This window comes from Centropristis striata, chromosome 1, assembly GCF_030273125.1.
Source record: "Centropristis striata isolate RG_2023a ecotype Rhode Island chromosome 1, C.striata_1.0, whole genome shotgun sequence".
Taxonomy (NCBI): domain Eukaryota; kingdom Metazoa; phylum Chordata; class Actinopteri; order Perciformes; family Serranidae; genus Centropristis; species Centropristis striata.
Window position 1 is genome coordinate 37428830 of NC_081517.1, and position 243793 is coordinate 37672622.

Consider the following 243793-nt stretch of genomic DNA (forward strand, 5'->3'; position numbering starts at 1 on the left):
GCTCCATGCTCAACACCAGAGAATGTAGTTAACACAGTGGGGCTTCAGTGCTTTAGTCAGAGCATCCAGTTTGTCAACTAGATACTAATCCATAACAGCATGGGAATCAGAAAATTTCTGCTTTACTTTCTGTCCGTTTGCAGGGATACTTCATGACAAGTTGATACGTGTAGAGTTTTTATTCATGATAATATAGGATCTTTGTTCCACCACAGACAGAGATTTTACTGTCTTTTCTCTTTTGTTTTAAGGTTCTAACGTCAATCTGTACCAAAGACAGAAACCGGCTCACAGCGGTGACCCAAACGAGCAGAGAGGGGAGGGGGCCGAGCCGACGGGCGATGATTCCCCTCTGGGATGGAGAGCTGGAGGAGTGGGTGAGTGGCTTCTATCACACAGCTGGTAAAAAGGGCTTCCCTGCTCTTAATAGAGGGCTGTGCCCACAGAGGCTTCAGCTGGGGGGTGGCGTGTAAAGGCAGGATGGAAGCACCTGCAGCCTGAATGCGGGAACCAGCTCTTAAACCTCTCAGAAGCAGTTGGTCGCCACGGGAACAGCGGCAGGCCATGATTGGCCTTGTACAACCCTGCTGTGCCTGGGGAGGGACTCTGTCAATCGTTATATGGACACAGACAGAGAGGCATTGTGAAGTCCTGCTCATACAAATATGCAGGAAATGTGAAATAGTGTAAAATGGCACAAAAATGTTCACATTTGGGAGCTCCATCATACAAAATGACTGTTTTCAAGTTACTCTCCCTCTCTTTCTTTAAACCCCCGTCCCCACCACCCGGTCCCAGACCCCCTGCTGCGGCTTAAACAATTAGGCTATGTGAGACCCACACTAACGACTCTCCCTTGTCTTTTAAGATAACTACAGGAGGAGGGGCAGCAGTGGGTGACATCTTGTTAGGGGGGGACTCCTGCAGTCACTCAGCTTGTGTATTGGCCCAGGCAGAAGATACCTTGTTATTACCCGACATAAAGAGCTTGTATGTGTGTGTTTAGATTGCCCCAGGTGAGATGTGTGCTAAAACCTCTGGTGCTTGTGAGAAGTGCTGGTTTTCTCAGCTTCACGACGAGCACCCAGAGCTCTGTCGCGCCTCAGATGTCACCCTTTTCTCCCACTTTCAAACCAATGTAAAGAAGGCTGTAAATCAATGCTTTCATCACAAATCAGCCTCCACTTATTTGAGTCTCCACCTCATTTAGGGCCAAATGATTCTCATTAAATATAAAAACAATTCCAGGCAATTAAGGAGTGTTTTCAATCCAAATGATCCATACAAATGTTAAGTTTTTTGTTGGTGTTTTTAAAGGTTGTGTACACACTGAAATGACAAAGAAAATAATGAATTCTCTTTACATGGGCAGGATGTCGCATCGCATGGCAAATATATGCTTCATTATCCATACTAAAATGAAAGTGGAATAGAGAGGGCAGACCTTCATAGGGCCCGGTGGTGCATTCACTTGCTCCTCTGATGGTCCCCTTTCCAGAATTGGAAAGAAGTGTTTTTTGATTTAAGCCTGTTCATGAGCTTTTAATGGTAATGTGGGAATAATATGGATGCTACAAAGAAGATGTGGTGTATTTCATTGCTCTGAGTGTTTAAATAACACTTTGATAGTTTCCAGTAATTGTATGACAACAAAGAGCAAAGAAAACAGAAGCCCTGAAATATGATCAAGAACTAATTCTACAGTTTTTTCTGAAACCATATAAATGCATCACAAGTGCCCTATACCTTGCAAGTTTTATGAAAATTTGGCCAATAGTTTTTCCATAATCCTACTGACAGACAAGGAAAATATCTGTTTTAGTTTAGTATCGATTGATGGCTAAAATGAAAATGATGGGTCTGATTATGGGTCCTATTATTTGGTCTGGACATCAGACAACCAAAAACAATCACGTTGGTGCCATAGAGTTGTAAAAAACAGATTGCAAGGATTATGATTCACTAGATTGAGTGACTTTTTGTCAGTTACATATTTTTTACAGAGCCAGTCAAACGTTGAAAAGAATGACTCATTTCACTCTGTGGTTTCACCACCCAGCAAGGTAATGTGAACTCATGCTGTACCACAGTTTTTCATGAAAGAGCCAACATAGTTCAGGGAGGACGACTATAAACCACCACACGGCTTATAGTGACACACAGATCTTAAGACCAGAGCTCCGGATCTTTGACCCGAGGAGCCGGTGGGATCCTGTCTTTGTTTTGTTTGGCGTAAATCAACAAGAGCACTGGGCCCACAAGAAAAACAGTCTCTAATGCTCATCGTCATCTTTAGGTGTGAAATCAGTCAAGTGGCAAGTGTGCCTAAATTCTGCTGACCCTGGGTCAGCATGAGGCCACAGCTCTGTGTTTACAGATGAGGTGACGGCACACGCCTCCAGTCCCTTTGAAATGTGACAAGGTGAGAGGAATGACGAGATAATCTCTGATTTACGAGTTACAGTAGCTTTTAGGGGAAGCAGCTCGCCAATGAGCTCTGCTGTTACCAACCAGCCACCAAAAGTCAATGGACCATTTTAAGCTGCATGCAAGATAAGCACTGATAATTGCACTTTGGTGGGCTGTTACTAGAGCGCGGCTGATATGGGATATTTGCGGCAGATGCCGATACTGATTTTAGAGGGGAAAATTCATCGATAACCGATATGTTGACCGATATAGTAGTTTTTTGAGCTGGAATTACGCACTGATTTTTCATCACTTTGCAAATGTGCACAGAGAGCTACTTTCTCAAACACAAAACTTTATTAAATAATATTTAACATCATAATGCATTATTATACAAACAATGTATTACATTGTCAGCCAATTCCATAATTGATAATGATAAAAAAAGAAGGAATATTTGTATTTGTATTGTATAATTCATAGCTAAATAAACATTATTACTGTTCAGTTTCAATTGCTGACATTTTTTTTTAAATTAATAAAAAATAAATAGCTAACACAATTTCTAAGTAATGCCAAGCAACATTTTCTGCATTAAATATTGTGTTAAACAAAAATGTCCATAACAGCACATAAATCGGAGAGCATATACACCAATACTGATGCCTTTAATAGTCGAATATCGGCCGATGAAATCTGTCAACCGATATATCTGTCGGGCTCTAGCTGTAAATGTAAACCAGCCCTTTAAATTTCAACAGTAATCTATAAATTAATTCAGAGAAGAACAAGATATACACGCTCTTGCCTGAGAATACCAAAACGTATCTGTATTTTGAGCCTGAACATCAAGCCATCATAATATGGATGCAAAAACTGCAACATGTATTTAAGATATTAATAAACCAGACAAGTTGACTGAGTTTACTTTCTTGTTTACTGCAGCGGCCTGAGGGAGTGGGGCCAGGGAGATAGAAGGAAGCTGACCAGTCAAAACACCCACTGACAACCCTGCAGCATTAAAGGGACACTTCATTGGTGCACTGGTAGGTTTACTGCCTTGCTCAGGGACGTAATTGATGAGACGGAGGGGACATAGAGGCTTTTCATTCATTCACTTCTACGATCTCAACGCTCATCTGGGGATTTCAATTTCGTGGTTGCAGGCTTCCTAACCATTAGCTGCTGTTCACATTACCTTAGTCAATGCAAATGATTAACAGCAACAGACAAGCAAAAACATGCAACTCCAAAAACACGTCATTCTCTTCATCAAAATAATACTATAATATTTTTTTGGCAGAACATTAGGATGCATAATAACTGCTATACTGTAGTTGTGTATGCACACTCAGGAATCTTTATTTTATCTCCTCCTATGTGATGACTTTAAAGAGGAAATCAATGGGGGCTTTTGCCTGCATCAAGATTAACCCAGTTTGACTTCTTTGCAACGTTGATAATGTGGTTTAAAGACATAGTAAGTAACAACTGAGTTATGTACAGAAAGGGGACAGAGCTGGTGTAAAAGGCTCTATTTTGTCTTACAGGATCTGAGTTGCAGCTACAGATTGACTCCTCCTTCCTCTCTCTGCCTCTTCCCCTCCCCCATTCTGTGTAAAAACAAATCTCCTTTTCTGCTCTGAGCCTGAAACTATTGAGTCAACAAATGTCACTGCAGCGAGGCAGGGGCTGCTGGGAAAGAGGTGGGGTCTCCCTTTAAGCCTGAACTGCAGCTAAAGGCAGATTATTTTCAGACAAGACCCACCTGTTAGTAAAGTAAAAGAGGAATTAAATGTTAAAGTGAATGAGGGGTGCTGTGGACCATTGAGCACAGTGGTTAACGCTGTGACCATATGTTGAGAAATGACCCAATATATTACTGCTAAAAACTGCTTTTTTCCCTTAAAACCTTTTCATTACATTTTTATTTCTGGGATCAATGGAAGTGTTGTGCGATTATGTTTATGACCTTTAAAATTACAAATGCAAAACAAACACATTCTTGCACACTGTGCAAACACAGCAACCCACTACAAAAACCACAGCTGAAGTTTTAGTACTTTCCCTGTCATACCATGTTTTTGCATGTGCTCTTCTTGGACAGAATTTCTCTTTTAAATCTCTTTGTTAAAGCCCTTTTCCCTCTCACACTGCTCTCTCTATCTCTTTCAAGCCCACGTGGCCAGTGTCAACAGGAGGTGGGTCTTGGCACACTCATGAAGCAAAGTATGCAGGCTGGAAGAGAGTTGTCTTACACTCTAAAAATGAGCCAGCCAGCCGGCTGAGGTGTGCCAAAATAAGAAACAGCCGTTGGAAATGAGTGCATTGCTCAACTGGTTGGACTCCAAACTGGCCACTTCTGATTGTTGCTGTAATGCTCTCAAAAAAATGAGGGTTATTACACAACAGGGGAAACTTGTGAAAATGAAAGAAGGAAGTTAAGATAGACAGGGCGAAAAGGGAGGGAAAAACCCTGAGTCACTCTGCTTCCTGTCTGAGGAGAGGAAGGGGGTGGAGGCATCTTGTGCTCTGCCACAGTCAGACAGTTGAGACCAGTGCAATATTCAACATAAAGTGCACTGGGGGTGGAGTCCTGTCCTGCTCACTGAATCCACTCCAGTGCTTCAGGGCAGCCATCATAGTGTTCACTATTGTGTGCGGCTGAGGGAAGAAGAAAAAAAGAGGAGGGAGCAGAGGAGGGAAAGAAAACCTGCCTCTTTGTATAGGAAAGACTCAGCAGGAAAGTGATTTTGTGATTATTTGAGTTTGCCAGCAAAGTAAGGCTCTCTCCCTGTGACCTACAGCAGCATCTTGTCTACTCTGCACCTCTGCTGCCTTACACCAGAGCTACATATGAGTGTGCTTCTCAGGCTGGCAAAACAGCGACACCCGGGCTTCTCCTGATGATGAGAGCCGACGTCAGACCGGTTTCCATGAATATTGATGTGGAGGATAGTCTGTTTCATAGAAGAACAGAAGGAGGCAAGATGGCTGCCCTTTAGGATTTGTTAAAGAGGAGATCCAGACGGTTTGTTGGAATTTCTACAAAGTGGAGGGACGTAAAAAGGAGGTAAGGATTTGCTTAGTGTGTTAATACCCTGATTACCCATTTCTTTTCTAACCCTGGGTGTATTTTTGGTATTTTTTTTGTGTCAGGCGAGGTATAGCAATTGTCCCTCACCGAGCAAGCAAGAGCCAACATAATAAGGGGGATATTAGATAAAGCTACTCCAACATGGCTGACGATTTTCTTTCTTTTTTGCCAGCTGAATGTGAAAAGACACCTTCTGTGTTTTACTGTGTGTTCTGTGCTCACTCCACTTTCTTGATGCCTTTGAATGCATCATAGAAAATGGTGTACTTAGACTGCTTGTTCAGGAGTTTTTCTTTAAGCATAATTTAAATGCCTGTATAAGGCTCTCTTTCTTTCCTCACTTCAACCAGGCTTTTTTTTTTTTATACTAGCCACATATTTTTAAAGGTGTGTTTGAGTGTGTTTTGATGTGAGTGTATTTGTTTTAACAAAATAAACCTATTTTTTACATTTATGTGTAATTACTAGTTATTACAAAATTGTGATATTTTTCATTTACCCATGTTTAAAGGCACACGTGTTTAGCTTATCATGTTCATATTCTTGGCTATGTGAATGTTTGTTTGTGGTGTTCAGTAGCTGGACTGTATGTAGGAGAGTGAAAGTCCAACCTGGACGTGTCCAGCAGTAAGTGCATAGTGTCTGCACAGCAGTAGAGCAGTAGAGCTTCTGGCTTTGTGTATCTCTGTTAATCAGCTTGCATTGCTTTCACCACTGAATGACAAGCCGACACAAAGGTAAACCCCAAGGAGAAGCAAAGAGAGAAGAGAATTGTGGTGGCACAGTGTAGTGAAGGCACACAAGGTCAGAAAGCTCGGAGGGAAGTGAAATTCAATCCTGCCACACCATTAACTGGGGGACAAGACTGGTAATTCTGGAGCAGGGTTTAAAAAAAAAAAATCAGAAGCTAAACAGAGAATTGTTGCCAGAAAGCAGCAACAAACAGAATATCATATAAGTTTAGTCAACTTCTTTGATGGTTGAGAGGATTTTATGCTGTAGAGGCAGTTAAAGGTCACAACAATCAGACTGCTGTGTTATTTTGGAAACAGAGCTATTGACAAATAGATTATTGACAATGCAAAGAGCAATGTGTGTGTTTGTTCTTCTGTGTGTGTGAGCTGTAATCATTTTCAACAAGGACTTGGTGTAGAGTATCAGCATGGGGACCTAACACTGGCACATATAGAGAAGTTAACTGTAATAATGGAGTGATAACAGGGGGGATGGGCTTTGTTAGCATTTTTATTAATATTCATTAATCTTACCTCTTATTCATACTACTCTCCAAATTTGGTGCAAAAGACAAAGACAAAAGATGCCAAAATATTCTTTTTTTGTTGTTGCAGAAATAAGTGGAGTTTCTTGTGCATATACTGTATGAGGGAGGAGCAATTGCTACACATGTGTGGGGGGATAATAATGCCTTGTCATCATGAGAGGACAGGATTTTTTTTATTGGAAAATACCAGCTAAAATGTATAAGCTTTACATAAATACATATAGCAGTACTGTTTGTCTGGTACCTTATTGATATTTTGGTACTGACCAAAATTTGGTCAGGAACTTGTGCCAATTTATTACTGGTTCTTGATATCCATCCCCTCCATATCAGTCCTTACGTATCCTGACAGCTTGGGGGCTTTGTGTTAGCACATTATTTTAACAAATACACTAGGTAATCACATGAAAACAACATGTAAATTCAGATTTGTTATAGGAAACCAGGTCTTGTGTCAATTAGCAAGCCAATAGCTAATTGGTTGTTAGTTGTTGTTTTTAAGATTAACATCTCAATGGCCCATTAGAATATATGTGATCTCCCTCAGCTTTGTGTATTGGGCTTGTGTATTCTACTGACTGCAGTCATAATGTAAGCACAGTATGGCCTCAGGTAAAAAGCAAAGTAGAGGCATGCCTGCAAGGTGGAAAATAATGACTGACCTTTAATTGGGCATTGTAACTTTAAGAGTGTAAACTGTCTGCAGGAGCAGTGCAGGAACTCACATTGCTGACGTTTTCTGAACTTACAGCTAAAAGTTTAGACTGTGAACAGTGACATTCAGTGAAATATGTGAATAAAGAGGCTTAAAGAGAAGGTGAAGAGGCAGTGAAGTCAGTTGCATGTCAAATGACTGAAAGACAATCACAAAGTTTTCACTTAAACAGCTGTTGATGACAGACAAAGGAGGGCACTCTTCTATAACAGCCAAACACTCCGTCTGCTCTTCTGAATCAAGCGTTTGTTTTAAAATGTTTGTGTTTACATGCTGCAGCCCCGACACTCCACGACAGTACACACTCTCTCAATCGCTATAATAAAAATGATCTGCTTGTAGTGGAAGAGAATCCACTTTTTTTTTAAGTCCTCGCAAGCTGTCAGGAAACTTTCAAACCAACAATGGCGGTGTGCCCCTCTGACGCGATGGCATGGCGGTGTTTTGATACGGTGAGCATGGTCATTGACTGCGTAGTGTCAACACGAGTGCGTAAGCAGGGGTGTTCTCCATAGTGCTCATAAAGTATGTTGTGACTGTAGATCAGGTGATTCAGATGTATTGTGTGAGCGTGAGTGTGTGTGGTGACTACATAGTCCAATTCCTGATGTAAACTGATGTAGTTTAGGTTGTGTTTTAGCCAGATGCTAAAGAAACTAGAAGATGTTACCTCTCAAATGAATTCTGCTATTTTTTTTCTACTTTTGTTATAAGCGCTCCATTTTTTTTTGTCTAACCCTATTCCACCAGTGGGCAGGTGGGTCTTAAGAGACACTGTGGATAATCACTTATTTAAAAGACCTGATTAGGTTGTACCAGCTGGATAGTTTTGTTTTATTTACTGAACCTTAGAGAAAAAAAGTAGCCAATAACTAGGCAGTTCTGTGTCTTGTGTATTGAGTCGTCTATTTTTAATTTCTTGTTTTGTTTTTAACTATTCCCAAAGCAAATGAACAGGCTATTCCTAGTGAATAATTGTTACTCTTTGTTATTCGTTTCCTCACAGAGAAACATCCAAATGATTGAATGATCCCTGACACTCAAGCTCTATAATGCACTAAATAAGACATATTACACAGGGAAACTGAGGGTGACACTAGCCTATTGAAAATGTACATACAAAATTTTCACTAGGGTTAGAAGTTGGTAACATCTCTTGAAAACTTGTTACAAAGACCTAGGGCTGTACAATATCGTCCTAAATAAATAATGGTAACAGCAGAACTGTTAGGGGAAACCAACATTAATGCACTGAATTTCATGATGCTATCCCACAAAATTGTGTCCGTTTACATAGCATACTAACTATGGACGCATTAAGGCCGGTGGGTAGGAAGGTGAACGGTACCAATTCGTGACTCTGACCCAGGAGACTGGTGTTTGTGTCCCATTGGAATCGTGACCCATGTTCTATGTCACTGATGTAACTGCGTCCAGTAGGTCTGTATGTCCGTAAGTAGTTATTTTAAGCCTAAAGCCTCATTAATGCTCCCTTTATTTATGGAAATGGCGATTAAGGAGGTCATACTCCCCCACAGTTTCAAGCAAAAGTGAAAGCCAAGCAAATGACACCAATATGGACAGAAGTCTTCTTCCATTTACAATATTAAGCATAAGTGAGCCTCAACCTTGTTCTGCTTTCTTAACTTTATCAACTGATTTTGTTGTCTAAAAATAACCAGGTAGTTTAATTTCACAACATCACCAACATGTTTGCAAGCGTTATTTCGTAGGATATCATACGAACCACACATGCTTAAATGTCCGTAATTTAATTTACCATCATTCCATTCCATACTGTATCTTCCATCTAGTCTGGATGGATTGCATCCAACCCGGTGCATTGCTTGCCACTGAAAGCACATTATTAATGGTTGTCATGGTATGGTTGTACAATTTGTGTTCCCCTTTGTGTTCGGCTACACTGTATGCAGGATTTACAAATGCTAATCCTGACCTGCATTATAATGCCACATTCTAAAATGGAGAAATAAAAGCCCACAATCTTACTGGAGGTGTTTCCATGAGCCTCTGCATGGCTGCTGTTACATCAGCAGCTGAAAAGGCACCAGAGCATTAATGGGCCTGTAGGGGGGCTGAGTGGGGGAAGGGCCAGATAGATCAATCACATGCACATAGCTCCTCTCATCTATCCACACCTACAGATAAAGCCGTGCGGTTGGATTGCTCCTTCGTCATGGCCGTAAGTCCCCTTTATGTCACTCCCAGGGCAAAGACAATATCACCTTTGGGAAGAATGTCCAGTTGCCATAGCGTTCAACAACAATGCTGTCCACTTACAATACCCAAGCCCTCACCTCTGACCCTGCTCTGTCCAGCCCACGCATCGAATTTCCACCCAGGAGCTGTTGCACAAATGACACAGAGGAGCAGGCCCAGTGGCAGGTTAGACATTTTATATTGCACTACCTGCCGGTCGGTCATAGCTTGGACTGCTTTCCTGAGACAAAATGGCGAGATACTGAGTGTTGTATTGATTTCTGCAATATTGATTTCCCTCTTGTCTGCTATTGGGGGTTGTTTTTCTACAGAGAGAAGGAGAGCAGCAGCAAAACCACAATAAAGTGTTTCTGCAATGGAATCTTAGTGCCATAATGTACAGTAGTCCCTCATTCACACACCAATTTTACACTAATGGTGCACAGCTGTGAGAGACACCCATAGCTCTATAGCATGGAACTGTATAGTTATAGTTATTAAGTACTCGTAAATATAATCCTAACACATTATGAAGCCTTTTATAATGACTTATAAGGTCAAGCATCATAGAACTTGACTATCATTGATAGTAAACAATGTTAATAGCATATGTGTAGTGTACAATTCTTATAGTTTAATTCATTATAATGCATTATAATCACTATTATAGTTCATTATAATGGGATTAAAAAGCATACAGCATTGTCATTGGGTGCTTTAAGTGAAGTAATGACATTTCTGACGTATAAGGAGATTTTATACATTATAAAGCATTAGAATGCATTATCATCATTATCATTCTTCTGTACATTATCAGTATGTTTATTGTGCATTCTAGACATGGATGTCATAGAAAGTGATACAGATGAAAGCAAAGCAGGACTTGCAGGATGGGGTTGAATAAGCTCAGACATTCCTGTGCAGTTTTGGCATTTTGCATAATGTTTGTGTGGGTTTTACCATTTACTGGACATTTATCCGTGTTTTATGTGCTGATCAGTTCTGAAGCTTGCTGAATGTATCAGAAGGTCTTCTGGCTTGGGAAACACTTTTCTATGTCTGGACTTGTGCTTATCTTCTCTGACAATCAACCAAAAGAGTCAATTGAAGCCGAATCACAACAAATATGTCAGTTATCAATAACTGCTACAGCAGATCCACTTCAAACCGAGTAGAGTCTTGGCTCTCCATGAAGGTTTGTGAAAGAGACTGATGTGATTACGGCCTGCGTGCGGTTTATGGGTCATCACTGGAATTGTGTAACAGTAATAATGTTTTTATGAGTCTGAGATACAGAAATTGCCGCACCAGATACAATGTGAATCCCGAAAATGACTTGTGGCCTTCTTTTTCCACAAGGCCGCTCGTTGTTAACCATGCCGGGGCGTAATTATGGAGTGAGAGTGATAAGGCTCTGTTTGAGTGGCACGGGGCCGGAGGGAGTGTTGCTGGCCCTGTGAGCATGTATCGATGTCAGGGTTTACCTCAGGGGTGAGACAGCGAGGGCAGCAACTCAAAAGCTTCCTCCACGTGAGCACACGCACATGGCCGCTCTGTTTACAAACACTATCCTGGCATTCCGCACACACAGAGAGGCAAGTGAGATGTTACGTAACCACCCACAAAGCGAATAGCATCCCTTCCCGCCTCTCGGCCGGGCCGCCACTCCTACGCTTGGCCAATCTTACTAAATGCTGTTTTCGCCAGTTCCGCTACAAGAAGTTAAGGATAAAATGAAAAAAAGGAAATTAAGAGCTGTTGCAAAACAGCGTCTGTGGTCGAGAACTTGAACTTGTGAGACTGATGCAGATCTTTTCTTATCGTTCATACGGCTCTGATAGTGCATAGCTCCTGCGCAGGTGAAGGCCTGAAAAGTCCCACGCCAGGAGATTAAAGTGACTGCAAACTTTAGTGCGGAGTCCCATGATTTTTAAAATTCACTTTACAATGGCAGCTTTGAATCATGAAATATTTGCAAGATTTTATGCAAAACACAAAAACAGAACATACTGGTAAAGGCACATTTCAGTCCACAGTTGTGCTTTCCATTGCAATGCACAGGTGTATGATTTGTTTTTATTTTAGAAAACTTGGTTTGATGTTAGAAGTTGATTGAGCCAAAGCTAGATCTCTTGAAATGAGGGTAAAATGGTATTTATCAGTCAGCATGAAAATATGCATACAAAAATGTTGTTTTTTCCATGAAAGATGTCGCTTTTTAAACAAATGCTTAACAATGTGTTGCACACACAATATGCCTTGAAAAGTGGCCTATAACCTCATGCTATGGTCTATCCCTTAATAAGACTCTTGTGTCAAAATGTATAGAGGTCAGTCAGTTCCAGTTGAATCAAATCTGTGACACTGAGGAGGCTTTGTCACCGGTTCTAATCCTGAAAGGTTCTTTGGAGAAAAAGGGACCAAAAGAGGAGACTCTTTTCATAAATGGGTTGTCAAAATGCATTTTCTGTTAAAATTGGCTTAATTAGAACAATATCTGAATAGAGATTTCCATAGCTAATGCCCCTGTCATTGATCTACAAAGCTCCGTCATGAATGGGATCCACAGCGATCAAAACAACGGCTTCTGATGGCTGTTAACCCTCGTCTAAAATGGCTGTCAGATATGGACTGTTTGGCTGCTAGGAGCTGTCATTGAAAGGTTAGGCCCCATGGCCCCCTGTTGTCTGCACAAGGAGCGCAAAGACGGACAGCTGGTCCTGAATGTCATTTAGAAGCGTAACCCTACCAAAGGCTCTGAATGACATCACTAACTACTTCTGAGGGGCTTCGAGTGGCTCACGCTCAATATAAGGTTTCCTAAGTGGAATGCACGAGTGCAGCAGCTGGTGTCTCTCCGAGCCGTAGTGGTCAATGACAATCAGATCGGTTTGCGTCCATATATGTATTTATATTGGGAAAGTTTTAAAAGTAGGTGTGGGTCTGAATCAGTGGCATTTCTAGACCAATTTTACTGTTGGGGCCAAGGAGGGGCCAGTATTTAATCAGAGGGGCACATTAAAAAAAAGGCAAAGATGATATTTAAGCATTCAAAACCTTTATTTTAGCTTATTTAAAAATCTCATTTAAGTATATTCGAGACTTACCAACAATAACAATTCTTTTTGAATATTTCGACATTTCTCATTTTTCTGCACAATTATTTTTTTATTTTAAAGTGCAGTAAAGTGAATGATCTTTATATATATATACACAAGCTTTTAAACAAGCTTTTAAAATGAAACTATTATACAATGTACACAATGACGTTATTTATAGAAAATAGTGCTATCATATAAGACATGTAGCTCATAAATCTGTACAATGAATAAATAAAAAGACAATAAAATTAGACAATGAAAAGACAGATTATAAAATATACTACTTCACAATTAGGATCAATAAAAATTTGACAGTTATAGTAAAAATGCAATCAAAATGACATTAATTAAAAGCAAAAATTAAAAAGGTAGGTCTTCAGCTACGGTGAGTCTGCATCTTTGATAGCTTTGGAAACATATACTCATGAACAGGTTTGTGTGTTATCCTATGAAAAGTAATAGACTGGAATTCGTATCCTACGAAAAACAACTTAAAAAGGTTATTAATGTTGTGAAACAGAACTATTTTGCTAGGTTTGGAAAACAAAAGTACTTTCTAAAGGTTACAAAAGAATTACAGGGTTATCGTTTTAGAAAAACATCTTCTGCAAATCTCCAACAGGACACAAACCTCAGTTTTCCAATTTTCTGGTGGAAAGCCGGGGTTTGTTTGATCCATCCACCTCCTCTCCTGCCTGCCCTGTAGGGACTTATTTGGCTTTAACACTACATCTGCGCACAAAATGTTGTAGAAAAGCTACAAATTCAAGTGCAATAGGAAATCATATGAACCATTCATGAGAACAACATTGCTTCTATTATTCTAGTATTCCGTAATATTGGATATCGTTTAAAAAATACAAGCAAACCTATTTTCTTGTGTGTACAGTATCACTGTATTATCGAAATCCAGCAGTAGAAAATCTGAGAGATCATTAAGGATGATACAATGACAGAGATTCTGCAATGTATGCTGGTCCCAAACCAAGAGTATTAAAAACAAATACAAGAACCTTAAAATCTATTCTAAACTCAAAATGGATAAAAATATCTTTCCAAAACAAGAGTCTGGGATGTGTGTTAGGTCCAAATAGAGTTTCTGTGCAGTAAAACACTTCCCTACTGCACAGCAGAACATGATTGATGATTCCTGAAGCTCATACATATTTTGTGTTTTAGTAAACAGAAAATCAATACAGAAATCATGTTTAGGAGCTCATTCATTATTGTTTAAAACCACCTTGCTTCCGTATGAATTGCTGAGGTGTCAGAAATGCAGTGAAGAGTTTGGACATTCTTACACTGAAGCCATGAATCACAGAAAATATCTCTCAGAAGGATTTGTGATTTCTATTCAATGGGAGTCACGTGTTTCCATCTCAGTGGAGGGAAACGGGGAGCTTAGCAACAGTGGTTTAGGTCAGGCTGCTTAGAAACCAGTGAGGGGAAGAATATCACTATATTCACTTTGCAGATGACAAAAGAGACTCCGAGCAAATGATTCATATTCAAAGTTATTTTGGGCATTACTGAAATATATTTTTGGCTTCATGTTTGATGAGTAGAAGAAGGAGAGTGCCAAACTTGCTCTCTGTTCACAAATAAACCAGCATACGAAGCTCAGTCTTCTGTAAATCTGCCTTGCTTTTGGGTCCATTTAGAATTCCTCCACTGCCATGTTGTGTGCCATGTTTTAATTTCCCTCCAATAATAATGTTTCCCTTTGCTCTGTTTACTGTTCACCTCCGCTTCCTGTTTAATTGGAAGCTGGTTTGGATTTGGATCATGCAAACAGAGAGGAAATATTTGCTAAATAGATGTGCCTGTGAGCTAATCACATGCCAAGACTCGCAGGCTCGGGGGTGAATTGAAGAAACATGGGAATCAGCGTTTGTTCATCACTTGGCTTTGTGTTGTGTTTTCCATTTCATGCCAGATTGTAATGGGTGAGAGAGTGAATGAGGAGGGAAAAGGTCAAATAAAGCATCCCTTTTCCTACCTTTTCAAATAAATCTTTCTTTGTAAGGCTCTAAAAATAAATATCACAGCTAAAGATAACACAGAGTGGAGTATCTTAGATTTTATATAGTGCAAGCTTTATTCAGAAAGAAACGTGGGCTGGTGGTGTCTTTCAAGCTCTAAAAAGTTTCTTAGAAATGCAGATTTAAAGGTGTTGATCCACACAAGTGCAAATGCAGGCTCCTGAATATGTGGCACTATTGATTTCTGGCAGGATCAATGCATAAAGCACATGTGCACACCGCAGCAAAGCAGCCTATTCTGCAGTCAGCCGTGCCGGGGTAATGTTTAGACCAGATGGGCTTTGGAGCGCTCATAAGATGGTCGCCATGGCTACCATGCACTCGGAGAGAAATTAACTTTGCTCTGCGCACAGTTCATCAAGTTAGTCAGATATATTGACTGTTGCATAGACAAAGGGTTAGAGGGGGAAAATAGATGGGCTGGTTGGAAGGAGCAGCATTGTGATGGGGGTGGGGGGGTTAGAGAGGCTGTACGCTCAGAAGCCTTTTTCTTAATTAGAGTCTCTGTGTGATGCAGCTTGAAGGCACAGAAAAAGGTTTAGACTCTGTGTGTAAGCTTTGCTCTGTGTGCTTCCTAGTAAGGCCGGTTGTGCTGATTAAACAGGAAAAATGAAGGCTAACAGGTTTACGGAGTCAGATGTGGGGTAATGTTCAACGGCTGTTAACTATCAGGATTTACCTCCTCCTTCAGACACTCTACTCTGTCCTCACCGCAGCAGCATGACATGCGCGTGTATGACTCCATTTCACTGAAATGGTTTTGAAGGGGAGGATGATGAGGTTGTTTTTAGACTTTATCTCTGATTCTGTGGTCTGTTATGAGCAGTTGTTTGGCAGTTAGAGTTTTATTTATTTATTATTTAAGTAGATGAAATGTAAAAGCAACACATACCATAAAGTGTACACGCAACATATATTATGAACAGGATGTTTGGCGTGAGTGTTTACCATTTTCCCAGAAAACCTGCTAAACAAGTTGTTTCAGAAATGTACAGAGGCGGGGTTTATCCCCAACAACAAAGGCTGTTGAGTTATTCACACCAATGTCACCTTTACAGTTAACATGAGGCTCAAACCTCCTTCATATCCAGTGAGTCATCAAACATTCAATACCACACACATTAAAAGAATGATATGCAACATTCTCATATATGATATGCATAAAATGTGAGTTAGGTTAGGTCAGGTTGTATATTTTGTTGAGATGTTTACTTAAAGTCTCCTAAATGTTAACATTGTTTATACTCATTAAATTGTCCTTCATTAAATCTGTCATTTAATGAAGGGCAATGTGTAGTGCTGTGTTTATCGTCATACCTTTGCTAATGCCTCAGTGGTTTGGTCATCTGCCAGAGGTTGTCATAAATTCGCTTTTTATCCAATTTTGAAGCACTATTTTTACAATACACCTTAAGATCGCTCTATATTTTAACAGAATTAAGGATTTTAGTCTTCAGACGTCTGGATCTTCAGTCATGAGAGAAACGAGCCGAGCAAACGTCAGCAGCAGCTTGGCTCCAGCCTGTTAACACAAAACTGCTTTTTGAGTGTTTTTACCAGTTTAAATCACTTAGTCCCTTTGTTTTGGAGAGGAGGAGACCTCTGTGGATAATTTGGTTCCGGTAAAAACCTCCTGAACGTCTGGATCTTTAGTTATCAGACAAACAAGCTGAGCAAATGTTAGCAGCAGCTTGGCTACCAGCTCCGCCGCTGTTGTGTCAAAACAGTGTTGGAGAAACACTGATTTTTAAGGTAAACTGCTTTATCAGTGTTTTTACTGGTTTAAATCACATGGTACATTTATTTTGGAGAGGAAGTGAACACTGGAAATAATTTGGCTTCCTGGAAAAAGGTCCTGAACCATGAACACCAAGACCTAATCATGTTAATCTGACTTAAATATTGGCCTCATCAGTCTTTTGTTATTGTTTTGACTGATAGAAAACTACATGCTGCATGTTTAAAGCATGAAAACATTCCATATCCTCAAACTCAATCATCTCATTATAACATACCAAAACATATCTATTAATTTGTATCCACGACTGAGGAAGCAAGAAGAAAATCCTGAAGGAGGATTTGTCCGCTAGCATGAGGCCTTTGAATCCACAATATGGACTGTTTCAAGTTAAAACTGTCAACAGTGCAGCCAGTGCAGCCTCGCAGCTGGTGGTGTCAACCGGTCGTGTCCTCGGGTCTTTAATAGTTCACCACAAATCACTGACTCTTGTATTCCTCAGACCTTGTGGATCTTTACGAGTAAATATATTTTATGTGTCCACTGCTTCCTGAGCCCACTGAACTCCTGTATAACACTATCAAACAATCTTGGATTCGTGTTGACGTTGATCTTAATTATGGCTGCGAGCAGTTGGATATGGCTGGTTATTATGGTGCCAGATAATCTTTCCCCTCCCTCAGTTTATCTTTTTACCTTGAGGAAGCTCTACCGGTTAGCCAAATAAGAACTGCACTTCTTATTCCAGTTTTGTCGTCTTCATTCAACTATTTCAGCTTCACTTTCCATTTGTATCATTTTAAGTTGTCACAGTAGCAGCACCACTAGTTTAGGAAGAAATGCAATAAAATAAAATAAAGATTCGGATACCAACCTATTGGACTCTTACTTTATTAATACCAGTCATTTGAATGGAAGCATTCAGTTGTGTAAAATGCCACCACCACTATTATTTTTTACCATCCTGACTGTTTTGACAGCGTCTTGACACACTGAACTTCAAGTTTTTAATACAATTGCATTAAATCAAAGAACACTTGTGGCATTTGGCTGCAAACAAACATTTTTCAAATCGTTTTTTTTACAAATCATTTTTTTCTAGATCACGTTCCAGAATGAACTGAATGCAAATATTGTTTGACTGGTTAAGTTTTCATATTGGGTTATTTTGGTCAATACCTCAAAGGTGCATGGACGATACTAACAACCAGAAATTAAGCATAACCTTTTCCAAAGGCGACCCATCAAACCTTGCAGAAAAGGTGCACAACCCACACTGACTGATCAAATATAAGTCTTCAAACTGAATTTTTGTAAATACGGCGGCAGTTTGCGGAAACATGAATCTAAAAATGGACTGATATCCTCTTCAAGGCTGCTGTGTGTTCGCTCACATAACATAATACAAAATTGTGCCCTAGAATTGAAGCTTGGGGTTTTCCCAACAGCCTCAATTCACACACAGCCACTCAGACTGATACTAATGAGACATTGGTACATTTCTTCATTCTTGGGTCTTGAAATAATGCTCTACTTGTGAGAATATGTCACCGTAAAGTAAGAGAAGGCAAGGAAACAAAAAGCTGTGGAGGCACAGAGACTGCAGTGGGAATCTCCACGAGTCGGCTACATCTGTCTTGCATTAGATATAAAGAACAATGTAGATTGTACGGATCCCTTCTTCTTGAGGAGGGGGAGGAGGCTCTCTGGGGAAGAAATTACAAACAGAAGTGTATGTCCTCTGCCTTTCTGCTGTAATCTATTAATCTTGTCTCCAGATTCAAAGCAGAAAATCAACATACTGAATCGCATTTACTCGTATTTTCATGTATAATTCTCTAAAAATCCCCAAAACACTTTGAAAAGGATAGATGTTAATATAACAGCTACACTACATCCAGTTGAAATATGAGGACATATATTTCATATGGTATTTAACAGGAAGAGTGAGTATTTTGTTCATCAGCATTTAATTTCTTAGTGAACTGATTGTACCTGCAGAGCTGCACTGTTTTTGGTCAACCATAAAGGGAGTGGGAAGAAAAACAGCGAACTGTTGCTCCAGGCTGTCATGTGATGCAGCCATTTTTACGTCACTATGTAGTGATTAGGCCACAGTGAGCATCAACAGGAAACTGCAGTGCTGTACCTGACAGAAGAACAGGACCTGAGGTTGTACAGTGCTCAGCCAGATTCCCTCCTCATGCAGCAACCTTTGTTGTTATTAATGTAAGTAACATGAGCCACAACACTAACTCAGAACCTTGAGCTCTTCATTCCCAGTAAAAACCTTCTCATGTGTCTACATCCCTGCAAACGAATACAAAAGATCTAAAACAGAAGCTGTATATGTACCGAATACGAGACAGATGGATCAACCTTCAGGGAGAGCTTTTTATCAATAAAAGTTGGTGCACAACCACGCTCAGAGTGCCATACATTTATATTTTAGTTTGTCTTGCAGTGTTTAAGAATAGTTCAGTATTCTGGCAAAAAAATGCTATTCACTCAGTTGTTGAGAGTTCAATTCGTAAATCGATACCACTCTAATATCTGTATGGTAAATATCAAGCTGTGGGTTAGTTTAGCTTAGCATAAAGAGTGTAAAAAGATGGAAAAAGCTAGCCTCACAATGTCCAAAATGAACAAAACTGCCTAACATGATGCACCAGATGATTTATTACACAGAATCCTCTTTAGGGCTTTTCGACCAGAGCCGGTTCCAGCAGCACCAACTCTTTGCTGGTTTTGAACTGTGAACTGCTAGCGCCAGGGGCTGGGGGCGGGGTTATCGGACCAACAAGACCAACTCTGTGCCATTGAGACCAACTAAAACATGTATCATTCATTCATTTGATTTGTTTAACTGCAATGTGATTGATACAGGCGAGCTAGCGTGCTAACGTTAGCATGCTAGCAGTAGCTTACAACAAAGTCCAACATTAACATCTTACTTTCAGTGTTGATAAGAATGTATTTGGCGTCCATGGTGATTAAAATGAGCAGCACAGATGTGTTAGACATATAGTCTGACGTTGTTATTATACTTGCTGAGAGGGCGGAGGTATATACAGATCGTAGTAATGATGTACTAGAGCCTGTGGAAAAGCAAACAGCTTCAGAGCTGGTTCGCAAGTTTAACCAACTGCGAACCACATGAGCAGGTTCCCAGCTCTGGGACAAGGGATATTAGAATCCATCATTGGAAGCTTTTCGGAAGAGAGTTGACACTATTCACACAAAAAATACCTGGTAGGTGGTTGGATGAACCATCTGTTTATCACCTCCTATCACCTGCTAACGTAAACCAATCAGATCGAAGCTAGTTGGGACAAAAGCGAAAACGCCCCCCCCCCCCCCCCCCCCCCCCCCAAAAAAAAAAGTTTTGAGTACTGTTCTTTGCTTGTCTTTCAATGAAGAAATATTCTCCAGTTCTGATACAACGCTAACCTCTTTAGGAGCCGTTTATAGCCACCTCTCAGTGTCGTCACACACACCTAATTTAATACCACCTTTAGTTGTAGCTTGTAGCTCCTCACAAGAAAGTGTTTGGTCCAATACCACTGTGGTTCAGACACAAACGCATTCCTAAAGGATCCAGCAGCCATGCAAAAGAAAACAAACAAACCTTCTCAAAACCTCTAAATCACACTAATGAACACAATATATCTTATTTGTTTAATCATAAAAATAGCCAGCTGTGGTTAAATGGGGTTATGCTTCAAACTAGTTCTTGGCTGAAAGCAGAGACTTTCTGGAGTAGCTTCAAACATGTAGGGAAATATGCATAAGCATATAAGCAAACAAGCACATTTTCCAAAATGTCAAACTATTTCTTTAAGGGACAAGAAAAAGATGCTCTGATATGACAAATATGGAAATGGCAAGATGGCACAGACCTCTGACCAGTGTGTGTGGTCCACTTTTATCTCGGTTTGTGTTCGGAATTTCACTTTCATGTTGAATTTGTTTGGATATTTCCTCTCTCTCTCTCTCTGCAGATCAGTGAGAGAGTAGACTCCACATGTTGCTAAGGTTGCCACAGAACAGCAAAGAGATCTAAGCACTGGGAGGAAAATGCTACTATGATCTGGTGAGCATGTCAATTTGGAGGATTATAAAAATGACTGCAGAAACAGAGGCCTTTTGTTCCTCAGCCGGGGCTGGGAGTGTCATATGTTCAGACTGATAGAGGGAAAGAGAGAGAGAGAAGGCACGAGCAACCATGTGAGGTGCATTGTACGCACTGCATGAGTGTGCCATGTGACATAAATCCCAAGTGTGAGGTGCCTGTCTGAGAAACACAGTGAGATACAGAACATGAATGAACATCTGTCCAATAGTAACAACAGTCAGTAACAACACATGCTGCCAGCGCTTCACTTTACATTGGACTTTTATGACTTGGTGAGGTCTGACCTTCCAGATTTGCCTTTAATCTTCCCCCCAAAATTCTCCCTATGTTCATATGTTATCCATATGTCATGAACTGTCATAAATCAAAAATGTCTACACGGATGTCTTCAGGAATAATCAAACACTGCATTAAATCAGGCAAATGTGTGTGCTTACAGTCGACAGAGCTGTTTCAGGCTGTTTAGTGATACCCCTTCAGAAACTGGACCCCTAGGACGAAAGTGTTGTGTGATAAAATGCCAAGACTTGAGTGACCACAGTATTATTTCAGCCCTAGATTAAATAATCATCTTTGGGAGACTCTGGGCTGTTTTCTGCCCTACATCGTTGTTGTTTACGCAGCCGGCTGGAATGCAGAGTTGTGAAAATGTTGTCAGAGGTCATGAGGTTTGCAGAGCAGCGGGTCCCGCTCTATATTTACGGGAGGGATTTAAAACACTGTAGAATGCAAGTCATCTGACCTAATTACACTGGTAGGGGTTGCTAAGGATGAGGTTTCACTCGCAGCTCTGCTGGGTGCAGTCTGAACTGTCTAACTCCGGTCTGTCAGCATGTACAGCCTAATCTTTATTTTTTACGTTTTACACATTGAATATGCCATTAAAATGTATGTTATAAAACAAAGACTTGTTAGTTTTATCTCTGTTGTCTTTTCCCTATCATAATGTGTCTTTATGTTTGGTGTAGTAAGAAGTTGGAGGTCAGTAAGAGACCGTACTGGATTTCATGGCGGCTCCAGTGAAGCTTGTATGTTACAACAACAAGCTTGACACAAAACTAAGGTCTCTTGTTAATATCTACATATCCCTAATATACACTGTGATTAACTTTTAGTTATGTTTACTTTTTATTTTTATTTTACACCATGTTTAAAGTTTTTGAATTGCTTATTTCTGTATGAATTTGGACATTAAATGATAATAGAGGTCTAAGAAATTTCATAAACATTACATTGATAGAAATAAGACCTTACATAAGTATGACTGCACAAATTCTGAAAATGGGCTGTGTGTATTCCTCTATCTAAATCTTTCTCATTTATATAGTGCCTAGGATTTGTTTATAATAAAAAAGACATGGCAAATATTTTACAATATAGGACCTTTAATAGTTTAGTACTTTATGAAAGAAGTAGCAATACCAACTTTGAGATTAATCGTGACCATAAAACAAATACAAGACTAAATATTTAAATGTAGAGTTCAGTGGTAACAGTAACTCACTAGCCATTGGCAGGTTTGGTAAACATGTCCATGCTAACAACAAGCTCCACCAATCAGAGACAACGCTGTTACAGTACAGGATTGTGGGTAGTGTAGTTCTTCATGACATTGCATATAAAATGTGATTTTCTGAAAACAAAGTTGCTCTCATACAGACTTGTGACTTCTACAGGAGCATAAACCATTGTTTCACAATCTCATGGTTCGCACCAAGATGGCATTGGATGATTACGAAATTATGGCCAAGAATCAAAATCCTCAATTCAGAATATGAATGAGATTTCACTTCTGGAGACTCACTGTTGAACGATCAAACACTGACTGTTGCCAAACCCAGTTGGTTCAGTGTTTTACTGTAAGGATTGAGTAGTAGTAGTGGAGTTACAGGGAGAACGAGTACTAAGGTGATATTGTGATGTTAGTAGTTAATAATGGACAGGCTTTCTCATGGCTAAAGGTCATGAGGCGTGTGAGTTTTGCCTCAAAATAAGTACTCTGAAAATTTATAGCGTCTGGACTGGATGCATGCTGCATGTTCTTATCTACCAAACAGGAAATGTGAATGGGCTCAAATCAGCAAAGAGAAGGAAACATACACTTGAGATTATGGCTTATTCTTGGGACTATTCTGCAAAACAGTGGTGTGGCTTGGCAAGTGTGTGTTTGATTTACAGTTCAGCTCCACACCTCCTCTTCTCTTTCTCTCTCTCCCTCTTTTTTTTTTCGCTGCCTGAGTCTAAACCTGAAAGTGCAGAGACCTGAGTTTCCCAGCAGCTGTCGTTAGTGGTGAATGTCACATACGGCTGCCAAGTCACGCCAAATAGACCCCTTCTACTATGGCAGCTCTCATATTTCACTGGCTCTCACTGGGAATAACAAAAACACAGTGTGAGTCTGATGCATTAAAATTTGTTAAACTAGACAAAGCATTGAGAAATAGGACAATATGGCTGTAATACTTACAGTTTAGCTAATTTTTATATGCTAGTTTTGATTTGAAAAAGAAGGCGGTCTTTTAGCAATTTGTCCGACAAACAAAAACAATTTGGTAAAGCAAAGATATATTAAAAACAAGACACTCGATTGTTAAAATAAGGCTGTACTGTCATGTGCATTAACTGCCGCCCTTAACTGACTCTTGTGCAAACTGTGTCCATTGTTTTACAACACTGGTCACACTGTGTCCAAGAGTCCACCCTTGCCCCCAGGCTTCAAAGCACTAAAGCAACTCACCATCTATAAATGCCAGCAAATACATAGCTACAGAGGCAATAACTCTGGGCAATGACCGTCTAGTTTTCTACAACGGCGCTTAGTGTAAAACCTTCATGACTGCACAGGCTAGATGATAGACTGAAAGGGAGGAAAGTAGATGAAGTACAGAGGAACCTGAAGAGTAATTACAGGGCAGAGGACTGGAGGTGAGGCTGTGGGAGAGGGAGGGAAGCCAAACAACAGCGTACACAGACAAAGAAATTGACTTCTGGAGGGAAAGGAAGCTTTGTTTGGAATCTAGTTCAAGCCAAGCGAGTTGAGTCATATCATAAACTGAAACAGAGTTCTCGTCTCCCTGGTGGACATTAGCTACTAGAAAGAAAACCAAAATAGATCAAAGCGTTATAACTTCCAGCAGGCATCCACACTGAAGCCACGGCAGGGCTGCGCCTCTGGTTTAGTTTAGTGCTCTACTTCCGGAGTAAAAATAGATCTCCCTGTGAATCACGCAGATAAATAATTAAGAGGCCAGTACTCCAAATGTGTTAAATCAAGCCGGACTTGTGCAATTTGTGCGTGTGTGTTTATATGTTTGTGCACTGACAGGCGCACACACTCAGCTGGGATCTCTGGCTTTGTTCTAGGCTTGCAAAGATTTTTTTTTGTTGTCAGTGTGGGTGTATCCAACTGTGACAAGCTGCTTGGCTCCGCTCGGTCCTTTGTAAACCCCGGAGTGTCCCGCAGGAACGGAGCTGCACTGAAAGCAGCTCAGCGCTCAGTGTTCACCTCTTGACTTAGTTACTGATTTGCAGACTGCACCGAGGGCCAGACAAAACAAAGGAGTAGTCACATGGGGTCGGGAAGTGGTATTCACCCGCTTACCTCATTGTGTTACGTTTGCAGGGATCAGATGCTTTATATGTGAGAGAGTTCACAGAGGTGGGAGCATTAGCTTACTCCTTAAAGCTCCTTTTTCCTCAAAGCAAATAGACTTAAACTGATTTTTCCTTAGTGAGTGTGCAGAAAGAAAGAGGTTTTCATTTCCTAATTTAATTCAAGGTTTGTGCAGAAAAAAATTTCAAGGTACCTGAAACCAAAAACATCCAGACTTTAAAAGCATTTATCTTCACATCTAAAGTGTAACTATTAATGCAATTTGGAAAAAATAAATCCTGTATGATTCCTTTATACCCACAGCTATTAATTCATATTGACACTTTAACAGCTCTTCATATTAACTTTGATTATATATTTTTTTATAATAATTGCCTAGTGTTTTACTTAATTTCCAGAGTAAGGGATCAACAGAGGACTTATTTACACAAGAAATAATAAAAAAAAAAACAGTTTACATGTTTGCATGTATCAGCATCTATCCAAACAACAAAAATTAGGAAATTAACAAAATGGTTAGATGATCACACAAGAATATTTACACTAGAAAAGTTCAGTGCTCATAGCAACTCAATCAGCTCTTTAACTTTCTCATTTAGGGTTATGGAGATGCTAGGAGACAACAAACAAACAATCAAATATTAAAAGATTTGTGATGAGTGATTGTGGAGATGAAACACCAGATAATGTGAGTTTATACAAATGTAAGCATATTCCTAACACTGAAAATAAAACACTTGAAAATAAAACACTTAAAAATTAAACGTTTCCCGAACTTTCAAGACCAACTCAAACTTAATTTTATATTTTCTGAATATAATAATAATATGTTGTACTCAGTGCAGCTTTTAGTGCACATTGAAGCCAAGATTACAGATCCAGAGAGAAATAATCATTATATCAATTGTTGGCCTGGAGACACTGTTAATCGTTGTAAGTCACTGAGTGACTAATAAATTAGCTCATAACTCTGCACGAAATTCAGTATATGGCTGTTCATAATCACCACACATTCCATCCTCTTCATTTCATGCAAAGTCAACCAGCGTCACGCGAGATAATCTAAAGGGCACGTGATAAAAATCAGCAGATCTGACACAGACGAGAACATCTGACTGTTGTGTTATGAGAATGAAGATGCTTTCAGGATGCAGAGACCATTTGCCATTCATCAAACAGTTTCACAACTCCCACGTGGTGCTCTCACACTCATTTGTCAGAATAACACATTTCAATTTTAATAAGTTTGACATAATCATAAAGAGGCTCAGTGTCACTTCTGATTACAGTGGTGGTGGTGGCGTCCCGCTGCGGCTCTTTACATCCGTCTGTGTCTGACAGCAGCAAAAGGGAGATTAGTTCTGCAACTTGTTGCCCGACACTCTTCACGTTTCAGTGCCGTCTGAATATTAACTAATGAGCTATTTTGGCTCTTTGCTTTTAGTAGAATTACAGTATTTTCCATTTTGATTCAATTCGCCCAGTTATTTGATGCAATTATGTAGTCTGACCACAGCATTAAGGAAATAATTCATCCCTAAAGCCTTTAACAGGGAGTGAGCTACAACCCAGATTCCATAAAAGTCAGAACGCTGTGAAAAACATTTAAAATGCTGAGTGCATCAAAATCAGAGTGTTTATTAACAAAAAGGTAAGGCAAGTTTATTTGTATAGCACCTTTCAACAACAGGGCAATTCAACGTGTTTTACACAGAGCATTAAAAGCATTAGAAAGAGACATTCAAATATACATTTTAAGACTGAAAACAAGCAGATACAATATTTAAGAAAGAATATAAAAGTACATTAAAATATAAAATTAAAAAATTGAAAGCGAGCTGATAAAATATTTTTTTTAAATATAAAATATATATATATCAGTTTATCAGTTTAAACATAAAATATATTGTCTTCGAGTAGTTTTCAATTGAATATATGCCACAAATGACAAGCAAATAATCAGCCTGCTCATAAGGTTAACAACATCCCAACTTTTTTTAAAATCTGGGTTGTAAATAATGCTATGCCATGCTCTCTAACTTTTCATCTAAACTGGTTTTATTCAAGACAGAGTTTTCTCCACAAAGAATCCTGCAAAAGCACCTTCTTATTATTGTGTTTACCAGAGATGTGCTCTTACGTTTCTTAGAAATGTTTTCAGCATTAAAAAAACAAGCTTGTAAAGAAATCTTGAGTTGGATAATTGATTAAGGGGGGGGAGCACTAGATACTATATAAAGCTAGGTGATTTAGCAGTTTTGTCTAAATTTCTTGAGCGTTATAAACATCTCTTTTCTTCTGGCTTATCAAACTATTTAAAACCGTTTCGAAACAAAGTTGAAAATTTAGTTCCATCAAACACACAAGGCAATTTTTTCATAAAAAACTAGGGATGCAAGATGCCCACCATTCACTCAACACACACTTAAAGACACCTCTCAGCCTCTTCTCCCCAGCCATTGACCTGAGAGCTGCCTTTGTTTTCGCTGTGCTGCTTCCCTCTTCCACCTGCTAACAGGCAGCTGGCTGCTCTGTTGTGACAACGGTGGGAGCTTCCAGACACCCTCGTAACAGCTTGGCTCGTTAGTGGGAGATTTAGCACGCTAACTTTGGGGGTCTGGAGGGCTGCTAATGTCCTGGAGGGGTGATTGACACAGAGAAGGAGATCATTATGTGAAGCAGCACGCCTGCCTGGGCGGAGCTCGGCCTGACAATTTCCTGTGTAGGTTGTCTTGGTTCAGACGGTCGACTGGGCCACAAGTGACATTTTTATTTTGCCTTGTTTATGGGCCACGTGAGCAGTTTTGATATTGTGCTTAAAGTCCCAGTGAGACGGAATATTTAAGTAATGCACAGTTACAAGATGGATTTAAATGAATCCTTTGCATTATACAGGACCGCTAAAAAGTTCTCCACACACACCTCTCTCACCTGTTGTTTTATCAGGAGGACGACAGGGGAAAGATTAGTTAATTTGACCTCAGCCACATTGTTGTGGCAATGAAAACACAAAATGTTTGCCCACTTATATTCAAAGACACATCTCTTCCGATTCCGCATCACTGAACCTTACATTTGTTTATAGACATTCCTAAATGAAGCAAGGTACCTGATTAATAGATCTTTCTCTAAAGGGTCGTGCATGTTGTGGCTGAAATGGATACCATACATATACAAACATTTTTCAGAACAGCTTATCAGGCGTTGGATAAAACATGACGTTTGAAGACGACGACTCTTCTGCCAGAATCATAAGCAGCTGTAATCGCTTCCAGATGTGATAATCAGGCCCGATGATGGAGCACCATCATGCCAAATGAAACATGCCATAGTACCTCAAATATTTAGCTATTTTTTTCCTTTCCTTTACCCCCCCCCCAAACATCAGTCAGTGCCTATAGTGAGCCTATAGTAGGTTTGCATTAACAGGAGGGCTTTTGTGAGAATCTAAAGCTGGATCCAATTATGTTTTCAAAGGTTGTATAGCATTTTCCTCTGAACTTTACCATCGCAGCCGGCAGTTGTGACCTGCGGCTTCACTCAGAGCTCCAAGGACATTATTTACTTCTTTTAAGTGCATACAGAGTGTTTAGCTGACCTACATTTCTAAGAACCAGGAAGTTGTTTTTAATTTGATGAACACATTTGGTTTCACTGCTCTTTACTGGACACCATGCTGTGTCAAAACATTTGCAAAAAACTATTTCCTTACGTTTTGACCAATGGTGATGTCTTGTGAAAGATTACCTGAGATATGACCAGTGGTGGGATAAGTATTCAGATCACTTACTTAAGTTAAAGTACTAATACCACACTGCATAATTACTCCACTACAAGTAAAAGTCCTGCATTCAAAGCTTGCTTAAGTAAAAGTACCAGCATCAAAATGTGCTTTAAATATATAATAAAATGGCTCCACTCAGACTGTTTCATATTCCAAATATATTGTTGGATTATTATTATTGATGCATTTATGAAAGCAGCATTTTACTGTTGTCCAGATAGGGCTCATTTAAACTACTTAATATACTGTTATGAGGTTTAACTTATAAAATGTCTTATCACTTCAAATGTATCATGTTTTTTATGTTAAATATTGACATGAAAGGCAACTAAAGCTGGCAGCTAAATGTAGTGGAGAAGAAGTATAAAGCTATAAAATGGAAATACTCAAGTAAAGTACAAGTAATTTAAAATGATACTTAAGTACAGTACACTAACATCTCTAATACCTGTCAGCATCATTTCATATTATCCAGCCTGATCCCACAGGTTTGCAAACTGACGAATGAGTGATATGAATGTAGATTATAAATTAATTAGTATCCTGTTATTATCTGTGTTGCATTTGTAAAATGTCTTTGCAGCTAAGTGGAAATTAAGGCTGCTAATGGCTGATAAATTACATAGGTTTACTTTAAAGTACAAAATATTGGAATCACACTATTGGGTTTCATATTGTATTAAAATCAAAAGGGATCATATACGTTTCAAACCTAGCCAAGCGCTCTAAATTAGTATTCATTGTTGATGTTGGATGCTTGTGTGCAGGCGGACAAAAGCTCAGGACACCAATTAAAGTCGGGAAAATGCATCTCTCTTGCCTTCAACATGTGTAGGGAAATATCGCTCGGGGAAAAGCATGGTTTGTTTAAAAACGGTGTCTGATATTGATTACCACAGGCGAAACAGAAATGGAAAATCTGTATGAGTTTGTCTCTTTTTTTTAAAGCCAGTGGAGAGTCAAAATCACGTAGTTTGAAAATAAAGACACATGCATGATATGAATGTTTCTTTGATGCATATTTAACAGTGACTTTGATGACAAACTGAAGTTTTGTGATATATTTTGTATACGGACATGCCGACCATGAACATACATAATTAGAACCATCCGTTTCTCTCAGGTTTGAATGCTCAACGCTGTTTTACTTTAACACTTAAAGCTGAATGTGGGCCTCTTGGTGCTCGTCAGCTGCCCGTTCCTTTAGCATCTGCAGGAGAGTTGCTCATAATTATGATGGATTAGACTGCGGCTCTTTGTGCCTGCGCGCTGCAATTGTTTTGCAGATGCTGCGGATGTGACATGCATTAATAACTGAGGGCGGCAGACAGAAATCAATGTTCTACTGGAATCACTGGAATCTATATGCTTCAGGCAGAGAGACACAGCGAGAGTGGGAGGGAGAGCAAAAATGAACCGATAAGCTCTGTTTGCTGCTTAACCTTCTGGAGAGATCTTATTTTCAATACATCACTTTTATTGCTTTATTTAATGACTTGTTATTAGACCTACAGATCCCAAGTTATTATAAACACAAGAAAGTACATCTCACATACTGGCCAATAATTTATCTATAGTGAAACTACCAGTACCACTTTTTTTATCCATAAAGTGCAAAAATAGCATTGATGTTTGCAAAATTGATGTTTCATGTGTTGCAAAATGCTCCGTTAATGCTCAGCTGAAACTAGACACAAAGCTTATTTTGATTACCATGTGAAATATTCACTTATATGTTGCAATCAAACTCTTATTTTGAGGCTTTATTTTGGCTTTAGGCTTAATTTAGTCTTGGAACCAGCTTCACCGAAAAGTTTAAAAACATTTTTTTTTAAAAAGAAGTTTATCAGGATGATGCAGTTAGTGTGGGAAAATTTGTGGGAGTTTAGATTCTGTACTCATAACTTCATGCCACAAAGCTCACAATGCTGGAGTTGAGTCCTGATAACAAAAGGCCTCACACTGAAGAAAAAAGTTGTATTTGCATATTTGACATTACAATGTGTTCAGGGTGAGGAATACCACCACTGAACAGCTGACGAGCAGCCAGCTCCTCCTCCCATCTACCATCTGGGGCATTAACCTTGCATCCCATTGCCCTCCATCAACCAGACTTGTGTTTCATTTAATATATTCTGATATTATAACTAAATGAAAAAAGTTTTACTTACAATTTTTCTATATAGCAAGTTACTTTACAGTGTTTGCAGCAGTAAACTGAGGTCAGAGTGTAGAGAATGGATTGAAACGTATGCTATAGTCTGATGCAGATGTCTGAAAAAAAAGCTGATAGTTGTCATGTTGACTATAGTTAATAGCATGGTGATAGTGTGTAAAGTATTGCTATTATCTATGTCGATTTAGAGTGCAATGAAGCTGGATCTACAAAAGTTCTCCATATTTTTGTTTTAGAAAGACTGCAGCAAACTGCACAGCTGTTTATCAAAGTTACTAGACCTGCTTTTTCCTTCTCTTCCTCCTTCTCTGTATAATAGATAGAATACAGGAAAAAAAAGTCTCCCTCAAAAAGCATGAACTTGTTTCTTCACTGCTAAAACTAGTTTGGGTTCTAGTCTTTTGTTGTATTTTTAACCTGCAGCAAAGATGTACAGGTCAAAGATTCTCAATTTCCTCATTTTTTTTTTATCCAAGTACCTCTGACAAGATAGCCAATATACTTATGTATTTCCTTGGGAATACTTTGACATGGCCAATTTTTTTTTTTTTTACACTTTTCAGTTATATGAAAGAAAAACAAAAGACACATATTTTAGAAAGATATTAGACATATTTGCAGATTTTAAGAGTTCTATCATTGTTGAAAATCAACATAATATATTCTTGTAATTATAAAGCCTTTTGTTTAATGAGAAAACTAATAATAATTTGAATGAATTTGTCTGCAAATGTTCCCCAGTCACAGGTATAGGTGACACTACGTGTTGTTTATTGTGGCATTTTTAGATTACCTATCATCATACAATACATAACAGGAATTCATAAGTGTCATAGGGGACTTCAAAAGGAAACACACTTATAGCCATACTCTTGGTGATACTAGGCACTGAAATTTGGCCATAAAACATTGGACACCCTTCAGCCTAACACCTTTTGTAAAGCTGTGTATGTTAAATTCAAAATAGCGACACACAGTCCACTGCCAACATAGTCCTGCAATGACCTCTTGTTTTTATTCTCCTCTCCTTGCTCACTTTCTACTTGCTATCTGGTTATGAGTTGATTGAGGGATGAGGTCAGGTCTAGTTTTCATCACAGGATCATGTTGCCATCTGATACATATTCAGTGCCAAGTGTAAACATATTACTCGACCGACCTTCCCTTCAGTAAGGCCATCAGACCTCAGTCTCTAGTTAAAGACTGCTGCTGAAGTTTGATGTTTGCATATTTGACTGTGTGAAGGTCCTAGATTAATCTTGTGCTGCATAAAGCTTTGTTTGTTTTACATTGCTCAGTGCATATTTTTGTGATTGGAAACATAACCTTTCTTGAATAATGATTTAACAAAGTACTTTCCTCCTTCTTTCTGCCCTGCAGGACGGACAGAGGGCAGCCCTGTGGATGGACTCTGAGCAGGCCAGATGGAAACAGAACAGGCCAGACATGAGACGGAAGAAAGTCTGATATTAGCACAATTTGGCACATCTCGCAACATCTCTCACAAACTCCAGAATGGCGGCCAGTCTTCAGAGGGAGATTCTCTGCAGATCACTGGGGATACGAACTGGAACCATTACAAGCCTAGCATAGGTGCCAACTCCATGAAGAGGCACAGGGAGAACTGCAACAGCCCCGCTTCAGTACAAGGGCTGTTCGATCAAGGATCCTACATGATGAATGGAGAACTGATGAATGGGGAGTTGAAGCATGCACTCACTGAGCAGTCCTTACTGGCCCACCAGCCCAAGAAGCTTAAAGTAGATTCTGAGATGAAAGGCAATGACGTCATGGGTTCCAGTTTGGTGGATACCTTTCCAGAATTGACAAAGGCAACAGAGTTTGAATGCAATCCCCAACAAACAGAGATTAAATTAGACAAGAGGAACTGTAATTTTCCTAATGGAGATATTTTCTGTCTACCGAGGAATAAACAGGTCTCGATTCCAAATGGTGCTGTAACGCCCCCCTCAACCATAGAAAGCACTCCAGGCGATCTTTTAGAGAAAACCTTGTCTCAGTATTATCCTGAGCAAGTGTCAATCGCACCACAAACATCTGTGCCACAGCTAGATGCTGTCAATGGTGCACATGCAAACAAGCTGTCCAGTGAAGGTGCTCAACCCCGCTCTTTAACCTCAGGATTGCCCAATTCAGCTCAGATGCCTGACTCACAGCAACAGCAGCCTGGGGCATCGGGCAACGCTGAAGGAGGCAACAATTATAACTCTGTCAACTATGTAGTGAATGGATACTCCAACAACTTTGAAGCAGACCACCAGCAGCAACAACAACAACAACAACAACAACAGCAGCATCAGCAGCGACCACCATCTTACTCTGGTCAGGAGCTGTCTTTGGGTCAGCTGCCAGGCATGATCCCAACTACAAAAACTGCCAATAGCTCACAACAACATCAAAACGGCCCACGGTGCTATCCAGATGATGCAAATCCTCAAGGTCTTTTTGCAAAGGCCAACCAAGAGTTTAACCAGAACTCTTTTCTGGAGCGTAACGCTCCTCTACAGAACACAGAGACAGGTGGATATGGAGCCTTTCCCAATTCTGGGATGCAGAAGATGGGGCAAAGTGAAGAACCCAGGTCTGGGCAACACCAGAGCCATGGCACTGACAGGGGCCACCAGTACGGAATGCAACCCCAGAACTTTAAGCAAAACGCTGGTAACCCACATGGAGCTGACAGTACAGGACCCATGGGAAGCGGTCTACAACAGGCACGACATGCTGGGTTAGAAAATGGGATGGAGAACCCACCTCAGCAGAGAGCCAACTTATCGTGTTCGACTCCCCACCAGAGAGGCTGGGCAGAGATGAACTCTTCACATTCCCAGCAGCAAACAGCAAGTGGCCCGTCTTCCCAGGCACAGGAGCAGGACATGTGGCGGGGTTTCCCTGCTAAGCCTCAGTCAGAGCAGCAGACAGCTAACCCCCAGGTTCACTGCCAGATGTTGGAGCCAAATTCAGCACAGAGATTCCAGACACAGACAGGTTTCACAGATAGCAGCCAGGGGCCGAACAGCTTCCAGCAGCAACAGCAGGACCATCTCCCGCCACAAACACACTGTGCTCCAGCTCAGAACAACACTGCCCCTGAGTGGCAGCAGTCAAATTCAAAAGCACCCCAGATGCAGCAGCCTCTTCCCCAGAAAATGCCTGAGCAGCGTAATTTCCACCAAGATCAGCAGGCAGACAGCCGCTACCATGCCCAGATGCAGTCAGAGCACTTATGTGAAGACCCTGACCTGCAGGATATACTGTCACCTGGGTTTTTACCAACACAGCAGCAACAACAGCACTGTCATCTTCAACGTCCCCTGTCCCACCCACCACAATTTGAAGGGCAGCAACTCAAGTCTCCCGATTACAGACCTCGCAGTCAGCCTCAGCCAAGTCAGCAGCAGCTTCAATCCAACCAGCCTCTTAGAAACAATTCAGCTCAACCCAACAACCAACACATCCAGCACAGCGACCATGCAACATTTAGTTACAACAACACAACAGAGATGCAACAGCTTCAACATCCAAGGCAGTTTGCACCAAACTCAGGCAGCAGTAACCTCAAGCAATTTCAACCACAGCGGCCTAACAACCACTGCCACCAGCCCAACCATGCAGACTTCTCCCAGACCTCTCCACAGCCACAACCTCACTTACCACAAGGTGCGTTAAGCCAACAGGTATCAACACAGATGTATCCTAAAGCTGAACAGCAATTGAAGATGTCATGCACTCAGTTTCAACGGGGACCTCGACTACCTCTGGCACCTGTGGGTCCTCAAGGAGACTTTCAGAGGCATGCAGCCCTGCGTATGCACCTGTTACAAAGGCAGGAGCGCCAGGTCCCTCCCCATCTCCTTCAGAGCACTATCGACCCCAAACATGGCTTGAGAACTGTGAAAATGGAAAACGGACCCAGGTTTGAGCTGCCACAGCAGCAAGAGCAGCAGTTACAGATGCGAGAGGGAGGCATTGGCGGCCAAGTCCAAGTCAAGCAGGAGAATCAACCATCCATGTGCGAGCAAAGCAAGAGGCCGGGAAGTATCCTGGCCTCCATGGAACAAACCCTGAGGCAGTACCAGCTTTCGCCCATGTTTGAGAAGAAATCGCTTGTCGTCAATTCAAATAAAGTCAAGGTGGAATCTTCTGGGCCAGTCACAATCCTGTCAACCAACACTGATCTGGGTGGAGTGGAATCAGCAGCAGCTGGCCCTGCAACTGCAGCCCATAAAAACCCACCTGACTGCACCCCTAAGAAGGAACACCTCCTGCAAAGCTTTATGGACTCTCCTATGAAGCTTTTGGATACCCCTATAAAGAACCTACTGGACACCCCCATGAAAACACAGTATGACATTGCATCCTGCCACTGTGTTGGTAAGTCTCATGATGTCCGTTCTGAAACATGATTGACCAGTTGGTGTGTAAATATTAATGTTTGCTCCTTTATTATATTTAGAACAAATCAGTGAGAAGGATGAGGGTCCATACTACACTCACTTGGGGTCAGCGCCGAGTGTTCCTGATATACGAGAGAGGATGGAGCAAAGGTTAACTGATAAATTTGACCTCTTGAAAAAAAATTACTGTAAAAACTCATTGCGTAACATGTGTACTGTCTTACTTATCTAATGCATATATTCTGCTTTGAAGATCTGGTCTAACTGGTCGTGCCATCAGGATTGAAAAAGTAATATACACCGGTAAGGAAGGAAAAAGTACACAAGGGTGCCCCATAGCCAAATGGGTAAGGATCATTTTCATATATTTAATGTGAGAAGCAGGCAAATCAGCAGCCCTCGTTTTTGCCTCTTGTTATCTATAAATTCCTATACTTGTCATGTTTCAGGTGATTCGTCGGGAAAGTGTAGACGAAAAACTACTGGTGCTGGTGCGGGAACGTACGGGTCACAAATGTGAGACAGCCTGCATCATTGTAGTAATCCTGGTGTGGGAGGGTGTCCTGCCCAGCGTGGCCGACCGCCTCTACCTCGAGCTAAGTGAAACTCTAAACAAGCACGGAGCCCTCACCCAGAGACGATGCGCCATCAATGAGGAGTAAGTGACAGCACTACAGAACCTTTTTTAACCTAATACAGATGTTAAGAGGGATGTTTGGTTCTTCTTTTGTACACATTAAAGAAAAAAGTTGTTGTAATATCTGTTTTGTTCTAATGTCTTTTTTTGCACCATGTTAACCCTCCTATTATGTTCATTTCTCAAGAACAGCAATAATGTTCATGGGTTAATTTGTTTAATTATCCAAAAGTGTTCGAAACAAATAAATCCCAATAAACATTGTTTATATTTCCTTAATAACTCCATTACTAACCATTCCAATCAATATTTAGCGCAATGGTGTTCTTTACCTCTCACGGTACAATGAGGATAATTCACTCGTTTTTCATAAAGAAATACATGTTAAAGCTTTTTTTTTTATGTATATTGGAAAGACCTACATAGAAAATACAATAGTTTTACATGACTGATTTTTATTTTACATTTTTTTTTATCCATCCATCCATCCATCCATCCATCCATCCATCCTCTAATGTTTTTCCTCCCTCTTCAGGAGGACCTGTGCATGTCAAGGGTTAAATCCTGACAACTGTGGAGCATCTTTCTCCTTTGGCTGCTCCTGGAGCATGTACTACAACGGCTGCAAGTTCGCCCGGAGCAAAATCCCAAGAAAATTCAAGCTACTAGGGGATGACATGAAAGAGGTATTCGTGCACCATGGCTACATTAATATAATATGCTAATGAGGTTACTCAATACTACCTTTTTTGTCTTTCAGGAAGAGAGACTGGAGAGCAACTTTCAAAATCTAGCAACCTTATTGGGTCCTTTGTATAAAAGGTTGGCACCTGAAGCGTATTCAAATCAGGTGAATATATTTAGACACTGTATCTGCTGCTTGCCTTTTCACATCTACATCTTCAAATGAAAATGTGCTGTTTCTCAAAGGTATAATTCATTTTCAGATCAAATTATAACCAAGCATGGTTTTGAGTCACATGTGAGTGATTCAACTTGCACACAGGAATTTATTTCCAACAGTAGTACACTGTGCATGGGTATTTCTCAGAGTATCTACACAATGAAGTCATTTTGGAAAGATTTTCCATCTATATTGTTGAGTGACCTTCAGAAACTCTTAACATGTAATTAAAATGTACCCTAATGTTGTCCCTGGACACAGGTGGAACATGAACACAGGGCGCCAGATTGTCGCCTGGGCCTTAAGGAGGGACGTCCCTTTTCTGGAGTCACTGCTTGTCTGGACTTCTGCGCCCACGCCCACAGAGATCTCCACAACATGCAGGGCGGAAGCACTGTGGTAAGCAGAGTAGATTGCATTTGTTTAAAAGATCGAGCTACAGCTTAATGTTCTATCGAAGCATGGCTTTAAAGCAAATATGTGAGTAACAAAAGTATATTTCTTATTTAACGTCTGTGACATCCCCACCAAAAAGTATTGAACTCTGTTTTTCCAGGTGTGTACTTTAACAAGCCAGGATAACCGAGAGATTGGAAAGATACCAGAGGATGAGCAGCTCCATGTACTGCCTCTTTATAAGGCTTCCAGCACTGATGAATTTGGCAGTGAGGAGGGTCAGCAGGAGAAAATCAAGTCAGGCGCCATCCAAGTCCTCAGTGCCTTCCGCCGCCAGGTGCGCATGCTTGCAGAGCCTGCCAAGTCTTGCCGGCAGAAAAAGCTGGATGCTAAGAAGGCAGCTGCCAGCAAGAATGCCATGCTCGACAATGAAAAGGCAGAGAAGGCCCTCCTGGCCAAGTCAAAAGCTGGCACTTATGACAATACTGTTCAGAGCACTCCTATGGCAGGTAGGTAACATTTATCCTGACACATTTTATAAACTGTATCTTAAATATTTCATCTTTTTGTAGGGACATACTGTCAACATACTAAATGAAGCATTAGGGTGTCGCAGTCGGTGTATTTGTACTGAACCACCATGGGACGGGGGTCACGGTCTGGTGCATGAGGTCGCATGCAGAATACACGGTTTGCAGAGTGATGCACACAATATGTAATCAAAGTTTACAATCATGAGTTCTTCTGGAACCTTTTTACCGTATGTCATTAGCAAAGTATTGTATGCTGACGGTAGGACGGTAAGGATAGGCTTGCAAGTCAATCACAATATATCAAGCGCAAAGGAAAACACTGGAGGTAGAAGACTCGCCTGAATGTTCCTGACCAGCTACAACAGCAACAGAGAGACAGAGAGAGTTCTATATTAGACAAGGGGAGTGTGTCGACAGTGGTCGACTGTTGTAAACAATGTGAATGGAAACACACCCAAGATGCTAATGCACCTAGATGTGCTGATGACCAGGATCAGAAATGCAAGTAGCCAAGTACGAACTCATTGAAACAGTTCTTTGCACAAGTTTTACGTTTTTGTTACTTTATTTATTTTAGTATTGTGACCCATTGCCTTTTGGAGAATGATTTCTTCAGTGTTTTTGAACAGTATCATACACAATTGCATGTTTGAAAGTTGCTTGCCAAAGTTGTTAGTGGGCGAAATGCTTCCTCAGTCCCCAGTAAGTGGATCTTGAACACTTGCACTACTGTCTGTTCAAAATAGATGAAAATAAATGTATCCTTATACATTTTTTTTTTTCCTGCTGTACCAAACTTGCACCAAACCGTGACTCCTAAGTCGGGGAATAAACCGAACTGTGACTACTGTGTACCGTTACACCCGTAAAAGAGAAATCAATTGCCAAAAAGTGACAATAAAATGGAGATTTGTGCATTTTTTGCTGCTGCTTAGGCCTTTATCTTCTGGGGTTTTGTTTTTTAGGACCTATTCCAGGTGCTGTTGGAGCAATCCTACAGTCAGGTCAGCCGACACACCCCCTCGGGGTCCACGATCAGCAACTACAGCAACATCAGCACCAGAGCATTCTTCCCCCTTATCCTGGCTCGACAAATGTAGCCGGCTACCCCAGGTTCCCCAACCACCATGGGTCTTTTCCAAGCACTTCCAAGCCAGGCAGCATGTATCCACCTCAGCCTCCAACACCAGCCAGCCCTTACCCGTCTTCGCTCCACGTACCAAACTCGTATATTAACGGATCAAATCGTCCATACCCGGGTTATCAATGTAACGGAGGAATGCCCCTTGACAATTACCCTCCTTACTATGCTTCAAACCCAAAGCACCTGGACATGTATCGACAGCAGCGTCCAGCGCTTTACTCAGAGCAGCAGTACGGTGTACATCAACGTTATGGAGTCAATTATCCACCAAGGTATGGTGAGCCAGGTTTACAGGTCAATGGTTACAATGCCTGCAGCATGAGGCCAGTTTCCCCTATGAGACCTTACTCTCCTTACGGTCCTAATGGGGCCTCAGCCCCCCAGTTTATGGACCCTCTCTCAAGAGCACCCTCAGCTCATGGAGGTCTAGACTATTCAGCTGCTGTGAGCAAAGGCAATCAGTTTGGAGGATACCCAAATCCATACCTCTCTCGGAGCCCTCAGATCTTAGCCCCGGGCCAAGATCCTTTCCATATGCAAATCAAGACAGAGATGGGCATGCCCCGCCCTCAGATGCTCTCTGCTCAGTTAGGCAGTGGGTGCTTAAACCCTGAAACACAGTCAGGGTTAGGTCTGCCTAACGGGAGCCTCATGGGCCCTGGTATTAAGCAGGAGCCTGGAACACCACAGACACCCACAACCCCACAAAAGCCGGAGGTGTGGTCAGACAATGAGCACAACTTCTTGGACCCTGACATTGGTGGCGTGGCGGTTGCACCGAGCCACGGATCAGTGCTTATTGAGTGTGCAAAACGGGAGCTCCACGCCACAACGCCCATCAAAAACCCAGACCGCAACCACCCAACACGTATCTCCTTGGTCTTCTACCAGCACAAAAACATGAACGAGGCCAAGCATGGTTTGGCGCTGTGGGAAGCCAAGATGGCAGAGAAGGCTCGAGAGAAGGAAGAAGACGCAGAGAGGAATGGTGGTGAGGGGACACCGAGCAAGGGCAAGAAGGGGGCGAAGCGTGAGCATCCGGAGTCATCAGAGACCACCGGGGAGCCTCCTTACAAGCGTTTCATCCAGGCACTTATGGAGGGCTCCTTGTCGGGCACAACAAACACCTTTGTCAGTACAGCTCCATACGCCTTCACCAAGGTAACTGGGCCTTACAGTCAGTTTGTGTAAGAAACACTCATGAAGAAGAAAAGTTCTGGTGCTTTATTTATAACAAAGACCACAAGCACCACTGGCCTCGTCTCAACACTCCTTCCTAAATGTAAGTGTAGAAAAAGGAACCTGTGATCAGATGAGAGATGAATCAACTTTCACATCAGGTCTTTCACCTCTTAAAAAAAAAAAATCAAGCTTTACTTGTCGACCCTACTAAGGATGTATTTATTTTTGTTTGACAACTTTTGCAAGATACACACTGTCAAGATCTCTGGTGCTTTCAGTCTGACACATAAGAACCTATTTTTAATGGAAACAAAGTTTCATTTTTGGTGGCTTTATTTTTCTTACAAAATTGTACTCTTGGCATAAAACACTGACTTTGTAAATGACAACATTCACGGTGCTAAAGGTTATGCTTAAAACCATTCATTTAAATTCAAATGCCTTCACACTATGACCGTAACTCACTCTACGAGTGACTCCGACTTTCATCAAGAGGACACTGCGAATATCATCCACCTGTCAAACGATCAGCATCATAGTGTTTTTGGCAAGTCAGTGTTTCTTTGAGCACTTTTTGATAATGAGAGTTAAATGTTTTGGTAATACCTTTAAATCATAAAAATCTGGTTTTCACTCCATAATTAATTTCTAAGCATCACTGAAATTAAATTTTAAGAATTGTACGAGCAATTTTGCAAAACTGTTTCGAGTTCATGCAAAAAGATTATTTTAAACTGTCATTGTGTTGGTGCTTCTTTCACTTTCTTATGTCATTTGTACTGTAGATTGAGCCATTCTTATGGTGCATTTTTAACATTTCGAGGATGAAAAAAAAATCTACCTTTATGCCCTTTTCAGTTTTCTCCAGGTTTCCATTGCTGTCAGCAACTGTTTTTAATGTTCCTTCCCTTAGGTGCATTGAACAAACCTGGACTGTGAATATTACATGTAGTTGTTTGTCTGTGGTGCTTAGGAAATGTGCTTTTTATACACTGAGGAACATGAAACAGGGTAAGCTCAGTGTCAGTTTCAGAGGGCAGCTGGCTTGCTGTGGGGTCTTTAATTATTGTAATCTAACTGTAAGATAAACAGGTGAGATTTGTACAGTAAATTAATTTCCCTTTTTGGAATAACTGTTATAGATTTTGTGTTGTAAAGAATGCTAACAGCCTATTTCATTGTATTTCTTTGGGTTTCAACTGATTTTATATTGCAAGGTGCTATCCAACCTTCTAGAAACATACAATGTGAGACTCTTTGGGCAGCGAGAAGGCTTTTAAATAATGTACAGTACAAAACCTGTCATATACCTCAAAACTAGTTTGGCAATAGGATTATAACGTATTTTTCTTTCTTCCTTTGTATATTACTTTCAAAATGTTAATAACTGTTCGACTTCAGGCCACCAAAAGGCATACGAGTTCACTTCTTACTTTCTTATCAATCTGCTAGAAAGTATAACTTGAACTTGAATCTTTGATGTTACTGTAAATTCAGGGACATTTTCAACTAATTCTGTGTTTATCGCCTGTATTCATCTGGTCTTTTTTTTGCCATTGCATCCTGAATCTGATTCTTGTCTACTTCACAAAGAGAAAAATTATTTTGTGAGGAAAAAGATACTTTCCTGCAGTTTTTTTTACTTTATATTTTTAGCTAGTGGGATGGTGGTAATCTTTTAAAAGTAATTTGAACATATATGCACTGAGTTGACTAAAGGGAAAGTATGATATTGACGAAGTAAAAAGTAATGTATTTGCTTTTGCTACGAGGCGAGACCAGGGCAGTGATTAACGTAGTTGCACATTTTTGTGCCTGTGTATAGTTAAATTTATTTATAACCACTAAGCAATTGTATAATGATTTTTCTTCCCTGTCTATTTGATTTAATTAATGCGATATATAGTGGAATGACTGTCATGTTATAGTAACAACTTACCCCACTCTTCAACATATTCATTTTCTGAACGCACTTCATTTCTTTTTCAGGAAAAAAATGTAATAAAGAATTACAAACATTTTATTTAAACAGATTGTAAATGTGTTAAAAAATAAATAAATTATGTCACATTGTACATACCAAGAACCTCCCTTTGATGTTGACGTAGGTTCTTTTTGTTATGTCAAATTGGCCCACTGCTCCTCTATCAGCAATCCTCATCATATCTTTCAAGAATTCTTTCGGCTTTTTCAGGTTAACAACCAAACGATCGTGGTTAGATTATCCAGGAAGTCTGTAAATGTGCGCTCACTGTCACGGCAATGTTTACAGCTAATAGTATCCTGTTTAGCTCAGACATTAGAAATTCTAGTTTTTTTAACTGTTCCAATTTTGTAAAATAAATCTACATAAAAGAAAAATGTTGAATTTTGTTGTACAGGACCCAGCTACAGTAGCAGGTTGCGGTTGAGAAAGCCAAGGTGTCTAAGATATAGCGGGTTAAAAGCATAGCCATACTTGAAGATGCTTCAGAGTGTTTCTGAGTGAGTCAACATTACTTGAATGACTTTCTGGGCTTAACTCGTGCTCTATATGTGCTCAGCTCAAGGGTTAAGCTAGCAGTTGATACACACTTGGTCTTTTTGCAGTTAGACACTAAGGGTATAAAACAAAATGTGCAACCTTTTTGCCTGTCATTTTATTTTTAAGGCTTCCCTTGTTCTCCTGAAGTTTGGTATGCTACAAAAAATGGAATTAATGATGGGTATTAATACTGTAAGTATTGTAATGTAATGAATGCAGTTTATTTGAAAGCTGTTTATTATATCATTCCTGATATTGCTGAGATGTGGGTGTTTTTTTAATAAAATTTATATTTATTTAAAGCAATTTGATTTGTTACTCCAAGTTAATATCTAAATTTTGGTGCAGTATTGGTAGGGCTGGGTTGCTTCAAGACTATCAAGTAGGAATAACCTGTCAGATTTTTTCAGTCCCTACATTGATGCTTATAACTGAACTTTACCAATCTTATACCAGTGTTTAGTTAATAAGCTGTATGTCTCGCTGTGTGGAAGTGACGGGGATCTTTTATCTGTGAGGCAACGTTAAGCTTGACTTGAAATGCAAAAGCAGCGTTGCGTTCTCACTTTTGTTTCTGCGTTTAGACAAGCGCCTTTAGGGTGAAATCTGCGTGCATGCTGTAACGCAAAAGTCTGTGACATTCGATGTAATATGCACGCCAGGTGGCTAGGTGGTGCTGTGAAGCACTGCCACACAACACCACCAAGAGCTTGCGCATGCCTAGACACTTCTCTTCTCTCCTACTTCTCTTCCTTGTAGCGCGAAATAGCCTGGTCAAAAACCAAGACATGGCGAAGTAACACAGTAAGACAGACAATTTTGACAATTTGTCCATTAAAAAATTCTGTTAAAAAATCTTTACCGTGCCATGTTGGTATCAGTTTTTTCAGCCCAACCTCACCTATGTGTCCTGATAATTGATTTTTAACTTTGACTTATTTGATCAAAATTTTGAACCCAAAAGAAACAAAGGAAAACATAAAATCTGATCTTGAAAATGATGTTTCACACACGTAAATGTACATGTTGCAAATATAAACACAGGTTGCAAATATAACACATAGCAGGTAGAATAAGGATAATATCTAGTTCTATATTTTTATACAAAATATATTTGACATTATCTCCGGTTTTACTTGGCCGAATATCATCAAAACAAATCTGGTATGGAGTTTCAAGCCAGAACTTTAGAGGGAAGCTGATGGCTGAAGGCTCGACGTTGCTTCACTTTTATGTCTTCACGTCATGAAGAAGTTAATGTGCAGGTGGTTTCATGGACTCTAGAGGGTTCGCTGAAATGACTCCTTGATAGTTATCAGAGCTGCTAGGGCACCTTGAACTGATGGAAATAGTCCGACATGTTTGTTGTTGTTTGCCTGAACTGTACATGGATGTTGCATAAACGCGTATGCAACGAGAGCCAGCGTGAGCTGATCAGAGCACAGTTTTGCGTTTATAACCCTTTAGACATAAACGCAAAGGTGGAACGCTTCTAAGACTTCCACTGTTTGTGTTTTTAAGCCCCAAAAACGCAGTCATCGTCTAAACGAGAGAATCCAACACATAAATACTAGGTATCATTTTACTGAACTGCTATGTATCATTGAGTCAGTTTGGGTCCGAGCTAGTATTGGTGCTATTATCAAAGAATACCTATTCATTCAATACCAAATTTCACAACCTAAGTACATTTCATGAGTGTCAGAGAACCAATAAGCATGAAGCATACTTGCACCAAAATCAGCTAATGCTGGTGATTGATTTTCTAACACTGCACTTCATAGAACATGCAGGAAAAACATGTTGCACACAAAGACGAGGCTCATGTTTTGCTATATTGTGAGAGGCTTGACTACAGTGTGTGTCTGATAGATGTAAAAGAGCTGATACAAAATGTGTACTGTAATATGAAATATAATTTGTATTATGTTTAGATGTATTTTATGAAACTGGTATTGAACAAAGTTTATTAACAGGTATTGAAGTCGAGCTATCGGCAACAGAAATTGAACAAAACCCAGCCCTAATTATTGTCAACATGTTGAAATTATGAAATGTGTAATTGTGGATTAAAGTAGAAAGAGATCATGCCATGTTTTACAACTTATTTTATTTACCCAAACAGGAAGAAATTGTTTACTCATTACATAAAAACTGCGAACAGAAACTGATTTTAGTATTTTAAAGTAAAATTTGATCATATTAGCAGGACTTGAACCTGGATATCTGACACAAAAATACTGCAGCACATATAGTTTACTTTACAGTTGAATAGAAAGGAGACCAGATATTTTTCTCATTAACTTCTAAATTATAATAAATCAATCTGGTGTCCAATGACAACAAAAGCACTTATTCACCGGCGATACACCTTTTTTTTATAACAAATTATTGGATGATTAGATGGCACTCGCCGCAGCTTAGAATGAGTCCTTACCAAAAATAAATCCAGCTGCATTCAAAAGTTGCAGCCGCTTCAGGCAGCTTCAAGAGGTTTTGCTGGTTTCCCTTTTGTCTTAAAGGCTTCAAACAAAATGCCACTTGTCCACTGTGAAAGAGATTTAGAATCACGTAAAAATCGAACAAACAACACCTCAAATAAACTAAATTTATTGCAGGTTGTTTATCATTTACGTACCATCTGCAGATACAGGATGCGCGCTGCCGAACGCCGGGGCCTGCGGTGTCAAACAGGACAATTACCGAATGTAATATAGTTTTATATGCTGTTATTGTGTTTGTATCATTATGGTAAAGCAGCAGCAGCATATGGAAGTTCTCACCGACTGGACAACATCTCTGGCATCATCTGCGCTGCATTTGAAAGGGCTCTCGCAGCAGGAGACATTTTTACTGAACAAAAAAACAACAGAAAAAAGGTATTCATGGCACTAACAGTGTATTATATATGTATGTCACACAGCAACACACTGCAGGGTTTGCTTTTTTTTTTTTACCATTCGATGCCTCCACTGTTTGTCTGCTTCTGCACTAGTGCCCTCCAGTGCTCATGGGTGGACTTAATGACCTCTACTGCAAAGTCCTATAAAAAGGACATCAGAGGAAAACATTTAGTTTTGTGGGGGAGCAATCCATTAGAGCACATTCAGTTTTATCCACCGAGAGCACAACAGACTGTCGTGTCTTATCTGCGTACTGTGTTTGGTGTTGCAGAGGTCTCGGTACCTTGTCTTTGAATTGTCCATTGAATCCAAATTGGTTCTCAGGCTTTCCATCAGGCACCTTATATTTCCTAAACCAGTCGACAGTAGCCTCTAAATGGCCAGGCCGGCTCTTGCGGACGTCCTCTATGTCTGAGCAAAACACAAACATACACACACACATACATTAGGAACAGAGGACTTTGCACCGTATTCGTCTTGTTATAAATTAGATACGACTCTGTACTCTGTTTATACTTATCAGGAATACAGGTGCATCTCAATGAATTAGAATATCATAGAAAAGTTTATTTATGTGAGTAATTCAATTCAAAAAGTGGAAATTACACATTATATAGATCCATGACACACAGAATGAAACATTTCATGTCTTCATTTATTTAATTTCTTCCTATAATAATGATTATGGCTTACATTTAATGAAGACCTAAAACTCAGCGTCTTAAAAAAATTTGAATACTACAAAAGACCAATTTTAAAAAGTATGTTTAATATGTAAATGTTGGCCTCTGAAAAGTATGTCCAGCTATATGACTCAATACTTGGTTGGGGCTATTTGACTTGAACTACTGGAAATGGACTTTTCCATGATATTCTAATGTACTGAGATGCACCTGTATATCTAAATGCAACAGCAACAGCGTGTTGAATATGTACAGCCCTCTGAAGGATTCTAAGTGTTCAGCAAATATTTACAGATTACAAATGAGCAAATAATGGCTCGTAAAAGGTAGCAATAACCCTTTAAAACAATATAAGAAGGTCGCAATTGTATTGTAAACAATGCAGACTTAAATACTATTCAGAAACAGGTTTAGCATAAGCTGTATGGGGTTGAATTGCATTCAACATGTTTGTTGAGCCTTCAGGATACACACAGTGTTTTGGAAAGAAATAATGAAAGCCGCGTTGAAAATAAAAACTCCACAGGGTTAATTCTCAACGAGTGTTTTAACTAGAATCTGATTTTACTGTCTGAGCTGCTAAAGTGATGCCTGTGTTAGATCTGCACATTTTTCTTTCCAAATTCAATCACTTGATCTGACTGGGCAGTGCATGTTCAATAATACCCTATTTACATTAATGTGTATATGAGTCAAGTGCAGAGCTGACAAACTTTGACACTTGCATCTTAATATGAGCCTATTTCATTCTCTTGTTTGACAAATTCCAGACAGAATCCTAACTTTTCCTGACTTATGATCATGCCTGGTTTCCTGGACTAAATGTCTTCAGGATAGAGATTCAGATCCCTTTCTTAAGTTAAAGTACTAATACAACACTGTGAAATGACTCCACTACAAGTAAAAGTCCTATATTCATAATTTACTTTAGTAAAAGTACAAAAGTATCAGCATCAAGTATTCCCTATGCAGAATGGCCCTTCTCAAAATGTTTTATATATTCCAAATGTATTATTAGATTATTATCATTGATGCATTTATTAATGAAGTCAAGGTAGGGCTCATTTAACTACTTAATACACTGTTATGTGGTTTAATTTATAAACATGTGTAATCATTTTAAATGTATATACATTTCTTCATGTTGAATCTTGACCTGAAAAGTAACTAAAGCTGTCAGCTAAATGTAGTGGAGTTGAAGTAAAAAGTTACATAAAATTGAAATTCTCAAGTAAAGTACAAGTACCTAAAAAGTGTACTTAACCCTTTATCAGGCAAATAACTATATTTGGTAACTTCAGGTAATATTTTGAGTAAAAAGTTGCAAATTTACTAGATTAAAGTGCCAAATCTACAAGAAAAAAAGTCGCAGATTTAAGAGATTTAAAGTGTCAAATTGCGCAAAAAAAGTCGCAGATTTACGAAGAAAAAAGTGGGGAAAAAAGCAACTTTTTTCTTGCAGATTCACCACTTTAAATCTCATAAATCTGTGCATTTTTTTCTCGTAGATTTGCCACTTTAATCTCATAAACTTTTTTCTCAAAATATTATTTTCGTATTTTTTTTTTTTTTTACACATTCCGGCAGAATGTAATATCCTCCAATATTGTCAAGGGTTGAAATTTGGAATTTGCAAGTATTTCAATGAGTGCCTTATTAAGGGTTAAGTACAGTACTTGAGTAAATTTACTTAGTTACATTCCACCACTGATAGAGACTGGGTCAGTGAAAGGGAATTTTCAAATGGTGACTGCTGTTATAATCGGAGGAAAACACCCACTATTCAGGTTTTTGGCATCTGGGTCTTTAGCATTGATGGCGATGACCTTCCAGTCCATTTCTCCCTCGTCGATCATGGCCAAGATGCCGAGCACTTTCACCTGTATCACCTGACCTGGAGAGCACACCTGAAGAACGGAGCAGCAAATTACAAATACAGTCAAATCAATTACACCTTAAGTTATCTTGTGCATAAAGTGAGCAAAAAACATCCTATAATAATATGTATATTATAAGCGCTTAGAGCTGTTTTACCTGGCTTCCGATTTCACAAACGTCGATGGGATCATTATCACCGCAGCACTTTGTCTCGTTGTCTTTGTGGTTTGGGTCCTCCCACGTCTTTAACAAAGGAAAAGTTCAAAAACATGTCAGAAATCGACAGATTGTAGCAAACATTTCAACTTCAGATAAATATATATAGTTATAAAAACCCAGGACAAAATGATGCTTTACGCTAAAAACTAAATTCAATGGTGACGGATTGCACAAAAAAAACCAACACCTCAATGTTCCTCCTCTTCCTCACCTGTGGGAGCGCCCCATAGTTCCAGATGTAACCTTTATGGGGGAATATGTTGGCCACATACCGCAGCTTTCCTTTCTTTACATCTTGTTTGATCGGGTTCAGCAGTTCCTTAGTTGCAATCTGAAAAATTGAGGGAATTATGAAAGTGTATGCATGTATTTCGGTGTGAGTGCTTTTGCTAAAGTACTGTACTAAAGTTAAAATTTAAATTACTTTTTTTTGCATGAGTGCTTTCTTTTCATGCCACTTTCTGCTTTTACTCAACTTCATCTGAGAGGTAAGTATTATACTTTTTACTTTACTACATTTAAAGGAATATAACATTAGGCCTATATTAGGCTTTCTGTATTTTTTCTATATAATATATGTCATACACCACTAAAAATATTTATTGATTGATGTTCATATTTCTACATGCAAAACCTATTTAACCTATTTAATATGCTACACACATTTTCTCCAATGTGTGATATCTGTCATACTTTCAGGAAAACAAACAAACACAAAAAAATATATTAATAATAAATGCCAAAGAGCAGAAATGTATGTATATAATGTGTTTAGAATGTATGCATGTGTCTAATTTTTATATTGTTTATTCTGTCTTCTATATCTATGTGTCTGTATATTGAGCTGCTGTGACAACTACATTTTCCCACTGGAGGATATCTGATAGCTTTAGTAACTAGTTATTTTGCAAATTAATATTTTACGTTGAAAATGCATGAAGATTTCATAAAATATGATAGTTTTTTTATAAATAAAACTACCCAAAAATATAAAGGCCTAAAAGTACAGCTGAAACATTTAGCCGATAAATCAATTAATCAAACTATTTTGATAATTTCTGTTATTTTTCATGAAAAAACATTCCATTTCTCGCTTCTCAAATGAGGATTTTTCTGCACAGAGTACTTTTACTTTTAATACTATATGTAAATATTATTCTGATTTTACTCTCATACTTTTACATAACAATTTTAATGCAGGACTTTTACTTTTAAATAGCATTTTTACATTTTTACTAAATACTTCCTCTTACCTCCATTTTAGCGTTTGACCATCGAGGTACCTCCACTACCATGTTAAAGAGCACCTGAAAGTACAAAAGAAAGATTTATACAGTATCTGCTGAGGTGAATTTTCAATAACAAATTCTAATTTGTCAACACCTACCTCACTCTCATTCTTCTTGGCCTTTTTAGCCGGCACATCATTGTCCTGTTGAAATAAAAAAAAAGTGGTTTGAATGTTATGTTTATACAGTTAATCATTAAAACACAGTCAAGAGATTTCTGCATTATTTATGAAACAGAAATTAAAACTTCTGCAATCAAAGAGTTACCTGTTCTGTGTCCACAGTAAGTGATATGTCATGGAATGGTGAGATGTATTTTCCTTCAGAAGTTTCTAAGAAAATAAAAAAAATAAAAAAATAAAAACAAGTAAGAAAAAAAGAGTTCTTGTGCAAACACAACACAGAGTTTGGTGAGATTTTAGCATGGATTCTGGGATCACCATGGAGGTATGCCAGAAAAACAAAGTCTTCTTCAAGACACACAGGGTGAGTAATTTCTGTACAAATTATCATTTTGGGGCTGAAGTGTTCCTTTAAGTTTGTCAACAAGATCTGCTTTACAATTTAAACTTCATCTTATATGAGTTGTATGATCCTGTATGTAGAGCTGGGCGATATATCGATATGTGATATGGAATTAGACCATATCGCATATATCGATATAGTTCAATTTTTTTTTCATTTTTTATATATAAATGCTGCCCTTACTAGGGTTTGTCATATTTAGTTATTTTGTAATGTTCGTTATTCTTCTCTCATATAAATATATTTATTTCAGAAAAAGATTGGCCTATTTCACTGGCACTTAATGGAGCTTTGATTTTTTTTATTTAAAAAAAAAAAAAAAAAAAAAAAAAAAGTACTCCTGTCGATATTCAGCCTAAATATATTGGGATATGACTTTTGGTCCATATCGCCCAGCCCTAACTATAAGCCAATTGTCCACGTGACAGCCCAAACAGGAAGTAAAACCACATGAGGAGGATATAAAGGGAAACATCCTTCTTGCTTTCTGCTTATGAACCATTTGCGCCTGCAGGAACCTGTGGGCTAACTCTGTAGGGGGTTTGAGTCTAAATTTAAGCGCTAAGAGTCAAGAAATGCCGTTTGCAACTCAAAGGTCAGACGTTTACCTTGACCTGGAGGTCGACGTGTTGTTACCTGTCACACAGCGGACCCTGCTGCTCAACTCTTTCACAATAAAACACACGTTGGGGACACGTTTGGTTTTCCACCCATGCAGGCAATGATTGACTTACTAAGATAAATCCGGTAGTCAGGGGAATGAGGGTGTCCTCTCTCCTCCGTCTGATAGTGCATCGTTTTTCTGAAATAAAGCAGATGAGGAGCTCCTGCTGCTGCTGCTTGTGTGACGAGTTTGCTTCGAGAAGCGGAAAACGAGCCGAAAGCTGTCACCAGGCAGCCGAGCGAAGAGCGCAGCAGCGGCGGGCTCATTATAGACACTTCTTCTCCCTCCGGTTCCTGCTTCCCGTTTCCACCTCCGCCTCCACACACAAATAAAGCGGCGTCAAGTCCAACAGGGTGACCACAGTGCTTCTGGGTATTGGTTTTCAAAATAAAAGCTTTATACATGCTAATACACGCTACAAATAATAAAAAAAAGAAAAACCAATGATGGACAAATACGGCTAGATCTGTTAAATTACTAATACTCACAAAGAATAAAAAAAAAGGTTAACAGAAAACAATAAACCGAATGAAGGTAAGTCCTCTGCTGGCATCCACCATTGTTATGAAAAAAAAAAAAAAATCTATGGTCATTAAAATAAGAATCATTCCCGAAATAGTGACCTAGTTTTGAGAGATAATAAGCAATTACTTCGTGATACTATACTGTATTTTATAGCTACTATAAGTCATTATTGCGACATGAAGTAATTAAGGTTAAGTTATTATTTGGTGATGTTAAGTCATTATTTCAAGATAAGTAATTTTAGGAAGGTTTTCAAGATACAAAGTCAGTATTTTAAGACACCAAGTCATATATTTTTTTTTTTTAGATTAACTTATAATTTAAGATACTTTGGCATTATTTTTGAAATACTAACTCTTATTTTAAGTTTCTCACTTTAATTACTCACATATATATAGGCTATATATTTTTTTATCACTAGGCTAAATTTTCATATTTTGTTTAGGGCAGTCACCAAATCATACAGGTACTTCAGTAGCAGTTCAATTATTTTATTGTCATTATGCAAACATAACAATACCACAATTGTGTTAGCCTCAAATGGTGCATTCAAGACACATATTTTCAAATATTAAAATTAGGCACAAATAGGATCAGAGACAATAAATATCAGCAATAAAAAGTCCAGAATCAAAACACTTAAGTGCAAATTCATTAATTAATTAATTAATTAATCACATGTTTTAACCCTTTAATTTACATATAATTTAAACAAAGTGACCGATTTTGGCATGCATCACTACACATCAACAGATGACGTAGCTGCTTGTAAGTGACTGTCAACATTTTTATTTTGATAACACAATCGTTGCAACCGGAAGTCATTAGTTTTATTCTATTTTAACTTCACAATTCTTCCACTGCATGCTTGTGGTCCATGTGTAGAAGCTTTATTCTGCTGCTGCCACCGAGCCAAACCGGCCCACAAAACACATACCACAAACACACACAAGCACATACTTTATGTTACATAGTAACTCACATTATTCATTTCTTGGCAAACTAATGTCATCGTCCAAGGACTTGGAACTAAACCTTTGTTATATATCTTTTTTTGTAAGCTAACTGCTAAATAAGCTAATAAAGAGAAAAAAAGGGAGCTTAATCTGGGATGATTATCTTTTTGCTTTTCTTTGTTCTTTTCTGTTTTTTTGTCCTTTTTTATTATTGCTGTTTCCATCACACAGATAACAGACAAGAAAAAAGGTCTGTTGGCTAGTTATAGTACTACTCAAACTAGAAAAACCAGCACAAGTACAAGTTTATAGACCTCTAAACACTAACATTAGGCGAATGTACTTTTTTTTACCTCTTTTTTGTAGTGTATTCTTCTATGTTCAGTAACTGAGTGTAGAGATAATTATCTCCTCCTTTCTCAGGCAACTATAGCCTGCATTTTGAGAGCCATCATAAATGTTGCAATGGCTCTTGCTTTTATGTCCCCTTGCTTTTGTTTTTATGGCTTGAGCTTAAGGGATTTGCTGGTGGTAATCTTCACAATACATCATGAGATCAAAGTCCTTATGTATCCATTGTGTCATAAACAAACACCCACCCCTGCAACCTTAATGTGTCTCTTTTACTGTTGAATAGCTTGGTCTCTGTTCAAACAAATCGCACACATATTTGCAGCCATAAATGTTTGCTTTATTTAAATCTTTAAGTGGATTCTAGCCTTTGAAACTGTTCCCAAAACTGCTTTGATTCTGTCAAGAACAAGATACTATTCATACTGCATGTGTCTGAGCAAACCTTGTAGTTCTTACTAGAAGGTATTTTATGCTATAAACCTGTAAGTTGGACAGTAGTGGTCAAGGGCAAAGCACTGTGACTTGACATGATTAAAGGAAATAAACCAGTGAGATTAGGGAGGGTCGATACAGGGCTAAAATGTCTGTATTTGTTCACTTTTAATCTCTGTACTGATTTGGAAAATCTGGATGGAAAGCAAAATGAAAAAAAAAAAACCCTCCTTCAATTTCTGTGCCCATAAGCAAAGCACTCAACCATGACTTCCAGTGATGGCGCCCAAGTGGCCAGCAGTAAAAGACAGTTTCAGGCATGAGTGTGTTTTTATTTTCCCTCCCCCTATTCACTCACCTGGCTGGCTTCTGCAGCTTCTTCCCCCGGCAGCTGCTACTGCTGCTACTGACAAATAAGACTTATTTTTTCTAAAATAGGTCCTGCTAGCATTTGTTTCTTTTAGCACAAGAAAATCATTGTTAGCTATAAACACATGCTCATAATCATTCTCAAACAGCAGCTTAGAAAAGACTCTCCGGCAAAAAAATGGCCTCATAGGTTTGTACATTTGTACAAGCAGCTTATTCAGCAACCTCTGGGCCTGAAATGTGAAGCCAATGGAGAAGTGCATTAAACCTGCATTCTTTCTGATGACCAGCAGGGGGCGACTCCACAAAACAAGTCTGATTGTATGAAAGTCAGTTACTTCTCACTTGTTTTACTACATCAGTATACATTTTCATTTTCATATCTTTGGTTTTACATGACCTAGGAATGTCAAACAAAAACTGGGAGAAAGTTTCAAGTCTGTACTTTGGAGTGAAGTTGATAGCAGGCGCGTCGAACCTGGTCTCACAGGAATCCGTGAAATAGCCACGGATTTGCTGAACTCAAAATCCGTGGAATAGCCACGGAATAACTCAAATTTCCATGAAACTGACACAGATTTCGCTACAATGCAAGTTAATGACAGTCATATCCCGTGGCTATTCCACGGATATTTATTCCTATTGGTTTGTGTCCAAGTCACGTGACTTTGGTCACAAGGTTCCGCCGGTCAGAACAAAAAACATGGCGGACGGTTCTCTAATTTTTAGTGAAAAAAATAAATATTTTGACTTAGTTTCTGCATAAAAATGGATTTTGATCACATTTCTAGCGAGAAATATATGTTTTATTTTCTAAATATTCACTCAGTGAATGTACATAATCACTTTGTATGTTGGAATAGCCACGGGATATGACTGTCATTAACTTGCATTGTAGCGAAATCCGTGTCAGTTTGACGGAAATTGGAGTGATTCCGTGGCTATTTCACGGTATCCTGTGAGACCAGGTTGTAAACGTCACATGATCTGATCAGGATAGCACGATCATAGACCCCAGAGGGTTAACCACATGTGTAACACAGCAATTGTTACATTTAGCTCTGATCTCCTGCTACTGGTAGGGTTGCTAATTTAGGAGACCCTCCTGGGAGGCGATCAGAGTGTAGGAGCAAACAACCTATGTGGTCGTATGGGATGGAGGACTTGTTCACTCATAGTAGTGACTTTTTATTTATGTTTGACTAATATATGTCATACTACCTGCATCATATGGACTCTGTTGTGAAGTTTATCATCTGAAGTACAGTGGAAACAATTGGAAACAAGTAGTTGTAGTTGAGCATCAAAAAAATAACTGAATCAATGATTTAACCCTCATGTTATTTTCGTTTCTCAGGAATAATCTTTGTGGGTCAATTTGACCCAGGGCATGTTTAATTATCCAAAAGTGTCAAAAACATGTAAAAAAAAAACAAAATTATATTTATATTTCATTAATAACTCCATTACTAACCATTGCAATCAATATTTAGTGCAATGGTGTTCTTTACCTCTCACAGATCATGGTTCAATGAGGATAATTCACTCGTTTTTCATAAAATGCATGTTAAAAAATGTTTTTATGTACATTGGAAAGACCTACATATAAAATACAATGGTTTTACATGACATTGATTTTCTTTTCTTTTCTGTTTTTCTTATTATTTTAAGGAAAAAAATATTTTTAACTATTTATTTTTTATTTTTCAAACTTTGAAATGGGTCAATTTGACCCACAACATAACAGGAGGGTTAAGTCAGTTATCAAGATTCCCTGATATTTTGATGGCTAATTTTACTACTTTCCTAGCCTGGGTATACCCAGACTGCCTTGCGCGCTCGAATTTGATTTCGAACCTCCAGCCAGTCTGGAAACGAGGCGATTATCTTAGCCCTGTTTTAGGGATCCAATCACAGAGCGGGGAGGGACGGTGAGACGATGACGCGTACTACTCGGCACTTAGAAGCTTTCCGGATCCAACATGGCTGCTGCAGACGCGAAACTCTCTTTAGCTGTAGATGGTGTTTTAAATAGTTTAGAGCGAAAGTTGAAAGGCGAAAGGTCTCTCAGCGGCTCCGCTGTCCCCCGGCTCGGAGCCAGATCACCGGTAGCGGGGCTATTAGCGCCGCACGGGCGGTTTCTGCGGCTCGTTGCGCCGAGCCGGCGAGACCGCCGGTCACCGCCGGTGATCTGGCTCCGAGCCGGGGGACAGCGGAGCCCCCAGAGACCCGCAGCAGCTTGTTTATTGCCCATAAAATCAGTGGATGTGTGGGGCAGAATGACATGAGGGGGAATAAAGCGTGAAAATAAATAATCTTGCAGAAAGCGAGAACTGAAGAAGCAAAGCAGCAGCAACACTCTCTCACAGACACACACACAACAAACATCCATTTCTGTTGCTCTACTACGTCATCTGGTATAACTGATCTGATTGGCTAAGAGCTACCTACAGACGCTTTGATAGACATTCTAAGCGTCCAATAAACGGCTCCGGAGGATCGTAAACCACACCTCCTCTACGGAGAAAAGCATTGTAGGTGTCCAGACCTAATCTCCAATGAGATTTGGTCTGGTGTTAGCCAGGCTACTACTTTCCAGCATTTTAAAGACAAAATAATATCCAAAGTAGAGGCAGACTATTCTGTCCTCACGATTGTGTATCTAAGCAAGGCTAGACAGATAGTAAACAAAAACTCCAATAAACCTTGTACTTGAGAAGGTGTGGCTTTACTGATGTTGTTTCTGTAAAACTGAAGCATACAATACAAACAAATATATCAATTTTCTGCGTACACTGCATACTATAAACAAACACAATGACAATGTAAACATTTACAGCTACAAAATTCTAATTTACTTTAACAATCCCTTTTTAACCCTTTTTAACCCCATCGGGCAAAGAACTATATTTGGTAACTTCAGGTAATATTTCGAGAAAAAAATTTAAGAGATTTAAAGTGGCAAATCTACGCGAAAAAAGTCGCAGAATTCCAAGAAAAAAGTGGGAAAAAAACTACTTTTTTTCTCCCAGATTCACAGCTTTAAATCTCATAAATCTACGCATTTTTTCCTCATAGATTTGCCACTTTAATTTTGTTCACTTTTTTCTCAAAATATTATTTTCGTATGGTTTTTTTTTACACATTTACTGGCAGTATGTAACATCCTCCAATATTCTCTAGGGTTGAAATTTGCAAGTATTTCAATGAGTGTCCTATTAAGAGTTAAAGAGGTGAATCTGGGAGAAAAAAGTTGTTTTTTTCTTTTTTCTTGTCAATCTGCGACTTTTTTTCTTGTAGATTTGCCACTTTAATCTAGTAAATTTGCAACTTTTTTCTCTAAATATTACCTGAAGTTACCAAATATAGTTCTTTGCCCGATAAAGGGTTAACTGTCCAGACTTCTAACAACATGTCTAAAAGTTCAACATATGACCAGTATCATAGATTTATCAGAAAGGGAACAAATAATTTTGTTCCGTGGGCAGAAAAGGTTTAATGACGCTATTTCACTGCCTGCCATTTTATTCTAAGGTGTGAGAAAGAGTTCACTCCTCTCTTTGAGGAGGTCAAGAGAAGCCACACCCTGAGTGACACTATGTCACATAAGCTCCTTCGGGGCAAAACAATTAATATCGCCACGCTGACAGAGCTCAGGAGAGATAACACTGTTGACTCAATTCCATGTTTGTAGAGAGTGCTGTATGTGATTGTTCTGCATGGTTTACCAAGTCCTCTTGGTTACATAACACTGCTAACATTGACGTGTGTTTTCGTTTGAATACAATTTAACTCTGCTTGTTTAACAGAGACGACAATGTTAAATAGTTTAATTCTTCATTTAATTTTTCATTTAAAAGACACAGATGATGATGATGATGATGATGATGTTGATGATGACACTAAAAATATACAGTCTTTTGCTGATGTATGATTGAGTGTCATATGTGTGCATCTATCTAATGGAAGTTAAACAGGTGTGCTATGAGCAGACTGCACAGTGATCTGACAACACAATAGGAGCACTCATTACCTGAGGTTCAATAGGGAGGAAATGCATCCACTCATTGTTCTGGCGAGGAACGCAGTATCTGGTTGCTACGACCAGAATTCATTCTGGCAGCGCGTGCTGATGAATTACCTGTCAAACCAGATCCAACACTTATGAGTGGCAATTTATAGGTTGTTACACGAAAGAACACATTTTGGAATAGGATGACAAAAACTAAGGAAATGCCTTTTGACTGCTCTTGTCCTGAGGTACTTTTGTAATATGAACTGCTCTCACAAAATAATGAATTTCAAAATATGATGCCTATTATAATATGAAAAATTGATTACAACTGCTGACGAATACAGATCCTGTTGTATCAAAACCAATAAAAACCACTGACCTTGAACACATTTTGCACTTTCGTTGAAATACAATTATGATATGAGAGTTTTAGAATATTATTATAATGCTGCTGCTGCTGTGGCGGAATAGACTCTGTAAGTTGATTTTGTTTCATTGATTTGCTTTTTGCTAGAGTTAAAGATTACAGTGGATGGCAGGTCATCCTGGGCAGCACATTTTCTTTTAAAGCTCATTTCAACAATGTTACTCAGTCTGCATACTTTTGTCTATAAAATGAAAGATAAGAGATAAGATATGATTTTATTTATCAGTGGGGAAATTTACCTGTCACAGCAGCTCAAGATACAGACACAAAGATATAGAAGACAGAATAAGAATATAAAAAATAAGACATGTATATATACACACAGTATATACATACATTTGACATTATTATTAATATTTATTTTTTGTATTTGTTTGTGTGTGTTTTCCTAAAAGTACTTTGAATTTTACAAATATTGCACATTGGAAAAAAAATATATGTTAGCATGTTAAATAGGTTAAATAAGTTGTTGCATGTAGTAGTAGTAGTATATAAGGGAATCTCTTCATGCTGATTCCTGCTCCATCCTGTCGGGTTCTTTCGCAATAATGACCCACTTACTGTACTTTACCCCTCTTATTACAAGTCAAATTACTAAAAAAAAAACAATTTGACTCTGTATCCTTCTAAGTTTGAACAGAACAACAAAAAAACACACTGTAAAAAAAGATAAACAATAACTACTCAATAAAATTGAGGCAACAGATTGCAGGCAATATTATTAATCAAATCTAACTACGTTACAAGTTGAGTTGATAACAACTTAACAGGAAGTGGCTGTCAATTAAAAACTGACTAATTCTATTGTGTTGGATTCATTGAAAATTCCCTTGATTTAGAATTACATATACATAAAGATTATATTTAATGTGGTGAAAATAAGTAGATTCCATCTCAAACATTTTTATATTAAAGTTACTTAAACAACTGCCTCATAATCAAGGACGTATTAATATTTAATACATTTTATCAAATATATTAAGTAAAATGAAATGACTACAGAATAATTTATTACAGTGCATCTGATTGTGGTTTTCTGCCCAATAACACTAACACATTTCCTTTTTTAGTAAGTCTGCAATAGCCCTTTTAGGGTTTATTTCATGTCTGTCTTCTTCATGTTTTTCTTTGTCATCCAGCTTTTTGTGTCTTTTAAGGAACAGTCACACATGCACAACATTAACATTGCTGAAAATTTGCCTCCTGTTTACTTCCATTCTATCTGGGTGAAGTGGCAAATCTTCACATCGTGTTTAACTTTGGTGAACTTTGATCAGCAAATATAACCAGGGGTAACTCTCCTGCATTTGCAGATGTGCAAGTTTACTCTTAATCTCTCGATTCTTCTGTGCTGTTTCCCTTTTTCTTTTATTTACTGCGGGGACAGTTTTGCTATTAACCATGAATCAAAAGTTTTGTACTTTTCAAATATATTAATATTAGTAAAACGTATATGCCATGGACATGCATTATTGAAGTTTAAAAGGTCAATCCTACTTGTTTTGCATTTCAAGGAAGGCAAGGGTGATTTACAGCACTGGGTGTTTACATGAATACTTCCTTGTCCAGTTGGCACATTATTGTCAGTGTCTGTACGAGGTCTTGCATGCACTTTATTTTAAGGACATTTAGTTTTGGTAAAAGCAATAAAAAGATGATAACTGGTGGTCATTGCTCTGTCCTCAAACCTTCTCCCTGAGTGAATTGAATGCCCTGAGGGAAGAGTAGAAGGAAAGAGGTGTGGCCACATAGCTCTGATGACAGGTAGAGACGGGGAGGAGCTAGATTACCTGTGCAGAGCTGACAGGCAGTGCACAGAGAACACTACACCTGTTGCACTTCCCAGGCTCTCTCTCTCTCTCTCTCTGCTTCTCTCTCCTTCTTCCTGTCCCTCTCTCTTCCCCTTCTTTTTCTCCTTCACTGCTCTGAGAAAAGGAGCCTCACCATGGATCCCAGTGAGGCCGGCGGGGGTGAGAAGGAGAAGGAAAAAGAGAAGGATAAAACGATCAAGAGGAGGAACCGGCCTGTGTTCCTGCGTTACCTGGAGAGGAGGAGGACGGACACTATCGTGGCTGAAGACATGGCCAAAGGTGACATCAACCTGGGGACGCTGGTGAGGAGGTGTCAGTCTGACAAGACGGAGTACAGCGCTAAACTTAAAGGTACGCCAGCTAATGACCTCCCCAGGGGTCAAAACTATGGCAACAATCTATGCACACGTGAGCCAACACACAGTCTGAAAAGTCTCTCAACTCTTTACAGTGCAAACTTGTCAATAACACGCCAGCTAGGAGAACTTTTAGATGAATATGTTCTGTATTGATGGACTGTAAGAGCAGAATGTATAACTTGAGGGCTAAAATTCAGCAAATGCACGGCTCTATAGCTGAGGATACTGGGCACCTGTTGTGTTACTATGTGTTGAGCAGGAGATACTCCCACAGGGATGAAGCCACATATGCAAACTGTGCTCCAAACTCAGGCACAGAGGAGTGGCTTTAGAAGTGCTCCAGACCAGCTGGTAAACAAGACCAAAACACTCGTGACGTGTGAAGAAGGATGTACAGATTATTTTCCGACACCGAGTTTAGCGAAAGACTTTCAGTAGACAATCCATCTCTCAGTTTGATTTGAATATAACATGCAGAGCTTGACCTGGAAAGTAAGAACTAGTTGGCAGTGAGTTCAAGTTTTAATCCACCTGTATGTTGCCTCATCACAAGTGCTGACCTAGTCTTTTTACTGACACATAAACCATGTCCATGTAGCAGAACAAAAAACTGGCCTCACCTGTCTTCAGACTGCTGTCAGTGACTGGGAATGCTGCACTTCAGGCAAAATGAGTGACATCACTGTGTCAGCAGGGGGTTACTACTAAAGATTAGTATGTAGGCTTTCCTGTGGCACTTGTTCCTGAACTTCCGCTCCTGTGAACAATACACATCACATGCCAATATGACAGGTGGCACCTTGTTTAACCCATTCCTGCCCGAAGCTGACTTTTTTTTCAATTTCTTTGGTGGAACTGTTGAGCTTTGGACTGAGTTTTTTCTTATCATAGTATATCTGGTACACAGTGCTGCTTTTGCAATGTGATCCCTTATATTTTGGGAAATAACAGGAGCCCCAGGTTCTCAAAAATGGCTGTATCTGTCAGACTACAAACAGCACAGTCAAGTATTTGATCTCATAACAAGTTAAATGTCACATAAGTGCACTCATATGCAGTGTAAATAAATTATTTCATACAAAAAAAGCTTTAATAAACACAATGTTTTCCCTTATTTTTCAAAAATCTTGACTTTGGCTTTGGAGAAAAAAAGGTGGTTTTTAACGTGAGCTAAATTTTTCAAAGCTGTTAGATACCGATTGCAAAAAGTTCGTTTTTTTGTACCAAAAGTCAAGACTGTGGACCAATCAAATGTTTTGGCATTTTTTGTTATAATGAAGGCATCTTTAGGCATATAACCTACTTCTCACTTGGTGTTGTACTGATAAGAAAGCTTTCACACACACACACACACACACACACACACACACACAGTAAGAATGAGTCCACTCGTCAAACATTATAAACCAACATCAAAGTAACCTGCTCAGAGCATGATTTATGGGTTAATATATGTGAATATTTAGTTTATTACACTTCCTTTATGTGAGTTTAGTGCTGGTAAATCATTTCCAGAATTATATTATTTAGTTACTGTAAATAATTAGACATGTTGATGTCATGGTTCACGTTGCCATGGTTCTGTGGCTTGACCAACCTGTCTGACGAGCAGATGAGAACTGCAGCAACTCACATGTTTCCTCTTTCAGTGAAGTCATCGTTCTGTCAATATTTGCAATGGTAATACCACTGTAAATATGTAATGCTCGTCAGCCTGAAGTCAAACAGGGTGGGTGATTGGTTTACTGAAAACACCCCTGTGTTTTTTTTTTTTTTTGACAACTCAGCCTGCCATTATGCAGGTCGGTCAAGAAAAACAGAAAGTGCAAAAAGGAGTAGAGAGTGTCTTTATTTAAGTAAACAGAGCAGCCGCTGATAAGGCAAGTGTGTGTGTGTGTGTGTGTGTGTGTGAAAGTTGTCTTATCAGTCCAAAACCAAGTAAGAAGTGGGTTTTAATTTGCTTTTTTAACCCATTTGCACCTAAAGACAATTAAAAAGAGATAGTTTATGAGAAAAAAATGCCCATTTATGACTTTTAGTACAAACGAACAAACAAACAAACAAACATTTTTACAATTATAATCTAACAGTTTGGGAATTCTCTTCTTAAAACACCTTTTTGCCCCTCAAAAGTCAGTCAGGATTCTTTAAAAAATAAGGGAGAACATTGTGTTTATTAAAGATTTTCTGTATTAAAAAAAATCTTTACACTGTATATGTGTGAGTGTGTGTGTGTGTGTATGTGTGTGTGTGTGTGACACTTTTTTCGCGTTATATGGCTTTTTTTCAATTAGACACAACAAATACCAACATATGAATGAGATAAATGCCCAACTTTTCTTTTTGTGAACATTTTTGTAGATATTTTAAGGCTTTCTTCAATTTCAGCACATCCCACTGTGCACTTCTGCTGTGTGGCAAACTAATTTTTCTTGCTGCCGATATGTGATACGCCGTGCCTTGTATTCTGTTCCTGGGCTGTCGGTTGGATCCCTTTCAATGGGCTGAACAGTGAAAAGCCCTGTATCCACTTTCATGGGAACTCCTGTGCCGGCAACCATACCTCACCAAACACAATGCTGGCAAAAAAAAGAAAGTCAGCGCAGTTTGAGAACTGCTTCTGAGTCTTGATAGACTATAATATATTTTAGTTTTTGTATCATTGCATGAATGTGTCAGTGTGGCGGAATCTTTTTCAAGGCTAGAATAACTTTAACACAGAAGTCCTTTTAAAAGAGACTTGCATGCATGTTGCAAGAAAACAGGTTAAATATGATGATGCATGAAAAGAGATAAAACCAGATTATTAATAAAACATGCATCTGTCCAACAAGTCACCAGAACATCTCTATCACCAGGGGAACTTTTCTCACGGGCGGAGGTTTTCACTGATTCTGGGGTCTCTTTTCACACTGTAGACACGCGACACTTCATGATACTGCTGAAGCTTTTATGTAACATTTCAGTGTCTTATAATGACGTAAAATGTGACACTACAGTGATATATAACATGGATTCATTACAAAGCTTCATTAGACAGAACAGGTTCAGTTTGGTTTATTTCTGTGCTGCACTGACTTAGTTATATATTTTCACAATTTAATAGCCAAAGAAGCTGAATTGTGAAGGAAGCTGCAATTCTTTATTCATTTCAGCAGTTACATTGTCTGCAGTCATTCACAGGAGATGAAAAGAGGGATGAAGGTTTGCAGCAGCTTCAACTGATACACTGACTGTACAAAAGACGACCACAATTGTACCTGGTATTAAAGGCTGACCTGTTCTCTCCTCAATAACAGAAGGCCAGTGGCTTTTCCTTTCTGTTAGATAGACTCTAGACTCCACCACACAGCCAATGGATCAAAGATATTGTGCAGAACATCAAGCTGGTAGAAATCAGATGCACCCTTACAACTACATTTAGAGTTGTGTACTATAATCTGGAAAACATTAATAAACCATGTGAGTACTCTATTTGGCCTGGAAAAATGTATTCATGTTTCTACAGCTGGTCGGTCCTGTCTATCTATGCTGAAATACACTCTAATGTTTGTGTTTTTTGTTGGTTTTGTTTTAAGTAATCCTTGTCTTTCTGTACATAGTTTTAACTTGACACGATATCTTATGATAAATGGAAAAAATCTTCATAAATTAAAATCAGAATCACAATCAGAAAAACGTTATGGGGGGAAAACTGCTTTGTTGCTGCTGTATAACAATAGAAATAGAAATAAGTAAGTATGAAATTAAAATAAAGATTTAAAAAACCCTGTGATATACTAAATATACAACAATAATATAAATACAAATGCAAGTCTTACGTAAAAAAGATATGTACAAATAGTAATACGATAGAAATTATCGAAATATAGACATACATTTGAAGTAAATAGAAATATGTACAAATATGTACACCTGTGTGACAATTGAGTTATTGTACATGATTTGTATAGAAAGTCCAAAATGAGCAGATTATAAATAAAGTTATAAAGTTATGAATCATTAATACATAAAGTTGGAATAATTTTGTGTCCAGACACAATCCTTTGTTGATTGTGGTTCCATTTTCATTGTGATATGTTTGGAAGAGATTGATTAAAAAAGTTTTGAGAAGCTATACACTTTATCAAGAGAAATCACATTGTTGCAATCATTTCATGGAAAGAGGTAAAAAAAATATATATATATATTTTTATTCCAACATTATGGGTGAACATGATTAATAATTAAGCATTAAAAAAGTTGATCTGTATGAAGATACAGCTGTGAAATTTTCTTCAAACCTGAAATTGATGTTGCCTTTGCGAACTTGATAATTTTGAGTTTTTGTTGAGATTTTCAGACAAAAAAGCCAACTTGTGTTTTTTGGCCTAAAACAGTGATTTATGTTGGTAAAACTTGGAAATATAAATGATTGACATTTAGGGCAATAATGTAAGTTAGCACAACAAAGGAAGCAGTTGTATGCTCAAAAACAAGTTTGTGAGTTGTTGTTACTTATATCTTTAAGTTGGGGTTGACAACAAGGGACAATAGTTCGTAGCCATTAGTGTATCAATGCTAACTCAAAATTGTGGTCGCAACATTAGCTTACAGTTGAGTTGACAAAAATCATAATTCAGAGTTGAGCAAACTCAAAAACAAAACTTAAAATATTTAGTTTAATTGTCCAACTTAAAAATTGATCTAAGTCTTGAAATTTTGAGTTCACCCAACTTTTCTTTTTTTGCAGTGTGATGATTCACCTCTGCAGGTGTTCGTTTCATTCCTGCGTCTCATGTAGGGTGCACTGTACTCAGTGCTGCAATAAGATCAGATCTCTGCCGGAATCAGCCGCACAATCTGTACAGTGTTCACATTGATGAGAAAGTAGTGCCAACTAGCCAGAGACACACAAGCCATTCTTCTCAGCTTCCGCCACTTTCTCTTTCCCTCATGGTAGCTCTGTAGTTTCATTCACAGCATTTGAAACTTGAAACTTTTTTTTTCAATGAAACAATATGGAAATATAGAGAAAAGGGAAGAATGTCTCTGTGACTGCCCTAGTTGTTTTTTCATTGACAGTGCTACTTCCTCACTTTCCTGCCCACTGCGTATCATGTGCAAAGAAATGAGTTCTGGTCAAAACCCAGAGCTGAGGTGTGAATACAATGGGTGTGACTGGACCAGTGGTGGAAGAAGTATTCAGATGTCTTACTTAAGTAAAAGTACTAATACCACACTGCAGAATAACTCCACTACAAGTGAAAGTCCGGCTGCGTTCAAAACTTACTTCAGTAAAAATACAAAAGTATCAGCATCAAAATGTACTTAAAGCATCAAAAGTACTTGCTATGCAGAACGACCCACTCAGATTGTTAAATATATTCCAAATATATTATTGTGTTATTATTATTATTATTGATGCATTTATCTAAGCAGCATGTTCATGTTGTGATAAGGCTATATATATATGTACAAGAATAATACCAGAAGAAAAAAAAGAACAAGCAAACTTATATAAAATAATACAAACATATGCATAAAAATCCACGTGTAGCAGGGAACCAGGGAAGTTACAATAAGACCTAAGACCTTTTTTTTTAACCTAATATCTGTTTGATATGGGTTACTCAACCAGTCCTTTCCAGCATTTTTTAAATATGTCATTCTTGAGTCTCGAGGAGAACATAATTTTTTTTCCATTACAAAGATCACATGCATTGCTATAAACTCATCCTCTAATACTGGTAGCTCTTCATGTCATCACTTTTTAAGATAAGCCTAATTTAAACTACCTCATGTACTGTTATGTGATTTAATTTATAACGCATAGATGCATAATGATTTTAAACTGATCATATTTTTCATGTTAAAAATTGATTTGAGTACCTTAAGCTGCCAGCTAATTGTAGTGGAATAAAAAGTACAATATTTGCCCCTAAAATGTGTAAATTAGTAGAAAACATTACATTACATAAAATGGAAATACTCAAAGAAAGTAAAAGCACCTCAAAATTATACTTAAATTCCAACACTGGACTGCAATAATCATTACCTGCTAAGCTTATATGTATAATATTCTTCGGCAAATGGGGACCTAATAGATTCTGACATTTTCTGGCAATATTTTGTATAAGTTGAACTTCTTCGGTTGAATCTTGTGCATGCTACATGAGTAAGCTGTGGTGGGGGTTGGTAAATTTGTTTGCATGCATGACTGTGTATGTATTTCTGTGTGAATCCGTCTGAGTGTGTGTGTGTGTGTGTGTCCTTGCATATGTAGGTGTGTGTGTTTATCGTTGTGTGCCACTCCCCCCCCTGCACACTCAGAGTGTGAGCAGATGGAATGCCTGAGCACGACGGAGCATTACATCAGTGGCACGATTAGTTCCGTAACCTGACACGAGGCTCGCAGCCCTCTGTCTCCCTCCCTCCACCTCTCTCTCTCTCTCTCTGTCTCTCTCTCTCTGTTTCTCTCTCTCTCTCTCTCTCTCTCCCCCTCGGAGAAGGAAGTGATGTGTGGCGTCGATTAGGCAGCGAGGCAGCATCCCTCTCCCCTGAACAGACACTCCTGCCTGCCATGCAAAGCACAGAGCAGCCACAGACTGATTAGGCAGCAGAGCAATAAAAAAAAGAGGAGCGAGCCTGACTGGCATGTTAAGTGAGGCCTTTTGGCGCTTGAGTCAAAATAATTATATCACCGTGAAATACTGATGGCTGCTCAGGCATCAAGCGGATGCGTTAGAAAGAGATGTAGGTTTTTCTGAGCATGCACAGCCCACAGGGGCAGAATGTTTACCAGCATTTCAGAAACTGCTCACAGATGGCTTGAAATGATAGCAAACACATACATTTTGGGGAAAATTGCAGATTTACAGCGGAATGTAGGCGCACTCACAACCAACATCATCCTTTTTCTATGTCCTTGTATGACTTGTATGAGTCATTAGGCCAGATGCTGTCATCGATGCAGTGCATGAGAATGTCACCGGCCATGAAATAAACAAAATGACACCTGTTTGTTTTATACTCATTTTATAATGTCATCTTTTCTCAGAGAAAATGACCCCACCCCACCTTTCCACCATCCACTCTCCAGCACTGGAGCCAGAGGAGGTGCGTTTGAGGAAGATGAACCGCAGGGCAAAGGTCATTCAAGAGCTTGTGCAGACTGAAAAGGACTTCCTCACAGACCTGGAGCTGTGCATCAGAGAGGTGGTCCAGCCTCTACGAAATCTGCAGGTAGATGCTTCTCAGGATCTCCAGTGAAGCGTTTTGCAGGCTAAATGTGGTTTTAACCCCAACAACATCTACTGTACACATACTGCAGCAGTTCATCTGTAAACTTCAATGTAAATACTCCACCAGCAAGAAAAACTTGCACAAAAAATGCACAATAGAAAAAGTAAAGATGAATTAAACACATAGCATTATTTTTTATTGTTAAAATTTTCTCTAGAGAAAGCAAAAACATTGTCAGCTGAAATGTTTTGGGCCGGATAATCATGTAGTGAAAATCTGTGCCAGATGTAAAACTGGAAAATAAAGGGTGGCCAACAGATGAATTGATATACTGGAAAAAGTGACATGTATAATGATCAATGCACACAGAGGAATACACACAACCTGTAATTAGAAACTGTGCCTTTAAGCGAGCTGTCCCTTAAGTTGTGATGTCACAACTATCCTATATAAGTGTAGAAAATGCAGCTACAGTGCCATTACAGTCATTCCCCGGCTGCAGTGATGGTGCAGAGATGTGCAGATATGGAAGGGACAGGCGCCAGACAGTGTGAGAAAAAGAATTTGTGTTTTTAAAGTTAAGGCATTAAACATGTTATAGTAGAAAACTAAAATATAAGACATACCTAATATAAATATACCTAAATAAGTATGAACCTTAATATTAGCAAAATATGTTTTCTTTTGACCATGATTCTTGTTTATTGTCATGTTGACAGAAAACATGCTATAAGCAGATTTTCAATGTTTCATTTGTATTCAATGTGTAAAATCCATAATTTGACAGTATAGTTTCCTTTGTCAGGTTGTGGATGTGGACAGGTTGTTCACCAACACCGAGACAGTGTGTGAGGTTTCTGCAGCACTTCTTCACAGGCTGCATGAAGCCATGACTGAGCCTGATCCAGAGGCAGTTGTTATAGGTAAGAAAGGCCATTTTGATTTTCACTTGACTAAAGTATTTGTTGACTTGTTCACAGTTATGGTTTATATTTGGTCAAACAATCTTATGTCCCATTTCCATTTGAAGGAGAGATATTCATTCAGGCGAAGGCAGCTTTAGAAGATGTATATAAGATTTACTGTTACCATCACGATGATGCCAACATGTCACTGAAAGCCTACGAGAAAAATGAAGAAATAAAGCAACATTTCACCACTTGTGTATTATCTCTGAAGTAAGTCACTTTCTCCAAATATTTATCTAATTATTGATAAATTCCCTGATATTCTAAATATTATAATTTACTACCTATAACTTTTTTGATATGTTTTTTTGTTATTACAGGAAAATCTATGACCAAGAGTAAGTACCCTTTTAATGAAAAATGTATATTGTCATTTAGAATATTAAACATGGCATGGATACTGTGATACAATGTTTTTTTTTTTTTTATTAATCTCTGCTCTGTAAGTCATGAAGGTTCTTCTTGTTTACTGTAACATATATTTACTTGCACAGAGGTAAACCCAACCTGCTGGACATGGGGTCACTGCTCATCAAACCGGTCCAAAGGATCATGAAGTACCCGCTGCTGCTCGGGGAGCTGTGGCACGCCACACCTGAAGACCACCCGGACTACAGTCCACTGCAAGAGGCGTTCACTGCCACCAAGATCATCAATGTGAACATCAATGAGTTCAAAAGACGCAAAGACATAGGTGAGATTTCATTTATACTGATACATAGATGAGTGTTATATCATTAATGTCTATTTCTCAAATTTGTGATTTTGCTACCTAAAGCAGGTCTATAGCAAATTGATTTTTTTTAAATTTTGGTTTCATATTCCTGTTCACAGTGGTGGAAGAAGTAATCACTTTTTTTATTTAAGTAAAAAATGCTAATACCACACAGTGGAAACGCTCCACTACAAGTAGAAGTGCTGCATTCAAAACTTTACTGAAGTAAAAGTATTTTAGCATTATCAGCAAAATGAACTTGATGTATGAATAGTGAATGTACTTATTCTGTAGTTAAATATTACTGTCAGTGTCATATTCCATAAGATATCAATATGTTTGCAATGTTGCTGTCCTGTGAGAACCACATATCTATAAAAATTCAACTTTGAGCCTGTTTTCAGCTTTGTGAAGATGCGTTGTCTAGCTAATCCAAGAGGGGTTTTATTTAGATGTATTTAATTTAAGAATCAGGATCATTTTCTCAACACATAAAGCAACACTTCAGTTTATCACGAAGGACACATCTGGAGACAGAGGCTTCTCACTGGACAGAATGAAGATTAAAAAAAACCCTGTAATGTGTAAAGTAATTAAATGTGTCAGATAAATGTAATGAAGTAAAATCTGGATTCTGTAGAAGTATAAAGTTGCATCAAATGAAAATATTCAAGAAAAGTACAAGCACCTTGAACTTGTGTTTATGAACAGTACTTTTAGTAACAAGTCATTTCTGCCTGTTTATTCTCAGTTATGAAGTATAAGAGGTTGGATGATGAAGGCACTCTGAGGGGCAAACTAAACAAGTTCAACATCCACTCTATCCGCAAGAAAGGCGACAGATTTGCTGGCTTTCTCAAGATCCTCACAGGAGTTGAACCACAGGTAAAACATGGTGGCAAAACACTTTTTAGAGTTTACTACTCACCCACTGTATTAAAAATAGTATGTGTAATAAATGTTTTTCTGGAATTAATTGTCAAGTCAACAACTTGACAATTTGAATGAAATAAAGTTTTCTGGCCTAAATGGACATTATTAATATATATAAATGATTACCATTCTTTCACACTTTCAATAAAAACATAAACAATATATAACTAAATTAATATAGAAACATAAACCAGGCAAAAAAAAATAAAAAAAAACAAATAAAATAACAATCAATTAAAAATAATAAAATAAAAAATGTTGGTGTTCTTGGGGAATAGAGAATAAGAAAATTGAATATAAGGCAAAACAAAAAATATATATTAATAATAAATGCCAAATAGGAGAAATGTATTTATATAGTGTATATAGAATGCATGTATATGTCTTGTTTTTATATTCTTATCCATTTTTTTGTGTCTGTATCTTGAGCTGCTGTGACAACTAAATTTCCCCACTGCAGGATAAATAAAGTTATATCTTATCTTAAATGCAAATTTTGTACTTTTTATGCAACATATTAAAACCCTTGTGTTTGTAGGTGAGAGATGAAGTATTTGACAGAGAGGAGAAGCTGTTCAGGAGTCTGGAGAAGGCTGTCAAACAGCTGGCTAAGAATGTCCACTTTTACCTGCAGCACACTCAGGTAGGGAGATAAATATTAACGTGTCCTACTACAAAGTGTGGACGTTTTAATGGTTTGAAATATTTCTGTCAACTTTCTGAGACGTTTTTTTAATGTCTGCTATTCAGGAAATGGTGTCTGTAGCTGTTCAGAACGTTCAGGACATGGAGGACATCGTCAAGGATACAAACAAAAATGACACAAACGGCTCATTGCACAACAATGGAAATGACCCCTATAAGCACTTTGTAAGTATGACTTTCTTTTACTTCACAACCAAAATGTATCGTTTAAGTTTTATTCTGGGCATAATTGTTTTTACTATTCAACCCTTCCCTCTTCTCTCTGAATCCTGTATTTGTTCTTGTCTTTGCTTAGCTGTCCTGTTCCTACATGACCTCCCATTCACCCTCCAACTGCGAGTCACTTTGCCTATAGCTATCTGTCTTCTGTCCACTATATTAATCCTCTTCTTCTATTTCCTTTAACCTTCCTGTTAAGTCCCTCAGTAACTCTGTCACCTTCCCTTTCCTGCCCTCTGCTCCCTGTGGATTGCTCATGTGGCCAAAACTGAGATGACTTTATCTTTAAGATTCTTTGTGTAGCAGCTCCACACTGCAGCACTGCCTCAACTAAAGTCTGTGACAAGCTTTACAAAATAAGTGGCATATGTCAGTGGCGGACTCAGACTGTTTGAAGGGCAGGGCACATTCTGCACAACATGGGGCCCCACCAGCACGCAAAAAGCTATGATGCATGATGTACGATGATGATATCCTTGATTAGCATTAGCATTAAGTTAAAGGAGATCCAGATCAAAGTAATTAATGATATGGTACTGAACCAAACCTAACCAACTAGGGGGGTCCGGGGGCATGCCTCACGGGGAGAACATTTTGTACATTTATGAGTAAAATGCATCAGTCTTGTGCACTTTGAGAGCTAAATGAGAGCAAACGCCTCACATAACATTTTTCACAGTTGGGCGATACTGTATTATAAATTCTTCGTTATCCTACCATCTCATTTTCAATTGCTGTCAACAGGGCTTTCCACTAGGACATGGAGTAGCCAGCCAGTGTGGAAAAAAGCTAGCTAGGGGGGTCTGGGGGCATGCCCCCATTGAGAATATTTTTCCCCATAAAATCCCAAATTTAGCGGCCTCTCACACATTCTAGTACCTCCATCATATACTCTGCATATTCTCATTGCACATTTTAATGAATTATTTAAAGGAGAATAAGGGTTATTTTATATTTTATTTCAGGCATTTTATTTTGATAGTATTCTTGTAAATTCTGTGGTGGATTCTGTTAACACACTGTGCTGTTATTTTGAAAGCTGGCTCGCGGCTACCAAACGGCTTATGCAACAGTGTGTTTGTCCCTCTGACCTCTGCTGAGCAACGGCAACACAAGGCAAAATAACTTTATATCATGAATAGTGTAAATATACTTTAAGCAGCTTGTAGCAGACTCTAGTTAATTAATGGGAAACCCTGATGTATCATTGGTGTGAATTAATCTTTACAACTTTAAAGACAGCTTGCTGTATTACCTACCCCACACACTGTAGTAGGATGTCAGAGTAACAACTCTGACTGTATCTTAGTACCACTCCATGAAGCTGTTCGTCATAACGGCGCTACATGAAAGCGACGCCTCTTTCGCATTCCCTGTTCGTCAGCTACCAAAGAGAGGAACGTCTGCACCTCATTAGCTAACCACAACATGTTCTTTTCAGTTTGCCATATTCTTGCTCTAGAGGGCACATCATCATAATTCATTGTATGAAGGGGCATCCTAGAGGGCACCCGATCATTTTTTCCACGTGTAAAGGGCAGCCAATAAGGCACTTCCTCTTGTTTTTAACCACTCTTGAAGGCAGTTTAGCATGTTTTTTCATGAGTCCGCCACTAACATATGTACTCTAAGAAGGAAAGATTTATTTTGTATGAAAAGGAATCCATTGTGTCCACTATAAAAAAAACATGACAGCTGTAACTGGTAGATGCTTTCACAAAACAAAACATTTTTACCAAAGAAACAGTTCTTTTTTACTTCAGTTCTACCCATTAAAATGCTCCACACTAAGATAGATAAAGTCTGTTATGTCGGCTAAAGTGTTACTGTAAGCTGAATAAAATCACTTCCCCTTGTTTGTCTGCATGCAAATCAAGCTGCAGCAGCTCTGTTTTGTACTCGATGTTAATGTTAAGGCGTACTTCACTGTCTCCCTTGGAGAAGATTATTGGGAATTAGAGAGGCTTCTGCATTCTCAAAACAAGACATTTATTAAAGAAAAATCACATAAAACCCCACATAAGTACACTTAAAGTACCTGTTTACATGCATAGAATGCATAATGGAGAAAACTTAATGAAAATGTAGAGTAGTACTGGATATCTCTATTCATCTTCTGCCGCCTCATTGACTTCTTCCTCCAGAAAGACAGTATGGAGCGCTTGGTCCTCGCCCCCCTCTTGTCCCTGCAAGGCATGTTCACGGCCCCACAGAAGCTCATCCAGAAGCGTTATGACAAATTGCTGGATTACTGCAGCCGCCTGGAGCGTTCTTCTTCTTTTGGGTCCTCGTCATCCACCACTTCTTCAACTTCTTCGTTGGTGTCGGAAGAGCCGCCTGGACCTGCCAGGAGGGATTATGAAGCTCTCAATGCTTTACTGGTGGAGGAGTTGCAGAGGTTCAACAAGGCCGCCTACACTATCCTGACCAACTGTGTGGTGTATCTGGTGGCCCTGCTCAGAGGCTTGATGGATAGCATACTACTTCGGTCCCCATCCGTACAGCAGTTACCAGTGAGGATCCCATACATAAATCACCTTCTGTTATTTTCTGTTTCAAGGGAAATGTCACCCCTGTGTTGCCCTAAAGAATTCTAAAAGAAAACCTTTCACTCTTTAAGAATTAAAGGGAACACAGGGTGAATTATTCAAATAGAAATGGTCAGTTTTTTGCGGTAAAATGTTCCTTTACGATTGAAAGTATTAATGTGTTGTGTTTGCTGTTTCAGGCTCCGTTGTCAAACATTGCTGAAGTGCAGAACAGCATCATGGAGGAGCTGAACAATCTGACTTTTGTCAAGGATAACGCACAGAAGTTAATGGAGCGAAAAGTCAGCTTCGAGAGACAACGAGACAAGAAAATAGCGGTAAGACAGTGGGAATAATCTAAAATGAGTGTTCAAATCTAGAGAGTAAAATGTGCATGGCCTGCAATTTGCATTATTTCAACATATCCTCATCGGCAGTTCGTATGATGTGTTATGATGTCGTTAAATAGTTGCAGTTTTAAACATGTGGTCAACATTGCGAAACTTGTTAATTTTAGGAAACAAAAATCATGGTTTATGTTAAAATAACTGCTTCTGCTCCTTTCACATCATGTGAAACATGTTTACATACAGAAGATAACTTACGTATGTAACTTAAATAAACGATGTGTTCTGATTTCATTGGGGACACAAAGTTTGGTCCACTGTGTGTAAATGTGTGCATTTTGACCCATCCGTTTGCGAACTATGTCGCTCTTTATACTACAACTTCCCCGTTTGCTGCTGTCATAATTACTACGGCCACTAGAGGTCACCGGACCGTGTACCGTAGTAATTATGACCCACAGCCTAAACTTTGACTTATAATAAATTTAAATTTGGGTCGAAACAAGCTGTGCTCCATGGCTCACGATTACGGGGGTTATCTATGAAAATATAGTGCATTAATATTGTAAGTATAACTACAAACAGTGAGAACAGCTTGACCATATATAGTATAAACTCATTCTCATTGACTCCAGGTGAAAATAAAAGTCCCACATATTCCTCTGAGTCTCCTAAACCAATTCCAAGCCATAAATGAGCTGCTGTAAGTCTTATCAAAGGCAGACACAGAGAGCAGCTCCAGGCTGTGATTAACTGGGGCACGTGGCAACCCAAAACTCCACCAGGTATCAATCCCTTGAGACTTATATCTACTGTATATGTGTGTAGGTGTGCACATATGCTTACACATCTGCACATATATGAAAGTGTGCTGGTGCTCGGACACGTGAGTAGCAGGAGCTTATTACCTTTTGCCCTCCTTTACGATTCCCTAGTACGCTGATAACCAGCAACATGCCTACATGTGCCCACACACCAGACCCACTTTAAATAATTACCCCCTTTGTGCTGTGCTGATCCAGGTGCCGGAGGTGCAGCATCAAACCGAGGAACAGCGTGCCTGGCTGCTGGCAGAATACCCAGTGAGCCGTCTGTACCAGCTGAAGAGGAAGTGTAATGGCTGCCAGGAGCAGGACCTCAGCCTGCTGGAGGGAGAGCTGGTAGCCCTGCTGGAGGACACAGACCCATTAGGGAGCAGCAGCCGCTGGCTGGTTCACACTGGAGGCAAGTGTGTGTATGTGTGTAAGGACAAAGACCCTCGGGGCAGCGGTGGCTCTTTGTGCATTCTGTTAGTAAGACACACAAAGGTGAATTAAGTTATCTCACCAGATCGTCTGCAGGTATGGTCGGTATAGGTCTTAAATACACATTCCTCTGTGTATACACCAGCATCTATTACATTGTAGATGACTAAAGCTGTGTAGACACACCAAACTTTACTTTCTGACACTGACAAGTCAGCACATAAAAATCAGTCCCTGGGGCTCCTGTGATGTCATGGTTGCTGGTACCTCTCTGCCTGCCTCTGGAGATGGTTGCCTCACAACAGGGCCAACTCCGTAGCTTGTCTCCATCTCCCCTCTACATCTCGCAGAGGCACCTGAGATCCCGATGTCTTGTTTGGAACAAACCGCTGCACGTTGTAAGCAGTGTTACCTAGAGTACAAAGCCTCTCCCTATGGGTATTCGGAAACAAGGACGGCGAGATGACGCTTGTGCGCCTGTCTGTACTCGGCAATAACAAGTTCTTTTTTGATGAGCTCTAGAAAAAAGTGTGTGTGCATGTCTTTTGGTGCGAAGTACATTCTTCACAGACTTGTCTTTTCCTGTGGGATTACAAGCATTCCCAGGAAGTTGTTGTTCATCCTTCTGTTGATATCAACACTATGAATATGCTTGGCTCACATTTACACACACACACACACGGATTTAAGATTGTGTAAGCAAAAGCTCTAGCCTATGCTTACAGTCTTAATGTAAAACATGCAGCCTCATATATTAACACACACATTTATCAACCAGAGATGATACCCATTTATTTTTTATGAGGCAGTTGTTTAGTCTAGGAAACAGAAAGAATTAGTTCTTTCTGTCACACATTTAAAAGGTCAGTTTGCCCAAAATACAGAAAGGAGACCCCCCCCCCCCTTTATACAATGCAAATGGGATGCTTAAAGGCATACTATGCAGGAATTGTAGCTTGCTGTTTGTAAACACAGCAATTAAACATTACCCCTCCCCCATGCTCCACAAAAAGTGAAACAAGCTTTGTCTGCTTGGTGTTTTTGCTTTGCTATATTTGCATCTTTTGGAGCTTTGTCGGCTATTTTTGTAGCTTTGTGCCCAATGGGTGGTGTCTAGAAGCATCTCAAATAGGAAAATTAAAAGAAAAGAAAAAAAATATAGAGGCAGAGGGCAAGGTCTCTGCAGATACAGATACACCTGAGAATCATTTTAAAGACAATACTTCATAGTATAGCTTTAAATAATTGAGACAATGGTGGATTTTTCAGTGTTTTATGTGTCTGATGCAAACGTTAAAACATGTGCAAATTAAAACAATCTGCATGCTGAGATCCCACTAGAGGAAAGAGATATTTGTTTTGTAATTTGACTGGACCAACCCTTTAAAATGAACTCAGAGGTCAAACATGCTGACAAACTGTCCCTGTGTGTCACTGTTAGGTGCGCAGGGCTACGTCTACTCCACATTCCTGAAGCAGTACAACCCTCTGAGGGACTCGCAGCGGGCAGGCCAGATGGCCAAAGAGCAGCAACAGCAGCAGCCACCTGCCATGGTGGATGAGGACTTTGACGACCTTAGCCTGTTCGTGTCAGGCAGTGGCAGCAGCAGCCTGCGCAGCTTCAACCTCAACACCACTGACAGCAGCTCGACCCTGTCTGGACTACAGGGGGAGCTCGAGAGCCCTGAAGACCTGGGAGAGAGCGTGGACGGAGAGACGCAGCAGGTGTGTGTGGTCACCTGCATGCATTCTTGTTCTTGCACCATATGGATGTCATTTTAAGCTACTGCATTGCTAAGGACTGAGGAAGCAGCAAAAAAAAAAAAGAAAGAAATCTTTGTTTTGTTGTCAGCTTAAGGACAGTCAAGGTCAAGGAGATTAATGTCCCGTGCAAGGTTTTGCAAAATCAACAGTTGCAGAGAGACACTCAAGAATGCCTATGTTCATCAATGTGCAACACTTATAATAATCCAAGCAGTTTTAGGAATTAAAAATAGGGGACATAACTGAAATACATCCCACCACACACCACATAAACCCCATAATTACAATAAAAATAACGGCTCAGCAAGCCATGTAACTTTAACCGGCCATAAGTGCCTCCTCATATATGAAACTCCCCCGGTAAAATATGAGGGTTGTTATTACAGAGGGCCAGTAAAACTAGAGGTGTGCAGTTATATAGACTGGATGAGCAGAAGCTCTGCAGAGCTGCTGCTGCACACTTGATAGCTTTACAGTGTCCCCGTCTAGCTCGCATTGAAATTAAATGGGGTGAATAACATTAAATGATGACAGTGCTGTCACTCTGGCTTCGGCACTACAAGGCTTTGTCCTCCTCGTGGTCATGTCTTCATCCGCTCTGACTACCCAATATGAGTCCGATCTTCATCATAACATGACACAGTTATTGGTCTTAAAATAATAAGTGTTGACAAGGGTCAGTAGATTGCAACCAATGAAAATTAAAACTGCTGGTTCTTTGCTTCCATGTGGAAAGCTGATAAACAGTGCCACCTACTGGATTTACAGGAGGATGCATATTATTTATTGATGTCAGTGCAAATTAAATTGCTCACTATTTTGGATGAGAGTTTGTATTTGTTGGGTGCAGTACTGTACCTTTAATCTAAGAGGCCACTAAGTAAATAATAAAATAAAATATAAAAAACCAAATAAATATCTGATATGCTTCTGCCATATGAACCTGCAAGAACCCTCAAGACATGTGGGGCTGGCCTACTGGTTATCCAAGAGTTAGAAAAAATAACATGGTGAAGCGCTAGTTTATCATGGAACAACTCAAGATCATATTAGACAAACCCAAATTTGACCACTTTTATGTTAAAGCTAAAAAATATATACATTTTATTTTACACTTTCTTCTTATCCAGAAATAGCTAAAATGTTATTTTCTTAGCTTAGCTTTTAATTATCCTTAATTTTGTTTTTTCTCAATCAATTCAATTATGCATCTAAATGTAGGAGTATTTACTTTATTTAATCAATTTGTTGTTCCTTGATCTAAACTGCACTATTTTATCTTTTCACTTTGTATCGGTTGATTCACTTGCTTTGCCCGATATCCGACAGAATTGTAAAGTTGTTGCTCTTTGTTTATATTTAGAGTTTGTAGATTCAAAGGTCTGGACTCAGGCACTCACTTCCCTGTACTTTCTCACTTCTTAGATTGTAAATACTTTACCTTTGGTGTATTTTTATTACTACACCCTGTGAGGCACACTAAATTGCCCTGGCATAGAAAGTTGCGTTGCCTTGATCAGTTAAAAAAGAAAAATCACAATTGTTACATTTTTGTGTAATTTTACAACTGTTTTGTGTCTTTTCCCACAGTTCTACGCTGTTTATGCATTCCAAGCACGCTGTGACCAAGAGCTGACATTGCAGGAATACCAGCATGTCCGCATCCTTCAGTTCTGTGACCTGGGAGGCAATAAGGAGTGGTGGTTAGCAGAGGCTAATGGACAGAAGGGATACGTCCCTGCCAACTACCTTGGCAGGATGTCCTATGCATAAACAGAGGCCCTTTATTTATTTATTTATAGGATATCCGAAAAATCTAACAACCTGTGGCATTTTAAACAAACGCACACATTTAATACACAACTGAAATGACTTTAAACCTTCACATTTCTGCTTTGTGAAAGTAAAAATGGCACTCGGTATAACAAGATTATCATGCGTCTCATACCAAAAGTGTTGATGTTAAATCTGTTTTGCCTTCAGAAGCTCATAATGAGAGAGCTCCCCAATGGGACATGACCAATAATCTGTGATGAATATTATAATAATTATGGTAGGAAAATACAGGGCACTGTGCTGAGCACTTTTTCTACTTCAGTGTTGTTGAGTTTATATTGGTAATGAAGTGATTTAATATTGAAGTTAATTTTATATGTGAACTGATTTACAGATGAAGTAAATGTTATATGTGAAATGATTCATACATGAAGTATATATATTTTATGTGAATGTGAAATGAAGAAATCTATGTCAACATTTATATTTTAACAATTATGTGAGGAATAAACGTGATCCACTCTCTATGTGTCCCGCAGAATATAATGAAAGTCGGTTGATAGTGCCAGTTTATAAGAAGAAATTTAATTACATCTGAATAAAAAGTGACAGTCACTTTTTCAACGGTTAGACTTATTAGGACAGAACGAGGTACACAGTCCAGCAGCATTTACACAAAGCAAGTTTCAAGTATTTGACTGGATGGTGTTACTCATGTACAGATGCTCTTTTAACACAAACATATTCGCTGGCACTAAGCGTTAATTTCTACTCCCTCGCACCTCTTCCCTCTCTTTTTTCCTCTACTCATTTCTTCAGTTTCTTTTGCGCGGCTTTTTTTTTCACCAGATGTAACCGTTTCATGGCGTTAAGCTGGACCTCTTGGGAGGTTGGCGCTTTGTCCCCCGGTGCAGCCTTCGACCCGTTCCCATTGTTCCCGTTTCCCCCTCCGTTACCACCTCCGTTCCCTCCTCCGCTCGCCTGGGAGCCGCTCGGGGAGCCAGCCCCTGATGAAGCGGACCCCTTCCCTTGGTTTTCGCTGCTCGATGAACGGTTCAGTGGCTGCTTACCCAGAGTCAGAGGAGGAGGAGGTTTTAGAGGCGCCTGGCTAGAGCCGTTGCCATTGCCGGTCCCAGGTATCTTCGCACTCCCGAGTCCTGACTTGGCTCCCGCGAGCCCAGACAGGCCGACGGGTTTCTGGCCGGAGGGAGTTGTCAAGGTCTTGTGGCTCCCACTGGGGCCCGAGGAGCCTAGCTTAGAGCTGGCAGGAAGAGTGGGACTCGTCTTGGCGCCAAAAGCAGCCCAGCCTGTAAGACCGCTGCCTGAGGAGGATGAGCTGCTGCTGGTGGGATTGGCTGATGTTGTGGATGCCTGGAATTGTAAACATTTACCACAGTTATCACAGTGCAACACAGAGCCAAAGATTTTGTTGTTATATTGCAATAATGACTAAAAGCCTAAGAAGACGCTCAAAAGACCCAGCTCTTTACTGAACACCTCCACACATAATCTACACAGATGAAAAAAAACACTATTTGCACTGTCCGTATACACTGCCTCATAGCACCCACATCATATTGGACTCAAAACACACAAGACTCAATCTTTGCTTGCATGGTATGAACTCTCAAATGTACATTGCTTTGGAAAAGGATGGGTTAAATGCAGAGCTTGAATTTCCCCATTGTGGGACTAATAAGGGAATCTTAATCTTAATAATAAACGTGTCTGCTTAATACATTTGTAGAATTGTATCTTATATATTCAGAGTCAAACTAACATATTAATTTCCGTGTTCATTAAATCAGTTAACTTGATTAAGCCTATAGGCTTCAGGGCATATTTGCCACTTCAAAAGTAAGGTATGGGAATATTTTTATGATTACTTGAAGCTCATTTAACACTTCAAGACAAGATGAATGAACCATCTTTAGGTATATATCCTATCTGTGCAACCTTCAGTACGTTGCCTGATAATTGATGTAATAATTTAACTTCAGTATACCCAGCTATTCTACTGTTTCGGGCTATATCTTTCCAAGAAATACATTCTCCAATCACCATTAAAAAAGGGCTTAATAAAACGTGTCTGTATGTTTAAGTATAGGTAGGTATTAAACAATCACCAGGATTTTTGGAGAACTATAAGTAATTAGAAAACCAAATGTGTACTAATAAGATGAAAACAGTCCCTGTGAGATGTATTATTTATTTCAGTTTGAGTAATGTCTGCTAAAGACTACACTGTCTTGCTGTTTTAGGAAATGACTAAACAGTTTCCATAAAATGTAATGATGTATTTTTGACCCTTTTCAAGAGTGCTGAAGTGAGATTGGGAAGTCAGAAAGTATTGAGAGACAGACTGGTGTGTTGTTGGTTTTGTTCTTTCAGTGGAATTTGCATACAACATAAACAAATCTAAAAAAACAAACAAAAACAGCTTTATTCTTTATACATACTGTATCTTCAGATCACCGTGTAGTGTTGGAGAGCAAATACATATTTATCAAGCTACGTCAATCAGCAGATGAAGCCTTAACCTCCGTGCTCGAGCGAAACTCGTACACTGACCTGCATTAACATAAACAAATCAGACTACAAGGCAACATGGTTGCTGTCAAAATAACTCTGTGGTGACCTCCAATAAGTAAAAGTCCTCTGAAAAAGTTTTAAACCCACTCCCTCTGGAGAAATGATGCGGCACTGCGGCACTACCGTAGCAGCAGGAGTCAGTGTTTTGATCCTTAAAAATAAGTGTATACTTTTCGCTCATTTTCCTCTGCAGGGATTTATGCAGACTGCCTTTTAGAGCAGTTTTGCACTCTGAAAGCTATTGCTCTTCTCTCACTTGCTACCAGTAAAAACATAGGGACACTGAATCCTAGTTTTTGCTCGACTTCAGGGTGACACATGGGCGCATTTTACTGGGGATCAAATAAAAGGTTAGAAAAATATGTTCGTGGGCGTCCCGGTGGCTCACACTGGTAGAGCGCTTACCACTAAGGCTGAGTCCTTGCTGCGGTGGAGCCAGGTTCGAATCCGGCCTGAGCTCCCTTTGCCGCATGTCTTCCCCTCTATCACCCTCTGTTCACTTTCAATAAAGCACAAAAATGCCAAAAAATAATCTTTAAAAAAAAAAAAGAAAAAAAGAAAAATATGTTCGTAAACACGCATACCTTCACTTCTGTTCTTTTGAAGGCTTGGAAGGTGCTGGTTGTGTCAGGCTTGGCTTTCAGCTCCGTCTTTTTCACCAGTGTGTCTTTTACAACAGGTGCTGAGGATGCAGACACCGGGGACGGCTTCTGTGGAGGTTTCTGGGCCTGGTGGACAAATTGAGTTGTTTTAGGACAGAAACAATACTGTAACAGAAACTATTATCATGACTATGCAGTATTGAGTTTTTCCTCACCATACGTCTCATTTGCCTGGTACAGCGGGCACAGTACCACACAAGTCGTGGATCGTTCACTTCTTTGTCTGTCACTTGGGGCTTGTGACAGTCCTGGTGGTACAGATTATGGCACTCCTGGCACTCCACCAACTGGTTTCCCATGGTCACTGTCATTTGCCTACAGAAAAGGAAATTTATGGTGCTGGTCAGTATCCAAATTTATTTTTCTATGCTCAAATCTTATAGAGACTGTATCCCACATCGGACACACTCTTATATCCCTGCTCTGACACATCTGCAATGCTGCACTTTCCGGTGTTTCACAGTCAGTTCGAATAAGATCGCCACCACCAGTGTAGGTATAATTGATTTATACATATTTAACAATCGATGTGTGAAATTTAATTTATGTACATTTACATGTCTAATTACAATACGAAAGTAACTCTGATGAGAGCAAGAAGTGGGCGACACGCAGGCGAAGATCTTTAAAGTCCATCTGTATTTTTACTGTACTGTATTTTATTGTGAAGGGCAGAAGTACGGTTCGGGTGTGTTGATAACGATGGTTGGTAATGGTGTTATTTATTTGGTTTACCAAGAAACATCAAATTTCCCCCGAAAAACTCAGCAGCCTTAGCGTAGAGTAAGCGTCCTTTTGCCGACTCTGGTAAACCCAAGCCTAACGTACACGGTTAAAACGATGTACAGTCTGAAAGGTAAGAAGTTAAACTCTAGTTTCACACCGCTTAATTAATCGGAAACATAACATGATCATTTATATTAGTAGTTAATGTGAAATTTTGATAGAATGCTAGCAAAAAGCTGTCCGATGTGGGATACAGTTACGCTACATAAAATGGTTATCAGTGATAAGACTGGAATGGATAGACATCCTGGATAGTGTATTAGAAAAAATATATATTTAGTTATTTGCTACTAATTAAGATGTACCTGCAAACTACACAGGCCAGGCCCATCTCCATGGCAAAGTCATCAGCATTGGTCTCATCGTAGTCGTTTATGTTTGGTAGAAGGTCTTTGCTCGTCAGAACGGTGATTGGAGAAGAGCGATTCTCCTGTTTCTCCAAACGAGACTTTTTCGGAGGGTCGACCTCACCCGGGTCGACTCTGACCTGTTTGTCAGTAAGACAGAAAAGGTGGACAATTCATGTTGACACCAGTGCATCATTAGTTTATGCAGATTTGAATTTATTTTGTAATTTGTATTTATCCATGCTGTACCTTCTCAGCAGGTCTCTTCTCTGCCTCTTTCTTGCTCTTTTCCGAGCTGGATTTGCTACTGCTACTGCTGCTGCTGGAGGAGGAGGAACTTGAGGAGGACTTAGAGTCCTGTTTACTCAAACTCAGTTTTGACACAGATCCCTTGGACACTTCAATTTCCTGAGGAAACATAGTGATGATACGGAATAAATGGCATTTAATTGCATTAAACCCTACCAATGAAACTGAAAAAAATGAATAATAATGAGGTGACATGAAATACAAACTCAGGATTTACCAACATAAAAACGTGAATAAAGCCTTACTTTTTGTAACATACGGTAAGATGAGTCACTCCCTCTTGAAAGAGACTCATCTAGTAAAGCTTTGAGTTTCTCAGCTGAATCTTTACTCTTGGAGTGAAGGTAACTCAGTCCCTTTAGGAAGATGGGATCCAGCTCCAGACTGACAGGTCCAGCCATGGCTTCAACTGTGAATCATAGAACAATGTCACCTTTTTAAGCCTCAATTTAAACTTCATCAAGTACAACAGCTCAGGTCATCCTTAGACATGTTAGGTTACATATGAACAGATTTTTAAAAATACAAACAAAACAGTGTAGTGAAAACTTGTACTGACATTGAACTTGACTGAGAGCTTTGGGATTAAGTACCAAGAGAGTAAAAAAACAAACACTTTATTGATTTCAAGACCTAAATGTCTTTGTCAGCACTCAAACCTCTATAGATCTTTGCCACAGTCAATAAAACACTGAACAACAGTGTAAACAAAAGATTTCTGGCATCGGCAATCACTCAGCTACTTAATGCATTTGATTCATTCTCACAATCAGTTACAATAGATGGGACTTTAAATTAAAATAAACAATAAAAAAATATAAAAGGAGTAAATGTGCAGCGCAGCCTAGTCCCATTAAACCATTTTTTTCTCATATAATCTCTTGGGACATTTACATTGATGACCATATTTATTATTACTTAAGTCAAACTGAAGTCAGAATAGAGGAGGGCAGAAATAGAGGGAACCTGGCAACAAAAAACAAAACAACAACAACAAAAAGCCTGAATAGAGAGGAAGACTCTATATATCGACCAGGATTGTTGTTCAAATGTTCACTTTGATGCTTAATTTTCACAAATATGCAGTACTAGGTGTTCAAAACTAACACATACCATTGGGTTAAGTCCAAAATGCCCTTATTATCCAAAACACAATAAATAAATACCTTAACCCTCTTGAGTCTCCAAAAGCACCAAAGCATGACATCTTCATCAGCGTGGAGCCCTACTGTAAATTTACCTCTAAAGTTCTGGCTGTAAACTCCATGAGGCCAGTTTCAGTTTGATGATGATATAACAAGTAAAACTGGAGACAAGGTCAAATATATTTAGTATAAAATGATAGAACTGGATGTAACCCTCTTATGTTATATTTGCAACCTTTGTTCACATTTGGAACATTTACAATACTTTATTGAGCATGATAGTGTTTTGAAAGTTAAAAAAAAAAAGATACACAAAAAAGACACGAAATGACAAAAAAAGACACAGGATGAGAAGACAGAATGACCAAAAGAACCCCACAGAAGACACAAAATGACCAAAAAAGACACAAAAAGGCACAAATGACCAAAAAAAGATTGAAAGAAATGATGGACAAAATAGCCCCAGACTCCATAGAGTTAAATTGTGTTAATTGGGTTGCTGTGTAACGTTACCAGCCCGGACCAGAAACACAGAGCACTGTATTAGCGCCACACAGTAGCTAAAGTTCCCCTTTCTTCATCAACTGTCAGTTATAAAACCAAGATCACAGGTTATAATTTCCAGATGGATTACGTTACCTCACACTCTGCCTCCGGTAAAAGCCTGCCCGTTAGCCCGGTGTTTCCGTTTCTGTGAGAAAATAACGTTAACGGCTGAACAACACTTCCAACATCAGGGGCAGACAGCCGGGGCGGACGGTTTCCCTTCTTCTTATACTTGCGCAACCGTTAAATATGTCCGGAATCTACAAGCGCGGAACCTTGTGTGGAAGTCGGTTATTTAAAAAACCGCAGCAACAACAACATATATTTACACTCTACATTAATTATATAACCATATATATCGTGTGCTTTTAAGTAATTTGAATGTATGTAGAGTTTTAGTATATTTCCATTATTCGTACATGTTGATAGCAGACGGGTGATGGCGCTGTGGAGCTAACTAAGCGTTAGCACAAGGAAAGAAGAAGCGTCACCCTAACAGGAAGCGTGTACCAAAACAACGTGGTTTCATTGAAATTGCCGGTGTTTATATCCACAAAACTGAAGCTGTTGTAAGTATGTGTTAATGTAATTTCATGCGCCGGGTCAAAAAATGTATTTGAGCTAGCGTGTTCTTGCTGCCATGCTTAGAAAACACACCCGAACATATATTATCCAAAGCTAACCCCACTTTTTACTTCACAGTACTGTTTAAAAGATGAAGTACTCGGAGGTAAAGCAACACCAACCCTCCCTCTATCTAGAAGTTTGTTCCCAAAATGAGGAGCCACGTCTTCCGCTGCACACCTCCATCTCCCTGTTCCTCCTCTCCTACTGCGAGTGCAAGTCTTTTAAAGTTTTTCTGGTTTTCACCAAACCTACCAGCTCCCAGTCACTGAAGAGCCAGCTACCAGAGTGTCTGGATGTGTCTGACATTCAGGTGGAGGATTTACCCCAGTTAGTGAGGGGCTGCCGCCTCCCTGCTGCTTTGGATGAGACTGGGAGCCTCTGCAGAGCAGGGTTGGCGGTGGTCCTGAGACACATCATCAGCAAGACCTTGGAGGCTGACCCTTCTAGAAATGATGTTCTGGCACTGCTGGGATTCAAGAAGACCTGTCTGAAGGCCTGCGCTGAGGTTAGTGGCAAGCAGGGACACATGACCAAAGCCCACTGATGTGTAGGACCAGTCAGAGAGGGTTTCTAGCACAACTTCACCTACTTGCACTCAAATAAAGAAGGCGGCTTTATGCTGTTGAAACTTCAGTGACACATGGCAGTTTAGCCCCAAATGAAAAATGTTCCTCTTACCTGTAGTGCTGCTAATCAGCCTAAAATGTTGCTAGGTGACGGAGATATCGCCTGTAGAGATGTCTGCCTTCTCTAAAATATAATGGATTTAGATGCCACTTGGCTTGTGGTGCTCAATTTAAAAACTCAACAGCAATGTATCTTTCCAGAAATCATGACCCGGTTACTTTAAAATAATTGACAGGCCTTGTTTTGAGCAGTTTAATTTGGGAACTCTTTCTTTCTAATATAGTTCCAGCATGAAACTTCTCAATACAAGGTCTGTGGATTTGGCGCTTTAAGCACCACAAGCCGAGTTCCATATAGTTTAATCATATTCAAGAGATCTCTACTGTTGATATCTCACACCAAACAATCTAGATTGAGAACAAGCTCAGGTAAGAGGAAAAATATGTATTTTTGTTTTTGGGGTGAACTGTCCCTTTTAAGCACAAACTTATTTTGAGGCCTGTGCAGTTGGGCTTGTGACATTTATGTAAGTTGCATCAGTTTTGACCTTCAGCTTCACTCACTGAGTGTGTGCAGGTGTACTCCAGCATCAATATCATGAAAGCATCACTGCTGTGAATCCAGAATACACACATATTGATTTACAAGTTTGTAAATCAATATGTGTGCAGCAACATGTTTCTATTCCGTGACTCAATTTAGTTGGAATGCAGTGCCTGAGATGTTATAGGACACTATCCAGGCTGATTTAATGTACATAGTAACATAATGCTGTTATGCCACTGTCAATCAGTCAAAATGCCAGTCATGTGTTAGTTTTTCTGGGTTCCATAATTTCCATGAAAGGAACTGTAAATATTTTCTGAAAAGGGATGTCATTTGTTGGTAATCATTGGGGAAAATTGAGACACATCCAAATAATTAATTCTTTCATTGCTGGTCCATACCAGTCTATCCCATGGCAGTTCAGCTGAACATGCAAACGTGTTTAATGTATCTAAAGGCAAACATACAATTCAACATACTACATACTGATGAATGGAAAATGTATTATTATTCTGAGGAGATATTACTTGGTGTATATTTTGGAAAATACAGGCTTTCAGGAAACAGTTGATTGTGGTCGAAAGTGGTTCTCATTAATTACTTGGCTAATTAAATTTCATCCATGAGTGATAAGCTATTCTTTCACATTGTGAAAAAGTTTTCAGTCCAAATTAATTGTTATATTACCATAATAACCACAAAACATGGCCAGGCTTTTATTATGGTTTGGTCATAGAGTTAGCAGCATAACACTCAGACAGACATCAATATAATACATCACAATATTACGCAGTAAACCCATGTTGTTTACAGTGTTGTATTTGACCTAAAAAAAATCTTTTCTTTCCTCATCCTCAGGTAAGCAAGTGGACCAGACTGTGTGAAATTGGCATCCCTTCTGCTGTTGAAGAACAACTCAAAAATCCCTCAAATCAATATCTACAGCCGCCTCTCTCCATCCTCACCCTGGAGCGAAGGCTAGCGGAGCCTGTCAAAGTCCACAATGATGACAAGATACGGAGACAGAAACTCCAAGAGCAGAGACAGAATGAAAAAAAGGAATCCCCAGAATCCGAACCTGGACAGGCACCTCAGGTGGGTGATGGACTTGAGCTCAGGGCGGCTCTGGCCAAGCTGTCTGTGGATTCAGTTCCAACTTTGGCCACCAGAGAGAACTCTGAGATCAGGAAAGTGAGGACCACAGACCTGCCTCCGCTGGAGCATGTGTTTGCTGAGGGACTGTACTTCACTCTGACTGATGTGGTGCTGCTGCCGTGCATCTATCAATACTTGGTAAGGGCCTTGGAGTGTATGATTTATGTTTAAGTGTTGTCATTTATGAACCCTTGTAGCTAAGGATCCTGCTCTTATTTCCTATTACAGCCATAAAGAGACAGTTCACCCCCAAATCAAAAATACTTATTTTTTCTTACCTGTAGTGCTGTTTTTCAATCAGGATTGTTTTGGTTTATGTTGCTGAGTGTTATCGACTGGAGACATGTCTGCATTGCCTTTAATACAGTCATGGAAAAAATTATTAGACCATTGTTTTCTTCAATTTCATGTTGATTTTAATGCCTGGTACAACTAAAGGTACATTTGTTTGGGCAAATATAATGATAACAACAAAAATAGCTCAAAGGAGTTTAATTTACGAGCTGATGATCTAGACATTTTCCATGGTTTTCTTGAAAATAACCAAAATCATTATCAAGAAAACCATGGAAAATGGCTATATATCAGCTCTTAAATGAAACTATTATGAGCTATTTTTGTTGTTATCATTATAATTGTCCAAACAAATGTACATTCAGTTGTACCAGGCATTAAAATGAACAAGAAATTAGAGAAAACAATGGTGTTCTAATCATTTTTTCCATGACTGTATGACTGAACTAGATGGCACTTCGCTTGTAGTGCTCAAAGCATAAAAAAAATCTAAAACTCATAACAATGTCTCTTTCAAGAAATCATGACCCTGTTACACAAGGCAATCCACAGACCTTGTTGGGAGCAGTTTTACAAAGAAACCATTTTCTTTTTAATGAACTAAAACTGCAAACCTTTCCCCCCACAAAAGGAAACATGCATCTACCCACTCAAAGCACAGCCTGTGGATTATCTTCAGTAACCGTGTTATGATTTCTGGAAACATTCCAGTTGAGTTTTACAAATATTTTCTTTTTCTTTTGATGCTTTGGGCACCACAAGCCAATTGCCATCTATTTTCATTATATGCGAGAGAAGGCAGACATCTCTACGGCTGATATCGCTTAACACTCGGCAACACACAATAAAAAAAATCTAGATTAAAAAACTGCATTACAGGTAAGAGTTTTGGGGGTGAACTGTCCCTTTGTGTTATTACCTTATTTGAATGCATGAATACACATGAAATACTCATTTAATGTATAATACTGTATATTTCTATGTGCTTGAAAACACTGTGACCTTTTACAACATTTATTGTAAGCAAAGTACCCATTATTGTGCGGGAGCAATGGAGTGTAGCCATGCAAGTCTTTGTCTCTCAGCGTAAACAGCAGCACACATGATTTAAGTCTCATGTCACCTTGTATCAATGGTACTCTTAAACCCCCCTTGCATGTATTTACTGACTTGTTAATGTCCTTATTATGAGGACTGGTCAAATTATTCAGGACTTGTGGTTTTGACACTCTGGTCAGGGTGAGCAGACAGTACACCCAGCTCCTTTCAGATGCATCCAGGCAGAAACTTGAGTTAGGAAGACTTGCTGCATCAGACTTGGCACAGGTTGTGCTCTCAAAGGTGGTCTAGAGCCACCTGGCAAAGAGTGATAACAGTGTATGGGAGGGTTTCTATTCAAATGCAGCAGGTTGAAATGCATTTCAATGACTTTCCTTTGGGAGCATTTTTCTTTCTGCAACAGTTCGAGAATCGGCGGGTGTTATGTTGACCTTAAAACTCTTAACCTTAAAAAAAAAAAAATCTGCAAGACTTCATAAACTCAGGAACATTTTGTGAATATTCATAACATGGGATGGTTGCATATTTTACAAGTAAAGTTGGTAGCAGCAATTAAAGTAACTGCAGCTGAGACCAGAGAGTACCACGGCCGTTTAGTTCAATGGTATATTATTATTGATCAGGAATGCTGCACTGTCAGGCAGTGAAGTGGGTCTCAACCTCCATTTCACCCTTCAGCCACCTCCAACTATTCCCCGACTGTGGGAATGAACTGAAGTTCTCACAATGAGGCTTTTAGTAGTCAGCTGTGCTCCAGTGGTTTCCAGTTTCACACTCAGTGTAGCGTGTCTCCTCTTAACGGACATCACCGTCCATGACACATGCAGCCACGACGGATCCTTTCCTCTCCACCCACTTGTCATACTGCAGAGTACCCCTTCTCCCTCCCCGTCCCCCTCTCTTCTTCTTCTGTCTTGCACACACAGTCACACACAGTGACACCGCGCCTCTGATCACGTCTCTGTTTGTGTCTTTACCCTTCCCCACCTGCCAACCATGTTTTGATGTTTTTCCCGCCGGCCGCTCGTGTCTATCCGTCCAGCACTGTGATGAGTGAATTCTGGTGGAGCCTGACACCTCGCTCCACTGGAGATGACTTGTCAGATGAGTCACTTAATCAATATCTCCTTGTTTTATTTTTCTTTCCCCCCTTCATTCCTTCTATTGCCTTTGATAGTGTTCCCTGCAAGCCCACGCTGCGAGCACTCTACATCAGCTCCCCCACCTGCTGCGCTGGTACAGTCGTGTTCAGGAGGTACCCGGGGTCCTTCGGGCAGCAAACGCCTGTGGGATTCCTCTTTCCATCCCCCAAGTTCCCACGTCCGGCCTCCCAGGGCCTTCAGCAGAGGACAACCTACTCGGCCTACTGGAGCAAGGAGAAGGCCAGGAAATGACCACACAGCTTCCCTTCGTCGGCGGCCCCAGGCCCACAATGACTAAACTTAAAGTAAATAATTATATTTCCTTACTTATTTCTCATCATGTTTTACCTCTCTGTGGTCTGCACACATATTTGCTCTCTACATTCAAGGAGCTGTCTCCAAGTGTCCCTTCACGGCACAGATAGAGGGTTAGAAGGCTCCAAGTGGTTGTTAACTATTATCCCTGTAATTTCACGCACCCATTTTCTACAGATTGCGTCTTCAAGAGTGTAGCTCTAAGTTAATGTTTTGGCTTCTGGCAGACTTTCTTAATTGTTAAATTTCTCCTTTTTTCTGCCAGTGCTTAAACATTAAGTGCGTTCAGTCACAGAATTAACTTTTTAAAGGGACAGTTCACCCCAAAATGAAGAATACTTACTTTCCTTTTACCTGTAGTGCTGTTTATCAGTCTTGTTTTGGTGTAAGTGGCTGAGTTTAAAGGAAGACCGTTTCTTGCAGGAATTATATCCTACACAGAACTGCTAGGGATTAATTTGAGTAGCTGAGTCATGATCTCTGGAAAGAGATATTGCTGTTGAGTTTTTCAAATATTTTTGGAATTTGAAGCAAAGAGCCATTTAGTTCTATCTGCTGTCACCGCTACGGCAGATATCTCCTACACTCAGCAGCTTGCACCAAAACAATCTACAACCCAGATTCCCAAAAACTTGGGACATTGTTTAAAACATTAATGAAATGGAATGTGCTTAGTTTCAAATCATTTTTCTTTTACCTATATTCAATTTTAGACAATATATTTAATGTTCAAACTGATACATTTGCACACTGAATTCTGAATTTCATGCATTTTGTTTTTAATTGTTTTTTATTCATGTTTTATTCATGTTTGTTTGTTTTTTTAATCGGGGTTGTAGATGATAAATGGCACTACCGGTAACAGAATAAATATATATTTTTGATTTTGGGGTAAACTGTCCCTTTTTAAGTGGGCTCTTTTAGGATTGTTGTCTGCATACATGAATCCTCACAGATTGTATGAATAACAATATTTTATCAGTCAAAACAAACTAACAAAAAAGTGACCTGTCTTAAAAGCACAATAGATTCTGTTTAGATGAACAGTATGGTAATGCCCTCAGTGCATTATAAAATGCAGCATTTAGTATTATCAGTGGATCCTGTTGCCACTTTCAAGAGTGCAGACAATGCACATTCAGCTTATCCCCATTTCAGTTGCAATAAAAACAATGAATCCAGTCCAAAACAAAACAAAGTTTTATAGCCAGACTTAGTAGTTTATAGTAATGGCTTAAAATCTTAGTGTAAAGAGACAAGACAGCACACAATAGTAGCATAATGTGTCCTCGCTCTTAAAAGGCAGTTCCCTCAGGAAGCATTGGCAGGACGCACACACAGACACACTCACTCACTCGCATTTATAGCATTCTTAGCTCAATAGCACACCAAATATTACCTCTGCAACATTTTTTCTACTAGCTTTTCCAGAAGGAGATAAGCAGGCCCAGCTGTTAAAAAGGAGACTGTCTCCTCAGCCCTGACTAACCTCTCACTACTAAGCCTTCAGACTGTTCTCTTGGCCTTGTTGCCCTGCTCTCTCAGCAGAGATATTTCTGTGATTTCCTGCTGGCTAAGTGTCTATAACAGTGTGAATTTAAAGTGATGGGGAGAGAGGGAAGAGAGTCTGGATGAGGCTGAGTGAGCTGGGTGGTCAGGATGGGATGTGCCTTAAACATGCCATGCTGCCGGATGAAATTTAGTTAGACACAGATGTGCACAAATGACAGTTTTCATGGCAGGTTGAAATCAGACATTAAAACCTGAGGGGAATGTGTACATACACACACATACACACACACACACGCGCACACACACACACACACACACACACACACACACACACACACACACACATACACATACACATACACATACACATACACATACAATGGCCACCATTCTTTCTATGCCTGGAGGGATTATAAGGATGGCTGCGTGTCGCCACCATCATGTCTGCACTGCAGCTGTTGTGTTGTTTTGGCCAAGGTGCCTGTGTGTGCGTGCATGTGTGCGTGTGCATATGTCCTCATATATGACTGTGTGCGTCCCAGGGAAGTACATGGAGACAGAGAGGTCTGCCTGTCTGACACAGTGACACGCGATCCTTCACTGCTGCTAACCAGAGGCATCGGGCTCATCCCGCCACTCTATCCACTATATAAATGGCTCATAAACTCTCTCTTTTTCTCACTTCAGTTAACACACACTGATGCATGCCAGTCAAACTGCATGTGCAATGAGCTGTGGAGGCGCAACCTGTGATTTAAATGTAAACAAAAGAGTAGCCTCATGATTAACACTCAAGACCTGGCTGCTGCCTACGCTGACAAACTGATTGACAGGTCTTTAAATACAGCTGTAACATTAGACAACATTTCCATCTATGAAGGAAGTAAAATATGGAGGGATCTGGAGAAGAAGAGTCAGTTAACAGAGTCAATGAGTCAAAATTCTGAAAAATCTTGGATTTCTCTGTTGGCAGAATGGGGCTCACTGGGAAGCCACTGTCCTAGAAACTGGGATTACTGAAAGTCTGTCCCTCTGGAAACTTACTGTCTGCTGAAACTGAAACAAGCCTGTGTGGTAGGGTACTCGTCTCCAGTCCACCAGCAACAACCTTAATGCAACTTCAGAATATGACATTGTGGAAATGTGGCCTAACCAACACAGATGTCAGTGCTTTCTCTTTTAAACCGCAGTGTTGCTGCTCATCCTTTTTCATGGATCAAATAATTTGAGCTCTCGTGTTGCCAGAATGTGACCGAGGCTGCCATTATGGGAGGCATCTGCTGTGTCTTTATCATTTGCACAGTCAACTTAGTGCTTTTAAATGTGTTATTATATTTTAATGGCTTACCCACATACAGTATTTCAATAGAATTGGACAGTTAAATCATTAGGAATCGTATTAGACCGTGACTGTTGACTCATTGTGTGTTGGTGGAATAGCTTTAGACTGAATCACTTGTATACAATCATTCTTTTTACATCGAGTCCAGCTTTGGATAGCCAATTTCTGAAATCCCTCACATGCCAGTGACCAAAAGACTTAAACCTCCAGGTCCAATGCACTGCAATTCAGCAGAGCAATTCCCTAATGCAATATATACCACTGTGTAAGTGCAATAGGTTTAAATTACTGTAAGCATGGTGTCCAAACGGTGCAGATCTGTATAGTTTTGAGGCTGTAATTTGTGGTTTTCTTGTATTGGAATTAGTGCTGCAACTGTTGATTATTTCATTATTAATTAATCTGACTGATTATAATCTAGATTAATCAATTAATCAACATGTTTGATCCCACAGACAGTCCAGAAATCCAAAGCCATTCAATGTATTCAAAACTATTATCACCCATGACAGAAAAGACTGACCAATTCTCAAAATTAAGATGCCTTAAACCAGCAAATGTCTTGCTTATTAAAATAATTTCTAATTACCTTAATTAATTAATCGACTAATTTATAGTCCTAGCTCGAATTGGAACGTATTATGTTGTCATCTTTTTTATTTAAAGGTTTTTGCTCCTCAGGTAGCATAAATTTAGTAGAAAATATTATAATGGGACATTTTGTTATAATACATTTCGACACAGCACCACACAGTTTAGTCCCAGTGTGCCGTAAATAACACACAAACACCTGAAAGAGTATTGTCAGCAAAAAAAAATTTCAGTAAGCTTCTACTGCAGGGGTGTAGTATTGCGTTGCATTACATCATACAAGTGTTTATATATTTGTGGTCTCTGTCTATATGTTCAAGTTATTTATTTATATTTAACTGTATATACTTTGCTGGGACTATAGGCCATTGCAATACACTATACTGAAAAAAAATTGCACTGCTGCAATACTATTTCTGCAGTTTGAATATTTGTCTTTCTTACAGTCAGATATCAATTTTATTGTGTACTGCAGGGAAAGACTTGAATTAGGCATTACATTAGTATAAATCCAGCCAAATTAAGAAAAATGTGAATGACATTTTTGCTTGTGCCACACACCACTTTTGCACCTTAATCATCTTTATTAATTGATTAAGTACTTATTTGTGGCCATGGTGGACCTCTCATCAGATTTCATTAGGATGGCTAATTTTGTAAAGGCAAACATACTGCTGTTGGAAAAGATTTTCCCCAAAAGAGATTTTTCATATTAATTTTCTTTGCAATAACAATACCTACCCTACTGATTTCCTGCCTGCGTATTGTTCTGACCCTCAGATCAAAGAGAGAGAAGAGGTGCTTTACTTGTATGCACTTTCTTGCCATGTACATCTCTATTTCTAGTGTTCCTCTAGAATTTCTCTGAAGTGTATTGGATATGCGGAAGTATGTACTGTAGAGTTGTTGTCCCTCTCGAGAGTAATAAGTGCACAAGCAGTGGCCTTTTCTCAGGTATCGCTTCAGATCAGCGTGAGCGAGGGATTGTTCAAGAATGGTACACTTTCAATGCTTCATTACAACCATTTGGGCCGCAGAACCTCAAGGCTGTGGAGGGGTTTCTATGGTAACATGTGCATCTGTGTGTGTGTGTTTTCATCCCCTAGGAAAATGGCATCGAGGCTGTCTTCGCTCCTCATCCTTGCCCTGCCTGGACCCTCCCATGGGACAGCTTACCAGGAGCCATCAACCCCACTGAAGGTGAAGTCAAATCTTTGCCTTCTGGCTCTTCTGTTTGCTTTCTACATTTTTCCTCTCGCCCTCCACCTCTTGCACTCTTCTCTTTGCTCTTTTGGTTCATTTATCTTCCTTTTGTTTCATGCTTTACTTGTTCTCGTGCCTTGAACTAATGCCTAACCTCCTCCTCTCAACATGTTTACCTCCCCCATCTCTTAATCTGTGTGCCTCTACATCACACCTACTCGCTCGTTCTTTTGCTTTATTACTTAGCAAAATTCTAAACTAGATTTTGATATTACATATGAGCATCCATCAGTATTATTGATAATATAATTTTTTTTTTTACAGAGCATATAGAGTAGAAAACGGCACTTGCGGTGTTTGAGAAGTGCTGTTTGCTGTTCATCCTATTTTTATTCATTCCTAATTTAAATGGTATGAACATGAGCACTGAACATTATCAATTTTTTTTTTTTTTTTTACAGAACATATAATGCAGAAATATTCTAAATAAAGTATGAAAAAATAAATAAATACAGAGCCGGGAGAGGGGGGTAATATTTTGAGAAAAAAGTTGCAAATTTATGAGATTAAAAGTGGCAAATCTATGAGACAAAAAGTTGCAGATTTATGATATTAAAAGTGGCAAATCTAGGAGAAAAAAACACACATTTATGAGATTTAAAGTGGCAAATCTAGGAGAAAAAAGTGGCAGATATGCAAGATTAAAAGTGGCAGATCTAGGAGAAAGAATCACACATTTTTAAATCTGCAACTTTTTTTCTCTTAGATTTGCCACTTTTTTCTTGAAATATAACCCCCTCCCCCGGGTCCGTATTTTTTTTTCATACTTGCCCCTAATACGCCGTCGTAAGACAGCGATGCTTGCTATTCATTAAATATTTGTTAATTTTTTAATTTAAATGGTTGGCAACTAACTGATAATTAACATACAACATGGATGTTTATTTAGCAATTTCTCTTATTTTTGATTCATTTTTTTATTTCAAGAACTGGTTGACAGAGTAATACATTGTACGTATAAAGTTAAATTGAGGTACAAAAGTAAGTAAATAAGTTATTTGTGTAATAAAGCAGACTTTTGAGTACTTTTGCATTTCGTCATATCAGTGCAAAATCTGTGTATCATCTGCATAGAAAAGATCTATTTTCAATCCAGCTCAAATTGAAATTGTCTCCTCTTAAATCAGTATCAGTCTCCCACATCAGTCGGGCTCCAGACTGAACATGACTGATACTGTATATGAAGTATGATTAAAGGAGTGTGAATAAATGTTTGCATAAGGCCTCCCTGTACTACTGTAGCCTGGTGATTTTCAGTGGCACCTTGCCCCCACAGAAGAAAAATATTAGCCACTGACACATTGCAGAGGTTTCTGTCAAGCATCAGCAGAATTTTTTTTCCCCATGAGGCCCTCTAATGAATTTCAACACGCTTATCTTGATCTGTTATCCTCATGTTGTTGGGTGAGAGTGTGAAATATGTCTGTGACTGAAACAGACTCAGCACAGCAGAAGCACACAAAAACATGTACACACCGAAGGCACAAAAAAACTAATGTGCAACGTGGAACTTGTGCATATGCTTTAGTGGTTACTGATTGCAGTGTGAGCAGTATCTAATAGGCAATGGAAGGGTTGTTGATTGCTGCCCCAGGTGGCACTGGTGAAGCAGAAAGAAGAATCTGTTTTTGTCTCCCTTTCTCTTGCCTGTGTTGCTTTTCTTCTTATTAGTGAGATGTCTTTGTCGGTGGCGATGCTAAATGTTACGAATGCATATGTTCGTGCAGCTGTAATATATCAGTGTTATTGTTTATAGGGAAACAGAAGGGGTTCATAAAGGCACACATATATATACATAAATGAATATTTAGATGTTTCCTTTTCTTTTCATCATAGTGCTATGCATTCATGTCTTGCTTCCCATCATTTTCACTTATGTGGAAAATTGTGACGTGCAGAAGTTCATTCATGGCTCATTCCTCCACTTATCAGAGAGCATGGGAAATGGAGATCTAGAGAGGTATTTCATTATCAAGATATATATGGCAGCATGAAATCAGCTCCCTCCCTCTTTCAGCTCTGGTGTTTGTGCAGGCTTAGCTTACACTTCATTACCCATTGTACTGTCCTGTTAATGAACTTCACTATAACTTTGATTCCAAACAATAAGAATTGTATCGCAAGTAAGCTTAAAGTAACTGCACTTCAAAGTCCGAACCTAACATACTGCAAGATTTTGAAAAATGCTAAAAGTGGGCAAGGGGCTCAGAGAGAGGCAGGGGGTGGACTAAGGAGGAATTAATGTGTGAGGCGTTAAGATTGTTATTTCAGAGTTCAGAGCAGTGGAGGGTGCGTTGAGCCATTTTCAAACAAAAACGTGTTGATTTTTATACATTTGGTAAGAAATGTCAGTCTTAACACCAGCATTGATGTAATTCATGACAGTACAAAACATATTGATGTACAGCAACAACTACAACAACAACAACAAAAAAACCCTTTAAAGTCCTGGTGAAGCAAAAATACAGATGTGGTCTCAGTTTCCCATGCCACAGAAAAATGTGTTATTAAACACCAAGCCAAATTTGAATCAGAAAAAAATATAGACAGGATAAAAAAAAATTTGGTTTTATATTATAAATAGTGAAAAAGCAGTATGAGCAGTTTTCTAACACGCTGGGGGCGTGTCTGCTGAAGGCGCTGAAACCTGATATCTGACCTCCAAATTGTCCAGTGACTTTCTGTTGCTGTCACTCATAGGGCTTTTCGACCAGAGCCGGTTCTTTGATTTTTCCACCGCCAAAGAACCAGCTCCTGGCCGGGAAAACTGGTTCCACAGCGGCACCAATTCTTTGCTGGTCTTAGGCCCCGTTTACACAAGGACGCTCGCGGGTAAAAACGACAAAATATTTTATCGGAAGTGCCTTTCGTTTAGACAGTGACGGCGTTTTGGGGGCTTAAAGACGCAAAAATCTGAAACCACCTTCCAAAGTGGAAAAGTTAAATCCGCTCCACTGTAGCGTGTCCGTCTACACTGCCAAGACGCAAAACCCTGCTCAGATCTGCTCACGTCACGTATGTGTTTACGTCACATACATGCTCCAGTACAGGAAAATAAACAAACGTGGGATTATTTCCATGCGTCGGACCTTCAAGCTGCTCTGGCAGCTCTAATAAACTTACAGGAGTCTTTCCACCAAATGTACAGGATATGTACAGATAGTATTACTGAACAGAGAAGGATCTGTAATTACCTCTATCACATTTTGGATGCACCGATTGGCCGGAGGCGAGCCAGACGGCTGTGAACGAGACCTGGGAGATCTAGTGGATGGTGGAGAACTTTGTGGAAGGAGTAGTGATGAAAATGTGTGGCGTGAAAACTTCCACATGCCCAAAGATGCTCTTATCGCTTTAAGTGATGCTGCCTGGCATGCATACAATCGAATTTCACACACTTTTGCGTCACCGTATGCACGCAGATTTCCTCCCGAAAATGCTCGTCTAAACGAGGAATAAAAAGTGAAGACGTGACGCCACTTTTGCGTCTTCTGTTCAGACCGTCCTCGTGTAAACATAGCCTTAAACTGCAAATCGCTTAAGTCAGGGGCTATCTGACCAACAAGACAAACTCAGTGCTGTTGAGGGAGACCAACTAAAACATGTTTCATTCATTTATTTGGTTTTGGTTTGGCTCTCTCTCTCTCTCTCAAAATGTTCATGCCAAACAAACTACGGAGAATAAATCTTGTGTTTCTGTTCGGGTGTTCTGCAGTGCAGAGATCTGCTCTCATGTCGTGAGTCTTCGGCACGGAGATCCTCGCGACCACCCATACAGACATTGTTATCTTCTGTCACTATGACCGCTGACACAAATGAACGTTAGCTTCAGCAAACGATATAAGTAAAAGTGTCAACGTTAGCCACCGTTGGTCAAGATACTTATATAAGTTTGGAGCGGAGTTATGATAAGGAAGCTCCAGTGCATCATCGAGCCATGAGTTTAGACAGGCCCAAAAAATCCTGAACACAGAAATGGAGAAAAACAGTTTAATGGTCTCACTCCAAAATTCAGTCATATATAATTTTAAGTCTTTTTGTTTTCAGCAGTAATTTTGTACCTTGTAAAATATGTTTTCATACAAATCTCAGATTTGTATGTGCAGTACCGCTATAAACCTGATTTGTATTTTACTTTTTAGACCTGGTTACAATGTGATTCAAAAACTTTTACAGGGAATAGTTAAACACTCATTCATTGTCCGTAACCGTTTCTGTTAACTAGGCTCTAAACTGAAGTCTTTGGACTGTGGGAGGAAGCCGAAGAAAATGGTTAAACAGAGTGAATCAAAACTAAATTAATGCAGAATATCAAGACATACTTACATACTGTACAACATGTTGCTGTTGTTTTGTTTCTTTTCTCACTGAAATCACCAGTTTGAGGTTAATCTCTTACAAATTTTGCTTTGGGGCTTTGTTGCATAATGTATTCTCTCATGTGAGGATTTGATGCTTTTTATGTCATACAACCCAGATTCCAAAGAATATGGGACATTGTCTAAAATATAAATAAAACAGACTGTGATCCTTTGCTAATCTTATGTGACATATCAATGTGAAACTGTACAAAGACATTATATTTTATGTACAAATGTAAAAAAAAAAAAATACACTATGAATTATGAATTTGATGCATACGTTATTTTCATCAGTGTCCAGACTTCTTTGGAATCAGTTGTTGGACATGGTAAACTGAAAAGCTTTGAATTTTCTAAATATGACCGTTACAGTTTGATTCAACAAATAACATTCACCACAAATAATTTATTTTATGACAGATACATACATCCAGTATGACCTTAATTTAACCTGTTGTTTTTATTGCGTAAAATGAGGCTTCATGTACAGTAAAGTCAGCAATAATAGGACAGTGACACTCTTACCTTGTCTGTACATTCGGGAACATTGCCCTTTTGCATTGAGGGACCAAGTATAAAGAGGGCTATGAGTCCTAACACTGTTACCTAATGTGGATGAGAACACTCTCAAACACTAAAGTAGTAGTGTGTTATAACTTAAAGCGAGCACTTAAACCTGCTTTATTTCAAGTACAAAGTGCTGGATTAGAGTCAACACAATGGAAAAACATCATTATCTTGCTGTTTTTTGACTGCACTACCAGCTGTAATTTTTTACAACCATTTGTAGCCTATTCACACTGTAGAACTTAATCATCCCTTTCTTTCCCAAAAACCCCACTGACTTCTCCACAGAAGTGCTCTCGATGATGTAGGCAGCGTATCTATTCCGAGAAAGAGAGAGACTACATTTTAGCCGCCCCACTTTTGTCGCCACTCTGCATGATAAACGGCCCTGTTGATATCTCCTTCTGCAGTATTAGGTTTGTAGGTAGGTAGGCCCGGCGTTTCAGTGCTGCGTAATTAAAGAGGAGCAGAGACGAAAGGCAGACAATTTGTACTGAACCCCAGCGCGTGGGCTTTCCCATCCATCTACCGTCAGTATACACAAATGACTGCACACATGCCCACACGTACAGTGCAAGAGAGAATATTTCCCCTTACCTATGCATAAATATTTCCATACCTGCACACAAGTCTGTGAAAGCTGTGTTATTTATACGAAGTGCATGTACAATATTTGGATAGTTTTGCTCCAGAGCTTTGGCTGTAAAGTGAAACAAAGACAAGGAGGGTAAAGTGCTGACATTGAGCTTTAATTTGAGTGTTTACATCCACATTCAATGAACCTTGCACTAATTCAAGCACTTTTTATCCGTACCTAAGGGTAAAAGAGGCTTCAATTTGCAGAACCAACATGAATGAGAACTCCAAACGCCCTTGGATATCCTGTTATAGAGCCAAAACAATAAAAAAGATATATATATTCCTGTCTTGAAACTTTGTCATTTCTCTTTCAGATGCATGTTTCATATCTAGTTCAGCACAACAGATGCACCTCTTAAAACCTATGCATTATTACCTTTGCCAAAGAGATTTCGTTTTCAGCTCAGTTTGTTCTTTTTCTCTCTTTTTCTGTCAGCAGAATTACAGAAAGCCTACTGACCTGATGTTTTTAATGAAACCTGGTGGAGGATATAGAATGGGCCAAAGCCATTACATTTTGTAGAAGATCCTAATCATGGCACAGATCCCCTGATTATGTTATTTTACTGTTGCTAACATTGTGAGATATGGCATTTCTGATGCAAAAATAAATTCACAACTGGGAAAATTCACTTGAACGCCCCTTTAAGTTGGAATGACAACTCAGAAAGTCGATAAAATTTTTTGAAAACATTTCATGGCTCACCTGCTCTGTTTCATTTGCTCTCACGCAAATACTGGAAACTGCTATCAAGGAGTTGTTTTACCCCCCTGTTATGTTTGTTTCTCAGGAACAGCAATATTGTTTGTGTGTCAGTTTGACCTGGGGCATGTTTAATTATCCAAAAGTGTCAGAAACTTAAAAAAATCCCAATAAACATTGTTTATATTTCATTATTAACTCAATTACTAACCATTTCAATCAATATTTAGTGCAATGGTGTTCTTTACCTCTCACACATGGTTCAATGAGGATAATTCACTTGTTTCTCATAAAAAAATGCTTGTTAAAACTTTTTTTATGTACATTGGAAAGACCTACATATAAAATACAATGCTTTTACAAATTTAAATTACATTTTTTTTTCTTTTTATAAAAAAATACTTTTAACTATTTAAAAAAAACTTAAAAAAACTTTGAAATTGGTCAATTTGACCTGCAACATAAGAGGAGGGTTAGATGCTCTCAACAATAAATAAAACACATCATCCTTGTCACATCTATGTTGTTTCCACATGACGACTTAAATCTTTTAACACCGCAAACGTCGGAAGGATTACTTCTCAATTCTGGGAATAGGACTATCCGAGGAGCATGTGAATGCATCGTTGGCCCTGGTGAAGGTCTGTGCTCTCAGACTGCCATTCTAGTTTTATATAGTGCTCTGGTGGATTAACCCAACTAATTAGCCTTCAGTCGTAACAAGTACCTACACACTGGCGCTCAGGTATGCACTGTATAGAGGAACAAAAGGACCTCTGTGCATGGGTGGTGTTTATGTTATTGCCCTCCTTGTGTTGAGGGGCTGCTTGGCTAACTGTGCTGAGGGCTGTCTGCAGACATGTAAACAGCTCTGTGCATACAGAGGCCATTGTATGGAGCAGCCAACGTCTTGTCTGCAGCGCTTCACTTAATAGAGGGAGGAGGGGAGGCAGGGAATAAAGCGGGTAAGAATGATGGAGTGTGTGACAGTGGGAGATTGAGATAGGGGTGAGACAGCCTGAAGAGAGACAAGGGTTATCAGGAGAAAACAAGCCGGGGGAAGAGGGGTGAACGAGACAATTGGGCATAAAAAGGGGGAGGGCTGCTGGGGAAACTGCATAGTTGTCATGCTCGAGACATGCTGCGATTAGGTCCTCCAGGGTTGTTTTGGTACAAGGAGATGAGATGAGTTCCCATGTCTTTGTCTTAGGTTACAAGGGTATGACAGAAGTTGAACTGCTGGAGTGAAAACTGGCTCCATTTGTCTCTTGTCTCCCTGCTTCGACTGCAGCAGAGATGGAATTGAGATTTCACAAACTCCACACTTGACTGGTGCGATTTTCTTTTTGTGTTTGTCTGTGTTTTGGTGTAGAAGTAAAAGAAAAGGTTGAACAATGCACAGTACCTTGCAGTTATTTGTAGTTGTTGCAGTTGTTATCCCAGTCATGATGCAACATCCGAACATAAAATGTCTAAAAGGCAGGAAACCAATGGAGACTCCAGGAAGGTAATACTGTGTCTGGACAGAAATAGTCAAGCACACAACCTTCTTTCACACCACAAAGGGATGTGTTGGTTGTTTTTTTACACAAATTAAACAAAGGAAATATAACATGTTAATTTGTGAACTTTAGAGGTGCAGGTAGATTTTCTCACATTTATACAGAGCCGGGCCATCTGTTTCCTCCTGTTTCCAGCTGCTTCTAGGCTCATATTTATTAGCTAAACGTCAGTATTGGTGGATATTTGCCTTGTTGACTGCCATCTGCTATTATAGGTAAATAGGTTGATATTCAACGCTGGCAACGGCTGGTGTTTTGTTGCATCAATTTTACACTTCCTTAATTGTGGATTGGCTATTTGGAGTCTGACTAAGTCGAACAGCTGTTAGCCTTTGCTGCTACTGATTCAGAAAAGTAGCCACTAGCTGGAGTCTCTCTGCCATTTTTTGAGTGAACCAAAACTGTAAAGTTGCTGGCCAACAAATAAATAACTCAATAGTTCTGAGGGGAAGTTGCAATAGGATTTTCTGTGGGTTTGTCATTGCAGTACAGGTCCATAGTTAATATAAAAAGACAGAGGCTTAAAGAACTTTTTCATCTTTTTTTGCTGTAATAGAAACACTTTTTTATTTAAATTAAACTGCACATGCGTAGTAACTAGAGGTGGGGGGAAAATAGAATATACAGGATATACTGGTATCATATGAAACTAGAAGATCTAATGAATATATAGGCACCAAGTATGTCAGATGTATGTCAAGATATTGTGTAGAGAAGTTGTTGAAATAACGCTGCAAAGTTAGGCTATTTTTTGATGTTTCATAGGGAATTTCAAAGTGGTCATGTGACCTCTGACGTCACACTATCTCAATGAAAATAGTCTCCTCTTTACATACGTGGCTGCTTCCCAATTCAGAACTGAGAATTTTCTCCTATATGACAAAACAATTATTGATTGAATTTAATTTTGGGAATACAAAATGCAGTTAAACAGTTGAATCGCAATATATTGTATCGCAATACTCACCATATGGCAAAATAAATAAAATTGCAATAATATCGTATCGTGACTCAAGTATCGGGATAAAAATCGTATCGTGGGGCTTCTTCTGATTCCCACCTCTAGTAGTAACTTTGGCATATTTAGGCCTAAAAGTTTTAATACACACTGTGTTTGTCTGTTTAATTGTTGTCATATAAGATCATTCTTTCTGTGCTGTATTGTAAATATGTAAAACTTATATCAGCATGTGTCCCAGTGCTGAGGGTAGCTTGTGTGGGCTGATATGTGAAGGCTATTCAGCAATATCATGGCCAAAAATGTAGAGTGGTTTCACAGCCTGAGGCGAAATTAAAAGGTGGTTTTTGAAAAGATCTGGAACTTTCTGCTCCATCACAGACTTCCTGCATCATCATCATCTCCGTTCTATTTTAAATCCCAATAGAAATGTAAGCCACACTATAAGTCTTGGCCCACGCTTTTTAGTGCTTTGCTTGTTCACTACACTGTGTACGGGTCTAATGAGGAGCTAAACATCTGTCATGTTTATCTTCCAGAAAGCTCTCAGATGCTTACCATAATGCTTTGGGAATTTGAAGACCTGTCTGTAAAATGCATCAAATATTAAGTATCAATCCTTCAACAACCCTGAGTTATTGTATTATGTAGGTGGATTTGCGCTTTTTTCTGTCTACAAAACTTTTCTCTGACTTTGATTTTAAGATGTTAAATGTGCTCTGATACAACGATGCAGTGTTGATTCCAGACACTGATGAATCAGTTCGGCTGTACTGGGTGTGATTTCCCCTCAGGCATATCATCTCACTGTTATTGAGCTGAAGATAATTAGCTGCATTTGATTCAAGTCCAGATTTATGAATTCCCCTTTACATTTTCTTAATTTTCTTCGAGTAGACATTGACAGTGTGCCCTGAGGAAAAAGTTAACTTTCTCCCAGCTTCTTCTAACTTGAAATAAAGGGACATTTCAAAGATTTAAGATCGAGCTCAGGATGAACTTTATTGTCCAACAGAGTGGGACATTTGTCTTGGTCTTTTCACCCATGCTGCAGCCGTAAAAGCCTAAATTTACATACAATAAAAACGCACATTCAGATGTTCTAAAAGCAACCACGCAGACAGAGAAAGCAAACACATCAATAATAATAATAAAAGAAAATAATGGGAATTCCTTTTTTTTCTATTTCTAAAAATCCTTTTATTGATGGAATTTTTCTTCATGTGGATCATGACATAATGTCTTTAACACTTCATTACTGTCTGATCTAAAGTTCACATAGGGTTTAATCTGATTATAACTAGGCAGAAAATAGAAATAATTCTCCTCACCAAATATATTCATCATCATGCATATCTGTGTTGTATTAAAGTGAATAACTCACTTTTTCCGTGCTTGTGCACATACATTTGAGTATCTGGAGCTGCCTGTCAGCTCAAAAATTGTGAAGTAAGACGACCCAGTTATTTTCTGTGAGCTGCCTAGATCAGAAAAATTCAATAAGACATTCAGATAAACAACTTGTTTTCCTCATGTGTCACAAGCAGGTAAATCTACAGAATCCTCTTGCTGGATATTATAAACTAAACAGGACAAGACACGGTATGAAAACCGTGTGACTCAAGAGCTTTTCTTTGCAAATCCATCAGGGTGCACTCTCTTAAAGTGACAGACCAAAAAAGGTATCTTGACATTCTTAGAGTCAAAATATGTACTTAGTCAGTGTAAGTAGTTCAATTAATAATCTAGAAAAGAACATAATTAGAAAGCTATAACGAACCACAAGCTTATCTCAGTCTCAAACAGGACTTTTCAGGAGGGGGACGTAAAGAGACAGGCAAGTATGATTCTAAAAATGGCCCCTTTAAACGTATTTGCCTTTGATTTTCTAGCAGAAGTACCACTCTTCTAGGCTTAACACCATATGACAGTCTGTTGGCCATAATCCCCAAATTGAAAACCACTGGCCTAGTCAGATTTAAAACAGCTCAAATCAATATTTTTGTATTAACAATGGATCGAATGATAATATGATCTCCAGTTCCCCTTGGCGCTGTGGAGCTTTTTAGCTGATGAACATAGTGGAGCATTTAGCAGCTTAAGAGACAGAAATTTCCCGCAGGAGTTGCTGGAGATGAGACCAGGGCTAAAAGGAGAGCTAATATTTGATCATTCTTTTACCAGGCAGCCCAAAAAATGTTGTTGTATTTTATCCCTCACCTGGTCATGAATCCAAGCCTCTATAAATGTTTTTTGATGACTTGACATCTAAGTAATTCAAACACACATAAAAGCTATTATACATCCAATACCAGGGAAAATTAGAAATGTGTTTAATTGAAATATTTTGATTTATCTGGAGTCTGAGCACAAATGCATTTCCCCATCTTACCCATGGAGTTTGTGCACAACACTTCGGTCATCCAACTGAATTGAGTCTGTGTACAAGGCTGTTTTTTCCTGTCCAGCTGTCAGGCTGAATGGAGCTCTGCTGTGAGAAACACAGCAGGCTTAGTCACAGATCGGTTTAACTGCTGGCCTGCATATTACCACATCAGCTTAGTCGGGAGATAATGTTGACTGATTCTCTCTCTGCGTTCCTCCCTCTGTGTTCTTGGGGTGTGGGTTCAAAACAAGTGACAAGGGCAAAGTCGAGGCAAGAGGAAAAAAACCCAAAATGTCTGTCAGATACTTGTCAGAAGGTGCTTTCCATTTGTAGGCTTCTGTCAGACAAATGTCAAGGGTGATCTAGATGGAAGATTACTCTTTTTGCTTGACATGCTTTCTGTGTACAGACAAATTCTACTTCATTGATGTAAGTCTGAGTTGATGAGAGCCAGTTCTCCAAATCTATCTTACTTATCTTAAAAAATTCAACTCTCCCACTCCAAATGCTTGTAATGGATAAAATATTCCAGCTCAGAGTGTCTTGTAGAATTTTTTGATTTGGGGATGTTGGAGTTGCAATGAAAGATTAGTGGAATGGCAACAGTTTGAAGGCTAAATGTGCCAGACGAACCTTTGACAGCGGGTTTCTACTTTTCTGCAAAAAAAGGTTTCTGTGAGGTTTTACTTTGGTGCGGTGGTGCTTTCAGCTAAATGCTAATTTCAGCATTCTAACATGCTCACAATGACAAAACAAATGTATAACCGTCCAGCAGTTGAAAGTATTGTTTCATTTATATTACTACAAGTGATGTGTGTCTTAATTATGTTAGGAGGTTTGTTTGATTACAATTCCCTAATCTTGTATGTATGCATGACGTGGGCGGGGTTTGTTAAACGTGCAGTAAATCCTCTGATTTTATTCCAATTCACTTAACTGTCACGTTCACTTGTCGGTGAGTTACATGTTAAATGTTAGCACTGCTAGTGTTCGAACAAAAAGAAAATGTTACATGAATAATTGAAAACTTACGTTTGTTAATCCTGTATTTTGTGTTTATATTTCAGGTATACAACCTAAATAGGGGTCTAAATAACTTTCTGTCCGTCGAGCTAACCACTGATTAAGAGTGTCAGTAGGCTGGTGTGTGGATGTTTGTTGTGCGTGTTTATGCGAAACTTTAGTAGTAATTTAGAAAAAATCTGAACAACTAACATGCTGATGTGCAGCCGTATAATGCTTACTATCACCACCTTGCTGCAGCATGCTGACAGTCTCCAGTTGACACAAATTATGGCTAAAGCTGATGGTAATTATTTTAGTTTTGCAGAATTTTTCCCCATAACTAACTGTAGAAATAAATTAAAAATCTCCTTTATTGAAAATACTGAAGACCTGTATGCAGTCATTACAGGGTGTCTGTGGCTTCTTAAAAAGTCTTAAAACGTCTAAAATCCAATAATTTGAATCTAAGGCCTTAAAATGTCTAAAATTCTCATAAAAGGTCTTAATGTATTAATGTAACTCTGTTTAAAACAATGCTTAAACTTCAGTCTCACTTTGAATTTGAAGTTCCTAACAAATATTAATTCACAATAGAGGGGCTTCTGGTGTTTTTAATTAGGTTAAGCATTTTAAAAATTCAATGTGAAATAGCTGTGAATAAATTAAAATACTTTGCAAGTAATTCATGGCCTCCGATTTTCCTTCATGTCTTTTGTACGTTTTGCAGAGTATAGTGAACATTTTTATAGTGAACAACATTATGGTCTTTAATAAAGTCTTAAAAAGTCTTAAATTTGACTTGTTGAAACCTGCAGAGACCCTGCATTAACCTTGCCTCACTTTGCCCTAAATTGAATTTAAGTTTAGTTTAAGGTGAATTTAAACACTAAGTAGGTTTATTAGATGGCTAAGAAGTTTGTTACTATGGATATTGTTCCAGCTGTTGAATCCAATGGTCATTTTTTTTTTTAGCAGAAGCAATACAATAATTTAGAATCTATATTTGCCATCAAATTATAGATTTCTTTACAAAGAAGCCATGTAATAAGCAATAATGACCTGCTCGCTATACATGATAGCGAGCAGGTCATTATTGCTAAATGAAACCTGACTGAAGGGATAATGACCCGCTCTCAGTATATTATCTCTTAGGGAACATCTGTACCGAATTTCATGGCAGTCTATCCCGTAGTTGTAGGAGAAATAAAGCAATCACCAAAGTCATTGGGTTTTATTGTCTGGGAATCTTTAACGGTTGTGCAAAAACGTTGTAGCAATCATTAGAGTGTACATGGATATAAAGTCTTTGACCTGCTGTTGCTCAACGAAAAGTCAGAGGATTCATGATACAATGCCTATAAAAAAGTATTCATCCCCCTTGAATGTTTCACCCTTTTGTTGCTTTTAAACTTGAAATCATGGTCAATATAATTTTGCTTTTTTGACAAGAATTTGCAAAAAAAACCCCTCTTTAATATCAAATTGAAAACAGATTTTTTACAAAATAATGTAAATTAATTAAAGAAATATAAGTTAAAGTAAATGATTGCATAAATATTCACCCCCTTTAAAGTAACTGACGTAATTCAACAGAGTTCCAGCTAGTTGATGCCAGCAGTGTCTCAGTTAGTGAAATGGAGATCACCTGAGTACAGCTGATGTGTGTCAAGTCATTGTAGTATTAAAACATCTGTGTCTGGGGTGGTCCGTAGCGTAGTGGGTTACACAGGCGCCCCATGTATAGAGGCTACAGTCCTCGCTGCGGTGGAGCCGGGTTCGAATCCGGCCTGAGCTCCCTTTACCGCATGTCCTCCCCTCTGTCACCCCCTTCTATCTGTCTCTCGCTTTCAATAAAGCATGTAAAATGCCCAAAAAAATAATCTAAAAAAATCTAAAAAAAAAAAAAAAGAAAAAAAACATCTGTGTCTGAGAGCACCAGTGTCTGGTTCATCACTATTGGTATGGTGGGAATAGCTAAGAAAAAAGAACACTCCTAGCAACTCAGAGAAAAGATCATTGAAAAGTATAAATCAGATGATGGCTACAAAAAAATGTCCAACTCACTGGACATCCCACAGAGTTCAGTTAAATCCATCATTAAGGAAAGGAAGCAGTATGGCACTGGTTCAAATCTGCCTAGAGCTGGCCGTCCTCACAAACTGAGCAACAGGACAAGAAGCATAATTTCATGTGTAAAAGCAACAAAAAGGTGAAACATCCAAGGGGGGTGAATACTTTTTGCAAAGCAAATTGAGAAGAGTTGAATTCTTGGTGTTAAACTAGACATACACTAGTGGAGTTAATTATACTCCGGATAGAGCTCATCCATTATAATTAACTCTCACTCGATATATAGTTGTTGTCAAAACCGAGTGTAAAAAGGAAGTGTCACTAAATCAAACCTGTAAGTGTAAATGTTTAAATATTAACTTCGAACTTCTTACTCTAAACTCTGATCCTGTATTTCATAGCTCTATTCCTGTACATAGAAGTAAAAAAAACTAACACTGTTTGGTGTTCAGCAGTGTTAAATTTTAACTCCAAAAAGAGTCAAATTTAAACTAACTCAGTGTAAAGGTACCAACACTCAAAAAAGTGTTAAATTAACACTCTGAGGTGTGGACCCATATAGACACTTTAAAAGTGTTAAGATCAACTCTTACAGTGTTAATTTGGGTATGCTGATATTACTGTGTATAAGCATTGTAAGTCATGTAATAATTGTTGAGGTATTTCTGTCTTTGGTGGCTGGCTGATCCAAAAAGCTGACGTTGCCTCAAGCCACACCCAGCAGGGCTAAAAGCTGCATGTGTGAAAGTGTGTTTGATTTCCAGAAGAGGTGTAGGTTTATGAGTTTGGCACATAGCGCCGCCAGTGTACGTGTAATTAAAGGTGAATTGCTTGTAATTAAACCCAGAGATCATAGAGTTTTTCGCAGAGCATATGTTAACACAAACACATAGATGTGATTTGATGAAAATGTTGTTATTGAACATTAGCGGGGTATCTGTTTGTACTGTGTGCTGGCATTTGGTTAACACCTCGTTCCCTTGGGCTTACAGCTCCAAACCGCAGGCTGTGACTCCCAAATCACTCCTCTCATTCTCAATTAATTGAACTCATTAGAGCCTTTAAATTGGAGATTTAAAGATACGCGGTAAACATGGGACCAAGCACAACAGGCAACCAGCTTTGTTACTCCCAATTAGACGGATAATTGGCACTTTATTTCTACAATTCAAGTTCAAACACATCTAGACTCCCTGGAGTAGAACCGCAGAGTTTCACTGTTTGCAGTGATGTTTGAGTTGTGCCCATTTAAATGCAGAGCCACTGGCTGCCTCCATGATGAGCTCCCTGCAAATGTCATATCATGAATATTCATTTGTCTCCTTAGTTTTGTTTTGTTCAATAATCTCTGGTGAAGCATTGCGGTGTGGGTATGGAGCGGGGAGACAATTTGCCTAACCCTCGGCAGCTTTCAGTGGGTTTTGGATTACATAGTGTTTCTTACGCCGTTTCACTAGACTATAATTAATTACTGATTAGTGTTTTCAGCCCTGAGCAGAATGTAAAACCACATCTTTTCTCTGCAGGCCTTTCCTTTGGAGCACAGTTTAACACACTTTGTCTATTAAAATCTTGTATGTTTCTAATATAGAGATGCCATGTAATGACTTTTATGTCATCTTTTCCTTGTTGATACTTTTTGCCTTCATAGAAATTTGACAAAAAAGTTGGTTTCTATCGGCCTGGATGATAAGCACAGTTTTCTGTTCCTTCAGGACACATCATATCAAATGTTGGAAAGTAACTTTTGCTTAAGTACTGTACTTTTTTAAGTTTCTTGAGTACTTCCAATTTTCTTGCAACATTACCTCTACATTGAAACAAATCAGAGGCAGATACTGTACTTTATTCATAATAATTATTTCACTGTTTGCCTTTTTGTTGAGACAGTGATGAACTGTTGCTATCATATTCGTCCATCGTCTTGGTTGTTTTCAACATACTTTTTTCAACTTTTGTGCTTTAAGACAAAATGAAAACTGACTATTCCTTGTTCATTATCCTAAACTGCTTATCCACACTCGACTATCGCAGGGCTGACACATTGAGACAGACAACCACGCTCTCATTCACACCTACACGCAATTTAGAGTCACCAGTTAAACCTAAGTGCATGTTTTTGGACTGTGAAGGAAGCCAGAGTACCCGGTGAGAACCCACACTGACACTAGCCTGGGTATACCCATACTGCCTTGTGCGCTCGAATTTCATTTCGAACCTCCATCCAGTCTGGCAACCAGGGCCGTTTCTTAGCCCTGTTTTAGGTATCCAATCACAGAGCGGGGAGGGACGGCAAGACGATGACGCGTACTACTCGGCACTTGGAAGCTTGTAGTTTTCTTACGGATCCAACATGGCTGCAGCAGACGCGAAACTCTCTTTAGCTGTAGATGGTGTTTTAAATAGTTTAGAGCGAAAGTTGAAAGGCGAAAGGTCTCTCGGCGGCTCCGCTGTCCCCCGGCTCGTAGCCAGATCACCGGCGTTACGGTAGCGGGGCTATTAGCCACTAGCGGCTACGAGCCGGGGGACAGCGGAGCCGCCGAGAGACCCGCAGCAGCTTGTTTATTGCCCATAAAATCAGTAGCTGTGTGTGGCTGAATGACATGAGGGGGAATAAAGCGTGAAAATAAATAATCTTGCAGAAAGCGAGAACTGGAGAAGCAAAGCAGCAAGCAACACTCTCTCACAGACACACACACAACAAACATCCATTTCTGTTGCTCTACTACATCATCTGGTATAACTGATCTGATTGGCTAAGAGCTACCTACAGACGCTTTTGATAGACATTCTAAGCGCCCAATAAACGGCTCCCGAGGATCGTAAACCACACCTCCTCTACGGAGAAATGAATGGCTGGTTTCCAGACTAGATCTCATTTGAGATTAGTCTGGTGTTAGCCAGGCTACGCTGACACGGGGAGAACATGCAAACTCCTCACAGAAGAGCAGTAGGCCAGAGTCGAACCAGTGACCCTTTTCTGTGAGGCAAGACTGCTAACCAATACACCACCAGATAGCCCCTTTTCCTTGATACTTGTTACTCCTCGTATTGAAATTGTCCAAAAAGTGTACATGTTATTATAGTTGCTCATTTATTCCTGTGTAAATTATAAGCATCATGTCCTCATTTACGTACAGAAAGCTATGCTGAAAAATTAAACCAAACTGCATAAATGGGAATGTCCTGGTTTATAAACGTAGCATATGGGTGAACTTGTTTTTCCAACCCAATTTGGATGGAATCACGCCCATCTCCAAATGACAAACTTCTTGTTACATCACTGACGTTGATAAATTTACTGTCAGACCACAAATTATACAAAAATTAGCTAGGCAGCGCGAAATGAAAGCACTAAAACACACCAGCATGATTAAAACTACCCTTAATGACAATGTGGTAAATAATTCATATGATGTGTACTTAAAGTTTTTAGTTTGACCCATTTGCTAACATTCAATAGGCGGGCCTTATTACTGATACTGCTGCCAGTCATCAGGGAGCAATACAAAGGTTTTGGCTTTAAACATACAATGGTGTCAAAGCGTTAATCATATGGAAGAGGGCTTGGTTTAATCAAACATTTTTGTTGGTAACAAGATGAAGATTAATTACTTTATTAATTCTTTTTTTTTGTGATTAACATTTTTTATTTTCCATTTTCATTGTACAACAATACAATAAAAAAAAAAAAAAATACACCCCCCCAACAACAACCATCACCATCAGTGCTAATCCTTTTCTGGTTACAATCATCTCTCACAATCATCTCAATTACTTAATTAGAAAAAAATTAGAAAAAACAAAACAACAACTAACGTCTCTCCACTATATAACCCCCTTCAGGGACCTTTTAGAAAGCGTACATATTTACCCCATTTTGCTTCATGTAGATCCAGTCTACCCAGTTGTTTACATGACATTTTTTCAAATGCTGCAACTCTTGACATCTCAACAGCCCATTCTCTCAGAGAGGGCACACCCTCCGTCTTCCATCCCCTGACAAGTATTTGTCTGCCTATCATAATACTAGTTTGGACAAAGCTTATAATTACTTTATTAATTCTAATTAATAAATAAAATGGGGAAATTCATCCTCTGCATTTAACCCATCCTTTTTTACACACAAGTGAACACACCATGCAAGGAGCAGTGAGCAGCACATTACTGCGCTGTGTGGGGGAGGGGTTAGGTACCTTGCTCAAGGGCAGGTCAGTCCTTGACCTGTCAGTCCTGGGATTTGAATCATCAACCCTCTGGTGACAAGCCAGATTCCTAACCTCTAGGCCACAGACTGCCCATAGTAACTACAGATGTTCCCATTTTTACTCCAGGCTGCACCTCATTTCATTACACAATGCCAGTGATATTCAGCGTTGATACAAGGAAAGTCAATAGAAAGATGCAGATGAAGGTAAACAGATCTGCACTTGTTACACGTGTAAAGCCGAGGGTGTATCAGAAAATAAATGAAAGTTACATCCCAATATGATGAATAAAACCTTCCACTGCGGTGTGGAATTAATTCAGTAACCCTAATTAGCAGCTGAGAGTTTAAAACAGTAACATGATACTTCAGTTGGAAAGATGCTCAGTACATCTGTCAGTTTCATTTGCACAACTTGTGGCTTGGCATGTTGTGAAATACGTGTTCACAGACTGCTGTTAATTACACAAGATATTTCACAGAGCAGTTCTGTGAAAAGTGAGTCGGGTATGTTTCCAGTTAGTTCTTTTTCTGTTCTGTTTGTTTTATTTTTATCGCTCCTTCTGTCTGGTTTTCTTTATCCTTTTTCTTTTCTCCATTTCTCTGCACTGTTTTTTTTGTGTGCGTCTCTTACTATCTCAGTTTTTTTTCTGTCCGCTTTCTTTGCTTGCCTGCCCTGCATTCTCATTACGTTTTTAACCTCTTAACTTTTTCACTTTCTCCCCACCAACCTCAGGCTGTAACCACTGCTTTGACATGCAGGGCATACTTTTTTTAAAATTTATTTTCACAAACTCCTGACATCACAATTAAACCATTTTGCTAGTTCCACCACTTAATGCATCATTTTTGTATTTGCTCTCCCTTTCCCTGAACAAAGAGATCGTACTGGAATTCCTCATTTTGTAGACAAAGGCTCAAAGAAAGGCTCGAGGGTTATTATTATTATGTTCTGTATCTGGTGAACGCTGTAATAGATGATGTGTCATATTTGGTTTCAGTGTGTACTGTGTGATGTGCTCCTATTGTGGCAAGGACCTCCCCCAGTGCCCACATCTAATTTGGCTCAACAGAAGGTTGTTTATGGATTTTGGCATGTGCATCTCAGTTGTGTTGAACGTGTCGTGGTTAGAAGAGTTTTCCCTCATGTTTTTTTACACCCGCACGGTGTCTGCTTACACCGCTATAGGGGTGAGATGTCATTTGTGTGTGTTTCGTCTGTCATAGCATTTAACAATAAATATAAATCACCTTAGGTGCCGGGGCCTCCACAGCTCTACCTTTTCACATTCTGGTGACTATAATAGCTTTTTAGATAAACATTGTTGCTGTCGAAATGTGTCACTTATATCCCTGGAGTTACTGACACAAACTTTTGTCTTTTTATCGTATTATTGAGTTATTTTGGTTCATATCTTGTGAGAAGTAGTAGCAGAAAGATTTGGCCAAGATTTGTGGGATCTGCAAGAATTGTAGAGTAACAATAGCTTTTTTTAGTATGCAGGTGGCTCAGTAAGACAGAAGAATGATTCATCTAAATCCTGCTCTAATTATCCAAAGGGCAAATGTAGTGTTTGTGACCAATATACAATCCCTTGATTCTTGTCCTACTGTCCTCCAAAATAAGAACATCGGTGCAGTGCCAAGACATTTGCAGATATGATAAGGAAATAAACAAGTGTATACTAAACTGCAAAAAAAGAAAAGTTGGGTGAACTCAAAATTTCAAGGCAACAAACTTCGGTTAAATTTTAAGTTGGACAATTAAAACTAAATATTTTAAGTTTTGTTTTTGAGTTAGCATTGATACGTTAATGGCTACTCTTGTAGCTGTAACAAGTAGCGCCGCTAGCATCAGTTAGCCGCTCGCATCAGTTAGCCGCTAGCATTAGTTAGCCGCTAGCTTTCACTAATGACCGAATTTCACAACAAAGAAATAAGAGTTAGCAGATCTATTGTCCCTTGTTGTGAACCCCAACTTAAAGATATAAGTAACAACAACTCACCAACTTGTTTTTGAGCAGACAACTGGCTTCCTTTGTTGCTCTAACTTACATTATTGCCCTAAATGTCAGTAATTTATATTTCCAAGTTTTACCAAATTAAATCACTGTTTTTAGGCCAAAAAATACAAGTTGGCTTTTTTGCAGTGTATCACTAAAATAAAATGTGTATCACAGATAACACCAAAGACATAAACTTCAAATCTGTCAGTATTTATTTTGGAAATGTTCCTTTCAGTCAGCAGGAGTCTCCTCCTTGAGAGAGGTTATAAACTTAATGCAGAGAGTTGGAAGAATACTTTTATTTATCTCAACAGAGGGGCTTGGTTCTGGCAACCCAGTGTTTCTGTAAGAAAACCGGGAGGAGCAAGGGACACCAGCTGGCTGGAGTCCAGCCAGCCGTTATTTATCCTTGAGTTAGCACTGCAAGGCTAGGGTAAAAGCCATACTGGCTGGGAGATTTTTACAAAGGTGGCAGGCCAAAAGACGTTGACATGGCCCTCCACAGATGCCAGCGTTGTGCCACTTACTCCCTGACTTTGACAGCTCCGGCAGAGCACAGAGAGCAGGGGATGAAGGGGGAGAGAGTGCACTGAATAAAAAACAGACTACTTAGTTTGGAAGAGAGAAAAGTGCGGGGAGGGTTTCAGCAGACATAACAGGAAGAACAGCTGGAATTAAATATTTTGTCGACTTATTTTCAGGAAATACTGTTTATATATTCCACTCGTACTGTTAAAATTATTTTTATAGACGATCCAACCATAGTGCTCAAGAAATACCACACCATAATAGAACATTTTACTTTGTTTAATACAGTAATTCATTTGTGAGCAGTAAAACATTGATGATGCTGATTCTAAAAATATCATGCTTGCAATATGATCATGTAACTAAATGCTGTAGGTCAGACATGTCCAAACTATTCCATAAAGGGCCATCTGGCTGCAGTTTTTTGTTCCAACCAATCAGGAGCACACCCGATTCGACCGATCAGCTGTTTGAACACTGAGATCAGTGGATTAAATGACTTGTGCCTGTTGTGCTTCTGCTTGGTTGGAAGGAAAACCTGCAGCGACGTGGACCTGCATGAAATAGTTTTGACACGCTTGATATACATCATCAATTTACTACTTCTGTTTTTTTATTTAAATAAAGTCAAATATCTCTTTGTAGTGTTTGAAGTCTTCAGCTGTTTGTACCTGGAAGTCTGCGTGCCACACTTATATGAAAGATCTTGTTCCAAACCCACTAAGGTACCCACACCCCAACAAAGTTCAAGGATCAAACATATAATTATTTTCACTAACAATCTGTGAAGTAACACATATTAATTGCAAATTCCCAGTAGAAGTTCCCAATGCTCACAGTGATGTTTTCAGTCGTATCTGATTTTTAGGGCAGTTTTTTCAACCAGGTCTCACAGGAATCCGTGAAATAGCCACGGATTTGCTTAACTCAAAATCCGTGGAATAACCACGGAATCACTCAAATTTCCGTGAAACTGACACGGATTTCGCTACATTGCAAGTTAATGACAGTCATATCCCGTGGCTATTCCAACATACAAAGTGATTATGTACATTCACTGAGTGAATATTTAGAAAATAAAACATATATTTCTCGCTAGAAATGTGATCAAAATCCATTTTTATGCAGAAACTAAGTCAAAATATTGATTTTTTCACGTGACTTGGAACAAACCAATAGGAAAAAATATTAACTTGCATTGTAGCGAAATCCGTGTCAGTTTCACGGAAATTTGAGTGAATCTGTGGCTATTCCACGGATTTTGAGTTAAGCGAATCCGTGGCTATTTCACGGATTTCTGTGAGACCAGGTTCAGTTTTTTAGTACGGGAAATTGAAATTGGGTACTAATTGAGTATTGAATATCGCTGTATTTAGTGATGATATTTATAATAATAGTAACAACTTTATTTATATAGCACCTTTTAAAATCAACAGCTTAAAAAGTGCTTTGACGGAGAGTAGTGAAATACAACGAGAATGATGCCATAAGGCTAAAAACAATTCTTCCATTAAAATTAAAACAATGAAAGACAGCAGGAACAATTACAAGACATTCTCAGATACACAGAAAATAAAAGGTAAAAGGCGTAAAAAAAAGTGAAGATGTAAAAAGGAGTAGTAAAATAGAAAGGATTCCATGAAAGCAAGTCTATAAACGTGGGTTTTAAGAAGTGATTTAAAAGAAGTTACTGACTCTGTGCGCCTTATCTCCTATTTGACAAATATTCAATATTTCTTTTGTCCAGGAACTTAGCTTTACCTATGTACTTTCATCTTTTCCCCTGCCGGTCATTTGGGAAGTGGATAACGTGTCTTCTTCTGGATCCTGCGATGCATTTATTGATTCAGAGTGAAGGAAGGAAAGCACTATGAGCTTTTTGGGGCAAATCTAAGCTCTTTTGCAGCCTCGTTGCTGTTTGTTGCTTGGTAGGACAACTCTACTTTTGCTAAATCACAGGTTGATATATCAAATAGTAAAATCCACATCAAGTCCGCAAGCTGAGCAAAGTCTTGTGTTTTTCTTGTGGACAAGGCTTACCAAGGTGTCAGCTTGTGTGTAGCCTCAGGTCATTCGTTCCTTACCTGAGCTGAGCTGTGAATGTGCAGCTCAGCCATTTGAATCCTCTGCTAAACAACCACAACATTTTTTCTCTGCCTGTGGCAAATACACCTTCACTGACAGGACGGATCGATTGCAAACTCCCCAAGTTTTAAAGCAGAGGAGTGTAGATGTTGTTCTGCCACGTCCACTACAAACAGTGCAGTGAACAGCACTCCGGAGACAGACTGCAAGTCAACATTTAGCCTACACAGTGAATGATCGCCAAAAGGAAAGAGGATGACTGTGTACAAAAGGCATGGGTCAGTGTGGAAATCTCTTAGTGTGATTATATTGGCAAAAACATGCAATATTATCTTGATAAATGTTAAAATAGATTAAAACATCAGAAATGGGCTGTTTAGCTCCCTTTTACACATGTTCAGTACATAGTTTTTTTTAGTCAAAAGCATAATATCAATATTATCCCTTCAAGATCCCTCTTTTATTTCCATAAACAGTTTTTTATTGCGCATCCAAAAGAATTTTAATCAACCAGCTCTTGGTTTATTAATTTAAAGAATGATTTATCTGTTTTTACAAATTAACTTTTCAAATAGTCTTTGATGAGGACAAACGTTGTGTTGCCATGATAACTGTGAGGGCAGGAGAGGCTCTCTGATGTGCTTGTTGTCGGTTGTTTTGACAAGTCCGGTGAACCGAAACAATGAGGAAAGGCTGAGGGTCTCCATTTATACACTTTGGCATGTTACAACACAGAACATACCGGCCTCAGGGTTGCACTACGTTTTACAGCTCTGTAATGTCCAGATAATTTCTCTCAATAATCTCTTCACATTGTGTTTTTCCTGGAAACATATACATACATACATATACATTATTTTCATACTCATTGCTAGGAAACAGCCACATTTCTGAGACAGTTGTTGATTTTTTTTTTCCTGGAAAAAACGAGAAAAAATAACTATAAGTATATATATATATATATATATATATATATATATATATATATATATATACATATAATATGTACATATAATATGTAACCCGTATTATTAATTGCATAAGTATTTGTTTGATACTTTTAGATAAATAATTATTTTAAGGTTGCTCTGGGAGTTAATGTGACACGGCTAGTGTTCTTCAGTTGTCAAACTGAAGGGCAGTTTTATTTTATTTTAACAATCTTATGAGGAAAAGAAACATGTAAGAAAAATAAAGGAAATGAGTAATAAATTAAATATTAATCCCCAACACAACAATCACAACACTTTTTTTGTCAGTTCTGTCTTTCAGTATAATGTCTTTAAAATAAAAAAATATAAAATATATTTTACTATGATTTAGTAAAATAAAGTCTACAACAAACACTACCTCCTGTACTCTCCTTCCAGGATCAGTTCTTTTCAAGAAGAATATAGGAGTCCATGGGATTTGGAATAAAGTGTAAGCGGCTTTGGTTTGCTGGCATTTAAGGCTGCAACCAAGGATCATGTTCTTCTTTTCTTTGATTTATTTATCAGCACAAGTTTCAAAAGCTGAAAACTATTCTTTGTAACAGCTTTTGTTGACTGATAATGAATGAAAAGATCTGAATAGATTAGATTGATGCTGGTACATAATTTAAAAAAAACAAGCAAATCTTTAAATTCAACACATTGTGACCAACTCTTATAAAGCAATGATCAAAATCGACATTGGTAAACCTTTCTTAAACTGACTAGTGACTGTATTGACAAACAGTTAAAATCTGAATTTATACTGTTAAGGCTGAAATAGTTAATGTAGTGGAAGTCTGATGCACGGAATGTTAAATATCGGCAGCCATGCTGTATCCAAACTATTCCATAAAAGGCCATGTGGCTGCAGTTTTTTTTCCCAACCAATCAAGAGCACACCTGATTCGACCGATCAGCTGTTTGAACACTGAGATCAGTTGATTAAATGAGTCGTGCCTGTTGTGCTTCTGCTTGGATGTAAGGAAAACCTGCAGCGACGAGGACCTTTATGTAATTGCTTGGACATGCTTTCAAAGCCGAAAATTATTATTTCAAATAGCTTTTCTTGACTGCTAAACAATGAAAAGTTCTGAATAGATTAAATTCACACTGGTACATCATTTTTTTAAAAGCAGATCTTTGAATTCAACATGCTGTGACCAACTATTATAAACCAATATCAAAATCAACTTCTCTAAACTGACAAGTGACTTTTTTTGACGAACCATTTCAGCCATAATGGTATAAATTCAGATTTGAATTATTCATGTAGTGTCTGAAGCATGTGTTGATGCACCAGAAGTCAGTGATTTGATGTATTTAGAAGATCAAAATTGATGTCTCAGTTTGCTTGTGTTCCTATTCCAAAACAAAACAGAGCAGACAAACTAGGTATGTGCTCTGACCTGTACGAGGGACCAGGGGAGTATGGTAATTATGCAGACCTCTCGCCTTCAGCTACGTCTGGTCATGTTTTGACAGACATTCCAAAGCTGTTGAAGGATGGGCAGTGAGAAGTTTTTTCCTCTTGTGTCTTCATTACATTTTCTTGTCATCACAGTCTTATGCAAACACATTGAAAACGTTCAGCTTGGAAAGCAAGCTTTTTTCCCCCCTCAAAACTTGTCAACAATTGGAGCTTTCATTATTGTGAATGCTTTTTTCTTCTAATTCTAGCCTACTCAACATGATTACATGTAGTTACTGCTCGGTGTTTGGCTGTGCAGCCTCAAACCTTTCTAAATACCTCACAGCACAATTGCAGTTGTGTCATGTTTTTTTTAGCTTTCAGTCTCGCTGCCTCCAGAATATTTCTGCTGCCAGAAAAGGACAGTGAATTTAGATTTCTCTCCTGCTATTAATTACTGTCAACACTCTGCAAAGATGTGCCAAAGTTCATTTCCTCATGCCTTGGTCCGTAGTTTTCCATAATGGAAAATCCAAGCTTTTCTGCACCAGCGCATTTGCTTTTAAGTGCCAACAAGTCATTTCAAATTTCGAATTACGGTCAAGACATTGCAAGGTGCCTGAATAGTCAACGCCAAGGTGGAACTAAAGGCCCTTCAGACAGATATTGTGAATTTGTCACATCAAAAATAGGTTGAAGGAGCCTTTAACTCTATGGAACTGTAATAATTAATTTTGGTTCACTCTACAGAAATTATGCAGACATGGAGGGGGCGGGATTTATGAATTATACTGCAGCCAGCCAACCGGGTGGATTTTGAGGAGCTGTCATTGCGTCGTTTTTAAATACAGTAGCTGTGCATTAAAGTCAAAGTGAACTTTGTGTGAAATGTCACATTAAAGAAAATGTGAATTGGGGACGTTTCCATCTACTGGTTTAGAGCGAACAAACAAAGCTGCATAAATGTACTTTGGTCAGAAGATGGCAGTGTAATGTATCGCTCTAGGCTGATCCGTCAGTAAACAGTAGAAGAAGAAGATTGCGTGAGAGAGAAAAACAGTAGAGGAAAAAGAAGAGATCGAGCACGAGAGAAAAAACTAAATCAAGAGGGTGCAAGAAGTCTTTAGGAATTGGATTAAATTGGGCAACTTATAATTGTTCTTTCATGTCAGAGAGGAAACAGCTGATCAGTCATGTGAGTTAAATGATCGCAACTTCAGAACTTATTTGGAAAAAAAGTTTCCATCTCCCTTTTAGCGCATTAACTATTTTTCCGAAAAAGACAAAAAAAACACCTTAAGCGAGCATGAAAACTTTTATGTGCATTTTCCAAAGTTTTATCGAATTTGGGTGTTTGCAAAAAGCTTTTTTAACACGAATCTTCAAAATGTCTGACTAGTATGATCTGTACAAGTAGCAAGTGCACAAACCTTCCAAACTACAATAGAATTATGGATAACCTTAAACCTTTAGCCATGTCTCATTGGCTGATTCTGTATTGTTTTTAAGGTACTTAAAAAAAGTTTCTAGATATCTTCTACTTTCTGTGAAATAAACAGTTTTGCATGCACTGTAAGTGTGTAATTAGCCGTGTGTTATTGGATTTTTAATTCTGTAATGGTGCCGCAACATACACTACGAACTCACTGGGTCCACTGACGTATATATATTTTTTTAATTTAAAGTAACATTTTTTATTCAGGCTCATACCAGCTAAAAAAATGATTTCCTGTTTCTTTCAGCCAGCTATGATATGTGGGAATTTGTTAAGCTTTTTGCTTTCCTTGCATCCACATTTGTCAGAATCTTTGTAATCCAATTTACCTTTGTTACTCTGCTCGAGGCAGTTTGTTTATTAGAAGCACTTTTATTTTGGTTGGTCAGTTACCTCCTGCAGAAGCTGTATGTGCAGTTCAACAGCACTTAGGGGAACAACATCTTTACACTCTTCCAGCCACATAAAGGAATGCTCTCTCACACCAGACACTTTAACAGGAGTTACGGCTGCATTTCCCAGCCTTCCATTTGGTGCATGACGAATTCACATACCTGCTGGTCAATGTACAAATTCAATCTTTAATTCATCAGTTATAAAAAACACTGTGCTGCTGGAGGAATTAGGTGTTGATGGGTTAACTTTTAAATTCAGTTTGCTTTACTTTTAACCCCCTCCTGTCCCGCTAAGAGCTCCCACACCACCCCTGCACTTGTTTTCATGACACACCTTCATTGTTCTGAGCAGCTGCCAAGACAAGAAAACACTGTTATTGTTCTTTCAAAGGACCAAGATGGTCGACCTGATCCTTTGTGATCTGACACACTGGTACATTCATCACTACTTGAGCAGGATCCAGGCTGAGAATATATTTATCCACCAAAGCTTCCTGTTTCTACTTCACTTATACATATAGGTGCCCCATGTGCTTCTATCAGCAAACATATCCGGAGGGCTTGGATATGGCCAGATTGTGTGCCACCCAACATGCACATTCTGCTGACATATACACTAAAATGCATGAAACGAATACATAGATTTATTCTTTAAAGAAAACTTGTTGACTTTAGATGCTACACATGTACACGTCTCCCTTCTCACTACTGACTACTGAGTTCCCTCTTGATTTATTGACCTGTGCGTTTTCTTATTTGTTTTCATTAAATTGGCTGCAAGATGTTAAAAAAACATATGAACTCATTAAAAAATCATTAGAGCAGACTTCTCCTGGCAGAGCATAAACACATCAGAAAATAAACCTCTTAACCTCTTATTTATGTTGCTAACTACACATATATGTATTGAAACATCAGAGGTACTAGATAGCTCTTGAAAGTCAATATTATTTAATAAAATATATTATTGTTAAGAGGTCAGATGATCAGTTTTGTACAGTCAAGTTGTGGTAATTTAAGTGTGACTGTTAAAATATTTCTTTTATGGTAATAATAACGCTCTTAGTAGTAGTTGATTAAATTATTTAGATTAGAATTTAATTCAAATTCAATATGGATTAATTTTGAATAAGTGATTCAGCCACTGATGGAGCTTGCAATAGTTGTACCTTTTATCAGCAGTAAGAGTCGCACAAATAAATATTTATGAGTGTGAACATTTTATTGAACACTGTCCTTCAAAACGTGTGCTGAGTGCGACAGTATCACCGCATCAGGTTCCATTAAACATCATTATTTTATCTTTAATGTCACAATCCAAACCATATCCATAACTCTTATGGAGAATGGAAATACAGGGTGTCACGTCAATGGAAAGGATTCGGCAAACATTTTTGGTTTGTATTGAAACCGAATTTAAGATTCACTCATCACTTGTGCTGATTAACAGAGCTCAGTGGGCAGACACATCTCTAAATGCTCAGTAGGGCACAGATTCTAGAGATTATTTACTTATGTCTCATTCTCCATCCATCCATCAATCAATCAATCAAACTTTATTTATATAGCGCTTTTCATACATATAAATGCAACTCAAAGTGCTTTACAAAAGCCATCAGCCCGTCCAAACATATAAACACCAACAAACAGTATGACAGAGGTAAACAGGACAGGAAGACAGAGTATGAAGAGAGAGAAATACAGCACAACATCCATTCCATCCATTTTCATCTGCTTATCCAGGGCCGGGTCGTGGGGGCAGCAGGCTAAGCAAGGCATTCCGGACGTCCCTCTCTTATCTCATTCTCAGTTAGTTTAAATCGGCTTAATATGGATGTAGATCAAATCGTCCAAAAGTGATCTGGTCGCCAATTTGCACAAGCCTGCAAACAACCGTCCCGAGCAGTTTCCTATCTATGTACTTTAAGGAAACAACAAAGCAGTATTCCATATGGGCCTGAAGTGAGATGTGATTGTAAGATGACAGATGACTGTTTTGCAACACCTGTTCTGTTCAGTGTTTCTCATTTGAAAATGAGAAACGCTGAATTGCTCTGAGGTAGATAGACGTACCATATGTTTATGATAAACTTTTTCAGTCCTTCATTGAATACATTTTGAGTCATAAACTCATTCTTGGCAACGGTTCATTTTTGACCTGATGAAGAGAGTTCCTCTGCAACATAAATTGTTTTGGGGCTGTCCTTTCAGACTCGCCATCTTCTAACATGATACCCTGTGACACCATATATCTTGGTGGTTGACAGATGACTCTGTCTGGGACATTTCTGTGGTAAACACGTCTGGAGACGTTTCTCACCCATGAGGAATTTATTTCCTCCTTGACAGTAAAACACGTAATGTGAGCCAACAGATAACTCCTGTAGGCTGCCGGACACTTTGGGTGGCTGCGTAACACGTGTGAACACAGTATCAAATTTTCTATTCTCTTACATTATATAAAACATACTTTTAAAGTAGCATGTTCACTCTGTTACACAAACTCATACTTTTTCTGTTCAAAGACTGAATGTACTGTGAACACATAATCATTTTTTCCTCAAATATATTTCAAATCAGTCTGATGACGATTTTGGAGGCAACAGCCAATATTTCTGGGTTTGTGTGTAGCCAGTGGATTTCAGGATTATGGATATACAGGCAAAGGCTTTCTTTTCTGTTTGTCCTTCATTGTTTACAATGTGATTATACGCTGTGTTGATTCTTTTTGTATGTGTTTTCGGTCCAGATGACATTTTGGCTAATCTCAATAAAGAGATAGCTGCATGCGAATGCTGATCAATAAATAAGTAACTAAATGGTCATCCAATGCCTTTTTACCTCATTTGCTTTCCCCCCAGACTGTTTACCAGCATTTAACTTAAGCATATGCAAATGTGATGTGTCGAAATTACTTGGACTACAAATGGACTACAAACTTGAACTTGAACTTCTGATACCAAAACCTTGTCCTCGTTGCATACAGATTCTGCATTCATATGCATTTTTCTGTTTACAGAGATTTATTCAGGCCCCACTATTTCAAATGTAATTTCCTGAAAATATTTGTTTTCTATATTTCAACCAATGTCAGCAATATTTAAATGTTATTTTAAACAAACACAAAGTCTAAATGATTCGACTCAAAATACTGAAGTTGTAAATTTGAAAACTTAATCTAAATTTGAATCTTGGAGCAGCCCCCCTCATGTTTGCTCTTTAAACCAGCATATCCTCTGAGAGATAGTAGCCCAAACAGAGCCCCCCTCCCCCCTGCGCCACAGCAACGTGTTTACATTCTAATCTGTGTGATGGACCTGCTTGATAAGACTCTGGGCAGTTCTGCAGCATCAGGGGAAAAAGGAAAAGCTCAAGGCTCACTGCCAGCTGCAGCAGTAGTAGGCACCTTTTAGCTGTAAAGGACACACGGGCTAATGGATCCTCAGTTTCCCCTGATGACGCAGCCACAGCATGTTTTCTCTTCGCCGAGTACTGGAATATGTCAAGGCAGAGTCAACCTGATGAAAAAACAGAAAACTCATCTCTCCCATACCCAGACTCTTACTGGTTCTGTTATCTCTGGCTTTGTGCCAGTAGTTATCCAGATGCAATGATGCCTTGGCCCCGTTCGTAAACACCACCAACATGAGAATATTCTGCTTTCAGCTGTGAAAGGGGGCTAAACTCAAAAGTCTTTCAGGCGAAAACACCTGAGCCCCATCAGCTTCCAACCAACGTAGCATTACAGCAGAGGAGGTCAAGGAAACGCAAGCTGGGACAAGGAAGTAATTAGATTTTCAACTGCAAAGGAAGGCTTGAATTGTGGCTGACCAATATGTGTGATGAGAATATATATCTCTCCACTGCAGGCAAATCTAAAAACCCACAGAATATTGCAATTATGTTGCATGAAAAATAATAATCGGACAGAAAACAAACAGTCCATGCATGAGCTTCCACGATTCCTGTGTTGTGATGAGACTGACGGGTATAGTCCGGCAAAAAGAATAGTTCCTACATGGTAACTGCTCAAAACAAAGTCTTTGGGTTATTTTTAGAAATGGGGTGGTGATTTCTAGAAAAAGACATTACTGTTTAGAAATTTAAATGTAAAATTTGGTGCTTTAACCCATTTAGGGTTAATTCAACAGAAGTATCAACACCTAAATAATAGATTTTTCAGCCTCTGTAGCAAATAGAAATTAAATTCAAAAGGTCTTTGAGAGTTTATAGCTGTTATATCCGAGCTCCCTCCACTATAGTCGTCTTCCACCATGATTTAATTTCTGGAAAAGTCCCATGTTGCATTGCGACACTCCCACATGTATTCTGATGCATTTCATTGGCCAAGAGACCAAAAATAGGTGGAAAAAACTACAAATACTGCAAAACGACGTATCCGTTTTCCCGGCTTTAATGGTAGAATAATGCAAGAGCGCCCCCAGTTTTAATGGTAGAAATGTGGTAATGCTTTCCCGGCTTAAATGGGTTAAGCACCACAAGCCATAGTTCTTCTATAGTCAAGAGAAGGCAGACATCCCTATGGCTGATATCAGCACTTGGAGACTCCGACAAAAACAATCTAGATCAATAACTAACAGAACAAACTAATAGAACAAATATGTATTTTTGATTTCGGGGTGATTTAGGGTCCCTTTAAAAACTGGGAACAGTTGGATGAGATATTGCCACTTGTTCTTGCTGCATCTTCCGTTTTTCTGAACCGAGTACCTTCAGAGAAAACAAGAAAAATACTGAAATTGGCATTCAAGTTTGGATCGGAAACTGGTGAAAGAATCTTTACATGTTGCTGTATTTAATAGTTTTGTTTGTTGTAAGAAAAGATCTTACTATGCAACAACAGTTGGCCAAACATTTATACTTTCTTTGTGTTCTCCACTGTAATTCTTTAATACAAACAGAGGATTATATTTCATGATGCCAAGTTTCAGTTTGAAAAAGACTCTTTTAATCCATCTTTTTATAGTCTTTCATTTCCTGTGACATTGTCTCAGACATATAGCGTGACTTGATGTTGTCTCGGTTGTCACACCTTAAGTGATAATTTATGCATGATTATAAGCAGTTTCATATATACCTGCTAAAAATAAAAAAAGAGAGACAATATGTGACAAATTGTTTAAACATTAGAGCTCATCTTCAGTCTTGTACATACAGTTTGATGTGAGTAATGACAGAGGGAAGTTGAGCTAATGTCCACCTGTCAACAACTTTTCTTGCTGGTGGATCATTTGGGCTTGGCTGGATGACAGTTGCAGGCGGTTTCTGTCACACTTGTGATTGCTGTGTGTTTATAAAGTGGCTGGGAGACCGTAGATCTAGTTTGGATGCATGAGAAAAAGTGTCGGGGTGACAAAAAATCACCGTGCAGATAGGCCTCTCTCCTTCTGAGCTCTCTGGGGAATTACATGGTCTGTGATTGTTTTTGTCTTGTGAGTTCGGGCTGGGATTAAACTTTTAAGGTTTCCTTGTCAAAACTGTTCTGTTACGTTTTAGTCTCCTGGACTTCATTCAGATGCCGTGGTTGGAATAATTGTCACTGAGGCTAATGGTAGTTGTCACATCGTAGCTTATTCTTAAGCTGGCAACTTTGGCATCACTTAATCATTTTGCTTATTGAATAGGCTGACTGTCCTTCAATCAAAAGCTCTGGCCTCAGGTCCTGCATTGATAAATATTTTCCCTGTCCTGGTGACTAATACTGGAACATAACTGTGACAGAGAGGCATTACAGCTGGATTGAAGTCCTATTATATTTGAACGGAGACAAGGCCAAGGTGCGTGTCTGAAAGTCTGGCTGTATGAAAGGGAGTCTTTCAGAGTGTGTTTTCAGATCATTAATTGTAACATTTTGGTTGCCTAAAAATTGTTTAGTGTTCCTGAAAGACTCTCTATGGAGTTGGAATTTTTGCACCTTGCTAACCATGCTCGGTAGCTAGCGCTAGATGATAGCATTCTCTCACCCAAATATCAGTTCCAGCTCCATGAGACTTTTGAAAAGATAATCAAACTGAAATTTTGTTGCATGTTGAACGACCCCTAGATCCACTGCAGTTTGCATATAGAAGTGGCAGAGGTGTTGAGGATGCAGTTGTTACTGATGTGCGGATCGATACTGAAATATCGATACTTCTGATACCAGATCTGTATGCTCTAAAATCGATTCTCAAATGAAAATATCGATACTTTTGATACTTCAGTCATTTGTGGTAATGTATAGCATTAACAGGAATACGGTGGAAAGTAACTAAACTATTCAGATCGTCTTACGCTATTTGAAATAACACCTAATGTGCCTAGATCTAAAAAAAGGAGTGTATTTGCACAAAGTATCAGTATCAGATCGGTATCGCCGATACTAGTCTGAATTTTACTCAGTATCGGATCAGAAAGCACCGCTCCATTTTATTTTGTACACAAATGAGTGCCGCAGCAGCTTCAGTAATAGACACATTTTAAAGTTTGCTGATGACACAGTTATTTTTAGTCTTCTTCGGGTGACGAGCAGGAACACGGGCCTGTTGTTGATGACTTGAGTAGCCTGGTGTGATGTGTCCTCTCTTGAGGTGAATGTGTCAAAAAACAAAGAAATGATAATTGATTTTAGGAAGTCATCTTCTCCTTCACCTCCAACAGTTGTTAAAGGCCTTTGCTGATTCACACCTCTAAGAACCACACATTATTCCTAACCTTAACCAAAAGGTTAATGTTGCCTAACTGTGCCATAATGATACTGTGCATGCTATGTCTGGAAATTTTAGGAATAAAAAAAGTTGAAAACTGCTGACATTGAACGTTCAGAAAATTCCTCATTGAGCAGGGTTTCACAGATTCATCCAATATCAGCATTCTGTCGATCAAGTAGATTGCAATTCAGTGCAGAGATCCTCCAGAGAGACGAATGATGATGAAGTCTCATGAAGACCCTGGGGGAGGTGCTTGTCTGCTAGTGGTGTCTGTGTGACCCTCTTAGCAGAGAAGTCAGTGTAGGAGCATTACCTTGTGGGCTCATTACCTGGGTCCACTGCCTGGTCTGCAAAAGACAGGGTCAAGGCAGGAACTCCATACATCTCATAAAGCAGAAGGAATTAAGGGGGGAGTGAATAAGTTCACAGGTACCAGCATCCATATGACCCATGGTTTAGTGACTGGAAAATGTGAAATTGCCCATCATTTCTAGATTTGTCTCCATGTTGTGTAAAACAGTATAATCCTGATCCCTTTTAACACAGAGATTCTGCAGTAAAGAGGATCTGCAATTACACTGGATTTTCTTTTTACACTGGACCAAATAATAGTAGCATGATGCCGCCCCATTTTGTTTTGGTGCAAAAAAAAAGCCCACCATCCTGGCTGTCCCTTTAGCAAAGACGTCGATGCAGCTCTGTTACTAGCGAGACTTAATATCGGCACGACACTAAGCCTTATTTTAAGCGATGGTGCAAGTGACAGCCAGTGAGGATCAACATGTTAGTTGAGCGTTAAATATTTAACAGTTCATTCACGCTTTGAGCTGTGTTAATGCAGGAAAAGAGGACTGCATAAACCTTGAGATGAGGCTGCAGGTTGAAAAGGAAATCCTCAAGGGGGATTGATGCAATCAGTTAATCCTTTAAAAGTTACGCCATTTGTATCTGTGATTAAGATATTGATTTTCCTCCTTTTTCCCTACCTATCCCATAGCATCTTAAATAGAAAAATAAACGGACAGGTTTTCTCTTTTCTCTTATGTGTCTGCAATAAAATGTAAAGGGAATTATATTGCAAGAAGAGCCACTGTGTTTTAATGGTTTACTGTTAAATTCAAGAACATTTTAAGACGTTATGAAACCAGCTTCATGTTATTTATGTCTTTAAGTCTATACGGAGCTGTTCAGTATTCTTTACAGCGTGTTCACTCTCTTGTTTGATGCATCTCTGTTCATCTGAAATTGAGTGGCCTCGACGCAATTATGGCAACCCAGGGCATGAACTTTGAGGATCTTTTTCTGTATTATTCTTTTCCCTGAAACCACATCAAAAAATGAAATTGAAGACAAAGGGAGAGGTCGACCGGCTTGTAGTTGGCTCTTCTGCTGCCACCCACTCAGTCCTACGTAGCTGATGGGTTTGACCTTAAGCTGTGTGGTGACCTTTCATCAAAACAAAGTCTTGTTTGAATAGAAAAGCTGAGAGTCAATCATACACAGGCATACTATTGGAACAATAAATTCACTTTTTAAGCCAAGGAATGCTGTAGCCGTCTTTTGCACTTCAGTTATGTTGCAACTTGTGTAACTGACTTCAGTCTCTCTGCACTCAGCACATATTAACAGCTTTGAGGATGTGCCTCATACACTTGTGCAACCTTTCATGACCACCTTTGACCCTTTGTGTCGCCTCACATACATGCTTGCCGTTGAAGCATAAAACAGATTTAGGAACAAATTAGAGTTCACAGGGACGGTTTGGAAATCAGCATGTTTGTGAAAAACCCTGTTAGCTTTTCCTTGATTAGGTTTCAAGCAAAACTTTAACCCCTAATGTGGCATTAAAAAATATTTATATATTTATCTCGCTGCTCGTATAGTGTTATTTTCATCCATCCATCCATCCATTTTCTTCCGCTTATCCAGGGCCGGGTCGCTCGTGTTATTTTCAGCTCTTCAAAAGCTCTCAGACAGTTATCATAGGGGAGCATTTAGAAATGAAAGAGCCAGAGATTTATTTCATTAGTAGTTGAAGGCCAAAACAGAGCTAAATGTAGAGTGAATTTAAGACTTAGAAACAAAATTACAAAAGAAGGCCAATGTTGCTCCACATTTGAACTTTTTTAGACAGCCAGAAGGACACCTGTCTCTCATCATTTAAGAAAGTGAAAAACATTTCTTGTATTAGCCCAATACGCATGTTATTTTTTCCTTGGCCAATTCCCCTTTTCAAGAAAATTGTCCAGTCATTTTTCCGTAATTCTGCTAAAAAAGAAACCAACCAATGCTATAAATATAATTGAATTTAAATATTTTCCCTGCCCCCAAAAAGAAGTTGGTGCAGATTAGTATCCTAAATCACAAAGATCTGGGCAATAATTCAATATGATAACAAAATTACATTTTCTAAATTGATAAAAATTAAGCATTAACATTTAAGTTTGGATTGGAAGCTGCTAAAATAATCAGTAACGCTTTATAATAAGGTCCTTAATATCCATTGATTAACAAGTAATAAGGCCTTGTTCTCGCTTTAGATCCGGTAGTTGCAAAAAGCATAGTTAACTTATAATAGATGAGCAATAAAGTATATTTTAATATCAATAAGCAAACAAAATAAGATTAATAAAGGCATGGCAAAGACATAATGGGTGGGTCATGGGTGTTTGTAATGCTATTATGAACAATTATAAGATACTCATGAGGCTTTTATTAATGTTCTTAAGCATTTGCAAACTGTTAACAAGTTTCTTATTAGTGCTTATAAATCTCTTATAGCCTGCTATTAACTGTATTATAATGTCATTATTAACACTTATATAAGCTTATAAACACACAATAATGTTAATAAGCATCTTGTAAGGACTTACTAGGGCCTTATTACTTGTGAATTAATGGTTAATACAAGGACCTTAATGTAAAGCGTTACCAAATAATCTTTACATTTTGATGGTTTTGCTTGTTTGTTTTTTTGGGTTTTTTATCACATGATCACCGATCCAGTCTTTCATTTTCTGTAACATTGTCTCAGACATATAGCGTGACTTGATGCTGTCTCGGTTGTCACACCTTCAGGGATAATTTATGCATGTTTATAAGCAGTTTTACACATACTAAAAATATTATCGCTGCCCTCAAGAAGCCACAAAAGAAAGGTGGTGCAGATTAGTATCCTATACGACGAAGGTCTGGGTGATAATTCAATATGATGAGATTTACATTTACATTTACATTTAGTCATTTAGCAGATGCTTTTATCCAAAGCGACTTACAGGAAGAATAAAAGCAAACAATCAAGGTATGGTGCAATAAGAGCTATTAGTGCATCAATAAGTGCTAGTGACAATTATTTAAGGAGTAGAATTATGGTGTGGTGCTAGGAGAGAAGATGCTCTCTGAAGAGCTGGGTCTTCAGGAGGTTTTTAAAGGTAGAGAGGGACGCCCCTGCTCTGGTAGGAACTGGTAGTGTGTTCCACCAGCGGGGAACAAGAAATGCAAAGAGTCTGGATTGCCTTGGACCAACGGGGGGCAGAGCCAGGCACCGTTCATTGGAAGAGCGCAACGGTCGTGAGGTAGCATATGTCTGAATCAGGGCGTTCAGGTAGGTAGGAGCAGTACCAGAGACAACTTTATAGGCCAGCATTAGAGATTTGAATTTGATGCAGGCTGCAACAGGTAGCCAGTGGAGCTCAATGAGCAGTGGTGTGACATGTGACCTTTTTGGCTGGTTGTAGACCAGGCCGCGCTGCCGCGTTCTGGATCATCTGACAGATGATGACAAAATGGCATCTTCTAAATTGATCAAATTTAGCACATATTAACCGAAATAATAATGGTGGAGAATAATGTGTGAAGTCAAAAAAATCAAACTATTTTTTACTTTAATATTTATCAATTTTTTTCTTTCATCGCATTTTCATTTTTTCTTTCATTTTTCAAGTATTTAATTCACGCATAAAAAACAAGAAAGGTTTTTATCATGTGTTTCATAGAGGCTATTTATTTGATAATAAATATGACTTATATATATATATATATATATATATATATATATATATATATATTATTGAGATATGAAATGAAATATCAGGATAGCAGATTTTGGCCAGCTTGCTGATCACTAAATGTTTTAGCCCTAAGTTAATACTCCAATCAAACTAAGCAACAGTGCTGCTTTGTTTGATTATTCCACTTTTTCCAAGCCGAGCCACGTCTTCGATTCCCCTTCTCTATTTCTGCCCACTCTGTAATACAATTCGCAATTAAAATCTAAATGTGTTCAGATTCATCAAAAGGCCTCTATAGTGAAGCCCCTCTGGAGCTGCGGGTACATAGAAGTGCCTGCACCCCTGTGAGTTACTCATCCAAACGGAGAGCAGCGTCTTGTCAATTACCTTCCTGCTGTTTTCTTGTATTTAAATTCATCCCTTACTTTCTTTATTGTGCTCTCCCTACGACTGGGATCAGCTCAATAACAGCCAGCATGAGAGCCTGAATAATGACACTATGAAATTTCTTATTCTTGTCGGCGGAATGAAAAGTCTTTTCGCTCTCTCCCATCCCCTGTTGTCGAATTCAAAGCAGTGTGAGCACAAACGAGTAGGAATAATATTTTTTTGTGATATTCCAGTTGTGTGGATACGAGGCTGTGACTGTGGGGTAAATGAAACACTCAGCACTCTAGATTTATGGACCAGAGATGGCATCGGCGCGGCGTGTCAACGGCTCACTGCCGATGTGGCGTGCGAGCAGATGCAGGAGACTGAAATGTGCTTGGAGTTAATGGGGTACACACTGCTCGCACAGCAGCAGAAAGTTCTGCCACAAACAAGGAGGACACTTTTCTGAGGCTTGCTTTTGATTATGTTGAAAGATTGTTTGCTCTCCCTAGTTGGCAATTGGCTGGAAACACGCTGATGAGAGAGTAGAGGCCTTTTCATCTGTGTGCCATAACCATTACCTGAAATTGCTGGTTGTAAATCAAAATTTGAGCAGTTGTGGTGAGGGGGCTGTTTTCTCGTTGACAGCAAAAGGAAAAGAAAACATTAGGGTAATGAGAAATATGTAGTGGGGTGTTTGATAGCTTTCTTTTCTGGCAGAGGTTTTGTTTCCTTTAATTGACTTTTCAGATTAATTGCCTACAAAAACCTGTTGCTTTCCACTTGTGCTCTTTTGCAGGGAAAATGTCAAATATCCGTGCAGTCAGGAAGAGGCAACAGCTGAATAACTTGGTTGCCATGGTTACGGAGCTAGCCAGGCCTGGCTACACCGTGGTGGATTTCTGCAGTGGAACGGTACGTGTATTCATCCATTGGTCCAGCGATGCATGTTTATTTATCAGTGCACCTGATGGCTACATTAGTCCGCTGCTCCATTAGCAGCCAGCTGAAAGCAGCTAGTTCTCATATATTCCCTCATGTTTTTCTTGCCTCTTTAAATGACTTTTGTTGTTGGCCGGTGTGCACACACAGACTGGTAATTGCACTCATGAAAATGCATGCGCAGAGTGCCGGCGCTACATGGTGAAGGGGTCAATACTTGGTTGGAAAGGCCAGGACAAATCATAACTCCATTGATGCCTCCTTTGATGCGTGCTGTTTTTCTATTGTGAGTTTTCTTATTGTTCTCTCTCTTCGTGCTGCCTCTCAGGGACATGTCGGGATCGTGCTGGCTCACACACTTCCAGATTGCCAGGTAACGTGCAAATTTGTGCAGATGTGTTGCGAGTTGTAGTATTGATTTTTGTTGCACAGACAACTAGGACATTTTAAAGACTTTAAACTCTAGAAACTCTCAAAACAGACACATGCAAATATTTATGACATTTAAAAAAGATTAGTAGGTAAAACAAAAGTTATATTAATCATGATTATTCTTAAATAATGAATGCACCCCTATAATGCTGTGATGTGATTATCTGGAGAACAGGTCATATTGTGTTTTTGTCTTATTATATTTTCCTTTTTTAAGTAAAAGGCCTTCAGTATCTCATGTTCTCATGTTTCTCTTGTATTAATTAAAGTCTGCTTTTATTGATTGTTTTAGTTGCCTTGCGTTTAAACAAGATTCTTGGTCATTCGAGACAATCAGAAAAAGCAGCAATCACATGCAGCTCTGTAAATTTATTCTGTCTTTATTTAAGGTCATCCTCATAGAGAACAAAGAAGAGTCGTTGGTCAGGGCCCAGAGTCGGAGCGCCGAGCTCGGTCTGAAAAACATCGGCTTCATTCAGGCCAATTTGGACTACTTCACCGGACCATTTCAGATTGGGGTGAGCAAGGAACACTACACAAAAACAATGTGCCTTTGCATCAGTTTTGTCTGATGCTGTTTGATGATCCACATATTCTGTAGGCAATATGGTAACCATTTCTTACTATTTAAGCTTTTGTTAATTTCTCTGTATCTGCACTGCACTATATTTTTTACTCTATTGTAGTTGTTATTAAATAGTAGCCGCATTAGGACCAATTTCATTTCCTTTATGTTGATCAAATCAGAATGCTTTTAAAAATTACTCACCAGTCTTCTAGCAGACCCCTGAAAATATTTTCCAGACCAGACCTGAAATTAGTTAGTTATATAAAAAACATGATTTTGAATAGACAGTATAATTTCTAAAAGCATTAATGCCATTTTGATAAACAGGGTTCAGAGAAAAAAATCTGAAGTTTTTATAATAAAATTTAAATAATTTGTACTTAATTCAGTTTTTTAGAAAAGGTTTAGGGTCAGTAACTTAAAAAAACCCGAAGGACAAGAGTGTGTGGATGAAGATTAAAGTTGGTAAATATGGCTAATTTAGCTAATTCCTTCATGTTTTCATGCTGCGTGCCAAATGGCACGAACATGTTGACATCACTGCGCCTAACGGTCCATCTGCCTCACTCCCTTCCACTAGCAGAGTACTTCGCTGGGAGGAGAGCAGATTCCAGCCCCAGAGATAGCCAAACTAGCCAGGCAGTGAATTTTTCCATCTAGCTTGTCCTGAGCAATAGATGCATCCTTTGAGTTACTTCAAAACGAGAGCTCTGTTTATTACATTACTGTGAAACCTGTGCACTGGTACTGACTCAGGGAAATGTATTTAGCACATAGACATTTGGTGTGTAAACTGAAAAAAATGAGTAGGAAAAAATCTCTGTCATCCATTAAAACACAAAAACAAGCTACTGTAGTCCATACATCCATCATCCATCCAGCCATTCATTCATTCATCCTCCATCCATTCATCCATCACATCAGTCATCCATCCAACCATCCATCCATTCATTCATCATCCATCCATCCATCCATCCATCCATCCATTCATCATCCGTCCATTCATTCATCCATTCATCCTCCATCCATCCATCCATCCATTCATACATCACATCAGTCATCATCCATCCATCCATTCATCCATCCATCCATCCATCCAACCATCCATCCATTCATTCATCATCCGTCCGTCCATTCATCCATCCATCCATTCATCCTCCATCCATCCATCCATTCATCCATCACATCAGTCATCCATCCATCCATCCATCCATCCATTCATTCATCCGTCCGTCCGTCTGTCCGTCTGCCATCCATCCGTCATCCATCCATTCATTCATCATTCGTCCGTCCGTCCATTCATCCATTCGTCATCCATCCATCACATCCATCCATCCATCCATCCATCCAACCATCCATCCAGTTTATGATGTTTGGAAGCATTGTTGCCAAAAAAAGTTGCCATCATTTCACTCTTATGACACACAACATTACCTTTTCTGTTCGATGTTTATAATGATAATCAAGTCAATGTGTTCTTCATCTCTGGTGATGGACTAAAGCAGAGATGGAAACACCTTTGTTTAACTGCATAATGCGTTCATAATAAACACTGGATTACTTCCTACTCTGCCCCAGTCACAACTTCACTGTGAGGTGTCTGAACACTGCATTTTTAGTCTTCTGATATTTATACATTTAGGAGAAGCTCAGCCTCACATCACATGGAGAGACGTGTCATTCCCTCATCTTTTTCCAGAAACTGAAAATGCCAACAGGCAATTATTTTTGTCAGTGCAGCTAAGATGGCTTTTCATTTCCTGAAGTGGAGCTTTTAATCAGAACCCTTTTAGTGCCGTGCACTTCAGTCAAGCAGTGTATGTCATAGTCCGGTCTCTGATTATTTGAAAGCCAAAAGGTAGTTTTGCCCCCAAAAAATGAAGGCCAAAGGTTTTGTCAGGGTTAACAGATCTCCTCAGTGAAGCCTGTGATTGCATGTTTTCACTTTGAAAATCTACTATGTTTTGGGTTTGCTTTCGATGTCATTTTGCCAAGATCACAAGAGTTATGCTCTTATTAAAGGCTTAGGAGTCATATTTGGAAAGGAAAGTGTTAGTAATAAAAATAAAGCACTGTTGCCAGCCATTTCCAGTTTTATGTGGTTAACTTGGCCATGTCACCCTTTTACTTCTTAATTCATCACACATTTTTTACACCAACATATCTGCCAAGACTGCAGTTCTGTCTGTTTGTGTTTGCTGAGCTTAAAGATCCAGCTTACTAAATGTGTTTAATTCTGCACAGCTACCTGCAACAACAATATGAATATTTTACCAGCTTTCAAGCTCCATGCTTAATAGGGCTGAAACAACCTGAAATTCAGCAGTGAGTAGAACTCTCCAACTGCAAGTCGAAACCCTCGCTAGTCTTTTTAAAAACACCCACCTTCATCTACAGAGCTCTTGAGTTTAACTGATAATTACCATCAATTAAGAGTTAATAGGTCCTTTACTGCCGTTCTTCATTTACTGTTTGATTCTGACTGGTTCACACAAAACATTTCTTTGGGAATTTAAAAAAAAAAAAAACGGGTCACTTTCTATTATACCCATGTCTATCATGCATTATAATCTGCTGATGGCTCTGTATGATTATATTTGTAAGAACCCATAAATATTCATAAGTATAAGGTCAAGTAATAAACTACTTCATCGTTGCTGGTCACTCACTGACATTTTGCAAATATTATAGCACTATGATTCTCATAGTTCAATCAAATATTACAATATTTTTGACCACATACCCCCATATTGATCTTGTAGGGTTCTTTTTTGCACAAAATATATAGTCACCCATAAGGTTGAAATTAAAAAAAAATGTTCTTCTTTCCATGAAATGATTGTGACAATGTGATTTATTCCTGACAGATAAAGTGTATATCTTCTCAAAACACACAATTAACAGAGGATTGTGTCTGCAAACAAAATGATTTTGACTACCATGTTTTTACACAATGGGGTTTTTTTTTAATAAAGAATCATCAATATTATAGATATAATGACTCAAGGGGAAAGAAAAATAATAGAACAGCTAGAACAGTCTTTCATTTCATTTCAGAAACTTACATCATTTCACTGTAATACATCTTTAAAACCAGGAAAAGACAATACTGAAGCCATATTACAATATTCAAAATCAAAGACGATATCTAGTCTCGTATCAGGATATTAGTATAATATCCATATGTTGCCCAGCCCCAATTGTAATAATATTTTTTATAACATATTAAAATCCCTGTTATTATGCATTGCAGTATGATCAGAATTTCCTCTCAGTGGTCATAGTTGTGAAGTGTTGGGAAAGAAATATTAAATAATGAAAAAACAACACATAAAACATTATAAAAAATGTTTTAGCAGTTCATAACAAAAATCGAGTACTCCAATTGTATTGAGTGATGTGACATTTACTATTGTAATGTTTCCTCAAAAATTTTTAAAAAGGATAGTGAGTGAAGAACAATTCTAAAATGCTATGATACTTGATCTTATATGTCATTATAAAATAATTCATATACTGTATATATGTTATGGCTGTTGTTAATATTTATTAGTTCCTATAACTATAATTATGCAGTGCTTTAGGCAGATAATAATGAATTATAGACATCAAATGTGATAGAAATTTTCACCAAAAATTGTTTCTCTCATTTCATAAAAACAATTCCTGAATTCTTGTTTCCACACAAGCAACATTTTTGACTCTCCCATTGAATCCTTATCACCATCTCTCTTGATCATTGTTGTTATTTATGTGTCACAGGTCAGTGTCTTCCCCCAAACATGCTGGGAAGATCCATCTTCCTGCTGTGTGTCATAGCCCAGTTTTAGAAAAGCCAGCTGTTCTAGTAGCCTCGCTTTAACTCGCTCTGGGACAAATAGGAATATATATAGGTACCAGCTGTAATTAGAAGCTATTGTTCCAGCTTCGTCACTCCGCTGAGACCCGTTCCACTTGGCAAGAAACAAACAGCACAGATTATTCTTTTCCCCAATATGTGGGTGTTTTTGTTGCTAAGTGAGAGAGTTTACGTGCAAACACATGGATTTCAAATGTTAAGATTTATGTATGAAAAAGGTGTTCGAGTTTGTCCTTCTCTGCACTACTTGAGACTTTCGACATCAGTGCACCCTCAGCTGTTGCTTCGGCTAAGCTTCTTCCTGCATGACACACATATTTCTACCTGAAGCAGCCAGTCATCACGCTGATTTTAATCCTGTTAATATATAATACATGGTCCCATTTTTAGTCATACTCATTTCATCAGGCTAATTAAGTCGAGGTGTCCCTATTTTTAGTCAGTGTCTGCTCTTCCAGTTGCATGTCCCAGGTTTTAGACTGGTATCAGAAGTATCCTCCAGATACACTATTTACTAATTCTAATTCTTTATCCTATCATATATCACTGAGCCAACTCACCTCAGAGGCATGCAGTGAAAGTTGTGAGGCTTGAAGTTGAATTGGATTTAACTGCATCCAGGCCCATTATCGGTTCTGCCTCAGGGCCTGATTGTTTGTAATTGATTCTTTCAGTAGACTTCTTAATGTTTGTTTGAAGAAAAATGGTCTTGTTTTTATTACTTTAAGTCTTATGTATGTTATCAATTCCAATAAGGATTTTTTTTAGCTGATGTCGTTTCAGGGCTTCAAGTTTTTTTTCCTTCGTTCTTTTTCTATAGACTTTAAGATTTAGTCTGTTTATCTCAAGTCTACCTTTGCATCTAACTCTGAGAGGAAAACGACTCTTTGATTTGATGTAATCACACTTCTTCAAGTCTAGTCACAAATAAGTGCAAATATTTTTGTGAAAGTATTTCAAAATAGGACACATATACCGGAGATTCACAACATTGTTAAAGTTCTGCTAATATAAAATTCTTATTGATGACGGACCTCATTTTATTGCTAGGTAATATACAGTGTATGGGTAATATTAAAGCTGCAGTGTGTAGAATTTAGTGGGGTCTAGGTTTTTTTTTTTTTTTTTACATTTCTCTTTCAGTTTTGTTAAGTTAAGGTGCTGAAAATGCTGTCTTACATAGAAAAGAAGTACATGGTTTTGTGTGTGTGTGTGTGTGTGTGTGTGTGTGTGTGTGTGTGTGTGTGTGTGTGTAGGTTTAGTGTCTTTAGTCTCTTCTTAAAGATTGAGAGGGACTCAGCAAATCGGATGGAGTTTGGAAATTAGTTCCACCACCGGAGAAGAGTCTAAATACTGAGGAGCCAGGCGCCTTTTGCTGGAAGAGCATAGTGAGCGTGAGGGTGTGTGGATCTGAATAAAGCAGTTCAAATAGGCGCAGGAGAGGAGCTTTGCCAGTTGCTGTTTTGTAGGAAAGAGACAGGGTTTTGAATATGATGTAGGCTGCAACTGGGAGCCATACAGAGAGATGAGTAATGGAGTGACATGAGCTATTTTGCGCTGGTTTAAGACCAGACACGCTGCATTCTAGATCATCTGCAGAGGCTTGAAGGTGCATGCAGGGAGACCTGCCAGTAGAGAGTTGCAATAGTCTAAACGTGAACCAGGAGTTGTGTTGTATGTTCGATCAGGTAGGGTCTGAGCTCCCTAATGTTGCATAGGGAGAATTGACATGATCTGGCAATTGTGGCCACATGAACCAGAAAGTTCAGTTGGTCATCAATCATGAGACCCAAGTTTCAGAGAAGTGCAGAACTATTGAGTACATAAGCTTAGTTTAGTTAAAAAAATATCATGGTTTGGATTAAGTACCTTATGTTAACCCTGTTGTTTCCTTTGCTAAGGGTTTCCCTGCACAGCAGGTTCTCTGAATAAGGCCGGTCTTAGACCTACATTTGTAAACTTGATTTGTACTATGGTGTGCTTTTATGAAATTTTGTACTTGAATGGGTGATGTGTGAAGTACAGTTATTGCTGTAGGCTATTTTATATTTGTCTATCTTTGAAATGTTTTTCTTTATTGTTTTACTATTTATTCTGTTTGTTTTGAGACATGTCTATGGTGAAACCAAAGAGGAATTTCCACTCAGTGGATAATAAAGTTTTCGTATTCGTATTCGTATACATCAGGATACTTAATATAAAAATGACTTTAGTTTGCCATGGGACACGAAACCCAATCTCCTGGTTGGATGTCCTGTATTGAAGGGGTCATCCACCTAAGAGAACTGGATACAGTATTGGAGGTGGGGCCCAGTTCATTCTGATGAAGGTTGTTCCGTTCAACTATAGTTCAACTTCCATGTATAAAATGAGCCGATCTACTATGGATCTTCCACACTGTGGGGCCCATAAAGCATCAGCAGCAGTGATTTCTATTGTATCCCTCTGCTAACTTGATTGGGGATGAAACAATTGAATCACACAAATCTTCTAGACTTTCCAAATGTTGTTGTGCCGATTCGATCAAATTGTGATGTTTCCACTCATTTACGGACGTCTCTTTAGTTGCCTCTAAATCCTGCATGCTGGACATTAAAGCATGATATTTAGATTTAGTGAAAATTAAATTCTTAATGAACTAAACACTTAAAACTCCAACACAGCAAAGACAGACGCCAAAGCTATTTAAAACTGTTGCATCACATCCTTCTGCAACAATATTGCACTGTTGCCAAATGGTGCTCAAATAGGACAGCAGAGGGATGTAATTACTTAAATAAGAGTGAATAATGAAGCCTAATTATTTGTGTGATGTGATTATTGAGAGGAAGATACAGATGAAACTGCTTTTCCTCTCCCCAAAAGACTGATTAATAAAGAACACAGTTTTATAAATGGCCTATTGGTCCTTTTGGTTGTTGCATATTGATTTGTGATTTATTCTTCCAGTGAAATGTTTTTGCAGAAATGTGCTTAGCGGGGCTTGCATGAAATACCTTGTGTCTACCAGACTGTTTTAAATCAGCCTTGCATATATTTTCACCTTCCGTTATCCATTTTTAATTAGTATCCCACATACCATATTGGGCTGGGACATGGCTTTATCAGTTTGGCTTAAACAGACAAATACAAAAGTAAACCTTTGCTGTAATATAAAGCAAATGATGCTTTTCAAATTAAGAATCGGAAAAGCATAATTAATTATCAAAACATATCAGAATGTATTTTATTTTAGTTGCGTGCATTTCTTTTGGTTGAGTGGCTTTGTGTTTGTATTAAATCGAGGCTAAAGGTTATGAAATGTAATTAGGATTTACCCCAGCATGACTAATGTACAACATTAAGTAGCTGCGAAAGAGTGATGGTGTTACTTTGTTAATTATTTTTTCTTTAGATCCGGGGGATGTAACATCATGCAATCTCTGATAGCAGCGACTCCTCCTCCTAATCAGCAGTCTGAGACATACTGTTCAAAGAATATAAGCTTGGCTTTTCCCTGATGCCATGAATACATGCAGGGTAGAAAATTAGGTGTCAAACAGATGCAAGGCCATGCAGGTAATTGATGTTAATTTCCCAATTTTCAGTTTCTGGTTACTCTTTCATGTGCAGAGTCACCATGTTTAACTTCATGTTTAAATCAGTGCACATCTTTCTGAAGTGGAATAAATTATTTCTTTGACGAACATCCAGAGACCAAACTCATCAAATTCCACGTGCAGCTCTTAACCCAGATGACCTGTTTCCGGGTGCAGACGTATACAAAAGTTTGCAGGTGTTTAATATACACTACTGGTCAAAAGTTTTGAGAACACACCAACTTTTCCAGAATTTAATTGAAAATTATGCAGTTTAATGTCTCAGTGTACTCTGAAATGAATGCACATTTGCAACATTTATAATTCTTTATTGAGCATGATAGTGTTTTGAAAGTTAAAAAAAGATTCAAAATCACATTTTATGTTGGACTAAAGGACTAAAAAAAAGACACAAAATTACCAAAAAAGACACAAAATGACTAAAAAAAAGACACAAAATGACCAAAAAAAGACACAAAATGACTTACAAAGACATGAAAAGAATTAAAAAATGGACAAAATAGCCCAAGAAGTTGTTTAAGTTGTTAACCCATTTCTTGTTCCCTGAAAAAGGCCTACTTGTATAATTCTGAAATGTACATTATCTTTCAGTTTTGGTTAAGCTTACCTTTTTTTATTTACCTCTGGCAGTTCACCACTTACCTTTGTACCCTTTCAAGCTGTTCATTTGACTTGAACTGCTTGAATTAAAAAAAAAAACTGGAAAATTTGGGGTGTATCTAGTATCTATCTGTATTAGGGTACATCTTTGGTTTCTTGTGTTGTACTTATGACCTGAAGGATCACTTCAGCTGTACAACTTCCAAGGAGTGTCAAAGCCCCCCCCCCCCCCCCCCCCCCCCCTTCCCCAGACAGTTTGGTGACTTTATGAGTGTGTTTGGCCGTGTTTAGAGCCTCTGTAACTTCTTTCATCTTTTGTGGCTGCTGCCAATCTTGGCTCAGCCCCGTCCTGACCGAGTCTGAACTTCTGCTGTCAAGGCAACATGCAGCAGTTTCAGACTCCCGGACGCCAAGTGACAACTTTTTGGAAGAAAGGAAGAGAAGTTAGAGGTAGCTGAGTTGCACGGTGTTAATTTCACTGAGCCGGTGTAGATATTGTCACATCAGACTGTTGATAATGCATTTTATGTGCACCATTAACGCCGAATCTATTTAGCTAATGTACGCTTGAGAGGAAATCGTCTGTTTTACCACTGTACTTTGGATATTAAACTCACTGCCTTTGAGGAATTGTAATGCATTTCTGCAGACAGGCTATAATATTGGGTCTTTCATTCCCTTCCTGCCGTCCAATATATAACCACACCATTACTAATGCATAGCTAGGTGTTCATCACCACGCACAGTTTACCCACTCAATGGGAATCCTGATGCATTCGTGCCTCCGCTCCTACAGCACTAATACATTTTGTTTGCCTCTACTCCCGGAGTCTGCACCTTTGAGAGCTTAGATGTATTTAATAGCAGCAGCCATTATAAAGTAATCAATGGGATTGAGTGCGTGCTCTCGAGTGCTTTCACTCTTCGTTTTGCTGTTGGACAAAGAAGCTATTCAAGAAAGCTTGGAATTTTCTGTTGAAAATAACATGTTTTTCTATTTGTTGTCTTTGTCTGTCTCACTCCAGGTTGCCCTCCATGCATGTGGCGTTGCAACAGACATGGTGATGGAGCATTGCATCCAGGCAGAAGCTGCATTTGTCATCAGTCCTTGCTGCTACGGATTCATCCAGAATGCTGTCAAGTTCACCTTCCCCAAGAGGTTTGCACTGATCACGGCGCCTTAGTCCCACGTCTCTTCGCATGGTTTCTGCTTTTTGATATGTTTCGGCCCATGTTGTCTTCTTGCTAGACCCTGCTTCCATTTTTTTTCTCTCTGAGGGCCATCATTTTCACACTCATTCGCACACTTTCTCTCACACAAACACACAAATCTATATCTCTTGGTGCAGCTTTTTGTTCACCTCCTGTTTCTTATCATCACCACTGACGGCATAAGGCAGCAGTGTCACTTCGCCTTCACAACACAGCCCGCCCTTCACCTTTTCAATCTAAGCTCCAGTTCTATCAGCAGCTGCGGATAGTGTTCTCTGTGTAGATGCTGTCTTTCGATATTTCAGAGTGACAGGAAAATCCAGTCGGAGGTACAGACATGAAATGGTACTCTTACTTTATCACGTTTTTAGTTCTGGCGTTGCTGTTTAAACAGCGTTGGAAGAAACAAATAACAGCAGAGAAGAAGTCAGAGGCTATAGTGTAGACCCTGTTGCTATAGCAGCGCTCTGTTGACTAATAGCACTGTAATGGCTTAAGAATCATTGCAAGGTAGTATGCTGCTAAAAACACACTTTGTGATCCTGAATGCTTGAACACCAAACAGTGTTTTGTAGGATTGTTGTAGCAACTGTGCTCACTTACCAGTTACAGTGAAATATGCATTGTGATTGTTTAGCTGATTTTAGTTCTGACTTTAACTTTACTGATTGGACCAAGTTGGGCCAAGTCTGTCTCAGTTTTCAAGAAATGTATAGAGTGAGAGATGTGGTATCTAGGCATTTTTTTTTTCTAAAATAGTCACTTCTCTGTATGATCATAAATAGCAACATCACATAGTAGGAGACATTTAAAGAAAATATGAATTACCGAAGAGGCTACACAGTGGTGTCGTAGTTAGCACTTTTGCCTCACAGCAAGAGGGTCACGGGATCAAATCCAGCTTGCGGCTCTTCTTTGGGGAGTTTGCATTTTTCTAACCATGTCAGCGTGGGTTCTCTCTGGGTCCTCCGGTTTCCTCCCACAATCCAAAGACATGCAGGTTATAGGTTTAATTGGTGACTTTAAATTGCCCGTAGGAGTGAATGAGAGTGTAAATGGTTGTCTGTACCTTGCCTTTCGACCAATGTCACCTGGGATCAGCTCCAGCCCCCCGCAACCTGACTTCATATAAGAGGATAAGGATATTGAAGTTAAAGCTAAAGTTGCTCGGCAAGGTTAGGGTAGCATGAAGGTAAAGAGCACTGATCTCAGAGCTGCTGTTTTCCACTATTAAAAGAGACATGTTGTGCTCTTTTTCAGCCTTGTACTTGTATTTTGGGTTTTTACTATGTTTACATGCTTTAATGTTAAAAAAACATATTTTTTCTCATACTGTCTGTCTGAATATATCTGTATTTAAATCTAAAATTTTTCCAGTTTCCATCATTAAACAGCACTTCGACCATAATACATGGTCTTTTATTCTTCCCGCTCAACGGGTCTCGAACTAATGTTCGCTTTATAAGTAGGTTTAGTTAGATGGGCAGAAGTCACAACTGGCTGTTAGAATCGATAAAAATGACAACAACTAATCTATTATACATATAATATATATGAAATGAATAAGTGCTGCTTAATCTCCATTTGCAAAGAGCTCATGCCACCGGCTCCCTTTATAATTTGAATGGAACAAAAATCGAAAACATTAACCACTGGTTGACATTACTTTATGTTGCTTGGCATGAGTAACAGCTTGTTTCTCTATTTCTTTCTTTTCTTTTTAATTTAAGTTTGGCTAGCCAGCTAAAGTTGCTAGATAAGGTTACTGTAGCGTAAGGGTAAAGAACACTGATCTCAGACCTGCTGGTTCCCTGTACACCATTCATGTGTGAACCAACAGATCTTGCTGCTGAGGTTTCCAACCAATTTATTAATGTTTCCAACCAAGCCGTCCCACTGCAACTGCAGTTTAAAAAAATCTTAGGCCAGACAGGCCACTCGGCTTACAATACACTGGTGTAAACCCTGCTCTCATTTAGTTTAAAAGCTACAGCCTTGACCAGAGTGCAGTGACCCAGTGAAAGGTTAGAGTGCTTTCTCATACCACACTCATCAACACCCAGCAAACACAGCAGCCACATGAGATTCAGACAATTGTTCGATGGTATGTGGGGGAAAGCAGTATCTGCCAGTGAAATGCAAATAATAATCCATTTATAAATGGCACACAGCATTGGTGTAATAAAATGGTCAAATGGTAATCAATAATGAATAAATAAATAGTAATTAGCAGTGGGGTATGTCAGTAAAAAGGTCGCTATATGTCGATGAGACGCAGTAAATGACAGTGGAACATGAACAACATACTAAAATCTGACAGTTACAATGTTTAGGTTAATTTCACTTCATTGTGTTTATTGTAGAGGTGGGGGAAAAAAGCAGAATATCGCATTATTTTGCATGCCGATATAATATTGATTAATGCTTGCCAAGTATCAATATTAAGCATTCTTTTGGCCGGCGGGCCCTCAGTATTATCACTGTTTTTTTCACCCGAAGGCTGTAGCTGACTCACTTTTATAATATACTGGAGATCTAAGGAATCTATAGGCACCATGTGCGTCAGCATATCATGTCAGGAGGTTGTTGAAATAACACTGCAAAGTTAGACTTTTTTATGTTTCATTCAAAAAAAAAAAATCTGAGCAGTGAAGCTTAAAGTTGAGGAAAGTTTGATAAAATGCTGCAGTTGTTGTCGTCTGGTACATAAATGGTAAATGGGGTGCACTTATATAGCGTTTTTATCCAAAGCGCTTTTCACTACACACTACGCTCATTCACATACACATTCATACTGGTGGCCGAGGCTACCAGGGCACACTGGTAGTGAGATGAATAAACTGAAATATTCTATTATTTGAAAAAACAATTCTTGATTAAATTAAATTTTGTGGACACAAAAAAATGCAGTTAAACAGTTAAATCGCAGTATATTGTATCGCAATACTCACCATATCGCAATATGCTTAAAATCGCAATAATATCGTATCATGACTCAAGTATCGGGATAAAATCGTATTGTGGGGCCTCTGCTGATTCACACCTCTAGTATGGGGCGGCTGTGGCTCAGTTGGTAGAGTTGGGTCGGTGGTTGGATCCCTGACCGTCGCAGCCTACATATCGTAGTATCCTTGAGCAAGATACTGAACCCCAAATTGCTCCCGATGCTGCGTTCATCGGTGTGTGAATGAATTCCCAATGGTGGCAGGTGGGACCGTTTAGGGTAGCCTCTGCCACCAGTATGAATGTGTGTGTGAAAGGGTGAATGAGCGCATTCTGTAGTGTAAAGCGCTTTGAGTGAGTCGCAAATCGACTAGAAAAGTGCTATATAAGTGCAGGACCATTTACCATTTAGTATATTGTTGCTATAATTGCCAGGACTTTAACATAATAGCACAGCAATGTAGAGCAGTGGGTAAACTGTGTACTGTTCAGGTGTTGTGATATGTGTTTTTTAAGACACCCCTGTGCCTCAGGGAGGACCTTCAGTGTACAGTATAAATATTTAAGAGATTTCACATACTTAGTTTTTCTTCTCCTCACTTTTGCTAACTTGACACTTCACCCCTCCTGACTCCTCATAAATTATTAAAGTATGACAAAAAAAAAAGAAAAACGACTTTGCAGTTGTAATGGACAACAAGAAGCTGTGTTTCTGGAGGGCAGTCATGCAGTTTATGCAAGGGGCCTTCGCACCTGACTGTGTCAATCTTCATCTGGCTACTTTTAGTGTTTCCCCCTCAGGTCATGTTCCAGGTACTCATGTGAATATTCTGCAGGTGTAGACATTCCAGGCAGCTCACAGGTTTTTATGAGCTGTGACACTAAACTGCCCGTTTCATTAAGGCATTAAAAGGCTCAAACTTAACACTTCTCTCCATGTGACCTGACCGGCCCCCGAACCCTCGACCCTTTTCGTGTTGACTCCTCATGATGATCTTACAACATTTAACCATCAAAAACTAAAGCCCTGTTTTTACTCGTGCTTCTTTTCCAGAGAGAAATTGTTTTGTTTTAGATAATGCATGCTGCTTGTGTTTTGTTTAGCCTTAGATTTAGTTATATATTCCTACACTCCCTATCAATGATTTCCCCTAAAAAATGTATTTAAAAAAATCTCCACCCGGAGCTGAGCAAGAAAACATATTACTTATGAGTGTAATCAACACATTTTACTGCCAAAATTTAATCACTGCACTTTAACATCGAAATATCTTCTGTTTTTGCAGCAAAAGGTTCCAAGAGACTCTGACTTATAAGGTAGGCTTTTATCTGTGATTTAATTCCTCTGTTGCATGTTTTATTTATTTGCACTCAAAATATCAAGTACAGAATACTGAATCACACCAACTCAGATTTTTGTTTTGTTTTTACAAAGATTGTGTTTCAGATTCAGTTCAGCTATATGTACATTGCATTTACTTACTGTAAACCATCCTGTTCATTCCAGTCTTACATATTCTGTTACAACTTACTGAGACAGGTTTCTCTCTTTGTTCATTCTTAATTAAGATTTAAGAGTTAAACTCGAATCAGAGGCGTTTAGTTAAAAAAAGTTATTGTTTCACATACCTGGACCAGAGTGCACTGACCCAGTGAAAGGTTAAATACCACAATTTGTCAACACCTGGCATTCAAAGAGATTCAAACAAATGAGAAACAAATTGAGAAGCGGAGCCAGTTGAGTCAAATTGACCTCTGCAAGCATTTCATAAATCCACTATTAAAAGAGACATATAATGCTCATTTTCAGGTTTATACTTGTATTCGGAGTATTTACTATGTTTACATGCTTTAATGTAAAAGAACCCACATTTTGTTCGCATACCGTATGTCTGAAAAGATCTGTATTCACCCTCTGTCTGAAACACTTTCTAATCTAAAACATTTCCAGTTTCCATTATCAAACAGCACTTTTTTTATTGGTTCAGGTTGACCATAATAGCTCATAAAAGCTCAGCGTGTCCCATTATATTACCAAGCTAATGTTAGATAGGTAACAGTCACACTTGGCTGTTAGAATCTATCAAAACAACTGCTCTAATATATATATATATATATATATATATATGTAATATATTAATTTAGGGGTAGGTATATCTCTATTCTGTTACAACTTACTGACACAGGTTTTTCTCTTTGTTCATTCTACATTAAGATGCTGCTGCGTTAACAGAGTTAAACTGGAATCAGAAGTGTTTAGTTAAAAAAGTTATAGTATCACCAGTGTGCGCTGACCCAGTGAAAGGTGAAATACCACAATTTGTCAACACCTCAGATACAAAGACATTCAGACAAATGAGAAACAAATTGAGAAGCGGAGCCAATTGAGTCAAATTGGCTTGTGCAAATGTTTCATGTATCCACTATTAAAAGAGACATATAATGCTCATTTTTAGCTTTATACTTGTATTTGGAGTTTTTACTATGTTTGCATGCTTTTACGTAAAAAATAAAAATAACATTTTTTTTCTCATACTGTATGTCTGAAAAGATCTGTGTTCACCCTCTGTCTGAAATACTATTTTTAATCTAAAAAAAATCAGCTTCCATTATTAAACAGCACTTTATCGGTTGGTTCAGGTTGACCATGATATCTCATAAAAGCTCAACGTGTCCCATTATATTAGCAAGCTAATGTTACGAAGGTAACAGTCACACCTGGCTGTTAGAATCTATCAAAAACAGTGAATCTAATATATATGTAATATATTAATTTAGGTATATCTCCACGTCAGGTGGCTCTCTTTATAATTTGGATGTACTAAAGCATCTAAAACATTAAACACTGGTCGACATTCCTTTAGTTTGCTTGGCATGAGTAACAGCTTGTTTCTCCATTGCTTTTGTTTGGTTTATTTATTTCATAGGAGAGTAAAATAAAATTAATCAGATCCCTGTGTCCTCGTCTCCGTCACGGGAGCGGAGATACCTCAGGCAGTTACAGGCGGGAGGCTCACACCCTCCAGTCTCTCAGTGCCTTATCGCTCAGCACAGACACAGCACTGTACTCTGGGAGGGCCCATCCCATGATGATGTATGGGACCTGTCAGTGCCCCTGGGGAGAATCTGTGCAAAAGTTGCTGCAGGTCCCAGCCATGGCAACCTCAAGAGTTGACTTGTCACAACAACGGACCACCTCTAACTTCTTTTCTGTTGTGCACTAGAGGAAACTCATTTTTACAGGCTTGTCTTGAGAGGCACAGAAGATTATATGTTATTTAAAAGCAGTGATGGAAAAAGTATTTAGATCCCTTACTTGAGTAAAAGTACTAATACCACACTGTGAAATTACTCCACTACAAGTAAAAGTTCCACATTTAAAACTTATTTTAGTAAATTTACAAAAGTGTCAGCATCAAAATGTACTTGAAGTATCAAAAGTAAAAGTACTCGTTATGCACTATGGACCTACTCATATTGTTTTATATATTCTTAATATATTACTAGATTATTATTATTATTGATGCATTTGTGTAAGCATTATTTTGAAAAGATAGGGCTAATTTTAATTACTTCACTTTTCATTCACTTTTATGTGGTTTAATTAAAAATGTGTAATCACTTTAAATGTATCATGATTTTCATGTTAAATCTCGACCTGTGAAGTAACTAAAGCTGTCAGATAAATGTAGTTGAGTAAAAAGTACAATATTTGCCTCAAAATGTAGTGAAGTAGAAGTATTAAGTTACATAAAAAGAAAATACTCAAGTTAAGAACAAGAACCTCAAAAGTGTACAGTACTTGAGTAAATGTACTTTCCACCACTGTTTAAAAGACACTGGACAATTGTACTGTTCTGTAATAGTTGTGGTTATTCTACAGTTTGTCCAAAAGCCAAGTGAGCATAAGAAATCACAATCATGTTTTCTGTGTGGAAATAAGAAGCTAAACATGTAACCACAAAGCAGGAGAAATCTTTATTCTATTTAAACCGGCGCTCACATTGTGTGCCATTTTTAACCCGAGTTCTGAGTCTCCCCTGCCTCCCCTTGTGGGTTTGCTTTCAACATCCGTGTTTAGTGTTTTCTATTCATTTGGGCTCAGTGTACAGAATCCCGCTGTTCCCCGCGGCTCTGCTCTCAAACCCCCCAGCCAACAATTGCAGAAATAAAAAGCAGCATTACATTGTTTTATAGCAGAAGCATAGTTCCTGAACTACAGTAGTTAAACAGAATGACAGCACATTGACAAATGGTGTATCGCTGGAATAAAGGTCTAATGATGTGAGATATTGGTGCTGAGCTCTAACTTTAAGCACCTGCGCCACGGCCTTGCATTCAGCATCAACCCTGTGGAGTGAGGAATCGAATCAATTAAAGTAGAAGCAAGTTAGAGCTGACTAACCGCTCTCCCGACACACTTGTGCCATGAACCGTAGCAAGGTAAAAACAGGATAGAAAAATGTGTCCTTCGCTCGGAAATAAACAACCTGGGTACATATAGCCCTTTTTTGTCAACGTTACAGGGATGATTTTATTAAATGAATCTCACTTTGTGTTTGACAAGCTTACCGTGCCTACACATTACCAGTCTGACTAAACTGGAGTCGGGACTTTTACATATAAATGGAAGTCAATTGCATTCAAGCTCGAGCCAAACAAATTCATACAATGCTGATTAAACTGGCGCTACCAGGGAAAATTCTCTGTGATTCTCAGTGTACTAGAGTTGTGGTGTCTGTGGCAACTTTCCCGTGCTGGCATATACCAGAAATAATGCTTCTGTCAACCAGCCAAAGCAAGAGGGGAAGAAACCATGGAGAAGGAGCAGCAGCTAGAAGAATGGCAGAAAAATCTTAAAAAGCGCACAAGAAAAGTTTCTGTAGTGGATGCTCCGGATAAAAAGATACTTTTAGGGAAGAAAACAGCTTTTAGAGAAGGATTAAAGTAAAAAAAAGAAATGGATAAAACAAATGCATGATAGCGTTGGTGTCACTGGATGACTCATTATAAAAAAAATCAATCTTTGTGCAAACTGAATCTTTTCTTGATCTGATTAGTGATTTGGCTGATATTGCAGTGGCAGGGCTAAAAAGTTGGGCTTTGAGACCTGATGGATATTATCTAGGGCTTTTGTGTTAGTATACCTGCAATAAACTGTTCCTGTTCTCATTATCTGTCCTCGTTTCAGGAACACATGATCGTCTGCCGCTTCGCAGACCAAACTGCTGTCCAGCTCCCTCCTGAGAGACGACTCATCGGTACTGTTTCCTGTCTCCTCTTTTTACCTCAACATTTACTCTATTCTATTATTTATTATAGTTTTCTGTTCTTTTCGATTTGTTGCTTTCCGCAGTGGGACACAAAGAATTTCACACATTGTACTGTCTGATTGGGATTTGATTTAACGTATCTTTTATATGACAGTAGAAATTGATACTAGCTTGATATTTATTCTTATTTGGCAAATGTTTTTAAACCATTGCATTTTTTATGTACATGTTCATGATAGTTTGGATTTAGCTTTGACTGCTGATCTTGCAAATCACAGTTCATAATTTGACTTCCCTTTACCACCTTACATCCTCATATCTTCATGACAGAACAGGTAATTTGCCAATGACTCTCAAACAACATATACTGTATTCAAACATTACTGATTTAACATTGTCAAATAGTTGCAGTTTTAAACATGTGGTTAAGGTAGTGAAACAGAACTACTTAGTTAGGTTTAGGAACCAAAATTAAGCCCAAAACTACGTAGTTATGTTTAAGAAAAGTAACTTTACATAGTTGTGTTACATGGCATAGTATGTGACATGGTTATGTTTTGACATAGCTACTTACAGAAGTTAAAATCTCAAAGTTGACTTTTGGTTTCACACGGGACACAGTGATCACCTAGGTCAAATTCCTTTGTTTTTTGTAGGTATCCATACACCCCAATCTCCTGCCTATGCAAAATTTCTTGCTCTTGCACACCACTTGACTTTCTCAGCCACTAGAGGTCATCACCTAACAATGAACGTAAAAATTGGTTATAAAAAAGGGCTTTTTTTCTAACCTGTTGGTTTTGATCACACCTAAAGAGTTATCTTTTTTTAATTAATTAATTTATTTTTTTTATTGGTGAAATGACGTAACAAACAGGTGACAAATACACTGTACCATGTGGACAACAAGTAGAGACGGTAGACATACAGCGCGAACAACAACAAAGAAAAACATGAATGATAAACGATTTGCACAGAGGCATCTCAGGTGTATGTGTGCGTGTGAGTGTGTAGATGAGGGGCAGATGCTACTACATATATATAAAAATATATAACATGGCTCATTTATATGTATCACACAATGAAAATAAATAGGCAAACAAAGCAAGAAGCGCTAACGAGAGAAAACAAATAAACAAGAATAAATAAAATAACTAATTAAATGAATTTAAAAAAAAAAATACATAAATTAAAAAAAAATAGTAATATTAACCCAATATAAACCAACGCGTCATGACAGTGACAACCACAACAACAACATACGTCGCAGTGGGGGGGCGAGGCCAGGCCAGAGCGTCAGGGGGCGCAGGCCAGGGGACCCCCAAAACGGATCACACCTAAAGAGTTATCTTCGTACATGCCAGTTTTTTTTTTTACCTTGTGACCTAACCCCACTGCTCCACTTTTTCAAACGGTCTAGACTTTTGAGAAGTGTGAGAAAATGTTAATGCATGGATTTCTTCAGTGCGACAGAACAGCTGCAGTGAACAGCTGCCAGATCTGCGATGTCGGATTCAGAGGGAAGTGTTTTGTCAGACTGAAACCTTCAGGCCTGTGCTGAAGCCGCACTGTACACTGTTTCATTATGTCGGGAACTCTCTTCACCCTGATAGTTCTCCAGCTTATCAAAGCCTTCCCTCTGAATCTCTAGAAGCTCCCCAATGCCTCATCAGTCTGAAGCCCTTTCATATGTACCTGACACCACCTGTCACAGCGTTCCTGCTATAGATCAGTTAACAGGGCTCAACCTCCCCGACTAACATTTTCTAACCATGTTTGATCCCGTCTCTCCAGAGCCTGCCAGTGTGGCTGTGACCATCTCAGCGGCATGGGAGACCAAAGCTCACATTTACTGTGTCTGCCACCTGCTCCCTAACTGCCTAATACATTAGAAGTCTCTTTAAAGGAAATCCTCAGAGGAAGGCGTGATAATCTGTGTGAAGTTGTTGATGAATAAGTGGCTTCTGTTGGGTATTTTTACATACAGGAAATAGACCTCACATTGTAAAGTAAAAGCCATTCCTGGTACTTATTACCTGTAAGTATTAAAAAGTAACATCAATTGTAAGGTTGCTGTGTCATCTAGAAGGCACAAATCTATCCTTTCTGTCGGCTACTAGACACGAGTCCTGTTGAGCTTTCAGGCCAATGATAGCTTTAAGATAGTGACACTCACCCTGGATCTGCAAGTAAAATTGCAGAAATGGCGTGAATACATAAGGAACATGCAAGCCAAGTTTGTTTTGTCTTTGTCCTGGTGTGTGTTATATGTGTCAATATTTTGTATGTGTTTCCATTCATGTAACGTTACCCTACAATTGTGACAAAACAGTAGCACACAGTTCTTGCACTGTAAAAACTGTTTGTAGAAACTACAGTAAAACACAGTCAAATTGTGTCAGAAATAGGGCGGGAAATTAAAAATGTAAAATCACCGTAGTAGATGCTTTTAATTACCGTAAATCAAGGAATAGTACAAGGCCCAGTTTTTTTCATGTGAAATTAAAGAAGAAATACCATAATGTCACAAGAACACAATTACCCTAAAAATCAAGGGAGTACTCAGTCTAAGTGACAGTTTTTGTTGATTTTTGCACAACTTTTTCTCTGTTGCTGTTGTGGCTGACCAGAAACCTGCATTTGGATCTTCATGCTTCTCTGTTTCACTTGTGCTTGCCAGTCTGGCTGACTCACACACTCACTCGCTCCCTGCTTGTTGAACTGTTGATGTAAATTTAATGATTTCATGTGACTAACAAAATTGATTGTAAATGCTTAAAACCAACTTACAGTCATGGAGAAAATGATTAGACCATTGTTTTCTTCAATTACTTGTTTATTTTAATGCCTGGTACAACTAAAGGTACATCTGTTTGGACAAATATAATATTAAAATTATTATCAAGAAAACCATGGAAAATTTCTAGATATCAGCTCCTAAATTACACTTCTATGAGCTATTTTGGGATGATAAAACTTTTTTTTGTACTACTGCAGGTAAACAGTGCATGGGCCTCGTGGACTTGGACCGCTCGTGGGCAGCAGAGACTGATCGGTACTCGGTGCAGGTGATGACGATGGAGCCTGAAAGCTGTTCACCGAAGAACAACATGCTGGTGGGAAGGCCGCCGCACAAGAGTGGACTGGAAGCTGGTGCTAGCCAAGTGGAAACACTGGTGCTTAATTAGGACTGTTAGCAGCTGTGTACCGCAGAGCATCTTCACTACGGTCAGGATTTGATGAAGCACCCAGCCTCCGTGGCTCCTGCCTGTGTCATCATGATGCCGAGAATACAACTTTTTTTTTAATCCACACTCAACATTTTCTTTTTATTTATTTTCTACAAGCCCTTTTGTAAGAAACCGCCTCGGGAAAATCAATGACATTTTGGCTCGTTATTTCCAGAGTGGCAAAAGTCATCTTCTAAAATCTCTTTTCAGACGGAACTTAGAGACAATAGTGCCGTGATTTTTTTTTATGCGATAAACAAGAGTGCTCTCAGGGAGAAGTACTCCTCTCCCTTGTTAAATGCACTCAATTGTTGGACACTTGGTTGTAGTAAAAGCTCGAGCCTCTCACCAACTGCTACGCTACGTTTGTGTCTTTGCCTAAACTGTGTGATCAAGCTGTCAGCGTAAACAGAAGCAGCAGGAATTACACACCCACATTGCGAATTAAGCACAGCATACTTCCACATGCTGTTTTTGCAAATAGTCGGTATACGGCCTTCTGTGATAGAACTCAGCAGTCGGCTCCCTCTGTTGCCAGGTATTAAAAGAAAAAGGAGAAATTCAGCGCTCAAAAGTCATCTGCACTTAAAGATCAGATGAGAATTATCCTTATCTTCCTGTCTTGTGTTTGTAAGGGACTGACAGAGAGATAGAGGGGGATGTAAGAAAGAGAGAAATTGGATTTGAACTTATATCACATCAGGTGGAATTCTGCATTTGTCATGGTTCTACAGAGAAACTGATTATTCCTCATAAAGAATGAATGTGAATATGGAATGCATGTCGTAATACGTTCAGCAGCAATGAATATTTTATGACGCCGGCAAAAAGGTCAGTTCGCTTGATTAGATGCGCACCATTCGGAGCGTAGTAGCTGAAAACCACACAATACGCTCTCTATTTCCAAACCTATATATACGTTAGGCACACTATAGCCCCTTAAGCTTTCATTCTCCCCGGTGCTACTGGTTATCTGTTTCTCTGAAAAATCCTGTGTTGTCACCTTTGACAGTGTATCGCAGCTGCTTGAGGAATCAGGGGAGGTAGCCCGAGAGCCAGTTTTCCTGCTCCTGCTAAAGGGATACACGAGAGAGGAGCGCAGGCTTTTTCCAGCATCGAGCTCATCTGAATTCAGTCAGCAAAGTCAATCTATCCTGAGGTGAATGGCCAGACACGGCTCCTACCGAGGAGTGGAATTATTTCAAAAGGAGACGCCTGACTCCCTGTTCATGTTTGTGGCTCTGCACAAGTGCACATTACAGAAATTCATATAGGCACAAAAGAGGAGAGGGAGAGAGTAGGTGGCGCTACTTAAAGCTTTCGCCTAAGAGATGGGAGAATATTGAGGTGTGAAGTGGGTCGATTCAACGCAAACACTTGGGGCTGGAAGGTGCCTTAACAAGATTCTTTGTTTAGACAAAATAGGTGAGATATCTGAGCTTATTTCTATGTAAATGCACAGCGTTTCTGTGCTAATGGTCAGCCTTGTGAAGCTTCGTGAAGCCTTTCTATGAGAGCAGGTTAGAGTCAGTGTGATGCACTGAACTGGATACTTTTTTAGTTCATATTTAACTGATTGACATGAAGATGTGAGTTTAATCTGAAGCAAAATATTTGGCGGTCCCATTTTTAAAAGTTTCTTCAAAGTGAGATTTTCATGTCGTTTTCTTTTATTATAACAAAAGAATAGTTGCTGTATAAAAATGTTATCAAAAAGGCCAATCAACGGAGACATGCACACAGCCTGTATTCAGAAACTGTACCTTTAAACGAGCCGTCAGGACTTTTGTAGGGTTGTGATGTCACAACTATACTATATTAACAATAGCGCTCAAACTTTTTGGGTCACCCAAAAAATGTCTGTGTTGTTTTCCATGAAAACAAACTGTTGTATTCATGAAATTAGTTAAAAAAATAAAATAAAGCCATTGACAAGGGTAGAAATAATAATTTTAACCTGTACAAATCTCCAACTTTTCCTCTAGATAGTCAACTAGCCTGAGGGAGAATCATTTTATTGCTTCTCAAATCAGCACAAAACAGTTTTCAGTTGTGCTAACATAATGCTCATGTGTTTTAATGTTCAATTAAATTTCAACACTATAAACGTGGATTAACGCAATGTGCCACTGGGACACAGGAGTGATGGTTGCTGACAATATACAATAGATATTTCATAAGAAAATCAGCCAATTCCAGCTTTAATAGTCATTTACCACATTAACAATGTCTAGACTGTATGTCTGTTATTTTAATTTTAAAAATTGCTTTTCTTTAAAAAATAAGGACATTTTTAAGTGACCCCAAACTTTTGAGCGGTAGTGTATATATAGATAGAAAATGCTGCAACTGTGTCGTTAAATTCTTTCCCCGGCTGCAGTGATGGTGCAGAAACACAGAGAGCAAAGATGCAGAAGACTCAGAAACACTGACCAATCGAAAAAGACTTGTCTTTAAAAGACAGGCGCTAAAATGAAGCATTTCAGACAGAAGGTGAATACAGGTTTGTTCAGACTGAAAGTGTGCAACAAATAATGTGTTTTGAACATTAAAGCATAGAAACATGTTCTAAAAGAAACCTAAAACCCAAGTATGACCCTGAAAATTTGCATAATATGTCCCCATTTAAAAGGTTTTTTTTCCTCTTGGCAAAAGGAACCTGTGAACAAAACTTAGATGTATCTTATATTAAATAAGTGCATTTTCTTTATCTATAGTGAATTAACACTTTGAGGTGAGATTCAGTGGGTGTCTCTCTTCACCAGTCCTGTTACTTTTCTAAAGCAGCTTTAAACTGAACAATTCACTGCAGCAGAAAACCCTTCCTTGGAAATAATGGCGCTGTCATTGTTTTATTAACTTCAAGTTAGTACTTGTAATTAAATCTCATCTGGTCTTGGTATTTGGCTTCCACTTAATTACACTGGCAGTGTTTGTGGCCATTTGTCTGTAACAGTTCATTACTCCATATTTGGTGTTTCCTCCGCAGTTGGTATGAATTTTACTTTTTGACGAACAGCGGCCTTGTTTATGTTTTAACAGGCACTGATATAAAGTCCAGGCCCAGGTGCAACACATGCAAAAGGGCCTCAGCTGGCCTTTCAATTATTTTAAATGTCACAGGTTTTTTTTATATTTACAATTTAGCATGTGCTACATCCAATTAAATGTGCTTCATTTCACTTGTATATTTTTTCTAACAAACAACATTGAGCATAATTATAGAAGTCAGGAATAACAACAAATTATTATGCACACAGTTCCTCCGTGGTTGCCTACAGCAGGTCACAGCTGCTGTTATTGTGCACGTCCTAATAATGTTGTAATATATTCCCTGATGCTTCTCACCCTACTTGTCACATCTGCTGTCACCATATCATATACATCCCCAGTTTAGGATTTCCCTGCTTATATTCTATTTTTGTGTTTATTTTCTATGTTAGGCTGCTGTAGCATTGTCTGTTCAGGATGACTCACTTTCCCTACGGGGTGTATTAAAGGGGGAGGTCAACCAAATCATAAAAAAAACATTTGACAGCTTGTTTTGTATATTATGGAGAGTAAATCAGAAATCATTTCTAAGAAAAAAAATGATGATGAAGTACCACAAAGCTTTATTTTACATGTCATTAATAAATTTATAATTTCCTTGGACTTTTGCTGCAAAGAACCGTGGACCTGGCACTAATCAAATGTTGCATACTGTACAATCAGTGTTCAGTTGTTGCTCCTTCTATTTATTTAGTTCAAATTAATTGTTAATAAGAAGTCTTAGTACAGCATGTGGGCGGTATATGCAAAAGTCTGAAATGCGTCTGAAAACCAGCATAAAAGAGAACATGTTTTCAATAATAATTGACTCAGAAGTGATTATTTGGGTTTGAATTGAGCTGTTCTTTAATGCTAATTCTGCTGAAAATTAAAACTGTTATTATTTTGAGAGTTAAATCACTATTTCAGAAATAATTCTCATTATTTTGAGAAAAACTCCTGTTATTTGGAGATACCATGAAAAGTTCATGAAAGTTCCTCATTGTAATTAATTGCAGTTTCTTTATTTTTTCATCACATTGGCCAAAACAGGCTTCCATAGAAATTCAACTATGTCCTCACTAAATAGCTTCGGGCATCTCCAAATTCAGGAGCTAAAAATGTAATAACTTTGCATGGCTAGATACATGTGTGCTGTAATTTGTGAGTGACACGATATATATTTATGTGTTTTGGATGAACTGACCCTTTGGTCAAAAAGGGAAAAAGTATTCAGAACCCTTACTTAAGTAAAAGTTATAATACCACACTGAAATTACTCCACTACAAGTAAAAATCCTGCATTCAAAACTTACTTCAGTAAAAGTGCAAAAGTATCAGCATCAAAATGTACTTAAAGTATGACAGTACCCATTATGCAGAATGGACCCACTCAGATTATTTTCTAAATATATTATTAGATTATTTGTATTGATGCATTTATGTTAGCAGCATTTTAATTTTGTAAGGATAGGGCTCATTTTAACTACTTAATATACTGTTATGAGGTATCATTTAAAAACAAATGTCTAACCACTTTAAATGTATCATGTTTTTCATGTTAAATCTTGACCAAAAACGTAATGAGTAACTTCAGTTGTCAGCTAAATGTAGTGGAGTAAAAATTACAATACTTGCCTCTAAATGTGGAGAAGTAGAAGTATAAAGTTACATAAAATGGAAATGGAAATACTCAAGAAAAGTGTAAGTACCTCAAAATTGTACTTAAATACAATACTTGAGTAGGCCTAAATGTACTTAGTTACATTCCACCACTGGTAATGTGACATAACCTGGAGGAAATGCATAAGTAGTTTTTAAATAAGATAAATCATGAGCAAATCACATTCCTCCAATTCAGTCATGAAAATAATGTGATTAATGGTGTAATTATATAAAAGAGGCAATTCTCCGATCACATGCTTTTAGACATGTCAAGCCTCTGTTCCACCGCATAGATTTATTCTCAAATCGGTGACGGGGCGTAACAAGGCAACGGTGGTGCCATGTATCAAAGGACTGCGGCGACTGTGAACAACCAGCAGTAATCATATCAAACCTTCATCTCATCCATCTCTCGCTCCATTACTGGAAATGATGGCGTTTAGTTACCCTGTCATTTCTCCTCCCCCTCCACTTTCTTTCCATTGAGTCCTGACTGGAGGATTATTTTATTGACTGACTGACTTTTCTGATTCTTGAAGGCACAAGTCTGAAAATGAAGCAGACCTTTCATAACTCTGCCCCCAGACAGGAAGTGCAATTCACCAGAGTTTGAATATGAAGTGCTGCCCTTGAGTCAAGGCAGGATATAATTACTCTAATACAATCAGACTTAACCTCCTCAGTGAAGAATGAGGAAAAATAAAGACCAAGCATTTCACATAGAGTGCATGAATGTTCAAGACAATGGAGAATGGAAAAGAAGAGCAGCTGTTTGATCTTTTTACAATAGTGCAAACATCTGACACAGCAGATACAGGTTGTGTAGCTGGCATCTTTATGCCTAAAAAAAATTCCAATCAAAAGCCATACCACTTGTGTTTCTATTTACAATAATTACAGGTCTAACAAAAAGCCTATCTGTTTATTCAAGTGCTCTGGAAACACTGTCAAACCACTCATTTTGTATTTTGTGCTGCTTATGTTTTTGTCCTCTCCAAATTCACCCCCAGTAATTTCCACTGCATTGTCTTTGCTGTGTGAGCAGCATCCACCTGGGTGGGCGATGCACCTGCGTGCCTCAGCAGGCTACGCAATTAATTAAGGCATTTCCCAAAGCATGCTCGGCGCGGCTGTTACGGGTCATGACGTTACATGTAAAGTCCCCCACGTGCGTCTGGCTGCGTATCCGCGCAGTTTGGACTGCTGGTGATTTAAAAAGACGGGAGACGAGGTCTGACTGCAGTGGGTGCTGTTGGTTGAAGAGCCCGCTGACTGAACTTGTGAGGAGAGAGAGAGAGAGAGAGAGAGAGAGAGTGGAGGAGCTGTGCGCTCTCTTCCCGGCAGAGTGCGTCCCGCTCCACACACACACATACACACACACACACACACATCGGGGTCACTCCACTTCCAGGCGGCGGACTGGTTTCCACCCTCCTGAATATCGCACATGAGCACTCTGAAGGACGTCAGCAGACATTTCCCTACCTGTGCACCCTCAGCGTGCGTCACAGTAAACTCTGCTGTTTCCCAGTTGTTTCCTGCGCTGTTTTTCCTACCCGGCGATTGTGGATTTACGGAGAATAACGAGCAGCGTGGGCGCGTAACTGCCTAAAAATCATGGATTTATGGATAAAGTTGATGTTGTTGTGCAGCTTCTGTTTCGGAGCGAGCGCAGACTTTGATGGCAGGTAAGAACACATGGTTTACATTGTCTGCGGGAGCCGAGTCTTTTTGTGAAATAACAGATTTTGATTTAGCGTCTGCATCAGTCAATTTATATATAGGCTGTTTCTGCAAAATATTTGCGCCTTTTGGTTAAAGATAGCACTTGCTGGAATGGTTGCAAACTGAAGTATTATTTTAAGATCTCCAAACCGTGAGTGAAAAACATGTTGCTCCTGTGAAATGATGGGCGCTCAAATCCACTGAGCCAGTCCTTCATCCTAACTTTTATTCTCATGGAAGTAAATTCTATGTGCATTTGGATTCTGCGCCCCAGAGCACAAATTTAAAAATTACACCAAGCGGTTCTTGTGTTGTGCAGATCTCCGGCTGATTATAAAGTGATGTGACAGCACGTTGCCCGGTGCTTCATGTTCAAACACGAATCTGATGAAGTAGGCTGAGGCGTGTAGACGTGCCAGACCCCAAAGAATGCGTGTGTCCGAGATATCAATCTGCCTATAGGTGCATTTTAGTTATTAAACATGATTTATCTTTTTTTCCCCCTTTTTCCCTGCATCATAAATCTGAAGTAGTAATTTAGGTGTAACCCCAGCCCATTCCTTTGAAACAATAACAACATCTTTTCAAATTGATTTTAGAAAAGCCCCAGTTCTATTCACTGGCAGAGTGCTGATTTGTAAGACTGTTAAGTGTGCTTTTACAGTTTAAAGAGCTGTGTAAAATTGACTCTGTATTCCATCTCTTACCATGTGTCATATTGAGATGGATTTCTAGAGCTCAGAATGAATTGGACTGAAGACCATCCAAACACTGAGGAGAGTTACACAAACAGAAACCTACTGCCAAATTTTCTACATCTCCAACAGAAAATACAGCCAAGTATTGTACTTTATTTTTCCTCATGTATCTCTGTCAGACAGGCTCAGCCCCAAAGCAGGATCCTCTCTCTCTCTCTCTCATTTTTCACTTTCTCAAATGAATGGAAAAACTTCTGAAGATTATTGGAGGTAATTGTTATTGAAATGGCATGCACACATTAAAAAAAAGAAAAGAGCCCTTTCAGACTGAGTGCCATTCTACCTGCTTGTTGATAGATTCTGACACGAGGAGGTATATAGCCCCTTTTTTCCTCTTCAGTTCTTTCAATTCCGTTTTCTGCTGCTGTGTTCAAAAGTATTTCAGAAGAAGTGATTTGGATATCAAAGGTTTCAGAAAAAGTAAAAAATGTCTGTATAAAAGAGACTAGGGAAATATGACAGGGCATTTGAATTGAGCCTTTGCCAGCACATACAATGTATTTTTATTATTTAGGACATTTTCTTCTTAATCACCACGGCTAATGCCAGTGTGACAGGCCATGGTCTGATGAGATGTAGGGCTTTAACTTTTATTTCACGCATTGCCTTTGTGTAATGATCATTTACTTTGCCCTAGCAGCAGCATATTGTACATTATTAACATCCCTGCTGATGGAGTGGCTTGTCACCGTGGCCATAATTTGCCAATTTTTATGGGTATAAACTTGCCCGGGCCTGAGTCTCTGCCTCAATATTAATTCATTGAGAGAATATCCCCTGAGACCGAGCACAAGCAAAAAAGCCATTTATTACCTGGTCTCTCTCACTTATTGCCTTTTAGAGAGCGTTCCTAACAGGCTTATCCATCTAGTCCTGAAGGGTCCTTCACGGGCATCATTGGCAAGATCATTTCATTCTCCCATAGCTGCACATAATATGCTTACCTGCAAATCTGTTGCTAAAACACTGTAGTGTTGTTGTTGCCACTCTTTGTTCCAACCAAGCAGTCGAGGACAGCCAATTTCCTGTCATGTAACATGGAAGCCCAAATGAAAGGCAACACATACAGTAGAGGATATTCTTCCCTAGTGATGTCACTAAATTGTTAAGTCAACGCAGCCAAGCAGCACATACCAGACCTCCTCAGTAATAATCCGGAGCCGTGGACGCCTGCCAGGTTATGTTGGCGTTGTAATATCAGACCCACTTTTGGGCTTTCAGGGGTTGAGAATGAGTGTGAAAATACTGCCGAAGTCACATTTTATGGGCAGCCCAACAGGCAGTAGTAGTTTTCACAGTGTTAAACATCGAGCGTGTGTCAATGTAGTAATGAAGGATGAGCCAACATCTTTATTATGAGTCTTAGAGGAGATTTAAAGTGTAACCTTGTCATATGTTTTGTGAGAGTGAAAACAAGTGAAGTCAGTCTCCACTGGGTTGCTGTTCAGTGCTGTCTTGCCTAAAGAGACGCATGCATTCAAGTGCTGTACCTCAATAAACAAGACATATGAACGTTATCAGGCCCCAGTGGAAACCTAAGCAGACTGCACTTCACAGGACTGAGCAAACAGAACAGTAAGTGAAAACTTGAGACCATCTTGTGAGGGGATCACACCAGCCTAGGCCGTGCAATACATCAATTTTATGTATTATATTGTGGTATGAGACAAGGTTTTATCTTGGATATTGGATTTTGTAATATAACGCATAATGTGTTGTCTTTTCCTGGTTTTAAAGGCTGATTTACAGTAAAGTTAATTTCTGACTGTTCAAGGTTTTCTTTTACTTCTCTTTTATCCACTTGAACATCAAATCCACATTGCATTAATCTCAACTGTACACCTGCAAAGATTTGTGACTGCAGTTGCTCGGTTGTGACTCTTTTGTGGTGACACATCAACTCAAACCACTACATTACATGTCTCCAAGACCACACTTTGTGCGCGCGCGCACACACACAAACACACACACACACACACACACACACACACACACACACACACACACACACATTGTTTAAAATAAGTGCAAAGTACAAATGAAACCTACTGCTACAAATGGTCACCATGGCAGCCCAGCAAAGGCTGCAATCACACTCCATGTGAAGTACCTATAAGCAATTTAAGTATACCAGCATAGATTAGGTGGGATTAGGTGGCTTGTTTGTCAAGTCTGTGTTTGCAATCCACTCATGTATTGTAATGCAATTTAACGATGCAGTAATAAATAGTAGATTTCCTAGCAATTGATGTTAACACTGTGTTGGATTTATTCTGTTGTAATCCGTGAGGCTCGAGTTGGTGGCGTTGAGTCCCACAGTGGTGAAAAGAAAACAATGACTGGAGTCAGGACAACACTGAGTCACAACAGAAAACCCTTAAAGGCATCGAGAAATGCCATACTACTAACTACAAATGTTTTTTTTTCCTTTTAAAGGAAACATAATTAAGCCCCCTTATTGCAGCACTGAACATCCTCTTAGCTGTCTGATTGTAAAGAGTGCACTTACAATTGTTAATAGCATCTACCTGCTGTTATTACAGAGGTTGGATGCACTTATCATAAAATGCTTTCGGACAGAACGTTCTGTCAAAGCCATGTAACATAATGTAAAAAAAAAAAAAAAAGAAGGCATTGAATTGCAGTATATTTCAGGCATTTGCTCCTCTGTAGATGTGAGTGATGCTGACATCCTTTAGTGTGGTGCTCTCTATTGAAGTGCGTCAATGTACAACCTGAAAAGTGCCTCAGAATTGAGTCAATACACTTATTCCTACACCAAAAGTGTCAACAAATACACTTTTGTAGTGTTTATTGCAGGGCTATTGTGTTGCATTGCATTTCATCATTCAGGTTTTTTATTTTCCAGACAGTCAGTGAATACCTTCCACATCATCTTCTGTGTATAGAAAATCATCCTTTGTAAGATAAGGCCGGATGATTTTTCAGTTTTAAATGTTCACCTCAGATATTCTTCAATATCCTACATGGTGTCGTGTGTTAATGTGATAGACTTGGCAGTGTGCGTGCAGACCTGGCAGCGCGTGCAGCCTAGGTGCTTCATTAAGACGCCAGACACCTTATAACTCGGCGAGCTCATGCCTTCAGCTGAGCCTGGCAGGTTGGAGCAGGTCTTTCACACCGAGGTGATACAAATGCAGCAATCAACATGTATGGGTGTTTGTGAGAGGAATCAGTCACGCTTTGCATGCTTCAGTAAGGATTCATGGATGTATGATAGATAGATAGATTGAATTATATACCTTCATGGAGCCAATTGCCTCGCTACGCCCCACACTGCTTCTCTGAGCGATGGACTGACTACTCTTCACTGTCACGAAAGGGAGATCGGCCAGCTCTGTATCCATTAGTAAAACAATGCAAGAAGAATGGCGAATTTCACCCTCTCAAGTTCTCCTGGAAGAACCTTGTCTGATAGTGTGTGCTTTAGAAGAGGTGTCACGAGGCATGCGTGAAGGGTAATAATTATCTGCTTGAGTTCCTTCAAGGCTTAGTGTAATTTAGGATCATTATTCAGTGCCCTGGGGTAATAAATACAGGTATTATGCTCAAGTCCATTTGATATGCCAGCTTTCTGTTCCACAGGGGACAAGATGCATCAGAAAAATGGCTCTTCTTTTTTGTGCGCTTTGTCACCCTAAATCCCATTGTTGATTGAGATTCATTGTAATTTTATAAGCCATAAGTGTTCTAAGAAATGAAAAATATATATGTGTGCTGCAGTGCTTGTGTGATGGATTGGAGAGCTGGTGAATTGTATTAAACCCTCAGTTTCAAGTTCAGAGCATGTTGCGGTGCACAACTGCCTCCAGCTAAATTCAGCATCAAGAGAAGACCGAGACACGCACTCAGAACATGAAACTGGATTCCATATTCACAATGTGAGTGTATTTATACACGAGTGTGGAGAAGGGAGCGTTAGAGAAAAAATATTTGATTCAATAATCCAGGACCTGTTGCATCTCATGAAGTTCCTGTCTCCCGATCACTCCCACAGCACCAAACAGACCTCCCAGACACCTCTCGCCCACCATCCACTGAGAGCCCGTAGGAGTTCAAGCTCCGCTCCTTTGCTCATAGTCCTCTTAACGTCATGTGCTCACAGTCAAATGTCTCGCCCTTCTGATCCTGACATGCTGAGAAAAGTTGAAATTACTTTTTGTTGAAATCCTCTGGGCAAACCAAATAACAGCTCTAACACATTATCATTTCCTGCTGCTGGGAAACAAACTAAAAGAGGATTCAATTCTCCAAAATAGAGCATTGACTTTTTCTTGGCTCCATCTGATTGTTAAAGCTGCCTCTTGTGTTTGCTCTTACCATTATGAAGATAATTTTACATTTCATCGACCTCTTTCTCTTTTGGATATTCATACTCAAAAGAACAGGGCTGCACCTAATGGTTGTTTTCATTATTGATCAATCTGCCTTTTATTTTCTCAATTTATGGTTGCGGTCTTTAAAATGTCAGAAAAATCACAATTTCCCGGAGCCAAAGTTGATGTTAGTAAATTGAATATTTGGTTTTGGACTGTTGCTCCAACAAAACAAGCAATTTGCAATCATTATTATTTTTTTAACAGCACCAATAGCAGCAGTACCCTTAAAGGCATACCTATACCAATAGTTATACCAAAGGGATAACAATATTTGTTACCTTTTTTTTCTATTTCAATAATTTATTTCTTATCAGACATCACAGGTGTTTAGTTTAGCCATACATTCAAACGTTTTGGTGGCATCTAGGTACACTGAACTGCCAACACCACAGACTGCATGGGGTGCAGCTGCTGCAGTAGTGTGCCATCACACATGGCATTCATTCGAAGAATGCTTGCAGTGATTGGCTGTGAGCAAAACCATACAAATAGTCATTTTTTCCACATGAGGTCACAAAATGATCTAATCGCTGGGCCTGATCAGGGGTTGCATTAGCCAATTTTTTTTCATCATCGACAGATTTATTTTTGCTAGTGATGGAAAGTTCTGAATGCTGTCCATCATTTTGACAGATTAGAAAACTGGGGTGATCTACCACAATTAAAGTAATTCACACTCCAATCCAGCTGGTGGCATGTGCATTTAAATATCTATTGTATAGCCTCCACATGTTAAAACTGGTTGTCCAGCTGATTGACTCATTTGTGGCCTCTGTGTGTTCGTGAATATTCGCTCCAAGCACCAGAGCAGTTCTGATATTCAGAGCTCCACACTACAGAGCGTGATGTCACTGTGGAGCTGCAGCTACACTGCAACAAAAGAAAAATTGGGTGAACTCAAAATTTCAAGGCAACGAACTTCGATAAAATTTTAAGTTGGACAATTAAACTAAATATTTTAAGTTTTGTTTTTGAGTTTGCTCAACTCTGAATTCAGATTTTTGTCAACTCAACTGTAAGTTGTACTATCTTATAATTTTACATTGTAATAACTTTTAATCCTTACTTCTGCTAACTTCTGCAATGTGCTGAATTGGCACGATTGTAACGCCACTGTGAAATGTCAGCTAATGTTGCGACCACAATTTAGAGTTAGCATTGATACGCTAATGGCTACTCTTGTAGCTGTAACAAGCAGCGCCGCTAGCATCAGTTAGCCGTTAGCATCAGTTAGCCGCTAGCTTTCGCTAATGACAGAATTTCACCGCTTTCCCGCATTTCACAACAAAGAAATAAGAGTTAGCAGAACTATTGTCCCTTGTTGTGAACCCCAACTTAAAGATATAAGTAACTTACATTATTGCCCTAAATGTCAATAATTTATATTTCCAAGTTTTACCAACCTAAATCACCGTTTTAGGTCAAAAAACACAAGTTGGCTTTTTTGCAGTGTATGTTCCGTTAGCTAGTAACATACAATAGCAAAATGGCATGGCAGCTGAGCGTCTGAAAGTTTCTGTGACGGCATTGATAACCGAGGTGAAAAAAGGGATTGGGTGTAGTGGAAGACGATGGACAAGCTTGTTTCACCTCTTTTCTGTTTATTATTTTTAGGCGTTGTGTTGTTGACATTAAAAAGGTGATCATGGTTACTGTTCTTCTTTTTTCTCTGTGCCCTCAAAACTGCATGATTAAGGCTTTTTATTCATTAGAAAAACACAAAAATTGAATGCCACATTTTTGTCTTATAATGAAAAAGACAGATAATGATAGATTATGACAGAATTTTTATGAATCTGTCTGTCAAAATGACAGACAACGGAAAAGTCTAATGCAAGATCTGACTGATCGATTGTGAAGGTGCCTTAAACCTGCATTCTATCGAATGGGCAGCAGGGGGTGACTCCACTGGTTGCAAAAATACGTACATTTTCTATGACAGTCAATGGAAAATCACCCTGCTTCTCACTTGATTTATTACCTCAGTAAACATTCTCACAATGACTTTATAGTCTCAATCGCAAGTTTCAGGTCTTCTTCAACACAGCATGATTTTTATGTGTTCTGAATTTGCACCATAATGGCCATGGCCAAAAATGCAAAACTATAGGTCCACAAACTGATGGGTGACATGATAGTGAATATGTCCACTAGTTTTGTGTAGTCTATGATGTTGCCAGGTATTGCTTGGAGAAGTTCAGATACTATGTGGTACTGGATTATTTCGGCTGGCACCATAAAGCAGTGTTTCCCAAACTGTTTAGAGTGGCGTACCCATTCAGACATTAAACCTTCAGCTGCGTATCTCCATTATATCCACTAACTCAGTAGTTCTCAACCTTTTTGAGTCGCGACCCCCAATTTAAGTCAAGTCAAGTCAAGTCAAAGTTTATTTATAGAGCACATTTAAAAACAACCTCAGTTGACCAAAGTGCTGACATGCTAACATGCATGTTTTTGCTGCACAGTTCAGATCATATAAACTCAGTTGATATGATGAATTTTGGACAAATAATGAAGCAGACAACAACTAAAACATCTCTCTGTCTGTGCATTTATATATTTTTTTATATTTTATTGTTACTTTTAATCTAAGTCCTTTGCTATAAGTTTAAAGGTCCATTCTGACCTCCTGAGTGTGTAACAGTAAGCTTCAAGCCAGAGACTCCTTGGAAAGTAAGAACTTGCTACTTTGGGATTTGTCAGAAAAGACACAAAATTACCCAAAAAAGAATCCAATTGATCACAAAATAATCAAAAAAAGACACAAAATGACCAAAAAATTACATAAAATTAAGCAAAAAAGGAATCAAATTAACCAAAAAATTACCACAAAAAGACACAAATTGACCAAAAAAGACACAAAATGACCAAAAAATGACCAGAAAAGACACAAAATGACCAAAAAAAGACATAAAATTACCAAGAAAATGGCATTAAATGACCAAAAAGACTAAAACACATAAACACATGAACATTTTAACACAGTGGAGACAGAGCTGACTTCCAAAATGATTTGGCGACCCCCGGAAATCATCTCACGACCCCAGTTGGGGTCGGGACCCCAAGGTTGAGAATAGCTGCACTAACTAATGCAAATGATGTCAAAAAATGTTTTGCATTCTCCTTATGTCACTTCACGTACCCCACTTAGGGAACCACCTTAAATATATGGAGTACCAATATCCAGCCCTACATAGAGGACCGAGATAACTGGTAAATATCCATATTTTAAAACCGTGTTGGAACCAGTCAGAACCAGTGAATCTTTGACCCCCAGCAGATGGACAAAAGAATGGGAACACCAAATGGGGACATTTCCATCACATATCTTTCAAGTACCAAAGTCACTCAAGATGACTATATTGGCCGGTGATATGAAGTTGAGTCTAATTAGCTGCATACTCTGTACTGGTTCACCAAACAACATCTGGCAATCAACACCGTTAGATGTGATTTTCAAAGCAACTTTAGAGAAACATAAAGACTTCCAAAGAGGCTGGAAAAGAGGAGCTGGCAGAATAACAAGCATCACTCACACAATTTGCTGACTTGTTTTGATGTTGCAAAATGAGAAAAAAAAAATCTCTCAAATTCTAGATTGAGAGATCAAGGAAAACGATTGGTGCTATGGCAAAGTTTCTGGTATTTGAAAAAGCTTTTAGTTTATGCCATTACAGCACAATGACCATGCGAGGACAACAAAACCTGAAATGTTTACTGCTACATTTTGATAGCTGGAACGGCTGGAATTCAGTGTATCTATTTAACCTGCAGACATTTTATAAACTGTTAAGTGTGATGGTGTATCTGACATGGGCAGCTTTCCACTGAGAGTCATCAGGTGCAATGATTACTTTGTAATGTCATAGAACTGCAAAGGAATACGAGGCCATTAGTTTATAGAGGAGCAGGTGCACCCATAGCAGATTAAACTCTTCCCACATGATGCCTCCATATTCTAAGATGATAATTACCATATGCACACTGATGAATAAATTCAAGAGTGCATGTGTGCATGAACATCAGGGTGAAATCACCAGATATAAATATCACTGAAATGTCCTGGGAGGCTGTCACAGGTGTTGTTTTAAAGTGTCACCATCCTGCAGATGAAGTGAGTTTAGCCAGAGGCAGAGATGGCCCTGTTTTATGTACCAAGTTTACAGTATGGAGGGACAGCAGGTGCCATATTTGGGCATGTGTGTGTGAGTGGGTGTATGTCACTTGCAGAGATAGTGGCATCCAAACATGGCTGTTGTCCAAATGTCAGGTTTTCCTTTCCTTCTTTTCCTTTTCCTTAATCCAATCCTCTCCTCTCCTCTCCTCTCCTCTCCTCTCCTCTCCTCTCCTCTCCTCTCCTCTCCTCTCCTCTCCTCTCCTCTCCTCTCCTCTCCACAAAAAAAAGTTAATAAATAAACAATAAAACATTTTTGTGGAGTGACAGGGACGTATGTCTAATTTCCTTGTATTTGTTTTTGTGATTATAAAACTGGACCAATAAAGGGCTTGTTAAAGGTCTCCTCTCCTCTCCTCTCCTCTCCTCTCCTCTCCTCTCCTCTCCTCTCCTCTCCTCTCCTCTCCCTCTGTGTACTCTGACTTTTTCCCCCTGTCTGAATGCTTCCCTGCTTTCCAGGCAGCAGACAAACATTTTCCCTGGATCTGCCACTCTCACTTAGCATCCATCGGATTTTTTTTCTACCAATGAGGTGATTGGCAGCGGGGGCAAGCATTAGCATTTCCTCATCTTGGCATAGAGACACTAACAGGCAGGGATAGTGGCGAAGGATGTGCCTTGAATACTGAGCAACAAACTCGCTCTCTCATTGAGGCACAAAAGAAAGCATCTATTGTGTAATGGAAGTATAACGAGACCATTTCTCCTTTGCTTTGAAACTGGATTACAGTGCTTCCTGTGTGTAGTTCAGGTGATGCAAAACTCTCATCTGTTGAAGTCAGTTATAATAGAAATAAAGGCAGTCTCACTGTTAAAGGAGATGGATAGTTTTCTTTATTGTACTGTAGAAAAATCCACTCAGCTTGCTCCTCGTCCTTGCTTCTGATTTATTTATTATTCGTTAGATTTAAGTTAACATCTCAGAGCCACGCTCTCAAAGTATTCCGCTTGGGTTTTCATCAGTATCCTTAAATGGACTCATTCCTTCGCCCTATTCTCTCCATAAATATGTGGTGAGGCTTGGTACAGATAAAAAGGTAATCCACATGCACTGTCTGCCAAGAAGCTATTTCTCGCTCTGAGCAGAATAGAACATGGTGTAACAAAAACATCCGGCTGTAATTTCTCTTAGAGGAATTGCAGTGCTTTGGAAAATAACCTATATCTCTATAAACACTAACACCTGCATGTTCTCCCTGTAGCCCCAACGATATTATCTTCCAGTGTCAAGAAATTGTCTGATACATTCTTTAAACATATGGTACAGTGACACGCTTTAATGCAATAGCTGAGATAGCAAACATACTGTATTTTCAAGGGCACCAGGCAGCACATGGCCCCGGATCTGTTTCACAAGCCTTATATGAACACAGCAGTGATGTGGTCTTCTCAGATGTGTCAGTGGTGCACTGATGCACACTGAAGGCTAAATTCAAATCGGGTCTGGCAGGCTTTCAACACAGGTCTCCGGTTTGACATCGCAAAAACTGACACGATCTGATGTGCTATCAGTTTTATTTCCATGACGCAAAGATAATGTGCTATAGGGAAGCAGTGAGAAATCAGCCTTTGACACCCGGAGAAGTGTGAGTTTTATATTTTATATTTTATTCAGTCTTCAAGCTAAAAATGTCAAACATGGTCCCACTGGTCCCAGCTTCTCAGATGTGACTGTTTGCTGCTGTTTTTTGTCGGATATGGTAGTGAACCAAATTTCTGTTCATTATGGACTGTCGGATAAATGTTTTCATTATTTTTGACATATTCAACTGACAGAATTTAGGCCATTTAATGCTATTTAAGAGCTGTTATAAATGACTATATCTGTATCAATCATTCCCCGTTTTATCTAAAAGTCCTAGAGAAAATTTTACTTTTCTCACATGCTTCCATAGTAAAAGAATCCAAAAACTGAGTAGGTATTTGATGAATTGAAGTAAATGTGGTCAGCATTTAACAACAGTAAAAAATATATAAAAACATCTGTTTACAGTCTGGAACACAACTCCTGCAGTATAATCCAAGTCTCATTTATCCTGTTGTATGCTCAGTAATTTCCAAATGCATGCATTTTTTCTGATGTCCTACCTGTTTGCGAAGTACTGACCTGTGTGAGAGTTTTAACAGTTTTTATATGGTTTGCTGTTATTAAACGCGGCTACCAGTTACTTAAATTCATCAGGAATGTACACCATAATCTACAACATTAAGAAAATTCCTTCCAGAATTCTAGGTAACATGTGAGTAAGATTAAGACTAAGATTTCCTTTATTAGTCCCACAACGGGGAAATTACAAGAATTACAGCAACAAAGTTGAAAAAACAATAAATGGTAAACAGCAGTATAAACTAGAAATATAAGCAAATAAACAAAAAAATAAAACTATAAAGTATTAACGATTTACAGTATAAACAAAGAGAAATATAAGTAATTGATATACAAGCCATATACATAATTTTAAAGGTGAAGTATTTCTATAGATGAATATGTTTTTTAATACATATGTAACCCAAAATCACAAATCATAAATTTGCCTCAAAGCGCTTTGCAGTCCGTACGACATGCAACACCTTATTTCTTTCTCAACCAGACAATGAAAAAACTCCAAAAACACTTTAACAGGTCAAAAGAATGGAAATTACTTTTTTTCTTCATACAAAGGAAAAGCTTTCAACTTGTCTGTTTCTCTCTGCAGCAGCAAAAAGAGAAACGCTTTGAAGCCTCTCTCCAAACAACACTGAAAAGACCCCTGCTTTTCATTAAGACATTTTAATTGGCTGTGAACTAATTGTGTCATCCTCTCACAGGTGGCCACGGCAGATGGCCTCGTCCAACGGCCTGTGTCGATACGGGGCCAGGGTGGACTGCTGCTGGGGATGGACACGTCGTTCCTGGGGTCACTGCCAGCGTGAGTGCCACCATGCCTGCTGCTGCTGCTGGGGGCAAACAGGGCTAACAAGGTTGCGAGGTTTCAAGCTGGGGTCAAAGATGCTATTAGACACAGGAGATGCTGCAGCACTAGCACAGTAACCAGAGGCTCGGGGACACACACACGCACACATGCACAACAGCAACACATACAGCTAATGGAGCATCACACCTGGGACAATCTTTGAGTAAAGATTGATGATAATGGCTGGTTGGACCGGGGGAAAGCTGACATTTATATTCAGACTGTGGGTGGCTATAATGAGGGAGAGACTGTAGCTGCAGGTGGACACATTCAAGGGTAGATGGGAGATTGATTATAGATTACTACTGTGCAAAAACAAGCTAGCTACCGCTGCCAGAACAAGCAGTGTGAACACAATCCATGGTGTTGTCAGGTGTACAGACCTCGACTCATCTTTATATTCAGCTAAGCCACTTAGAGGATTCAGAGGATGTCTTCTGTCATGGCCACACGCCTGTGTCACATGAACTGTATGAAATATTAACACGTCACATTTCACACATATTGACATTGTGTAAAGATCCTCTGCTCTCCTGTAATGCTACCCAGGGAGGTGTGAATATATATATACATACATATATATATATATATATATATATATATATATATATATATGTATGTATGTATGTATGTGTGTATATATATATATATATATATACTAACACGGGTTGTCTCACAAATGTCAGATCCTTTTGCATGGCTTGGTGCCTGTGTTGGTATAGCTGCTGCTTTGCTGCGGAGGTTTAATCAGGAAGGGGTTAACGTATAAATAGTCCTTTTCCACAGCAGGAACTTACTAACAAGCAACTTGAAGGAATATATTTAGACAGTTTGAAAAATATACTTTTTTATTTCCTTCCCTAAAGTAGGATGAGAAAATCAATACCACTCTCACATCTGAATGTATTTTGTATCTTCATTATGATGCAAATAAACAAAACTTGTATCCGTCAAGTACGATTGTAAAGCCTGCAGCTAATTAGTTTACCATATCCTAAAAACTGGAAACAGGAACCAGTGGCAGCTTCATATATCAGTGTATCCTCATGCAACAGTTTGTATGATATCTGATGAAAACATTTGATATCTTAAGGTTGATACCTTAAGTGTGAATGTTCTAGTAAATGTTATGAAACGGATGCATAGTTTTTGTTTTAAACACATGATAATGTTGTGAAACACAACTTCTTGGTTACGTTTTGAAAAAAGATAATGGTTTGGGTTAAAAGCAAGTATATCCTTGCGTAACTACATGACATAGTAACATACGTGACATAAAACATGACTTAGTTGACGTAATTGCGTACATGTCGTAGTTACGTACAGAACTTAGCTTTGGTTCTTTACTTAAAATAACCATGTTGATCTTTGGTTTCAAAGGGGGCACAAAGAAATCTGATGTTTTTTGACCCACCCATGAACCCGAACCGCCTCCCTGTGTGGACTTTGTCAGTCTTTATAGTAGGTTGCCTGTGAACAATGAATAAAAACAGCCTGCACATTTAGAGAGTGGAATCAATAAAAAGAAAACTGTTAAGTGTATTCCTCATTAAACTTTAAGCTTTAATTTGCAGCAATTATCACAGGTTCTGCTTTCGTTTCCACTGCTCTCCGTGTTCTAAAAACTAAAATTCAGCTCTGCTCAGGGGATGACGCTATATCCAGATATTGCCACAAATTGCAGACTGTTCTGTCAGTTGTGATTGGTCAAGTCAAAGCTTCAACAATCACAACAGCATTTCACTAGTGTGACCACTTGTTGGACCAACATGTCAAAAGTCTGTATTATTCTCACACTGGAGATAATTTTTCTTCCCCCTCCTTTTTTAATAATATTATTTCAGTCTTTGTTTGCCTATAATTTTACATCTCAATTTCACATAAAAGTGAGAGAAAATCAATGTCAGGATTAGTGCCACTTCTTCTATCGCCAATCAAACAGTGCATAAAAAAAATGACGTCTGTCCCCTTTTTAATTAATATAAGTTTCTGCTGCCTTTTCAGCCAAGCGTTTCTAAAATGTGAGATTTTTAAAAGACAGTGGAAACACAAAGCAGAATGTGGCACCAAGTTTTTAATTTCCTGCTGTGGAAAAAGGTTCATAACTGCATGTTGGTTCTGGCCACTTATTTGTAGCTTGTTAAAATATTGCTTTTAATCAACTCATTTTGTGTTTTTTATTGCTAAAATTACCACATTTCAATCACTTATGTTCTCATGTATTGAAGGTAATCATACCATGCTTTAGCTGACCTTTTGTTAATTTGTTTATTTGTTCAAATGTGTATGTTGTTGTTGTTGTTGTTTATTTGTTGGAAATATGTCACACACTGCTTGTTGGGTTTGGTGCTGCTGCAGCTAAAAGATTTATTTTTCTGCTGGGTTTAGCAACTGTTTTTCACTCCAATTTCATGTAAAAGTGGAAGGGTGCCATCTTTTCACTTGATGTTGAAGTGCGCTGCAAGATTTCCTATTTTGTTCTGGAGAACACAAACAGTATTACTTGAGTTCATGGCCTCAGTGTTTTGTATTCCTTTTAGCTCAGCCAGATTAACCCCAGGTCTTTGCAAGACAAATCTGCTTTTTATCCACCTCCCGCTTCATCTCCATTAGACACAAAATATGATAATTTTATTCTTACATAAACACTCGGAGTCAGAAAAACAAGTTATGCTAATGGTTTATGGGACAGACCTAGACTTGTAGCTTGAGGGGGGGTTGATTTCATGCTTGTAAATTAGAGGGTTTATTTTTCTAACATTAGTTTGTTCAAAAAACACCTACCTTTTCCCAAGGCCTTGACACTTGAACTACACAATCTGTGCTGGAATGATTCAGACAAAAGCAGCACTGTTTTTACTCAGACAGCTCAATTGTATCATTTGATAGTGTTTGTTTGAAAATGGGGCCCAACTCAGCAGTAATCCTGGCAGCAGTCAGCAAGCTCAATGCCCAATAGCTCCCAGTGCATCTGTACTGGGCTCTCTGCCTTTACAGCTTCCTGTGCTCACACAATTCAAGGTGGAATAGATGTGGGGTTTGGATGAGGACGAGAGAGAAGAAGTTGACTTTGTTATGCTAAAAGCTTCTAATGGGGGACAAGACATGATGCATGTTTAGTTAGAAATTTCCACCTTAGTGAAAATTGCCACGGCTCATGCTGTCGTGTAGTTAAGTCAAAGCAGTCATTGTTTTGTCTACAGACACCAATCATTGTATTTATTTCATAATAAATCAAACACAGTCAGATCTCTAAAGCCGTGTTTCCATCAATCACCCCGACGAGCCGAACAGCAGTGTGTGAACATGTTTTCTGTTTTGTTCTGGAGTCTCACAAGTTCCATGTTGAGCCAAAAAATATGAGCTAATTTTGAGATTAAGCACCACATCACGCTGCGAAACCACTTTCACTCCACCGCTTTTTATTTCAACAAAATCAGATCTGCTCTGTGAGTTAAATCACTCGCTGAGTGCTTCCCTTAATGCTTCCGAATGCTCCTGCCCAGGTGCACAACTCAAATCCATTCACTTGAGACTACAATCAGTATTCCATCAAGTCAGTAGAGGTGCTGATTTAAACCTTAAAGGAGGGAGGTGGAAGGTTTCAGAAAGAAAGAAGTGTAATCATGGTGGTGTGCATGTGTGTTTGTGTGTGTGTCTGTGTGTGTGTGTGTGTGTGTGTGTGTGAGAGGATGCAGTCAGTACAGATTTCAGGTCTTGGTAATTTTTTTTTCGTGGCGATAGAAGAGATTAGATTGGAGCTGCAAGATTGTGGCTTTCCCAGCCGTGGAGCTCAGCGATCGGTGTGTGGGGGACTTCTCTCAAAGAATGAGAAACTTAATGGATCAACCCTGATTCTTTTCTTTTCCTCACAGAACTGAAAGAGTGAGGGGGGAAGGAGAGAAATGAGTTAAAGTTGGAGAAAGTTAAAAATCCTGAGGTGTAAGGGAAATGGTTCAGAGGTAGGGAGTTAGAGATGATTGCTGCTGGAGTGGAGGGGAGAGACATCAGGAGAGAGAGACAAGAGAGGGAAGCAGGCAGATGGAGGAAGAGAGAGAGGAGCTTTAGATTTATAGTAGACTGAAGCTCTACTTATAATGTTCTGACAGGCCATCCGGCAGGCAGAGCCACACTTGAAGCTACTTATTCTAACCAGCTGCCACCGTGAACATTTTACTGCCACCGTGAGCTTTTGAACATTTGCATTTCCAGTGTAATACAGTTAACAGTAATGACTCTAAAAATACTGTTCATCCCTTACACTCTTGATGAAGATGGAGAACCGTCTAATCAACAAGTTGATCCCTCTAGAGTCAATCGGTCCGCTCAGTCTGTGGAGCAGGAACTTCAATCATTTCATACATTTGATGTCAGGTGATTCAAGACTGATGAGGCTGTAATTTGAAGCTATTTCATCCATATTAGGCGTTCTGAAAAGTGAAATTGTCTGAGATTTAGGGGCTGACTGAAGAACTTGTGATTATACAGCACAGTATTTTTCTGACTTCAATTCATATTTGACAGTTCTGCATCTCACCTCAATGCAGGCAGTATTGGTGCCAAAAAATGTGGCAGGAAGTTTTATAGAAGGCAAAAAACCCACCAGAATCTTGTAATAAAGTCCCCTCCTGCAGCTCTCCGCTCTCTGCCATAAGCCCCTCCCACCAGGTAATACAATACCCTGTAGGAGTTCAAGTCATTTTTTTTCAACCATCATGATCATACAGTCATAGAAAAATATATATAATATTATAAAATATTAGACCACCCTTGTTTTCTCTATTTTCTTGTTCATTTTAATGCCTGGTACAGCTAAAAGTACATTTGTTTGGACAAATATAATGATAACAACATAATAAAATAGCTCATAAGAGTTTAATTTAAGAGCTGATATCTAGGCATTTTCCATGGTTTTCTTGATAATGATTTTGGTTATTATCAAGAAAACCATGAAAAAAAAATGTAGTTGTACCATGCATTAAAATGAACAAGAAATTGAAGAGAACAATGGTCTAATATTTTTTTCCATGACTGTATATGTAATCCTGATTCTATTATATAGCAGCATTCCGTGAGAATTACCTGTTTTCAAACTTGTGGCCTTTGAAGCCCTTTGAGCCTCTGGCTGGCTACATAAGCATGAATTTTCATCTATGGATGAGGAAAAAATAATGAGGGGAGCACCTTTTGTTTTTTTATTATACAGTTTGAGAAAAATGTGGAAATTACGAGAATAAAGTTGAAATGTCAAGAATAAAGTTAACTTTTCGTGTTCGGTAAAGTTGGTAAGGTAAGGATATTCATAGATTTGTTGTTCCAGTGTCAATAAATCATCAGAGGAACATTGTTTTCATAGAAACGGCACATCTATCAGTTGACTTTATTCTTGCCATTTAGACTTTTTTCTTGAACTGCATAATTATTTTTTTCCTCCCCTTATTGTTTGCTTTCTCCTACCTGACCCTTATCCTCTTCCGTAGTTATCAGAAGTGTAAACTTTTAACAGCTGCTCTACAGTGTCAGCAGTTGTTGCCATAACTGGAATAGGAATCTTTTCTGCAGGAAAGTACACCATTAAATCAAGCTTCACCATCTACATGCATCAGCGAATGGGAGTGCTCCATCTCTAAGTGACCTGTGATTGGTCTCACATCACGGGCTGGATTTTCTAAAGCCTTAAAAAACTCAGCCAAGATGAGGTGCAGGAGTAGCGTTCTAAGACCTCTTGAATTACAATATTCTGAAAGGTTATTAGGGATAAAAACAAACAAAAAATACCTACCTTAGCTTTAAATATAACAAGGTAGAGAGTAAGAGTGTGGAGGTGGATTTGGGTGCAGTGTTTCTGCAGAAGTCTGTGTCTGGTCACCAGCCTGCAATTAATGTTGTTTGTTTGTTTTTCTTTTACCCGACCTAGGCCGCAATCATTCCCCAACCACAATTAAATGATTTCGCAGCTTAACATTAAATATATTTAAACCACAGTCTCTAGAAACAGGTGAGAAAACATTATCATTTAACCCTCCTGCTATGTTCACTTCTCAGGAACAGCAATCATGTTCATGGGTCAATTTGATCCAGGGCATGTTTAATTATCCAGGAGTGTCAGAAACCAAAAAATCCCAATAAACATTGTTAATATTTCATGATTAACTCCATTACTAACCATTTCAATCAATATGTAGTGCAATGGTGTTCTGTACCTCTCACAGATCATAGTTCAATGAGGATAATTCGTTGATTTTTTTTTTGATTTATAAACTTTAAAATGGGTCAATTTGACCTGCAACATAACAGGTATAATCTTGGGTTTTGCAGAATTGTCTAATATCAACATTTTTGTCTGGAGATTGGGTTGGATTATATTGAGACTGCTGTGAGACTCCACTTACTTCAGAGTTGGCTCCCCAAAGTCTCAACAATGAAGTTAACATTCAAATCAGGTTTTGACAAAGTAAAATGCTGGAAGAGTTGAACATTGATAAGACAGTAACTAGCAGGTCTTGTGCAGCCACACTGCTTTGATGTCTCACAGGCCCGACTGGTTTTCTATTAATTTCTTCTCTGGTAGAAAGACATACATCTATTTCCTCTGCATTGTAAAAGGACTGGGTTGAATATCACCTCCATATTAAGTAGATCACACATTGTAATTTCCTCAGAGCTCCTGGTGGATTTTACAAATCCACTGAGACTGGGATTTAGTTTGATTGAGTGCAGGTCTTTGTTTCGACAAACGGTGTGGACAGGATTAAGGCAGGACTTTTGAATTGGTAATTCGAGCTAACAAGTGAACGATGAAAGCAGAAAAGTGATATCTCAGTTTAAGTAATTCGCTTTGTCGCGATTGTCTGTGCAGTTTCCTTGTCTGCTCCGCTCTCTTTCATGATCGCTGGGCTGGAAAGGGCGCCGTCTAAAAGTGTGCCTTTTCAACTGCTCAAGGTAATAAGGTGAAAACAAAATGCAGGGGTTTGCTCGTAAAAATTAGAGGGAATATATGCGGGAATAAAAGGCACATGTTCCGAATTACTTGACACAATTCAGGCTTTCAAGGCACTGTGAGACGATTTAAAAATGAATGTCTCTTCACAGTCAGGTAGCTGCAGCATTTATTTTCATATTGAGGAAACTGGGAGCGTGATCTCCTTTGATGATAATGCCGGTGTGCTCACCTTTCAGTGCAGTGGTGTAATTTCAAGAGAGGATTATAATTTGACTGTTTCGCAGTGTGCAAGAGAAACTGTTTAATTCTCTTCCATTTAGATGATAATGATTAGGAATTCACAATTTCAGAAATAAGAGAACTTCCCCCGGAGACGGTGGTTTAATTCGGACATCATTTGAATTTTTAAAACTCAATAAATGCAGTCTAAGTGATGATTACCTTAAGGCAATATGTGTGAATATGTGTGACTCCAGAACTGTGTGTGTGTGTGTGTGTGTGTGTGTTTCTCTTCTTTTTTTTCCAGGAATGTTTGCTTGTTCAAATGACCAGGCTCATGCCCTCTAACATCATGTTTATTTTTTTTGCTCTCAAAGACTAAACAATGCCCGCAACCTTTTGTTTGTTTGGCTATTTGTTTTGCAGCTCTCTTCGCCTTAACTCACAGAGTAGCCGGGATAAGGTGCCAGCCCCAAGGTTAGCTCCACATGTTTCTTGAAATAATCTTGCTGGACATGTATTGCTGGGGGCACATCCTCTGAATCCTGGGCTCACTCACTTATTTATAGAGCCAAGCCCACCCACCCCTCGACTAACACCTCACACCCCTTGGCAGCGGCCCTCCACCCCCACCCGCCGGCCTCAGATCTATGCAAACAGCTTACACTCTGCAGACATGATTCCACCTGAAGCCATGTCTTAACATGAATTATGCTGAACTTCTCTAGTGTTTCATTAGGATTCAACCGCCCCTCTAGTCGACCCCTTAGAATACTAATGAAAGCCTTAAAGCTGAAATCCATAATGTTTTTTAATTAATATATATCAGTGATATATCCATCTGTACGGTGCACGGAGTGAAAATCGAGCATTTTAGCGGTTGGAGATGCTCTGCATATGTAACTACATAGAAATCAGTCAGGTGGAGATTGCCAATGCCATCATACTTCATCATTTAGGTAAATGAAATATTCACCATGACATTACCCGGTCGATCAATGGCCTTTTCACTGCATACAAATGAGATAAAACAAATTCACACTCTACAAACTAGATGATCTGTCATCTGCAGTATGTGTGCTGACATTTAATCTCTGTAAACAGATAAATGAGTGTAGAATCTGCAGGCAACGGGACGAGATTTTGGTATCAGAAGCGTTCTGGGTTCCATTTGTAGTCCGAGAAGTATTGACCAAGTTATTCTGAGCAGGTTTTGATTGCATGCCGACAACAATCCATTCAGGGAGCAAAATAGGCGTAACTCGTTGGTTGAAACCCATCGGCTATCCTCTAACAACAACAATGCAGCTTTTTATTAGAGCCTGACGATACAGATTTTAAGAGGGGAAAAAACATTTTCATCGTTTACCGGTATGGCAGCTGATTTTTTTGAGCTGAATTGAAAATAGACCTTTTCTTTGTGGATTTATACTGATTTTGCACTTGTATAAAGATACAAAGGTCAGGCTGTCCTCAAAAACGGTTCATATAATTTCCTATTAATAACATGAATAAGCCATTGAGCTGAGAATTAAGCTGGATAAAGCTACAGTTTGCAAACTGAAAGTTGCAATTTCAATTATAAAACTCACAGAAATACAAGAGTATTAATTTGTGCAAAACTATCTTACCGTTTCAAACCTTGCTAGCATAAATTACAAAGGTTTAATTTGATCCAAAACATATCTAAACACAAAACACACTTAAATATGCAAGATTACTGTGAAAACTAACCTCATGCCTTTTCGGGGGCCGAAACATAAAACATTAAACTCCTTGGCGTTATCTTTATCGTTTAATCTCACTTGAGTTAGTTTATGTATCGACAGGGAGTCTTTTTGCCATTTCAAAATAAAAGCAACCATTATCAAAACAGGCTTTTGCATAGTACTGTGTATATATATCTTTTATTCAGCCCATGTATGCATGTTTTTAAACATACTGGAGTATATATAAAAACATAGCAATTAATTGATTCATTGATTGGTAACGTTAGATGCTCGAGTTAGCAGGTTTCTTCCAAACGCCCATCCCTTCTGGAAAACATATATGCCGATACCAATAGAACAGTTGGGCTGTAGTTGTTAATAGCTAAATATATATATATATTTTCCCAATCATACAGAAAACCAATCCATTCTCAGACGTCTCCAAACTACAACTTCAATATCACTTCTAAAATTGACTGTCGGACTGTGATTGAAAAAAATGGCCGGAAAGTTAAGATGGCCTAGAAAGTTTGTCCTTTACCCCCAGAGTCTAAACCGATAGCCGATGAGTTCTGAGATTAGCTAAAATTAATGATGAAATGATCAATTAATTGATAATTTATTTGATCATCAACTTAACAATTTATGGAAGAGATTGTTTGTCATTTATGTAGTGAAGATGCCAAACATTCCCTTCAAACATTGTCATTTCCTGCTTTTCTGTGTTTTATACACGATAAACTGAATATTTTTGGGTTTGGGACTGTTAATCTGACAAATAAGATGCTTGAAGGTGTCTCCTTGTTCTCTATAAACTTCAAACAATGAATTGATTAGCAGTATAAAAAAAAAACCCCACCAAATCAACCCATAATGAAATGATCATTACAAGCAGCCTTAGGTAATTACTTAGTGGATTGCATGATGATGCAACTTGTAATTGATTAAGTAATGATTTTCCCATCTCACTTTGATGAAGCCATGCATTAAACCAATATAAACATTCATGTGCAATATCAGTGTTAATTAAGAAATAATACTTTCCCTTGTGTGTACCATCAGGCGTCCATGAACAGCCAATAAATCAAAAGAATCTGCATCGTAGCAGCAGTGTGCTGTCCTGAGGAATGGCTGATGTAAACCAGAGTGAAAGTGTGTCATCACTCGGCATGTTTTGATGGTGTTCATGGAACGAGGGTCATACATGCTATGTTTGGCCTTCCAGCTGGTACGACCATTTTTAGTCCTCCGTGTCCTCTGCTGCGGTTAATGAACACTGGCCATTTCCCTGATCTCTCTGCCAGGCCAGAGGCTTAAAAATACCCTCAGAGGCAAAGCCCGTTGATGGCCGCCTCTGATCCTGCTAATCAAATCCTCCCCCATGTAGGAGAATAACAAAAAACACTCCATTTGACTTCCCTCTAACTACCAACATCACAAGCTTCTTTTAATTCTTCTGCTGAGCACACCACGCTCTAATAAACTTCTACTTCCACAAAAGTACAACTCCTTTCCTTTTCCTACAAATTGGGCCATTTCAATTTATAATTGTAAAGTTTTGACTGCTCATTGTGCGAACACTCTGGCTCATATCACAGGCTGCTCCTAGTGGGCTAACAATACTTTCTTTCTATTTGATTACATGGCCAAATAAAGTGGAATGAGTCTGGAGATGTTATCGCCTCCACTTAGAGGATTCATCACATACCTTTGTGCCTTTGAATTCAGTTTGAACAATGTTACAGACTGAAACCTGAGGAGCTAAAGGTGTTCTTCATGGACACAGCTACAGCCCCGCGAGCTCAATTTGAATAAATGGATTTTTCTTAGATTGTAATTCGATTCTGAAAGTATGCATTTCATATAGAGAGAGAATTATTCACCCCAGTTTTCAAGCAGCTTTCACCTTATTTCTAGCATTTATAAAAAAAAACAACGTTAAAAGCACTTATACTGAATATCTCCATAAGGCTGCATTTTAATGCAAAAATATCCTACGCCATCCATCTGCCATTCCATCAAAATATGCAGGATTGTTCTGAGTTGATATGTGCACATTCTGCATCATGTAAATGTAGTTGCAAATGCACATTGTGGTCAAGAGTTTATGCAAAATGGACCACACAGTATATGGCTGAATGTTATGCAAGTATTGAAAAAAGTTAAAATATTAAAAAATGCAAAAAATATATCTGTTCTGTAGTGTTCTTTTGCAGTGTGGAATCTCTCACTAAACACCAAGTTAAACTGCAGTCAATGAAGACAGAGTTGTAAGTTTGACCATTTACTGTCACACTTCTTCATTAACGTGCTGGTGAAAACTGCAAATAAAGCAATACAAAAATATTTTAACTAAATATTGCAAGTGCATTGAATGTTGTAGTATGAACATCAATGAATTAATATATTTAGATATATGCAGAGAAATACACAGTATAGTATAAGTGGTATATGACATATATAATATAGGATCATTTTATGCCTTCTCACTAATATCTGAAACAACACCACTGTTCCAATTCGCATTATTTTAATTAACACAGTGCTTCCATTCTGAATATTTGCTAAACTGTTCATCTTTAAACTTTCCCCATAATAAATCTGTGAATTTGTTTTAATGTTACACCAAACCTCTTTTGTGGTGTTTTTTGCCAAAGAAAGGTGTTTCGGTGTAATCCGATGACATCACTGGCACAACAATTCATTAAACCCCACATCTGTATAACCCAAAAATAAAACCATGCAATCACACCTTTCCAGTTACAAAACAAAACAGGCCGGTGTGATAAGCACTCTCAGCCACAATCTCTTCCTCTGCACGCGCCTATGTACCGCTTCTTCCACCACAGTGATAATTAAGTCCTCTGATTGCTCGGTATTATGACAGAATTAATGAAGCTTTTAATGAAAATTGGTAACACTTGGCTGCGGCCCCGTGTATCAGACATGCTTAGCAGCAAGCTGCAGTAAGCACAGTCAGATAAGCAGGGTAAGCCCAGAGCTCACTGAGACTGAACACGGAGTCAGTGAAGCTGTGCAGCTCCCGCAACCATCACGTCTCTGTACACACTCAAAATATCACCATCCATGCACTGTGTACGATCTTCAGGGCAGCTCTTTGCCGAGGCACTAATTATAATCTGCTATTTTGGTGCTCTAATTGTTTCAGCTTCAGTCCTAGGGGGAAATATTATTCGCCGAGGTAATCCTCGTTGGCTGGGTGCCAACATAAATATCAGTGCTTTTTTCTTTTTTAAGCAGGAAAATCAAAACTTTGCTCAGTGTTAAAAGGTCAAACTTCTCGTTTATCTCGCACAGTGTGAAGTGATTTAGCATCGGTGAAGACAATAAAACTTTTCCAGCTCCGTTCAATGTGAAAATTATGGGGGTTTTGCTGAAAATGGCTGCCCTATTACCATTAGTCAATGATAATAACGCAGTTGCTCAAGGAGAAAGAAAGAAACACATTTCCTATATGAATGAGGCATCATGCTTTCTTATTGCTGTAACTTTGGTGTAAACAGATAATTTACAGCCAAGTCAAGGAGCAGTAGGATTAAGTGCTTTGTCATCCTGATCTGGAACAAGTAGTCTGCCAGGGCGCTGCACTGATCTGTCTCTTCCTCTTTGAATCCTCCCTGAACAGCTGTGTGCCAGCCTGGCTGTAAGCACGGAGACTGCGTGGGACCCAATAAGTGCAAGTGCCACCCTGGCTTCACCGGCAAGACCTGCAATCAAGGTGAGCTCTCTCCTGGAACTATGAAAACAAAGCTGCTACTCTGCAGATGTATGTGATCTATTTATTTGTCACTTCAACTGAAACATGCACCACAAAGAAAGAGGGTGAGCTAGACTATATATATGGTCCTCCTGAACATATCATGACTCAAAAGCCCTCTAAACAACGCACAGGCCTGCTGACATGCACATTTTTCACATAAAAAACTAAGTGAAGGTGAACCGCTGCTCTGAGCAATAGCCAGGTAATCTTTGTTTATTGTGGTCAGATCTGCACCGCAGAACACCAGCGTATTAAAGTTGCCACTCAAGGAGCGGAAGCTGGTTTGCCACCAGCCGACAGCGGCGCTTTAATCACAGGGGGGGGGGAGGTGTGGAGAGAGATAGAGGGAGCTGATTCAGCTCAAATGAAAATGAGTGGTGAGGCCATGTTGAATGATCCCGGGGGTGCATCCTCTCCAGTGAAGATAACATCTCAATTACTGACCTGAGATAACTTGGCTCAGCTGAGTGCAACCGATGCTATTGAGAGTGTGCTGTTGTGTGTGTGCTCGAGTTATTGTGCGTCCTCCATCACTGACAGATTGGACATGTTGAAAAGCGTTAAAGCGTCCCAGTTAGTTAGGAAGTTGTCGTGCTTCCAAGCAGCTTGAAAATACTTGTGGAATTCACGCCCTGAGACAGGAATAGGATAGTGTGTAATTAAAAACAAGGGTTGAAGTGGTGGAGGAGGCGGAGGAGGAGGAGGTGGAGGTGTTGAAATCCTTTCCGGAATGTTCCCAATGACTCATCCTGCATTTGGAGGCTATAGGTGGCTCCTGTCTGCCCGGCCAGACGGCTGTACTTTGTCTTAATCTGCAACAAAGGGGAGAGGAAAAAGGATCAGCGTCCCATATCCAACTACAATGGACTCTGCTGCCAACTGTTCAGACAGACTTATCTGACAAATGTGATTCCAAGACCTTTCAAGATGAAACTGTACTTTCAAGTGTCCATCGAAGCCCCATTTGTCCAATAAGCTTCAGAGCTTTCCCTTTTACTCAGCTTTGAGTGGCAGACTTGCCCTTTCAGCCTATTTAGGTGGAGATAACCTTGGGGGCTCTGTTTGGAGCTGGCACATGCTATGGAAACCAATTTAATTATTCTCAAACCATAGATTAGATTTTCTCATTTAAATGCAGCCTCCATTAAACATTGATTTGAGCTTTACTATTGATGTGCCAGGTGGCCGGTGTTTCGACGTATTCTAATATGCAGCCCCTCTGCAGCAATACATTTATCCCAAAGAGTCAAGTGAAAGAATAAAATAAGTTGCCTAGAGCTACAAGAGCTGGGTGTCGGTTCTCAGTATCTTAATGGTTTCCAGCACTCAGTAATGAATAATATTTGATCCTTTACCCAGATCTTAAAAAAAAGACTGCTGTATGGCTTTGCCCACAGCAAATCAGCATAAGTGTTTTTCAATTTAATGACATGTGATTGGCCCACTACCGCAGCAGCTACAACACATAAAGGTTTGGTGTGGTGAACCCAGGTAATTATGAGCCAGGCGGCGCTGCTTATAATAACCCATGTTGATGTTTGTTGTTATGGCAACCTGTAGTGGCCACAGTAGTAATGATGTCACAATAGGAAAGAAGGAAATAAGACAATGCAGTGTAAAGAACAAAAAAGGCAGCTTAGGAAGGATAGAGGGGAGGTAAATGGGTCAGACAAATCCTGGACTTTGACCCAAAAGACCCATTTTTGTGTCTTGTTTCAAAGTAAATGTCAAGAATATTATTTTAAGTGAACCTGTAAGTTAACTTCTGTATGTAGATACATCACCTACCTAACTGTCCAGCAGTTATGTACGTTAGTTTTTTAACCCAAACCCTGTTTTTTCCCCTAACCTTAACCAAGTTGTTTTGGTTTCAAAAGGTTAATGACGTGTTTAATATAAAGCCCAACACATGTTTAAAACAATAGTGCAACCATTTATCAGGGTTAAAAAGACTATATCATATCATGTTTGTGCATTTGTGTAAAAATAATTTGGTTGAGGAGGTGTGGTACGGCATTTTATGCAACTGAATGCTTCTATAGACGTGGTAGACATCGAGTTAAGTTTAAAAACATGTTATACAATGAAGTACTCTACTGGTATGGCTTTAAGGGTCAGCAATGTCCCTGACCTCAATGCTGCTCATGATCAAGTAGTCAGCATGATACACTTTAAAACATCATACAGCAGTGTAGGGGAATCAAGTAATCTTTTATAATTGAGTTAATGTAAAGTTTTTTGGAGTGTTGTATTCATTTAAAGTTAATTAAACTTTAAAAAATCTCATTTTCATATTCAGACCATTCGTCTGGAGCCTTGGCTTTAAATGAGTTGAATCAATGTTCTACTAAACGTTTGCTAAGTTCATTAATTTAAGTTTCTAAGGAAATGCCATCAGCACATTAGCCGACTTTCCAGCATGAATTTTTTTTTAAGTTAAAACTCTCCAGAGACCCCCCAAAAATGAGGAAAACAGATTTTCTGTGTTTTATATAATTGTAAACTGGATACTTTTGGGTTTGGGACTGTTGGTCTGATAAACATGCAATAAGCCTTGGTCTCCTTTTAGATAATGAATTAATTAATAAAAAAATATCAGCAAATCATCTGATAATGAAGTAATCATTACAAGCAGCATCAGGTAATTACTTAGTTGATTGCAAGATTATGCAACTTGTGGCATGATGATGTCCCAAGAGAAAATGCTTAATGAGTAATAAGTGGATTTAAGTTGCAGACTTACGCATTCAGAGATATATTTTGGATGCATTCCTTTGCTCTAAGTGGGAGGCGTGGACAGATGTGTGACCCTGGAGGCAATCTGATTAACAAGAGTGTTAAACACCCCAGAAACACCAGTTGGATGAGGCGAAAACAAACCACAGAGGAAACATAAGGGTGTACACCAAACACGAAGAGTGGCAGATACTGTATTGATTTCATCGCTCTCAGAATCAAAGCCATATTTTCCTCTGTCAAACTTTTATGAGCTGGTACTGTTATGAGAGATTTACACTTCAAGGACTGCATGTCTGTTTTTAGTGCCAGCTCTTTTCACCTGCCAAATCTTTTCACCGTAGCGTTTATTTCACTTTCATTACCTTTCCTATACAGACAAATCTCAACACCTGAATGGGAAATCATTTGAATTAATCTGATTATGTTCATCATTAAATTAAAAGCCACTCAACTGTCGAGAATAATAAGCCCCATTTGAAGAATCCCTATCATTTTTGGGGAGTGCTTCACCTTTGGTGCTGATGAGAATTAGATCTGTCATACAGCATGGTGAGGATAGATGAATACGCTCTCGCTGCACAAATAAACTCATTATAGGGATAATCTGTTTAACAGTTTGGCAGCACACTTCCCCTGCTGATCCAATCATTTTAATAAGATGATTATTCCTTGCAGGTGGATTTAATTAGGTGTAGTTGACCTGCTGTTAAGACACTATAAAAAGATTTGTGCTGGAGGAACGGCGGCGCAGACATCAGAAGCAATACAGCTGCAGCGCCGCCAGATGCTGCTTTCTTCTTTTTCCCAATTTTTTTCTGAGCCAACTATATAATTAATATCACTTCAAGTGTAATAGTCTCAAGCTGCAGTTGATGTAAGTATGCAATTTCTTCCTATATCTGTTTTTAGAATATTAGCTAATATCTGGACCTTTCACTGCTTTTATCTCAGTGAAGGCACTTTGCTGTCTCTGATGATTTGATTCAGTCTACGTGTAGACAGACACTTTACGGTTGTTGGTTTAGAAAGTGATCCCTTTTTATCGCTGTCTTCCTTGGCTGTCTGCTGTTAACAATCATGCAGCTGCAAGTACATTCATCAAGTATTGCATGCGTGTCATCATACTGTGTATTTGCACTTAAATTACCATCTAATTACCCCAAATTGTATTTGTTTTATCTATCTTCTCTTTTATAACAAGGTCATTAATGAGGTATGAAGTAATATTTGACCTCTATGACCACGAAGTGGGGACTGAAAAGAGAACTCATCCATTCTGTCCTCCCCTTGAGTGCTGATAATAATGATGCATAGAAGAAAATCACATTCTGTCTGTAAAGATGATTAAGCAAGTCATTTGAATAAATGTATAAGCAGATTCAATATGTTACAATCTAAAATGCTATCAGTGTCTCCTCATCGCTGGTGCTGTCTTGCAGGACTGTCCTCCATTACTGATTCAATGAAAAGGGGATGGAGATTAACAGGAAGGTGTTGCATGAGCAGAAACGATTTTAAAGCAGCATTAAGACCTCAGCACCTGGCTTGATTTCAATAAGTGATTGTTTGGGTCCAATCAATAATGTCACCAACCACCTGCAGGTTATTTTGCTTTTATCATGGAGCAAAAATCTTGCTCAGTTAAATGAACAACAGTGACGAATGCTGCACTGTTTTTTACTATTTATTCTGCACAATGCACTTTTTGAGATTTCAATAACATTTATTTAGTCCCAAAGGTATGAGGCTCAGATCCAATCAGATAACCATTCAGAGTTTGTGTCTGGGGGAGATCTTTGGCATAATGCTGTGGTCTCATAGAGCTGCTCTGTCTTCCAATTTCTTGTGATAAAGTTCAACTTTTGTTCAAACTTTAGATTTAGTGTGCAGCACATTCATGTAAATGTGGATTTGCTATATTCAAAACACCTATATATCAATATATTGTAGTCCAGTATATCACCACTACCAATTACTGCATAGCTACTTTATTGCATTTTCTTTAGATTTTACTTAAAGAGGACCTAATATGTTAATTTTCAGGCATATAGCTGTAGTCTGGGTTTCTACTAGAACATGTTTACATGCTCCCAAAATAGCCCAGTCTGCTCTGATTGATCAGCGTTTCCAGGTTCCACTTGTGCTCTTGGCGCCCTGATGCTGTCATTACAGCCAGCAGAGAAATGACTGTAACGGAGTATAGTGGCATGTTTTACAATGAGAAACACCAATAGAAGCTTCAAAACCAAAAACTATACCACTGGTCATGTTCCAGCAAGAATGTGATAAGAAATTGAAGAATTAAACAAGGTTGACACCCAAGATTCCAGGTTTCCCTGAGTATATAATGTAAACAATATAGTAACGTGTCTGGAGCGGGTGATATGTAGAAATGTGACACAAACTGACGTCACTTCAAGACGAAAGTAAAAAACAACTGTAGGAACGAGCGTTCAGGATGGTTGGAGGGTGAGGTTTTTTGCTCATTGGGATGATTTTTTACACGTTTGCCTCGTTATTTAACTGTATGAACATTGTGATATAATACAAGGTTGCCCATAAAGTAGGAATATTGTTTTTTACCTCTTTCCGTGAAACGATAAAGTGTATATCTTCTAAAAACTTTATAAATCAGTTTCTTCCAAACATATCACAATTAAATGAGGATTGTGTCTGAAAAAATTGTGTCAAAATTATCCCAACTTTATGGGCAACCGTGTAAATTCAGTTGTATGAGAGAAAAAAGGAAAAGCACAATAGGTCCCCTTTAATAAACAGCTCTTGCACTGTTTCTGAAGATATTTTAGTTCCAAAAACACTATGTTCCTGTTTACTTTCCTGCCACCAACAAAGGTAGAGTTATTAGACAGTGCTGTACTGGTTACAAGATTCTCGCAGTGAATTATTGTTGTTAGCTACTAAAATGTCTTGTACCAATACCCATCCAGGGTGCCTATTTGCAGATAAGGCCTTTGACAAGTGTTTCTGTCCTGGGTAGAGTTAGCAGGAATGCAGTAGACTTGCATAACCTCTTAGCTTAAGTTACAGCACCATTCAATAGGGAAAAGCTTGAACGATTTGAAGCGTGCGAAGCAATGAGAGGTAGCTGTATCATCTTCCTGTCACTAAACAATAGGTGTTGTTAGCTGACTGCCGGAGGAAAGGTTGCTGGATGGATACACAGAGAGGGGAGGGGCTGAAGTGTTTGTAGTCAAGCATTGATTTGCCTCTTTAAATGGTAACTCCGGTCTACCTTTGAACCTCCAGATACAAATTAAGAAGGGATCCTCTGAATCCGGGAGATACTGTAATTCTCTCAGATCCAATTTCACCCTCACGACAAAAAAGGAATGCAAAAGAGAGAAGAGGACAGGAGGAGAACCAAAAACACTTTCACTGTTTCTCCCATGTGCCCCAGAATTTTTTCTGATACTCAGCTCATGTCCAATTCCCACAAGTGTAATCCTCTTTGCTGCATAATGTTCCTCTTTACTTTCCAGGAATGTGGTGTGGTCAGAGGTGTTCTAATCCATTGGTTGGTGCTTTTCGTTCTCACTACATCTCTCTCTCTCTCTCTCTCTCTCTCTCTTTCTCTCTGTCTCTTACTGTCCTCTTTACTCTCTCTCCACCCTTTATTACTTTATCTTCAATCAAACCCCCTTCCACCAACTCCCCCATCCCCTCTAACCCATTTCCTTTTGTCTAAAGAAGAAGAGCTGGACTATTTAACCCCACCAGTGTGGGCCAGTCACCTCCCTCTCTTTCTGCCCGTGGACCATCAGCCAGCGAGAGTAGTGATGGAGGGTGAGATTCGTCGATCGACCTCCCTCCCAGCAGCTTCTCCTCTTTTATCCCCCTCCAAGCAACATGCATGGTGCTGCACTGTGCGAACTGTGGAGGAGTGAATGTCAGTCTCGCCTATTTTCCTGACGGCTTCCTGTCCTCCCCTTGCAGAAGAGACACCACCCAGGACTAGATTTTCAGTAGAAATGCCAGCATGAATGCCAAGCATGTCACAGTCTTCACCACTCTACTTCTGCCTCGATTTCTTTCACTCTCTACTCCGAGAAGCTTTTTTTCTCAGTATCAGAAGAGCCATCATACATTTTTCTTACTGCTCTGCCCCCTTCTTCTCTCCCATTTCCCCTCTCCTCTAGTTTTTGAGCACCTGGAACAAAGAGCTCCTCCTTCCCTTCAAAACCATCGACATGGACACAGCACTCATGACTCCTCCATCGCTGATCAAAAAAAGGCCTCAAGTTCTTAGTGTTATCTCCTTTAGAGTCAAGCATATTCCCAAGAAAAAAAAGCCTTCTGCTAATCTCTCTGTCAGTGATAGAGGCGTGTCGGGAATGTAGCATAGCATACCTCAGTGGAGCTGACCCAATAAATCACTCCACTTTGCATCCCTTTAGATGTGTCTCAGCAGTTCATCTACCGTACAGTGAACACCCCAGAGGGGCTCTCCACCTCTGCTATCTCACAGGTTTCTGCAGTCCTGGGGCCGTGTCGAGCTGTCAATTGGTGGTCACGTCTATCTGTTATCTCTCAGTTTTTTCCATCTCTCTGTGTCCTCTCCCCGTCTTGTCCTTTGTGTCCTCCTCTCTGTGTTTTGTCTCCTTCTTTCCACACGGAGGAGGCCCTGGCTGTGTCTTGTTTCTGGCATGTGCTGATGCTCACGGAGCTGCCGCTGTCTGAGAATGTGACCATTTCAATAATCCCTCATTTACATTTTTAAGCTGTTTTTCAGTGCAACAGGGCAAGTGGAGACCTTATCCTCTGCCACACAGACAATGGACAGTGTTGCTATGGTTTTTCCGTAATGGCAGTAATGAGAATGCCAGTTGTTTACTGTGAAACCAGGGAGGAAAACAGGCTTGACGCTGCTAATTAAAAAAAAATGGTGTGTGTGTGTGGAGTGTTGTGGGAGAAGGAGATGGATGTAGGGTTTAGATTTTCACTGTTAAAATGAACAGAGCTGTCTCACTAGGAGAGGACAAATCATTTGGACTGAGTCCGTTCTGAGCAAGCCTTAACATCAGTCCAGAAAGTGTTTTTTTCCAACAGGCTTTTAAAAAGGCGGCCTCCAACAAAGTGGCCTCCATATTCATGTGGCGTGCACCAGGAGTAGCGCAAACAAAGTGGCAGTGCACCTTGCTTCAGGCAACAAGCACAAATACAAACAGAAAACAGAAAATTTCGCCTCAAATATTTATTTAATCAAATAACATTTAGCTGTCCTGTCACACATTTCCTTCTTTACAAGAGTAAAAAAATAAATGTAAACACTCCCAAAAAACATGGACGTCGTCTCCATCACGCCATCCACAGGTTTCTGAAGAGATGTTGTGAAGCTCATGTAGTGGCTCCAGCCGTCGCCATCTTGACAGTGCCTGACTCCACCTGATTCCTATATAATCCAAAACTGGACAGACTGTGGTGGAACAAATGAAGCCTATTTGCTGAAAGACGTCACCTGTGATTGGAACCCACCTGTCACTCAAAGAAGCCATGTCCTAATGTCTTTAAATCTACTTGCCTGGCTAGGGTTAGGGTTAGACTAAAGATAAAATTTGGAGCCAAAGCTCATAGAGAACTTTAATGCATGTATGAGGCTTTGTTTGGTAGCATTTATAAATGTTTGCAAATTTGTAAACACTTTATTTAAACCTGTAAGGCACTGAGGTTTCCCTCATTTACAGTGACGACGAGTACATTTACAAACAATACAGAAATACAAAGTAACAAGTAAAAATGCTATTTAAAATGACCAAAGCTAACAGTTGCAGACAGCTGCAGGAAAGTCTGCAATCAAGCTACAAAATTGAAAAAATGTTATGGGCATATTGATCCTCAGTGTGAGTTGAAGATCATTCCAGGTCGCTGACTGACCAAGTTCAATCAGCACATGGGGAACTGTGAGAGTAAACCAATTGTTTGATCGTGTCATATGGTGTACATGGTTCCAATCAAGAAGTCTTGTTAAGTGCTTTTCTGGTAATGGCCTTAAAGATAAAAATGTACCAATGTGTCTTTCGCCTGTTTGCCAGAGGAGGCCAGCGCACTTTATCATTTAAGACACAGTGATGTAGGCATCACCAGTCATAAATCTAAGAGCAGAATGGTATACAGAGGTCTAAAGGTTGAGGGAGCTTGTTTAGCATGTGGCTAAAACACAAGCGAAACTACATCCATTCAAACAAACAAATAGTTATTCGGTCTAACCCTACCCATCCACTGGCAGGCAGGTGGGTTTTAAGAGGTTAATTATGCATGATTAGCTGCCATATATAAACGTTCACCCCCCTCACAGTTGGAATGGATATGAAAATTAGCTATAGAGACAGAACCCGTTTTTTTTGTACCAGGCTATAAACATGTTCATTTCTGCTGTCAAGTTGGGCTTTTAATCATAGGGGTCTATGCGGACTGACTCGCTTTTGGAGCCAGCCTCAAGTGGCCATTTCGAGGAACTGCAGTTTTTGCCACATTGGCTCCAAGGCTGTCGATCCTAAATGTCTGCTCCTTGTTATCCTAACTCTTGTATTCAGTGAAAGTAACTCTATAAATGTTTCACTATACTAACCCCTCGTGTAACAACTGCCTTCACAAACTGACCCCTATATATCCAGAAGAATTTATGGTCATGGAACAAGCAGACGGTCATTCCAATAGCCTTTTGAATCAACCAACATGGCTTTAGTAGACCAGAAGTTACCATTAATAGAAGGGGGCGACTGTGGATATACAAACTGGGCATCTGCTCTGTCATTCATCCAAATTAATCTATGGTATCTCTTAAATGTAGGAGGTATGTGGCACTCAAAGAACGCCGCCGGCATATGTGCATGGAGCTAAACACGGAGCCATTTACAGTGTGGTCGGCCAAGATGAAAATGACCCCCTCGTGTGCCCATGTACAGTGACATGAAATCTATTTGTGCTGGTTGTACTGTGGCCCAGAAACAGGGGGGTGATATTCATAGTTTAAGCTATTTATATTGCTTGGAGCCTGTGTTATCATTCCACGGTGATGGATTCTTGTGTACTTACAAGTTGGATTTCCCCCTTCTGGGCCCGGTACTCCCAACGGACCACACATTTAAGTGAAGAGTGGGGGGGGGGAATGTTTTGGTATGATGATATGAGGATGAAATATGTGAAATATTCGGTCCGATCAATACCTGTTTTCTTCATAAACATCCATAAGTCTTTAAACTCCAGACACTCATTAGAAATTACTTAGGGACAAGCATTGGACCGAAGCCGAGCGTGGCAGCCTTTCATAATCTGAGGCTTTTAATTTGAAAGAATATTTCAAACATTCAATAAAGTTAGGCTCAATAAGATGCCAACTTTCACATTAAAGTAATTATAACTTACACAGCTACAGTATGATATTGTCTGAACAATATGAAGTCATTGCTGATGAATTATTGGAAGAACATTGTGCTTGATTTGTGTAAATTCTCATGGGATTTGAAATGATATTTTACCCTAAAAGCCACTTACTGTGATTCAATGAAAATAAGCTAAAACCACAGAGAAGAGGACTGCTATAACATGCTACTAAAGTAGAAGTACTGTTACTTTTCCCAAGTGTTGGTAAAAGTAAGAACTTCAGTTACACTTTTGAACCTATCCTCTCATTTCAGCGATGCTCTCCAAGAGTAGTGACACTATTTCCTTTATGAGAAAACTTAATCTTGAAAATTGCTTTAGGAGGGAAAAAACAGGGTTGAAGAAAACTGAAATGAAATATCTTCCTCACTGTGTCAGAACAGCATAACTCCAGGCTACTCTATAATCCATCTCTTTCTCAAAGTGTGAGTGCGGAGAGAGTCGCGAATGTACTTGAATGAATTATTGAGTGAACTCGAATAGAACAAATACACAACAAAGATTCTCAATTTCAGTAATGAGAGTAATTAGTTACTTTCCACCACAGCTAATGACAGCACAATCAATATTCCATTAAGAACAATGGGCATCCAGAATAGTTATTGGTCTTTTTCACAGCAGACATTTTGACTTGTGTTTGTTGGAAATGCTCCGATGTTATAATAATAATAATAATAACTTTATCTATAGAGCCTTTGATAGGAGAGAGTTTATAAAGTGTTTTGACAGACAAAGGCAGGATGCCCAGAAGGCAATATAAGCAAGACAAAATTATACAAACGCATAGCTTAGAAAAGACAAATGGAAATCAATAAAAACATGTAAAACATGTCAATGAATGAATATAAGCTATAAACAGACTATAAAAAGACAATGTTTGTAACATTTTAGTCTAAAAGCTCATGTCAGGTTAACGTCACCTAAAATAGTAACAAAAAACTATTTTGCTCATTAATGAATTAACATTAACATTAACATTAATTGACTAATGTTATTAATCACACCTGTGTGTGTGTGTGTGTGTGTGTGTGTGTGTGTGTGTGTGTGTGTGTGTGTGTGTGTGTGTGTGTGTGTGTGTGTAAAACTGCCTGTTGTGAAAAAAGGCAATAAAGCTATCTAACTCTTTTTGGTTGGTTTGGATGCTGTGGTATAAAAGACTCTATCAAGATTAAATCGAAGCACATTTCTTTAATTAAGGCCCAATGGACCTCTTAAAATAAGTGTAACTAATAACAGTAATGATAGCTCTGTTCCCCTTAGGTATGCCAGAAACAGCATGCACACTATCAAAACCCTGTACCTGGAACACCTAACAGGCATCATTATAGTTATATGTGTTTAATACTATGACATGTCGAAATATATGCCATACAGAGCTGCAAAGCTGGTTGGTTTGCTGCAATTTACATGTTGTGAGTGTCACTTTACTTTAGTTTCATTGTTTAAAAAACAGACTGTCCTCACCCAAATAACAAGGTGTCTGTGCAAGTAGCTTGTCGACCCATATTTACCTGTGTTGCTTGGTAGCGACCTCTAGTGGTCATAGTCATAGAAAGTGAGATGATTTACTATAAAGAGTGACAAAGGATGAGGTCAGACTTGATGGATGGTTCAAACAAAAAGAGGAAACCAAAAGTTAACGCAGAATTTTTTAAATTCATGTTCATAACTCTGTGACACATATGTGACAAACATATTTTAATAAAAGACAGTTCAGAAAGGCTCAGTGATGAGTCATTCCCTGTATCTGTGTCTTGCCCCACCCTTTGAGGACACTTGGGGCAGGTCCTGAGTCTATTGAAACCAATGGGAGAAGTGAACACAGATTACGACCAAATAAATATTGGACTCATTTTGACCTGCTTCTCTCTCGAAAGAACACATTCTCAAAAGATGTCCATAAAGTTTGAATAAGATATTCTGACATTGTGATTTATTTTTTGACTGATAAAGTGTATATCTTCTCAAAATGTTATTAATCAATCAATTCCAAACATATCACAATGAAAATGAAACCACAATTAACAGAGGATTGTGTCTGAAAACAAAACTATTCCAACTTCATGGGCGACTGTGTATCTAATGTTACCAAAAGAAAATATAAATACATTATGCTTGATACTAACAAAACTTCCAAACACAGAAAACAGGCGATCCTGCCTACTTAGGAGTAATGTATTCCTTTTCTTACTATTGGTGCAGCTTACTTCAACTTAAAGAGCATCTTTGTTTTAACTCAAACCATTGTCTTTTCCTAATCCTAACCAAGTAGTTCTGTTTTACTATGTTACCCCTAAAACTACCATATTATCACATCGTTCAACAGAACGGTTGGTCAGATGTGTTGTTTTCAGAATCACTGGCAAATATCCTCTTCTGTCATTTTGGTATGAGGACTTGTATAAAAATGAAGTGTTCAGTGGAGTCTACAGCAAGAAATAAACATGTTTACTCTTTAACTCAGCTGCTTAGCATTTTTACTGAAGGTCACATTAACCTGTCATTGCAGAGAGTACACAGGTGTAACTAATAACATTAATGGTGTCTCTTTTCAATGTCAGTAAGTCTTTCCAGGGAGTCAACATGCACAACAACACCAGAACCCTGTGACTGAATTATCAGAGTGAAATAAGGACACAATTAATGTGATTAGTTACACCTGTGTGTTCCCTGCTAGGACATGTCAAAATGTTTGCCGTCATAAAAGACTGTAGAGCTATCTCGCTCCTGGTTGGTCGGGCTGCTTCAGTTTTAATGTCGGAAATGTCACGTAACTTTAGTCACACAGTCCTCAAAATAAGATTTCAGTGAATTCTACAGTGAGAAGAAATGAAAAACATAGCTATATTTCTTTAATTAAACCGCCATAAACCCTCCACATGGAGGACACTTTGACTTGTCGCAGCAGAAAGTACACAGGTGTAACTAATAACATTAATGGTTTCTCTGTTCCATTTAGGAGTGTCAGTAAGTCATTCCAGTGAGGCAACATATACAACACCAGGCCCCTCCGAGTGAAATATATAAATGTTGTGCTGTGAGAAGGGTATAATGACTTGAATTTGCATAAGCATTTGACAAGTGTTGAGCTCAGGGCATATTCCTTTCTCCCAGGAGTACTCCATGCTCCAAAGTCAGACAGCATCATTTTCTAATACGGTTTTCACGGGCTGTTGTGGGTGAGATTTCTCTACTTTTATGTCTGCATAAAAAACACTGGAATTATACATACATCTATCAAAGAGCGCTGGATGTTGTCAGCTGCAGCCACACCAAGTCGTGGTGAGTCAGAGAGTATAATAGCATCTTTTATCACTTGCAGGTAATGGGCAGGTTGACAGTTGACACTGGCTTCCTGTTAAACCATCAAAGTGGGGAGTTACAGGCCTGTCAGAACACGGCACTTCCTCGAAGACACCCCCACCCCCTTCCAAAACACACACATTAACACACGCACAGACAGACAAACCCACACGTAAATGGATGGGTGAGGTTTGACATCAAGTGACCTCTTCACCTTTGCCCTCCGACTAATTTCACCTCTGTGCAGGAGGCTCTGTCTCTCTGTGTCTCTCTGCGTCCTGCAGTCCACTTACGCCGTCTCTCTCTGTCTGCAGACCTGAATGAGTGCGGGCTCAAGCCAAGACCCTGTAAACACAGGTGCATGAACACATATGGGAGTTACAAGTGCTACTGCCTCAACGGCTACATGCTGCTGCCTGACGGGACCTGTGGAAGTGAGTCTGTCCCTCACACACACACACACACACACACACACACAGACACGTGTCTCTGTTTGTATTGTTGTCTGAAATGTGGATATTTTCATCCCTGATCTATTTTCTCCCTCATTCTTTTTCATAATCTCCCTTTTGCTCTGCAGCCTGAATGTGCTACTGTGAAGCCTTTCTTCACTTCACTTCAAATATATTCATCTGAATGCCAGTGCAAGGCAATGCTGATGACATATGCTCTCTATTATAAAATACGTTCCCCCACTTGTGTGAGTACTTCTGACAGCAGCCTTGCAATCCTTTTGATAGACTGTTTTGATTAAAAACCCCGCGTTGATCCGCTTCATTACAGCAGTTCCACAGTCTGAAGGACCCCTCTGAAGAACCCTAAGAGGGCTAAAATGAAAAGTATAAAAGAAAACACAATATTTGGACCCTCGAGTGAATGTGCAGGTGTTACTGGTTGCCCTTAGGTATTCCACAGGGTGGGAGTTAATGCCCGTACATGTCTCCCTGTAAAATTCTCTTCCCCACTGATAACTATTTTCTCCTCACGTTTCCACTCGAGCATAGCGTGACACACAGTGCCTCATTTTAATTAGTTCTTTTTTTATCAGAGGTAAATTCATTTTCCCCCTTTTAAAGTCTGAATTGCTCACCACTCAACGGTTCCAGGTGTTGTTGTGTGATGATAGCATGATAGTGTTAAACACCTACCCGCTCTTCTTTTCTCCCCTGCTCCTGCTTTGATCAATAGATCGCTGTAGCATTTAATCAGCCCGGCCTGCCTCAGTCATCAAACTGTACTCCAGGGTGCCTGCAGCTGCTGAAGTAGCAACGACAGCATGAGCCTCACTTTTAATTTCCTTTTTAGGGTCTGAAGTTATTGAGAGAGGCTGAACAAAATCTGTTCCATTATATTATTATTTTTCAAGGGGTTTTGATATGCCCCACACGCCTCAACAACAGAGGTGCCGCCGTGGGCGGCGCCAGGATTTTTTTCACAGCAGTGGCTCAGTAGTTGCAATGTGATTTGTTCATCGGTTTTCTTGATAAATATACAAATGTGTACCTGAATATTTTAATGCATGCCACTTTCTACTTCTACTCCACTGAATTTCAGAGGAAAATATTGCACCTTTTATACCACTACAACTATCGGTAACGCTTTATAATAAGGTCCTTAATAACCATTAATTAACAAATAATAAGGCATTGTTCTCGCTTTAGATCCGATAGTTGCAAAAAGCATAGTTAACTTATAGTTAACCTATAATAGATGAGCAATAAAGTATATGTTAATATCAATAAGCAGACAAAATAAGATTAATAAAGGCATGGCAAAGACATAATGGGTGAGTCATGGGTGTTTATAATGCCATTATTAACACTTATATAAGCTTATAAACACACAATAATGTTAATAAGCATCTTGTAAGGACTTACAAGGGCCTTATTACTTGTTAATTAATGGTTATTACAAGGACCTTAATATAAAGCGTTACCCAACTATTTTGACATATTAGGATTCTTGCACACAAAACATATTAAAAGTACAGCTGGGACAATTAGTCAATACAATAACAGACACTGATTCCCAAAAAATGAGGAGGGTGTGGAAAAATGTAATAAAAACAGATGCATTTGTAAATACTTTGTGACCTACATTTAATTAAACACAGTACTACAAAGATCAATTATATAAATATATATTGTAAGTAAATATATAACATTTTTGATAATAAAATAAATTTGATATATTCTGATTTTATTTACGTTTTACACATTGTCCCAACCCTTTTTGGAATCCAGGGTGTATTTTGAGAACAATTTAAATTATTCTCCATGTAAAAAAATTAAATTACTACAGCTTTTTAAAGGTGAAATGTGCTGTTTTTCCTTTTAAATATCTTAATTATTTTTGATTGATTCATTTCATTTTCATTTTTTCTGCACTGAATACTTTTATTTTTGTTATGTTATTTTTAGTATATTATAAATAATGTTTAATTTTGGGGAGAGCAGATTTGTTTGTCTCTACTGGAGTTGTTGTTGTTTGCACTTCAGCACTAGATACCATTTTCAAGCCAACATTATGTTCTGCCACGGATGTATTATAAGAACTGGCTACTGGGCCCAGAGATGTGCATATTCAGTCCAATGAGAATTGCTCGTCTGGTGAATATTCCAAAAAAAGTTTTCTGGCTTCCAGGTTAATTTTGCGTATTAGCCTACTGAATATGCACAGTACTGTTTTTCTGCTGGCTCATAGACTTTATATTGTGATGAAGTTACAGGTTTTTTAATCGCTTTTCTCAGCTGGAGGAAGGTTTTACAAATTAAAAAAAACCTTCATGGAATAAAACTTCATTGTACAAAGAGTCATAAGTGACCTTATTTGCCGTGCGAGATGTCCTATCAACAGTTTTACAGGCGTCTCTTTTATAATGGTGGTGAAATGACGATGAAAGCTACTGCCTGGTGCCGCCCCTGGGTGCAGCACACATTTTGGCAGGATGGAGATGGATTATGATTCTTAAGGTGTAGTAAAAGGATGAAAGTGGGTGAGGGAGGATGAAAGCGTGCTGAGGTGTGAGCACAGGGCGACTGCGCAGCACAGGAATTTAATAATGGCAGAGTGTGTGCTGTTCTGTTGTCTGCACCTCAGGGTCAACTCGGCTAATATCAGAAAAGGCAGGCAGTGGCCTCGCACTCACTCACTCGCCCTCCGGAGGGTAGGGATAAAGTGTGTGTGTGTGTGTGTGTGTGTGTGGATTTTCCTCTTCCTTGTGGCACCAGCATGTGGTAATATATGTTGTGTTTCCCATGTGTCCATCAGACGCTCGTACTTGCGGCATGGCCAACTGCCAGTACGGCTGCGAGGTGCTGAAAGGAGAGGTCCGATGTCAGTGTCCGTCGCCGGGGTTACAGCTGGCTCCAGATGGAAGAACCTGTGTGGGTATGTCCCGGTCTTTATATTTAACTCCACAGGCCCGAAAACTGAGCCTTATGTTGCCACTCCCTTCCATGTAGAGCATCTAAACAGGAATGTTTTATTTTTATATATTTTTTTTATGTTCCTCTCAGCCTTTAAATTAGCTGAGTGATAATCAAATGAAACTGTTTTGGCAGAACAAGAAAGAAAACTTGGCAGTGAAAAGGCAATTTTGGAACTCAAACAAAACCTCTTAGCAAGCAGAGCTGAAATTCATCCAAAAATATTAACAAGTACATCTTTTTTTTTTTTACTTTGATCAAGGACCGCAGTAAGTTCTGAGAGAAACTAAATGGTGACTTTATCCCTCTTACTTCCTCCAGCTGTTACAGCAGAAATGTGATCAGGGGAAGCCCACCCCTTCCCCTCCCCCTCCCCCTCCCCCTCCCCCCCTATCCTCCTGCATTTCCTCAGACGGGTAACTAACAGATGAAGGGGGCAGTTGAGGCAGTTAACCTGTTTCAGGTTTTAAATACAAGCTGTTCCAGACTGGACTGTTCCTGTTACGCCGCCTTATAGCCATTTAACTGTGGACTGGCTAATTGGGGGCGGATTTCTAAAACAGGACGGACATCAATCATAAAGAGGAGGGGAAGGAAAGGTGACCCGCCACAGGTGTTACAACAGTTTAATGCCATGTTTCCGGGGTCCCAAGAGAAGCCGATGTTTTATGGAGAGTTTTTATGGAAAGCTTCTAATCATATTTATGGAGATGTTTCCTTCTAGGAGGCAGAGCCTTAGATGGGAGAGTTTTCATAGCTGCAGAGCTCTTTTTACTCGTGATACTGTGAAATGTTGTCGACACATGTTTGTTTAACCCATTCATGCCTGCAACAATTTTGTTTTTTTTTTGTCTCCTGTGGATATGCATATGTTGCCCAAAAAAAGTGAAGAAATGTTCAAAAGCTGTTTTATCTTATCACTATATCTAGTCTTCGGGCACATGGGGCTGCTGTTTTTGTAACAAACTCCATTATATTTTAGGAATTTGAAGATGAAAGATATGCAAAACTGTTCAGTGTGGGGAAAAATCTTATGAAAAGCATTTTTATAAACAAGGTTTTTTGTCTTTGGATATTGATGAAAGATAAGTTTTGCAATGTGAATCGTGTGATCTAAACATTTTTCGTTAGTGTTAGATACTTCCAACGTTGAAAGTATTTCCATACAAATTTCAAAACTTTAGACCAGTCAGAACTATTGTTGTGGCATTTTTCCTTATCATACTAAATATAGTATGTCAAGTCAAGTCAAGTCAAGTCAATTTTATTTATATAGCCCAAAATCACAAATCACAGATTTGCCTCAAAGGGCTTTACAGACTGTACATGGTATGACATCCTCTGTCCTTAGACCCTCACATCGGCCAGGGAAAAACTCCTTAAAAAAAAACTTTTAGCAGGGGAAAAAGAAGAAGAAACCTCAGGGAGAGAGACAGAGGAGGGATCCATCTCCCAGGACGGACAGACGTGCAATAGATGTGGTTGTACAGGGCAGCTCAACAGAGTAGAATAGAGTAGATGGAGGAGAAACAGAGAGAGGAGCAGCAGTTCTGGGAGGGGCACAGCAGCAGGTGATGGATGACCAGGTCTATGTGTGTACATAGTGGCCTGTACATATGTTAATCAATTCATTAAGGAACTATTCTTAAGAATACTTTAAAGATCCAGTGTAGGTGTAAGAAAAAATAAGTACTTCACTGAGTGTGAATAAAAGATTCTTTCTGAACCAGCTTACTCCTACTTACAGTACAGCGGAGTGTATAGGTCATGGTTACATTACATTTCCATCCTACGCTTATTCGCTCGGCCTCCCATTCACTTCTATTGAAGCACACACAAGGACGAATTTCAGTTTTCAGGTTTCCAAATACATCCAATCAGAGACAAGGATTACCCCACACCTGCCCCATTGTTCCTCAGATACATGTTTTTCTGGAAAGTCGTCAGTGTTTTTTTTATTTCTGCAAAAAAACTTGTGGACCAACTGGCATGTGAAATATCATAGAATATCATTCTAGCATTGTTATAATATACAGTGGTGAAAGAAGTATTCAGATGCCTTACTTAAGTAAAAGTACTAATACCACACTGTGAATTTACTCCACTACAAGTAAAAGTCCTTGATTCAAAACCTACTTAAGTAAAAGTACAAAAGTATCAGCATCAAAATGTACTTAAGTATCAAAAGTAAAAGTACTCGTTATGCAGAATGGACCCACTTATATGTTCAAAATATATTATTTGATTATTTGTATTGATGCAGCGTTTTAATTTAGTAAAGATAGGGCTCATTTTAACTACTTAATATACTGTAATGAGGTTGAATAAAAAAAAAAGTCTAATCACTTTAAATTGATCATGTTTTTTATGTTAAATCTCACACTAAAAAGTAACTAAAGCTGTCAGCTAACTGTAGTGGAGTAAAAAGTACAATATTTCCCTCAAAATGTAGTGGAGTAGAAGTAAAAAATATACATAAAATAAAATTCTCAAGTAAAGTACAAATACCACAAAATTGTACTTAAGTACAGTACTTGAGTAAATGTACTTAGGTACTTTCCACCACTGATCATTTATAAATGTGAATGTATTACTTGGGATAAATTCTTTAAAATAAGGAGAAACGGAAACAAAAAGAAAACCAAACTGAAGCCGGAAAGAAATTCTGCAGCTGGTAAACCATAAACATTACATGAATCATATAATAAGCGGACTTCAGCACCACATTGACAAGTGCAGACAGTGAGGATACATGGAAAGAGATTGCAAACACAATCAATGCCAGCTTTATTTGTGTTGCTCGCACCGCAGATAAATGACTCAAGGAAGCTAAGTCAAGCAAGATAAAAAGATCCTTCTGTTTTTTTCTTGCCTGTGCGTGAGTGCACACATGTCGGGATGACATTTATTTTCTTCTGTCTCCACTACTCATATCTATTTTAATTACTAACATTGCAACATGTCACATTTTCTCACATTCCTGTGTTGAAAATGATAATTTAAGATAAACAGACCTGCCACCCACAACACAACAGTGGTATCATGCAAATGCAGTCCAATATAGCGCTTCCATACTTTATTCTTTAAAGGAAATTTGCATCCAAAGCAGGCTATATAGAAAACAAAACAACACACATTCAAAAATACAGTCACAGTCAATGGTGGAAAAAGTATTCAGATCCCTTACTTAAGTAAAAGTCCTAATACCACACTGGGAAAAAACTCCACAAGTAAAAGTCCTGCATTCAAAACTTACTTAAGTAAAAGTACAAAAGTATCAGCATCAAAATGTACTTAAAGTATCAAAAGTAAAAGTACTCGTTATGCAGAATGGCCCCACTCAGACTGTTTTATATATTCTAAATATATTAGATCATTTGTATTAATGCTTTTATGTAAGCAGTGTCCTAATTTTGTAAAGACAGGGCTCATTTAATTACTTAATAAACTCTTATGAGATTTAATTTTTTTTTAAAAAGTCTAATCACTTTTAATTGATCATATATTTTATGTTAAATCTCGCACTGAGAAGCAACTAAAGCTGGCAGCTAAATGTAGTGGAGTAAAAAGTACAATAGTTGCCTAAAAATGTAGTGGAGTAGAAGTAAACAAAATAAAATAAAAGTAAAGTACAAGTACCTCCAAATTGTACTTAAGTACAGTACTTGAGTAAATGTACTTTTCTCCATTGGTCACAGTACCAATAAAGTACCAACAAAACTCAAATAAATAAGTTCTGCCTCTGACGGAGCAGATAGCCAATCATAGTTTAGGATAATGAGGTCACTCTCTGGATACTCCCCTGATAATGTCCCCAATGTTAAACGAATTATTTTTTGATTTTATGTGAAATATAGCCTGTTTTCAATGTCACATAGTCTTTAAAAAACACCAAAAAAACCACTGTGTACCTGCTATTTGTATACAAAAATGGATTTGTCCAGAAATCCTTAAGAGGGATGTCTGATGTTCCACTAGAAGAAAGTATTGACTTGTTTTGCACTGTGACAGAAAAGCCTCTGATTAATGACAAACTCTATTGATGTTTTTGCATTGTTGCAGAAGTTCGCTACGACACTGCTCCATATTTCAGTGCTGCCTTTCATAGAAATTGCTAAATTTATCAGACAGGTTGTCAAGTAAAACACAGTGGCAGAGCGTAATGTCAGCTGATGTATATATAACTGTGAATAAGGGTTTGAATTAGATGCTTAAGGATTTGCTGCTCCCAAAGAAAAGTAGGAGCTGTCTTCGAAGCCAGATGTAACATTCATAAAACCAGGCATTTGGAAGCAATATTATAATTATTTCTGACAGGGTATTTATGTGTGCATATGTGTGTTATGTAAAACATGATAATTCACCGCTGCTGTCAGTACAGTAGCTAAATAATTCAACTGTTGGCCATTAAGCAGCTCCACTGGTGCAGTTTGGGATTAAGCACCTTGCTGATGATAACCTCTACAGTAGTTGTTAAGGGATAAGAGAGCTCTGCCCACTTACTTCACTTGCTTGTTTTCCCAGCTGGTCCAGGTGTCTCTGTGCTTTTCAAGTCCTTTTAAACAACAGTCCCCGTAGCGCCACAGTGCCTCAGCTGCATTATGCAGCAAATAAATTAATGATTTTAAGGCAAATGCGTTGAGCCTCTCTGCGTCTAAATATTAATGCCCACATGCCTACAAAGGTGATCAACAAAGACACTTAGAAAAGGTCTTTAAATAATGAAACAAGGTATTGTGCATTGTTTTCTGCTCGCCGAACAGAATACCTAATGTGCTTTGTTCATAAATGAATACTAACCAGGCAAGGTGAAAAAGTCTCCTGGTATGAATAACTTCTTTGTTTAGTTTTAGATTAAATTGTCTTTTTTAACCTTGAAGTTTTCCATTGCATTGAGTTGTTTTGAATGCATTATGTGCTGTATGTGACCAACTCTAAAAGGCTTCTTTTTTTCGTTGTTGTGAAAAATGAATTTGAATATTTTCATGCGTGTAAAAACCCTGTATGTATTTTTCTCTCCTCTTGCAGATGTGGATGAGTGTGCAGCAGGGATAGCAGTGTGTCCCCGGTTCAGGAAATGCATAAACACCTTTGGTAGCTACATCTGCAAGTGCCACGAAGGCTTTGACCTGCAATACATCAATGGGAAATACCAATGCATAGGTACTGTCACAAGGTCTCCGCACTGGGGCTTTGCATGTGTACACTGACAGTTTTTGCTTGCTGTAATCATTTCTCCTGCCACCCACTGCCATCCAGTAACCAAGTACATTAACTCAATTACTGTACTTAAGTACAATTTTCTCATACTTTCACTCAAGTATTTTTTATGCTACTTGTTACTTTCACTATCCTTTATTTCAGAAGCAAAATGTTCTACTGTTTACTCCACTACATTTATCTGACAGCTACAGTTACTTTAAATATTACAATTTTGTATAAAACAAATTCGTTTTTTCTCAGTTTGCTGCAATATGTAACACATTAAAGTAATAGCAATAAGAAACACTCTGTTACAAATTAAACTTCTGCTTTTCCAATCTTACAGTACCAAAAGTAAAAGTATGCATTATGCAAAGTGACCAATTTCAGAATAATATACAGTACAGGCCAAAAGTTTGGACACACCTTCTCATTCAATGCGTTTTTCTTTATTTTCATGACTATTTACATTGTAGATTCTCACTGAAGGCATCAAAACTATGAATGGACACATATGGAATTATGTACTTAACAAAAAAAGTGTGAAATAACTGAAAACATGTCTTGTATTTTAGATTCCTCAAAATAACCACCCTTTGCTTACTAGAATATAAGACATGTTTTCAGTTATTTCACACTTTTTTGTTAAGTACATAATTCCACATGTGTTCATTAATAGTTTTGATGAATTTACAATGTCAATAGTCATGAAAATAAATGAAACGCATTGAATGAGAAGGTGTGTCCAAACTTTTGGCCTGTACTGTATATTACATAATACTCGAATAATATAATTATTAATGCATTGATGTGTTCATCACTTTAATATTGTATTTGTTAAAGGTGACTGATTGTAAATCCCACCGCTTTTCTTGGTAAGACCCGCCGTTTGCAGCAGCCTGATTATTTGAGTCAGGTACTAGTAACTGGACAGGTGTCTCCTGAAGAAAAGCAGTGCTAGTAAATATAGCGCATTATAGGTGGAGCTCATTTGAACTACTTGCAGTGTTTATCATTCTGTTTAATGAGCACGATTTACATTGTATTTGGTATCAATCTAAATCTGCAAAGTAACGAAAGCCGTCAAACTAATATAGTGGAGGAAAAAATACAGAAATGTAGTTGAGTAGAAGTATAAAATAGCACAAATTGAAGTACCTTTAAATTGTACTGACATGAGTATATAGTATATTACATGACTAGATGTATTTCATTACATAATAAAAGAGGAACTGAAGCCACTTCGGAATACCTCAGAGATAATGAACTATTAAACCATTGCAGTCCAAACTGCTGGTTCTGTTTCATGTTATTAAACTTTGCCTCAGCAGTGCACCTGCTGTCCTGAAAAATTAAACCAATATTCTGTACAAATCCTCATAGCTACCTTGAATCTCAGCAGCGTCTGGGGGAAAAGAACAACAGTAAAATGGTTTAAAGACCTTGCAGTTTGATCTCAGGGGAAATTTTCAATAAACATCTCTCGTGATGATTTTTGCTCTTGTATTCATAAGTGGGATCACTGCTTTTCACTTAACGCTTTTACTAACAGAACAGATGACATATACTTTGATCCCTCCTTGAAGTGGATGTGAAGCAATTAGCCTTTGATATTCTGCTGTTATGTCTACGTTTTTTGGGGGTTTTTTTATGCTTGCACCCGGTAGCTGAATGTTATGTTTCTATTATCTTTCAGATGTGGATGAGTGCGCTTTAGGTCAGAGCCACTGCAGCAGCTTCGCCACCTGCTACAACACGCCGGGCTCATACAAGTGCAAATGCAAAGACGGCTACAGGGGGATGGGCCACGACTGCAAACGTAAGAAATGGGAACAAAACCCCCAAGGCCCCGATGCTCACTTCTGCAAAGAGGAACAGGGGCCTCACGTTTTTGTTTTCTTTGCCCATGTTTTTAAAAAAAGCTAAGAAAGAGCGAGGAAAAGCCTTGCGAGCACTGAGTGAAATTCCTTTCTTTGTACTGGCTGTCAGTCATTACTTAAATCACCCTGCTGCCTTATCACATGAGCCCAGAGTGAGTCCTTTTTTGACGTGTGGCCATTTTAATCAGACAAAAAAAAGTAAAGTCATCATCAAATGTGAAATATTTCCTTCCCTGGACTCATTTTGCCTGCTGACACACAGTTCATTAGTCTGTGCGTCTGCAGTTTTTTTTTTTTTTTTTACAGCCGCTCAGTGGACAAGAAGTCATTTATTCTCTACAGTTATTTAATCATCTAACAGACACAACTGGTGTAATAGTCCATAGAGCAGAGAAGATGCCTGCTGGCGTAGCGCGCTGCAAATATTTCACCCTGTCGGCTGCCCAAGGGGGTGTGAGCCACAAGTGCTCTGGGAGTCGAGTTGCAATATCCTATTTGTGTATCACATATCAAAGTCGCCTGCAACCTGAGAAGGCAATAACTGAGTTCAAACCTCCTGCTTTTGTCCACTCCCATTCCTCACTCATGAAACCCTTATGAAGCCCCCCCCATCCCCACTACCACTACGAACCATCACACCAACCCCCCAGTCTCCGTCTCTGCTCCTGAGGTGAAGAATGTGTGGAGGAACAAAGGAAAAGGAGGTGTAACTTTGATGACATCAGCAGAGCGAGGGTGATCTCCGGGGCACGGCAGCCTGTTTGAGCGCCGAGATCATTCGGCACACAGAGAGCAGCTTAAGCCTGCTGCTGCGAGGCCTCTGGCTAAAAACACACAAAGAATCACTAATCAGGACGCGCACATGAACGGATTAAAAAGCCACTGTTAGAGAGCAATATTGATTTCACAAAAGCAAGAAATTTGCTAAACGTGGGGCATCTTGGTGGGTTAGCTTGTGTCATGTTGCATGCAGCCCTCTCTTTCTCTCTTCTGACAGTCCCTTTGAGCAAAATATCTCCACAGTTTTCCTTTAAACGACCCAAATGAATGAATGTGAACTCGCTTGATGATTTTATGAGCCTCTCTTGTGAGAGCCTTTGCTTCAGCGAGATTTAAGACACCCAATTTGTTTCAGGATGCTAACATTTAGTTAATAGATATTAGGAGAAGTCTCAGTAGATGAAAGAAAGCCCTCCTCTGCAGAAGTCAGACTAATCATTGCCGTTAGTCTGCAATTGTACGCCTCATTAACTCTTAAGTGCTCATATTTCAGTACTCCATCTGTATCTCTTATTATTTCAGCCATTCCTAAGGTGGCTATTGACCCCCCGAGGCCAGGCAAACTGCCTCCGAATCATCACAACCGCATCCCTGACATGGATCAGAGGAGGACCACCACCACCACCAGGCGCCCGCCCATTATCCCCAAATCAACAACCGCCGCCACGACTACGACTACAACCAAAGCGCCTCTGCCTCCAAAGAGGGTCACCCCACCTCCACGCAAGCCAGCAGTTACCACCCGGAAACCTTTTATTCCAACGAGGAAGCCACCAACACCTACACGCAAGCCCTACATCCCACCAAGACCAGTTCCTCCCACCAGGCGTCCCCCACCGCCGCCACCACCGGTCACACCTGTAGACAACACCATCCAGAAGGAGGTCACCAAACAGAGAGGGGATGTCCACAGTAAGAACGAGCTTTATACTTTATTTTACTTTTTACTTTCAGTTTGACTACACCAGGGGTAGGCAACCCCTCCAGAGCCACATGTGGCCCTGTGGCTGTGACCAAAACATTTATAGGAAATGAAACGGTTAGTTGTTTGCGTTTTAATTTTAATTTAACATTGGTGTAGACCAAAAGGAATTTCTATTCTTTGATTGTAAAAAATGTGCAGCTTATATACAGCATTGAAACATTGGTTCTTTTTACTTTTTGGTCAACTTAAATGTGCATCATTGCTTACAAAAATCTACAGTCTGCCACCTTAACCTTTAAATTTTGCCAACTTCAAGTCTAGTTTTAAGTTTCCCTAGGCTAGCTTTTGATTCCAATTCTCCTGAGATATTTGTCAAGTGTCAAGCCTCTCATTTGCACTTAGGTTCTCACTGCTTTCTGACATCATATTGATAAATGCCCATTATGACCTATTAGTAAAGCTGGTGGGCTAGTTTAGACTTAGTCAACAGTGGCTCTTTTGCCCATAAAGGTTGCCGACCCCTGGACTACACCTTTAACACCTTTTTAAATAAGCACATAAGTTCCTTCTAAAGACTATCTGAATCTAAGGGTTAGAGATGGGAAATCAGCATTTCTGATTAGACATGACATTATAGACCTCCTAACACATTTGATTTTTTAAATGTATTTATTTTTTCCAACATCAAAGACACAGGTAGGAGGGGAGGAGTGGATACGGGTTATCAACATATAGAATATTGAAATAGACAGAATGATGGTTATAGGGAAGTAGCTATGTGGACTTAACTGTATTTTAGTCATTAATAATACACGGTCGCCCATAAAGTTGGAAAATTTGACCTCTTTCCACGATGATTATGACAATGTGATTTATTCTTGACAGATTAAGTGTAAATCTTCTCAAACTGTACTGTATTATCAATCTCTTCCAAACATATCAGAATGAAAATGAAACCACAATAAACCGAGGCTTGTGTCTGAAAACAAAATTTACAACTTTATGGGCGATCGTGTATTTGTGGTAGCAGCATTTATAAAAGGGCTGTCAGTAGAAGATAATTATAAAAAAGAAAAATTAAAATATCAATAAGTGGATGAATGAATAAATAAAGGCATTTCAATAAAATAGTATGCAACAATAATGATATTCCTCTTATGACCTTCTTAGATCTCTACGTAAACAAGTCTTTAAACCTGTATTCATTTATTTTATGGCCATTAAGAGGTAATACATCAATCTATAAACACAACATAATATTGAAATATCATCACCTTATATTATACATCATAAAGTTGTTATTGTTTTTTTTTTCCTTTTGGCAAAATGTATTTACACATGCAGGATATATAAAGTATTATTATCATTAATCTGGAGTCTTGTTTCTGGCCAAATAAGACACTTATTTACAATCCTTTTGGCCCTACCGACTCCTCTAATAGATACCTACAGTTTTAATAAAATAATGCAGTTAACTTGTGTAAAATAAATCCCTGTGGGCAAAAACCTCCAGTTACGATCATTCTGAGTAGTCCATGTGCTACAACTATGTTTGAGTTAACCCTCCTGTTATGTTCATTTTTTCATGAACAGCAATAAACCAGGGCATGTTTAATTATCCAAAACTAAAAACTAAAATAGAAACTAAAAAAATCCTAATGAACATTGTTTATATTTCATTAATAACTCCATTGCTAACCATTTCAATCTATACTTAGTGCAATGTTGTTCTTTACCTCTCAAAGATCATGGTTCAATGAGGGTAATTCACTCGTTTTTCATTTAAAAATTAAAAAAATGTTAAAACTTTTTGTATATATAAAATACAATGGTTTTGCATGACATTGACACATTGACAGTACATTTTATTTTACCTTAAAACATTTTTTTTTAAATGAAAAAATACTTTTACTATTTTTTGGGGGAATTTTTTAACTTTGAAATGGGTCAATTTGACCCTGCAACATAAGTGGAGGGGTAAAATCTAAGATACATGTATAACCTGAAAAAGAGTATAATTTGTCCCCTCTAATGTTCACTATTTCCACCAGCTAGTTGCAAACTTTGACTGACTGCACTTTTTGATTGAGCTGGTATTGTCCAGTGGCGTAAGGGTTAGTTTAGTTTAGTTTTTCCACTGAAAACAATTCTCTGAAAACTGAAAACTGCTCTCGATGAGAGCAGTTAGAGAGGGCAGAAAGAGTAAATTTGTGAGACATAGAAGCAAAGAATGTACTGAAAGATGTTAAAACACTTCATAAAGCTGAGTCGCAACACCTTTCACATTACACATTTAGAAGAAAAGAGAGGAAAAAAATTACTAAAGCAGCTTTAAAAGCAGAAGAGAAACAGAAGAACAATGGTTCTTAGCAGGTTCTAACCTCTGATTTTGATGTTTAACAGTGAGGTGAACCTTTCTTTTATTTTTGGCGGTCACAGACTTTGACATTAAAAGACACTTATTTGTCTCACGATTCTTCTTCATCAGCTGCCTGACAGGTTTCCTCAAAGAAAATTGCAGTGTATTTGCATATTCCTTCATCTGAATCGTGAAACATTGTGTTTATGATGACACATGTCACAATCTGGGGAATCAGAAGTGATGTTTACCCGACAGATGATGTTTATTATCATATTCATTTTGTGTTCAGACACACAAATATGTGCACACACGGTGCAATTGGCAGTCAGTTCCCATGTGTAGACAATATCTGCCAGCTAACAGCACAAAAGAGTTAAAGATAAACATTTAGCAAGAAATGAGAAGATTACTTTGATGGAAATGGTGAAGATATAAGGCAACGAGAGTTCTGTGTATTGATGCTTTCCAGTAGTTTCCTGTTATACATAAAACCCTCTGATATGATATCGACCTCCCTTTTACAATATGATAAGCAGAACTAGATGATTGATTAATGGCCGTTAAGAATTTGGTCGATCACATGGAATTTTTAATCGATCTGTGTATTTTAAAATTATTATTTTATTTACTTATTTTATCTATGACTGTGTATCAGTACTCACTGAACTGAAACATGGCCGAGCGTTCAGTTCTGCGGCCGTACGTCACATTTAAATATGAAAGATTACTGTGAAAACTAACCTCATGCCACTTCGGGGGCTAAAACACAAATCATTGTCTCTTTTTGTCCTTTCAAAAATAAAAGCAACCATTTTTAAAACAGGCTTTTGCATAGTACGGTCATGGAAAAAAATATTAGACCACCTTTGTGTCTTCATTTTCTTTTTCATTTTAATGCCTGGTACAACTAAAAGTTAAATTTGTTTGGAGAAATATAATGATGAAAATAGGTCATAAGGTTTTCTTGAAAATAACCAAAATCATTATCAAATTAATAAGAAGTTGAAGAAAACAAGGGTGGTCTAATAATTTTTTCCATGACTGTATATATCTTTTATTTTACCCATGTATGTATGCATCGATTAATTGATCGTTAACGTTATAGATGCTCCAGTTTGCAGATTTCTACTAAATGCCCATCCCTATGCAGAACTATGTAGAAGTAATGATGATGAATATTTTTTGATAACTTCAAAAGTAAAAGTGAGAATGTTTTCCTCAGAAGGTAATTATCTTTTTGGCTTCAGTTAACAAACACACAGTGTGTCTCAGCCAGACTGTTGTTCATCCACATGTCACACCTCGCTTCCTGCCAAGCATGTATCTGTGACACCAATTACACTCAATATGCATCACCAGTCCTTGTTTTAGTTTGACGCTCACGATCAACACCACATTATAGAATTTAATTACAGAAATACTGTAGCAATTAGAGGTGGTTGAGGTTTTCTTTTTGCTTTAACAAAGAAGGTGATCATTGCAATCATCTGCTGATGATGATGATCGCAGTGTTAAATGCGGTAAAGCTCCTTTTCATAGCAGTGAATTGTTTTTAATGAGATAATCTCTGTAACGTGTCTTTGTAAGACTCAAACATTTAGTTCAGGGCCACAGTCTACTTTTTCTCCTTTTTTTCTTATCTAATAGATGATTTGTTCGTAAGTAATTACAATATTTAAATAGTCAGGCTGTTGAAATTCTATATTTTTATCTATCAACAAACCAGAAGGAAAAAAACACAGAAGAGCACTAAATGCATAATTATCCACAACATAAAGTAGCTCCAAGCAAATGCAGTCTTTATTCCCTTTTAAGGTGGCATTTGCTTAACATTACACCGCCCAGCTGCTCTGGAAATTACTTGGCCTTTAAAGAAAATAAAGATCTACTTCTTCAGCAGTAATAAGTTGACTTTAAAGCACTGAGAGCTACAGACAGGATAGGACATTTGGAGAATATTTAGTTGGTGTAACACATTGTTGGTTTTGGGATTTGTTGGCAAAAAAATAAAACAATATAATAATGCCACCTGTATCCTTTTAGTTGCTTACACGGCCTAAATTTAACTTTTTGTAATCTCCAACTTCTTACAGCATACAACACACCGTTTGAACAGGAACAAATCAAACATATGTAGTGTCAGTAAATTTGCACATAATTGTGATAAACAGCCAAACAGAAAAAGCAACAGACGGTGAGATTCATTGAAATATTTAGTCCAGATGCACACACAGAATAAATTGCATTTAAATTGTAATTGAGGATAGATACAAGTGTCTGCTCGTACCACAGCAATAGGTAATGTTTACAAAGACTTAAAATAAAGCTGCTTTGACATAGAAGTATGTTGTGAGATGCAACTGCAAAGTACAGGATAAGAGGTGAGATACCTTGGTTCTGACTCACCTTGCCAGATGGCATCACATAATTAGAAAAAGGAAAGAGGAGAGAAGATTACATTAACACCTGTCTGCACTGCTTGAGGGAGACATCAATCTAATAGTTCGCACCACGGCAGAGCAGTTCTAGAAATCTTTCCTGAAGATGGTTTGAATAAGATGAGAGTAGGAGGGAGGAGAGACACCCCTGAGTGATTATTCAAATAATTGGACGGAAATAGGAAATCATTTGAGTAAGAGCCTCACCGCGTGAAGAACAACTCAGCTGTGCTCCAAGTGCAGGTGTGGACGTCAGAGATCCCTTTTTAATCTGAGCCTGTCTTCAATCTTTCCTTATTTTTAGATGGAGGAATAGATATAGGAATAGTTCAATAATTTGTAAAAAAAAATAAACAATTTAGTTCTCTGACAGGGGGTCTGCAGGGTTCTTCTCAAGACCTGTTATGACTCTGTGGTGGCTTCCGCTATTTTTTACGCTGTGTTCTGCTGGAGAGGGGGCTGCAGGGACAGGGACAGGAAGAGACTGAACAAACTGATCAGAAGAGCGAGCTCTGTCCTTAACTGTCCACTGGACTCCATAGTGGAGGTGATGTTAGCCAAACTGGCATCCATCATGGACAACCCCTCTCACCCCCTGCATGACACTGTGGGGTCTTTGAGCAGCTCCTTCAGCAGCAGACTTCATTCATTCCAGCTGCCATAAGACTGTACAACACCAGCACAACCTGAACGTGTTGTAGTTTTTCTTTCTTTCTCTTCTGCAAATTTTTGCATATAATTTGCACTCTGCACATTCCTCACTTAATTTGCACTAAGTTGTATATAGTATATTGTATATTGTTAAATGTCTTTTTCTTAGATTGTTATTTTTTTATCTTTATCTTAAATTTTGTGTGAAATTTGTGTGGTCGGCTGTAACAAAGACATTTTCCCACTGTGGGATTAATAAAGTCAATCTAATCTAATCTAATCTAATCTAAGACAAGAAATCGATGAGAACGTACCAGTCTTTTGTCATTGTGCAAATTAGCATAATTATCATTTAGCTTCACATAAAGAGGCAGGGAAATTGCGAGGGGCCATCTCCACAGTTCTAAATAACTGTGCTCACGCCATCTGGGCTTTAAATTTTTGTGCGCAATTACATTGCACTTTTTTTTTTACATAGCCCGTTTTTCACACAGCTGCATGACTCCAAAAAAAAATATTCCATAATTGCAAATTGGTACTGTAAAAAGGCATGAGATTCGTGTCATGAACACATGGGGACCTGGTCTTCAAGGATGTAGTGGAGTTTGCTGAAAATAATTTGATTTGCTTATTTTATTGACTTTCAAAAAGACGCATGACTACAATCGAATTGGCATTTTGGAAGATTTTGGCACCCCATAATTCATAATTGATACAGTAAAAAAGCCTGTATTTCATGTCATGAACACATGGGGACTTGGTCTTTGAGGAAAAAGCATCATGAATACAATAAATGGCTATTTTGGAGTCGGGCAGCTGCGTGATAAACGGGCTACCGTAAAGTGTAATGTAATTGCACACTAAAATTTAAAGTGCAGATGGGGTGACCGCAGTTCAAAAGCCATCTGAAGCTCACTGGTTAATACCATGTGTAGCATCCCTGAATGACGATCGACTCTTGAAACCTGTGGTTCACAAGATTTATTCACAACCGTAAAATAAAAATAAGACATTCCTTGGCCACCTTATGAATCCACCATAAGAGCTACGAGATGGGAAAACAAGAGCAAACATTAGCATTAGCGCCTTAGCAAATAAATACTTTTACACTAGTAAAGACAACAAAAATAGGCACTAATATATATGACAGAAGAAAATAAACTTTCACGAACAGCCAGGCACTATAAAAGCCTTTGAATTATGAAGCACTCGTTATCATTGACTGTTGTTTTTTTAAGTTACATTCCACTTTATTTCCTCTCCATACCTTTCAAAATAAAAGCACCCGTTTCACACTGGAAGGAACCTTTTCGAAATAAAAGCATCACAACATTGTAAAACACCTAGAAAATATATAAACAAGCTATATAATACAAATACACCAAAAAAAAAACCTTGCTAAAGGTCATTTACATCCTGTGTTTAATCTGCACACAAACAGAAATGTAAACCGTTTTTAGAGTGAGTTACTTAACCTTCTGCCTATCACCTCTGTGCATCGTCCCCGCTGGTTGACTGGCAACCTGGTGATGACAAAACTCCAGGAAGTCACTCTTTCCAGACAGATAATAGTTGAGATCATACAAGATATGATAAACTGTATTGATCCTACACAGAAAAAAAGAAAAAATCAATATGTTACAGCAGCTTAAGAGTTAAAAACAAATGGAAAAAAGTGACCAAGAAATTACAGAAAATGAAACGACACATAAGCACAAACATGCCTGTAGAACCACAAAGTGACAATTTTTGTGTATGTTTGATGATTACATGGTGCTATTGAGTGAGCTTTGGAGGTGCTAGAAGTCAGACTTCTTTAACTTAGTAGAAATACAGGGTAGCTGTTTCTCCCTGCTTACAGTCTTTATGCTATAAGCTAAGCTAATTGCCTCCCTGCTTTGGGACTACAGTTGAAGAAATACAAACTTATTTCTATGATGAGAAAACCCTCAAACCTCTAAGGTGAATAGAACTCTTTCAACATCCTCTCTATTGAGTTAAAACACATTAACATTTAGAATGAAATAATGTTATTTTCTCAAGGTTCATAAAGGTTTCAGCCACAAAAAATAATATTAATAAAGAGAAGTCACACATTCCTTACAAAAAAAAAAAGAAAAAGTGATGAAGTACTCTGTGTTCATTTCCAGACCTTTAAAAGAAGCCAAGGATTTGTTATTGTGGAACATTTTGGCAGAACAAAGGAGCAGCTTTTATTGACCTCCCGAATATCTGGATGAAATGAACCACAAAAGGTCAAGCACTAAAATAATGAGGGTAGCCAGAGGAGCAACATTTAGTACAAGGTGTTTCGACAAAGTTGTTGAACAAATAAGTCGTTTACAGAGTCCCTTACACCAAATTATAAAGCCACTTCTCGTGGTATCTACCAATGCAGAAAGAGACAGTTTTATGTTTTAAGGTTTTGAGATATATGAGATCTCCCATAAGACAATGCAGATGAAAGGAATAAAGGGATTTATCTGAAAAACTCATATCTGTCTTTGCAGAATCAGTGTTCCAGTTAATCTGAATGACCTTGCTGGGAAAAGTTTTCATTTGGAATACTTTCTACTGAAGAGAAAGTCACATGAAAACTGTTAACATTGAGGTCTGTGGATCATGCAAACAAAATAACCAGGAAACCTCTTTTTTATGGCAATTTGGGTGTGTCTTTATCATTTTATATACAGCCAATGTGACATACATGTACTTAACATGTTTCTGTACTTTGGCTAGAGTAACTTTAACCTAAATGGCTGCAGAGAAAACAAATCTAGCATGAAACTGCACCATTTCTTTCCCCTAGAATTAGCCCATAAAGTCGGAATGAGGAAACATAACAATTTATTAAAATATATAAAAGCAATAAAAACTGAGAAAACACACAGATGGCTAACACGATCAATAAAAACAATATATTCAAAAGAAAGCTACACAAGAGGTGGGTTTTTATCTTATCAAAAATATTGGATAGGGATAATATTCAGGTGTTCAGGTATAAATCCTGTCTATATCAGAGAGTCATACACAGTTATTTCATACTTGTAGTCACAGTGTTCATGTTACTGCTTCCATATTTGGCGTATCACCGTATTTACTCTTTATATATCTGTTCTACGGCCGGACACAAGTAACTATCGTTCCTTAAAAGCACAGAGACACACACACGCACATGAGGGGTATTTTATATGCACACACACACACACACACACACACACACACACACACACACAAACCTGGATGCCTGGGATAGCTGGAGAGCCTGGTGTGAGTGTGACCTCTCCGTTGTCAGATTCCTTCGACTGTCAGACTACATCGCAGTCTGCCAGCTGGTTGTGGCCCATCGTGGGGGTGGACGGGCCCTTTCAGTGCTCAGGCTGACTGGAGGGGGCACACGTCAGGGAGTCTGGGGGCCATGACAGAGTTCAAGTGCAGGTTACAGCACATTCACAGCATAGGAGCAAGAATCTGCCTGGGATGCTGGGAATAGCTTTATTGATAGTATGTCTCATTATTTCCACTCACTAATCTTATCTCAGCCAATGCAATACATACTAATATGAAGATTTTTCCCTCATCAAGAACCTCCTCATGAAGGCATTTTTTAAAACCAGTAAATGTTCTTTCTAATAGAGTAAAAAAGCTGAAGCATCAGTCGCCGCACAATGCTGTAAGTGCAGGAGAAACAACTTTCTATGCTTCGCTTGTCAGTCGACCTTTAATAAGACAGCTTAGCTTATAGTATTTCGGGCAGTGTGACCCCATTGGTGAAGGAAAGAGGCTATTTCAGGCCCGGCTGTGTGTCCTGTATGTGTGTGCATGAACTGTTGCTCCTGCTTGTGTGGCCGCTTTTGCTCAGACGTTGCATCAGATGAGCCATCGGCCTTTTTGCTCTTTACGACTCACATTTGACTCCTTTCTGCAGGTTTTTTATCAGGTGTTCTGGTCCAGTGTTGTGTTGTTAAATGTACTTAGCTCTGAATATGCAGGCACTAAACCATGACATTGATTCATCCTTGCAGAGTCCTTGCAGAGTAATGAGACAAAGCCACACAATAGCAACAAGCAAGGAGGCCAGTGAGCAAATAAAATAGCTTTGTTAATCCTTTATCTAAACCTGCGTCTCCCACCTCTCTCTCCACAGTCCCGCGGAACAACGGACACAACACCGTCCTCGGCGTTGACTTTGACATTGAGCTCGGCAACACGGCAGACGAAGCCAAGGACGATCCAGGTAAACACAACACGTTTGACAGAGACAATCAGCAGCAGCACTGCTCGTAGCAGACTGCACACCTCAAATGATGACGGACGAGCCACATTCGCTACGGGCGAAATGAAACTGACAATCAGCTCCTGCAGTGGTTGCTGCCAAGGCGAAGATATTCCAGTGACCAGATGTGTTTTGATAGGCCTTTCACCAGGAGGTGACACATGACATCTGGCCGTCTCCGTTTAAATAATGGCTCACAGCCCAGAACGCACCGCCAGACTTTCCCACTTTTCATATTATGCTTGCTTGATTGCTTGACTGCTTGAATGATTAATTGATCATTTTGAAGTACATCAGTGCACCGCTCATGAGCTCCATAGTACTCAGTGTGGAGTTTCTGCAGCAACAATAAGAAAAAAATTGTGAAGAGACAGCATTTTATCTGTCATATTTGCTAGCTGTGATTTATTGATGTCAATGATATGCAGATTAAATTGCCTAATGGTTTAGTTACGTGTTTATTTTGGTTCACGCCGCATCATTTGCTATGCAGTGTCAAGTGAGAAGGCATTTTCATTGGCTCAGAAAATATACTGAGAAGTGTTTTGCGGAAACCCTGTTTCAGGGACAAAATGATGGATGTTATTCTTATCTTCAAACCAATTTGTATAGCAATGCATGGATGATACTGCAACTGTTCTGCCTGCATTTCCTTAATGTTATTGTCTAGGCGTCATCGCTGGGAAACAAATCATCAGTCATTGAACATTATGACTCTCTGTTGTAACTATAATGCATTTTGTTATGGTGTAGGCTAGGCAAATAACAAGATGTATGCGTAGAAGTACACTCACTTGTCTCATATACACACACACATGCTGATATCAGCAATTCCAACATACAAATATTTGTGATTTGTTCGTTGAATGCGTTTCCACTTTTGATTTATGCAGCTTCTCTTCCACTTGATTTGTCCTCAGTGATTACAACATTACAGCAAATGTTTACATTTTTATTGTATCATCTCGCACATCAGAAGGCGTATCAACAGTCCTCTAGTTCCCCGAGTCGCACTGCACCGACTCCCGTGAAGCATTTCAGAGAGCACAATGAAGTCTCTTTGCCTGTGTGCGCGTCCTCCACTCCTCTGAAAAGTGTTTTATTCTCCTCAGAGTCGGGCTATCTGAGCTGCTCCTTTGATGACGGCCTTTGTGGCTGGATCAGGGACAAAGACGGAGACCTGCACTGGGAGACGACACCAGATCCGTCAGGTAATTGAAGGGCCATTCTCACTCACACACTAATAAGGAAAATGGTTTATTTTATAGCCAGTAAATGGAAATGAGAATGGCTGCGTTCCTTTTAACTGACACACATACGTATGCAAACACACGCAGTCAGACAGTCTGAGCGGCTCAGTTTTGTTCTACTCAATTACAGGTCAAGATGAAAATTACTTGAGGGAAGTAGTTTGTCTTTTCTGCAGATTAGCGCTTTGCTCAACAAAGCGATGCAAATGAGAAGTGGATTACGCGACCCGTCAGCGATACCTGTGGCTCACATTAAACGGAAACATGACACTGTTTTTCTTGGGGATCAGAAGAGGAGAAAATGTGGTGAATTATGTTGAGCGGACTCAGTAGACGGGGCGTGGAGACTAAACAGTGCAGCTTACTGGCACGGTTTAAGCGACACTAACTACATCTGGCCCTCTCTGCCAACTGGCTTAGCTTTGCAGTTACTAGTGTGTTTCCAGACACTCAGACTGAAGCCGCATTTAGCCAAGTTTGTGCTCACTCATTAGAGAAAATAAAGATTTTTGCCCAGACCTTTAAATTCCCTGGAAAATAATTTTGATTAAATCATAATCCAAGCCCTGACTGAGAGTAATTACATTTAAAAGGCGACATTTCAGTTTCCAGTTGCATGCGGTGACTACACTTAATCAGGATTTTGAATCCTTTGAATAGTGTCTTATTTATGGATACGTCTGTGTCCACCTTTATATGGCTTTCACTACCTCTTCAGTGTGCTGTGAAGCATATTTACTGTTCATTACTTTAAGTCCTTTTGATAGACAGCCACTGGCAAACACTCATGGCTGTTAGAGGGTTGGCACAGATTATGAGGGAGCTCATAACGTATGCAGAAAGCCTCTGTGGCCCACAGATACGTATCACACCCCCTGTGGATAACACCAGCCCTGCACAGATCTGCTAGATAAGCAAAAAGCATCCGCACTAATCAGCTATTACCCAGAAGCACTTTCGCATTTAAATTTTTAAAACTATATAGCGCTATTATTACTAAGTAATGCATGAATTAATACAAAAAATTATAATTTGCTACCAGCTACTGGCTGTACTTTGAGATGGCAAAATATAAGTGGGTCAGGTTTGTCTTCTACATATTCTATGTTTGCCTTGATATTATTTATGTGTGCTAATTTATGACAGCTAGACAGACAGACATCCAGACATAAACACTGTAGCTACATCTTAAAGAGAAAGCTCCCCCAAAATAAAAAATAAAACAAATTTGTGCTGGTTGCTCTTTTCTTTTTTAAACTTAAAGCTACTTATTTTTTCAGAGATTAAAGTTTCACTGACTCATGACAGTCCACAGACTCATTTGTCATTGTTTCTGAAGTGGAAAGTATATCCAATCCAAAATTGTTTTTAAAACATCAGCAATTATGCAACAGTGAGTAAATCGGTCATAATATAGTATAGCATGTTGTTTCAATTGAATCAAAAAGTCATAGTACAGTCTGGTATCAAAAATATTTAATCAAAAAAGTTATAGTATAATATCTTGTTAAAATAACATAAAAAAGTCTACTGTAGAATAAAATGTCATAAAAATGTCATTAAAAGAATCAAAGGCAAGGCCAGTTTATTTATGAAGCTCATTTCAGCAACAAGACAATTCAAAGTCTGTTACATAAAATTATTTATTTAATAAATAATTTTATGTAACAGACTTTAAACTTTTAATTAAAAGTAATTAAAAAGGTGGAAAACTAAACAAGAACAAATAAAACATTTTGTATAAAATCGGTAATCGGTAAGTTTTTCAGTGCAGTATAAGAATGTCATAGTATAGGATGTATTTTAAAAACAAAAAAAATGAAAAAAATGTAATTGAAAAAGACTATAGTATGTCATCGAAATTTCATAAAAAACATTTTAGTGTAGTATGTTGTCAAAATAAAGAAGTCATAGTATGGTATGTCGTCAAAATTTCATTAAAAAATGTCATAGTACAGTATGTCTTCAAAATTAATTAAAAAGTCATAGTATTGTATGTCCCAAAATAAAAAATAAAAAGGCATAGTATAGTATTATGTCAACATTTCATGAAAAAAGTCATATGATGTCAAAATAAAATAAAAAGTTATAGTATAGTATGTCGTTAAAATAAAAAGTTATAGTATAGTATGTCGTTAAAATAAAAAGTTATAGTATGATGTCAAACTTTTATTAAAATAAATTCATGAAAAAAGTCATGGTATGGCATGTTGTCACAATAAAATAAAAAAGTCATAGTATAGTATGTCACCAATTTCTTTATTTAAAAAGTCATAGTGTAGTATGTCACCAATTTTTTTATTTAAAAAGTCATAGTGTAGTATGTCATCAAAATGAAAAAACATTTTAGTGTAGTATGATGAATTGTATGTTTATCATAAAAAATGCAATAAAAAATGGTGCGGCGTCAGCAGTGATGCAGACGTTGTACCGGACCATCGTGGTGAAGAAGGAGCTGAGCCGGAAGGCAAAGCTCTCGATTTACCGCTCCATCTACGTTCCAACCCTCACCTATGGTCATGAGCTTTGGGTAGTGACCGAAAGAGCAAGATCGCAGATACAAGCAGCCGAAATGAGCTTCCTCCGTTGGGTGGCTGGGCTCAGCCTTAGAGATAGGGGGAGGAGCTCAGACATCCGGAGGGAGCTCGGAGTAGAGCCACTGCTCCTTCACGTCGAAAGGAGCCAGTTGAGGTGGTTTGGGTATCTGGTAAGGATGCCTCCCGGGCGCCTCCCGTTAGAGGAGTTCCGGGCACGTCCAACTGGTAGGAGGCCCCGGGGAAGACCCAGAACACGGTGGAGGGATAACATCTCTCTCCTGGCCTGGGAACGCCTCGGGGTCCCCCAGGAGGAGCTGGACGTTGTGGCTGGGGAGAGGAGCGCCTGGAATGCCCTGCTTAGCCTGCTGCCCCCGCGACCCGGCCCCGGATAAGCAGACGAGAATGGATGGATGGATGGATGGATATGTGAATGTAACAGTGTTTCCATGATCGAAAAAGATGAAAATCCAGGTTCTGTGTATTTTCATTGATTGACTGTCATGTCCATCACTTGCCTCCCCAGGTGGACGGTACCTCACCATTCCCGAGGTAGGCAACAAGAGGACTGGGCGAGGGGCCCGGCTGGTCCTCCCACTCACCCCTCCCTGGAACGACGGCAATCTGTGCCTGTCATTCCGGCACAAGCTGGCAGGCCACCACGTGGGAATGCTACAAGTGTTTGTGAAGAAGGGAAAGCAGTACAGTCCTGCAGTTTGGGGCCGGACAGGTGGAAACGGCTGGAGACACACCCAAATCACATTATGGGGCACAGGCCTGGAAAGTGTAAGTATAAATATTTAAAAATGTTGCTCATGCAGTGAGAATTTCAAATGATTATTTGTACTGACATTTTGACAGCATGTCAGATGTTTGTGTCCCTGTTTATGAAAAATAAATCACTGTGGATCCGTAAAAGTCAATAAGATTGACACCCACTTCGAGTAGAGATGTGTGCCAGCCCTCTTCCATCAAAAAGCAGCATTTGATAGATAGATAGATAGATAGATAGATAGATAGATAGATAGATAGATAGATAGATAGATAGATAGATAGATAGATAGATAGATAGATAGATAGATAGGAACTTTATTCATTATTTAAAAAAATTGCACTTCAAGCAGCAGCACAACACCAATATAATAAAGAAAAGAGACAATAAAAAATAAAATATAAATACAAGGAAATAATATACAAGAAGAAATATTGTACAATATTGACATGAGGGAGTGCATAAACAGTGCAGAATTAGTGAAAGTATATGAAACGGCCATGTTGTGGTTGATGTTGTGTAGTGGGTCAGGCCTGGTGCTCCTCCCTGACCTCTGTCCTCCGCCGCCTACCTCCAAGTGTGGTGTTGTACAGTTTAATCAATCAATCAAAATCAAATCAAAGTTACTTTATTTATCGCTGAGGGGAAATTGAGTTAGTCTGGTAGAATCTCTGGTAGAATGAGACCGCCTGATGGTTGTCGGAGCGAAGGATCCTTTGTATCTCTCCGTCGTGCAACAGCATTTGGTTCCTCAGTGGTAGAATCTCACTGTGCATGTCGCTGCTGTTCACCAGGTGATCCTGAAGGGGGAGCGTGGGCGAGGCAGGATCGGCGAGATGGCTGTGGACGACATCACCCTGAGAAAAGGCTCCTGCACAGAGGAGCACAATCTGAGGAGACTCTGACTGACAGAACAGAGAACGGCAGAAGGAAAACAAGAGGGAAAATCATCTCAAAGAGAAGTGACTCTGTTGTGACAGCCCCTCACTCTGCCTGGGCTCTCTCTGACCCCTCACCGCCGCCACCCCCCCCAGCCATCCTGTGAACGATATCCAAAAAATTGTGCATCTGCAGAACAGTGGGTTTCTTTCTCTCGACTGGCCATGAATAAAAAGACTGAATCCAAATGTCATGGGCGGATCCCGGCAGCACAGCCCCATGTTCTCTGCCTCCCTCTCACTCCATCACCCTGTTACTATGAAACCTGCATGCACCTACTTACCATGGAAATGTGCTCCACCTAACACAGCTCTGGCCGCCTTCCAGCCACACTGCTGAGAGGCCCCACGTTCGCTTCATTTCTTCCTGGAGAGAGCATAGTCCCCTCACTTTGGAGTCTGCTTTGCTTTGATCCTTTAGCCACAAGCCATTGCTTTTTATTTGCTTGATGTTAAAACATGTGACCAGGGGTGCAGTTTGTGACTATTTTGATCATCAAAAACACCAGAGATAGTATTCATTGCTAGAAGGGTTAAGCGATATATTAAACGTTGTTTTTATTTCTCATCATTTCTCTTGAATCCAGATGACTCCAAATTTTAAATATAGACCCAAAGGATAAAATCGAATAGAAAGTCAGTTTAGCTCTGCTTCTGATGTCTGTTCCAATCTGAGTTTTTGTTATTGCAACTGTTCGGACACAGTTCGGACCGAAACAACGCAGCTTTCTTTTGCTGTCACAGTATTTCAAAGGCCTGTTTGGTAGAAGGGGGTTTAAACATTTAGCACCTTTTCTACACAGATCTTTTTTTGAAGCCTCCTAAAGTTGTTTGAACACTCCATGGTCATTGTTTTTCAGATACTTGAAATGTGTCAAACAGAATCAGTGTATGATTTTTGGACACGTGCAAATCAACACTTACTTTCTATTATACAGTACGTGCTTTGTTATATTAAGTGCAGTTTGTTATAAAGACGATACCAACAACTTTTTAGGCTTTCACAAATTGTATTATTGTAAATGTAGTTGTGTGTACATACTCTAAAGATCTACAATCTCATGTGTTGTGTGGTTTATACGTTATGTAAATTCATACATGGATATTAATTGGATTTCAAAACGGTTGCTATTTCAACTTTTAATGAAAGAACATGTATACAGATGGAAACCTTGTGCAGTGCAAGGCTGCTGTGCTTAAAGTGCACAAAACGTGTATGTCCATGTGTTATGGTATAATGCTCTGTCTGTAACTTGCAAAGCACATAGTTGCATATCGTATGCTGTGATAATGAAGGGCATCGGCTGGAATTTAAAGGTTTTCTGTATGCATGGGTGCATTCACCAAATTCAGATTTATCCAGACCAGTATGTAAATAAAATACATTTGACTGATATGTTATGAAAAACAGCATTTTTTTATTTCTTATCCCATAAGCCTGTGGTGGAAAGTTACTAAGTACATTTACTCAAGGACTCTATTTAAAACTTTTCTACATCTACTCCACTACATTTTAGAGACACTCGACTTTTTGAATACAAAATACAACATGCTATAGTATGACTTTTTTTATTTATTTTTTTCACCATTTTTGGACCTCCAAAATCTGGTGTTTTTCTGTCATTTATGACTAGATTATGCTATCAACAGACTGCAATAGAACAATTTTGAGTATTTTTAGGGATTTCAAAATTTGACCTTTTTTTGACAAAAACTGACTTGCTATAGACTTTTTTTTTTTTTTTTTTTACCAGATTATACTATAGTATGTATCAACAGACTGTAATAGGGTTTAATTGACCTTTTTTTTACTTAAAACAGGACATGACTTTTTTCTACCATTTTTTGACTACCTAAAATCAGGTGTTTTTCTCTCATTTTTAACAGATTATACAGTAATATGTATAAGCACACTATTATAAAAAAAATTAAAAAAAATAAACATTTTGGGCATTTTTAGTCATTTCAAAATTTGTCCTTTTTTGAGAAAAAATCGTTATGCTATAGCATGACTTTTTCTTTCAATTTTGGACATTCCACAATATGGTGTTTTTCTGTCATTAATGAACAGATTATATTATGACATGTATCAGCAGACTTTTATAAAACCATTTTTAGGCATTTTTAAAAAATTGGACCTTTTCTGACAAAAATTAACACACTATCGTATTTTTGAACAGATTATACTACGGACCAATTTGGAGGCCATGTCATTCATATTGATTACTTTCGTCAAAGACTCCCTTTGAAGCTGGACAGAGACTTTTATGGCTGCAAGCCATCAAATTGATGGACTTGACTCATAAAAAAGTGATAGTATAGTATGACGTCAAAATTTCGTTAAAAATAGTATGTCGAAATTTCATGAAAAAAGTCATAGTAAAGTATGTCGTCAAAATTTCATATAAGAAAAATATCAATAAGTCATAGTAAAGTCTGACAAAACATCAATACAAATCATGTTATATGTCATGAAAATGTTCATTTTCATAGTCATAGAGCGTTTGACCACAGGTGGCACTGTTGAGCTACGTTTTCATGAGCAGGTCACCAAAACGTTTGTAGTGTACAGGTTGCACACACAGCGAGAGCAGGGAAATCCACAACATGTGAAGCTCATTAAAGAAGAGCAGGAGGAGAGGACAGTCATTTGATGTTACAGTCACATTGCAGCTTTTATAATATTAAAAAGTAAATGCATTCATCATGTTCATTAACCCTTAATAGGGCACTCATTGAAATACTTGCAAATTCCAAATTTCAACCCTAGAGAATATTGGAGGATATTACATACAGCCAGAATGTGTATTAAAAAAAAACATACGGACCTGGGGGAGGGGGGTAATATTTTGAGAAATTAATTTACGAGATTAAAGTGGCAAATCTGCGAGAGAAAAATGTGCAGATTTATGAGATTTAAAGTGGTGAATCTGCGAGAAAAAAGTTGTTTTTATCCACTTTTTTTCTTGTAAATCTGTAACTTTTTTCGCACAGAGTTGCCACTTTAAATCTCTTGAATCTGCAACTTTTTTTCTTGTAGATATGCCACTAAATTTGCAACTTTTTTCTCGAAATATTAACCCGTGACAGAGCCTGATCTTTGCTGATTAGCTGGAAGAAATCCATGTGGTTCTACGACCTCACAGAGAGACATGGGGACCCCACATGGGGATATTTGATATCCACTGAAGATACCAAATATAGTTCTTCGCCCGATAAAGGGTTAAACCAAAAGGTTGCACTCAGCTTATTTTCCTGAGCATCAAACAAGATTCTGTTTATGTTTTGAGTGAAAACTCAAAAGAACAACTTTAATATAATGATGCACCAAAACTTCAAACTACTTTCCATATTCTTGGGCTGGGTGAAAAGTATCAAAGTATCAAATCACAATATTTTTCTCACGTATGTCAGGATTATGAAATGATTGGGCATGATTTATACAGCATAAGTGTCACAACAAAATCCAATTACTGTTGTATCACAACAAGTGAGTTCACACAACTTTATAATCACTTTCTTTACTTTTTACGGACAGCTTTGCTTTATTTTGACAGAATTTGATACTAGAATATTAGTTTGGGGACTAGGATTTTTTTTAATCAAACAACAATAATTTATTAATTCAGCATTAAAAATTGGCAAATCATTTTAAAAAATGTAATCTATTGTGTATACATATGCAACAGAAGAAGATTAATGGATCAAGTCCTCCGAATCATTTTTAGATTATTTTGTGAGTTACTGAATGTGTAAAAATGTCACAAAGTTCACAATAGTTTTTCGCAGCAAAATATTAAAAATAAAAGAAAGGAAGGAAATGTTCTTTGCAGACCACAGTTGAAACTCAATGACGGACTTTGCAGTAGTCTGCAGACTGGTACAAAGCAGAAGGACGCATTCTTTTATTTAATATTTCATATTCCTCACAGGTGTTCAAAGACATATTTTCTTTATTTATACCATGGCCATGGAGCATATGTGTTTGAAGGCTGCCAGGTATCAGATAAAATTGAATGTAAAAAACCCTCAAGCACAGTTCTAGTCAATAATTCCACCACAATTATAAATTAACTTGCAAAGGATATTGAACCACAAAATGTCCTTCACACTTCATTACTTCTCGTCTCTTTCCTCTAACTTAAAGTTGTCTAAGTGCCTACTTTTGCTCAGCAGCCTCCTTTTGTTCACTTTGTTTTCTACAGTAGGTGGCAAAAGCGCAATAATGCATTCAGTACAGTTTTTTACATTCATCTTTTTCTTATTTCAGGATACATCAGTATGCATTTTAACATAAGTAGAAACATTTAAATCAGTGGATGTGCTTGCAGCGACGAATTTGCTGAACACCAATGACTGTACAAACTCAAACAGCAAAGACAGTAGATGAATGACATTTTTGTTAAAATAAGTTCTGCACTTTCGATATTAGAGCTGGCTCCAAACAGATGATTCTCCAAAGTCCTGTCACTCCAAAACAGAAAAAATAAAAAAATAAAAAATAAATTCATTTCCCCTCAGGACAGGTTGTCTGGGACAAAAAAGGGGCAAGCAAACATTCTTTTTATTAAGATAAACCACCATAGCAGAAAGAAATCCAGAGGGCAGAGGCAACAGCTGACACAAATGAGTGTATTTGCTTGTATGTGTGTGTGTGTGTGTGTGTGTGTGTGTATGTGTGTGTTTGTGTAAGTGTGTATGTGTGTGTTTGTGTGTGTGTATGTATGTGTGTGTGTGTTTGTGTGTGTATGTATGTTTGTTTGTGTGTGTGTGTGTGTGTGTGTGTGTGTGTGTGTGTGTGTGTGTGTGTGTGTGTGTGAGTGTGCTCTTGTATGTGTGTGTGTGTGTGTGTGTATGTGTTTGTGCGTGTACGAATGTGATTGTGTGTTTGTGTCTGTGTGTATGAATGTGTGTGCATCTGTGTGTGTGTGTGTGTGTGTGTGAATGTGTATGTGTGTTTGTGTGTGTATGAATGTGTGTGCATCTGTGTGTGTGTGTGTGTGTGTGTGTGTGTGTGTGTGTTTTCCTCTGTGTTGTTTCCCAGTTGTCTCTTGAAGGATAGCAAAAGGCAGCATTTCCTCTCTCTTTTCTCACAGAGACAGAAAGCAACAGGGCAACAACACCTTTTTAGTCCATGTAGAATAAAGTGTGACGCCTGTGGCTGAATGAAAGGCGGAAGACCTTCAACAGACTCTGCTACGCAACAAATCTATTAGCGCTAATGGGCCATTAATGAATGTCAAAAGAGGTGAAGGAGATGGATGGTGAAGCTAAATATGAGGGAACGTTCACAGAGCTCAACCTCAACTTGTTGTATAGCTAAATATTGGAGCTTCTCTAAATTACAACCAAATAACTATTTTATTAGCTATTATTTGAATATACTCTCATAATTGTGGTGCTCAGGGCTACATCCCATGGAGAATGTGAGATGTGACATTCAAACACAATTAATATTTATTTTCTCATCAATTCAGTGCCCAGTTGCTGAACTACTGTTTTTTATTTTTTCAAGAGCAGTCTGATCAGTTTTAGCTGCTCCCTTTACATATATAAATGTTAAAGCAAACACATGGATAAATCAAGTGAACGATCAACAGGTTACTCTGTCTATTTTCTCATAACTGAATCGATCCTTGTTGTCTGACCTCAATGCTGCTGGACGTTGGACAAATAGCTCCCAGTAGATTCATTTAAAAGAGCGCTTCGATCTAACAGAAATCTCTGTCAGGGTTGTAAAGTTATCTGTCGTGCTGAAGAAGAGTCCTTCCGCATTAGGCTGTGATGCTGACTAAACGGAGAAGCACTGCAGGTCAGACCACGGCATGTAATCAAAGAGAGTGAATGCTGAAATTAATTGTGGATAAAGTTTGAGGGTGGTTTCACTTTGAGGAACTTGTCAGACTTGCCCTCTGGATGGGAGTAGGCGCAGGAGGAGTCAGGGTGGTCAGAGGCAGAGATGGCTGTGGAAAGCTGGAATAATGAATGAATGAATGTGTGGGGGTGTTGATTTACAAAAAGCAGGAGGTCAATAGGTTTGTGTACAGGTTACACTACAAATTTCTTCAGATCACGGTCTCAATTTGAGTGCATGGGTGGATTATGAGAGATTGTGCATAGACATGCAAAAAGAATCTCTCCTGCATAAAGGAAAGACAGTTTATAGTTGTTCAGCCTCTTTTTGTTGTTGTTTTGTGTCTCTTTGTGGCAATTTTGTCTTTGATTTGTGTCTCTTTGTCGTTGTTTTGTCTCTTTGTAGTTTAGTGTCTCTTTGTGGTCATTTTGTCTCTTTTTGTAGTTGTTTTATGCCTCTTTGTTGTGATTCTCTCCCTTTGTGGTCACTTTGAAGTTGTTTTGTGTCTTTGTGTTCATTTTATGTAAATTCAAGGTCACTTTGTGTCTCTTTGTGGTTGTTTTGTGCCTCTTTGTAGATATGCTGTCACTTGCCTGTCATTTTGTCATTGTTTTGTGTCTTTGTGTTCAATATGTGTCTCCGTGGTCACTTTGTGTCCTTTTGTAGTCATTTTGTCTCTCTTTGCCTCATTTCATGACTTTTCAGTCTCCTTGTATCTCTATTCAGCTGTTTTGCATGTCTTAGTAGTTGTTCTGGCCTCTGAGTAGTCCTTTTGTGTCTCTTTGTAGTAGTTGTTTTATGTTTCTTTGCACCTTTTCTTGGTTGTCATATGTCTCTTTGAGTGACAGTTTCAAGATGAATGCCAGGGGCGGCCCTAGGCCTGTGCCCGCTAAGCTCGATCATTAACCCATCCATGGCTGTGGATATGGCAGATGTAAATGAGATCTGACATTCCTTTAGTGCATTGCTGGCCTTGATTGCGATAGTTAATTGAGTGAAAACCTCAGCAGCCCAGGACCTTGTGCTACCAGTAAGGTTGTCCCTGAATTTGGCAACAATGCCCTCCAGTTATTCTCTTTTGGATGTGATTCAAAACTTCCAAAAGCTGAAAATTAAACAGAGACAAACCTCAGGGTTAAATAAAGACACAGACGGTCCACAACACCTAGAGGGAGCATGGTCACATTGGCTATTCTGCTCACTCTGAAAAAAGTATTCTGAAAATAAGGCAAACAAGCAAGACTCTTAAGTCAGTCAAACTCTTCACTGTCAGTAATGCAGTATTACAAACATCTCTATCTGTACTAGTTATACTACAACTAATGTTATTTATTTAATGTCAAAATCGGCCAGTAAAAATGCCTTGAGGCACACAATGCATTTATGTTGCATAGGGAGCACCACACAGTAGGCATAAATAACATAAGCAGCAAAAGGGCAACTCTGCTAACACAGTCAATTTCAATCTATTTCTAAAGAGAATTTATTTTTCATCCACTTGGAAACGTGGATGAAAGCTTTTTCATAGGACTTGATTTGATATCAGAGAGCTGAATTAAAATAATAGCCTTGTAGAACCTGATAATGTAATACATTCCCAATAATGTAATAACCCTGATAATGTAATAAAAATCTGCACTTGAGTCCATTGAAAATGTAATAAAACCTGATAATGTAATAACTTCCCGATAATGTCATAAAGTGCATTTCCCAATAATGTAATAAAGTATAACACCAAGCACCTTTAGATTTCAAGAAGCTGTTGAATGCATTCGTGTGTCATAGATACCTCGTTTGTGAAAAACGGATGAACGGGTCAAAAGTTAATAACCATTCAACTTTGACCTGTTGGTGGCGCTAGAGCTCTTGAGCTAGAGTTGCCTACACAGTATCACCACTTGAACCCAAGTAATGGGCGGTCTGCTGTTAAATTATTACAATATTGGGGAATTATTACATTATCAGGACTTGCCGAAGCCACAAAATTGCCAGACAGAGATAAACCATAATACTGATAGTGTCATAAAAAAGATGACAAAGCTCAGCATTAGACTGATTCGTGGAGCCAGAATTATGTTCAGTCAACCAGTCTTGGATACTTTCAGATTTGTAACTCTGGTGGCTGATTAGTTAAATCATTTTTCTGATAAAAACAAACAAAACTAGGACTGCAAGCAGTACTGAACGGGCCCTCGCAGTACACACGTGTCGGGGCATGCTGCCGTCGGGGTGTGTGCCTTACAGGGGCCAGTCTATACCACCCCTATGAATTTCATTGCCTTAAGTGTTAAAGTGTGGCCACGGTACCAAATATGAAATTAGACGGCCACCACAGTGTCACAGAGGGGCCGATCAATAAAACCTTAAAGGGTTATCCTCAGGAGGGCATTGACAATAATTGTACCAAGTTTTGTATAATAATGCACAAACTATCCCTTTAATCCTCATACAGTGTCTGAAGGAGGACTCTTAACTGATATGTATAAGTTAGAAGAGGCAGGTAGCAATGGTGGAAAGTAACTATGTACATTTACTCAAGTACTGGACTTAAAGTACAATTTTGAGGTACTTTTATGTACATTTTATGTAACTTTATAGTTCTACTCCACTACATTTTGAGGCAAATATTGTACTTTTTACTCCTCTACATTTAGCTGACAGCTTTAATTACTTTTCAGGTCAAGATTTAAAATGACAAACATGACACATTTAAAATGATTACCCATTTTTATAAATAAAACCACTTAAAAGTTTATTAGGTAGTTAAAATGAGCGGAGTGGAGTCATTTCACAGTGTGGTATTAGTACTTTTACTAAAGTAAAGGATCTGAATACTTCTTCCACCACTGTCCTTTTTACTTCTTTACTTTTTTATTTTTTATTATTTTTTATTTTTATTGATTAATTTTTTTAATTTTATTTTAATTTTTAATTATTTAATTTAATTTAATTTAACTTTATTTTATTTTTTAAATTTTATTTAATTTTATTTATTTATTTATTTATTTATTTATTATTATTATTTTTTATTTTAATTTCTTCTGCGCAATGCGCATGCGTGGCCCCGTTGCTCTACTACGCATGCGCGGCCATATTGTCTGAATAAAGGATCTGAATACTTCTTCCACCACTGTCCTTTTTACTTCTTTACTTTTTTATTTTTTGTGGTTAACGTGTGGATATAAGAAATTCAGGATGACAATAGATTATAAAATTTTTCACCTGGTGTGACTTATATTTAAAGTTTCATGAGTTTGGGGGTATGTTCAGGCAGTGAAAAATGCGATCATTTGGGACAACGAATAAAAATAAAGAATCATTCGAAATACAATAGGGACCTCGCAGGTCGTTGCCTGCTCGGGCCCTAAATAGAAAAAACACTAGTTACTAGTCTGAGCTAGCAAGAGCAGAGTTGTACTTTGCATACTAATGTCTCCAAATTGACTGCGTTTGCCCAGTGGCAAAGTTGCCATGAGAAGGTTTAAAATAAGCTTTAGACAATCACAGTATAAGGACAATATTAAAAGTCATCAGTAGAAAGTTAAAAGACTAATTAGGATAATTAGGATTCCCTCACGAGCGTATCAAGCCTACTGAGGCGGAGAGAGATGCTTAATCAGCAAACTATCCATTGTTGCAGTCAGAAAAGGAGGTCACACCTTCAGTCATTGTAATATTCAAATAGCCACTCTAGTTTCCACCAACACAGGGTCCATGTATGGGTATGGGGGCTCGGACTCTTCGTCTGTTTGTTTGTTTTTTATCACTGTACTTAAATTAAATCAAAAAGTCCTCTATCAGCTTGCAGGGAACCTCCTCACAGAAATGCTCCTCTGGGTCCAGGCTGAGAAGGGCCTGATGAAATGCAGCATTGTGTTAACAAGATAACATCAAGACACAGTCAGCATGTTTATGGTTCTTGTTTTTTCTGACGTGAGGTTTCAATAGAGCTGTAATTTCAAAAATATACAGATGATCCGAGAAGAATGCATGTTGACATATTTATGGTAAGATAAAATCAAAAATATGTTAGATGGTTTTATTTCACTTAAACTGCAATAGTGCATAAAACAGTCCAAACATGAGTCTGAAAGATGTAATTTTTCATGAAGTCTGGCTACTTAAGTCAGAGGACTGCTTGCTGAGCAGCCACATGGTGGATATTCCCTGAACTGTTGTGTTGAAGTCAGGAAACATCTGGAGCATCGTGGCCTTGTCTTCCCCTTTGTGGTTGGTGGAGGAAGTGGCAGAGATGGGAGAGTTGGGCATCCAGCCACCAGTCATACTGCAATGAATGAACAAGTGATTGACAAAGACTAGAAATATTTAAAAGTGTTATCTATAAAGCATATAATATCATTTTTGATTAAATATTTTACCGACTTAGTCACATAGCAAATAAATCATTAAAACAGGAAGAATGAATATATTTTAAATAATCATGAAGCTTTCTGTTGAATAAATGTCATCATGTCATATAAAAATAAGGGTTTCTGACAAATAAAACATCAGTCTGTGTTTAAGCACAACTACATGACTGGGAAAGAAATCATGATCAAAAAATGTCCAAAAAAATATGCTAAACCAAAGCGTCACTCTTATAGCAGTAGCCAAGAACTCCATTTGTAAACATTTAAGAGAAGTAGAACTCTACTTAAAGGCATACTATGTCACTTTTGTTAGGGGTAGCGGGGAGAGGCTCGAGCGCACAACACAGGAGGCAGGATTTAGTAGAGTTCAGGGTTTTATTAGTAGGGTGATGTGGGGGAAAAAGGCTGGGTGAGCTGGAGGGGAGCTGGAGGTGAGCTGGAGGGGAACCGGAGGTGAGCTGGAGGTGAAGAGCAGGTGAGGTGACTGGGCTGGTTGACGGGCAGGCAAGCCGGGTCACTGCTGGAGAGGGGAGATCTGTGGGAAGAGAGGTTGAATATGAGTTGGAGCAAGGCAAGGAGGCAAAAAGGTTCAAAAAGCCAAAAGGGCAAAAAGGCAACAGCAACAAAACACTTCTCTTCTCTTCTAGGTACTTGCCAGGTAACAATCAGGGAAGATCTGGCGATGACTGGCAGGAGAGCTGGAGTCTTGTAGGCAGAGGGGTTGATTGGAGAGTGGCAGCAGGTGTGCAGTGATCCGGCTCATTCACCTCGTCAACTCAACCTGTTGCAGCTGTGTCTGAGGAGTGCCCGCTGGGAGCGAGCTGAGGTGCTGGGAGTGGCTGAGGCCGGAACAGAGGGGTGTGAAGGAGCAGAGGAGGAGGATGTGGGTGGAGCCGTAACAGGACCCCCCCCCCGAGCGAGCACCTCCAGGTGCGGCCATCCGGGGCCCACCCGGGGCATCAGGGTGGGCCCTGTAGAAGTCCCGGAGGAGGGCAGGGGACATGATCTGCGACCTGGGAACCCAGCTCCGTTCCTCAGGCCCATACCCCTCCCAGTCAACCAGGTACTGGAACCCCCGGCCCTGGCGCCGGGCCCGAAGGAGCCGCCGAACCGCCCACTGAGGGTGACCATCCACCAGCTGAGGAGGGGGCGGAGCAGGAGCCGGCGGCACAAGAGCATTTGTGACGACGGGCTTGACCCGGGAGACGTGGAACACCGGGTGGACACGCCGAAGGGAGTGGGGGAGGACCAGCCGGACAGCCGCAGGGTTGATCACCCGGTCGATGACATAGGGACCGATGAACCTGGGCGCCAGCTTCCGGGAGGGGACGTGGAGGGGGAGGTCAGCAGTGGACAACCAAACCTGCTGGCCGGCCTGGTACTCAGGTGCAGGGGAGCGGCGCCGGTTGGCACCCCGAGCGGCCCGCGACGTAGCACGGAGCAGAGCCGAGCGCACAGAGGCCCAAACCCGCCGACACCGACGGATGTGAGCCTGGACAGACGGGACCGAAGCATCAGCCTCCTGGAGTGGGAGCAGGGGGGGCTGGTACCCCAGGGAGCACTCAAAAGGTGACCGGCCGGTGGAGTCGCTGACCATGGCATTCAGGGAGTACTCAACCCAGGGCAGGTCCCTGCTCCAGGAGGATGGATGGAGGGAAGCCATGCAGCGGAGTGCCGACTCCAGACTCTGATTTGTCCTCTCGGCCTGCCCGTTGGTCTGGGGGTGGTAGCCGGATGAGAGGCTTGCCGTGGCCCCAATACCCCCACAGAAGGCCTGCCACACCTTCGAGGTGAACTGGGGACCACGGTCAGACACCACATCCTGGGGGAGCCCGTACAGCCTGAAGACATGGGCAGTCAGCAGCTCTGCAGTCTCCGCTGCGGTTGGCAGCTTCGCCAGGGCCACCAACCGCACAGACTTTGAGAACCGGTCCACAATGGTGAGGATGACTGAGTCACCCTGGGACAGGGGGAGACCAGTCACAAAGTCGACCGCGATGTGGGACCATGGACGACTGGGTACGGGGAGGGGCCGCAGCAGACCAGACGGGGGCTGATGGGATGTCTTGCTGCGGGCACAAGTGGGGCAGGCTGAGACGTACCCCCGGACATCCTCTGCCATAGTAGGCCACCAGAACTGCCGGCGCAGGAAGGACAGGGTACGTCGGGCCCCCGGGTGGCAGGCAAAGCGGCTGGCATGACCCCACTGGATTACCGTGGCTCTGACGGCCTCCGGAACGAAGAGACGACCAGGTGGACCAGTCCCAGGGTCGGGCTGGGTGTGCTGAGCCCTTATGACCGCTGCCTCAATGTCCATATTGACCACTCCGATGACCCGGGAGGAAGGAAGGATGGTATCTGGAGTGGTAGGCTCCTCCCCCGCCGCATGACACCGAGACAGAGAGTCAGCCTTGTTGTTCAGGGACCCCGGGCGGAACGTGATGGTGAAGTCGAACCGCCCGAGGAACAGGGCCCAGCGTGCCTGGCGGGAGGTCAACCTCCTGGCCGACCTGATGTACGTCAGATTCTTGTGGTCTGATAGAACGGTGATGGGGTGCTCTGCGCCCTCCAGCCAGTGCCGCCACTCCTGGAATGCCTCCACAACAGCCAGTAGCTCCAGGTTACCGATGTCGTAGTTGGTCTCAGCGGGGGAGTAGCGACGGGAAAAGAAGGCACAGGGGCGCATCTTCTGGTCAGCAGACCGCTGAGAGAGGACACCGCCCACGCCCGTGTCTGAGGCGTCCACCTCCACTATGAAGGGCTTCGTGGGGTCTGGGTTGACCAGGATCGGTGCAGAGGTGAAGCGCCTCTTCAGGTCAGCGAAGGCGGTACTGGCCCCTGGTGTCCAGGCAAACGGTCGCAGAGAGGAGGTGAGGGCAGTGAGGGGGGCAGCCACCCGACTGTAGTCCCGAACGAACCGGCGATAAAAGTTGGCGAAGCCAAGGAAGGACTGCAGCTGCTTGCGGGAGGTAGGCTGTTCCCAGTCGACGACTGCCCGGATCTTCTTAGGGTCAGGCCGGGTCCGTCCCCCCTCCACAATGAGTCCCAGAAATTCCACGGAGGGAGCGTGGAAGATGCATTTCTCAGCCTTAATAAACAGTCGGTTCTCCAAGAGACGCTGGATGACGAGGCGGACATGCTGGACGTGTTCCTCAGGGTCTCTGGAGAACACCAGGATGTCATCCAGGTACAGGACCACAAAGATGTCCAACATATCCCTCAGCACGTCATTCATCAGGGCCTGGAAAACCGAGGGGGCGTTGGTTAGGCCGAAGGGCATCACTCGGTATTCATAGTGGCCACGGGGGGTCTTGAAAGCCGTCTTCCATTCGTCCCCCTCACGGATCCGGACCAGATGGTATGCGTTCCGTAGGTCCAACTTAGTGAACACCGTGGCCCCGAGGAGGGGCTCGAAGTTGGAGCTCATGAGGGGGAGAGGGTAGGTGTTCCGGATGGTGATGGCGTTGAGCTCACGGTAGTCAATGCATGGCCTGAGGGACCCATCCTTCTTCTTCACAAAGAAAAATCCCGCTGCCACCGGGGAGTGAGAAGGTCGGATAAGCCCCTCGGCCAGGCTCTCGGAGATGTACTTATCCATGGCGGCCTTCTCTGGAGGGGCAAGGTTGTACAGGCGGCTGACCGGGTGTTTGCTGCCAGGGCGGAGCTCAATGGCACAGTCATAGGGCCGGTGCGGGGGCAGGGTGCGTGCACGCTCTTTACTGAAGGCCTCTCCCAAGTCGTGGTAGACCTCTGGCACGGAGGAGAGGTCTGGGGGAGCTGGAGGGGGCTGTGGTGGTGACGACGGGGTATGAGCAGCACGGAGACACCGCGCATAGCAGGCCGTACTCCAGCTGAGGATGCGCCCCTCACCATAGCTGACATGGGGAATGTGGAGCTCCAGCCATGGTCGGCCCAGAATGAGGGGGGCTTGGGGAGAATTAAGGACATAGAAGTCGATCGTCTCCACATGGTTCCCGGAGATGGTCATGGAGAGGGGTCTTGTGCGGTGGGTGAGGGGCCCCAGACTGTGTCCATCAAGGGCAGAGACTGCAAGTGGGGACTCCAGGGCGACGAGGGGGAGGGCAGCCGAGCGGGCAAACTGGGCGTCCAGGAAGTTCCCGTCTGCCCCTGAGTCTATGATGGCCCCGACTGAAATAGTCTGACCCTGCCAGGAGAGGGTGACAGGGAACCTGGCTGGGCTGATAGGTGGTGGGGAGTGAGTAATTCGGCTCACCCGCAATCCCCCTTCGGGTGAGCCTACTCTTTTGGCAGGGAGGGGCAGGAGTCGCGGAGGTGCCTGCCGTCACCACAGTAGAGGCACAATCCCCGGATAATCCTCCGGTTCCTCTCTGCTGCGGTGAGGCGAGTCCGACCCAACTGCATGGGCTCCTCACCTGAGGGGATGGTGGTGGCTGGTTCTCGAACAGGGGGGTTGGCCCTTGGTGGGGAGACCCCGAGGATGGTGTTCCAGGGCCGTGATGAGCTGGTCGGGGGCCGCCTCTCACGCTGGCGCTCCCTGATGCGCTCGTCCACATCAATAGCCAAGGCCACCAGTTCGTCCAGAGTGGAGGGCTTGTCTCTGATGAGTTCGTCCTTGATGTTCTCACTCAGCCCCTGACGAAAAGCGCTCCTTAGCCCAGCGTCATTCCAACCACTCCCAGCAGCAAGAGTGCGAAACTCTGTCGAGAAGGCGGCTGCTGTCCGGTTCCCCTGGCGAAGGGACATCAGCCGTGCCCCAACATCCTGCCCGGCAGTGGGGTGGTCGAAGACCCTCCTGAACTCAGCGAGGAAGGTGGTGTAGTCGTCAAACAAAACCGGGTGAGAGCTGAGGATGGCCTGGGCCCAATTCAGGGCCTCGCTGGTGGTGAGGTTGGTGATGAAGGCCACACGGGCTGCTGGTGTGAGGAACTGGCTGGGTTGATGGGAAAATATCAACTCACACTGCATGATGAAGCCACGGAACTGGGAAAAGGTCCCGTCGAAGGGGCGGGGACTGGCCAAGTTGGGCTCACGGGGCTGGACGGAAGACAGGGCCGGAGGCGGAGCAGCCAACGGGGTTGGACCTGCGGCAGGGGCAGCCAGGGGGGTGATGGCAGCCATAAGTGCAGCCACCTGCTCCGACAGGGCCTGGACCATCGATGTGAGGTTCTGGACCTGGGAAGAGCGCCCCTGCTGTAGAGCCTCCTGGGCCAGGAGCCGGTCACCCAGGGACTGGACAGAAACTGAAGCCTCCCTGAGGAGACGGCTGTGGTCCGAAATAACTCTCCCTTGGGCCTGGAGAGCCTGCTGTGCGGGTTCAGGAAGCGGGGTTTGGGTCCGCTCTCCTGTGTCTGCCGAGCCTGGGTCCATGGCCAGATCTTCTGTTAGGGGTAGCGGGGAGAGGCTCGAGCGCACAACACAGGAGGCAGGATCAGTTCAGGGTTTTATTAGTAGGGTGATGTGGGGGAAAAAGGCTGGGTGAGCTGGAGGGGAGCTGGAGGTGAGCTGGAGG

The 243793-nt window shown here is 39.3% G+C and overlaps 6 protein-coding genes across 8 annotated transcripts; 4 read left to right on the plus strand and 2 right to left on the minus strand.

Annotated features, from left to right (window-relative positions):
* Positions 1 to 5094: 5094 nt before the first annotated feature.
* On the plus strand, positions 5095 to 42337 carry tet2 (tet methylcytosine dioxygenase 2). Of its 2 annotated transcripts, XM_059341276.1 has the most exons (11): positions 5095 to 5482; positions 20606 to 20697; positions 31693 to 34707; positions 34790 to 34880; positions 34984 to 35077; positions 35180 to 35388; positions 35903 to 36053; positions 36128 to 36217; positions 36533 to 36670; positions 36828 to 37176; positions 38166 to 42337. In XM_059341276.1, exons 3-11 carry the CDS (start codon positions 31737 to 31739, stop codon positions 39533 to 39535), a joined length of 5463 nt encoding a protein of 1820 aa, XP_059197259.1. In that variant the 5' UTR covers positions 5095 to 5482; positions 20606 to 20697; positions 31693 to 31736; the 3' UTR covers positions 39536 to 42337. The 2 variants fall into 2 exon arrangements, with proteins under 2 accessions (XP_059197259.1, XP_059197252.1); XM_059341269.1 differs by lacking the exon at positions 20606 to 20697.
* A 1806-nt stretch (positions 42338 to 44143) lies between these two features.
* ppa2 (inorganic pyrophosphatase 2) lies at positions 44144 to 50516 on the minus strand. Its single transcript, XM_059342256.1, has 12 exons — positions 50282 to 50516; positions 49290 to 49354; positions 49121 to 49165; positions 48987 to 49040; positions 47945 to 48064; positions 47671 to 47757; positions 47417 to 47543; positions 45237 to 45364; positions 45008 to 45093; positions 44834 to 44903; positions 44689 to 44728; positions 44144 to 44598 (listed from the first exon to the last, which is right to left on the minus strand). Exons 1-12 carry the CDS (start codon positions 50475 to 50477, stop codon positions 44576 to 44578), a joined length of 1041 nt encoding a protein of 346 aa, XP_059198239.1. The 5' UTR covers positions 50478 to 50516; the 3' UTR covers positions 44144 to 44575.
* Positions 50517 to 58595: 8079 nt separating this feature from the next.
* arhgef38 (Rho guanine nucleotide exchange factor (GEF) 38) lies at positions 58596 to 78251 on the plus strand. Of its 2 annotated transcripts, XM_059341305.1 has the most exons (14): positions 58609 to 59451; positions 66499 to 66683; positions 67489 to 67606; positions 67714 to 67861; positions 67972 to 67989; positions 68146 to 68345; positions 69118 to 69251; positions 69838 to 69942; positions 70050 to 70169; positions 72368 to 72736; positions 72952 to 73089; positions 74121 to 74322; positions 75784 to 76067; positions 77697 to 78251. In XM_059341305.1, exons 1-14 carry the CDS (start codon positions 59235 to 59237, stop codon positions 77877 to 77879), a joined length of 2421 nt encoding a protein of 806 aa, XP_059197288.1. In that variant the 5' UTR covers positions 58609 to 59234; the 3' UTR covers positions 77880 to 78251. The 2 variants fall into 2 exon arrangements, with proteins under 2 accessions (XP_059197296.1, XP_059197288.1); XM_059341313.1 differs by lacking the exons at positions 67972 to 67989; positions 68146 to 68345; positions 69118 to 69251; ... (5 more) ...; positions 75784 to 76067; positions 77697 to 78251 and having other exon boundaries at positions 58596 to 59451; positions 67714 to 67865.
* Positions 78252 to 78438: 187 nt separating this feature from the next.
* ints12 (integrator complex subunit 12) lies at positions 78439 to 84505 on the minus strand. Its single transcript, XM_059341337.1, has 7 exons — positions 84363 to 84505; positions 82824 to 82987; positions 82519 to 82677; positions 82228 to 82409; positions 81292 to 81451; positions 81059 to 81202; positions 78439 to 79253 (listed from the first exon to the last, which is right to left on the minus strand). Exons 2-7 carry the CDS (start codon positions 82977 to 82979, stop codon positions 78690 to 78692), a joined length of 1365 nt encoding a protein of 454 aa, XP_059197320.1. The 5' UTR covers positions 82980 to 82987; positions 84363 to 84505; the 3' UTR covers positions 78439 to 78689.
* Positions 84506 to 84608: 103 nt separating this feature from the next.
* Positions 84609 to 157678, plus strand: gstcd (glutathione S-transferase, C-terminal domain containing). The gene is made up of 12 exons (XM_059341326.1): positions 84609 to 84838; positions 84972 to 85401; positions 86928 to 87362; positions 89755 to 90024; positions 94586 to 94679; positions 133980 to 134095; positions 134451 to 134495; positions 134944 to 135072; positions 144206 to 144339; positions 148622 to 148652; positions 152527 to 152596; positions 155606 to 157678. The coding sequence occupies exons 2-12, from the start codon at positions 84985 to 84987 to the stop codon at positions 155794 to 155796; spliced, it is 1932 nt and encodes a 643-aa protein (XP_059197309.1). The 5' UTR covers positions 84609 to 84838; positions 84972 to 84984; the 3' UTR covers positions 155797 to 157678.
* A 4233-nt stretch (positions 157679 to 161911) lies between these two features.
* npnta (nephronectin a) lies at positions 161912 to 229474 on the plus strand. The gene is made up of 12 exons (XM_059341349.1): positions 161912 to 162221; positions 174402 to 174502; positions 187065 to 187157; positions 200957 to 201076; positions 203913 to 204032; positions 209099 to 209233; positions 210969 to 211091; positions 212455 to 212844; positions 222456 to 222545; positions 223697 to 223795; positions 226895 to 227154; positions 227935 to 229474. Exons 1-12 carry the CDS (start codon positions 162151 to 162153, stop codon positions 228043 to 228045), a joined length of 1713 nt encoding a protein of 570 aa, XP_059197332.1. The 5' UTR covers positions 161912 to 162150; the 3' UTR covers positions 228046 to 229474.
* Positions 229475 to 243793: the final 14319 nt, after the last annotated feature.

Excerpts from the sequence above, each read along its gene's own strand:
- tet2 (XM_059341276.1), top strand. The coding sequence starts at position 31,737 with ATGGAAACAGAACAGGCCAGACATGAGACGGAAGAAAGTCTGATATTA. Across the intron at positions 34,881-34,983 it reads CGAGAGAGGATGGAGCAAAG|ATCTGGTCTAACTGGTCGTG; the intron begins GTTAACTGATAA and ends TCTGCTTTGAAG. Across the intron at positions 35,389-35,902 it reads CGATGCGCCATCAATGAGGA|GAGGACCTGTGCATGTCAAG; the intron begins GTAAGTGACAGC and ends CTCCCTCTTCAG.
- ppa2 (XM_059342256.1), bottom strand. The coding sequence starts at position 50,477 with ATGAGCCCGCCGCTGCTGCGCTCTTCGCTCGGCTGCCTGGTGACAGCT. Across the intron at positions 47,758-47,944 it reads ACTATGGGGCGCTCCCACAG|ACGTGGGAGGACCCAAACCA; the intron begins GTGAGGAAGAGG and ends CCTTTGTTAAAG. Across the intron at positions 47,544-47,670 it reads TTTGTGAAATCGGAAGCCAG|GTGTGCTCTCCAGGTCAGGT; the intron begins GTAAAACAGCTC and ends TCCGTTCTTCAG.
- arhgef38 (XM_059341305.1), top strand. The coding sequence starts at position 59,235 with ATGGATCCCAGTGAGGCCGGCGGGGGTGAGAAGGAGAAGGAAAAAGAG. Across the intron at positions 59,452-66,498 it reads GTACAGCGCTAAACTTAAAG|AGAAAATGACCCCACCCCAC; the intron begins GTACGCCAGCTA and ends ATCTTTTCTCAG. Across the intron at positions 73,090-74,120 it reads AACGAGACAAGAAAATAGCG|GTGCCGGAGGTGCAGCATCA; the intron begins GTAAGACAGTGG and ends GTGCTGATCCAG.
- ints12 (XM_059341337.1), bottom strand. The coding sequence starts at position 82,979 with ATGGCTGGACCTGTCAGTCTGGAGCTGGATCCCATCTTCCTAAAGGGA. Across the intron at positions 82,410-82,518 it reads AGAAGAGACCTGCTGAGAAG|GTCAGAGTCGACCCGGGTGA; the intron begins GTACAGCATGGA and ends ACTGACAAACAG. Across the intron at positions 79,254-81,058 it reads TCAAAAGAACAGAAGTGAAG|GCATCCACAACATCAGCCAA; the intron begins GTATGCGTGTTT and ends TTACAATTCCAG.
- gstcd (XM_059341326.1), top strand. The coding sequence starts at position 84,985 with ATGAAGTACTCGGAGGTAAAGCAACACCAACCCTCCCTCTATCTAGAA. Across the intron at positions 144,340-148,621 it reads AAGTTCACCTTCCCCAAGAG|CAAAAGGTTCCAAGAGACTC; the intron begins GTTTGCACTGAT and ends CTGTTTTTGCAG. Across the intron at positions 148,653-152,526 it reads AAGAGACTCTGACTTATAAG|GAACACATGATCGTCTGCCG; the intron begins GTAGGCTTTTAT and ends TCCTCGTTTCAG.
- npnta (XM_059341349.1), top strand. The coding sequence starts at position 162,151 with ATGGATTTATGGATAAAGTTGATGTTGTTGTGCAGCTTCTGTTTCGGA. Across the intron at positions 162,222-174,401 it reads AGCGCAGACTTTGATGGCAG|GTGGCCACGGCAGATGGCCT; the intron begins GTAAGAACACAT and ends ATCCTCTCACAG. Across the intron at positions 227,155-227,934 it reads GGGGCACAGGCCTGGAAAGT|GTGATCCTGAAGGGGGAGCG; the intron begins GTAAGTATAAAT and ends GCTGTTCACCAG.